Below are 288,358 nucleotides of genomic sequence, written 5' to 3'. Positions count from 1 at the left end.
GAAGAATGAAACAAAAATTAGACACCACAGAATGCTAAATGGGCAACGAGTATGTCTTTCCATAATTTCCACCCTCTACAAACTGTTCATGTACACATAAATATTTCTTTTCTTCTTTATAACATTTTTTTCAGCCGGACTCACTCGTACTCAAACTCACGTATCGGTCAGTCTATTTGAGTCAGAGTGAGTCGATCGATGAGTCTGTGTGTCCAGAAATACCTTTTTTGGGCGTGGTGTCGATGCTCTTTGACAAAAATATCTCACGTAAACGGTGCTCTTCATGGCGTGGTTTGATACAGTACCTTCTAATACTAGTCATAAATCATTGTAAACTTTCAAGGACATTTTCTATGAAAGAGATGACAACGATGACTGCTTTGGAATACTTGTGAGTATACGAGAGTGTAAATACGAATTCAAGTAAGGCTCATAGTAATGCCAAAGATGAGTAAATGGGACCATAGGAATGAACAGATAAATGGTACTCACTGAGACTAAAACAGAATCTATATCTCGCGCTTCGAACTCATTCGAACTCCGACTCACAAGATTTTTTTTTAGCCGGAATCATACAGACTCAAACTCAATAACATTTTCCTCATCTGGAATCACTCGGACCATGACTCACCCGGACTCACTCAGACTCATACTTTCGGCAGAATCTGAGCCTGAATGAGTGCGGGTGCGTCGACTCTTCAGTGAGTTAGTTCACTGACCAATTTTAGAGGGTAGCCGACTTTTCCGCAAGAAGAATATTAATGAAACGTTCTTACTTCACAAAAAGCATGCTTTATGGCGTAGTCGATACCATGTGGAAAAGTCAGAACTTCAATGAAAGCTGGGCTTGCCCTAACTCCAAGCTGCGCTAAAGTTTTTCTGTAAGACGAATCAAAATGATGAGTGAAATTTTCATTTCTGTGATTTAAGAAAGACAACACCGCAAACAAATTAGACCCAGAAAGATGGCAGTTACAGAAAAATTGTACCGGAATATTGTTATTTACGTAAATTGTGCTTTTATCAGTTGCGAATATTCATAATAGTTAGGATCCTATGATCAGAAAAGACAATATGGTTATAATAAATATTTTGAAGAAGAGCTATGGCACTTTCGACAAGTTTGGTTTGTTTCTTTGTGTTAATACTGTAACCCTAGAAGGGTCAATACAGAAATAATCAACAATCAGACACAGTTCGATAGGAAACAAATAAGAAACAAGCACGTGACATAAATGAGAAGAGTTTGAGGACACTGCTTACGTGTGTTATATGAAAAGAGTAAAAATGAAAGAACAAAGAAACATACAAAACAGCACGAACGTACTCGTCGCGTCAACTGCATGGCGTTAGTGTTTAAAAACGCCCATCGACCCAAACAGAGCAAGTATATGAGGCTCGTTTAGGAATCCAGTAACGGAAGGATAGGAAATCAATGAATCGGGCTGCATGTTCCATTTATTATATACTCCTGCAAAATAGGTATACCTCAAGGAGTTGATTCCCGTCAAAGGAGCTTCGAAACCTATACAGTGTCTGTCTCTGGAAGGCGGTCAATTATTATTTGAAAATATCGTGCCCATTTAAATTTAGCTTGTTTTGAACAAGAAGGAAAATGGAGCTTTATATTTCCACTGCTGTCGTTATTTCTAAATAAGAAAAAATTTGCATTTAGGCACAGTTCCGTAGAGAAGTGACCGTGAGTATATTTCTTAACGACGAATTTAACTGCTAGACTCTGAACTTGATCCAATATGTGTCAATTTGTTGCCGTGTTAGGGTCCGACACTATTTCGGCATGTTATATAATGTGTTTTATTAAGGTTCTACACGCTACGTTATCAATTTGAGAAGTTACACTACGTTGCTAGCGTTTTAGACTCTTAGAGTTCTAGTGTTTTTTTATCTACCATATCTATCAGGCTGTTCCACCCAAGTTCATCAGTGAACAACCCTCATAGGTGCTTGTGTTACTTTACTTTCTTTCAGTGTCAATAATTATGTACGTGTAGGAGTTAATTTTTGTTTCCTTGTTATAGTCTTCGACCCAGATTTATTTTGATAGAGTGTTCTCTTTCATCGGCTGCGTCACTCGGATATTTTTCGTAAGCCAGCCTGTCAGTTCACTTGACCGTTGTTACGAAGACGCGACGCCAACACGGTCCCGAAGGCGCCACTGCTCCGAACTCCACCGACACGGTCACCAGCCGTTCGGTAGCGGGCGTTACTCAGCTCGCGACTGCTTCTGCGCAGAGCTGATAGACGAGCGGACGGGACGACGGTGATTTAAGGCAAGGTTTATGCACAGCATAGAAATAGAGTCGTTACATATTCGGCACTAAGGCTGACAGCTGTTACGAAGCGCACCGCCGACGAGGTTACGAAGGGCACCACGAAACTTGCCGCTTCCAAGGACACCGGTCGCGCCGACTGCGAAGGAGCTCGAAGTAACAAGAGGCTTCTCTGACACGTAGGTCTAGGTCTACTGCTGGCAACGCACCAGAGGGCTTCTTTTTTATAGGCTCCGGGCGGATCCTTTGAGTAACCAAACGTCCAACGAGAACCGCCGCTGGCCGTGATGTCAGAATCCTCCAATGGGGCCTGCCGCTGCGAGTGGTTGCACCAAGGACGAGGGATGTTGCCACGCGTTGCGCAAGACTCGCCATACTGGAAGGCACCGATTGCTGCGCGTGGTTCCAGTGAAGGACGAGTGACGTTCCCAAGCATTCCATAAGACTCGCCAGACTGGAAGGAGCCGATTGCTTCAACGGGCTCGCGGGCTGAGCTAGCTCGCGGTGCGTTGCGTGACACACCGGCGCCGCCCCTTGATGACGTCGTTGAGTTGATCGCGTCAGGCGGGCTTGATTGCTGGCCTTGGCACAGGTTGCCTTTTGCAGAGGCATTGACGTTCGGTGTGGACTCACAGGCGTAACACCGTTTGTTGATGTTGTTCTATTGTATAATGTACAGTCAACTAAAAATTGTTCAAGTCGAACTCTTATAAGCTATAATACCGATAACAAATTATAAAATCAGCGGAAGCTATAGGACACTGCTCTGTGGTACCATACCCACTGGGCAGTGGTAAAGGGTAAACTGTCGCCTTCGCTGACCACGGCCCTAGTAATCTGTGCTGACTGACACTTTGACTTGCAGCCACCTATTTTGACGTATTGTTTTCAATAGAGAAGGTTGCTTTGCGTGGCCTCTATCTAAGCCCCCAGATTTGTGGTATTCTTCCACAATCTGAATTTTGGTATTTATTGGTGGACAAACAAACAAATGCACAGAAAGAAAGACAGACAGACAGACAGACAGACAGACAGACAGACAAACAGGCAGGCAGGCAGGCAGGCAGGCAGACACACAGACAGACAGACAGACAGACAGACAGACAGACAGACAGACCAAACTGTTGGCGTCGGAGGTCACCAAGAAAAACCATCATCTTTAAATTGCAGAAAGAACTGGAAAATGCATGCAGAAAAAGGAGGAGAAAAATGCAGGAAAACCTAATAGCCATAAAAAAAGGCTTCTCGGCTCAGCACTTCCTTGAGGCTAGATTGGGCTAAAAAAGGCTGCTTTAAATTGTTATTTATTTGTTTTGACTGCACGAGCGATGCTAAGGTAACATGTTCTCAAGTTGAGGTAAAGTTGCCACGCCAGCTGGGCATTTATTAAGGCGAGTATGACCATTAATGCAAGGCGGGACAGTCAAAGTATCCCACAGGCTTCTGTGATATAAAAGTCCTGTTTTTAGTACGCACTTTATGGGCTTGAATTAGAGGCGTAACGCAATTCGCGTGCCACAGTTGGCACATTCCTCCTCTACCAGACACGAAAGTCGCTTTTGCGTGCAAGTGTAAACACATGGAAGTGCTACAACGCACACTTTGCCCTTTCTTTACGTCAAGCACTGCACAGAGCGACTTTTTAAACTTCATCAGAGTACACATGACAACTCGTAGCAGGCTCACTTTCCAAAGTGTGAAATTTTTTATTGACTGCAAGGCAGCACTCTAATCTCTTTAGCAGGTATTGAGGTTAGCTTCATGTTGTGCGAAAAACGATAAAATATTCCAACGTAGCAAACAGTAAGAAAGTATGGTTCGAATAATTTTTAAGACCGTTTACGAATAAGTTTCTTGGCACGTGAAACAAGGTAGTTAAAATTTTAAGGGGGGGGGGGTTACGTTGGGCAATGGATAACTGACTTAAGGTGCACCGTCATTGCGTATGTTTTTTTAATCGTATGCCTCAATGGAAGTGAGTCGACAATGAAGCCAAAGAAAGTGTAGCTTACGCAAACTGTGATATTTCATGCACATAGAGTACTAGCGCTGGAGGTTTTTTTTGTTGGAGCAGACAGCTCGCCCTAGGCCCTGGCGATAACAGCAAGCAGATCTCAGGCACTTCCGGGGTTAAGCGGTGACGTTTAGAGGTGTTGCAGGTTCGCATCACCGAAGCAAAAGAATAAGAGGCTTGCGTCACTGTGGCGTAACTACAACAGCATTTAGAGCTGGACGTATCTTTTAATGTTAAAGTGATAAAATATTTTATTTATACGCTTCCCAAATATATGAGACCCTAAAGGAACGCGCAAGAGCAAAACAATGAACCTAGTGAACGCATTTCAATGGATAGCAGGTCACTGCCGCATTCCAGTAAATGATGCTGTGGACGCTGCGGCAAATAGGGTAATAACGAAGGGACCACTAGTCTACCAATGCGATGCACTGAAATCCATCTACTCCCGAGACAAATAACTTGTTGCCTCAATAAAGAAAAATGATTCGATGAAAAGTTAAGAAGTTCGGATTTACATTTACTATACACTTGCATAAAACTATACAAGGCATAAGATTTGAGAGAAAATAGGAGACGTCAAACATTGGTTCAGCATTTACACGACAATTCCTACAAAGGATAAAACATGCGTCTAGTACAGAGTGTTTCTGCAGCCACCCTAATGAAGATGTACATCACCTGTTCCTTCAGTGCGAGAATTATAAGTCACAAAGAAAAGTACTTCGAGCAAGCTGGCTACGTTTAAATAGGAAACCTTTCAACTTGAAAAAAAAAAATCCAGGTCCGTGGAAAACTGCAGGGTTTCGGGAAAATGCGCTTGTCACCTTCAAGCAGGTTTTTGAAAAATCAAATATTTTATGAAAATATATTTATGTACTGTACACGATGTCACCTTTCCCTTCATACTAAAGGAAATGTGTAATAATCAAATAGTGTGGTAGATATTATGTACAATCATTTGTCTTCGTTTGAACTGACTTTGTGTGTGGAACTTGAGATACAACACTAGTGTACATATGAATCTATTAGACGTACCTAAAATGTCACGTAATGTTCACCTGTGCTGAAATGTCACATGCTATGTTCAACTGCATCGCATTTAGTGACCTTAATATTTTTCTTACGTTTTGTGTCTGCCTATCTGAGAATTAGCTTGTGCTTGCCTAATAACACTTACCTGTATTATTTCATCATTTCAATAACAAATCAACGAATAAAACTGTGCGGGGCTTCTTCCTGTTTTCGAGTGATTTCATTTAAATTGAGCGTTCACACTATTACATCTATAAACTGACGCAGAAAACGACTGTCGCACTGGCTGCTAGAGCTATTAGTGCCACGGGCACAGCGGCGAGCTGTGGTGCAATGACGCTGGTCGGCTGCAAAATGAGATGATCTGTCACGACACACTGTTAGGAGCTCCTCTAAAGAGGATAATCTTTCTTGGGATACCTTAATGCAGAAATTTTGGTCAGTCTGTCTGTCAGTCAGCCATACAATTCAGCCACTGGCCTAAAGTTTTAGTACTTGCTGGACACCCAGCCCTCCTGAACGTTTTGGCATTGGGTGGTGTGTTCCGATAACTGAAATTGCGGATTTGTAAATACCCTTGTTTTCCTTAAACTGTGCTGGAAATATGACGCTATGTACGGTAAAAATGCAACCCTATGCCCTAAAAATCCCTCTGCAGATGATATGGTGCTGCTACCTGGTAGTGGACCCGGGTTCTGCACAAGCCCATGTTTCCCAACACCACTGCCAGATAGTGCCCATATCTCACGCAATGCCACATTTTCCGCGGAGGAGACCAGGACTCATGTGCCATGGCAGACAGAAGTCTTTTCGACTTTTGCAGCCAAGCACGCACATACAAGGCGACATTGTTTTGCGAGACATCTACTGAACGATGGTCTCTGCCAGAGTAAAAAACTATGACCTCCAATCTTCAATGCGTATTATATATATATATATATATATATATATATATATATATATATATATATATATATATATATATATATATTGAATTAACTTGAAGATAGCACATAAGAAAAGGATCGTATTTACTAACGTTTCGGCCGTGGCACGGCCTTCGTCAGAGTATATATATATATATATATATATATATATATATAGAAAGAGAGAGAGAGAGACATTATGAAGTAGACAAACAAACATTGCACCACCAGCACGTACTAAATACGCCACCCTCAGTCTAATTATTGCATGTTTTACTTTTCTGGTGACAAGGCGCAATTTTGTCTACGTGAGTTTCTTAAGATTTATATAACAGACAACAATAAACTTGACAAACTATACTTCACGTCCCCTTTACCCGCCTTGGCATCATCATCTTATGATTTTCATTACGCTTGTGTGAAACAAACAGACGAGCATTAAAAAATCCCTTCCTTCATTTATCGTCCGTGTGGCATACACGTGCTTTCGCACTTCCGCCGCGATTACAAATTGCTTTCCAGGGTCAGGGAGTTGAACCCGCGACTTTGATCTGACCAGCGTAACAATGGAGGCAACCATACTCACAATGCAGGTCAATGTGTTCCGTAGAACGTGCCTCTCCCATCTATCCCTTACGCGAAACGGTGTACGGAATTCTTGGTTTACAAAATGGAATACACTTTCTAAATCTAACCTGCAGTGTCAATGTTGTGTACGTACATTATTTTTATGGGTTTCCAGAATGGTAAGGCTTCTCTTAATTGGCTTCCCCAGTAAATGTTTACCAAGCGCGGTAATTCGGTAGGCTTCTTCTATTCGTCAGGCTCTGCCCTAATGTCAACAGCATGGAGACATCATACCTGCATAGCTGCTTTTTTTGTTGGCAGTTATCCCTAAAAAAATCTGTGCTCATTCAGTCACAAAAGCTTGAAGCCCTTCAATATACAAGTGCATTGTCTTATTAGGCTTGGGTCACCCCAGTATCCTGTAAATATGATGGGATTCGGTGCCGCGAGCGACGAGGAAGGGCCAATTTTTTTTTCTCTTTTTGTAAATCATCAGAGGACGCACGTCACGCATAATAATAACTTAAATCATACATGCACACTTGTTGGCAGTTGAGGGACACATATCATCTGAAACTATCTGCATGTCATACATCCTTTGCCGCTCTAGCTGCTGCGTTAAATTGTCGTGAGCCGTATCCTGATCTGGACATTACTGCAATGACACGGAACATGCTGCGACACGGATGCATACATATGCTGTCCACAATGGAAGCATGTGTATTGAGATGACACGAGATGAACACTTGCTTATTTTTGAATAGGAGATGACACACCTCGTGGCTGCGCACCCTGGAAAGGCTGTCACGCTGTCAGGGTTTCTGTTTAGCCATATACTTCCATATGTATAAACCAGCGTATACGTTTCAGCTTGTGATAAAATTTTTCAAGAAGTCTGCGTGCCGCGTTGAAAAGTCTAATACAGAAGGAAAGAGAACAATGTCAGGTGAAAGACAGGGAAGTTAACCAGAAGAAAATTTCTGGTTTTCTATCATGCACAGAGAAAAGGCAACTGCCAAATGCTTTTCCCAAAACTGGACAGATCAACACGATTATACTCAATTTCTGACCAAAGCACGAGCCTTTCATGGTAATAATTCTAGCTAGAGGGCATGATAGTAAAAGCATGGCTTGTGAGTCACTTTTGCTTCCATTTGGCTCTTATGTATTTCTCGACTACTTAGCCTCAATTTTCATTTTTTTCTATGGTTTTAGCTAGGCGAAATTTTTTTAGGGTCTCGTTGTGAAATTTCATCATCATCATCATCACCAGCCTGACTACGTCCACTGCAGGACAAAGGCCTCTCCCATGTTCCGCCAGTTAACTCGGTCCTGTGCTTGCTGCTGCCAATTTATACCCGCAAGCTTCTTAATCTCATCTGCCCACCTAACCTTCTGTCTCCCCCTAACCCGCTTCTCTTCTCTGGGAATCCAGTTAGTCACCCTTAATGACCAGTGGTTATCCTGTCTACGCGCTACAAGCCCGGCCCATGTCCATTTTTTCTTCTTTATTTCAACTATGATATCCTTAAACCCCGTTTGTCCCCTAATCCACTGAAATTTAGGAGCACTTTAAAGAAGCCCAGGTGGTCAGACTTCCTGCCGCTTTCATGTATGGAATCTTTTATATATTACATGGAGGTTTTAGAATTATAAAGCAGATTAATTATTATTACGTCGAACATGGTAGTGCATTCAGCAAAGTGATTTTCTGCACCAACACTCAGCACGGGCATGTTCAATGGTCACCAGTTGTTCACTGAGGAGACCTGCCCGAATGTGCACACTACGTTTGAAGCCTTTTGATGGAACACGTGTTGCGTGACTTGCCATCGAAACTCGCGTGTACATATGTACACATCGTGACTGAAAGTAATACAGTTACTCTCGGTATGAGGTAAATCAATAGACTAAAAAATAGTTCATTTAAGTACACCATATAAAACACAAAGCTAAGAAAATACAAATATTTGGTGGCAACGAATCAGGGCCGCAAGCCGACTCGTTTTCATCAGTTAAGAGCTAGATGACTGAGTCCCTTGCTTCTCTATACTCGGCTGTCTTGATCACTTGGTCAAGTAATCTAACAAACTATATCACGCCTAAGAGCTTGTAGTGTGAAGAAAATGGTGCCTGCTTAGAGAAAGTGAGTCTTTGACTCGTTAGAGAACTCTAGTGGTTTCAGTTGGAGAGCGCAAAAGTGTACAGCCTTGTCTGAAGAAAAATGCATCGCAATGAGAATGTGCATCGGCTTTTCCGGTTTCCTGATAGAATAAGTAGGGAAACGACAAAAAAAATAAATGTAGGAACCTTAGTGAGATTGTAATGGCAGTGTTTTTCTGCATGACCCGAGGCAAGCAAGCGAATATGAAAATCTAAAACACATACACTCTGAAAGCGTGAGACGCGCGTGTCTGGTAATTTCGCTAATAGCTTGGACCGATGCTTTCAGATTTCGTGCCTCGCATAGTTAGGTGGCCAGGGCAAAATTGGCGGAGTGAAAGAAGGCCTCTTGTAGGTACCTAATCTAAAATAGGAGACAGGTGCGGCCTCGTGCACCCAACAGAAAAACAACAAAAATGAGAATTTTCGTAGTGATTAGCGGGAAGAGCTCAAGTCTCTTGATGTTACGTCGCGGCACCTGTGAGTTAAACTCATGTGATACAGCAAAAATAAATGCTAGCAAGAAATATTGTGATAGCGATCATATATTCACACCATTCGACGGGGCTTTTCGGTGCTATTGTCAGGATGTGCCGTGCGTAGTAGTTCAACTCGATAACATTGGTCTACACATCGTACATTCTACGCGCTAGTGAACACGCGTGACCACTGAGGTTGAATGAGACTCAAGCAAATGTGAAATGAGGTGGCGAAATCTCCGTAACGATAAGAGCATGCAATAGGATCTCCTGGCATGTTAGGCCAGGCGTCACGGCATTTCTCTCTGGGAGGGAGCCCCCCACCCGTCTTTTGTTTAGCGAATAAGCACGAATGGGCGCAGATGTGTCTGTGGGTGGGTGGAAGCTGCATTGCTAAAACACCAACAGCTAACATTGGTCCCCCATAATAGCGCGTAATTCGAACTGCTACACACATATAAGTACACGGATTGAATACGTTCTGTGGGCCTCACCGCTTACGTCGCATTGAGAAGACCACGAGCAGAGAAGTGTTTCGTGGGCAAAAAGCGTCCTCAATCGTTTAAACAAGCTTTTTGTCGTGTTACACGCATTTTGATAAAAATAAAATGCTAGCCGTCGACTTTTACATAACATATCAGTTTGCTCCGGTCGCATTCACTATTTCGCCTTTGTGGCGAAACTTTGATTTCCTTTTAAATAATTTCCAGGCTGATTAAGATCGTGCATTCGTCATGATGGTCATGAAAATCACTATGAACTCGCGAGTATTGATGAGTATTCGTTGGCTTTCTGTGAAGTTTAGAAGCTATTTTATTGCGGTACAAAAAAAAAACAATGACGACTACGAAGCTTATGCTTTGTATCGAGTACTCATGAGAAAACAAATGTAGGATGAATAGAGCTAAAACTCGTAATGTGTTTTAAAAGTCCGTTTATCGGTGGTGGCCGACCAATGTTGTTGTCATTTATGTAATGTTTCTAGTTTAGTGGATTTATTCTGTGTAAGGCGATGAATTGTTATTTTATAACAGGTACATAGAAATAATTGGGACCAATTGTCATTCCTAAGGACATCCCCTGACTTGCACTTAATGGGAAGCAATAAATTCAAAGCTATTAAACTGCAGAGTAAGCTTCATGTGTGTTCGTAGCTTGTATAATTCAACAGTTTGAACAATTTGTGAATCTTCATGGCCCAATAAAAGAGGCCGTATTCTATTCATGCGCGGAATATTTCTCTAATAAACCAGACGTCAAGAGTCTTACAAAAAAAAATTATCGGTCTTCGTTCTTTTTTCTTTTTTGTCAAAAAAGAAATGCTTACTATGCTTTATGAAAGTTGAAAAATTAGGATAAATGAGATAGCCTATATGTGTCACCGAAGTATTGAGAAATTCTTTCACCCAAAGTACCCCCTCAAATGCATATTGGGCTATCCTGTTTATTGCTTTAAAAATAATATAAGTGGTATTATCTAAGAGCTGCACGACCGAGCAGAATAAGGCGATTCTTCGCCTCGATTTTAACGTTATTAAGATGTTAAACAGCAGCAAAGTAGCAAATTGGGCTAGTTGAAACATACTCATCACAATAAGAACACAATAAGAAGTGACTTGAATTACGGCGCTTTTGGCTGCACTTTCTTGTGCTTTTTTGTCCTTTTTGAGTGTTGATCTTGATAAGAGAAAAAGCAGCGTATTTAATCTCATGTTTGAAGTCTACGGTAGGGTTGCCACTTAGTGCTTGGTAGAATGCGGACACTGATGATGGTCTTAGTATGGGCTTCCTGACATAGCGGTGTTTGTTTATGATACTACTAGCCCCTCCTTTATTGCCAAATGTTATTACAATATTATGCCAACAACCTGTAATCTTCTAGTGCATCCTTCTGCTCTGTTTAAATATTGCAATATACAGGTTGTGTGCTCTATATTTTAAAATGTATACGTTACACAGAATGAGGAAGAACGAGCTATAAAACTGAAATGCACCAAAGAAAGTAAGAGAGAAAGAACCAAAGAGAAAAACAAAAAAAAAACAAAGAAAGCCAGAAACAGAGAGAGAAAGAGAGGGAAAGAGACGGAGATAGAAAGAGGCAGAAATAAAGATATAGAAAAAACAAGTAAAAATAGAAAGACGAGAGAAAACAAACAGAGAAGAGAGAAAGAAAACCAAAGAGAAACAATGAAGCCCGCCGAGCTTCACACTTCACTCACGCTTGGAACCCTAAGTGCGAGGCTGCCTTATTTTTTTACCACATATAGCGAGAAGTCACCTTCACTATGCGGAACACAAACAGAGCGTACTTTTCTGGCTGATACAGTATATATACTCGCCTTAAATGCATTTCTGTATCTTGCCAGATGCTGCGGGATAAAATAGAATTCGTAAGCGAGCTTTCACGGGATGAACGCATGCGCAAATGTTACGAAATCACAGGAAGCAGCTGCTGCTTATAATAGCATTAGTGAAGACGTGGCAGTCTGTGGTTTCCCCGTGGTGCTGATAGGCTGTCTGTGTCGTACTTCTTACAGGTATTCTTTTCATTACAGTCCATGCATAGCTCTGTATCAGAGTGACTGCAAAAGTTTCTTGTTCGTAATCTTAAAACTATGCTTTCTTTTGTTAGCTAGCGGTGAGGGCTTTGATCACGCATCTGTTTAAGGAGACTACATTGCTTGTTTTTGCCTTTGTTTTCATCGTTAGTCTAAAGCGCTGATCGAATAATTCTCCCCGCACTTCTCACTAATGAACCTTCTCACGTTTGTATGAAGACGCAACAGGCCCGCTTTTCTAGGAAGCACGTTGGCAAGCTCATCACAGCGCTGCCAACACCTCTTGTCTCCCCTTACCGCAAGTCCCAAACCTAATTATGGCTTGAGTGGCCATGGCTGGACAAAAAGAAGGCTGTAACTGTAGCACCAAAGCGCCGAGTATAGGTATGCCCGAAGCGCCATTACTCTTTTCTTATATAATGCCTCAAGAAAGCCACTACAACATCTGTAGATTTTGGCACCGCAATTAGCAACCATTTTATCGCAAGAGGGGGTTATCGTTCTCAAAGGAAGGCGCTGAGAGATACTGCTTTACTTTGGTTCCACTGAGCTTCATCTGTGGCTCTAAGATAAGGCCCAAAATATCATCAGCGTTTGTGTTTATCAGCGTGCCCGTAAAGCTATTTAACGCGATACCATTGAAGAGTACGACGTGCATAAATTCTAGAGTGGCGGTCGGCTTCTTGATTGTGGTCTAAAATTGTGGTCTAGGACTTATAAATCAACATAAATTCAAATAAAGAAATCACGTTCCCGAAGTGGAATCGTACTCAAGCCTTCTGGGTGGTCAAAAGGTGTTCTACCACAGAACTTCATTAGTGTTTTGATTGCACCGAGTGTAAGTTTTATGTTTCACAAACTTGCGTATGCTATGTACAGAAGTCATAGTCTGAACTGTATTACCGCAGTAAAGCATGGAACAAGCGCAGATTGCTTTTGGGCGTCTTATCATGCGACTTGCACAACTTCAAAAAAGTATCACGTGCGTGGTTTCTCCTGTTTCAAAGCGTGGCACCAATTACAAAGTACACACACATTACAGTTCATTCTCTGATACAGTCCTAGCCGGTACACCTAATAAATACAGATCTAGTGGGTGCACTGTCTCAAAAAAGTGCTGCTAAAGAGGGTACTAACCTCTCTCTCTCTGTGTGTGTGTGTGTGTTTGTGTGTGTGTGTGTGTGTGTGTGCGTGCGTGTGTGTGCGTGTGCGTGTGCGTGTGCGTGTGTGTGTGTGTGTGTGTATGTGTGTGGTTAGCAGGATCAATGGGTGATTGTACACAATGAAAAGTGAAACGGTGCGGCCAGAAGCCAAGCCTATTAAGGCGAAAGTCTTGAATCGGCCAATTTTTAACACGACGGTGTTTTATGCCGGGGCCCACCGATTCTCCAGTGAGGCATTTCCGTCACGTAAATGACGTCAAAAAGTACACACGGCAGAACACAACGAAGTTTTTTCGACGGATACCGAGTGCATGACCTCTGGGTTCACAACGAGAGATACCGGGTACGATAGCTACTACGCCAAGGTCCGATAGTTTGAATGTTTTTAAAATGCGAATGCATTTCTTATCCCCGAATTCAGGAACACTGCTTGGTTGGAGCTTGATTTACCACCGACTTCAATGCTGGACAAACACTTTGCCAATGCGCTGTCTTTAGGCGATGCCAAGACAGCCCGAACGCGCAGACGCGTTTCAAATACGCTGAATTGAAGGCGGTTTCAAGTCAAGTTCAAGTCAAGCAGCATTTCTGAATACGGGGGTTAGTCGAGCTATGTCAGGTATTCGGCGTTGACCGCGGCATCCGTGGCACCACTCCCAATCTCCACTCTTACTCGCTCGCCTATAGAAAGAGCTGTGAACCAGCGCCGATTAAATTGCAAGGCCGAAAGGCTGCCGCAGTGACGTCAGAGGGTGGTGGCCCAGTTACGCCGCGAACGCGGCGGATAGCCTGTGTATCGTTCACGTTTTAGGAGAACAAATGCCCCCGCTCTCGCAGCAGCTGCGGCTTGATTGGGCCGAAGATGTGGAAAAAAGTCTTACTGAGCATGCTCAGTTGGAAAACTGGGCCCCCACCTCTGACGTCACTGCGGCAGCCTTTCGGCGTTGAAGTTTAGTCGGCGTTGTGTGAACGCGCATGCTTATCCTCGCCCCTAGCAACCAGAGCACGTGGGGAGAGAGAGTTTAGGAGATGATAAGTGGAGTGTTTGAACGCTCTTTCTCTCGCTGTTCGTCTCTCTCCAGCCTGCATCCCCCTTTCCCGTCTGCTCACGCCTCACTTTCGACCGTTCGCTTGCTGGGTGCCTCTCAAGAACACTCGCGAATAGGTGCTCGGGATGCCGCTGTGAAACGCCAACGCCGAGTCGAAAACGCTGTTTGTTTCATTCCCTTTATAGTATTTTTTAACCATACGTACTGGAGAGTGATCCTAATGCGGCATGTGAGTCACTGAAAAGTACCTATTTTCTAGCGTCTGCTGCCCTAGTTTACAAACTTTAGAGCATACAGAATAGCCAAGAGCTCAGCTGTAGTAGATGACGCCATGCGACATAATTTAAATGATTCCTGAGTATTGAGCTCTAGTATGATAAATGCCGATCTTGAAGACGTTGCAATACTTGAGCCATCTGTGTAAATGTGTATGCACCCTGGATACCGCATGTGTATCTGATAAAGCGCTAGTTGTTGAGCAGCTTGAATGAACAAGTCTCTCTTTCTGATAATGCCATCCACTGAGAATTCAATGCTTGGCATTGCAAGCAGCCATGGAGGAGAGTTCATTTCAGAGCACCGAAATTACTTTCTTGGAAATATTTTATTTATTTATTTCAAAGTACCTTACAGGCCCCATGGGGGGCATTGAGTAAGGGGGGCTATACATATATACAAATAAACTGGAAAAAATATACAAGACAGGCAATTGAGCAAGGGGGGAATACATATAGACACCTCAAAATGAAAAAAAAGTACAAAAGAAACAATTGAGTAAGGGGCGCAATACTTATATACATCTCAAACTAAAACAAATACAAAAGAAACAATTGGAAAATAATAAGTAAACAAAAAGCACCAACATGTACTAAAGTTCAGCATGTACAAAAGATACACGCATAGTAACCGTGGGCGAAACACTGTATTTCCTGCGCATGCAGCGGCCACAAGGCAGAATCCTCGCGCGCATGAATGTGACATTCAAAAAAATGAACCAATACGAACCAATGAATTATGATACGGCATCTACTTGCGGAGGCTTGTGAAGTAGCTTGATAAGATATGACGGAATGTGTCAAAGTTTGTCTGGGATGCAATGTCGTCAGGCAAACTGTTCCACAGACGAATAGCACGTGGAAGTGCGGACTAATTGAACGCGTTTGTTGAGCCGTATACACGGGAATAGCTAAAATGATTGTGTAGTCTACGTGAAGTGAGATATGGTTTTTGCAGAGCAGTAACGGTGATTCGGGAAGAATGGGTAATTTTATGAAAGAATGACAGCAGGGCAATTTCGCGACGAATGTTCAAGAATGGGAGTGAAAGTTCCTGTTTGATTTGTGATATACTAGAATGCGGACTGTAGTTATTGGCAATGAAGCGGCTTGCTCTATTCTGGATTCTTTCCAATGAGTCAATTAAGTATTTTTGATGGGGAGACCAAATCGAACAGGCATATTCTAGTTGAGGGCGAACCAGTGTCAAGTAAGATAATTTGCGAATGCCTGATGGTGCAGCTTTCAAGTTGCGTCTCAAGAAACCTAGTGATTTCGAGGCGCTGGCAGAGATTGCCGTAATGTGGTCGGACCAGGATAGATTAGGTGTCAGTATTACGCCCAAGTACCGATATTGTGTTGCAGTCGATAGAATGGAATGATTAATACTCTAAGAGAATTCGGATATGCTAGGTTTACGTGTGAACGACATTACTTTGCATTTTGAGACATTTAGTGTCATCAGCCATGCACTACACCAACCATTAATTACGTCGAGGTCGTTTTGGAGTGACAGGTGATCTTTACTGTTCTTGATTGGACGGTAAATAATGCAGTCGTCAGCGAACACCCTGATGCAAGAAGAGACATTTTGCGGAAGATCATTGATGAATATGAGGAAAAGTAATGGCGCGAGTACACTGCCCTGTGGTACACCTGAAGAAACGTCAGATAGGGAAGAAGACAAATTGTTAACTGTTGTGTATTGCTGAAGATTCGACAGGAAATTGTGAAGCCATGATAATGTACGGGAGTCTAATTTCAGGGCGGAAAGTTTCGATATCAGGCGACAGTGTGCAACCCTGTCAAACGCCTTCGAATAGCCGAGGAACACGCAATCAGTTTGATAATAATTGTCCATATTTGCATGAAGCTCTGTGGTAAATTCAAACAACTGAGTCTCACACGAAAAGCCCTTTCTGAAACCATGCTGATTTTTGAAAAAGAAATGATTGGATTCCAGATGCCTGTAAATATATACACTACTCTGTATATCTTTATGAGCATCGCATTAATTCCTTAGTAAAATCTTTAGTGCCAACGGGTGGTCCTTGTGTTGCGTTTGTAAGCGAAAAAAATGGCGGCATGTTTCGATTGTCTTCATGACTGGAAAGAATGGTTGTCAAATCTCTTCTATGACAAGGCTGCTGAAAGTCGCCCGTGGAACACCTGTGCAGACACGCAGTCCCTTAGCTAAAAATATTCTAAGTCGCTCCTCTGAAGTGCAGGAAAGGCCGTGTAAGACTGTAGAAGAATATCCAACTTTTTGTCGTGTTAAAGCGTTGTGAACAGCGAGCATGAATGATACAGATCCACCCCATGATGTCTCAGCCATTCTGCGGAGTATATTCACTAGCGTATTCACCTCGTTTTCGAGTTTCCTTATGCGAGGTGCCCATGATAGCTGCCAATCAAGTATTACTCCGAGAAACCGATGTTATGTCACAATCATTAGTGGTTCTCCTTCTAAATTGACATTGAACCTCTTTAACTTCTTACGGGAGGAGGGCAATACATCTGTCTTTGCGTGGGATAGAATCATTCATCTTTCTTTCTAAAAGTTGTTGATAATATTTATGCCGTCTTGCAATGCAATCTGAATTGACCGTATGTCCGTTCCAGATGTTCAAATGCAGACATCATCTGCATATAAGGAGTAATTCAACCTGGAAGGCAGTCTTTCAGCTAAATCAGCCGTAACACAGTTGAAAAGAAAAGGGCTGAGTACGCTTCCTTGTGGCATTCCCTGTCTGATGTCGTGTTCCACACTTTTTCCTTCACCCATCCGAATGAATATTTTGCGACCTGATAAAAATTTAGATACCTACCGAAGAGACCTGCCGGACAGTCCGAGTTCCGACATACTCAGCAGAACATAAGTGTGACTGACTGTGTCAAATGCCCTTTTGATGTCTCTAAGAACAATGCGACTGTCAAAATCCCACAGGCGCGTTCATGCTCCACATACGTGAATATGTGTGTTATTGCATTCATTGTGTATCTCTATTTCCTAAAACCTGTTAAGTAGTTGGATAATACACCTGTTCTGTTGCACCACCATTAATCATTTTTTTTCTATTACCTTACATAGACAGCTTGTCAGACTAGTTGGGCGGAAGGATTCAAGGTTCAAGGACGTCTTAGCGGGTTTTAAGAACGGAATGATGCGAGCAAACTTCCAAGACTTGGGTACAATTTCTTGCATCTAGATAATTGTAAATATCTAAAAGAATAGTTGTGCCTGTGGGCCAAGGTTCTTTAGCCTATTGTACGTAACGCCGTCCGGTCCAGAGGCCGATTTTTGACGGCATGATTCTATAGCAGCACAGTGCAGCTCCTTAACGTAAATACAGGGTAAACCTAGTATGGTATTGCATTGCTAGCTTAGTTCGTTACCACACACCACGTGGACATTGTCTTAGAAACTTCCTCAATGCCCCGCATGACTCCATGGTACCCTTTGGGGAGATGACGTAATTTTTTAGCTACCGCGAAAGCTACGAATTTTTATTTTTCAACAACACAAAGGAGAAAGCTTTCCCCGGCACTACCTTGTTGGTCAAGATCTAGTGAATATAGCCCCGCTGTGGTGGTCTAGTGGCTAAGGTACTCGGCTGCTGACCCGCAGGTCGCGGGATTGAATCCCGGCTGCGGCGGCTGCATTTCCGATGGAGGCGGAAATGTTTTAGGCTTGTGTGCTCAGAATTGGGTGCACGTTAAAGAACCCCAGGTGGTCAAAATTTCCGGAGCCATCCACTACGGCGTCTGTCATAATCAGATCATGGTTTTGGGACGTTGAACCCCACAAATCAATCAATATCCAGTGAATATATATATACGGAGTGCCGAGCGAACAGTTGTGTAGCGCGTGAAGCCGGTTGTTTCAATAAAAAAAACTTGCTAGCAGATGCTCCCTGCGTCGGCATTGCGAAGCAGGAGAGGAGGAGCGAGGAAGCGGAAAAGGAGAGAAGGAGACGCGCATGTGCAATGGGAGTGCGAGTGCACGTAGGTGGTAAGAGGGAAGGGGTTAGAGTAACGGGGAGCTGTTAGATTGAGGGAAAAACGAGAGTCGCGCATGCGTAGAGGGAGTAAGGACGCTTGACGCGTCACATACTCGCGAGCAAAAAGTCATCTGTAATTAAAATGACTGCGATGCTCGCTGGCTGCACCTGGCGTTCGCTCCGCGTTCCACACTTACGCTCAACCCGCAAGTAATCGCGGCCGGCCCAAGGAAAGACACCATGAGTGTTGCATTTCTCCCTGCAGTGGTGTTCAATAACTCCAACATTCCGCGAGTAGGCGATCTTGGCCAAAGTTAGAAGTCCCATCTCTTACGCTCTTATGACTATCACATTGCTTTCTCTCGTTCCGCTACTGGTACAGCTACCACGAGCTACTATGATCCGTAGGTTTGTTTAATCAATAATTATCAGCGTTAGTCGTTGGATGGAGATGTAAGACTAACATTCAACGTGAACGCGTCCATGTTAAGTGGTGGTATATCTGTCAAACACCAATATACATTGCGCAAGCTTTGTCATAGCAATGTACAATGGACATACAACTGTTTCCGTATGAACAGATTTTACGGTAGTGTTTCTATGATGGAGGGATCAGTAATGTTATCTGTAATTGATGGTGGCTTGCAAGTTCTTAAATATTCTTTATAAAACGCACTACACGTTCTGCTTAGCTTTGTCAAATAAACCAATTATCTGCCATTTTATGATAGATACACTGAATGTGATTGAAGGAAACTGGCCGTTGCCACAGTCAGGGTTGTTTAGCAATTATGGTACTTCGCTGATAAGCCAAAAGTCACGGGTTCGCTCCTCGCTTCGAATTCCGCGAAGGTGGGATTTCAATGAAAGCTCGTACTGCACTGTGTTCTGTGATGTTAGTGAAAGTGAAAGCACACCCTACCTTTTAAGGTTTCAGAACCCTCCGCGGCGGTGTGCTCTATATGTATTGTGGTTTCCTGACGTAATGCTCCAGACAATAATACCATGACATTGCTCTGTGTGGAGTGCACAAAAAGAGCTACCTTTCATGAAAAATATTTCTCCTAGAATAACACAAAGCTCTCAAAGTACCTTGCTTGTTGCACTTCATGTTTTTCTCAGTTGTTGGTGACTGGTCAAATGAGATCTGTCTAAAACAGCTGCACTGTCTTGGCGGTCAACAGGCTTGTAAGCAGGCTTGTGAACGTGTCTCTAATAATGCATTAATTATTGTTCAGGGTATATAATGGCTGATAAATTAGATTCAAAGGTGGCGTTCAGTCTTGCGTAGTCAACAGGGATCTTTTGTGTACGGGCGGTGTTATTACGCGAAGTAATTATACACGTGGAAAACGTTTTAAACTCCAAACAAAAGCTACGCTGCTGCAACGTAGCCCTAGTCCCCTCTTAGGAAGGAACCAATCCGGTTTCGAAACGTCGGGTATATGCATCTTTTAAAAAGAAGCGTACTTTTTGGTCGGAGTTTAAATCACTTCCAGTTTACTTGCCGAACCAGACAGGCATTTGGCGAATGTTTACATTGAAATCCTGCATGTTGTTTGTGACGGCACTATTATCACGGTATAAACACTGCGATACAGGTAGAAAGTTCGCCTAGAAAGTCGGAAGAATTTTCTGGAAGGAATGCTTACTTTCTTCGCTCTACATTCATAACTTGGAAGAAATATGACAAGGTGGTGAATTGCGCACTCAGGGAAGCTGCTTCCCTCTGTTCCACCATTGCTCACCTCATACACGAAATGCATTAAAATCGCAGAAGCAGTGTACATCCAAACATGCACGCGTAAATTTTATCCAACCAGGAAAGGCTTACTCGATTCGACCGAAAAACTAAGACATCTAAAAAATTTTCGAGAATGAATGTCTCTATGCAGAGAAAACACGTATATTATTAAGAAAGTTGTCCTTTTTTTGGCGCCGGAAGATGCTTGGTGGTGCACTGAAATCATTTTCATAAAACATGCAATAAGCCATTCACCAGAAATCTCAAGAACGTGAGCTCCACATTCATTACGGATGGTGCTCGCTGAAATGAAGTCCGGAACGCTCAGACGAGTAAACCAGAAACGAAACCTATATAAATGCTGTCAAGTTGTCGCTGCAGCTCGCCTAGTTTCAAATGCCGTACAATATTTACAGTAACGAGATATCTGAAAGAGACTGGCGAATGCAAAGAGACGATGGGTGATGCTCCTGTTCAATCGAGTGAAAGCTGCTCTCAAGCTTGTTATCCCTCCTGCATATTTCAATTGGCGTTACGCTTTGGGTTGACTGACTTGCTAGCAGTTACAGTTTTTTCAGTGAACTTTGAGCCAGGTGCGGACTACACTCGTTCTCTTTCCAACAATAATTGAAATAATAGATCCTAAGCTCATTCTTCTTGCCCATTACTAACATTATCAAGTTCAGAAGGCGTATTCGCGAGGTCATATTCCTCTCTTTGCCGCTGCTAGAAAAGTCTACGGCACAGTGAGTATGGCGTATTTAATTCACGATCGTCTCATACGGATGCTACAATTAACCTGAAAGTACAACAGCTATATGTAATTTTTGTAAATGAGTGGCAGAAAATGGCTGCAAGATTCCTCGTAAGATACTTTATCTAATGTATTGTTTGTACCGAATCGTTACTATGTATTGAGAAAAGGAAGCCAAGTGCTAGCTGGTCCTAAACATTTCGTGGTCTAGCGCGAATACACAGAAGAACGCAGACGGGTGCTTGTGTTTTCGTAAAACTCACTCCCTCGTTCACTTACTAACTCATAAAAACTCAGCATTGTCGTCTTTCTTCATCGAGGTCTGTTGATGGTAGAAACTTTAGCAGCACATTTGTTCCTTTCTGATTGTAGGATCAGATGTTTTGGAATTACAAAGGTGATAGCTCAACAAGTTACTGATCACAGAGGCGTGTGTTGCTGTAAGACTGCCTCAATTAGCAGTAGTGAGGACAATGACAGCATGTGTGCAATATTTTCTTCGATGTCGTAGAGATGTGTGCCGCACAGTTTGAGATGACCACTCGTTATGTAAAGGTTTTATTAGGCAGCATGCCTAACCAAAAGCGTCAGAAAGCTATTATATTGTATAGGAATAATTCAGATGAGGTTTGAAGGTGAAGTGATCGGTCCATGCGGTGAAAAGGGGTTCGCAGGAAATCAAGCGTATTCCTCATTGAATGTGTGACGCCATCTGCTACCAAACGAGTTTTCGCTTCTGCGCCGGTTCTTGATACTTCATTAAATTAGTGCACATCGGCCTCCTAGGCAGAAATTTGGGTAGTTTCATTGTCACCAACACTAGTAACTTCCTAAAGATTCAAGTCTTAGGTTTTATTTTTCTTTAGCTGCTTTCGGCTTTGACTTATTTTGCATACCAGCTGGTCTCACCAAAGAACGTATTAAAGGAAGTGTATGTCTAACTAAGATTCGTGGGTCATGCAGTGATTCTGTATAGATCTTAACGTGCTGAGTTCCACAAGATATAGCACGTTCGGTAGTGTCATATGCTGTATTGGATATTCTGGCTAGTGAAATATTTCAGTACCAGTACGGCACTCTTTTGTAAGTGTGCAAGTGATGCACTCAACCAATATCTCTTGCATTGCTGTTGAACTAAAACAATACTTTCTGCTCTGAACTCATGTGGAAACATTGATGCTATTCTTCAAAGTAATTTTTTCAAATCTCTTCAACAAACACACAACAACCAGGAGCTTTAGCAATGCCTTTTGAAAAATGACATCGTCCCGGAAAAGACAGCGAACTTCAGTGTCTTCACATCTGTTTACGCAAGCGAATATAAAGAACGATAAAACAGAAACAAGGGCTTGCCTGATTGAATTTAAGAAAGCTAAACAAAGGTTTAACTATTCTTTCTTGTCGAAGATGCCCGAAGTTATGCACATGGCGTCAATACGCAAGCTATTAGAAAAATTCTACACAAAATTTTGTAAACAGGGGTTGTAGGCCAGAGCTGGTCCACAAGTAAACTTGTCTTTCTCAAAATTAGAATTTCTAGTTCAGAAAAAGACAATCCACTTGTAACATCAGCTCGAGCATACAACGGTTTTTTACAATTTTTTTATTGCAAACTGATATGTTCGCGTTGTTGTCATTTTTTTTTAATTAGAAGGGTACTGCCAAGCATCACGAGCATGAATACCCTCGTTGGTATAAAACCTCCAACTTGGCAGCAGCAAACATGGCATCAAGATAGGGCGCAAAACAATACCTCTTCTGGTTTCGCAGATGATAGATCGGATCAGAGTGTTTCGTAGGTTGGAGAACGACGTACTTAGAGTGTACGAACCAAACACAACTTACACCTTGGTTCTCGGCTCGGAGAAGCCCATGGATGAAAAAACTATCTTACCTGGTATTTATAAATGTTACTAACTTCACAATAAAGTCAAGCGCAAATCTTTTCATGTCCTATTAAAGTTACAACACATAGGCTATTATAAATCGCTTGCCAGATTATTGAAAGATGCGAAGAAAAATCAGTTAATAAACACAAAATTGACAATGGTAAAATTTGAGATACAATTGGGTTCTTTCTTCAGTAGTCTTCACCTAGGCCATCTCAACAGACTGAACATAGGAACAAAAGGAGTAACGGAAGCCATTGATATCTCTAACGGGTTCAATGCTTTGGTCTGCCATAGAAGTGATCACTCACACGACAATATAATGCAGTCAGCACTCAATCAAGCCCCCTGTTCATTTTACATATGCCCCACTTACTCGAAGAAGTATTTTGTGCAATAACCAGTTTTCGGAGTGCTGTTCCTAGTATTGACGTTTTACAACCCTGTAAAATCAAATTATTATTCCCGAAAACTGCATTTGGGTGTGCACATATAATAACTGCATGTTTAAGCAGGCAAATCACTCCCATATTCAAAATAACTTTCAATACTAAAAAAGTAGGCAAAGAATTATCAAACAATCGGTCAATTTGCCTGCTATCTTTTTTTTGTAAGATTATTGAGAAGCTACTTTTAAACCGCTCATCGAAATGTTTAAACATTTATTCGCCTCTGTCTTGTACAACATAGGTTTCATGAAGACTAGTCTACTTAAACCGCTACATTATCTTTCCCTGATAAAATACAGCATGCCCTTGACAAAGACCAATTATTGCCGGCTCAGTCTTTTACAGGCTCAGATTTTAGCAAGGCCATCGCTTGTTTTGTTTTCTCCTTTCGTATGGTTTTGTTTCATGTGCTGTTCACAATGAAGGAGTTCCAACTCGCCGCACCGCCTTTCGGTTCTACTACAGTTTAGTAGGGCGTTTGGCATAATTTGCAATATCATCCTATTTTGTAACTTGGAAGCCTTAATTGTTCACGGCTCAGCGCCTGCACGCATAAATCAGCTACAAAAATTCTCCTAAAAAACTCACTTCTAGGTCAGTTCCCTTTCACTTCTTGTGTTCAATGAACACACTTATAACTAGCTAACCAGCAACTCATCGATTATACACGCTGACGACACAACTATAATTACCTCTTATAATGTATGAATATTGTAATAAGACCACTTGACAGTGAACTGAGATCTGTTTCGTGCATTAAAAAAAAACGCCAGGCCTGCGTGCAACACGTAGCACTCGTCAGCTGGAAGAGCAGTCTTTCAGAGCCTTCTCCCAACTCTCCTTCAGTAACTTCTACAAGCACACGTGCTGGGTACCGACTACGCTATATATATTCGTAGTTTTTGTGTAGTATTCTGGAATTATATGGGCTATCCTTTGTCAATTTTGGTGGTATCCACTACCCGCTTCCTTGGAATCTGGTGCAGTCCTTTTTATGTAGTGGCTAACGACAATAAAGACGTATGCCTGAACATGGTATTGTCTGATGGCTGACGTCCGAGGTGAAGAACGATTTTCGTGAAGCCTGGTCTACGGGCGTCAGGACCGCTCTTGAGTTTAATGCTGACTTGTTTGTGGTTTTGAGTGCTTTTTGGCAGTTTTTTGTGGTTCGTGCTATATGGCCTTCAGAGTTCAAGTGACTCAGACTATCTCGATGTCGGTTTCTGCACCTGGCGAAGGGTCTTCCTTTTGGCTAGCTTATATACCGGCCAAGGATTGGCCGATTGATTGTTTTCCATGCAGCTGGGTTATCAACGTCACCGTGGCTCTGGTACCGACCGATGGAGGTACAATATCATTGAGAAGTCTGAAGGTGATTCAAATGGAGCTTCGTAGGATACATCATGCTTTCAAAAGATCACCGAGGTCCGGCATTTCGGTCGTGTTGGTATTTTGTGTTGCTCAGCCGATCAAGATTTCGTCAGAGAGCTTCTCAATTGTTTCTAGTTTGGAGCGCATCTGGTGAGCCCGTTTATTCCAGCGCATCTTGCATGTTCGTAAGGCATCGTCCGCGATGTAGATAAGAGCCTTACCTCTGCAAAAATTGACACTGCAAGGTGCAGTGTCAATATACAGTTGCACGCGTCTGGTTGACAAGAAGAAATCACATACCGAGTCGGTGATAGTAACCTCTGTGGAAATAATAGGACCATCTGAAATTAAGGCTTGGCCTCTTATTTATAAGATTGAGCTTCCTCCCACTAAGCCACTACAGTGGTTGAATTGTTGGAGATATGGCCAGAGCGCAAAAGGGTGCAGGTCCATTGCTAGATTTAAAATAAGCGGAGACAATCACGACTGCAGTAAGTGCAACTGTGTGGAAGCGAAGTGCTGTTTATGTCATGAAGTGCATCCTGCAAACTATATAGATTCTGAGGCAAAAGAATGAGAACTTAGACTATTGGAAGTTTTGGAACGCAGGCATCGCTCCCGGAGGGAAGCTGTGACAGAATTACAAGAACGCTCGAAAGGTTACCCAAGCGTAACAGCGCGAAATACCACTGCTACGGATGCATCATTAGCAAGAACAATAGCAGAGGTCATAGAGAAGGCAACAAAACGGGCAATGGAGCATCTTGTCAAAAATCTTATTGGAGCCGTGGAAGAAGTGTTAATGTCTCAGTTGACTTAAATCCTTCCTTCATTGTCTATGAAAAATCAGCATTCCCAAGATTTAGTGGTTTAATAGAGTGCAATGATAGAAAGCCCGGTAGCTCTTACGCGATGTGCGTGTTCTTAAGCATGACCCTCCAAACAGATAATGCAGGCAGATTCGGAACCTATATCACATGATTCTGACGAGTTCACAGATATAGACGCAGAATCTCAAAGTTCTCTGAAGCGTGCCAGATTTTCTCTCTCAAAAAAGTCTTCACAGAAATCAAACTCTAAAAATTTCTTGTCAAAGAAAGACTTCTTTGAGAACCTCTCAAAAAAAGACTTTTTGAAGAAAGATCTCTTGGATCAAACAGTCTCTGTGACCGGAATATAGTGAAGAAATAGGCTTCCTAAATGTATTACAGTGGAATTGTCGATAATTAGGTTCGGCTACCACAGATTTATCATAAATTTCATTGCAATTTTTCTTAGATTATATTACTTTATAAGAAACCTGGCTTGCCAATGGACAAAAATTTTACCTAAAAATTATCGCTTATTTCGTTAAGTTAGACCTAACAGAGGTGGTGGACGGTTTTGTTCTATCCAATAGTAGAGTACCTAGCACTCTAAGTCATTGCCCATTTTTTCTATACGCAGTAAAGGACACAAGATGCTTAGATGTGATGCTAACTTCCTGCAAGCAGGACGTAGTATTAACTGGTGACTTCAATTCACACCCCGTGCCTTGGGGTTTCAAGACTGACGTAAGTGGAAGGCGCTTGTAGGAAAGGTTTGTCGACAATAAATTTTTCTTCACTTTTAGGTTTGTTAGAGGTAGGTCCAAGTCGGCTATACACCTGACTTTCTCCAGTTCCTCACTTAAGGATGCCTTCATGAAAAACATTAGATTGCGCAACAAACAGTGACCACCTTCCTATCATTTTCATGTTACCTTTCTCAGAATATTTTTAACTGACAAAGTTAGCTTATTCGTAAATTATGACCGATTACAAAAAGACTTAAAGTCTACCGTGATTCTTCGTAAGGACAAGCAGGAAGACATTCGGGCTATGAGTCTGTGTGCGGTATTGAAAAGAGCAATAAAAAGTCAACTTTTACAATAACAACAGGCACAGGAGGGTTGATTAGCCTATTGTGGAACGCTGATTGATTGAGGGGACATAAAAAACGAAAAGCGGCGTGAAAGAAACTTATTCACAACCAATTCGCAAAAAACTGGTGCGACTATGAATTTATGACAGCCGATTTTAAACATACAGTACGCAAAGCAAAATATAACTATCACACTAAAGAAATCACCTGTCTTTCGAAAGCAAACAACAGAAAAGCACTTTTTAGATTTCTGCGCTCCAGAAAATGATAACGCCATCCGACAATATTGATCCTTCCATTCTATTGCCTCGTGAGCTCACCGAATTATTAGAAAATGTTGCTAAAGGATTAGAAGATAGATTCAGATCAATAATACCAAAACACATAGTAAAGCCACACACAGGGGAAGATTTCAATGAAGTGACATTAGCGGAACTAGAGGATGTAGTGAAGCACTTACCTCCGGCTGCACCTGGACCGAATGTGGTAACCTCAGCAATAATAAAAGTAATATGTGACATTTCCCCACATGGACTCCGTAACACGGTTAATTACTCTTTGAAAAATTCTTGGAGACCTGCAGATTGGAAAATTTCCAAAATATTATATACTTAAGAAACAGGGACTATTATATAACAGGAAATATTATATACTTAAGAAACAGCCAATTTCTACTACATCTAGTTTGGTTAAACAATTCGAAAGAGTTTTAATGAACGTATAATAAACTACATTGAAGAGAAGTCTATACTGAACCCTAGTCAAATTGACTTTAGATCAGATTGTACCATCTGGTGTGCGCACGTAGATTTAGAGAGTCATATTAGATTGGCTTGGCGTAGAAGAAAGTATTGCTACTCTAGATCTGGCCAAGGCGTACGATAAAGTGGCACATAAAATACTAACACAGCTGATGGAAACGTATCGCTTACCAGACTACATGATGGGTAGCAGATTTTCCAAGGAAGAGAGAGTTTTATTGCTCTCAAAGGCGTTAATTTTTTAACAGATATTAGCAATACAGTGGCGTCCTGCATAGGGCAGTGCTCTCTCTCACCGGTGTTGTTTAATATCTTCTCCAGCTGAATTTCAACACATAGCGATATTTATTGATATATGTATGCAGATGACAATGCCTTATTTGCGAAAAATAGAGATCTGGAATTACTTTATCAAATATTACAGAATCACCTAAACATGATAGAGGAATAGCTTTAAAACAGTCGGTTGTCTTTAAAAGTAAGCAAAAGCACGCTTTTAGCGTTCTCGTTCAATGATCCTGTCAACACCTCCCAGATGTATGACACGCAGTTGATTCCCCAAGTGAATTCACTCAAACACTTAGGCATCATATATCAAAACACGTTAACATGGAAAAGTCGCATCGACCAAAGTGGGTCCAAGGCAACACAAGACATTGGGTGGTTACGCAAGCTCAGCAATAGAAAAATGGGGTTGCGAAGAAATACATTGGTAATGATCTATTCAATGTACATTTGTCTTACTATGAAAATCGGCTGTGTGTTATTTTCTGGTAGTGTGACTTATAAATTGAGACCGCTAATACTGTCAGAAATGGAAGCTTTACGATTGTGCTTTGAACTGCTCAAGTTTGTTGCTAAAAATGTGCTCTACATTGGAGCGCGTCTCCCTTCATTGTTAAATTGATTTAAAATACCATCCAAACATTTTCAAAACTATACACATCGCCCCAGGGAGAATCGTTTTATGCTTTTATTAGAAAGCGAAACTTATTTTTTGAAACTAAGTAGTCGCGATTCCACTCCCCACAGATCACATTCGTCCAAGCGCTGCTGGAACAACTGGACGTCCATTTGCCTCTCTAACGCAAAAAAAATGTCATTCCAATGTTCAAATGATCAGCTACAGGATTACTTGGCACACGTGAAAATGAGCAACATAATTGCGACTGATGCATCTGTATCAAACAAAAAGGCTGGAGTAGTTATCTTCTCGCGTTCCCTTGACTGGTTCTTTTCGGTTAGGCTTCCAGATTACACACCAATATTCATAACAGGATTATTTTCTGTTCTACTGGCACTGCGAAAACTTCCTTTGGGCGAATCAGAAGCAGTCATAATTAGATTCCTTTACAGTATGTACTGCTCTGTCATCGGGAATCAACTTGAGACTTATGCATATGTTTCGACAACTCATACCGACTAACATGCAAAAAATTCATCTAATATTCGTACCAGGCCAATGTGGCTTATATCTGAATGAGATGGCGGATGTACTAGCCACAGTATCTCTTAGCGGTCTCCTTACCCCAATATTGCCTGATACGGTCTACGCGACAGCAATAAGGTTTAGAAACCTTTGTTTACAAATTGAAATCAACCCCTTCTCATTGGATAAATTTTGAGATTGCGCACATCTACGATGCTGCTGGAATAGGCAGTGGTGCGCCACACGGCCATTGGAAGTTACTTATACGAGTTTCCGTTGTAGAATTTCACAAATAAATTATTATTTACATAATCCTGGTACCTTCTTATGTGGTCTAGCTCGGACCACATACATGCCAGATACGAAAATAAAGTTTATTCATCATCATAAAGCTGGTCAAAGGCACCAACGTTATGTCAAGTTTGGGAAGAAATGGAAAGAATGAATTGTTTCTTTTCATTTTGTCACCGATAGTCTTATCAGAGGAAAAGACTCCTGGCAGCTCCACTTGAAAAATTAGAGTTAGAATCAAATGTGGCAGTAATTTTATTGTTTGGCAGCATTAAATTAGGTTATAGCCACAGGGACGTCTGCACTGCGTTATTTGACTACATAATTGAAACAAAGCAATTGTCATGTTAGTATAAATTTTTTACTTATATCTTTAGGTTTGGACCCATCTCTACCTCTGTTTCAAACCACTTCTGAGAGCGTGAATTCTTCCTGAGATATACTCCTTTCTCAATTAATGACTTTCCATATATATATATATATATATATATATATATTCATACATATATATATATATATATATATATATATATATATATATATATATATATATATATATATATATATATATATATAGTGATGATTTTAAATGACGGACGCTCTGCTGTTATTGAAAAAGACGATGATGATCGGTGGCTGCAGTATAGCTCACGCACGCCACTCGCTAATAGCCAGATCTGCCTCATAAAGCACCTCTCGCCAAGCTGCGCCTGCAGCTTTCTCTACGTACAACACCTGTATTTTAAGCGGTGAAGGAGCCGGGGTTTCCATCGACCTGGAACTTCGCAATCGGACGCTACCCTCACCGTTCACCACGAATGCTCCTGACCCTTCTCAAGCTGCCCTACCACCGACAGTCTACTGTACTGGCGTGCCTCGGCAACGCGACCCACTAATTTTTCGCGGCAACGACGAACATGACGTCGAGGACTGCCTCATCGACTACGAAATTGTAAGTGCTTCCTACAAAAGGAACGCCTGCGACCAGCTCACGAAAGTGCGCTTTTACCTCGCTGATGTGACCAGCCTCTGGTTCAAGAACCATGAAGGCGAAATCACCAACTGGTCCGTCTTGAAGACCACTATCGCCGCGAGCTTCGGTCGTCCCACCGTGCGCTGGCTTCGCGCGGAACAGCGTCTGCGTAGTCGAGTCCAACGCAGAGACGAGACCTTTACCAGTTATATCGAAGGTTTCTTGTCTCTTTTTTTTTGCAAGCGTGTCGATGAAGCTCTAACCAAACACTACAAAATCAAGCATATCATCAAAGGATATGACGATAATACCTGCCAGATGTTCGTCGCTAGTAACCCACAGACTGTCACCAACGTTGTCCCGCTCTGTCAGGAGTATGACGAGTTGCGTAAGCAGCGTGCTTCGACGCGCAGGGCCGCTGAAGAAACAGCTAAAGTTTCCGCCTTCGTGCACAACGTCGCTGCTGATCACACCGTCTTACAGTCCCACATCAAATAATTTATCCGGGAAGAAGTCGCGCGTCAACTTTCTCTTGTGGCCGAAGCATCCGAGCCAGTGACCTTGTTAGACCAACGCCTACACCAGTCCATCGAGACACTGGCCACGCAGGCACTGCCTTCATCGCCATCTATCCCTACGCCGCTAACCTACGCTGCCGTCGTTGTTAGACCACCAACCCCACCTGTCTCGGGCGCATACCAGTGCACCGGGTCCTCCTACGCTAAGACGCTGCCTACATACAAAGCACCCCATCCTTCTTTGCACGCTGCAGCTTCTGTCGTTAAGCCATGGCGCACCTTCGATAATTGACCCATCTGTAATGCATACGGTTTTGTGGGACACATAGCACACTACTGCCGCCATCGCAACTTCTAGCCTCCACACCCTGGTAATTAAGCAATTTACCAGGCCGCCCAGAATCCCCAGTGACCATCATCCCCTATCGCCGACTCGGTGTCCTCACGATGCCCTCTCGACTCTCACTGGTCATTGCCACCCCATCACCGATCCGTCTCCTCGATGCTTCGGCGGATGAGCCCTGCTCAAGAGGAAAACTGACAGCCGCAGTTACGGAGGCAAGAACTGCGTCGCCGTCGAACTCTCTAAGACCTCCTCTTTGTCCGCCTAACGAAATTGACATGCTAGTAGAAGATATCGCTGTACGTGCACTTGTCAACACAGGCGCCATCGTTTCTGTAATCAGTAAAAAACTGTGTAGCGATTTGAGAAAAGTTACAACGCCGCTTACAAATTTTTCCTTGAGTACAGCAACCTCCCATTTCATCGCCCCGACGGCTCAGTGCACAGCACGTGTTCTAATTCAAATGTTTGGTACACCGTAGAATTTGTTGTTCTTCAAAGTTCATCTTACGACGTCATACTAGGATGGGATTTCCTTTCTACCCATGAGTCCATCGTTGACTGCGCTCGCGTAGAACTCCTGTTGACGAATTCGTGCTTTGATATCGACCACCACTATCCCTCGAAAGATTTTGCCGCAGCTGACGTCCGCATCGCGCCTTTGTCCACCATCCTAGTGCCTGTGTTTTCCTCTGCTGCCACTAGCTCGACGCTTCTGTTCCAACCATGTATAGAAAGTGCGCACTATTGAAACATCGTCATCCCGTTTGTCGTCATCAACTTTTCCAACGGTTCAGCTGTAGTTTATGCGGGCAACGTCTCTGTTTTCCCATACATCCTGCTACGCGGCGAGTGTCTGGGGAGCCTCAAAACCTTAGATTGTAATTTCGAACGGCCGATGTATCCAGACAAGCCATTTCTACCGACTTGTGCCATTACACCCAAAACAAACACCAATGATCCTATGGATGTATTCCCCAAGTCCATTGATTGTCACCTCAAGTATCCGAAGCAGGAACAGCTGACAAAGCTCCTCCAGCGTTTTCGAGCCTCCTTTGACCACAATCAGCCTCCCTTAGGTCGAGCGTCATCTGTTGTTCACCGTATAGATTCCGGTCAAAAGACACCATTACGACAACGTCCATATCATGTGCCAACTGCCAAACGCCATATCATCAATGAACAGGTCGACGATATGCTGAAATGTGGCATAACCGAATCGTCAAGCAGTACCTGGGTCTCTCCAGTTATACTGGTGAAGAAGAAGGACGAATCCATCAGGTTCTGCGTAGACTACCGACGGCTCAACCGAATCACGCGCAAGGATGTCTATCCGCTGCCACCCATTGACGATGCCTTGTACTGCCTACAGGGAGCCGAATTTTTCTCTTCTTTGGATCTGCGCTCTGGATACTGGCAGAGGGCAGATCACGAAAAAACAGCTTTCATCACGCCCGATGGGCTGTATGAATTCACAGTCATGCCCTTCGGCCTCTGCAACCGGCCAGCTACTTTCGAGCGAATGATGAACGGTATCTTTGGAGGCCTCAAATGGAACGTTTGTATTAGTTATTTAGATGACATTGTCGTCTTTCTAACTGATTTCACAACCCATTTAATCCACCTCGAGAAAGTCCTTGCTCGTCTCTCCGCCGCGGGGCTGCAACTAAATCTGAAGAAGTGCCATCTCAGCACTTGAAAGCTTACGATTTTTGGCCACGCAGCTTTGAACTACAACATTCTTCCTGACCCTGCCAAACTTACAGCCGTTTCAGCGTTTTCCAAACCAACCACCATGAAACGGCTCCGAAGTTTCATAGGCCTTTGCTCCTACTTCCGGTGCTTCGTCCACAATTTCACGACGATCATCGCCCATTTGACCAAGCTACTCACCGGCTCTAGAGACCTTTCAGCCTTGTCTGCCCCAGGTGACGCTTTAATGAATTGCGCCGCCTCCTCACGTCGCCACCTATTCTGCGACACCACGACCCATCGGCACCCACAGAGATCCACACCGACGCTAGTGGTGTCGGGCTAGGTGCTATCCTTGCGCAGCAGAAAGACGGATTCCAAGAGTGCGTGGTTGCCTACGCAAGCCACCTCTTAGCAAAGCCGAAACCAACTATTCCGTCATTGAGAAGAAATGCCTTGTCATTATTTTAAGTGTGAATACACTTTATAAGTGACCACAAACCATCCACCGCCGTCGGCGGCGTCCGCAGTCTTCTCTCTATCTTTAAAAGAAAGAGGACTTGGCGGGCCGCAGCGCGACGCTCTACCGAATAAGCCACGGACACGCCGCTGATATCGGTGTCAGTAACGCGCCTTATATCTTTAACGCCACTGCGCGCGCCCCCTCCCCCTTCGCTCGCTCCTCCACTCTCCTCCCTCGCTACACCTGCGTGCGCACCCCTTTCTCTCGAATGCCCGCCTTCTCTCTCAGTCTTCCGTCGAGAGCGGGTCGTGCGATGGATGTCCCGGAGGCAACGCTACCATCAACAACGAATGCAGTACAACCGAATGCCAGCACTGCACTCGTCATTGGAGGTGACGGTACCGCGGTGGTTTCGCCGACGTTGGAAGACAAGGCGGCGCTGCGAAGGGCTCGTGAGACCGAGCGTAAGCGGGCGAAGCGTGCAGCGGATGCCGAACTGCGCGCTCGCGGGGCCGAGGACAAGCGGGCGAAGCGTGCAGAGGATGCCGAACTTCGCGCTCGTGAGTCCGAGGAGAAGCGGGCGAAGCGTGCAGCGGATGGTGAACTGCGCGCTCACGAGGCCGAGATGAGGCGTCAGCATCGAGCCGCGAACGCGGCCCAAGAAGCGGAACGACAACGCAAGCGTCAGGCGGAGAAAGGCAATGAAGGCCGGCGTCAAGACGCCGGTCGCAATCGTCAACGGCGAGTGGACGTTACCGAAGCCATTCGAGCCAGTGAACGTGCCGCGCGGGAGAGGGTGTAAGCCCTGGACTTTGCTCGTCCGGACGCGCGTTTCAATTGCGACTTTGTGGATCGCAGCTTCGGTCACAGCCGCGCCGTGTGTGACTGGCTGTGGTTCGATAACAGCCTGAGCTGCATTTCCGGCGTGAGGAACGAGACCAACAGGTTGATCGCGTTGCGGGTTCTTTGGAACGAGTTCGGAAGACGGTCGGACGAACACCGATGTGACGACATGGATGCGCAAGACCCGCGGCTGGCTTCCTTCGGTGCGTTCCGGGTGTGTGCGTCTTGCCGAGAGTCCCTGCTGGCCGGGCGGGTTCCGCCGTTGAGCAAGAGCCATGGCTACGCGTACCCGCCTCGTCCCGCGGACCTCCCCGATCTGAACCCGGTGGAAGAGCACCTCATCTCGCCTCGACTTCCCTTCATGAGCATCAGGCGGCTCACGCGAGGCAACGGTCAGTACTGCATTAAGGGACAGATCGTGAACGTGCCCATCGACGTTACGAGCGTGGTGGAGTGTCTTCCGCGGCTGGTTCCCGAGGACGTTGCGATAGACGTGCACGTGAAGCAGAGGCTGGTGAGTCCGGCTACGTACAGGCGCGGACTGGTGAAGCGCGGTAACATCTTGGCGTGGTTGAAGCACCTGGAGCATGCGCCGTTGTATGTTGCTAGTGGCGTGCGCATCGACTGGAGTCGGCTGGGTGTGATCAAATTGCGATTCCCAGGAACCTTTACACCCTAAAGGCACCATAGTGTGATTATAAATATAACAGTGCGAATTAATAAATACCCCTCATAGCATCACCCCGTGCATTCGCTTTTAACCATGTTCACCCTTGGGGAAAATACTTGGGAGTTTTTTGTGGTAGAGAAATTTCGACCTTACGTGTACGAGCGCCCTTTTGACGTCGTGACTGACCACCACGCCCTCTGCTGGTTGTCGTCACTGAAGGATCCAAGTGGTCGCCTCGCCCGATGGGCGTTACGCCTTCAAAAATATGACATTCACGTGGTCTATCCCTCCGGCCGGAAACATTCGGACGCAGACGCCCTTTTCCATTCGTTCCTACCCCCTGACAATGCCTGCTGCGAGAGTCTCATCTGTGATGTCACTCCCGTCACCATCGCCGACATCCATTTGAGCAACGCAAGTACCCTTGGGTTGCTTCGATTCTAGACATTCTGGCTGGGCCGACGGCTTCTCCTTCTACTCGGACGTCACGTCGGCAAGTCGAGCACTTCACCACCCGTGACGCAACTTTACACCCGGTGGACGTCAGTGGCTACTCGGGATTCGACGTCATCTGCGATCCGAAATTTGTTCCACGTTTCATGGCAACCCCCAATCTGACCACGCAGGTTTTCTGAAGACTTCTACCTGTTATATCTAACACGTGCAAAACGAACCTGTGCACAATCCAAAATATCCAAGCCCAAGCGCTTAGGATATGCCTTGGTTTACCCCGCTGCGCATCGACAGCTGAAACAATTGCCATTGCACAGGACTACTCGATCATGACGCAGGTCACCATTGAAACAATGCGTACGTACCTCAGGCAACATGCTAGAAATCCTTCCCACCACTTGGCAACCTTCACTACTGAGAGGCCCCGCACGAAATTCAGTGCGATTGTCTGTGCTCATCGTGCGTCGTTTACGTCAAATTTTACGCCTGCTGAGAAACTGGTGTATCCTCCGTGGTGCCTGACACTTCCACAAGTACGTGTTTCAATTCCGGGAATACAAAAAAAAGTCAAATTTGCCTGCATCAGCCCTAAAACAATTGAGCTTGAGCCTTCTGCCCAAAATGTACAACAACCACGTGCCCATATACACCGATGGTTCAACCACAGCGTCTGGTTTTGGCGGTGCGGTGGTGATTCCAGCTAGAGGAATTACTCTGCGAATCAAACTGTCACATGTCACTACGTCTAAGGCGGCAGAACTTGCGGCTTTGCGTGGCACCCTAAAGTACATTAAATTCCCAAAGACCGAGTAAATGGGCTGTGTTTTCCGACTCGAAACCAGCCCAACAGAGCTTGCGTCCAGTCCTTCGACGAGGTTGCCATGAACAATTAACTTACAAAGTTGTCAAGCTTGTTCACCACATCACAGAAACAGGCCACGAGGTCAACGTTCAGTGGCTTCCTGGCCATTGTGGGATCAATGGCAATGATTCCGCAGACAACGTGGCTCGCACATCGCACCAAGAAGAGCACACCCTTCCGATTCCTTTGTCAAGGACTGACACTGCAAAACAACTTCGTCACCTGGCACGTAGTCTGAGTCTGCAGGAATGGAACACCCCAAGCATAAGACATACGAGACTATACCAAATAACCCTCGACTGGAACTTCGACCTCCATCCGGACTTTGTCGACGTGAAGCTTCACTTCTTTGTCGCCTTTGGTTGGGGGTTGGCTTCACAAAAGCATATAGAACCCTCGTCGGATAGACCGACAATGCGTATTGCGACGTCTGCTGCACCGAAGAAGACATCAACCATCTGATATGCCATTGCCCTCGATTTGCCTCTGAAAAAAAGAAGCTTTCAGACGCATTGCGAGAATTTGACGATCGGCCAATCTCTGTGCAGATGCTACTGGAACACTGTCATTGTCTTTTCGTCGGCTAAAAAAGCAGTCAAAGCTGTCGTGTGCGTCTTGAGGACTACAGGCCTACGTGACCACCTTTAACTTTTGTGTAGTGCCACCGCTGCATACGCACCAGCCGATTGACTGACAATCCTCCTTTTTTGTTTTTTCTCTCTCTCTTTCTGTTCTCTTTCCTCTCTCTCTCATCTTTGTGCCCCCTTCAAATTCCCCCAGCGTAGGGTAGCAAACCGGGCATGTGCCTGGTTAACCTCCCTGCCTTCATTCTTGTTGTTTATCCCTCCTCCTCCTCCTCCTCCTGCTCCCTATTCTCGCATACAGCACCAATATTATTGGCATGGCATGTACCGCTTTATTTGACAATACGCTCGGGCTTGCTCGACCTGCAAGACGGACTCACCCTCATCATGCCAGCGGTACCTTATTACCTTTAGCATGCCCCTCCCGACCATTCGACCATGTTGGCATCAATATCTATGATCTCCTTCCCGACACTGCAGATAGTAACCGCTGGATTATAGTTGCCGTCGAAAACCTCACGCTGTATGTCGAAACTACATCCCTTCCTTCGTCTACAGCAAAAGACGTTGTGACTTTTGTTCTTCAAAAGATTGTATTACGTCATGGAGCACCTCGAGAGTTACTGCGTGATCGTGGTCGCTTATTCTTGTCCGACGTCATCGCAGCATTGCTGCGTGAGTGCCACGTCGTTCACCGCATTACAAGCGCCTATTATCCACAGGTTCATGGATTGACACAGCATTTCAACCCCACCCTCGGTGACATGCGGTCTATGTACACCTCGTCAGACCACTCCGATTGGGACCTAGTGCTCCCGTTTATCACGTTCGCCTATATTACCACCATTAAAAGCACTACTGGGTTCTCTTATTTTTACTCCTTTACGGACGCAAACCTTCTTGCACAATGGACACCATTCTTTCGTACAAACCTGACTCCTTAGAGTCCACGACTCTGTCTCAAGCCGCTACATACGCTGAAGAATGCCGCCAACTGGCAAGATCATTCACAACAAGACCAAGGACAATAAAAGCACCACTACGACGCATTAATTAACGCTACTGCCTACGATTTAGGTTCACTCATCTGGCTGCATGTCCCTTCTACTACACCTGGCCTTTCTACGAAGTGGGTCCCCAAGTATCATGACCCATGTCGTGTACTGAAAAAAAAGTCACCGGTGAATTACCTCATCGAGCCACTGGAACCATCTTCTGACCAACATTGTCGTGGCCAGGAAATTGTCCACGTGTTCAGACTTAAGCACTACTACGACCCTGCGTGTTTACTTGTCCAGAGGTCGCCAGGATGGCACCTTATTTCGCGGGGAGTAATTGTAGGGAATCGTAATGACGGACGCTCTGCTGTTGTTGAAGAAGACGATGATGATCAGTGGCTGCAGTAGTAGCTCGCGCACACGATTCGCTGGTAGCCAGTAGCCTGACCTGCCTCATAAAGCACCCTTCGCCAAGCGGCATCGGAAGCTCTCTCGATGTACACCTCTATTTTATATCTATATATATATATATAAATATATATATATATATAAATATATATATATATAAATATATATTGACACAGAATACGTCTGGCTGTGAATCGCGACTCTTGCCGTGCAGGTTCTAGTCGGTGTTATAAGGTGGCCCCCTGCTGTTCGGATATCCGGTCCTTCCCATGCAGTCTTTACCTTCTTGAGCTTAGCGGCGAAGAGACCAATGATGATATAGTAGTCGGCGCCGGTATCGACTAGGGCGATGACGCTGTGGCCGTCGATGATCACGTCGAGGTCGGTGGTTCGTCGTCTGGCGTTCCGGTTAGGTCGGGGCGTCGGGTCACGGCTGCGTCGGCTTGGTCCGGTGCTGCTATGTCGCGTCGGCGGCGAGGCTTTGTCGTAAAGACTCTGCTCAGGCGGCGTACTGCGACTACGTCGGGAAAGTTAGTGCGCCGTGGTCGTCGTCATCTGCAGCGGCGGCGGCGGCGGCGGCGGAGGAGGATCTTCGGCATTGCGTCGTGCAGCAACCGCACCTCCATCGGTTGCTGCCTTTAGTTTCCCGGGTAGGGGCTTGGGGATCGGCCCCGGTTAGGGCCGGTGTACTGGCGGCGATCCGGGGAGACGTAGCGGTCAGGCGAAGGTGAACGGGATGGTCGTCGTTGTTGCCACTGCAATCCGGCGATGTAGTCGGCGATGTCGCGAGGTCGCTCACCTGGGCGCGGACGCGGCGCGTTCACGTCGAAGCCACGCAGTCCCATCTCACGGTACTGGCAGTAGCGGTAGGTGTGCCCGGCTTCGCCGCAGTGGTAGCATAGTGGGCGGTGATTCGGGGTGCGCCAAACGTCAGTTTTCCTCGGCGAGCGCTGGATTACTGGCGAGCGGGAAGGCGTCGGGGGTGGTGGCGGTGGCTGGCGACGAAACTGCGGAGACGTTGGGTTCTGGTGTTGGCGAGGAGCGGCGACAGGTCGTCGTGCAGTAGCGGCGTAGGTCATCGCCTCCGGTTGGGGCTGTGGCCGTTCAGGAACGCTCAGTGAGCGCTGTAGTTCCTCGCGGACTACGTCTTCGAGAGAGGCGACTTGGGGCTGAGACGATGGCAACATGCGGCGCAGTTCTTCACGAACAATAGCGCGTATGGTCTCGCGCAGGTCGTCGGGGCAGAGTCCTCGGACTTCTGCGACGTCTGGCGACATGCGCCGATCGTATTGGCGGGTCCGCATTTCGAGAGTCTTCTCGATGGTGGTAGCCTCGGAGAGGAACTCTTGTACCGTCTTTGGCGGGATTCTGATCAGTCCGGCGAAGAGCTCCTGCTTCACTCCTCGCATAAGCAGGCGAACCTTCTTGTCCTCAGACATGTCGGCGTCGGCGTGGCGGAAAAGTCGCGTCATTTCCTCTGTGAAGATCGTTACGTTTTCGTTGGGGAGCTGCACCCGAGTTTCAAGCAGTGATGCGGCTCTTTCCTTCCGCACGAAGCTTGCAAAGGTGCGCAGGAAAGCAACGCGGAAGTCGTCCCAGGTTCGAAGCGTTGACTCGCGGTTCTCGAACCAAGTCCTTGCGGCGTCTTCCAGGTAAAAATACACATGACGCAGCTTGTCGTCCGGGTCCCACTTATTGAGGGCTGCGACGCGGTCGTAAATGTCAAGCCAGCTTTCCGGGTCTTCGTAGGTCGATCCGCGGAAGGTAGGCGGCTCTTTGGGCTGGTTGACGACCACAGTTGCCGAAGACCTTGCTTCCGTCATCGTAGATGCCGGCTTCGTAGCAGCCTTTGTTTTCTTGTCCTTGTCGGGGAGCGGCAGGTATTCGGGCGATAGTCCTTGTTGTCTTCGGCTCACTCGAACGACCGGGTCGGCGTCGTCCTCTTGGCGGCTTGGGCTTGGCTCACGGCTGGACGGGGGCGTACGGTACATGGACCGAGAAGCACCTCCACCAGATGTCACGAGGTTGTGATACACGCAGCACTTGAGCGGAAGCACGCAGGAGTCAGGGCGGTGTCAGGCGAACTGTTTATTGGGTGAACTTGTGCCCAGCAAAACAAGGCCAAACACAACTCATAGCAACAGCGGCGTGAACAGTCGTCGGCCGACGGAAAAAGACTGACCAGTGGCGCATGGCGCCGGCTTTTATACACGCGTCGTAACGCGTTCCAGAGTGGCATACAAGATAAACGCGGCCTGCGTTGCGCTTAACAGAAAGTGATAGCGGCTTCCTTCGTAAACCAAAAGAACCGCACGTGTCAGTCTTTTATACACGCGTCATAACGCGTTCCAGAGTGGCATACAAGATAGACGCGGCCTGTGTTGCGCTTAACTGAAAGTGATAGCGGCTTTCTTCGTAAACCAAAAGAACCGCACGTGTCAATATATATCAGTTCAAAGTTACACTCTGTAAAACAATAAGCGTTTGATTTCCTGTCGATCCTGCCACCCGGTTCCTGGCCGATCCCCCTTTGTGTGTATGTGCCAGTATTATTAGGATCATCATCACCATCATAATATACATCATCATCAGGTGAACAAGAGCAAGATTTTTAATGAGTTGGATCACTGAGCGACCCCCTATTAACGCGATTGGCATCGTGTTGGGTCTCGTTGTTCTTTTAATTTTAACTTTGTTATACGCTTTAGTTAAACGCGATTCCTTTCACGACATCAATCCTGCCTAAGGCCAGTTTGGGAATGAGTTTCAAGCACCAGCGTTGTTCAGTGTTGGAATACTGGGCTGGCACGCTGCGAACTCAGATTCAAATATCATTGTGTCTTTGGTGTTTTTTTATTTTAAGAACATCAAAAGAACAACTAGGCGTCACACAATGCGAGATATGTAAGAGTGAGCCACCCAGTGCTCCAAGAAATTATAAAACTTGTTCTTGTTCCCCTATGTACTGTGAGGCATACACACTTTAGGCGTAATTCTTCATCGTCGTCTGGCACTGCGTAAAAAATTGCATAAAATTCCTAAAAATTGTGTAGCGGATATCACATTTCTTCGAAGACTGACGAGGGATAGCATTGTGAATGCTGGCCTACTATATACCGAAAAAATATCACTATTTATGGCGCAGTGGCTACACCGAAAGAGTGGTTGTAGCAGTTAGCCAAATAGTGTTTGAAAAGGCTCTAAAAGGCCGCTCTTCTAGATTTCGCTGTGACTGTGCTGCGCATTCCGCGCAGGCTGGGTGTTTTTTTTATATCGGTAGTTTTGATGTTGACTGCACAGGCAAATATAATACGCAGGAATGCACAATTTACCGCTTTAGCGGCAATTTATTTTCGTAGTTCCAAAGTGAAACCTCTAAACTTTACGCTTTTTCATTATTTAAGTGCATATGCAGGCATAAGTCATGCTCGCCTGAATACTAGTTGTGCAAGCACAATTGTTTACATGACAATAAACAGTTGATTGCTTGCGGTCAGCGTCCTCGTTCTATGATGCTATATTTTACTAATTATTTTATTGTGTCCGCCGAAGGAAATGTAGGCACCGCAATCTTATATTTTATATTTAACCCATGTCCTTCCTTCCTCCTCCTCCCTTACATTTCTGTGTGTGTCCACGTGTTTCGTGCGTGTTCGTGTGTATAAGCTCGCGAGTTTTGTGCGTGTGTGTGGAAGACAGTTTATGGGGGATCATAAATAGACCTTCTCCCTAAGACGTTATTACGCAGAGAACGTTGGCACAGAGAACGAGCCAACAACCAGGAAAAGAAGACAGCAGCAATGGAGCCCACCAGAAGAAGCATTCTTGCTTCGTAAAGAATGTCCTAGAGGAGTGATCAGTAGAACGTCAAGCTTAGATTCTTTTTCGCCGCCTACTTGTGCCTTCTGTACACCCACGCCCCACAAGGCAGACAATGAGTCCACCCACGCTCTCTAAGTGGAGGCGATTCAGGTTAACCCCAGGAGGTGCACCGAGGAAAAAAACAAAGTAAACTAACCAAAAGCTGACAAATGTCTGTGGCTAACAGTTCCAACAAGATTGCCACCTACCTGCTTCTCGTCAACCCCGAAGGTTCGGAAGAAACCAGTGAACCCTCGGGGTAGATGCCACAACAAGCCTAACGACTGCGGTGCAGCGCCTTCGGCCGAACGTGGTACACACAAATGAAATAAACGGGTAACCACACAGAAAAAGTTAGAAAGTGCGTAAACGAGAAAGCGAGAACCCAAGGGAATCAGCAAATGGCAGGCGCCATTCATGATCATCGCCCTTCCTAATCCTTCGACCTTTGTTGTAACTTCGATATATTGTTGGCCTCTTTTCTTGAGTTTATTCTTTCGGCCACCACTCTAATCTCAACAAGAAGTAGCATAAACATTGAATATGATGACGTTGCTTTCCTGTACTCTACGCACGCTTTCACTTCTTTTACACACTTATTACAAAGCCTTCGTGTTTTGTTAACTGTATGTGTAAAGCGGAGGTTGTTGATTTTATTTTCACTTATAGGCTATGGTACACCCCAAAATAGCAAAGCTGGGCCATGTCGTTCATAATAGCGTTTTTACAATATGTCCTCTATGATAATATTACACTCACGAAAACAAAAGCCACAAAACATTGCTCGTCTCAAGCATGGGCGATAGCTGTTTCACCACTGTAATGCCTTTGGGAGCTGGGGGTTCCGTTTTAAATGAATAAACAGAGAAATAAATAAATAAAATAGTAACCGCTATTGAATTACAGAAAAGTAAAAAAGAAAGTCGCCGGCAGCTATCATACTGCCTGGAAATACTGCAGCCATTTAGGTGCCCCTTAATGATCTGAACGAACTGGCTGTGGATATTTTGCGTTTGGGTACACGGTTTACGTTGCAAAAAACATTCCGTGAGCTGCGCGATATGAAGGGTGGACCATGCAAAAACAACTTGTCAAGTTGTTCAAAAGGAGTTTCTGAGACACGAACAAATGACACGCGAGATGGCGGCCACCTCTTAGTCCCTTTACCCACAAGACATGGTTTCCTTGCACCTTGTTGATTTGGAGCACCCATCCTTCAAAACAGCGGAGGCTGCAGAATCACAACGTATTCAGCGTCAAGTACGACGGCATTTTACCCGAACTCGCCACTATCTCAGCGCTTGTGTATTAAATGGTCACATCACTGGCTCACGAGTTATTCTCTCTCGGCCGTCACACTTACGCAAATCCTCGCGTACGGTACGTAAGTCCACGTGTTATACTGATGTTCGCCTATGTTATCAGCGGTAAAAAGTATGTGTACATACGAGAACACCTGGTCAAGCTTTGCGACTGTATAATAGTTCCTCAAGAGTTGAAACCTAGTAGACAGTGATTTAATCGAGTCGAACATATAATGAGACACGGACAATCTTAAGCTGAGCAAGATATCACTAAAGCAGCATGCCTGTAACCGCTACTTCACATGTGCCAAATAATAGTTCTCTTTTATCTAGAGTTGCATTCGTGTGAAAACATATGCCAGCAGTGAAGGTATTTTTTCTAAGATGAAACATTCAAGTTTTTCCTATCTGAGCAACCTTGTAAAAAGTAACTATGAGCTATCACAGCCTTCTATTTTTTTCTATACCAATGTTCCTGCTACAATTTCTAAGTTGCCTCTCAATTTTTTAAAAATTGGTCGTGATGCTTTTAAGCTTGTTCACTCATCCTATAGCATAATAAATATAGCTTCGCGACGTGACACTACTCTAGTGTGTAAGTTCTGAGTTGGTCTGGCCTTTACCAACTCATTGAGCTGTCGCGTTGGTAGAGCTGACCCACCCAACTGTGAGAACAGGAACTGTGTACACACTTTTGATCCCGTCGTTGGCCGCTGTCTCGACTTTGAATAACATCGCTGGTCTCTTCAGTATGCCTTGAGGAGACTGCGTGATCGTTACTTTACTCGGAAAAATATCTTCGGTCTAACAGTACACCAGTTCAGAAAGCAACACAAAAATTTCTACAATTGTTCAAGGCAACATCACTGTGTGAGCACCTTTAAAATCCTGCACTGTGTGTGGTGAGCAATGATAATCTCCCCTCTCTATCACCCTCTGTTTATATCCTTATTCCCCTCTTTGCACGTTCAATGTAGCGAACATGACGTAGTCTAGTCATTCTCTCTACTTTTTCAATATGGCTTCTCTCTCTTTTTCTCTCTTTAAATATTTTGCATCGTGAATCACCAGCGCCAAACTCAGCTCATGCATTTTGGCGTAGGTACCATATGGTTAGACCCATCATTTTTTGAGGCAAAAAAAAAAAAACCTATTCTGGAAACTCATATAACTGTCATTCACAAATGGCCGGTATAGAGTAGGCCACTTTAGCGCCCGGAAATACTACGGTTGTTATGCATCAGATAAGATGATTTGACGAATACAACTCGCTGGTCATGAAATGAATAATGTCAAAATCCCGTCGATTAAGTCGCACTTTCCACCTGACAGTGGCACATATCCGTGGATGAATATGTGCTACTGGTATGCGGGTGTGGGCCACAAGTGAGTGACTTTTCTTATCTACACATGAACGACGAGAACACAGATGGATAACGCGTCAGAGGTGAGAAAAAATTACAGCACATCCACGGAGTGCATGATAATGAGTGGGGTGAAGCGCCCGTCCATTCGTTCGTTTTTTGCTTCCGTCCGTCGGCACATATGTCAGTGCGACCATCTGTGCGTCCATCCCTCCAACCATGCGCCCGTTCATGCGTCCGTCCGTTTGTTTGTTTGTCCGTCCGTGCAACCGCCCGCGCATCCTTCCCTGCATTCGTCCGTGCGTCTATCTCTGCGTCCGTCTATGCGTCTGTCCATCTATGCGTCCATTCATCCGTGCAACCATCCTTGCGTCCATCCGTGCATGTGTCTGTCTCTCCGTCCATCAATCCGTCCGTTCATCTAATACGCACTTCAAGTGCCATATTACATATTTTCATCATATATTCAGCATATAGAAGTACCACCATCCGCTGGACAATACAGACTAAACGAGAGGTGGCACTCGTACACTTTCTTACGGCCTGTGCTTCGCGTCTACTTCACACTTTCCATAATATAGTTTGCTATATTCATGGCACTTCAGCCCACCCTTCGCTAGACCTAGCTAACACTAAGGAGGTTACGCCCAGCGAGTTTATCGTGGCAACCATTTCTGTTCAGAAAGTGCTCAAAGAGCGTCCTTCGAGTAGTAGTTTTTTGTATTGGGCGTCCAATTAAAGGCAAATTAATTGGAGAGTAAGTCACCAGTACTCGTCTCTGTAAGTTATTTCTTCAGAAACAACTATCTTTTTTTTATGATTAACATGCGTAGGTTTCCTCCTCAACTGAAAAAAGTGCGCGCGCACCGCTCCTTTAGTCGGGCCGCGGAGGTGGCTACCTACTACTACTACTACTGCTACTACTACTACTACTACTACTATTATTACTGCTACTACTACTACTACTACATACATCGTGGACGCATGACCCACGGCATAGGGAGCTTCGCCCCCAAAACAAATATCGGCTGCGTGTACAAGACGAATGTAAATAAAAAAATCTCAGTGTCCTAGCAGGAATCAAACTCCCGCATTCTACGTGGCAACCAAGTATTCTACCCCGGTGCGGCGCCCTGTTTCTCAAAATAGCCTCTAACATTCGTGAAGCGTCAATTGTGGATGAAGTGATGTCTATCCAACTTTATAAACATTGCATATGTACTCTTATGATCTAGACATCACGTCGGGTGAAGATCAACTGTAGTTAGACGCATTGTACTGAAGGAGACTGACACTTTATATCAACCAAAAATGACCCGAACAGACATTGGTATTTTTAATTTGAGAGAATTAGGAAAAATCAGTGCATCCCCACGAAATGAACGACGAGTGGGTCAGGCTGTAGGTCCGTAATCTCTACGATGAAGTCGGCGACTAGTATAAAGGACGGATATGCGGACGAATGGATAAGCCAACGTATGCACGGATGGACGAACAGGTTGAAGTATGTGCGGATGCACAGAAGGTAGGACCCACAGGCAGGCGGACAGATGGGTGGACGTACAGAGGCACGGAGTAGTGGATGAAGGTGCGGTCAGATAGCCGGATGGGCGGACAGACGGATGATATTGGACATATGCACAGATTGACGAACCGTGGACATTTGCACTAATTCAACATCGCTGCGCCTACTCGTATATCAAAATCCATGAATGAACAAACAGTGCACACTACGATAAGTTCATATTGAAAGACATGTAGCGAAAAATCGCAGAATATCCACGGAGTGACTGATGATAAGTGGGGCTAAGCTTCGGATGGTTATATCTGCGAGTCGTCCGTCCGTCCATGCGCTACTTTGTATGTATGTATGTATGTATGTATGTATGTATGTATGTATGTATGTATGTATGTATGTATGTATGTATGTATGTATGTATGTATGTATGTATGTATGTATGTATGTATGTATGTATGTATGTCTCTCCATTCGTCCATCAAAACCTGCAGAGTGAGTAATTGAATTAGGTCGTAACGTATGAGCCAGGACGGACAGACTCACGGCTTTAGGAGGTTCACCCCTAAAGCAATGAAAGTTTAAATGAACGTAAAAAAAAGTACTAGTCCACCTGAGTGCCACAGTGGCTGCGGTGCTAGGCTGCTGACCGAAAAGTCGCGGGCTCGATCCCAGTGATGGCGGTCGCGTTTTGGTTCGTGTACGGTGCGATGTGAGTGTACGTTAAACAGCACCAAATGGCCCATATTTCTGGAGCCCTTCCCTATGGCGCCTCTCAAAATCCCATCGTGGTTTCGGGACGTAAAGCTGCAGTTATAATAATTATTATAGTTTTATTGTAATCAATCTAGTGATATAGAGTCAGAAAAATGCCCTGTATCTGCACGTTACACAGCAAATGTTGTCGAAAGACGATATTGTTGCGTCTGGGTAGAAGGAACGAAATTTTTATTTAATGTTCTGCGCAAGAGAATTGGTGAATTGTATTCTGGAGGCGCTGCGTTAGAGTGCCTAGAGTGTGTAGCGGAGGCGAACGAACCCATCAAGTCACGTCACACGTGAGACATGAGCGCTATCTAGCAGTTATCTTGGAAAACGATGCGCGCGCCCCAGGCGTACCCGTCTTAGAGGTGATAAGGAGTAGAACGCAAGGCAACGGGTAGGTTCTATTGCCGTGTCGTCTTAGCAGAGCATTGCAAACACTTGACTTTTCGTGCGAGTGTTGCCTGTTCAGCGCAACGTGGTAAATGCTACGGTCCTTATAATTACATTTATATGGCTTTTCTAGTAAGAGAAATACATACAAAATATCAACGTGGTGTTGTTATGGTGCCTCCGATGTGCGCAATAATTGCTTTTTAATTGACAATTGCACAAGTATGAACGCTGAATCTTGAGTATTATTCGTGGGCGCTGCGGATAGGATCGGCCATTTGGAGTATCATTTGGACACTTTGATGCCGTTTAGGGTACCGTTAATGGCGGACAAAGAGAAAAATGTACAAACAGACCAACTAACATTGTTGCATCGAAGGTCTCCAAGAAAGAAAAACTAAAAAGGTTTGGTAACAGTCGAGTGACAAGAAATGTTTGAGGATGGTGGTTATTGTACAGTATGAGAATTAACAAGAAGGAGGCAGAGTGACAGCAAGGTAAACAGTGCTTACGCCAGTTGGCTACCTTGCGAAGAAGTATGGAGGAATGGAGAGCGTCATTATTCATGTATGACTGTTTTGAGGGGCACCACAGTCAATTTTTTAAAGCTACGATGCAGTAGACGTATGAACCCAACTGGGCTATTTAATCAGAAGCCATGAGCCGTGTGATAGAATGGTCGCTTAGAAGTGAGCCGGAAGCAGTTCTATCAGCAGGACCAACGTTATTTCATTTAAAGCATTCGTGTCAGGAAAAGACGAGCTCACTACTCAACTATCGTCTGGCTGAAAATTCCAACAAAACTAGTTATAACAATGACGACCATTCCAAGCACAAAAACGGACGAGAAGAAAAGGATGACATGCGTGCATTTGTGTTAGCCTATGCATGAGTTTTTGTTTCCTGTTGGTTGTTTTTGGAGAGTGTGAGAGTTTTGTAGTTAATCTCTACACTATGCATATATATCTCTCAGACGTTTTTATATATATACACACGTACAGTTGTAAGACAGTGCCTTTGTCGTCATTTTCTTTTCTCGTCCGCGTTTGTTTGCACTGGCACTCATGAACATTATTCAACTCGCCCAACCCGCTACTATTTTTTCTCTTTATACCTACACGGAAATTTTAGTACCACGGTTTTTCCCCTAAGACGCATCTCTACAAAGTGATCATCTCAGCAGTTAATACCATACATGGCTGCTGCTTGAAATCGTTCGTGCCTGTAAGAAAATCATGCATCGTGAAATCTGGTATTTAAAATCACAACCGAATAAAGCTTGGAATAAGAATGCACACTTGACCGATTGTTCGCAATGTGCTTACGTCATTTGACAGTCACGCAGAAAAGCGCACTGTCATTAGACTAGAGTGCAGAGCATCGCCATTCTCGGGCATCGTACAACAGTGAGAATGCTGGCCAAATCTTCTAGTGCCCGGCTGGCCGACTTATTTCAGCACCAATGCATTCAAAGCTACATCGAGAACTTTTGAAGGCCGCGAAAACCATTCATTTCAGACAATGCCGCGGCCATGTGCGGCCTGCTCAAGCTGATAAGCGTGCAGAATGATGAGTGGATCATGTCAGCTATTGTCGGTGGTAATTAATGACAGCGTTTGTGGTGCGTGCTGAGATGCGCAAACACGTTATCGACCTCCAAAAGTGAACCGCTAAGTTGCGGTGAACTTTTTCGCTGTCACAAAGATGAGATCCAGTGTAATTTTGTGAACTGCGAATTGAACATGTTAGCCTAGATTTCCGCATATTTCTGCATCTTAGTTGTACAGTAAAAGCTAATTATTTCAAACTCAAACGAAGCCAATCTACTGTTTGAATGAAGCGAATCTTGGATTAGTGGGTGGGCGCAAAAATGATTAAATATTGCTCCCCACTGCGAGCGCAAAAACCTGTGAAGCCACCTCTGGACTCATTATCTTGAACCTGCCCGTTTGTGGCAGGTGATATAGTTCATTGCGCTTCTAACAAGGAACAAAATAAACTAATCAGTTTTTTGATGCGCCAGAAACAAAGAAGCAGCATGCATTCATGTGAGCCGTGAGCCTTATTGTCATAATATAAGACGCTACTCATGACCGTAACCACGCCTATTTACTTAGTAGAGTTAACAAAATAAAAAACAAAGGCAATACTGGCTTTACAATTGATTTTTTCAGGGCCGTAATAAGGTTGATTCAACAACACAAACAGTCAGTGATTTTCATTTGCTTTCGTTTGTTCTCTCACGACTACATGAGCATTGTTCATATATAGCTTTTCCAAGAGCTGCAGCGCAGCGTCCAAAATTTAATATGCTGAGAAATGCTGCTGTTTTGTTGCTTTGCGTCGTCAGTAAATTCAGTTTCTTTTTTTTTTGTTCCACAGCATACTGTGATCACTCTGAGAAGACTTCTGTATGGAGATATAAACATGGTGGCTCGCAGTTAGAATTCACTGTTGTGGACAAGGACCAGTGCAAAATATCAGGAGTATTCCGCCATAGAATACAAAAAACTGCGTGATTTCCAGTTACCTGTAGCTTTAAACTAACGAGCTTTTACGGTACTTGTACATAACTAATACGAACCTAATGTCGTAGATGAGATGAGTTATAAATTAGCAGTTCCAAGAAGAGACGCTCCCACAAGGGAAGCTAAGCCACTTTTCCTCTCACGCCTTTCGCAAACTCAAGAAATAGTCGGTCAGCGGGGGAGAGGAGGGCTGTTTTCTTTTTTGATATTTGTATGAATGAAATAATAAACCGAATATAATAACTAGTTTGTGTTTTGTGCCAGTCTTTCAAGTCTCAAATGAGCTTTTGAGAGAGTAACCTTCCGAATTTCGCTAGTCAGGCTAGTCCACCACTACAGTTTTCCTCCTACGCTCTTAACGAAAATGTAAGTTCTTTAGAACATATAGCGTGTTCAGCGAAACGGCTAAGTATATGTGTACACAAAGTAGGCATTGGCCTATAAGTCATATATATCGTTGATTCGTTTGAGCATCGCGTAAAAATAGGTGCATTATACTGTCCGGCACTTCGCCTTTCTTTCTAAAAAAAACAAGAATATTAGGTGGACATATAGATTATGTGAACTATTATGTGGACAAATAAATCAAACCAATAGTCATTAGAAGTCAGTGCTTTTATTGCAATGATAGATCTGCTTTCAATCAATGTGAGCAATTAACAGCGATTGCAACTCATAATTGAGATTATGAAAGCACACATAAAAAGCCTGGTTAGCAGCACAAGTGCTAGTCGTTGCCCCACGAGTGGCCTATAGACATCAGGCTCTAGAGTTTTGGAACATGCAGCACCACCTGTCGACGCAGTTTTGAGTAGCCTGACTAAGCCTGACTCTAATGCACAGTTTTCTGCGCAACCAAGCGCGACAATACAGCGTATAAAACAATCATTGAGTTAAAATTTAGGTGTATTTGTGCATTGAACACTTAGAAAAAGAGCTACGCATTTCTCTTTGCTAGTCGGACGCGTTACCGGACCGCCATGAAGTACTTGCTGGTCCACTCGCCAAAACGATGGCGAAACCAAGAGCAGACGCAACAGCTCTGCACTCTACAAAAAAGACACCGGTCGACACTACTATTCTGTTGTGAATTGCCACGGAAGTAAAGGACTTCAGTTTTGCTGATTTCCATAATTTTCGCGAAGAAGTACGGTGATAATGCTGGATACGGGCCGACACGAACGTGTTGGGTAAGGAAATTGCTCACGTTCCCCTCAGCTGGTCGAATGAGAAAATGGGATAACGTAGGTGATATGCCGATGATGCACCCAATCGTTACCATGCAGAACCGTGGTAACGTTGATTATGAACATTAACAGAGCCTCTGACCACGGTGCTTGCCGTGCAACAGTAGAGAGGTGACGCGCGCGTAAACATTGCACACGCCGCGACCACCGACAGTCTCAAGTGGTCGCCACCACACAGCATTACGCACGTAGGGCTTTGAAGGCTCCAAGTTCTGGCTTTATCTAGAAAATGGAAACACGTACGTCACACAAGTAAATCGCGAAATTATCGCAAACACAATCAAGTTTTCTTGCCGGTGGTCCCCGTGATTGTCAGAACTATCCCGGAGGCCTCGGTTTGGCCTTTCGTTGCTCACTCAAAGTGAACACGCATGTATCCCCATTTGCTGTATATAAAAACGGAATAAAACTATCAACTTAACATTCTGGCAACTGTTCAACACACAGGAAGCGAGAGATTGATAGAGAATGCAACTGCAAGACGAAAATTGTCACGGCTATTCGTGCCGGATAAAATGAGCTTTGTACTACTGATCATAAGATAGTTTGCTCGTGTATGTATCATCGCTTTGGCACTATGTGTATGCGCAAGCTTAACGCATTTAGGCGTTAGAAAACGACCGTTGAAGTGATTGCCTCGAAGTAGATGTCATGCGATGCTCCCTTGACCTTAAATTGCAGGACGCCGAAATAATTGCGACATGTTTTGCTTTGTACTCACAGTGCACTTTGATGGGCTTTCTACTTTTCTGAAGCATGGTTAGATTGAAAGAAAAAGCTTGCCAGGTTCTTGATTTAAAAAAAACGCTTTTCAAGAACAACAAAACAGGAGGGCTTGTGCATATTCGCTTGCATACAGGTCTTTTTGGACTACCCATTTATGGCCGGCTCGTCGATGGGGGTGCTGGTGCACCATGGCGGCTTTTTTCGCAGCGTTGCCTGAGCAGAGTCTGAAGACCATCACAACCCAAGGCTGAAGTTTGCATTTGATTTCTCCTGCCTGGAGTACTCATGGCTGTGTGCAACATGGCATCATCAGGAAAAATATGTCGGTCAAGTCTTTTTCCTTTCGGCTGCATGTATTTATTACAGTGTGTTAAATAAAAACCCTATGGATGACAGTACATTATTGTTTTCCGCGTCTCACTCATTTTTGTAAACTTTATTTTTCTCACCACGTACTAGCAGATTAAAAAAAGTGACACGATGTCGGCTAACATTTTTTCAATGTCGTTGTTAAGGTCAACACTTTTTCCAAGTTGTAATTCAAAGTTGCTCACTAACATAAAGAAACACAAATCAAAAAAGAAGGAAGGCTTGTGCATTGGTTGGTTGATAAGAACTTTATTAGAAGTCCGGCAGAGCTTTCGCTGACCGGACATTAGGTCTCCCGCGTGGGGACGTCAAGACCTTGCCGGACCACCGCCTCGCGGGCCTGCTTGCTGGACGGCCCAGAGTTGGTCACCGAGGCTAGGGCTGCACAGGGCAGCAGCCAACCGCGGCGGAAGGGTTCCAGATTTAGCACCTTGCGATTTCTAGCGCAGTCCCAGAGCATGTGCTTTAATGTGGCAACCTCACTATGGCATATCTTGCATATATTCGTCGAATATATATTGGGGTATTGGGGAATATATATTGGGGTCTGTTAAACAGCTATGGGTTGGGATACGTGTGCGTCTGCAGCTGTCGTAAAGACACTGCCTGCATCCTGTTCAGCTTCTCGCTGAGTGGAGGAAAGGTTCGGCGGGCCAGGTTAAAAGCTTTGCTAATTTCATTATAAGTCGTCAAACGGTCATTGGTGTTTCCCCATAGAGAACGGCCGCCGGCGTGGTTCACGAGCTCGCTCGCCTTAGCATGTGCCGTCTCGTTTAGGTTGCGGTGTGTCTCCGATACCTCTCCCATGTGAGCCGGGAACCACAGAAGTCTGGTTTGAAGCTCTGTCTCTTGATAAAATTTTCTGTTGCGCTGGACTTTGGCCGCTCGTTGCGAGATCCATTCTTTGGCAAAGTTTCTTACTGCTTGTCTCAAATCACAGAGGACAGTAGTGCTTGACGGATCCGTGAGCGCGAGCGCCATCGCTATTTCCTCCGCTTTTTTGCGTGGTCACATAGAAAACTTGCCGATATTCTCGTTTCGCCTTTCCAATCGACGACCATGACTGCAAATCGCGAGCGTTCTGCGTATTGAGCGGCGTCAACGAACCGTGTTCCCATTTCGTCGGCGTAAGTGCACAAGAGAGCTCTTGCCCTGGCCACTCTTCTGCCCGGGTTGTGTTCGGGGTGAACGTTGCGTGGAATTTGCTCAACCCTTATCGTTTGTCGGATCGCGTCTGGCACAGCGACTTTCTGGATTTGTTCGGTGTAGTAACGGATGCCGAGACTTTCCATGATCTGGCGTTCCGCTGTCATGCTCGATAGTCTTTTCGGTTGTGAAGTGCGCTGCACCTCGGCTATTTCGCTTAACGTGTTGTGAACTCCAAGTTGAAGCAGCAGGTGCGTATTGGTAGACTCTGGTAGACCCAGTGCCACCTTGTACACTCTGTGGATAAGGACGTTGATCTTGGCTTCTTCTGCCTTGCACCAGTTGTGAAATGCCGCAATGTACGCAATATGACACATGACGAAACAGTGTAAAAGTCGTATCAGACTATCTCCTTTCATTCCGCTTCTTCTGCTAGAGACCCTCTTGAGAACTCTCTAGGCGTTTGTAATCTTGTGCTTTAGTTAAATGATCGTTTCACCGTTAGCTCCATTTGTCTCGATTATCATACCGAGGGCCCTTATTCTTTTTACGATCGGGATCGTTGCTCCGTTACTCGTGCGTAGCCTTATCTCTTTGTATTCTCGTCTGGTCCTCGCCACCATTCCTTTAGGCCCGAGTAGCCAACCTCTGTGTGTGGGGCGGTAGAGCATAACTCGGGTAATTAAGGGTAATTTCATTCATTATAGATTCGCCTAAATCTTAATGTGCCAAATATAAACTGAACTGTACAATACCTTGTAAATACCACTATAAATGCCTAACATTCGCAACACACGAAAGTAAGATGACTCGCGATAAACATCAAGGTTATAACTTAAGAGAGCATAAATAATTGTTATTCTTTGTAACCTACTACTACAAAAAATTACCCGTTGCAATTTAATACAAGACATAAAGTGCATAAAGCCTCTGATACACAGGGAGATACAAGAAAGCATACGTATGATTTCATTGCAGTGTTACAACGGTGGATGTACTGCCAGAGCATCAGTTACGGTGTAAACCAGTTATGCGCGTGGGCATTCTTTCTGTCTCCCGACTTGCACCATCTTCAAGTATATGAGGAATGTCTCTTCATTTAGGGCGTTTGGTTTAAGAGTAATTATTATTCAGTTATAATTATGGCCCTAATCAAAGCCTGGCAGTTTTCATCTTTTTGCGTTACTATATGGATTCAATTCCCGGCTTTAGTTTCAAAGTTAACTTGCTAATCTTACCGTGTATACCAATAGGGTGCTCACAAATGATTTTTCTGTGTGATTACATTGTGCATTTTGTTCAGTTACTAGTGCTACATTTAATAAAGGCAATAAAACATTTGTATTTTTTTCTATCATAATTAAGTCCAAATATTTCACTATTCTGAGATTACCGTCGCGAACCCTTGTATTGGGCACGGAGGACTTGTCAAGATATAAAAAGACAGCTTTCATATATCGAACCTACCTCTTTTTCTACAATAAACGAAACGAGAGTGTTTTATTGATAATATATAAACAGAAACAAGTGCAGTAGTTGACAGAGAAAAGTAGAACAGTGCTGTTGTGTGAAAACAAAACGTGATAAATATTAAGTGCGAACGCAGTAAGCTGGTAAGGCTGACTGGGAAGAAAACATGTACATCTCATTTTCACGTTCACGTGAACAGTAAAATCGATTTACATGTCATGTATGTGTACGGCTACATTAAGGGGATCAAAAAAGTGCTAGAGAAGCCAATGTGCAGGTGAGAGTGCCAGACAGTTTCTCTTTTTGAAATAAGATGGAATAAATTTACGCAAAATGCGACAATTTGTTTTTCTTTGCACCAAGGTAGCATACACATGCATGGAATGGCTGATTTCTAAATTCGGAATATAAAAATCAGAAAGCGCTATCTAATAAATACATTCATTATAAAGGTAAATAGGCTGTAAATGATACGACAACATAAGTTGACTGAAGATGATAATCATTAGACTGCGTATGTTTTCACAAAAATCACTGATTTCTGTCTATTTATTGCATTTAGGAATACATTAAAAGCTCGCCACTCGATAGCTCTACAGGGCAATAAACTCTTATATTGCGGTACAGTAGCACGCACAAAAAGATCCTGCAGATAATAAATAGCGTCAGTGCTCTTAACCCGAAAGTGCTCTTTCACCGCTTTTCTTTCCTCATTAGGCACGCTTCGGCGAAGCTCATGTCACCATTGTCATCAGCCGTGTAGCCGGGTACAACGGTCGATTTAGAAACAGAATGTGAGAATTACACTAATGCGCAGTTTGCTGGTGTCCCTATTTTCTGAGACTAAAGCTGAGCTACCTTCGTTGTACGACGACGGTTTAACGAACTCGATGGTCCCTTTCCAATCAACGTTCCTTATTTCAATCCAGACAATGAGAGTAGTCACTTCAGTAGCCACTGTTGTGACTGATCAAAGAAATTCCTTGCAGGTGTGCTTTGATTTCGCATTTGTAAGCTTCTTGCATTGACGTCACTTGGGCATCAAAACCAGTACTTGCTTTTTAATTCTCACTGGGCTAAGTTCTGACTTTCATAGCTTTAGACCGTCTATAAAAATAGATAACGCAGAGCCCAGAAAATATATATTTGCCATGAACCAACTGAGTAGAACTGCATATAAATTGGGGACCCTCAACCTTCGCCTCTAAGAGTTGAACCGACAGCGATGTCCTGTTCTTAGTGCGTACTTATTCCTTGGAACCTTTTAGAACTTGCAATGCACCTACTACAAGGCCTTACAGAAAGAGGAGCCGTAGCGTCTGTGTCTTTCCTAGTTGAACACCAGCTTCAAACCATGAAGTGATTATGATAAGCGCATGTTCTGGCGTTTGAGGTAAATGGGTCGTTCTACCACGCTATATTACTGTATTATTTTATGTTGTATTGCGAAGCATGTACACAACACGCATGTGTTTGTAAATCAGGAAGGCTATACACTTTCATTGCTTTTTTAAGCAGATGAAATATTTTCACTGTATTCACAAGCAGACGTGTGGTCTTGTGGTAGCACATGCACTTGCCACGCAATGACCCGGGCTCGATATTCGTTGTCACCGCGGGGTTCGTTTTAATATTTCTTTTATTTGCAGCGTACTAGACTTTTCGGTCACGCATAAAATGACCTTTCGCTCACAATCAATGACGAAAACACCGTTGCCGACAACAACGCTGGAATTTCCGCTGAACGTGCTCCTCAACGCTCGTTTCGCAGAAAACCAGAGTAAAAATTGTATGACCTTAATTTCACGTCTGGCAATCCCATGCAGACAATGTCCCTCAGGGTGGGTACCATACCAAGCGACTATGAACTGCGTTCATCCGAGCACCAGGCTAAAAGTGCGCTTGTACATATTTATTAAGTGGGTGCCTGACGGCAGCAATTCTCTGCCTTCCACAGTGGCGGTGGATGCTCAACTATTTCACCAAGGCTATGGAGGCTTAAGGTACGCCCAGGGGTCTTGGAAGAACTTTATGGGCTACTTTTCGAAATGAGTCTCCAGAAGCAACCGAGCGCCACGTCACCGTACTCCTCTGCTCAATGGTAAAAACTGGTGGGTTCCCGGCCAACAGTGGGAGCGAACCCGGTAGCTCCCGCATTAGAATCGTACGCTCGAACATTCTAGCCACCGCTGCGGTTACTGGATAAAATTCCAGCCAATTCTGGAATTGTGTAATAGAAAATAAAAAAGAACAGCAGCACAAATACCAGTCAATGGAAACATCGTGACAAATCCGGAAGACATTGGCTGGCATTTTATTTGATATTTTCAGAGTGTGTTCAAGGCTTCTGAATTTCACTATGTATGTAACACGACAGCATGTTTTTAAGCAGAAACACTTTTTTACCCTGGTGTAGTATATGGGCTGCTAAATTTGAAAACCAAAGCATCATGGGGTCCTGGTAGTATACCGAACATATTTCTACAACTATATGCTTTATATATTGCGAAATTTTTGGCTATCGTCCTTCATTGTAATTTTTGCAACTGCCCGTTGACTGGAGGACTGGCCAAATACTGCCTAGCTTTTAAAAAGTATACTGCTTAACAATAGAAAATTACCGTCCTATTGCAGTAACTTCACTATGCTGCAAACTTATAGAACACAACATAGCCTCTAGTATTTCTACCTTTTTGCAAGAGCACTTCATTTTGACAAAATATAAGCATGTATTTCGGAACGTATTCTCAAACATAAATCAACTCATAACAATATTTCGTTTCCTTGCAATAACCCTCGATAGACTAGGTAGAGTAGACATGCTCTTCTTAGATATCTGTAAAACTCTCGTTGAAGTACCTCATAGTAAACTCATTTTCAAACATGAAACCATAGATATACCAAAATATTTGTTTCTTCGATTTCCGCGTATCTATGTAGCCAGAAACGATACGTCGATGTAAGGGGTAAGCACTCGGACCGTCTTCCGGTCACTTTAGGCGCACCAGAAGGTAGTGTGTTAGGTCCTTTGCTTTTTCTATCACATAATATTATTATTAGTGTTATTCGCCCTGTTTTAGAAATGATATTGTTTGCGGATAATGGTGTTCTGTTCAATAAAATTAGTTCCACAAATAATTACAGTGATATAAACACTACCCTTTGCAATAGACACGAATGGTGTAAAAATGAGAAATGTGCCTTAATTTGTCTGCCTTCTAATAACTCGTCGAAAAAATCGGTTGTGGTATAGTTATATGTAGAGGTCTTCACCACTGCAACAAGTACACTTTTACAAGTACCTTGGTGTGATATTGACTTCAAATTTAACCTGTTGAATTCATAATGATAACGTTTGTTCATCTGCTTTTAGGAAAATATTTATCCTTAAATATAAACTCGAAACTTCTCCCACAAATGTTAAAGTGTTATGTTACACTGCCCTTGTGCTACCAAAACTAGGGTACGCGTGCATAACATGGCACCCTTACACTAAACGTAATACTTACACTTTAGCACGCATTCAAAGAAAGGCTTTACGATCTAAATTCAACGTGTTTTTTTCACCATCTCTTCAGATTTAATGCAAGCAATTAAGAATTCCTTATTACAGGCACGAACGCGAAAAGCTATATTAGAATATTTTTATTAAGTTTGGAACAAAAAACTAGCTATAGATTCATCCCTGTATCGGACACCCCTAGCTTGAAGGCCCTCCCGACACCTTCACCCCATATTTACATCGCACTCACCGATTTAACTATTTATATTTTCTGAGAAAAATTACAACATGGAATTGTGCCACTAATACATGTGGTCAGACTGCAAATCGACATTGTTTCACTTTTACTGTTTTTACGTTAAGCTTGCCTTTTCGTATTTGAATTGACCCCCCTGCATAGACCACAAATCTACAGTATTGACTAAATAAATGATAAATAATAATAACACTGCATGGCAGGCGCCAACCATAGTGTGGGGCCAGGTTAACAGCCACCATTGTTGATGGATGTGGGTGCCGAGAGGAGTTTGTGAAGGTGCATTGGAGCGACTTCAGAAACGTTTCTCTCGTTGGTGCGCGTGTTTGACCCTTCGATCCGCATGAGGTTCAGGGTGCATGTGTTTGGGGAGTGCAGTAATACGGAGGCTGAGTAGTTGAGCTGCCGGTATGTCTGCTTAAGTGGTGGCCGCTCTCGTGGGGAGCAATCAGTTAGTCCCTACACAGTAAACCGATTCTGACCTTTGAGGGTGTCAAAAGGGTGCCGACACCCTAAGCACACCCTTTAAGCACCCTATTTGCGTATCAGCACCCTACAAGCAGAACCTAAAGGGGGAACACATGAAAAGGGTGGAAACTAGGGTGCAAAAAGGGTGCAACAACTAATGGGTGCTGATAAGCACCCATTAGGGTGCACAGTCGCCGACAAAGCTTTGGGAGTAACGTGGTCATAGAGCATAACCAACAGCCTTTAGATGTCTACTGGTTAGAAACCATGGGCTCATAATAGCCCCACTGCAGTAACTGATATCTGAATAGCGATAGTGCCCGGCTGAACGTAAGTTCTGCACTGGTTCTTGCATTTTTGCTGCCTTTTTCTCGTCACCTCAAGGCCGGCGCTGAGCAAGCCATGCGCTACAAGCTCACTAGCCAATGGCGGAGTACGCAGCTTGTAGAGCTACAACAGGATTGTGACTTACACATATAGAGCTCTCGGCCTCGTTTGCGCCTAACATTGAAAACAAAGCTTCGTCCATGACAGTATATATAAATCATACATTTGTTAATGCAAAGAAATACAAACCAACAAGACCGTGGTAGATAAAATGGTTTTTGTGTAGTACAAATAGTTGTTAACTTTACAATGTATCAGTTGACACGTGTTACCAATATTTATGGCGGGCTATAGACTTCAACGTTCTACTATTATAACATTAAATTAACATTTTCTTGATTTTGTTCATAGAAATATTCTTAAAAGCAAGTTAAAATGAGCCTTGACTAAAACATTTTCCTAAAGAAAATTTACTAAAGACAGCTAAAATATTGTTTGCAAACTAATACGCTTATTTTGATGGGACAAATTTTGCTTGCTGCCTGTACTTTGTACTAATATACAACCGCTTTGACACTGTTTTTAACAGCCAGCTTAACCACTCAACCAATGTACAGATGTTAACAAGGTATTAGTATAAGAAATACACAAGCAACCAAACGTTTCAAATTTCGCGCACTGTTTCACATTTCAAATTTCGCGCAAATACGCGTTATGTGATTTTGTCATTTTCAAAAGTAAAAAAGATTCTATGCAATACGCACTAGGGTATCATCTATCTTCACTTTTTTTTACTTAAAGTTTAGGCAGAAATAATCTATTTACTTATCATATAAAAAATTAGGTGCGCAAATGCGGATTGGTGGCGTCAGCAGGACAGAAATGGCGGTATCTTCCTAAAGACCGCAACGACCGTGTGCCAAGCATTCAAAGTCGATTTTTTATGTTGTTCAAAGTGTGCTTGCGCTGTATTTCGTGTTCTGTCGGTGCTGCTTGTTACGAAGATGCACTATACTAGAGAGAGGACCGGCTGCTTTGTACCGTCGAGCGCTCGCCAAACTAAAAAGGTAGGTGGATGTTTCTGCTGTCGACGCTTTGTTTTTTGCTTCTCCGGCCAGGCCGCGGCGTGCCCGATCCAGGCTGTTATACTTCCGCTCGCGTCCTCGGCTCCTCCCGCGGTTAACACCGAAAGCGCTATAGTATAATAACGTTGTGAACTAAGGTTTTTGTAGCTGGTAGAGGGTAAGTGAGTTTTTATTAACGTAGCTGGCCTGCTGGCGTGTCTGCTTTCATTAGGCTCAAGTCTAAGCTCAGGGACGTTACGCGCGGATGAATTTTTTCTGTGGGGAAGAAGGTTAAAGCAATGTGCGCTGTGATGCTGTGAGTCGGCGGGCGATGCTCTTCACGCTATGCATCACTATATTTTTGCAATGCCGTCGAACGCCGTTCGGGGACTGCGCATGGAAGCCGTAAACGTCGTCTGTGTGTCGCGTGTGTTGGGGTATTCCGGTGATTCGCGTTGAGTTAGATCTTTGCGTATTTAATTTAAAAGAATGGAGAAGAATAACGTGGTGTCCGCGTTGCTATTTACGCAGCCTTGTTCGTTTTCTGTGCCAAAGAAGTATATGAAGAAAGTTTTATATGTTACGCGTCCTCTTTTCAACAGCTACATGATCATTAAATCTGTGTGACTACTATAAGGTAGATGTGTTTTCCTGTGTCACCAAATGTGTTTGCATCCACCGGGCACGTATAATATTAAATTATCATGATATTCAGCTTAATTAAGTGTGCTAAACTTGACACAGCGTGCTGTAGGTGCGGTTCTCAGAGCGTGCAATTACGCCTAGGTCAATACATTTTCTCTATGAGTGGCCGAATAGCCGTACCTTAACTGTGCAAGCGCAAGGTTGAGCAGTAGTTCACTCGTTCGAGTGCAATTTCGGTGGTAATGCTTGTTCCCCCCTGCTCACATATCATTGCATTCTTCTGGTTTGTATAAGAATTGTGGGTGCTGCAGCCCGCTTTGGATAAAAATTTGCCGAATACCTATACGTCTACAAACATTCTAAAACTAAGTTCTACCAAACCTTCCAATGACACTTTCGAATACAAGTGTAACGCTTTATCTGATAACATAAATTCGTTATGACCTCGCTGCAGATTTACAAGTGACCTGTGATATGTGCAGTGTATGAATGCCTAATTTATTGCTCGAAACACAATAAGGTTATACATCACAGTATGCGCGCCAAATGCGTGCATATGTTGCTGCTGACATGCAAACTTAGACATTGTATTTATCTAAGAATGAACAAATCTAAACTGCCGTTTTTTGAAGATGTACGCATCAGACCAATTGAATAATATCAAAAATAATGTTCACCAAGTGATTGTTGTTTATTGCCTTGCACCAACGTCACTAAAACCGCCTTGTTGGTACTTAAACCACATGGTAGGATGCAAAATTCATGACGTCATATTGAATGTTAATGTCACATGATATGCAAGGTAAATTGTTATTAGCATACAGAGGCCAATAACGTTATGACCTCATCGTTATCATAATGAAGCAGGTTAGGCAATATGTGATTCTACTGCCTTTACATCACGTTGGGAAAACATTACGTTATGTAGCTATCTGCAGTGTCTGAAATCCTGGTTGCCGGTCAGTATTGCAGAAGCTTGCCTGCTTCACTGTAATGGCATGGGGTTCAAGATTGATGTTTTGTCTTAGCGTTTCCACTTTTCCTCCCCTATGGTCATTAGACAGCTTGTGCTGTTTGATTAGAAGTGAGGAGTAGTGCCTTTTTAGCCAACCAGAACAATTTAGATCAATGATCACTATGAAGCAGCACACAATATTCATTTAGTGAACTCAATTTCAGGCAAATCGTAAACCTCTGAATGTTAGCTGTTTGAAAGAAGCTTCATTCGTTGAACTCATGAGAATAAATGGTAGAGAAGGAAAGGCAGGGAGGTTAGCCAGACCACCAAAGACGGTCTATCACCCTACACGGGGGAACAGGGAGATTGAAGTCTTGTCGCAGTGGTCTAGTCGCTAAGGTACTCGGTTTCTAACCCGAAGGTCGCAGGATGATATTCCGGTCTTGCTGGCTGCTTTTTCGATAAAGGTGAAAATGCTGTAGGCCTGTGTTCTCAGATTTGTGTGCACGTTAAAGAACCCCAGGTGGTGGAAATTTCTGGAGCCCTCCACTACCTTGGTAAAAAATTCATGTGTCAGTATTGCTTTAATTTTATGCTTTATCTGCAGTGGATGCATATGTGCATACGGACATGTATATGCAGTGGCATTGCAATTTTACGGAATAAACTATTCATATGGTGCATATTGCATGGCATTTACTTAAGAAGCACATCACATGGGTATCATAACTACAGAAATGCAAATGTGCTTGTATGGATGCACTCGTGCATATATTTGGTCAGCTTCAAGAACAGAATTTATTGATTGCAGGCAACAGCATTACTCACGCATGCTTATCTCTTAATTACGTGCAGTCGATACAGCTAAAAGGGGGTGTCTTCATCTGAAAGTTCTAACTTCATCTTGGTGCATGAGTGAGCTATAAAGGTGAATGAAAATTCACATGTATGACATCGACATGAAAAAGCTCTGCAGCAGCATGTTTTTTGTTGTATTTATACTGCAGCATGCCCTTTTTGTATTTATCAGTTGCGTGCCACTAAATATATGTTGGCCATGCGTTTCTAGCCATTCACGGCAATTTGACAAGCAGCGCATGCAGTCTAGACAAACCTCAATAAAATAATTTTTTTGCACTGGTGCAGAAATTCTTCGGCACGGTCTGTCATTTCACTTGAGTGAAGCTGCTCAAGAAAATTTTCTGACAAGGTCAAGGAGCCCAAGCACCAGCGAACTCTAAACCATTGTTTCAAGCATCAGCTCTGTCCACCCTGCTTATGCGCTGTGCCTCACCAAGCTACTGAACGCTTATATGAAGTGCTCTCCGTATTCTCCTCAGTTTGGCAGCAGTGTGTGTGGTCTTCACAGTGCTTGCCAAAATCGTTTTTGCACAGGTGAGACACTTATTTCTTGCTTTAATTGTGTTAGAATTACTGCATGCACTCCTGCCAAGCAAGAGTACTAATGTTTCCTGTGAATTGTTTGTCATAGTAAACGGAGAATTTCAAGCACAAAATTCATACTGAACTTTGGTCCTTCAAGAAGTGTGGAACGAAGGTGGTGACAGTGTCAACGCGCTCTCTTTAGAAATAAAGGCTTTGCATGAAGAGCCTGTCGCACCTTGAAACAGGCACAAAAAACTTCCAGGTGAAAATAAGCAACTTCAGATGAAAATTGAAGAATTTACACTGTATTCAAGGTTGAACTATCCGACATCAAAGGCGTCTCAGACGAGGGTTTTCTTTTGACGCTGTCCGAAATTTTGGGCGATGGTGGAAAAACCATTACTCGTGATGATATTGACACTGCAGACAGAGTAGGAACAAACAAGCCTAGTTTGAAAAAAAAATAGTAGTGCTTTATGAACAATGTTACAAATGAAATGTTCTGGATAAAACAAAAAACTTACGTCTGTCTGCAGTGGCCTTTCGTTTTAGATCAAGTAGTCCTATTTATGTCAACGAACACTTGACAAGACAAGGTGAGTAGTTAGTGAGAGCACGAATGCAAAAAAACAAGTTGGATGGAGGTTCATTTGGATGCAAAGCACGAAATTTATAGCAAAAATCGAATTATTAGCAATTTTAAAGACTGCCTTCTTAGAAGATCTGGCGAAACGCTGTGTTGATGCCTTCAGAGCCACACTTTTCTTGAGCTTGCAATGTCAGTAAACTATGACTGACATAGCAGAATTTTGATACCTAGATAGTGAAAAATTGATACCTAGATAGTGAGAAAGGCCACCAGCTATCTTCAATGCCTTTACCTTAAATGCGCTTAGCATTATAAATAAGACTAGTAGCCTGTGTCTCTATTTCGATAACATGCCGGTAAAATTTGATGCCATTCTTTTGACATAATCCTTGTATTTTTTGTGCGATATAGCCCATCAAAAATACCAAGGTACAATTATCATGGCATTGTGTAGTTCATGAAATGGAGAAAAGGAATAGCGCTGTACATCTAACGTTAATTTTTGGCCGATGTCCATAGACTTCCGTGTGTTAAGCCCTGTGTTGAGTGTCTAGTAGTACGACTTGGGGGTTTTGTTTTGCAGCAATTAGCACGCCTCCATTAGGTCATAAGTAGGAATTTTGAGTTTCTGGAAACTAGGTACCTTGATGTTTCGGTCACAGATGCACAGACGATTTTTCGCTCACAACCAACGGGGCAGACGCCGGCGGCGGGTTTTCTGCGACACGAGCTCTTCAACCGTATCATGTTAAAAAGCTGACATAGGCAGCATTGACCAAATGAATGCAAAGAATAAAGTCAAGTGTCCTAGCAGGAATCGAAACCTAGTATTCTGCTTGGTAATTAAGTATTCTACCACAGAGCCATGCCCGGCCTTCGTTATACTTTCCAAATAGTCTCAAATGTTTGTGTAACATCAACGGTCGTTGCAGTACTGGCTATCAAATTTTATAACTATTATATGTGCACTTCTATGATGCAGCCGTGAGGTCGAGTCAAGGTAATTGTAGTCAGGCATCATCCTGTGAAGTATTTGTGTAGCAGTGTTGAGGGCTACCATCGTCGCGAGTGCCAGCACAAACACCAGTGCTTCATACCAGCCTACCACTTCTAGTGTGGCTAATATCCATGTTTCTGTTAGCATCGTTACGAAACAGCAAATAACTGCTAATGTTGTCAAAGGTGTGACATCTCCCCATAACAAATGAAACATATGCGGCTGTTTAACGTATGTGTGTGCGAGAATTTGTACTTATATTGAGCTCCACTTCATAAGATCGCTCAATAAAAAAATTAAAATAGATGTTATGCGTGTTTCGCATAACGTCGATTCCCAAAGTATGTGGGGTCTGCCAAATTTTTAGCATCAACTTTGTAACCTAAATGCTACCATAAACAATTATTTACTGAACATGAACAGCTGGACTGCAACATACTAAGTTTTAGGTATTAGGAAAACTGAATATGACCATGACTACAGCATACCTAACAGGCAAATACTAGTACTACATACATGACACACTATTGTAGAGCTAGACTAGAATATTTCTTATTGGCACTTTACAATTTTTTAAAAACCCTAATTAACTTCAGTGCCTTATTTGGTTTGTCAAATCGGATGTGCGCAATTACTTGATGAATAGCTTTTTACTCAAGCTTAACTCATGTTTCACGTGTGCATCATGCTGAATCATTGCCGAGATGTTTCTTGTGTATAAATTTTCTTTCTACTATGCTGTTTGTTTTTGTATGTGAAATCTGTTGTACGTGCTACCCTCTGTAGGCCCCCAGGTACTGTCAAGTTGTTTACACAGTTTTTTGCCTGGGGGACCTCCAACAAGCATGTTTTCAGTTGAAAACAAAGCGAATTTTGATGCTGACTTCTACTCACATAGAACTAAAAACACTCCAGTATGACAAAGTATATTGTATCTTGGACAGTCTGTCTTGTGAAACTCGTAGTGATTACTTCTGTCTTTATTTTAGGCTTCCGGGTGCGGATGTACTGTAGAGAAGGAGCGCTCTGACCACACTTTTGTAAAAGGAACCAAAGTCGCCTGGGCAGCTGAAGATGAGTTGTGCAAGTGTTTGAATGATCACATTATATTAATTCCTTCACCACTTGCATTACTTTGCCAATATTTGTGATTTTGTAACGCACAAGTTTAGAAACACACACACATATATAAAGGGAGAGCTGTAAATAAGCCTTGAGCAAGTTTGTAGTCAAGGCTTTTAGCATGATGACCAAAGCATGTTATATAAGCCCACATGTTTTACCACACACCTACTTTCCTATCTATTTTCTTTTTCAATTTTGTGGGCACTCACTGGCAACACCCTCAATGAGCGCCTTTGGACTGCTGGTGCCTCTAAATTATATTTTGTTGTTCTAAATAATTTATTTGTTACTTACTATGCAGGGGGGAAGTCAGAATGTTAAAAGTTGAAAAAGAAGTCTCGTCACAAAAAAGATGTCTACTCGTAAGAAAAAAGATTTGAAAAAACAGAAGATTGATCCTCACTCACAAAGATCTCACCATTACAATCGATGCAGAAGGTCATAGCTCATGTTTACCATTGTCAATCTTTTTCGGTTGCATGCTATGTACAATAAAATAGTGACTATTGGTATCATGTTAATTTATTTGTCATGAATTTTTGTTGGGGCCTAATATCTTGCATTCTCAGATGCATAAAAGCTCACGTCTGCTACACATAATTTAAAAGAGCACAATGTGGTAAGGTTCTGTGTTTAGTGCATATTATCTGTGTGTCTTTCAAAGTGAGTATATGGCATTTGAAATAATCACCAGTATTCGAAACTTGTGAATTTTAATTTGCAGGCATGCATGTCTGTATGGTGACCAAGCATCCATAGATTGTGCATGCATGTGTGCAGCAAGGGGCCTTGAATAGATTACATTCATTCTAGACCAAAAATGGCTAGCACAGGCCATATACGCACTCTGGGATCAATTTCATGATTATTGAAACACACATATTTATTCAATATAGCTTGCTTTAAGGTATATATTTATTGTCTACTTCCACCTTGAACAATGCACTATGCAACCGACACTCTTCTGAGCGCTTCTCGAGGGCACTTTGGTAACTAGTACACAAACGTACAGACAGCTGTAAGTGGGCCTCCACTTTGTTGACTGCTGGAGAACAACGGCTTCGCCAAATCACACTTCCTTTGTGGTGAAGCTAACTTTGCTCTGGCAACAGTACCAGCTTATCTAAAATTCGACACTGTTATTTAGAAGTGCAGCTTGTTCTATCCAGAGCAGCCAAAAACGAAAACCCGAGGAACAGCACCTGGACAGGGTAAGGCACAATTGCAGCACTTCTCAATAACAGTGCCGGATTCTCTATTTGCCTATACATAGAGAAAGCAAAACACTGGAGCCAACTTACCAGTAGCTTCACTGCAGAGACACTGTGTTTTGAAAGACGATGATGCAAAAGCCCCACCTAGAGCTGTCACTGTGTTTCAGTGCTAGTTTCATAAGCGCCTGCGGAAGGCACTCTGTGGAGGGCCGGCCGCGTGCATGGTGCACGTGTTCAGGGTGGAATGGACGACTTAGTACATGTGTTCAAGTACTAACAAACTGTATGTGGGCTGTCACTCAGCATGGTCTACAGAGTATACAGCAATCTGCATTTTTAGCCATCTCCAGCGTCAATCCTAGATTTGGCCTACTGGTACGTCGATGTAGAGCACCCTTCCAGCACCCATTTGAACGGGTGTTATGACATCACAGCACGTTTTTTTAAAGGGTGCACTCATTACACCCTTCAAATTTTTGCTCTGCACCTTTTTCTTAAGGGTGCTGAGCTCTGCACCCTTTCTCAGCACCCTTTTTTGAACACCCAATAGGGAGCAAAGGGTGTTCGTCTGGCGACAAGCTAATTTACATCCTTAAAGGTCAGAATTGGTTTAGTGTGTAGGCTGCGCCCGTTGCTCTAATGAAGAAGAACGAGGAAACTCTGCCTTTACCACCATCGACTGAATTTTTATTTTTTTATTTATTTTTATTTATAAATACTGCAGCCCTATTCAGGGCTATCACAGGAATGGGGCGTTATATAATACTAGGCAACCGAGAAAAAATACAAACAAATAATACAAATTGTGAAGTAAGTACACTCGTAACAAAGCAAAAGTAAAAATGAAGTTAATTACGCATCAGTAACATATTCATCGACAGCAACTATGAAGTAGGTTAGTGGTAAGGAGCGAATGCTACCAGGCAGGGAATTCCACAGTTCTATCGCACGCGAGAAAAACTGTATTTAAAGGTATTAGTACGAGCAAAGAAAGGTGTTACATTCAAAGCGTGGGAACTGTGGGTACAACTATCATCAGTAAATGTGATGAAGCTACCATGACCAAGGCCGGAGCAGGAGTTAATGATTCCGTATAAAAATTTTAAAGCTTCGTTTTGGTATCACGAGAGTGGTGATGGGATGTTTATTGATTGAAGGGCTGTGGTCGGCGAGAAGTTGCGGCTATAGGTATGAAAAATGAAACGGATAGACTTTCACTGAATGTTTTTTAGTAGGCTTATTTCACAGTGTTTGTAAGGGAACCAAACTACGGATGCATATTCGAGAACAGGGCGAATGAGTGATTTATATAAAAGCTGTTTAGTATCTCGAGGGGCGTTAGGTAAAGGGCGGCGCAAATAACCTAATTTTTTAGCACTTTACGACATACATGATCAATGTGGCTAGTTCATGAAAGGTGTTCGGTTAGAATTACTCCTAAATATTTGTACTGTTAAACTCTATTGAGCTCGGTGCCACCTAGAAAATAGTCAAAAGAGAAGGGGTTGCGCCTATTGGTAAAGGAAATTACGACTGTTTTATTGCAGTTAACGTTCATTTGCCACGTGTCACACTAGTTGCTAAAAGACGTGAGTGATTGCGCGAGATGGTAATGATCGTCACTGGAGTTGATAGTTTCATAGAGGACGCAATCATCTGCGTAGAGTCTTATTTTAGATGAGATGCTATGAGGTAAATCATAATTGAAAAGTAAAAATAATAAAGGGCCTAGAACGGATCTCTGAGGAACACCAGATGTGACGTCAATGGGAGATGAATCTGTCGAGCTGAAAGAAACGAATTGTGAGCGCGAATGAAGAAAACTAGCTATCCAAGAAACAATGCGAGGGTTATCGAGAATGAGGTTTAGTTTTAACAATAGCTTAGAATTAATGACGGAATCAAAAGCTTTGGAGAAATCAATGAAATGGCATTTATTTGATCACCTAGGTCTAAGTTATAAGCAATGTCATGCATGAAATCGACTCATTGTGTCACAGTGCTATATCCGCGATGAAAACCATGTTGAGCTGATGATAGGATATTATTAGAGTCAAGGAATTCGATTATATGTTTGTGAATGATGTGTTCTAACATCTTGCAAGAATAAGGTGTAAGAGATATTGGTCTGTAATTAGAAAGAAGTTGTTTATCGCCTGATTTATGCAAGGGAAGTACTTTGGCAGATTTCCATGATCGTGGTACTACACCAGAGTCCAAGGATTTCTGAAAAATTAAGGTAAGGTATTTTGCTGTCCATAAAGAGTATCGTGAAAGAACAGAATTAGGAATGCAATCGGAAGCGGTACATATTTTAGTATCAAGTTTCAGGATAAGGTTTAAGAAACCATCACAACTAATTGCGATATTTTCAAGTTTATTATTCTGAGCAACATACCTGAACCCCAGAGCTGCATGGTCATTGAGGGTGAAAACAGATTGGAAGTAGAAGTTGAAAGCATTCGAAATGACATCAGGGTCGTTGGTTATAGCATCGTTAATCTTAAAACAGGTACTGCCGGTCGTATTAGGCGATACTGACGTCCAGAACGGTCGAGGATTTGACTTTAGTAGTTGAGAAAGTTGCACTAAAAAATAGAAATCTTTAGCATTTTTAGTAATAGTGCGAAGTTCATCCTCAGCTTTTTCAAAGGAGGCGCGAGCCTCTGGATTAGATTGCTTAATTTCACGCAGCCTGCTAACACGTCGTGATAGGTGCATGATATCGCGGTTCATTTAGGGAAGTTTCTTGTTCATATTTTTTGTTGTCAGTGGAACATGGCAAGTTATGCATGACTTCACTAGCGACTCAAAGTAATCGACAAGCACGTCAATATGACACTCGGTACTGAGCGACACAGAATGATCAAGATTATCTGCCAGGGTGTCAACAATAGCCGTATCATCAGCCTTAGGAAAATCTTGAAATGTGGTATAGCTGAAACGTTCATGTGGAATTGGACAGTGAATGTGCACGAGGGTGGCATTATGATCAGAGATACCTTCTAAGATCTCGTATGTGACACCTAAATGAACAAGACTGTTACTAACAAACACTAAATCAAGAATGGAGTTCTGCCGAGTATTTTCATGAACTAGTTGTATTAGGTTATGTGACAAGGAAAATGTAACTAGATCCCTACAGACAGGGGCACTAGAAGCAGAATACGTAAGTGAAGGCCAGTGAATTATGGTGATGTTGAAGTCCCCTAGAAGTATCAAATTCGAACTATCCAGGTGATGCTCATGTATGAAATGTGAGAGATCGTCGAACAGATCGTTAGGGCCATCAGGAGGGCGATAAATACGACATATGGTTAAATTCTGCTTATTTATTATTAGCTTGCACCAAACTGATTCAATGTATAGGGGACCAGATAGAGCTTTAAAACTAAAATCTGAGCGTAAAAGCAAGGCAACACCACCCCCTTTTCTATTCTGGCGATCACAACAGAGAACAAGGTAACCAGGAGGCGTGAATTCTGAATCGTGAATATCATCGTGAAGCCATGTTTTCGTGGTGCATATAACATGAGAATAACATGAAGAAACTGGCCAAAAAAATTGAGGGAATTTGTTTGTAATGCTTTTGGCGTTAACGTTCAAAAACGCAAGATGGTGGGTTGATAGGACGGTCAAGGCAGTGATGCAGATGCGTTAGTCGTTCTGGCATTGCTGTCAGAACTACGAGCAATTACTAGTCTGTTTGAGGGGCCATCCCAATTATACCGAACGTTATCGATAAATAAATGATCAGACCTCATCTTGACAATTGATCCGTTATTACGATGCTCAGCTGAAGCGTCCCATAGCTTTTTACGTACGGCATGTACTTTCGAGTAAAAGCCTCCGGACAGTTTTATATCAGAATTTTTCAACTTGTAATCATTCTTTAGCAGTAAAAGTTTGTCATTGAAATCTAGCAATTTCAGCATGACAGGCCGAGAACGTCCAGGACGTGTTCTACCTAACCTATGGGAACGTTCAACACAAGGACAATCAACGGCTAGCCTGTTGAACACGTTCACTACCTTGGAATGCAGTGTGTCACGATTCTCATCCTTATCTTCTGGTATACCATGAATAATGATGTTGTTCCTTCGCGAACGGTCTTCAAGATCATATTTAGCCGTTATGTCAGCCACTGTGCGTTTTAAGCAAACGAGTTCGGAACGAAGCTGCTCGGAATCTTGCTCAGTCAGAGCTTTGGAGCATGTGTTCTCGAGAGCAGTCACACGCAGTTCCAAGGCGTCAAAACGTGTCATCACAGTATTTTTTATTTTGCATATGTCTTGCGATAAATTTTTCTGGCAAGCAACTAAATCGGAAAGAACCTTTACGAGGGAAGGGGTTATCACAACACTGACACTGCCAGCTCAACCAACGACTCAAGAGCGCTTAGGGAGTATTCATGTGACTCGTCAGGTTTACTCAATTTTGAAGCAGCCACTTTCTTTGGGCCTGGGTTAAGCTCAACGTCCCCGCTCAGGAGTAGGCGACTGAGGCAATCAACGACATGGGAACAGTAGCACAAAAGACCAATTCACGAATAACCATGTGGGCAACATAGCAGCAGCAAGAATCGATCATAAGACCGGATACAACACGAGTTGCCGAGGTAACATACCAGTGCAAGCAAGAAGATGCATTTAGGCAACATGCCGAGGCTGCTGCTGCTGCTGCTGCATTGCCCACTGCCGAGATGTGCGAATGACCGGGCTTTTATACTGGTGATTCCTGACGTCACCGATGTAGTGGCGTCACTTAGCGGAGCTGCGATGATTGTAGCGTCCACGGGTGTGCGCAAGATCCCAGCTGTGTCAAGCAAACACGTCTAGAAACCAAGCCGATGTCGCTCTCCGCTGAGGGGGCTATCCCACAGCAAACCACCGGTGATCGCCACGTGTGCGTCCGAACTAGAGATCACCGGGCACTGGACACGAGCGGCGAGGCCGGCAATGAAATTCAGGAGCTGTGCAAACAAGAAAATGCATTTAGGCAGCATGCCGAGGCTGCTGCTGCTGCTGCTGCATTGCCCACTCAATTCTGTTACCAACAAAGACGCCTCCGCAGTGCCACACACTGATGACGCCCTGGACTGCTTGCATTCTGCTTTATACTTTTTTTGTTGATCTGAGATCAGGTGACGCGCGAATTCCGATGCACGCAGCCGCCAAAAAAAAGATGGCATTTATTACGCCCGATGAACTGAACGAAAACGACGTAATGCCATTCAGAATATGTATAACTCCTGCAACAATCAAAAGATTCATGGACTCTATTGTGCATGGTTTGAAACGGCAGATTAGCGTGTCCTACCTTGATGATAATTTTTGGACGTACGTTTCAGGAGCATAACCCACGCCTAGATCTTGTGCTCAACTGCATCGAAAAGGCTGCTCTTGTATTAAATTCGAAAAACTGACACTTTGGTGTGCGCCAAACATTGGTTTCGGGACATCTTGTCGTTAAAAATTCTACTTGACCGGACCCACAAAAGACAGCGGCTGATAAATCGTTCGAGCGACCGAAGTCTGTGAAAGAACTTCGTAGCTTTATAGGGCTCTGCTCGTACTTGCGGTGGTAATACGCAGGCTTGCGGATGTCGTTCACACCCTGACCAATCTTCAACGCACGAGCAGTCTTGTTTCAATGAACCTTTCGGTGTGATGCCACTTTTCTCTAGTGTACATGTCTGTTAACTTTACAGCTAATATTTAGGCAACTTTAGTTTTTTGTCGCCCACGCAAATTTACACAGAAGCAAGCACCATCGCTATCGGCGCCAATATGATTCCACGCTCTGGTAAAAAGGAACGCGTCGTGGCACACGCAAGTCGTTCTTTAAGCAAGCCTGAACGCAACTACACAGTGACCGAACAGGAATGCCCGATGGTAGTATGCCATACAATGGCTTCACTCAAAGGTGTTTATGGCCACCTTTTAACCATCGTCACAGATCACCATTCCCTGTTTTGACTTTCGTGACACCTCCGGCACCTTCACACGATGAGCTCTTCATTGTTTGATGGATATGTGGGGTTTAAGTTTTCTTCTATATGCAGAACGGTAAAAGATACCTCTAGTCTTGATGCTCATAATAATAATTGTCGGCCGGTGAAGTATGTTCTGGATATAATTACGCCTTGTCTAACATACATTTATAACCCCGCCCTTACAACAGCTCATTTTTCTACTGATATGCAACTAGCCCGGGTGACCGTGATTTATAAAAAAAAAGGAGACGTGAACATTTTAGAAAACTACGGGACAGTGTCTAGTATTCCGTATTTTTTTAAGAGGTTAGAACAACTAATCCGCGTTCGTCTCAACGACGTTTTTCTTAAACACTGCGTAATAACTGACTGTCAATATGCCTTTACGCAGAACAGATCTACGGAGCGTGCGCTGTTTGTTCAAAGGGATATACTTTAAAGAATTTTGAGACGCAGCTCTTAACTCTTGGTATTTTTGTTGATTTAAGCAAAGCCTTCGACTGCCTAAATTATGATATTCCTTTTGCAATATTAGAGCACTACGATATACGTTGACAAGCTTTTAACCTATTAAAGTCACACCTTAGCTCACGGTCTCAATATGTAGTTATTAGCTATTACGCTTCACAGATTCGAAGTATTTCAAATGGCGTCTCTCATGGTAGGATTTTGGTGCCACTGCTATATATATATATATATATGTATATATATATATGTATATATATATATATATATATATATATATATATATACATATATGTATATATATATATAAATATATATATATATATATAAATAATGTTATTAACATCAGCACTAATGCGAAATAAATTATATATGGAGATGACACAAACCATTTTTTTTCCTCTAATGACATACGACACTTAGAACAAATAGCAAACGACACGCTGTAATCAATTTCCATGTGGTCATCAGTTAACTCTTTGAAAATAAACAAACAAAAAACGAAAGCAGCAAATAGGTCCTACGATTTGCCCACCAAACTTTGATTCTTAAAATAATTAATTTTACCTGTAAACAAACTATTCGACTACACATTTGCATGTTTTTGTAAAAGAAAAAATAGGAGAAAATAAATATTTTTATCTAAAATAGTTCCACTTACGTTTCGCCACTCATCATATAATACCAGAGTACAAAGTAGCTATGTATGTACAAATTATGGTTTTTCTTTGTTGGTTTTACTGTGCCAAAGTTCTTGAACACATCATTTTATGACTGCCTAAATACTATGTCTCTTTCTGCCTTTCGCAAGAACATTATTTGGCAATACGTGCCACTGCGATATAAAATGCTTTCGTGCATCCATATATTGTATTACTCTATGTTATTGTTTTACATTGAAGTTACTATTATCAAATATGGCACATAGGTCTTGTCATTTTTCATGGATACTTGAAAGAAGTTTCTGTACAGTGGTTGCTTTTGCTTAGTGCTCTACTGCTGACATGTAAGGATGGCCAGGCTTGTCAAGCGGCGTAAAATTCGCTGCTTTTTTCTCGCCATCATTAGTTTGTCCGTACAAACTGAAATAAAGATATTGAATTAGATGTTTGAAAACCACTATTTGATTAGGAGAGACGACGTAGTGGAGGGCTCTGGAAATTTCGACCACCTGGCCTTCTTTAACGTGCACCCAAACCTGAGCTCATGGGCCTACAGCATTTTCGCCTCCATCGGAAATGCAGCCGCGCCGCCGGGATTCGATCCCGTGACCTGCGGGTCAGCAGCTGAGTACCTTACACCCGTATTCAGAAACGCTCCTCGGCTCGACTTTCACACTCCACTTGACAGAGTTGAGCACTGCGCCACTGCTCGACTGAAAATGATGCTGCGCTACTCAAAAATCGCAGCAGAATAGCGCTGATGTGCACTTACTTGCCGTGCCGAGAAATGGCGCTCCCATCGGCTTTCTCAAGTGAAGGTGAAGCGTTGAGTGAAGGGAGGTTCTAGAAAACTGAGGTTAGCCACTGGACAACTCAGCCCTGGGTGTGGACGATGGGCTGTTCGTTTGTAAGAATATATCTTGAATTCTTACAAGAGTGATCGTCGGCACATTGATGCGGATTCCTTCTCCAGGATGGCCTTATCTGCGACAGATTGTGAAGCCGATAACTACGACCACTTTATCGCTTCTGTGTCGGCTGGCTATCCCGAAGCTGTGATTTTTAACGTTAAGCAGCGTAACGACACAAGATTGAAGGCTCTTTTTCCTGCAATAAAAGAGCCAATAACCGAAGGCCAATTTGGTGTTCGAAATGCTTTTTTTTATGAAAGGAACGTTTTAATGACGGGGGCCGCTTTCTGCTGACTATTTCTGCGTTTCTTTAAACATTTGTTCTGCGTCTCAGACAGCGATTAACCGCCCTATGGCCACTTCGGAAACGCACGAACACTTAGCCGCACAAAAGGGCAGTTCCATTGACCTAATATGGCCAATGCAGTTGGAAACTATGTGGGGAATCGTGTGCACTGTCAGAGCCACAAGCGACTCACGTCAGGTTCACTCGGTCAGCTGCAGCCCGTAAAGCCTACCACTTCCCCTTTGAAAAGGTCAGCGCTGTCTTCGTAGGCCCACTTCCAAGTTCATGAAGAGGCAACCAGTTGATAATTGTGTGCATTGACTACGTGACGTCGTACTAGAAAACAGCTGCCTTATCCTCCGCCACGGCTCTTCAGGTTTCGCAGTTCTTCATGCGCCCCGCCGCGGTGGTCTAGTGGCTAAGGTACTCGGCTGCTGACCCGCAGGGCGCGGGTTCGAATCCCGGCTGTGGCGGCTGCATTTCCGATGGAGGCGGAAATGTTGTAGGCCCGTGTGCTCAGATTTGGGTGCACGTTAAAGAACCCCAGGTGGTCTAAATTTCCGGAGCCCTCCACTACGGCGTCTCTCATAATCATATTGTGGTTTTGGGACGTTAAACCCCACATATCAATCAATCAGTTCTTCATGCATTTAGTCACACTCCGGTACGGGGCACCTCACGTGATATATTAAGTGACCATGGTTGCCAATTTAGCGCCGATGTTGTGGAATCATTTTGTTTGTGCGCCTCCAAGTTCCGACAATTAAGTGCGTATCACTACAATCCAATTACCTGACCGACAGCACAAACCGAACGTTCGTTAATATGTTGTCAACGTATGCCGCCCCGTACCACAAGAGCTAGAACGAAGTATTATCGTTTATGATGTACGCCTATAACTTTGCGAAACACTGAACGACTGGCTACAGCACTTTCTACTTGCCCTGCGCTCCCTCACCTAGACATACGCTGGACTCTATTTTTTTATTTTAATTTTGACGTCCATGGCGACTACGGAATTGCGTATACTTTGCGTCGTGCAGTAGCGGAACATAAACTTATATGTTTACGAACGTTGAAAGGTCAAGCTTCCTCGAAAAATCACTAGAACAGTTAACACCGGCATGTAAACCACGTCCCCAGTGATCAAGTGTGAGTGTGGACACCAACACGCAGGCTTGGCTTGAGCCAAAAGCTATTAGCACACTACGCCGGTCTGTGGCCATTCATCGTTTGAGCGAAGTAAACTATGAAATGGGCCCCGCCGTAGTCGTCTCGTGGCTAAGGTACTCGGCTGCTGACCCGCAGGTCGCGGGATCGAATCCCGGCTGCAGCCGATGCATTTCCGATGGAAGCGGAGATGTTTCAGGCTGGTGTGCTCAGATTCGGGTGCACGTCAAAAATACAAGGGTGGTTGAAATTTTCGGAGCCTTCCACTACAGCGTCTCTCATATTCATATGGTGGTATTGGGATGTTAAACCGCACATATTAACCAAAACTATGAAATTGCACATATGACCACTAGTGGCCGATGTTCATGAAGGACAGAGGTGATGCATGTTGCCTGCCTAAAACTGTTTACGTAGAAGAAATCACAATGACTCGACCAGAGGGCTTGTTCTGAGAGAGGAGGAATCACATGACGTCTAAATGCCAGTGAAAAACAAGTGAAGCCCGGGAACAGAAAAAATACGACGTCGCTTCTATGGTTATCACGGTCTCAGTGCTTATTGGAAACCCTCCTAAGTTACTTAATAGTGCATTATATTGTCGATTATTTTTCACGTTCTGGGCTGGGACAAGGACACGAGAAAGAAGAAGAGCGCGAGTGGGGACGCTCAAGTGACAGCAGAGCCCTTCCGAGTGCAGTTAAATAAACAAGTATTTTTTGCCTTACCTTAAAGACGGAGTTCAGTCTGATCGCAGTGTCTGGAACGCCATCGTATTAATAATAGTATGGTTCATTGGCACTACTTTGTCAACGAAAGATATGTGCCCGCAGTTTCTAAGTATTGCAGTACCGGCACCCCAAACTGCACCACGAAAGCACGAACCATTTCACGGTATATGCGTATACCCTGAGTGCACCAACAAACTCCGCTTGTAGTCCTAGGACGGAGTTTGAAACAAGTTTTGATAACGGAAAATCAGTTTACTCTCATACAAGACAGTACAACCACTGGGACGTTTCACTGGTTCAAGCACAATGCATCTGGAATGGACTTAAGAAGCAATGAGGAAACAATCAATCAGCGCCGCTGATAAGCACTACAATATATTCGATAACTTCAAGTGCTTTCACTCACCAACTCTGCGGGACGATCCCACCCAAATTGTAGCACTCTGGCCTCTGGTTTCCCTTCGGCAGACGTGAGTATCTTTTTTGTCTTTCAGTGACGCTGTCTCCTACACTATACTTCACTGCTCGCACGACGTCATCTCTGCGTACTTCTTCGTCGACACACTGACTGAGCGAACGACACCACTACACCGTAACTTCTACGATCACTGACTACGTGCAGTAGTCGTCGCACGCTTATATTTTGTAGCGGATGGATTCGCTTAACTGTGATATGATGGATTGGTGCGTAGCGCAGTGAAAACTTCGGCAGGGAGCAAGAATTTTTCGCGCATACCTTCGTCTGGCGGCGGCGTCACTCAGCATGGCATTATGTCCCGATTACCCCGAAGGTTTTATTCGAGCGCGGTGGCAGTCCGCGGCCTTTTTTCGGGGTCTCTTTATACCGTTTATCGTTTTGTTTAACGATGCGCTCGCTCAATCGAGACGAATGCTTGGTGCAACGATTTCATGACGTCGTTTGATGTGGATGCGCCTGCTTTACGCGCTCGTTTGTGGCCTAAGCCTTCTCTGTGTTATGAATCTGCAAAATTTAACGAATAATATTTTGCACACGATCTACAACAAAAGAGAACAGTGATAATCATTTTAGTTGGGTTTCGTTTTAGTGCATCTAATATTACTTATGACATGCTTGGTTATAAGAAATGCGCTTAAATCTAATAGCGCATAATGTATCATTCTGTCAGCAAAGGTGCTCAATTATCTGACTCTGTTTGAAGATATAACCATGGAAAGAAACAACAGTACCTGTTATATATGCCCGGCATGAAGCCAGCCTTGTGTCATTGTTTTTCTAATAAAAAAATCGCTGATGCATATGAACGTAACTATTTGAAGTTGGCCAAGTGGGGCATATATCACTTATGTACCTCATGAACGTGGGGAAAAAAGGGCTGCTTCCATCGTTTGGCCTGTATATATAGCCTCAAGCAGCAAGTCGAGAGGCTGATGCGTTCAGGTTTTCTATTCATTGTTGATTAATTTTATGGTGTAAGTTAGATTGAAAAATCTGAACGGTATAAAAGTACGAAGGTCTTCAGAAAATGTGAAGAATGTTGAAGGCAGACATTAAATTCATAAACTTTTGCAGAAACTAGAAAAAAGACACACAAGAAAATTGTCAGCGTAGTTATTTTCTGCGCCATACAATTTGGCAGGCTTGGCTACGATGATAGGTAGCGGGGGGAAAGAAAGAGGCCTGTGAAGTTACCCAGTGAAACCCTTTGTTGAGTGCAAGACTGGTGGTAATCACTCGTTCCGTTGGTGTGCGGAAAAGTGTATATTCGACAGGCAAAACGTTTTGTAGATAAGTGGTCACAAGAACACAATACATCACTGAGTGGTGATCTGGGAATTAATTTGGCTGTTTAATGCCGCTCTTGCATGAAATTCTCACTTTTCCTGATAACACAATCATTTTATATTACTGAAAGACTAGATGTGAGTGGAAAATTTTACAAGCATATCACAATGCACATCATAAAGATAGCAATACCAGCGATAGATCCTTGTATCTGACGTCAAAGGAGTTGGCACCCCTAGCAAGAAAATATATTTTATGTGTCACGTGTCATGCCAAGTGACGGAATCTGCATGTGCGACAAGCCTTTTGTGGCCTTGTAAATTCAAATAAATCGATCGATCGATATGTGGGGTTTAACGTCCCAAAACCACCATATGATTATGAGAGACGTCGTAGTGGAGGGCTACGAAAGTTTCGACCACCTGGGGCTCCTTAACGTGCACCAAAATCTGAGCACACGGGCTTACAACATTTCCGCCTCCATCGGAAATGCAGCCACCGCATGCGAGATTCGAACCCGCGACCTGCGGGTCAGCAGCCGAATACCTTACCTACTAGACCACCACGGCAGGGCAATTTCAAATAAATCACAAAAAATTCCAGCGTTTATTGATGTGTACCACCTTCTACTCGAGTACGTGCTTCTGCGTATTCGCTGGTTCCCCGTCTTTGAAGTTCATGATGCACCGACTGGCCCACCTGAGAAATAACTTGCAAAAGCACACAATGGTTTTGGAGGTTTGTTAGCGACTCGCAGTATGGTACACTGTATCATTGTATATATCACTGTACAGCTATGTCCGGTTTCAACAAATCGCAATCGCTACCCTTTTAGTTGGCGCTGTTTGGTGGACGACATTTCGCTTTAAATGTGCTGCGCTGCTTCTCTGCCGTGCTCACAACGTAGGTTTTTTTTTATTTTCCCAACGCGACCCGCTAGTTGGAGTAGGCTCTCTCCATAAACCATGGAGTAGGCTCTCTACCATAAACACGCCGTCACCGAAGCCGTATTACCCTGCGACAGAAGTTTATTTTAACGTTCTGTCCTCTGAATGTTAAATCTCTATGCAAATAAAAAAATCACAAAGGCTATGTTTCGTGCTACGAACACGCACAAGAGAGAGATAAAGATGCAAGGAAAGGCAGGGAGGTTAACCAGACGCGCATCCGGTTCGCTACCCTGCAACACGCACAAGTTTGACTTCAATGACTGTGGGCAAATATTTGGTGGCCAATATGTAAAATATGTGGTGTTAAGAAATCTTTTGTAAATATGTGTCATAAATCATTTGGCTTTGTAAAAAAGAAACAATTTACACATGAAGATAGTGAAATATGTTGCGAAAACACATTAATTTCTAATATTAGACAGCGACATGTCGTGGATATATAGTGCCGCCTGAGAGTAGCTACCCACTCTATGGGTGGGTGATACCTGAAGTATGTTTTGTTTTGAACTAAGCAGTAGTAAAATCAAGAAATGCAATCAGTGCTCCAAATAAAGGCGCTGCACCTTAGGTGGCAATGCCTTTTTCAATCAATATATACAGAAATAAAGTTTCACAAAGTTTGTAGTCACGTTATGTGACGGCAGCCCAAACACTGGAGACTGAGTCTCGTATAAGCGTGCATTAGAACCTGTTTACAAGCCAAACTTGCACCACCAAGATAAATTGTACACCTCGGCTTCGGTGGCGGCGAAGATGTGCTGGGTGTCATCGTGGAACATAATGCCCGCTGAATTGCAAGACAGAGTCTATCATTCGAGATGTGCACTCCGAAAAAGCAACAAGTGAGGGGCCAAGATCATGGCAGATAAAGTGCGACACGTTGTGTATTCCAAACAGAAATGATGCTGCAGAACGGCATTCACAAAAAGAATGAAGAAACTATCCACCACTTGCTAAACTCCGCTCTCATATAGTCCTTCATTTCCTATACCCCCCTCCCTACTTAGTTGCTGTCGTTTTTATTTTACCGAGGTGTTCTTTTTATCATTGTGTAGTCTCCCCACGAGCACAACAACACAGCCTCTTGTGTATATACATAATGAAGTTTACTTGCAGGGCACATGTACTGCTAGGTTTTCAACAACGACTCTGCTGAGAGTTTTTTTTTCTATTCTTGACAAGACATCTATTTACACATCTACGCCTTGCCGCCATCGCGGCTATCTCATCATCTTGAAAGTTGCCTAAATTATATGAGGAGAATTGGAGTGCATAGCAGACCCGCTTCGCAGGTAATGAGATCGATAACGCGAATTGATTTGTCGCGTATACGTTATGGCACCCATGGGCGGGTACCCGCATAACCTCGTGCTGGTATGTGCCACATGTAATAAACAGTCAATATCTTTGGCGACTTTTGAAATATTGATGTGGTAGCAGGTCGTGTAAATGCGGCTGAAAATTGGCAGCGTTGTTAATAGGTGAAATATCACGGTGGGAGCAAGGCTGTTCGGCTGTGGCTTTCGGTTTCGCTGGAAGAAGACGAAGAAGCTGTTGCTGCTTGGCTAAGTAGCTCTGTCTGCATTTATCGTTTTTTGTTTACATTGCGGCTCAGCAATGCTCAAGACGTCGGACGACTCGAAAAGGTACCTGCCGTATCGGCGACCGACAAGTTCTGCGCAGCCTGTCGCGTTAAAAGGTGCTAGAAGAAACGAAACAAGCATCAGGGAGAGCGCCGCCATGACCTCCCAAGGTGTGACACCAGGTCAGAAGCACCAGCTGGTTTGCGCAAGCATACCTGACTGCAAGCGACAACACAGCGTTGAATCAGAGGACGAATGAACTGTCGTCGGGGACCACAACGGGCGAACGTCACAGATCTAGACATGGACGAGGGTGGTTTCCGCCTTGTGCGACATCGCAAAGACAGGACGGTGGGCATTCTTGTGTTAATTGCTCCAACATCCGAAGGAGCTAACTTGAGGCAAGTGAACCCTATTGACCTATACTCGGAAATTGAAACGATTCTCAGTTAAGAGCCATTTCACAGCACAGGGAGCCCTGCTCTTGGATATAGAGACAGAACACCAAGCTAATATGCTACTAGAGACCAACACTATCTGCGGCCTTTCCATATTTGCCCGTGTACCACACAGCTACAAGAAAAATACATGCATTATAAAAGGGATCCCAAGATGGTACTCGGACGAAGAGCTGTTAACCTACCTGAGACCTCAGGGAGTATACCACGCAAGAAGAATCATACGAAGGGTCATAACCTTATCCTCCGAGTGGGAATCAAGGCGCACTGACTCTGTGGTTCTCTCATTCGCTCCCAATTTGAAACGTCCAGAGAAGATCAACCTTGGCTACACCAGACACGAACTGGTAGACTTCGTGTAAACGCCGCCACGCTGTTTTAAATGTCAGCGTTTTGGACATGTTGCTAAGCACTGTCGTGTGGAATAAAAGTGTGAGTGCTGTGGGGGGCCTCATGACTTTAAGACGTGTACAAGTAAAGAAAGACTATTGTGTGCAAACTGTGGCGGCGACCACCCAGCTAGCTACGGCCGATGTCCAGCACGAACAGCGGCGCAGCGAAAAAGCAAGACGTTCGTCCTTGGCCCGAAGACTGTGAACGAACCATCACTCAGAAAGAAGACGTCCGGCGCGCCACAACATGGTGGTTTCGATGACGAGTACGCAGGAAATTTTCCGCGCCTAAATCCGACAAGAGCTGGTACTGAGTCAACGCAAGTGCTCAACGCTGGTGAGAAATGTATCACGAAAGAGTCCGCCAAGCGCACCTACGCTGATGCACTGAGTCCACCTTAAGTACCATCTGGAAGCAAACAGCTAGAAAACCTCGAGCACGTTATTCGCGCTCTGTTTACCACATTACGTTCACATGTCGCTAAGATGCCTGCGAGTTCAACGAAGGATATGTTGGAAGTAGTCCTGGCTCTAGATTCAGTGTTACTTTGTTATGCTTCCACAAACACACAGTAGAATAATGGCAATCTCTCGCCCACCTGGTCTATTTCGTCCTTCAAAAGTGCCCATAATAATGCAATGGAATTGCGCCGGTCTTTTAAAACGTCTGTGCGAACTCAACCTTTTCCTGCGCGACATTCCAGTACCAATTCCAGCCCTCTCTGAAGCCGGTCTACCGAATGTAAGGACGCTCCCAGGGTACAACCGACATGACAACCCGAGCACAACGTCGTTTGCAAATTGAAGTGCAATGATATACATAAGGCGGGAAATACCTCACGTCACCTTACCAGTGCAAGACCTCTGTTCCAACTCACTGGAAGTCACTGCTGTGCAACTGTGCCTGGGAAACCAAAAACTGAGTTTGGTATCGGTGTACAAAAGCCCACAAAAAAGGTCTCCATGGAGACTTTTCTAAAGGACCTTTGCACTCGATGTACCGCTCCTCAAAAAATCTGTGGTGATTTTAACGCGCACCATCCACTCCGGGGAGATAAGAGTGTAGATTTTCGGGGCAAGGAACTTCTAGCAGCTGTGGGTGCCGCCGACTTATGTGTGGTGAACGACGGCAAACCTACAGTTTTCAGGCCACCAGATTCATGGAGTGCAATAGACCTTGTACTTCACTCCACAGACCTTCTGGTCCGTGGAGTGAATTATCGACCACGGCTCCAGACAGGATGGGCAGTGACCATTTCCCCATCTTCACCAATATCCTGGGATTTCGAACTGCTGGTCGACAATTCTGTAATGTAACACGCTGGGACACCTACAGAGAAGCGTTGGACAAATCCACTGGTGAGCTGTTCGCAGATATGTTGCAAAGTAAGCGAGCAGCAACTTCGTTGCAGAAACTGCCGACCATTTTCCTGCTCCTGACTTTAAATTGAAGAACCTCTGCGCAACACGTAGACGGGCGGAGCGGAATATAATGGGAACAAAAGGAAATCCGTCTGCGAAAACCGTATATAACAGAATAAACGTTACGATATGTCTCCATACAATAAATTAGGACGAAATGAATGGGCCGCTTTCTGTGAGAGTTTATCAACGTTACCCCCTTGACAAAGATATGGCCAGTAATAAATAGTCTTTCTGAGAAGATCCGAACACACAGGCCATTCGAAGCACTCACTTTGAAACAAGGAATAGATTTGAAAATTCTTGCAGAGGATTTCGCAGACGTGTACACATCTGGTAAATCAGCAGGAGCGGCGATTCCTCCGTCACCCCAGTTTTTTCACACGATGGATGCGCCATTCACCCTTCGAGAGCTGGATATGACGCTTAGCAAATTAAGAAGACGCTGTGCCGTAGGTCCCGATTCGATCAGCAATCAAATGCTGACAAATCTGCTATATCAGCAAAAAAGGGGCCTTTTTGACATATTTAATCATGTCTGGAGCACGGAAGAGATCCCGTTTGTTTAGAAGTCAGCATGGGTGGTGCCAGTCCGAAAGTCCGGAAAGGATCCTACGAGCCTGCGTCATATCGACCGGTATCTCTTACATCATGCGTATGCAAGTTGATGGAAAGATTATTATGTACAAGATTAACTTGGTACCTTGTACAAGGAAGACGATGGCCATCGTGTATGACCGGATTTCGCCCACGACTGAGTGGCCCGGACAGTGTTTTGGACCTAATAAGCCATATCGAGCACCACCACGTCAGCGGACTCTCTACACTCGCCGTCTTCATGGACGTTGCCAAGGCATATGATTGTGTGCTTCAGGCAGGCATCGTGAACTTACTCCAAGCCATGGGTGTGTCGGGAAATGCTCTTCGGTTCGTACATGAATTTCTCATAGACCGCTCTGTCCGTGTTAAGCTTGGAAATGTAACGAGCGAAGAGAGACGCGTTTCCCTCGGCGTCCCACAAGGAAGTGTTCTATCTCCCTTGCTTTTTAACGCTGCCATGGCCAGCCTTCCCAACACTCTGCACTTAGCTCTGAAAGCAGTTAAAATATCCATCTACGCCGAAGACATCTGCATTTGGATCTCAGGGTACAAGCACAAACGTTTGGCCCGGATAGCACAGAGCGCTATTTCAATCATTGAGCGTCACTTGTTGACACTTGGCCTATCTTTATCAGCGGAAAAATCGGCCTTCATGCTCTTTCCGGGAGCGCGACGGAAGTCAACACGTCTGTCGCTGAATATTCGAGGCCACTCAATTCGTTGTGCAACAAGTGTCCGTTTCCTGGGCATTACCATCGACAAGAAGCTATTATGGCGACGTCCGGTTGATGGTATAGTCACTGCATCAGTGCAAAGGATCAACGCTTTTCGTCGCATGGCAGGGGTTCTTTGGGGCAACAATCCTACGTCCATGCTCAAATTGAATGATGCGCTTATAACAAGCCGCAATCTTTATCAGCTGCCCCTAATATCACCATCACCTAGCCAGTTCGAACGCCTAGAGGCAGTGCACAGAAAGGGCCTTCGCTAGGCGATGGAAGTCCCTCAGGCGGCTTCAAACACGAAGGTCACCAATGAAGCCGAGTCTCTTCCGCTCCGCCTTTTGGCGTCTCAGGCCTTATTGATGCAGCTGTCAAGACTGGGCGAGTCCTTCGCAGGCATGGCGCTTCTCCGGCGGCTAAGAGCAGGAACTGGCTCACATTTCAACGCGGCACTAAACACATTTCGATATTTAGGCTTGAAGCTGCCTAAACGGCGCACTATGGACCCGCCATGGTCTTTTGTGGATGTTGCGTGTAACTTCAGTGTACCCAATCTACCAGCGAAGCGCACCATTTCAGCCGCGGAAGCAAAATTTCTTGCGCTGGACCACTTGAGCACCATGTACCGCGGCCACCTACAAGTGTACACCGACGGATCAGTGTGCACACAGACGGATAGCTGCGTAGCGGCTTTCTGCATACCCTGCCTGGGCGTGTCATGGTCGGGCCCCCTGGATCGCGTGGTTTCGTCCACAACGGTAGAAAGCGCTGCAATTGCGGCGGCTTTGCGAAAACTGCGATCCTTTTCTGCACGAGATGTTGTAGTGCTGACGGACTCCAAATCGGCGCTACAAAGACTGCATCGTGGCCTACCTCAAGAAAAGTTCACCAGGCAATCTCTGGCACTAATCAAACACCTAAATAGCAAGACTTTTATATAAAGTTCCAGTGGATCCCATCCCACGTTGGCATTGAGGGCAATCAAAAAGCTGATGCCCTTGCATGCGAAGCACGTACATCGTTTCCAAAAGTAAGAATTCCCAAGACTTACCAGAACAACACAGATGTGATACGCAATCATTTCAACGCAATATACAAGTTTCCACACCAAGCATGTGTAATTCATGGACGTTCTCGTGAACAAGCGACGCTGTTGTACCGCATAAAAACCAGCTCCGCATACACCCCGGCCTGGTCATTCAAGATTGGGAGATACGCTTCCCCTTTCTGTGCCTTCTGTGGTGACATCGGGGATATTGAACTTTTCATTTGGCTTTGCCCGATGTTTGATGTGCAAAGAGCAGCGATGATCCGCACCTTGCGAAGAGGCTGTCATAGGCACCAGACGGTTGATGACGTCATATTTTCTGAAGGACCCGCGGCAACTAGGAGGAACGTGCAACGAATTTTGTTTGTCTTCCTGCGAGACATTGGGCTGTCTCACACGTGGTGACATTTTCCAAATTCAGGAGATGCTCAGGCGGAACAATTGCCGGCCTTGCACGCCAGGCTAACCCCGCCTGCTGCAACACCACCACCACCTGGCTGTGGCTTCTGCTGCTGTCAAACATACATTCTTTGCATGACAGTCAATATTTCTGCCTCAAAGCCAAGCACGCGTTGTGTGGAATGCTTGTGAAAAAGAACACGTCCAGATACTGTGTAGGGGAAACAACAACAGTTTTAGCTATTCACTTTCATATCAATATAATTAGCAATAAACGGGTGCTTCAATGACACAGCACATCATAAATAAACGTAACTGAATCCTGAATTGATACGCCAGTTAATCTGCTGCACTTGCTATGTTCATCATCTAAGTAAAGCGTGCACTTCCTGACGATATAGAAGATGCCTCCGATGGAGAGCCAAGGTTACGTGGAACCATTAGCTACCCTTCGCACGCTTGCGTACACGGCATGCCCGGTAAGCTCATGGTATATAGGCACATTTAAGTTTACGCATTGACGTCGATCCTCTTCTTAACGTTTGACTCAACGCAAAACATTACCAAAAAGCCTACAAGTATTTTTTTTCACTTTATGCTTTGCATGGAAGAAAATACCACAATGTTGAAACTCTGTCGGATTATTTTAACATCGAAAGTGTTTCGCACATACACCATGATATTGTTGAAGTTAGACGTCACTAATCTCATATGCCCAAAGATTACCAGAACGTACAAATATTTTCAGTACATTTGAAGTACCACCAGTAGACATTACTCCTTGGCGATAAAGACTCAGGAGTGCCCTACAAGTACAGAGAAAGCAGCAGGCCTAGCAGCCACTCCATGACTAAAGTTAATTGCAGACTGGGCGCAAGCATGCCTAATTGAACACTTGCGACTCGTTTTACTGCCGTACTAACATGTGAAACGGCGAAACACCGACACTGCAAGGGTATAAAGATTGCCATACTGAGCTTCACACGAACTCTTTCCGCTAAGTACTATCGGCGATACGTGACAGAATCAATAAGGACACAAGTAGAAAAAAGGTATTCGTGGACAGCGGAACCCCTGCCTGTGCTAACACCAATGGCGATGTGATCGGCGACAGCCAGGGGATGGGGTGGAGGTGGTGTCGTAACGCTATCGCATTCAGCCCGAGAGCTGCAAGCGCAAGGCTTGGACGTTTAGCTGTAATTGCTAAGTTTGCAGTAATGTATCTGTAAAATGCGAGGTTGCCTCGGTAGTTGCGCTATGGCTTGAAATGGAAAAAATAATCTGTTTGCGCTGTTTGATACTAAGGCATCACACTCTGAAAATGCAAAGAACATTTCACCACAGGCTGTGTAGTGGATACTGGCTCGCGAAGATAGCACTTTCAACACAAAATGCAGCCTCAGAAAGTTGAAAGTTTCAACTCTAAACGACTTAATCATATTAAGTAGTGGCCCATGTCAGTCACTATGCTAAACAAAAAAAACTGACGACATGTTCTAAGCTATGAGTATTGTGCATGGCTTCACTTGTGTACAAGGGTAGAGGGATTTTGGTAAGTGGTGAATTAAGGGGCATTATTTGCTCCGCAGTTGAGTAAAAACATTTGGTGCAGCACGTCAAGTTAGAACCTTTTATTGCCAATTGTGAAAAGTGTGTTCGCGTGTGTGTGTGTGTGGGTGTGTGTGTGTGTGCGTGTGCGTGTGTGTGTGTGTGTGTGTGTGTGTGTGTGTGTGTGCGTGTGGCATTGCCAAATCTCTAAGATTGGCCCACCCTACTTTTGCCTATTTTCTACTGGCGGGCGCGAAAGACACATTGAATCCTGACAATATATGCATATCTTCGCAGTGAATGAAGTAAGAGTATAAGATCTTGAGATTTTCTTGGAAAAGCTACGCGACAAGAACCAAGATAAAATTAGTGCTTGTAAATTTTGGTTTTGTGAGAAAGAAGCGTTGGCTACGCTCTACTGTATTTTGATAGACGTGCGGGAATTCCAGATAATAAACTTCGAAGCAAGCTCTGTAAGCAAACTGCCTATAAAATCGATTGTTTCGCGAATAAGCTGAAATAAAAGCAACGCAATTGTTATAATTGTTTTCCAATTTTACCTGAAGATAGACGGCAAATAGAGTAGAACAAGATTGGGCATTTTAGAGCGCCATTACGTAAGAGCAGATCACATGAAGCTATGAAATGTTGTCATGAAGAATGAACCGCTCATGGAAGTAGATATACCAGTTAGGCAGTGGCACCGTTCCGTACATCCCCACTCCTCTAGGTGATGAAATCGGTCACTCACTGACCGTTGCTCTTCTGTTATTCTCGTCGTTTTAGTTTATTCTCCTAAGCACGCTTTTGAATTGAAGGGGTGAATGGCATATAATCAACGTAATGGTCTTTGTGGGTGCTTTTTAAAAAAAACCCAAAAAATAGTTATTTTCCGGACAGTAAGATACTGCCTATCAACTTTTTATTGACTTTCTATTTCCTTCAGTGTTATTTACTGGGGCAATTGATTCTTTCTACGCGACACCTTATTTGGTTGCTTACATACTTTCATAATCAGACTACGACGCTTTATGAGAGAGAAAGCGTCTGCGAAGTCACACAATTAGGGAGAGAAGACGCAATCTGAAAAGTTACGCTACTTATTTGTGCTTAAAATATTTTAACGTTTACCATGGGTACGTAATTGTTTGCAATAGTTTGATTACTTCTGATGAAGCAGCATGCAATTTAAATATCACAAGTAGTCAAAGTGACTTGTCACATTCAAGTCACACTGTTTAATGAACTATTCAAAAGTTTAATTATTCTTACACTCATATTGATATTAGAAACATTTCACTTTTCAATCCCTAGCGCAAAGACATGATTTGAAAAAGAAATAAAAGTAGACGCTGTTGTTCAGTGCCCCTCCTACATAACACGAAATATTTCATTGACCACATGAGACATGTAGTAAAAAAAATTGCGATTAGAGAGACGTAGCACTCAGCTTTAGCCAGTGAAACCTCATTACAAGCCACGTTGCATTTCGTCGGTGTTTTGTCATCCCCCCTTTATTCCGATTTTGAATGCAACGGCTGGCGCCACCTGGCAGAAGCTCCCCGCAGAATATGACATCGAAGACTCATTAAAAATTCGGCAACGAAGCCAGCTTGAACTCAGTGTCTAGGGACTACATTGATGCCTTCAGAGCTCTCGTCAATGTGCAGCACCTATCAGGTAATTACAAGAAAGCGGCAATGAATCAAGTTTGTGCGGGGGAATACGACTACTATTCGCATGGCGGGAAGCCTTTGAGAATTTCGAAGACCACCCATTAGATCCCAAGCATGCATACATGCCAAGGTTTACAGTGTCAATTTGAGGCAATCCTCAATTATGTGCTTACATGTCAATAAAAAATAAAAAACAGCCAATAGCAGAAAGAAATGAAATAAAGAAAGTACACAAGAACGCAGAAGCGTATCGCTTGTATAGTTCATAAATATAGTTGTTGGAGACAGGTGCAGTCTTCAAGTCACAAAAGGAGGGAATCGAACAACCTGTCTCACTGCTGATTCCAAATGCCAAGACAGTACCATCGCAGCGAATGATGCAGTCCATGTCAAAGCGGAAGGACAAGGCAGATGCTCACAAGGTAAACACAGCCAAGATTAGAAAGCCAAGAAAAATGTTCCCCAGAAAAATTTACGCATGACATCTATATGGCATAGCCTTCATTGTGAAATTTCTTCCCTATGAAGACATCTCAGTGAGCGCGTAAGCTCAGCAACGTGAATACTTTCAAAAGCATGAGCATGACATGAGCGTCCTAAGCACCGATGCCAAATCAGGCCCAATGAAACGCCCGGATGAAAACCCGAGGATTGACATGAAACTTGTACGACAACTGGGAATTGCTGTGGGCTATTTTTTCTCAGTGCCACGCACAACTTGTGCGTGGTACTGACATAAAGACAAAAAAGAGTAGTGGGGTAGATGATGGACGACTTTGGATGGCAATCAGGGCCAGTTCTTGAATAAAGAGAAGGTCTCTGGAGAGCCTTCGCCATGGGTACGGCAGCTTGTACTTTTGTTAACAAGAGTATCATTTAGCCACCATGAGTAACACTTCAACCAGCAGCGTACTTCTATTTTCATTATTGAAGCACTTCAACTACATTCAAGGCAGCAGCGCCACCTATTCCTTCTCTTTTCCTGCACAAATGATCTGCGGTCGTTTGAAGGCAAGAGGAAGACTTATGGGACTCTTTGACCTAGTGAACGAGGCAGCCTTATACGCGCCAAAGTGTTTTTTTTTCTAGCTTTGGTGGCGTTTTTGGTTGCCTCGCTTTGTCGGCCCCTATTATGCTTCGCGAGAGAAGCGACGGTTAGACGGCGCTGCCCACTTTTGTTTCTTTTTCCTTGCATCCCTTCTAGTTCTGTTCGCATCGCTACTTTTGCAGGATCACTTGCAGATTTTGTTGATTTAGCTTCAGCTAAGATCGCCTTGGCTGCTTATCTAGCATTTGCGACGACGGGCCAGGTTGGTCGCGGTATATCTACTTGCCTCCTTAGTCGCGACGTACGCTTCTCACATTTAAGCTTTCCTTGTTCCCCACAACTGCTATTACAGCAGCCAAGTATAAATTGTTATTATTCAAATCTTCTAGTAGGGCTAGTATTACGCTGTCTTCAGTTCTAAATAGTGTTGTGTTTGTTTTACATTTTATGGAATGACTTGATAGAAAATATACTTGACTCATTACTTTCTGTATAATCTCCAAAATTGGCATCTGTATAGTTCAAATTAATGACTGGCTGTAGATTAGTTTATGTATATGCTCAGATTTAGCAATCGTTGATCGTTGCAGTGAGACATAGTTACAGTAGGACAAGTGTGTTCTGGTAACAATTCAGTAAAAGCACTCATTTCGCCTCCTTTGACCGGTTGCTCTCTCACGTGGTTGATTGGCCACCCGGAATGCCACAAAATGTCGCGACTATTTTTAAAGATAGCTCGAGTACTTCAGCCGATTCAAAAAGCTGCGAAGATAAAGGTAGTCAGGTAGAATTTTTATTTTCCGTCTAAATATATTGTAAAGTTGTAGCATTCATAGGGCTATCCAAACTTTCGTCTTTTGACGACGCTTTGCCTTCGTTCACAGAGCGGTAATTTCCGCCACCGGTCGTATTTATGACATGCAAACGCTTGCCTGCGTGGCATGGCTTTTGGGAACCCTAGGAACGTAGCGGCTCACCTGAATGCTCGAGGTTGCGTCAGCAGGGCAGGTAAGCCACCCGTTCCGGTGACGTCCACGAGAGATGGGCTGGTGTCCTTTTATGACATAACGAATCACTAAAAACTAGAGCGAAGATTTTATCCGCGCCGCACAAGCGGTTGACGAAGGCGCTGCAATGCATCTCGAAAAAACAGCCGACGCAATCTTTTCCCAACCCTTTCGTGTTAAACAAAATGTATCCGAGGAGATAAGGCCGCAATACAAATGTGCCAGGCTGCGGCAACATATGAATACATACTTTGGGAATATTGCATAATACCGCCGCAGGTGGATATTATGCGTGATCTCTCTCTTTAGTACTGGGAGACCGTGTTGACGAGCTCAGACCCAGTCCTCCATACAAGGGTCGTAAATTGGGCTACACTGGTCACCGTCAACCTTGAATTCATGGCCATCTAACACGGCATTGTCCGCAGTTGCTTTCTGACGAAATAAAGTTTACCATCCATCCATTTGTCATGTTTGTTGCAATATACTCCCAGTTGCCCACACCGTTCTACAAAAATCTCCAGCAGGTGTTAATCAAAAAACTTGAAATCGGTATAGAGTTTTCGAGATGTGGACGAGACAGGATGCTCTTCAGAAAACATTGCGATGTCAAGCTAATCGGAGATTGAGAGCTCCTATTCTCATGCGTCGAATGGAGCAATCGGAATAGAGTACATACATTCAGTTTGCACACGTTATATAAGGCGGCCCAATCAAGGGCATGGTTACTAATGATCAGCGTTTGAAATTTCTTTTGTTGTTAACTACAACGCACTGAGTTTGCAACTTTCCACCGAAAGGACTGGTGGCAGTGTAGGAGCTAAGGTTAATAATTGCGCGTCCCACTTTCTCCGTTCTGTCGGCAAACGAGGACATAAATTATGCAGAGAGTCTGTTTGCCTCGTGAAGCAGTTGTCGCAATCGTTTGATTTGGGGATCTAAAAAAAATAAGCGCCCCTGCTACATTATAGTAAGTCAGAAGCAACCTGCGGAATTTCCAAATTTTGGAAGGTCAATATTTTCGGCAGGTTTAAAATAGAGTTATAACTGAAAGAGATTTTTCATGACTCCAAATAAGATTTTCTTTATAAAAATTGGCAGCTGATTTTCAGCAGGTAAGACTACAGAGGGTAGCGTCACTCTATTCTAAGATACATGAAGAATTTGATAATGACATTTAAATCTGTATTTATACATGCTTATGTACGCGTCAAACATTTTTCGAGTTTAAAAAAGTAGTATTTTGTATTTCAAGGTGTATCAAGGTTGTCAAAATAGTATGCGAATTTATGCATTCAAAATGCATTCGATTGTTTTATTTACCTAAAAGGCAGAGAGAAAGAAAAAGATGAAAAAAGAAATATGTCAGCTGTATGCATAAAGACGACTAAGTCGCAAATCATCGCAATCGTTATAAAACGTTTCAACAGACGTTCAAACACCCTAGTGTAAAGGGCCCGTAAACCACCCAGAGGTGGAAATTCAATTGTGGTGGGGAAATTGTGCATGAGTGTACGAAGAACACGCCTGAGCATCTGAGCATGCCTGAGCATCACCTGAGTGGCAGCGGGCCATCTCGTGAGTGGTTTTGAAACAAGGAGCAGAGCTGCACCTCTAGCGGGAGAAATGAGCACTAGCCTACACACCGGCGCAATGATGAGAGACAACCCCTCAGCAAAATGAGCAAGTTTCTAAGAAAACTGGCCCCGTATTTGCATGTTTTACTGCAAATGTCATTGAATGACGATAGTCTTCCGTCTGTAGAGAGTTAGTAAAACGTTAATTAGATGTTCTGCGAAAAAAAGTTGGTGATTGGGTTTGTAGAGGCACTCCGCTAAAGTGCCTTCGAGCGCGCAGCAGGTTGATGCCCCCCCCCTCCCCCCGTATCATCTTCGGAAAGCGCAAGAAACACCCGTTTTTTGTGTGTGTGCACAGCGTTGAATTGTCAGCTTTGCGTAATAAACGCTCAATCCACCCGAACTAGTTATGTATTGTTCTCAACTAACAGGCCACAGTATATTGACGTGTTGATGGTCTGCCTCAGGTATGCACAACATTTGCTTTTTAATCGATACTACGCACGAATATGAACGCTGATACCAGAGAACTATTGTTCGGCTCTGCTGATGTAGTGGGATTTAAGGAATAAAGCAAACAGCATAAAAGGCAAATGAACAGGCCGTTTCGGGTGACAAACAGACAGACGACAGGCGGTCAGACTAAAGTTTTTGCGTCGATGTATCCCAGAAAAAACTATCGTCTTCAAGAAGAACAGGAATAGCAATATATGAAGTGCAAAGAGTACGAATAATAAAGTAACCACGAAAGCGTTTTACTGTGCCCAAGTGAGCGAAAAAAATGCCGCCACCTCCCCGAAGAAAATCTCGAGGAAATTAGAATGCATTGCGTAGCGTCCGAAACGACACTTCGCATGTGAGAACCACCAGTAAAAGATAATGTTTTTTTTCTTACGCCGTGTATCTCAAAGCGCCGTACGTCACACGTGGAATTTTTTTTTGCGAGAAACCGGTATGCGTTTGCAGCTATAGTAGCTAGCGCGCACGGTTAAAAATATTATGAAGTGAACTAAACTAAGAACCTTCTGGGCTCGGCGTTGGCGTTTCACAGTGGCTGTAGAGCACACATTTCCGGATGTTCTTGAGAGGCTCCCAGCCAGCGAATGGTCAATCATTCAGCGTTTGAAAGCAAGCTGTGAGAAGACGAGAAAGGGGGGTGCTGGGAGGAGATAGACTGAACGGCGAAAGAAGGAGCGGTAAAGCACTGCACCTACCATCTCCTACACTTTCGCACCACATGCTGCGGTTACTAGGGGCGAGGATAAGCATGCGCGCCCGTTGCTGTTGCTATGGAAGATTGAGTGAGAGTGGAAAGATAACAACTGCCAGCACGTGAACAACGCCGCGGAACACCCCGCATGCCTGACATATCCCGACTAAGAAATGCATTCGCATATTAAAAAACTTGTGTAAAGCTTGATCGTCTTCAATTGCGATGCATTCTATCGACAAGTAAGAGTGACTTCTACAAATTTTGTTTAATTTCAAGGCGTGCTAGAGTAAATGCAAAGAATTGCTTCTGAAAATTATATCTCCGGCAGTCGTAAAGAGCATCTATAGCATCTCCTCGCAAAGACACGTATCGAAAAGTTTTGTCGGCAATTAAAATAGGAAATGAATTAGATATCATGAATAGCACCCCTAGTCCCAATCATTAAAGCACAGTGGCCTCCTTTAGGCACAGCCACGCCGGAATGTAGGGATACTACAAAGAAGCAAGTTGGTCGTGACCACTGGCATTTATTTGGTGACAACAAGTGCCAAAAGATGACAATTGATATGTTTGTACTAGATGGTTGGTGTATTCTATATAGAGCTTCATCTCCTGTGCAAGCACTTGAATTTCACTTGCTGCATCGGACCGTGAAATAAGCATGATCTCTCCCTCTGCCCCTTGAACCGAAGTCCTAATACAGTTAGCTACAGTCTAAAAATAAATTTAGGATTGATGTGCGCACGGTGGTCACAATCCCGCCCAAGCAAAATTGCAATAATGTGTTTAGGAAAAGTGGTTAGCAATTTAGAGTGCTTGGTACTCTACTATGAGAGAGCTGAAAGCCGTCGCTTTAACCTCACATATATATTTATCCTCACAACGTTTTATATTATGGTTTCGTTGACGCTGAGTTAACGTTTGACGCATGTACCAGTTTAAGCATAAGTGGCTTCATAGCACCTAAGCTCACAGGACGGTTTTCAGGTCTCCCATAGCAGAGTATCAAGTACTCTAAAACATTCACCACTATTCCTAAACATGATGTACCGTACTATGGGAGGGCATAAAGCCACCCCGTGGGCCGAACAATAGATGAGGGCATGGGGGCAAAACCTCACAAGAAGTTTGTTTAGAAAAGAAATCTCAGCATATCCACAAGGTGAATGATGATGAGTGGGCGAAGCACGGATAGACGGTTGCACGGATGCACAAAAAGATAGGTGAACGGACGGATGAACGCAGACTGACACACGTACGGACGGACGCATGGGTGGACACACGGAGGCACGGACAGAAATATGAAGGGAAAGACAAACGGACGGACGGATGCACCAATAAACAGGTGGACGCAAGGAAGTACGAACAGACTGATGGACGCTTCACCTCACTTACCCATTCTCTGCGTGGATATGCTGTGACACCATTTTTTTAACAACCTATGCTATGGTACAGCCAGCAACGACGACTACGACTACACGGGCATACCAACCACTGCGTAAGGAACTTCGCCCTTGAATGTGAATAACGACTTAGAGCCCCCGCTACTCTGCTATATTAAAGCATAAAGCCGCCCGCCGCGGTGGTCTAGTGGCTAGGTATCGGCTGCTCAGCCGCAGGCCGCGGCATCGAAACGCTGCTGCGGCGGCTGCGTTTTCGACGGAGGCGAAAATACTCTAGACACGTGTGCTCAGATTTGGGAGCACGCTAAAGAACCTTAGGTGGTTCAAATTTTCGAAACCCTCTACTACGGCGTATCTCATAATCTTATAGTTGTTTTGCAACGTTCAGCCCCACATTTGAATCAATCATTGAGAGCATAAAGTGGTCCCGTAGACCTTAAACTTGATTTTTACAAATGTGTGTTTAGAAAAAGTGGTTCACCTTTTAGAGTGCTCGGTGCTCCACTATGGCAGAGCTGAAAGCCGTCAGTTGGGGCTCACACTTGAGAAGGCCGCATCGACAAAAATACACCCGGGCCGGGCCCAGGCTGTGGGAACTGCAGGTAGATCACCTGCAAATTTTTTGGTGTTTAGAGAAATTTATTCTCAAGAACAGTGAGCATCAATTACGATCCAACAGAACATCGCGACGGAACACCAGTTGCACAGACACAACAGAAGGTGTTACAAAGAGATGTGTTTACATATGTCCATTACATAATTAACAAAGAACACACAAATGAAAAGTAAATATGTATATGCTATTTACATGATATTTTTTTCAATACTAAACAAACATGAACCCACAAGAACCAAGTAGTCCTGAGAACATGGTTAACACGTCTCTCACAGACTAACACATAAGAGCACGAACAGTGTCGAAGGAATTCCTCCTCACCATGAAAGAATAGTTCTTCAGAGAAACCAGATAGCAGCTCGATCTACAGTCGCTCCAAGATCGGAAAGAGAGTGCGTCGGCCACGGCCTGCTGCAACTGCCTCGCATCGATTGCGCCAAAGACAGTAAGCCCCAACAACAATGAGAAGAAGACAGGCGAAGCGGCCTTCAAAATAACGCCCTGAAGAAACGAAGCTATTTACCCTGGGGCCACTAAATCCAGCAGGCACGGCCCTCCGAAAAACACGAGCGACGACGTATGGCGCCAAAGCATGCTTATTTGTTCCCCGTGGGGAGCAGATCTGGCATGTTGACGATTGGACCATTCTCAATTTTTGGAGGTGGTCAAGGGTAGGAAAAACACCCCACCCTAGCCGCCACATGAAGTCCCGGAGGTGGCCAGGCAGAAATTATTCCGTCAGCGCGCTCCAAGACACACGGCTAGAGCGAGTGCCACCTGCCTCAGGAGCTAACGAGAACAACAAAGTGGCTGTTATGTCAATAATAGGATTGTTTAACACATCTACACCAGAACAAGTCGACTCGATATGGCAAAAAGATGTGACCGCTGTTGCATAACACGAAGTGCTACTGATTGTTGGCCCCAATTAGGATGCACATTAGGAAATAAATAACATAGATCAGTGCCTAGAAATTATTATGCAAGAGTTCGCACGGGGAATTCCTCTCCTTGTAGTAGGCGCAATAGGAACCACAGGGCCAGTAGCCGGCAGCGTATGAATGCCGAAGGAAAAGCAAAGCTTTCCTGTGAACGCTGCTGTCCTAACACCGCACGGTATATCAACTCAGTGCCCCTGCATCAAAATAATGAACAGAAATCAGACTGCAATGATCTCACGCTGCGTAAATGTGGCTGCTCCACGTAGGACAGGTACCATATGCGGCCGCAGAACAAAGTGTGCACAAGGTACCTCCACTCAAGAAGCGCGAATTCAAAATCTCTTGCGTTGCCAATTTTTTTACATCATCAAGGTCGTTGGACTGAACAGAGTTAGTAATGTCCTAGTAGTTGTATAGAATTTTTGAAACGCGAAGAGACGCAACCGGCTGAAGAAGAGAAGTGCAGCTAAGTCTCGAGTTTGGAAAGCCAATGAATAAATACCGGGATTAGGGGAAGTTTAGCGCAGCACCTGAAATATTAACACACTAAAAAGATAAACACAGGCTGTGTATATTGTATGTCCATTCTGTAAAACTCGTTGTAGTGAAAGAGAAATAACAATCTAAGTTAAGCTTTTGTTTAAAACACCAAACGTCGGATAGCTAAGAAAAATCAGTTTTCTGAGGCGCGAAATATCATAATCTGGAGCACAGGCTGCACTAATCACCTCGGCCTGCTTTACCGGACTGCGAATACCTTTGACGTTCAATGAAATAGTGTTCAACAAGGTAGCCATCATAAATACTAAAGCCTAAGCTCGATACTGGATGATGCGCAGTTCTAACAGACGCGTGAGCGGGTGTTCCGCTAGCGGCTTATTCACTTCTTATGACCAGGTAACTCAAAGGAGGCGAGGGGCTTCCGGGGGCACGTCGAGGTCCGCAGGTCACTTTTGTGTCCGCTGGGAGCCTCCCAGTCGCTGCTGGATATTCGTAAGCGCTTGCTGCCGAGGCTCTTGAGTGAAGACAGTACAAACGCGTCTAAACTGTTCCGGTTTATGTCGCTTCGAGAGCCGTCTCACACGTACAGCTGTTTCAGTCCTCGTTGATTGAAACTTCGTCACGTTGGGACAAAGTCTCTTTTATGACAGAAGGAATAAGAGAATACTGGGCAGCCCTGGGCTGAGCATGAAATAACGCATCACCATCTGCGAAGCATTGGCTGAGAGGTGCTTTCTCTGGTGAGGGCTCCATGCGTGGTTCTGTGAAAATCCCCACTAGTCGTAGGCCACTGGATGAATCTTCCACCCCTTGAGGGGCTGCCTGGTCCGGGCTAGCTAGAGACACTTCAGGCATTAGGTCCGGCGTCGAAATTCACACAACTTCGTCCTGGCAAATATCCGAGCCTGGAGTCAATGACACGACGTCATTGTTTTTGCACTGTGGTCCTGCTGGAAGTGGCTGGTAAATCTTGAACGCTGCCTCAGAGTACGGCGGCCTGGTGGTTCTGGCGATGATGGAATGCGGGTCACCACAACGGTGACACGGCAGCAAACAGCCCTTCCCGTCGTGGCCATAAACGCCGTGCCTTCCACAAACGGAGCTGTGCAGTTCATGCGAAAGTGCTCACCGTCTCCACAACGACGGCCCGCTCACTGGGTCCCTTTATAGTAACAGGTCAGTCGATGGTCTGCGACCCCAAGGTAGTTGAGCACCAGCGACGATGTCTTCATTATCGCGTCCCAGTAATCACGGTTAGGCGTGACCCCATAAGTCTTCTGCCGATGTGCCACACTTTCCATAGGGAGATAAGGCTTGCGCGAAGACCTCGATGGGGAAGCGACACGGCAGAAACAGAGTGGTGACTTGAGTGACTTGGGGCTCCAGTAGTACGACACCAATGCGATCTCCTCTGATGATGAGGTGTGACATGGTGACTATTTGAGCCAGAGCAGCTTGACTGTTAACGGTGACTTGGTAGTTTTGGCCTCGAAAAGACTGTACACAGTATACTTCTTTGATCCGTTCTATTGAAGACGTCACGTCAACGACGTATTCGGGACTAGACCCTTCAGGGACGACAACGTCGCAGGCTAGAGCCTTCTTCGGAGGCTGGATTGCCATGACGGGCGTTCGGCAGCCCAGGGACGCCCTGACACGCTAGCGCAGATGACAAGGCAACACGAGCACGTGCAGCCACCGGTTACTGGCACAGACTGTACACATAATGTCTGTGTGTTTAGAAAAATTGGTTAACGATTTAGAGCACCTGGTACTCTGCTAAGGGAGAGCTTAAAGCCGTCCCGTGGAATTTCTTTTTGGACAAAGGGTTACTACCCCAACGCCTACTTAAGGCTGTGTTTTGTAGTTAAGGCATATGACCTGTGCGCACAGGAATGTGTTCAGTTCGCTAGTTAGCAGTCGCAAACTTTTATTTCTTGGCCAATTTCGTAAAAAAATTTCAATTTCACTGCTTCGCCAAGCGTAACTCATAAGCAAAGCATCATGAACTTCTAATTTTTAATATGTGTAGTCCTTGCATTAGCAGCAAAAAGGTACTTAGGGTTAAACGGAAAGCAACAATCATTGCTCTCTTGCACAGATACATGGCAGGCGCGCAGCAGTACTGGGATCGGAACCTGTATTTATTTTTAGGCTTTAATTCACCGTAAGGCTTTTGGCGTACTCGACTCGTTATTTTTAAGACCTCAGGGGTTTCACAGCCGTTTTAACTCACGTTGCGTGATTTCTCAGCTGATGTGTAAAGAAGACATGCAATCGTTCAAACGAGCTAATAATATAATTACAATCGGTTTGCTGATGGGTTTCAAGCAAAGTGCGCAGTTCAGAGTAATTACAGAAATATTTCCACGTTTTAAAAATACCTGCATGGGTTTTCATAGAATACCTTACTGCCACTAAGACCTCTCCGGTTCAAGCTGCCCTTGATCATAATTATTTTCTTTTTTTAGTTTTCCTGTTCAGTTCTTACGCCATCAACTGAGATGGAGCCCTGCTATGCTCAAAGGAGGCTTGGAACGTTTTCGACTAGCCGTAGAAAGGATTCAGTACAAGATTTTATTGCCTCGAGGATACACCAAACACACGATTTATTCTTTCAGAAAACTTTATTTGTGTCCTGAAGCCTGGTCCTTTCAGGCTGAGGCGGGCCGCGTCCACGTCGGTACCGTCATGCCAAGCCTTGTGGCGTCATCGTGGACCTTCTGGACTGCCCGTAGTTGGTCTTCATAAGATGCGCTTCGCAACATCGTCTGCCAGTAAAACCATTGTTCTTCGGGGTCAGCGAGAGTCGCGGGACAGCCCGCCAGCATGTGTCTGATCCCGATGAAGCCATCGCACGCGTCACACTTGTCTTGAATTTCACTGTCAGGAAGAATTTTATGTAGAAAATACGGAGTGGGGTAAGTTCCGGTTTGCAGTAAACGTAGCGTGACTCCCTAAGCCTTGTTCAATTTTTCGTGTGGCAGTGGGAATTGCCTACGCCCCAAGTAATAATATTTTGGGGTGTCGTTGTAAGTGATTAAATTGTTTTATAGCCCCCGGAACGGTAGTGGGCGTCGGATCGGGTCTGACCAGCACGGCAAGCGAGTCTTCGTGCCAGGTCATTTGTCACCACAAAGAGGTTGACCTGGGTTTTGTCCACTTGTCCCACATGCGCAGGAAACCATCGAGTTTCAGTATTGATAGGATTGACATTGTTCAAAAGTTTAACCACAGTTTCAGTGACAGAGCCTTTTTCAAAGCTCGTTATTGCTGCTTTGGAGTCGCTATAGACGTATAGACATATGACCATTTTCCGTTCCTGATGGCAACAGCAATTGCGGCTTGTTCCGCAACCGTGGAATCCTTCGTGAGTATAGTCAGGGCGTCCCGTACCTCTCCCTGGCTGTCGACCACAACAGCCGTGAATGCCTCTTGGCGTTTCGCCCAAGCTGCGTCCATGACGGCCGCCTGTTGTCCTACCTGTTCGATTTCTTTCAATAACGCTTTCGCTCTCGCTCTTCGCCTGCTGCGATTGTGTTCCGGATGCATGCTTCTCGGCAGGGGAGTGGTTATGACTACGTCTCTAAGCTCCGCGGTCAGTTCGACCTCGACCTCGTTCGGGTTCTTCGATCTATTGGGGACTGAACCGATTGCTCCGAGTGTCAGCCTACCCGCACGTGTCCTCGTAAGTCTTTCCTGCTGCGCCATCTGTTGCGCTTCAGCCATTTCTTGCATAGTATTGTGCACACCTAAGCTCATGAGATTCTCGTTAGACGCACTGTTGGGTATACCTATGGCAGCCTTGACTAGGTGGAGGAAGAGAAGAAATGAAAGGCAGGGAGGTCAACCAGACGCACGGCCTTTCTGATAATGGTGTTGAGCTTGTTCAGCTGCGCCTGCGACCATTGGAGGAGACCTGCCACGTACATGAAGTGACAGAGAGCGAAGGCGTGTAGTAGCCTTAGAGCGCTGTCCGCAGAAAAGCGCCTGTGTCGGTTCGTGATTCTCTTTAGAAGTCTGAGTACTTTGTCAGTTTTTTTGAAAATATGCTGAATGGCAGTGAGGTTGCTACCTCCGGCTTCTATGCAGAAGCTTAAAACTTTAATTTGTTCGACCTGCTTGATCACGGATCCGTCCTGACAGCGCAAGATAATGTTGGTTTCCTCACCTGGGACATAGCCCTTGGGGCTTCGACACCTACCTACATTTTTTATAACCAAAAGTTCTGACTTTACCGCTGAACAATTTAGCCCTATTTCGCCAAGAGTGCTTTCCACAATGTCTACACTCTCCTGAAGTCTAGTCTCCGTTTGGCTTGTTTTCGTTGGTGCTCCTTATGGTTATATCGTCGGCATATATTGCGAAGTGTATAGCTTCTATACGCTCCAATTTCCTCGCAACTCAGGTCATTGCTAAATTATATAACATGGTTGAGAGCACAGCTCCTTGCGGGGTGCCTCTGTTTTCCAGTGTCCTCACCTTAAATTTTAGTTCTCCTAGGGTGAAGCTCGTTTGTCTACCACCAAGACACGATGGCAAATTTTTTTTAGAATACGTCCAGTACGCGTGGAGTCACCAAGGTGTCTCGTACGCTGGTATTTAATTCTCTCTTTTCTCGTCTCGAGGAAAGTGTTGGAAGCTAAGTACAGTGGGATGTCACGGGTAGGGAAGGATGCACGGTTTTCCAATGCGATCACGTGCGCACGCGTGGACAATCAAGGTCTCTCGCAGTGATTCCTCTATCTACAAGCTCGCCATGCTCAAATCGGCCAATGGCAGATAGAATGGCTGTGAAGAGTGACTTCAGAGCTTCTTTCGTAATTTGGCGAGGAAAAAAAAAGCAATCTTTTTGTGACTTTGAAAAGTCATTGTGAACTCCAAGCTGCCGGTGCGCGATACTATTTGGGTCACGTATCATCGAGAGCCTCGCTACAGATCGGCAGCGGTTTTTGACCACGCTCATAAAGTGTGTGAGGGTCCCAATAAAGGGGTCCTGCAACATTAAAAATGTATTTTGCGTATTTGCGTGACAGTGGCTTGACAAAATTTTGGGAAACTAAACTAGGTCTATGGCACCTAAAGATGACATTTCACTTCGGTTTTAAGGGTTAGATGTGATGTTGGACTTTGTTAATGCCTTGAAAATTCGTGACGTCACGATGTTTGGGGCGGACGTTTCAAGGTGTCGTGCCCACTAGCATTTTCTTTTCGCAGGTTTCTTCCCTTGTCAAGCGTCTTGTCGTGGCAACACGGGTGTTTTTTATTCGTGAAAGTGTACTTTACTTTTACGCGAAAAACGTTTTGCTTTATAGTGTGGATTAGGAGGGAAAAGTTGGCAGATCCCACGCACAAGAAAATCCGTGTTATGCGAAGCATGCGGAGGAAAAGCTCCCGTGTTGCACTTTTTTTATTGAGCGATCCGTCATTAAATGACGCTAAATTATTTTACGAATGTCGCGCGCACACACATATGTTGAAGAATTGTAGATGTTTATATAACCAGTGTTTTCCACTCGCGCAACTATGCCAACTTGAACATGCGTATTAGCAACACCAGAAGCTCACATGAAACGCTGACGCTCGCAAAGATGCTGGCCCTGACATTGCTACAAAAATCAACTTCAGCGAATGCCAACTAACCACATTCTACGTTAACCCCAGGTGACGACTATAACAAAGTAGTACATATGTAATGTGTAATCAATTGGGTTGGCGGTACTGAAACCTTTAATAACGTTTTCAGAAGATTAGCGTATATATAAAAGTAGCTGCAAGACCTGGCCTAGCTCTGTGATAAAATGCTTCATTGGCACCCAAAATACTTGGGCCCGATTCCAGCTCGGACTCTTCGGGTCGACGCTACCGACATCGGGTATTTCTTCACACTCGCACGTTAAAATTGCCCAGGTGCGTTCTCCTGGTTACTGGGTAGATACTAAGTGTCATTCACCTGTGGCAAATACCTGCCTACCAGCGGCACATAACCGCCCATGGGTATGTGCCGCTGTCTGGCGGAAGTGTTTGACGATGAACGCCACGGGATGGAGACATTTTTTATGTCTTGAAAATCACGTCGTATTCGTTGAACCATCTCACTCTCTCATGCTAATTTTGTTTCACTCCAAATAAATGGGGTGATTACGAGAGCACCCAAACGTAAACGGTGAGATAGATAGACTGATACGCTCAAGGTTGCCGAAGTTTGCTAAGAAATGTTTCGCATTAAAAAAAACACACAGGGTACGTTAGATAAGGAACACTGCTTTTTAGTCAATCAGCCTACTACGTCGTTGTACGGTCACATATACGCATTCTGTGGTTTTTCTTTCTCTGGCGCATTGAAATGGGTATTGTATGCCATCAGTACCTGTAAAAACGTACTCGTTGGAACTCTTGCGTGTCCTTTACGAGTTCTGACTGCAGCGAAAACTTCTTCACAAACTGAAAGCGTGATGAAAGGCAAATTAGCAAAGTTTTTACCACTTTTAGTAGTCGAAGTGGGAAAACATTTCAGCCACCAAAGTCTACTTTAGCTTTGGAGGCTTAGATGGCTGCTTCAACGTTTGGCAACAAGGAATTAAGACCAATCTGCTAGGCTATAGAATGCCTACGTTCATGTTAGCTGAATTAAATGCTTTCTAGTGCTCCAAAGTTATTAAGCGTGTTTGGCGACTCCCCAATCTTTTTCTTCCTAATGAAGGAAGAGGAGGAAGCAACAAAAGGGAGTAGGCAGGGAGGTTAACCAGAAAGACATTCGGTTGGCTACCCTGCACTGGGGGATCAGAGAAGGGGACAAGAAAGACGGGAAAGAGGGAAGAGAGGGAGAAAAAAAAGGTGGGGGAGAGACTGACAGTAATTTCACTGCTGCGTGTAGAACTCTACCGTATGTCAGAGGCGTTCACACAAGCCTGTCTTTATGAGGAAACACAGCAGGGCTTTCACTGCCTCGTGGGCTGTCGAGGCATGTGGACGTTGCTGTGATAGCACCTGCACAGAAAGAGGCTGATCATCCAGTCGCCGCATTGCGTTGGCAAGTACTTGTCCATCTGAGGCAAATCGAGGAGAACGGCACAGCAGGTGTTCGATATTTTCGTCGGTGCCACAAACATCGCACGCCGCACTGTCTGTAATTCCGATTAACGTGGTATAAGCTTTCATGAAAGCAACTCCCTGCCAAAGGCGATAGAGAACAGAAGCTGCACGTCCATGTAGGCCGGGTGCAGGCCGGAGTTGTAGTGAAGGGTCGAGCTCGTGCAGTCTTGTACGTCGTAAACTTGGTGCGTTCCACTCAGCCAGTGTGAGACTTCGGGCCAGTTGACGAATCTGCCTCGCCGCATCCGCTCTTGAAAGCGGAATCGGAACGCTGGTCGCTTCTTTATGTGACGTGCGAGCAGCATGATCTGCAGAATCTTTGCCGGTCATACCACAATGCCCAGGTAACCACTGAAAAACGATGTCGTGGCCTTTTTGTATTAAAAGGTGGTGAAGTTTCACGGTTTGGTAGGTCAACTGGTCATAGAATCCGCGTCGGAGAACTGATACCAGGCACGGTAACGCTGGTTTTGAGTCAGAAAACACAGCCCCTTTACCTGGTCTTTCTTCTGAATTGATCAGTCCAATGCATTGCGCAGAGCCTCGAGTTTTGCTGTCGTTGACGTTGTCACATGTGAAGTCTTAAAACACCGAGTTACCCATTGTGATGGTATAACCACTGCTCCCCCTGAACTAGACGGCGTAGTAGAGCCATCCGTGTATATGTGCACGTGGTTAGTGTAGTTTTGTTCCAGCGCGAATAGACTCAGTTGTTTCAGGGCATGTGTCAGTAAGTGCTATTTTCTTCTCATTCCTGGAATCATTAGGTGAACTCGCGGCCCGCTCAAGCTCCAAGGAGGAAGCAGTGGCTTTGATGCAGGTGCGTACGTCTCAGTATATGATGAACGATGCTTGTAGACAGTAGTGTCGTATGTCGTGCGGGGCCTTTCAGCAGCTAGGCTCGCCAGGTGGTGAGAAGGGGTCCTGGCATAATGCCTGAGGTGCATGCGCATTGTCTCGGTAATAACATGCGTCTTTATCGAGTGACCTTAGCGATGGCAATGGTTTCAGCTGTTGAAGCACTGCGGGGTAACCCAAGGCATATCTTAAGGGCTTGGGCTTGAATGTTCTGAATTGCGCGCAGCTTGGTCTTGGCGGTGTTAGTTATTGCAGATAAGCTGTACCCTGAGAATCCGATAAACAGCATTTTGTACATTTGTAGCATGGATGGTATGGGCACTCCCCAATTTTTCTCTGCAAGAAAGTTGAACATGTGGTATGTTGCGATCAGCCGCTTCTTCACATAGTTCACGTGTGGAGTCCACAACAGGTTTCTGTCTATTATTACTCCCAAGAACCTGTGGCTTCTGCTGAGCGATAAGTATTCTTCATTAATCGATATGCTGTAAGCAGACATTGGTTTCCGCGTGAACGCTACTACTGCACACTTTCCGCAGGACACCTCGAGGCCTTGTTTACGAAGGTAGCATGACGTCATTGTAGCAGCCTTCTGAAGGTGGGTGTGAAGCTGAGGCCTTGTCACACCTGATGTCGAATTGCAGATGTCATCAGCGTAGACAGAAAGTTCTACAGTGCTAGGTAGCTGCTCGAATAGACCAATAAGAGTTAGGTTGAAAAGTGTAGGGCTTAGCACTCCTCCCTGAGGAATTCCTCGGCTGCTTATTAATCAGGTGTTGGGCCATTCGCTGTCATCACGTAAAATGATCTCAGCTGTAAGTAGCTGTACACCCACATATATATCTTGCCATTAAGACCTACTGTTTCTAATACACCAAGGAAGGCTTCATGGGTGACATTGTCGTAAGCCCCCTTAAAGTCTAGAAACAGGGTGGCGCACAGTGTCTTACAGGCTTTCTGGTGTTGAACATATGTCGCCAGATAAACAACGTTGTCGATTGACAATTGGCCGCACCTGAATCCGGTCATGGATACTGGATAGATTTCGTAGTGCTCTAAATGCCACTCCCTTCGTGTTAGAATCATTCGTTCCATCGTTTTTGCCACACGACTGGCAAGTGCGATAGGACGGTATGAGGCAATATCCAAAAGAGATTTACCAGTCTTTAGAAGTGGAATGAGGCGACTTGACTTCCATGCCTGAGGAACCGTACCAGTATGCCAGGAGTCGTTGTATAGGCGTAAGGGTGCCGCCTTCCGAGCTTCGTCTCAAAGATTACAAGGGGCACGATAGGTAATGCCACCAAGTCCGGGTGCTGAAGAACATCTGTACAGTGCCAGTGCCACCTCTAGCTCATCCATAGAAAACTGGCATTCCATACGGCGATCACGTGAGGGTGGTGGGTTGTCAAAAGTTCCCACTCTTGATACTGTGAAATTGGAATCACCAGCAATTCTTCTACAGAAAAATTCTGTGACGTCAAACTCTCTGCGTCGAAGGTGAAGTGCCAGAGATGTAAATGGGTGTCGCTGACCCAAGGTTATGCTAAGACTCCGGACAGTTCGCCATATCAGTGATAGGGCTTTCGTGAATCTATTGACTCGCAAAAGGATGTCCGACGTCAACTAGCCAGTTTATCCATGTGCCGCTGCATTGTCTTTTGAATGCGTCTAGCCAGCCTCAAATCATCCATGCATTATGTCTGTCGGTACCTTCGTTCTGCACTACGGCGTATGTGCGTCTGGTTACCCTCCCTGCCTTTCCTTGTATCTTCCTCTCTCTCTCACGGCGTATTGCGCGAAGTTTCTCAAGCTCGATGACGAAATTGGTGGGCTTGTGACTAGTCAACAGTGAATTCGTGGTATTCTGCAGGACATACTTTATCGAATCCTCTAGGCTATATGATGAGCCGTCGGTAAAGCAGTCTTCTATTAACATATTGAATTTCGTCCAATCGGTGTACTTGAGGCCTCTTGAGGACTTGGAGCTGGTGAAACCTTCTATACACAGGTAAGTTGGCATATGGTCGCTGCCCCGCGTTTTCAGCTCCGGAAAGCAGTGCATTTTCTTGGTAAGTGAGCGAGAAACCAATGTAAGGTCCAGGCAGCTGCTATAGGCTTATCCGCATAAATATGTAGGGCTTCCATCGTTACAAACGCAGAGTTCGTACTCGGAGGCTAAGGACACCAATTTTCTACCTCTAGAGTTGACTCTTGGGCTTCCCCTTAGAAAATGGTGGGCATTGAAGTTGCCAGTGATCACCCATGGCCTTGGAGTCGATTTCAGAATACCGCGTAAGCACTCGCAGTCAAGGCGGCTTGATGGAGATGGTAAGCTCCGATAATCATGAAAGCAACCTCATCCTTCTTCACAGTAAGGCACACGTACTGATTCCCTTCATCAGGCGAGACTCTGTGGTGAACGTAAGTGAGATCATGGCGCATGAATACAATAACTCTGCTGCAGTCTCTCTGAGTGGAGGCCATAAAGCACTCTTATCTTGACAGCTTGATTGAAGCAGACAGGTTGGGTTCACAAATAATGATAATGGGGAAGCGGTTAACAAATACAAACTGTCTAAGTCAGACATGCGCGACTTCAGTCCTCTGGCGTTCCAATGAAAGGCAGATGCATTCTTGACTTCCGCTCAAAACGACGGTGCCTCGCCAGCCATGGATTTACCTTAGAGCTGCAAGCACCGGACTCAGGGTGTCCAGCACATGCAGTGCGGTCTGCGCAGCTGAACTCTTCATATTACTCAGTAGGACACGCATGGTACTAATCAGTGATTGCAGCAAGTTTATCACTTTGTCTTCATTCATCATATCACTAGTTTGAGGGGTCGTCGAGTGCGGCGGGATTTGACGCAGCTCCCAAGTAGGTTGACTTCGTCGAAGTGAGGGCCACTGTTCGGAAGGTGCAACTGCTTGCCCTTTCTTCTGCTTGGCAATATACATCTTCAGTGAGCTTGGTGCTTGTGGGTCAGCCTCTTTGATAGAGGATGGCATCTCTCTATCAGTAGAGCAGTTTTTCCGTGATGGTCTTTGCCCACAATGCCGTCGTCAGCGTAGTGTAGCGGCAGCTTCCCTGTGCGTTGAATTGTCCCGCACCATACGCCTGAGCACCGCGGGCAATCTTTGGATGAGGCCTCATAAGCGCCGTGGCAGTTTGGACATCGTAACACGGTGGCACCGCAGGCTTTTGTTTAATGAGACTCAGCGCACCGCGGATACACAACTTCGTTCTCACAGACACCTTTTACGTGTCCCATCTTGAAGCACTTGTAGCATTGCAGTGGCTTTGATAGGTATGGACGCACTGAGTGGTGAACCTGGCCAACTTTGACATACGAGGGAAGGCTGTCTCCCTCAAACACAAGCTTCAAGCAGCATGAGTTGCCGAGTCTGGTAATGTGTGTGATGCGGGTGCCTTCTGTCACTGCCTTTATTAGTATTGGCAGGTCATTAGCTGGGATGGAAAGATCCACATCATAAATGACGCCTACAGTGCCATTACAACTTGTACGACCATTGGCTGAACTTTCACGTTGCTGATTTCTGTTATGTGCTGAAGGCTTTACAGTGTGCTCCGGTGCATAACGTCTACAGCAAGGACATTCTTCCGTGCATTGATCCTCACGTCTTTGATCTCATTCAGCGCGGTTTCCTCGAGAATCACAGAAAGAACTTGCCTGTTGAGGAGTCACAAGTTAGATGCAGGGTCTTCGGGCATAAACAGCATGGTGTGCGGCCACCGCTGTGGTGCAGTCTTAACGGTGGGAACACTTGCCGACGATGCCGGCCACAGCAGTCTTCGTTTTGTAGTTCAATTCATGATAACCGTGGAGTCATCATACGATGACTCAAAGCCGTTCAAGTACAAATCGGTTGCCTCGCTGTCCATGTCGCTCGACGCGTTGCTACGCTTCCTGGACGACGAAGCCCGGCGCGACAGTTGCACGCCTGGAACAATCTAAGGTGTGTCCTGAAGCATCACCGCAAAGGAGGGAACGGCAGCTCCCAGGATTTCCAGGAAAACATATTGAAAATACTAAGACACAGGCACAAGCGTTCTGTGAGAGAATCACTTCGTCGTCGACGAAGTGAAGACGACGAAGCTGTTGCTGCTTGGCTAAGTAGCTCTGTCTGCATTTATCGTTTATTTTTGTTTATAAAACGGCTCAACACTGCTCAAGACGTCGGACGACTCGAAAAGGTACCTGCCGTATCGGCGACCGACGGGTGCTGCGCAGCCCGACGCGTCGAAAGGTGCTAGAAGAAACGAAACAAGCATCAGGGAAAGCGCTGCCATGAACTTCCAAGATGTGACACCAGGTCAGAAGCACCAGCTGGTTTGCGCAAGCATACCTGACTGAGAGCGACAATACAGCGTTAAATCAGAGGACAAATCAACTATCGTCGGAGACCACAACGGGGCGAACCTCACAGATCTAGACATGGACGGGGGTGGTTTCCACCTTGTCCGACATCGCCAAGACAGGACGGTGGGCATTCCTGTGTTAATTGCTCCAACATCCGAAGGAGCTAACTTGAGGCAAGTGAATCCTATTCACCTTTACTCGGAAATTGAAGCGATTCTTGGTGGAGCCCCAGTTAAGAGCCATTTCACAGCACAGGGAGCCCTGCTCTTGGATAAAGAGACATAAAACCAAGCTAATATGCTTCTAGAGACCAACCCTATCTGTGGCATTGCCATATCTGCCCATGTTCCACACAACTACATGAAAAATACATGCATTATAAAATGGGCCTGAAGATGGTACTCGGACGAAGAGCTGTTAACCTACCTGAGACTTCAGGGAGTATACCACGCAAGAAGAATCATACGACGGGTCCAAACCTTATCCTCCGAGTGGGAATTAAGGCGCACTGACTATGTGGTTCTCTCATTCGCTCCCAATTTGGAACGTCCAGAGAAGATCAACCTTGGCTTCACCAGACACGAACTGGTAGACTTCGTGTAAACTCCGCCACGCTGTTTTAAATGTCAGCGTTTTGGACATGTTGCTGAGCACTGTCGTGTGGAACAAAGGTGTAAGCGCTGTGGGGGTCCTCATGACTCAAGGACGTGTACAAGTAAAGAAAAACTTTTGTGTGCAAACTGTGGCGGCGACCACCCAGCTAGCTACGGCCGATGTCCAGCACGAACAGCTGCGCAGCGAAGAAACAAGACGTTTGTCTTTGGCCCGAAGACTGTGAAGGAACCATCGCTCACAAAGAAGACGTCTGGTGCGCCACAACATTGCGGTTTGGTTAAGGAGTACGAAGAAAATTTTCCGCGCCTGAATACGACAAGAGCTGGTACTGACTCAACGGAACTGCTCAACGCTGGTGAGAAATGTATCACGAAAGAGTCCGCCAAGAGCACCTACGCTGATGCACTGAGCCCACCTCAAGTACCACCTGGAAGCAAACAGCAAGAAAACCTCGAGAACGTTATTCGCGCTCTGTTCACCACACTACGTTCACATGTCGCTAAGATGCCTGCGAGTTCAACGAATGATATGTTGGAAGTAGTCCTGGCTCTAGATTCAGTGTTACTTTGTTATGCTTCCACAAACACACAGTAGAATAATGGCAATGTCTCGCCCACCTGGTCTATTTCGTCCTTCAAAATTTCCCTTAATAATGCAATAGAACTGCGCCGGTCTTCTGAAACGTCTGTGCGAACTCAACCATTTCCTGCGCGACATTGCAATACCAATTCTAGCCCTCTTCGAAGCCGGTGTACCGAATGCAAGGACGCTCCCAAGGTACACCCGACACGGCAACCCGGGCATAACGTCGTTTGCAAATGAAAGCGCAATGATATACCTAAGGCGGGAAATACCTCACGTCGCCTTACCAGTGCAAGACCTCTGTTCCAACTCACTGGAAGTCAATGCTGTGCAACTGTGCCTGGGAAACCTAAAACTGAGTGTGGTATCGATGTACATAAGCCCAAGAAAAAAGGTATTCATGGGGACTTCTCTAAAGGACCTTTGCACTCAATATCCCACTCCTCAAATAATCTGTGGTGAGTTTAACGAGAACCATCCACTCTGGGGAGATAAGAGTGTGGATTTTCGAGGCAAGGAACTTCTAGCCGCTGCGGATGCTGCCGACTTATGTGTGGCGAACGATGGCAAACCTACATTTTTCAGGCCACCAGATTCATGGAGTGCAACAGAAATTGTACTTCACTCCATGGACCTTCTGGTATCATCGACGACGGCTCCAGACAGGATGGGCAGCGAACATTTCCCCATCTTCACTAATATCCTGGGATTTCGAGCCTCTGGTCGACAATTCTGCAATTTAACACGCTGGGACACCTACACAGAAGCGTTGCACAAATCCATTGGTGAGCTGTTCGCAGATATGTTGCAAAGCAATCGAGCAGCAACGTTGCTGAAACTGCCCGACCATTTTCCTGCTTCTGACTTGAAATTCAAGAACCTCTGCACAGCACGTAGACGGGCGGAGCAGAAAATAATGAGAACAAAAGGAAATCCGTCTGCGAAAACCGAGTATAACAGAATAAACGCTGCGATTCATCGCCATACAAATAAATTAAGACGAAACCAATGGGCCGCTTTCTGGGAGAGTTTATCAACGTTTACGCCCTTGACAAAGGTATGGGCAGTAATAAATAGTCTTTCTGGCAAGATCCAAACACACAGGCCATTCGAAGCACTCGCTTTGAAACAAGGGATAGATTTGCAAACCCTCGCAAAGGTTTTCGCAGATGTGTACACATCTGGTAGATCTGCAGGAGCAGCGATTCCTCTGTCACCCCAGTTTTTTCACACGATGGATGCGCCATTCACCCTTCGAGAGCTGGATATGGCGCTTAGCAAATTAAGAAGATGCTGTGTCGTGGGTCCCGATTTGATTATCATTTAAATGCTGACAAATCTACGATATGAGCGAAAAAGGGCCCTTTTGAACATATTTAATCTTGTCTGGAGCACGGGAGAGATCGCATTTGTTTGGAAGACAGCATGGGTTGTGCCAGTCATAAAGTCCGGAAAGGATCCTGTGAGCCAAGCGTCATATCGACCGGTATCTCTCGCATCATGCGTATCTAAGTAGGATGGAAAGATTAAAATGTACTAGATTATCTTGGTACCTTGAAGAAGGAAGACGATGGCCATCGCGTATGACCGGATTTTTCCCACGACTGAGTGCCCAGGACAGTGTTTTGGACTTATTAAGCGAAATCAAACACCACCACGTCAGCGGACTCTCGACACTTGCCGTCTTCATGGATGTTGCCAAGGCATATGATTGTGTGCTGCAGGCAGGCATCGTGAACGGGCTCCAAGCCATGGGTGTGTCGGGAAATGCTCTTCGGTTCGTATATGAATTTCTCAGAGACCGCTGTGTCCGTGTTGCGCTTAGAAATGTAAGGAGCGAAGTGAGACGCGTTTCGCTCGGCGTCTCACAAGGAAGTGTTCTATCTCCCTTGCTTTTTAACGCTTCCATGGCCAGCCTTCCCGACACTCTGCACTTAGCTCTGAAAGCAGTCAAAATATCCATCTACGCTGATGACATCTGCACTTGGATCTCAGGGTACCAGCACAAACGTTCGGCCCGGATAGCACAGAGCGCTATTTCAATAATTGAGCGACACTTGTTGACACCTGGCCTATCTTTATCAGCGGAAACATTGGCCTTCATGCTCTTCCCGGGAGCGTGACGGAAGTCAACACGTCTGCCGCTGAATATTCTCAGCCACTCGATTTGTTGTGCAACAAGTGTCCGTTTCCTGGGCATTAACATCGACAACAAGCTATTATGGCGACTTGCGGTTGATGGTATAGTCACTGCATCAGTGCAAAGGATCAACGCTCTTCGTCGCATGGCAGGGGTCCGTTGGGGCAACAATCTTCTGTTCATGCTTAACTTGAATAATGCGCTTATAACAAGCCGCATTCTTTATCAGCTGCCCGTGATATTACCATCACCAAGCCAGTTCGAACGCCTAGAGGCAGTGCACAGAAAGGGTCTTCGCTTGGCGAAGCGAGTCCTTCAGGTGGCTTCAAACACGAAGGTCACCAATAAAGCTGAGTCTTTTCCGCTCCACCTTTTGGCGTCTCAGGCCTTATTGACGCAGCTGTCAAGACTGGGCGAGTCCTTCGCAGGCCCGGTGCTTCTGCGGCGGCTAAGAGCAAGAACTGGCTCGCATTTCAACGCGACACTAAACACATTTCGATATTTAAGCTTGAAACTGCCTAAACGGCGCCCTATGGACCTGCCATGGTCTTTTGTGGATGTTGCTGTAACTTCAGCGTACCCAATCTACCAGCGAAACGCACCATTTCCGCCGCGGAAGCAAGATTTCTTGCGCTGGACCACTTGAGCACCATGTACCCTAGCCACCTACAAGTGTACACCGACGAATCAGCATGCACACAAACGGATAGCTGCGCAGCGGCTTTCTGCATACTCTGCCTTGGCGTGTCATGGTCGGGCCGCCTGGATCGCGTAGTTTTGTCCACAACGGTAGAAAGCGCTGCAATCACGGCGGCTTTGCGAAAATTGAGATCCTTTTCTGCACGAGATGTTGTAGTGCTGACGGACTCCAAATCGGCGCTACAAAGACTGCATCGTGGCCTACCTCAAGAAAAGTTCACCAGGCAGTCTCTGGCACTAATCAAACACCTAAATGGCAAGAGTTTTATTTAAAGTTCCAGTGGATCCCACCCCACGTTGGCATTGAGGGCAATGAAAAGGTTGATGCCCTTGATGCGAAGCACTTACATCATTTCCAAAAGTAAGAACTCCCAAGACTTACCTCGGTCAACAAGTATCCACACAAGCATGTGTAATTCATGGACTTGTGAAGAAGCGACGCTGTTGTACCGCATAAGAACCGGCTCAGCATACACCCCGGCCTGGTCATTCAAGACTGGGAGATACGCTTCCCCGTTTTGTGCCTTCTGTGGTGAAATCAGGGATATTGAACATTTCATTTGGCTTTGCCCACAGTTTGATGTGCAAAGAGCAGCGATGATCCGCTCCTTGCTAAAAGGCGGTTATGGGCACCAGACAGTTGATGACGTCGTCTTTCCTCAAGGACCCACGGCAACTAGGAGGAACGTGCAACGAATTTTGTTGGTCTTCCTGCGAGACACTTGGCTGGTTGACACGTGGTGACATTTTCCAAGTTCAGGAGATGCTCAGGCGGAACAATTGCCGGCCATGCAAGCCAGGCTAACCCCGCCTGCTGCAACACCACCACAACCTGGCTGTGGCTTCCCCCGCTTCCCAATGAAAGTGTTTTGAAAAATAAAGTCCTTCAGAAGCTTGACGCAAAGATGAGCGAGGAATAAGTCTAAGCACTCTTCTCATGCAAGTCATTTGCATTGCATATTATTCCCTCACAGCGTCAAAGAGATCAGTCGTGCATGAGGCTTTGATTTCGGATCTGTGTCTTTTCAAGCGGGTTTTTCAAAAGATTAAGAATATGAAAAATTGGGCTGGCAGTCACACTATCCTGTTTTTACCGGCGTATTCATAAACGCTTACCAAGAATTTTAATCGTGTCTATACAGTGAGACTTCCGAGATATGGTTTAAAAGGCTGTTGAGTGTGTGCAAACGAGATTAAATGTGCGTCGCTCTGCACATGGCTTAGTACTGTTCAAAGCAAAGAGCTTAACAAGTTCCCGGACATTAGAGCTTAAAAAACCGCAGAAGTGTAAGCTTTATGGAAAGACATTCGCTTCTCACATTCATTGGAGAAAGAGAAATATCATTTATGACTGAAGGTCATTAGTTTAAGTTATTCGCGTCTAGTGATCCTCTTAATATGATGCTGGAGTTCTCAAGAAGGAAGAGAAGGAAGAGGAGAAAGAACTAATAAGCCCACGGCTGGTAGTGTCCTTTCGCCTACGTAATGACGTCATTGCTGCGACCACACGGCTATTACGTTTCATAGTACACCGTTCATCCCGCACGTTTTTTGAATGCTGCTTACAGTTTATTTTACTTGTTTCCTGAAAACTACGACTGAAAAACTCCCGTGATATCCCGGAAATGGCCACACAATCAGTTGTCACTGGGCCCACAAAATTGGTTAAAAGATACTGACACCTTTAGGAGGTGTTATTTAAATGAATAACACACCGTGTAGTTTTTTTTTAAATGAAGCCTAAGGTTTATGATCTCTGAAGCTGATGGTTGAAGCAAGCACGACGACACGTTAAAAAAGCACTTGACGCGTTCACCAAGAGACCTTTCTTTACACCAAATGGTAAGCACAAAATACTTAAAAATAAAACGAAATATGTCTTTTGCACTGTATGGCTTTTAGCGTGAAGGTGTAATATTAACTGAACTGAAATAATCCGAATTCTTTAACAAATGATGCGAACAGCAATGGGAAAGATAACGCTTGCCATGTGCGCTGCACTCAAATATTTGGAAATGCGGGACTAGAAGCAACTTGCTGGACACCGTGTAAGGTTGATATCAACTCCAAATCTTACAATGGTGTCCATTAAAATTTTTTTTATTAATCTGAACTTTTAAACCACGTTTCAGAGATTGCGTTATGGTACTTTGAGCCATTATAGAAGCCGACGAGCACTTGACAGAGCTTTAAAGATTCCAGGCCGGGTTGACCTAACAACGGTGTTCTAGGGACGGCCAGTTTCTGTAAAAGAGGAGGAGCGGACGAAGCAAATAAAGAAAAATAATGGAACAGAGAGAAAAAGATAGAGATGGAATAAAAGGCATAGACAGACAAATAGAACAAAAGTACCAAAAATAAAGAAAAAATGAGAGATAATAAATAGAAAAAAGTGTAAAAGAAAGAAAAGAAGAAAAAATAGCCCAGTATCTGCATGTTAATCTGCAAATATCGTCAAAAGACGATAGTCTTGCGTGTTGAGAGAGTGAACAAAACTTTTATTTGATGTTCTGCGCCAGAATATCGGTGAATGGTATTCTGAAGGCGATGCGTTAAAGTGGCTGGAGCGTGCAGCGGAAGTGAACGATTGCATCAAGTCATGACACACGTGAGACATGAGCGTCATCTAGCAGTTTTCTTGGAAAACGATGCGTGTGGCTCTGATACGGGTGTGCGTGCCCATCTCAGAGGTGATAAGGTGTAGAACTCAAGATGACGTGTAGGTGCCACCGACGTCTTAGCGAAGCGTTGGAAACACTCGCCTTTTCGTGCAAGCGTTGCATAGACAGCGCGGCGTGATAAGCGCTACGACCGGTCCTTCAAACTTATTTGTGTATGCCTTTTCTGGTAAAAGACGCACATGCCGAATATATACGTGTTGTTTCGATGCCCCAGATATGCGCAATAATTGCTTTTTGATTGACAATTGCCCGAGTATCGCTAAATCTTGAGCAACATTGGTGGGTTCTGCAGACGGGGATGGCCGTTTCAAGTACCCCGTGCCAATAAGAGGGGACAGTTAGTCACATGTACAGACAGACAGACAGACAGACAGACAGACAGACAGACAGACAGACCAACATTTTGTGCTGAAGGTCCCCAAAAAAGACCAACGCCTCCTAGAAAAACTATGCCTGGAACGCGGCTCTCTCTTCAATTGAGAGCTTGCTGCCAGCACAAAATTTTAGAGGCCATGCCTCCAACCCCGTGTTGCGACCTTCCGCCGCGTCGGACCACTCGCTTCCGTACCGCTTTCTCACGTGACATCACAGCTGCTCAGAGGCAACTGTGATAGCACTGCTGTGTTCGCAGGTGGTGACCACTACAGGCGTTCGCCTCCGTACAGGAGGGGGAGGGTAAAATCGGAGGGTAGGGCAATGCTTTCGCGGCTCACGTTCTAGGCATGACTATCGTCCTTAACTATCATCTTTAAAAAAGAAGAAAAATGGCAGCAGATCCACGGAGTGAATGATGAATAGTGGGGCGAAGCATCTGTCCGTCCATGCGTGCGTCTGTGTGGCCGCCCGTGCGTCCATCCGCCCATCCATGCGTGCGTCTGTTCGTGCGTCCGCACGTCCATCTGTGCGTCCGTCCCTGCGTTTCTTCATGCATCTGCTCCTGCGTCCTTCCGTGTGTCCATCCGTCCGTGCAGCCATCCGTGCATTCGTCCACGCATCTGTCTATGTGTGCATTCGTCCACCTATTCAACACTCCAAGTACCACCATCTCGCATCTTTCATCATATATTCCTCATATAGAAGCACCGCTATCCAGCGGAAATTCCAAGGACTGAACGAGAGGAGACACACCCACACTTTCTTACGGCTTGCGCTTCGTGTCTACTTCCCACCTTTAACCACCTCGAGTTCATGGTATACACTAGTTCACTGTATTCATGGCACTGTGGCCCACCGCTCGCTAAACCTTTCTAAAACCAAGAAGGTTACGCCCAGCGAGTATAACGTTGCAACCTTTTCCTGTGAGATAGTGCTCAATGAACATGCCAATGGCTGCTAAAGGGAATTGAGAGACAGAAGAATTCGGCTTTTACTGTGTTACGGCTTGAGCGTTGTATCTACTTCCCACCTTTAAACATCTCGAGTGTATGGTATATACTAGTTCATTGTATTCATGGCACTGCGGCTCAACGCTCGCTAAACCTTTCTAAAACTAAGGAGGTTACATTCAGCGAGTATAACGTAGCAACCCTTTCTTGTCAGATAGTGCTCAATATACATGCCAATGGTTGCTAAAGGGGAATTAGAAAAAGGAGCATTCGGCTTTTAGGTTACGCGCACGCTGCGAATTTTTTTATTGTTCAACAACGCACATAAGAAATCTCTCGCCAGCACTACCTTGCAGTTCAAAATGTAACACTTGTTACACACTACGACTACGACTACGATGGACGAACGCGTGCCACTCACTATAAGGAGCTTCGCCATCAGCGTTCGTGTTTTATTGTGTGTGTGCGGTTCTCGCCGACGAGTGCGTCCAGTGTTTCGGTGGCGTCTCTTCGTTGTCTCACCCGCATTCAAGTTCCCCGGGGCTTCGGCTGAAAAGTCGCCAACTCTGAGGTCCCTGGGAATATGGCGTCTTGGCCAGTATGCACCCCGCCAAAAGAACATTGCTTCACGTTTACCATTCCTGAAGGCGCGGTCTCTGTCGATGAGATCATAGAGTGTCTCGAAGAGACGACGGGTAGCGAAGGGGTGTTGTTGCTGCAACACCTCGGTGCTTTGAAGTTCTTGGTAGCAACGAGGGCAGCGGAACAAGCCACCAAGCTCATGGTGAATGAAAGTTTTGTCCTTCAGAAGAAAAAACTTCAAGTGTAAGTTGTCGGCCCACCAAGTGTGTTCGTGAGTGTGTACAGGTTGCCGCAATACGTACCCGATGAAGCAGTCGTCTCTGCTTTGCAGCCTTTTACAAAGTACGTAGTATAACATATGTTACTCTGCAACGACGTCAGTCTACATTCACCGGTACACGACTGGTGAAGATGGAAATTGCAAATCCAGCACTGAACTTCATTTCAATCCATGGGCACCACGTTATGTTGGAGTACCGTGGCATGCGTCGCTTCTGTGCGCGTTGCCACAACGAAGGCCACAAAACCGTGGCCTGTGTAACACCTTTTTGTCATAGGTGCAGTGCGTACGGACACGCTGTGGAAGAGTGCACTGAAGCTTGCAGAAGGTGTGGAGGTCATCACCCGACCAAAGATTGTTTCAAGCGCAGATCATACGCAGACGCAGCTCAGAAGACACCGTCACTGAGTGTCCAAGACTTCCCAACAATTGAAGAATCCTCTTCAAGCTCCTCAAGTGTGGCCACGCAATCTAGAACCTATGAAGTACTGCGTCCTCAAAAGAAAAGGACACGAGTCAAGACACCAGACCACTGGGAAGAAGAGAGCCTGTGCGATGATTTCGTAGACGCGCCGTCGGAAGACGCTGCTCGCGTCAAGCCGGCCATTACGCCAGGCGGGGCAACTTCAGATGAACAGCCCGCTCAGACGCAACATGAACACCCAAATGGGAGTTCCATGGAAACGCCCAGTGATTTTTTTTCACTAGTAAGTAGCATCAAAACTCGACATTACTGCAGCGCATCAATGGCTTCCGAGAAGCGCCAAACGCCGGACGACCAGGTACCCATTACAAGAGGCGTCGCAGAAAGCACTGCTTTAATTCCTTCTGCTACTACAGCGACAGACGCCAGTGACAGCACACCAAACGCTAACCTTGGAATATCAACAACCTTGAAGAACATGAACGCTACGCCTTCGAAATAGATGAAGCAGCTAAGAAGCCGACCACCAACGCGGAGCAAACCGGCGGACACCGAGGTTTCTACCAAACCCGCACGATGTGCAGACGCATCGAGTCCTTCGTGTTCAAAACGCCGATCCAAGCCAGGCAGTGGGAGCAGCGGCAGCGACTCCGCTAAACAGGGAACATTTAAGAAACCCCGCGTGGGATCACCACCACGGCAAACGTCACCAACTGTGAGTGACGACGATATGTACTTTTAGAATTTAGCTCTCCTCTCTCTTACACTTTCTTTCCTTTAGGCAACTTCCCCACCTTTCTTTCAACAATGGCATCACTTTCTTTTATGTCGTTCAATGTTTGCAGTTTTCAAAATCCAGTGAAGCAACAGGCAGTACTTGACATCACGCGGGCGCGTCGCGTAGACATGCTCTTTTTGCAGGAGACATACGTTCGTACTAAGCTTGACGTTGCAGAGTTTCAGGAAAGGTTTCAAGTGGAGACCTTCTTCTCACTCACAGATGCACGTGCATGTGGCACAGGAGGTGTTTTCATGAACGCAACGCTGAGTAGGGGTGCTCACTGTCTTGTTGATACCGTAGGCCGCATAATAACAGTAGATGTGGTACTTAACTGCAAACGAGTCATATTTGTCAACGTAAATGCGCCCATAACGAGTTCAGAAACAAATGGGTTCTCTAAAGGTGTAAGAAATTTTTTGATCAGGCCGATATCATATGTGCTTGTTGGAGATTTCATCTGCGTGCTCGATACTACACGAGACGTCAGGGGCCCCGGCCAAGGCTCCAACAATTTTTACGTCAGAGAACTGCAGCCAATAGTTCAAGATCTCAAGCTGTAAGATGGGTGGTTAACTCTACATGGGGTCGGGTTCGTCGCAACACGCGCTTGTCGCATTCAGCGAAGCCGAATTGATAGAGTTTATGTGCCCGAAAACTTTTTAGCGAACCTACCAGCATGTGAGGTGGTCCAGCTTCCGCCAAGCCAGCAGAAACTTAGCGATCTTGCTCCGTTACCCTTTACGTTTAACGTGAGCACAAGAACGAGAATCCACAAACCATGGAGGATAGACCCAACTATCCTTCATGATGACGAAATCATTTCCGTATTTCAAACTGAGCTAGCGGCCTCACTGGCAAAAGTGGGTTGCATAACCCCAACTACATGGGACCACTTAAAATATTGTTGGCGCCTCATAGCTCAACAGGCAGCAAAAGCGAGCCACGCTTGCCTCACGGCCAAGATGAATGAGATTCTCCGACGCATTCAAATAATTGAAAGGGGTGGGTCAACTACGTTCGCTATGCTCGAATACCTTGAAGCACAAAAATTTAAGTATCAAAATCTTCTAAAGCAGAGGTCCCAGGCTACAAGACTCGCAAGAGAAATGCACTTATCGGCAGATTAAATAAAGAATCTGGACATATGCGCGAAGAAACCAAGATCGTCGATGCCAGCCTCGCTGCGTCGATGAGGCACTGAAAGAAGAAGGTACCATTGTTAATGACCCGGACGAAGTTCAAAAAGTTTTCCGAGACTACATTGCAAAACTGTTTACGGCAGACCATGACGCACAGGACCACGAGTTTACTGCTAAACTCTCAGTCTTTTGCGAAGGCTTGCCATTGCTAGGCTTGGAAGACTGTTTAGTATTATATGCAGAAACTGGTAAAGAAGTATGGTACGCCCTAAAATCAATCAATATGTCCACGTCACCAGGCCCAGACAGAATACACACAGCATTTTATCTGCGTTTCTTTGATATCTTAAGAGACGCGATCACCGATCTCGTGAATATTTTGTTGCGTGATGGCCATAAACCACAGTCCTTCAGCGAAGGAAGGGTGATTCTATTACTGAAAGAGGGTATGAAGCCGTCAGATCTTAAATCGTGGAGGCTCATTACCCTTCTAAACACAGACTATAAGTTAGTAGCCACACTGCTATCACGGCGTCTGCGGCCTTTCTTGGAAGAGATTGTGTCCCCCTTGCAGTCATGTGCAGTACCAGGACGTTCCGTCTTCGTACCTCTTACAATCATCAGAGACCTCTTTGCATATGCTAAAGAAAAACAAATCTCAGGAGTATATATTTCTCTTGGTCAGGCCAAGCATTTGATAGAGTTGAACATGGGTATCTTTTCGCTATTTTACGCATATAATGCCTCCCAGAGCAGTATGTGCGACTGGTAGAAATACTTTATCAGGACCTCTCAAGCTGTACTTATTTTAACAATGAAGTGACCAGAAGCTTTGCAATTCAAAAAGGGGTGAGGCAAGGCTGTCCGTTGTCTCCGGTATTATTCATTTTGTCTCTAGACCCTTTGATTAGAAAGGTTACAAACTGCGAGCGCATAGTGGGTTTCCTGATGCCAGGCAAGGAAACCTTGAAAATTGTCGCATACGCCGTTAATATTTCGGCGTTTTTTCGTAACTTGTCTAGCTATAGTACATTCCTTTACATTTTTGCTGAGTATTCCTATCTGTCTGGTGCTCTTTTAAACACCACCAAATGTAAGGCGTTGTGCTTTGGAGGATTCAGAGAACTATTGCCAGGAGACTTAGAACACGTTCAAGCGGTTAGGGGTTAGGCGTTTACTTTGAAAAAGGAGATGTATCAAAAAAGACCTGGGATGACGTGCTTAGGAGATCTACCGATGTCATAGCAGCAGCCACTCAGTTTAACCTGTCACTAACGGCCAAAGCAACAGTCATGAAGACAGGCATGCGCTTTTGCGTTTTACGTAGCACACAACGTCCTGCTACCTTGCTGGGTTGCAGGACGCCTTGCCGCTATGGCGGGGACCTTCCTCTGGGGAGGAAAGCCAGCAAAGGTACGGAGAAATTTTTACAGCTTCCCACAAACCGTGGAGGCTAGAGCCTCCCAGACATACTGACGTTCACGAGAGCACTGGCTGCAAAAACAACACAGAAGCTGTTCGATGACAGAAACTACCCCGGGTACAGGCTCATGATTTACTGGAGCAGTACACTAAAAAGTACTTTCACGGCCAATCCGTACATCGAACCACGAGCAGAAATTACGCTTAAGTTTTACAGAGCTGCCAGTGGCTTAAAAAGAACAGTGGAATCAATTGGTTTATGCAGTCTGAAAAATGTTTCATCACAAGAAATAAGGGAAATGGTGGCAAGTAGCACACTGAGCAAAGAGGAAGAAACAGCATTTTGCACAAGAAAATGGAAACGATGGCGTTGCAGTCGCGTACCTAATCAGGTGCGCGACTTTGATTTGTTGAGAAGATGGAGGGCATTGCCTACGCGTGACTGGTTAGCACATTGGGGAGTCGTTCCAAATGACCACTGCCCAAACTGTGGCAAAAGAGAGACAACCCAACATGCTATGTTTCAGTGCTCGGTGGCGAGGGGCGTCTGGCACATGGTACAACGCCTCTTTGGCTTTCACATGGCCCACATAGGAACAGAACCTGGGCTGTTTGCAAAACTGATCTTTACAGTAACCTTGTACGTACTGTGGCGGCGACGCTGTTTAGCGGAAGTATGGCACAAGCCGTATAGAGGCGCCTATCCCGCACTACAGAAAATTTGGCTCATTGTGTGGAATTACCTAGATCAGCAGCTGGAAACTCAAGGCGAAGAGGCCTTCCTTCGACGATGGCATACACGTTTCTTTGAAGTAAGAGAGGGACAACTGAGGTTTCCAGTTGTCCCGTACTAGCCATACGCCCACGCTAGTACGCATGTATAAGTGTTATTCTGTTAAATGTGATTAACTTGATTCTTTTTATTTTCTTTTCACTTGTTACATTTGGGTACTCAGGGATCAATTAGATTTTGGTGCTCATTTGTAAGATGTATAGACTGTCCTTTACTTGTTATCAATGTTTCGTTTCTGTACGTACAAGGTATGTGTACAAAAACTTCCCTTTTTCGCCCCTACAAAAATTGACAGATCCCACGTACAGTGGGAACTGATGATTTGCGGAGAATGAATAAGGAAGGTTGATATGTCACTTCAAAATCAGCAAAAAGTTAAGAGGTAGAGGTAATTATTGCCATACATGACTTCCGTGACATGATTATCTTGATGGGATATGTCTTCTACCTTTGTCATTTAATCACATCACGTGATACAAAATTTAGTATATGTGGAGCTCACAAAATGGTCGTGAGCACGCTATGAGCGTCGTATGTTGTCATGTTCTTACATGACACGCGTGTCAGGATTATCATATTTGCCGGTCATATAATTTTATGACCCATTGTGGTCACGTAACACCAAAGTTGGTATACTTGGAGCTAGCAAAATGTCCACGAGTGTATCATGATGGGCCCAATATACTCCATAGTAGCGTTGATGCGCCCGCAAACTGGGCACAGCGACGCTACGTTAGCAAAACATGAGCACTCTGTAGTCTGACGCGAGACGCGATCAGTGTCGTCGACGCGGCCCAACACCAACTGGCGCGAAATGCGACATGCTGCAATTCGCGCTGATGCGTCACCTAGAAAACACTGCGTCTCCCCCTTTTCGTGACAAAGGGACAGTGGACGCACTGAAACGAGCCTTCATCAAAGCTTCGCAGTGTGGCGCGCACCTGTGGGTAGATGGCAGGACCGGCGCCTGGCGTGGCAACGCCAGCGTGACGCGACGAAATGAGCACCGGTGATCGCGCGCACCGAGTCACGTCGAAATGTACTGGAGCCTTCACTGTGGCATGTTGCCATTTTCTCACATGACACGCGTCTCGCGGTTATCATGTTTGCACCAGTCACATACTTTCGTCATCTAATAACGTCACGTAATGCCAAATTTTGCGTATGTGAAGCAAGCGAAACGGCTGAGAGCGCGTCATGAATGTGTCATTTAGTCATGTTGCTACATGACACGCATGTCGTCATTATCAAGTTTGGATGTGTCATTTACCTATGTCGTTCGTTCACGTCACGTAATACCAAATTTGGTACATGTGAAGCTAGCGAAATGGCTGCGAGCACATCATGAGCGTATTATGTAGTTATATTGCAACATGAAACGCATCTCATGATTATCATGCTTGCAGCAGTCACATTCCTTCGCCATCCATTCACCTTCCGTAATACCATGTTTGGTAATAAAGAAGCTAGCGAAACGGCTTTGAGCGCATCATGAGCGTGGCATGTAGTCATGTTGTTACATAACACGCATCTCATGATTGTCATGTTTGTATTAGTCACATGCCTTCATCATCCATTCAGGTACCGTAATACCAAATTTGCTATATGTGACGCCAGCGAAACGGCCACGAGCGCATCATGAGCGCGGCATGTATTCGTGTTATTTGACACGCTTGTCATAATTTGTATGTTAGGATCTGTCGCTTGGGTTCGCCGTGCAATAATGTCATACCATACCAGTTTTGCAGCATGCCATGTGATTGAAACAACCGCAAGAGTGGAGCACCATGAAATGTAAATCATGACATTAATGACATACGTATCATAATTTTAAAGGTATTACTAGTTGAATGTGTTCTTCATACAGTAATGTTATGCCATACCAAGTTTCCTATCGATACCGTTATCGAAATGGCCAGGAGAGCTAAAAGTCATAGGCGGCTAGATGGATAGATAGATAGATAGATAGATAGATAGATAGATAGATAGATAGATAGATAGATAGATAGATAGATAGATAGATAGATAGATAGATAGATAGATAGATAGATACGCTCAAGGTCGCCGAGCAATATTTCCGTCGCTCTGGTACCTTTGGGTGGAAATTTCATTAAGCTGAATAACCCTAAGGCGACACAAGAACATTTACATGCCGTGACCCCAAACTACCAGAGCATAACCGAAATGCGGCAGTTTGGTCGCGGTGGCATTCTATGACGGACACCAGATCAGCAATGTGTAAAGGATCTTAAGTGTTCGTCCTTTGCTTCGATTCCGGTAAGTGCGTAAATAGCGCAATGTCTTGCATGCACTAAAGGCATTGTGCGAGCGGTTGCCGCACAACTAAGCCCTGCGGAGACGCTCGAGAAGCTGTCGGTGGCAGGTGTGGTTGCAGTTTACCGGTGCAATCGATTCGCTGACAACAAACGACATCCCACAGAGTCAGTGATTGCGACTTTTGCGGGTACGTCGTGTCCTTCAGAAATTAAAGCATGGCCATTAGTATTTCGAGCAGATCAGTTAGCGTCTCGCCTATTGCAATGTCAGAACTGCTGGAGGTTTGGACATAGCTCTCGTGGGTGCAAATCGGAGGGTTGATATCGTAGATGTGGTGAACGACACTCAGATCAAGATTGCAAGGCCCAAGATGACTTGTGTTGCTTGTGTGGTGGACATCATGCAGCTGATTTTGCAGAGTGCCCAATGCGTCATGAAAAAGTACAAACACTAGAAATCCTAGACAAAAGGAGATGCTCTAGAAAGGAAGTCATTGCAGGTGTTAAGGAAAAAGACCATGGCTATGCTGGCGTTAGAGCACGTCATTCATGTCAGGATACTGATATTGCGCAAGCAGTTGAGGCTGCGGTAGGAAGAGCTAAGGCTACAGTTTTGAACCAATTGGTAGCTAGAATCTCCGAATGCATAGCACAAGTTTTCAGTAATCAAATTGCTAAACTGTTGGTTCCAACTGCTTTAGCTAATCCTGAGCTCAATAAAAAACTGTCAACCAGTGATGCTACTGCAGTATGTAATGATGAGCTGAATAACGCGGATAACATCCAGGGCTCCTCAGAATGCATAACAAACGTTGAACAAGATCAAGTATTAGACCTAAGTGTGTCTACTGATGTTGAGCTTGATGCTCGGGCACAGAAACGCAGCCAGTCCCCGTTGAACCGTGACATTTCAAGTTCCCTTCCGTCAAATGCCAAAAAGACTCTGTCTAGTGAAATACTTAGAGAAAGTATTTTGGAGAAAACTATCTCCGCAACAATTCCTGCACCAAAATAGCATCCCTGAGAATTCTGCAGAGGAATTGTCGTTCTCTATCTGCTGCTCTTACTGATTTACATTTTCTGTGTGATAAACTAAATCCCCATTTATTCTTACTCCAAGAATCTTGGATTGCTCCTGATACTAATATTCATTTTAAAAATTACTGTTTGTTCAGACTAGACCGCCCTACGAGAGGTCGCGGAATAGTGTCAATGATTTCGAACAAACTTTGCCACAAAGCCAAACTGATGTTAAAGTTCCTCTCTCCGGCATACGAAATATTAGTTGTAGGCTTAACTCTCCAGAGCGGGCAGGTTTTGTAAGTAGTAAATGCTTACTATCCTTCAGGCGTACATGCCACTCGGCCATTAAATACCTTGATAACCACGTGTGGAGGAAGTGTTTTACTAGCAGGTGACTTCAACTCCCACCATGTCACATAGGGAGTAAAAACTTATGCGTGTGGCAGCCGGTTGTGGCATTGTGCCCAAAATAATCACTTATCATGTCAGAATTTGGGAAGCCCAACATACGTATGCAGTCATACTTCTTCAGCGCTAGATTTACTTTTTTCAAGATCCAACCTTAATGTTTCATCTTGGTCAGTCGTTGATTGCGAAACAAGCAGCGACCACTTACCGATAACTTTCGAAATAGAAATTCAGATAGCCTCATCAATCTCTATTACTCGTACGCATATCAACTACTCAAAATTTAAGAATTCCTTCCTTTCTTCCCTGTCTTCGTTGTCATATATTAGCTCGATGCCAAAGGCTCGGAGCTTATATTCTTTAATAAAGAATTCCCGTGAGGAATCTGAATTTGTGGTGTCGTCAGCGAATCATAATTCGAATTCTCCTTAGTGGAATGACGATTGCTCGAGGGACTACAGACTCAAAAAGGCAGCATGGAAAAAGCTTTTGTACAATCAGTGCCCTCAAAATTGGAAAGACTACCAGTTTGTTGCAGGTGATTTTAAACTTACAGATGCCAAGTCAAAAGAAGATAACGAAAGGCGGAATTTTGATTATCTTTCTCAATCCAAGAAGAAAAAAGCGTTATTTAGATTCCTACGTAAAAAGAAAATGACTCTGCAATCAATAAATGCAGACTCTATCATTTTGTCGATGGAAGAAACAAAAGCTTAATTACAAGTGATTGGTGAGGGATTGGAGCAACGTTTTTCCAGCCAATTATCACCACCTCCTTCACAGGCGCTAAGGGAGGAAGACTTCACAGATGTTTCCAGGCATGAATTGTCGCAGGCGTTAGCTAAGTTGCCATCAGCGCCTCCGGGCCCTGACGGTGTTACCTCGTTCATGTTGAAAATGAAGCATAAAGATTGCCAAGAATACCTATTGGATATAATCAGATATTCTTAATGTACGGCATGGCTCCCATTGGAGTGGAAAATACCAAAGGTAATACCAACACTGAAAGCTCCGGGTAAAGGTTACGTTTTGGATAACATTAGGCCCATTGCGTTAACCTTAAGCTTTGTAAAAGTAATTGGGAGAATCCTGAACGTTCGAATAACAAATTTAATCAATGAGAGATAAATTCTGAATCCATCCCGAACTGGCTTCAGATCCGGATGCTCCATATGGCAGGCCCATATAGACCTTGAAAGTCGCATAAATTTAGCTAAGCAGGAAGGAAAATATGCTGCGCTCGTCACTCTCGATATAGCGAAAGCGTACGACAGCGTTGAGCATATAGTGTTAATCAACCAGCTGCACAACCTTAACTTCCCAAGCTATATACAGTCATGGATAGCAGAATTCTTGCGCAAAAGAACGTTTTATTGTTACAAAAACTGCATCTCGTCTTTTAAATGTGTGCAAAAAAGAGGTGTCCCGCAAGGGGCCATTCTTCCTCTGGTGTTGTTCAGTATCTTGATGAGCTCTGTACCTCGGCACCAGGACGTCCACACTTATGTATATGCGGAAAACATCGCATTCTTTTCAGCAGCAGAGGACATTCATAGGCTATTTAATATATTACAGACATACCTATCGGCCATAAAATTGTGGATTGATAGCTTACATCTGCATTTAAATGTCAAGAAAAGTTCTCTTTTAACATTTCCACCCAAAGACCCTTTTCACATGTTGCTCTCCTATCACCTGGATCCTATCCCTCAAGTAGTGAATGTGAAATATCTGGGGGTGATCTTTGACCAATCAATGTCTTGGAAGACACACATTGAATACATTGCAGCAAAGGAAGGTCGTGCGATGGGAATATTAGGCAAAATTAGAAATAGTCACTTAGTTATGCCGAGAAGTACTCTTATCTCAGTGTATTGTATGTATATTCGCCCGCTTCTTGAGTTTGGGTGTGTGTTGTACGCGGGGGCACCTGCCTACAAGATACATCCTCTGGTAGTGATAGAGAGACAAGCCTTGAGACTATGCTTGGTTTTCCCATGGTTTGTTTCAATCAAGATCTTGTATCTTGAAGCTAGGCTTCCCTCACTTGCGACCCGTTTTAAATTATTTGCTACACAGGCATTTCTTAGGCTCTATGAATTGCCGGTAAGGCGCTAAGAAACAGTTTTTATTGACCGTCCTGACTTGTTTTTTGATAATACTGAACGAGACTTCGTATACCCCAAATTCTGGTTATACAGTGCTTTCTAGATGATTTAGATGTTCAAATTGATGCTGTTCCTTTAACCAGTACCATTAACAATACTATTAAAATATAGTTTGATGATATATTACCGAAAAATTCCTAATTGATGCCGCTCAGTTTTTTTAGAAGCTATATTAGGAGATTACCCGGCACATACGCCAATAGAAGCTGTCATAGCAACTGATGCGTCACAAAGGGAAGAAAAATGTGGAACTGGTAGTTTTTATCCTGCCCTAGACTGGTCCTTTTTGCTTCACCTTCTCGATTTTGTGCTTATATTCAAAGTAGAATTTTTTGCGATAATTCTAGCTCTCCATAAAATAACTGCTTCAGTAAGAACTGCAATAATTTTAACAGATTCGCTACCAATATGTGCCTTCCTTACTGCAAATGAGAACTGGCATGCTCAGAGTGCTTCAAACCATTAGTTCTCTCGCATCTCAATCTGATCAAACTGGTCTGGGTTTCTGTACATAAGGACATTTATATGAATGAAATGGCAGATGAGTTGGCCAAGTCATCTTTAAATGGGCCTGTTATTGATGTATTACCGGCATCAAAATTCTTGATAGGCGTTAGAGTAAGACAGAAACTACTGTTCGAGAAATTTTCTACACTTTCATAAACAGCCACACCAAAATTCAAGCACTTGTTATACCATTGGAATAGTGAAATACGTCAAACGCGAGGAACGGAAGTCGCAAGCGCTAGACTGCGCTGTCAAACTCCACAGCTGAATTTATATTTTCACAAAAGCTGGTCTGGCAGCCTCCCCGCATTGTCCTGTTTATGGAGTAAATGAGTCAACTGAACATTTTCTCATTTATTGTAATAGATTCTCTGCCTTACGTAAAAACACTTTAGGTGCCGTGTGCCACCTTCTCGGAATAGTTTTAAATGCTGAAAATGAGCCTTCTTTCGGGGCTTTGTGTCTAGGCCGCAGCGACGGAAAGATGATTGACGCATTGCAGGAGTTCGTCAAAAGTTCAAAGAGGTTTAAGTGTTGAAATCATTTTCGGTATATTTTGAAATTTTCAAACTCATATTAAATCAAATACGACGCTTTATTGCATTACACTACAGATTATTTACAATTCAACCATCAAATTCGTCTTGTTGCTACTTTCTTTTATTTCTCCTAAATGAATTAATTTTAATCTGTTATTAAAGAAGAAATTCAGGGAAACTATTCGATTCTTGGCCAATTGCCCAGCGTGGGTATGCGCCACATCGTCAAGAATCTTGACTTGACTTTGTGCATTATAGATTAGACCATCTTCTACGCGTCAGGGAGATTCAGACAACGCTGGAAATCACCAGGTCATTTGCTGAGCTTCTTCCTTGTTGAGTAACAGGAACCAAAAAACGCAAGAACGTGAGGTATCGTGTGGGCACACCACATTAGGGAGCAATTTTTCATTACTAGGTAATTGGTTCAAAGGCTATACAGAGTTGCGATGTTCAATTGTGATAATAGATTGTAGTTTTATGCGATGGTATTTCGGGAGCGCTTTTCTGTCTATTGTGGCGCGTATTCATAACATAAATAGCGCGGTCTCCATTTTATCCGCTGCCCTCAAGAGAACGTGTCACCTTTTAATAGAATAGGGATGCAGCCTGCGTACATTAGAAAATGTCATCCAACACAATCAGCTAAGATCTGCATAATAAATGTTTGGCATTGAATCAGCAGTTAGGCGGTAAATAGGCGCCTTTGTGTACCCTGAGTAGCTGCTTGCACGACATGGGTTTACATGCCGAGTAGGCTCTCACACGGAAAGAGTAGCACATAGTGAAGAGAAGTAGTAATAAACTCCTCCACCCTGCCTGTAAACGTAGTCCAAGAGGGTGGTACCACAAAGTATCTCTCCATTCCTTGGCCCCAAACATCTACTATCTCCATAACGAGATTGGGTCTACCTATATTTGTACCGCTGGAATGAGCTATGCTCTAATTTCCTGCTCCTCATTTCAGTCACAAGGGTAGGTTGCATCATGTCGCTTCCGCAAATGTTGCTGAGCCATGACCCAGCATTGTGCTACTTTTGGTAGACTATGCCGCTTGCAGAAATATTTATTAATGTCTTTTTTTGATTTCCCGTGAATTTCACTAATATAAAAAGGCTCTCCGAGTCCTTGCAGTGCACATGCAATTCATGCAATTCAGTGATGTTTTCGAGTAAGCCAGTCCAGCCCCAATCGAAATCTTCAACACCACACAGCTCACGTACTCAGAGATCAATTACTGCTTCCTCATCTTTTTTTTTACTTACCGGCACTCATGTGCCACGGTAACATATCACTCTTTATGTTGGAACCGGAAACAAAGTAATTGCTGAACTGAAATCATGTCAGTTGGAGGATTATAGTTTATTTTGAGAAGCGCACTCCGAGAACGTTCGTTCTATGTGTAAGTAATAAGACGACCGCGTAAAGCCGAGGCTATCAACGTTAGTGTGAACGCTATTCTTCCGAGATTGCTGCTTAATGGCAGACAAAGAACGTTGGGGAATGAACAAATTCCAAGTGAGCAACAAACTAGGGGGATGCCACAAAGGGTTCAAACATTGTTTTTCCCAATTCTTGACGGGCGTTACAATCGCTTTTGACAATATCTCCTACGCTTCGCAAATCTGCGGATCACAAATTTTATGAAGCGAAGTTTGTGACAGTTGTGATCATACACAAACGCTTCCTTCACCACGATGAAGTTATGTATTAGTAGATGAAGTTTCTTTCCGGGTTTATAGCAGAGCTGTGAATCTCTGTCGAAAAGCAAAATTTGTCTCTCGAAAACAGACACGACCATCATCCTGAACTGGCACGAGCTGTCTTCGTCTCTCTTATTGTTAGCGTTTTGTGCATCTTCCTTTTCTCAATAACCGCATGGTCGAGATGACAAACACAGAGGGACATGACAAAAGAGAGTTACTGAAAGCAAAGAAGAAGCTCTCTGTGAGGCCGAATTGAAACTTGTGCTTTATCAATTCGAAGGCGAACATCTTAGCTACATGGCTATCCAAGTCCGGTGGCAGAGCATAGCCTATTTTTTTTATTATAAAGAACAGCGAGGTAGTCGGAAAAGAAGGAGAGGGTGAAGAGGGGAGAGGGGGATTGGAGAGAAGGAAAGGTGATAAGGAAAACAGTAAAACATAACACGGCAAGCATGAGGAAAAAATAAGCACTGAGAAGAAAACAATAGATAACACAAAGTGAGAGAGAGAGAGAGAAAGAGTGAGACAGCTTTATGAGACTCATAATAAACACGATGAAAACAAATACCACTTTGCTGGGCACACTCAGAGACTCTCAGGTCAAACCTGACACTCATGCGCGGGCCCCGTGTGCCACGATTCAAGAGGACAGTTCTTCATAATAATTAGCACCTTCATTGCCTCTTGAGGGGAAGCGGTGACGACAAAGTTGCAGCCCCACAGGAAATGCTTTATAAGTCAGGATAACGACAAAACGGAGGGCCGTCAGGGCGTGGGAAGTGTTCGAGGTGCAGGACGTGCGGAAGTGCTGTGCACGGGTTTAGAGAGTGACAACTTGGGAACTAGGAGTGAGAGAGTGACAGCTTGGGAACTGAACAGCGAGGAGTGTGGCAGGGTCATAGAAAGAAACAGAGACAAAGAGATAGAGAGAGAGAAAGAGCAAGGAAGTGAAGAGGTTAGAATTTGAGAGAGAAGAAGAGGAAGAGGAAGAAATCGAAAAATAAAAGGACCAAGAAAGGGAGACGGCACGTGATGGTCCAAAACAATGAATGCAGTGAGAAAGACAAGTGAGAATGAAGTAAAAAGATGTGAAAGGAAAAAAATGACAGGAAAAAGTGAAGCATAGCCTGGAGCGAATGAGGAAGAGTAGAATTGAGAGAAGCAAGTTTGAGCAAAGAAAGTAAGAGTGACACAGAAAGGAATAAAGGAGAAAAAATCAATAACAAAACAGCCAGCTATAGGTAGAAACACAAAAAGAAAGAGAAAAAATAAGACAAAAAGAAAGAGCACAAAGGTCAAATGAATAATTAGATAGAGAAATAAATGTAAAAAAGAGAAATAAAATAAACAGAAGTTCGTAAACAGCAAAAACGAAACAGGCACACCAGGAAGAAAAAAGAAATAATGTGAAACAAAGAGTGACGCTCAGCTTCGCAGTTCCTTCAAACTTGGCAGCGTTAAGGTGAAGCTGTCTTAGCATTTTACGTTACGGCTCTAACATGGTAAATTGAACTTAACAATGAGCAACACTGTGTGCTCACAAAAGTGGCCAGCTATGCCACATATTACACTGGGGTTATGTTAAAGCACATTGAGAATGCAGAAGCTTCAAATGTTCCTTTAAATACTGTGTCCTTGTCTTTCATGAACACTAGTGTATAGAAGCGATAAAAAGCAGATTGCGTCCGCATATCTTGACACTGCATCTGATGGGATTAGAAAAATAAATATTTATGCTTAAAAAGTGAAACAGAAATTCGGAAATAACAGAAATGCTATAGGAAGTGAGACCTAGGGCATGCGATCGTAACTGGCGGTAATAAACGTGGCCACTGTAGCGAGCCAAGCAGTCATCGTTGTGTCTATGTCTTAAACACGAAGCTTGAGGGGTGAACCCAACACGTCATTACGTGGACTGATACGTGAATCGTCGACTGATTCCGTGCTGATTTAGGGCTCCCGACGCCCGGGGCGTCCGCGCCGGGATGGTCAACTTGCACCCAATCTGCCCAATCTGTATACAGTACCCTCCATGGCACTTATGCACCTTTCGTGTGATGCGGCCGGCTGGATCATTTCTATTCTGCATTAGCCGCTTTCGTCGGAGTCGCTTCCACGCTATAAATTGCGCATGAAACATGCAGAGCAGCTGGGCGATGTCACTCATTTGGACTTTAAACACAAAGTAACGCCGACGAAAACTTGAAAATGTACCTGGACATTCTGCATCATTGTGATCACCTTTCTATATAATTCTGAACCTGGCGACATTGTGAATGTGGCACGTAAAATTTGAGAATCAGGGTTAAAAAAGAATACTCGGCGACCCTAAAATCTCTTGGTGAAGCAACTTTATCATTAACCACTATCGAATCATGTGCTCTAAGTACAGCTTTCAAGCATTCAAACAAGAGAACACTTATTTTATAATGACTGGTGTGCGCAAAGCCTAGAAAAAACGACGCCATAATGGCTCTGATCTACAGTATAAGTGACAAGCACACCCATTAGACCTCAATTTAAAGCGGCGGAAACGAAAATTCGCACGTAGCTTAGCTGTATGTTATCCACTGTCAATATGCGACGACTGTTGATTTGTTCATCCTAATATTGTGTGGCGAATTTATTTTACACAATTTTTTTGAAAATGCATATGCCCCCTCATTTACCTTTGTAAGCTATTCAAACTATTTTATGACGACGGACGTGTTTCTCTGAACAGTGATCAAGGTCAATAAATAGGTCACTCCACACTCACTTACGCCATAGTTCATTCCCAGATGGCTTATACATTTCTTGTTAGAAACGTGAACCCCGTCTTCAAACTGATTTTTTTGTTGGATTGTATTGTACCATGTTATACAAGTATGTTTAGGAAAATTGTTTACCGATTTAGAGTACTAAGTTGGACCATGCAATCTGTCTTAAACTGCTAATGCTAGTTAGTTAATCAAGGAGATAATGGCTGAGACAACTTGTTATTGTCCCTCTAAGACATTCCGGAAACAACCATATTTAGTCTGGATACAGAACTTCAGGGGACAGGTTAAACAAAAATATTGAAAAAAAAAACAATTTTTTTCTCGTTATGGTATTTAAAATCTTTAGCCTTTTCTGAACCCGAATCAGTTGTTTGTTTGTCTTACTACAATTTTGTTTCTCTATAAATGACATATTTTCAAAAATATGCCCCTCCTACTTTCATATCAAGCAATACCTTAAAATTTGAACTTAATAGCCATATGAAAAGGTTACAGCTTGCAAGTTGAATCACACTTGGGATATTCAGAAATAGGCCCGGGACTGCGCAAACGAAAGAGAGCAGAGGCATCAAGTTTTTGTCAAGAAATTTTTATCTGGCCGGAAACGTCTTAGTGCTGTTATTATTGGTAAGCACCAAAATATTATTGTTTTGCCATAAAAAATATTAATTTTGGGGGAAACACGAAAAGCTGTACAGTCTACATATGTTGACATGTCATCAAAGGATGCCAATCAATTCCAGTGTCTTTGGTCAAAGAACGCCGAAAGTAAATGTAAATTCAACAAAGCCTAGTTGAATGAAGAACCAATTGTTCATAAAGAATGCCTTCCACCATTCGTTATTGAAGCTGATAAGCCAAACTATCTGGAACTAGCTCATCTAGAATTACTTGCTAATTGCATCCATGAGAAAACTCAAAACCACAGTGAATCGTTGGACTGTCGTGTGGGAGCTAAAACTTTTTCTTCGACAAACAAACACTGTATATATGCACTCTTGACGTTGGGTTCGCTTTATTGATGGCACTGCAGCCCATGTGAATGTGCTGAACTATTTTGGAACTTTGCCAGGGCATTGCACTGTGCACGACCTAAGCAACCTTGGACTGTGCCGACATTACTGTGCTGACACGGTTTTACAGCAGGCGACTAATGAGGCTCGCCAGGCAAGACGTTTCAACACAAAAAGGAAAAAAAATTGGCAGCATATCCACGGAGTGAATGATGGAGAGCGGGGCGAAGCAGTCGTCTGTCCATTCGTTCTCGCCTCCGTCCGTCCGTGTGTCCGTCTGTGTGACCGTCCATGCGTCCATCCGCCCGTCCGTGCGTGCGCCTGTTCGTGCATCCGTCCATGCGTTCGTCCATGCATCCGCTCCTGCGTCCGTTCATGCGTCCATCCGTGCATCTGTCTGTGTGTCCGTTCGTCCATCTATTCAACAGTCCAAGTACCACCATCTCGCATATTTTCATCATATATTCCTCATATAGAAGCACCGCCATCCAGCGGACATTTCAAGCACTAAACGAGAGGTGGCACACGCACTTTTTATTACGGCTTGCGCTTCGGGTCTACTTCCCACCTTTAACCACCTCGAGTTCATTGTATCTACTAGTTCACTGTATTCATGGCACTGCAGCCCAACGCTCGCTAAACTTTTCTAAAACCAAGGAGGTTACGCCCAGCGAGTATAACGTAGCAACCTTTCCCTGTCAGATAGTTATTGTACATGCCGATGGCTGCTAATCGGAAATGAGAGATGATGAGAATTCGGCTTTTACTTTGTTACGGCTTGCGCTTCGTATCTACTTTCCACCTTTAACCACCTCAAGTTCATGGTTTATACTAGTTTATTGTATTCATGGCACTGCGGCTCAACGCTCGCTAAACCTTTCTGAAACTAAGGAGGTTACACCCAGCGAGTATAACGTAGCAACCCATTCTTGTCAGATAGTGCTCAACGTACATGCCAATGGCTACTAATGGTGATCGCAGCCGGCGCATTAACTAAAAGCCGAATGCTCCTGTCTCTCGTCCCCATAAGCAGCCATTGGCATGTACATTGAGCACTATTTTTTATTGTTCAACAACGCACAGAAGAAATATGTCACCGGCACCACCTTGGAGGTCAAAATGTTGTACTTGCTACGCTCTACAACGGCTATGAGGGACGAATTGGTGCTGCTATGATGAGCTTCGCCCTTAAAAATGCTATTGGTGATGGGTATCTGACTGGTGCTATTGAATGAATCCATCAATTTGATGTTAACTCGTTGCACATTTCAAATAAATTTTAATTGTGATATTCTCAAAACAAGCTTTTTTAAGACTATTTTCCTTTTTCTCAGGAACCACTATATCTAGAATTTTAGTTTTCGGTCAGTATTTGGATAACATATAAGGAAAAAAACTGAAGCAGAAATATTGTTGTGCGAGGAAGTTCTTTGCTGCAATTCGACGGCTATTATCAAGTGTTGATAGCTACCTGAAGTGAAATCTTCACGAAAAGGTAACATTACAATTTTCAGCGCTAAATCTGCTTCAGATAGCAGAAGAAAAGCTCATAATTACAATGATAGTAAAATGATTACTTTCAGCTTTTAAGGATAAGGAGAAAAAAGGTACATATACTTCGCCTCAAATATACGGCAGATTCCCATAATATGAGCAGCAGCTTGTGCTCACCCTACTCAATGCCGCAAACCTAAATGGCCGAAAGCGAGTGCTTTCAACTCATCATCGTTAATTCTGTCAATCAGCTCCTCTGTAGCTCTAGGCACCCACACGCTCCTCTGCATAAGCTTTAACGAAGGCTCGGTGGAGAAATTTTTTTTCCTTTTGTATTCGCCCTCGCATTAACGGTGCTTTACGTTCCCTTGGAACAGCCTCGCTTTAATGCGGAGCGTGCACAGGAAAAAAAGAAAAAAAATCCTCCTGACAAAATGTTGCCCCTTACTGCATCTGCATTCTTATGGAGCACGTTTCGTTCTCCAAATCGCTTCTTCTGCCGTAAACCTCACTGCGTGTCTTTTTCATTTAGTAATTTCGGCGCTTGTCAGCAGGCAACCGAATACTCCCGTGCATTTTGTTCTTTCTTTCCCCGCATGCATTTCTTTGGTTCACTTATGACCTGTTTTTATAGTAGGTCGTTCATCACCGCATAAGGTCCCGAAGTATTGCAGTTCTGTGCTCCTGCGCTCTGATGTAGCATGCGCTAACGCATATCCAGTTGGCCGTCATTTGTAATAGAGACAAATGGCTGACGCAGAGCGTAGGTTCTGGCAAGTGAAGTGAACGTAACGATGCACGGCTCGTGGATGCACTTACGCGAGAATAAGAATATGTCTGGTAAAAAAGGCAGCGCTTTCTGTTATCGGATGTGCCGTGCAGCAAAGTCTACGAGTGCATCTCAACAAAACTGGGATGTTTCTATCGAGTAGAACCATTTTTTTTTTCTTTTTTCCCATTGAATCTCTCCTTTTCGTGAATGCCATCTCCAGGTATAAGAAGGGACACGTTTCACATGATTTATTGTGTCCCAATAAGAAGCTGTAAGGATAGCACACACCACAGCTATGATTGTTTATGATTCACAAGAAAGTTTTCACGTTCGAATGAGGCATTTTGTGTCACCGAATGTTGTGGTTTGAAAATTTCTGAGATGTGCCCAGTTTCATTCTCATGAAATCTTTTTGGTATTGCAAAAGATTTATTCTAAAGTAAATCAAACCCACCGCGGTAGTCCAGTGGCTAAGGCCCTCGCCTGCTGACCCGCTAATCGCGGGATCGATTTCCGGCCGTGGCGGCTGCAATCTAGGCGGAGGCGGAAATGTTTGAAGCCCATGTGCTTAGATAAAAAAGCTAGTTAAGGAAACCCAGGTGGTCGGCACTTCAGAAGCCCTCAACTACGGGGTCTTCTACAATTATACGCTGGTTTTCGAACGTTAAGCTTCGACAATTGTTATAATATTAAATTTTCAGTAAATTGGTTTGCTTCCGAAGATCTTATTACGGTTTTATTTACCTGCTCAACAGGACAACAATGTAGGCATTTCGCAGACAGCAGTTCTCGCTTCTAATTTCTGTATTTGTTGAGCGTCACTGCTGAGCTCAGCGACCAGCTAGTCGATTGCCATGTAATATATTGAGAATCAATAGGAAGACTTCGTATACGATGGCGCGAACAGCATTGTATCACTGATCTGCAGGAGCAACAAGGCCGGCAGCGACATTTTTGTACAACATTGTCTGGATTAACAGGAGTAACAGCGCATAAAGCCGCTGTTACTTTGTTGTTCTTACCTGCCGGCGTAAACCACTCCTTATCTATATGCTCACTCACGCGCATTTAATTTCCTTAAGTGAGAGGACATGTGCATCTCAGAAACGCCTCAGAACAATTGTACTGTCGCGTTGTTGGGACTATGAAGAAAGCGGCAGGCACTCTGATAGAAGTGAAAGTAATGAAATAACTAGGGTACGGAAAACTAAGTAAATCAAAAGACAAGTAAAGCTCACTGTATACTTTGATAGCGGCAATAAATGTCATCGGCCTTTGAATTAGTGATCATTGGTAGAACGCGTCTTGTATTGATAGAGCCCTGATTGCACCTTCCAGCAGTGACGCTACTGCTCGCGCAAGGTCTCGAATTAACAAGAGTACGCGTAATCCGCAGAATATGAATATTAATTGTTCTCTTTTTACGTCCTAAAACTACGATATGATTATGAAACACCAGAAGCGGGAAGCTCCAGAAAAATTAATCATGCGGTGTTCTTCAACCTGCAGACAAATTTAACAGCAGTGCCTATAGCATTTGACCCTCATCGACTTGCAGCCGCCGCAGCACGATTTCAGTGTTATTCTTGGCAGCACAATCTGAGACAATCTCGAAGTTTACGAAGCATTGAGAATGGCTTCTGTCGTGTGGTGATAAGTTTTTTGTGACTTACAATCAAGCACAGCAAAATGGGAATAAAATGATGATAATATAAGGAATGCGTGGCAGTATAGTTGCACTAATCATCTTGGCTCTACGCTGCCATGCCAACTATTGCCATCTGTGGCTACGATTACCCGGCAATCACGATTGCCAAAAAGAATGTTTGGTGCTGTACACTTAACTCACGCCTACATATTGAGATATTTTCTGTCCAAATTGCATTGGCAGGAGAGTAAACATGAATATAAAAGTTTATTTAGTAGCAAAACTAAAGCATGCAGGCAATAAAATCAGAATAAAACACAAAGGTTACTTTCATTGTACTTCACACAAGGCATATGACATCAGACACCAAAAAAAAAATTCTCTTCAGAGCACAACAAAATGTATGAGATACAAGAGAAGGACAGCTGAGAAAGCACTTGGCTGACTCTCATATTATAATTTCAAGAATATTTCAGTAGAATCAGAAGAAAGAAACTGGCATCATACGCCAAGATATCGTCTGGTAGGTAAGGCTTTTTCTATTAGACACACCATCAGGACCGGTGGTGCTGTAGTTCCACTAAGTAGAGCGCCATCGAACTTTCTGCAGTCACAACCACACGCCTTGAGGTACGTGGCGCTTGCAAGTGGCTAAAGGTAAGTGCTTCGGCTCAGACAAAATTAAAAGGGAATAAATCTTCAAAACAAAGGACATGCAGGCAAGCCCGCGAATGTAGTTTCCGTTAAGACTGCGTGAGCTTTGTCACTTTTCCCTGTTTCATTGGTATAAAAGAACGCGCACGCCTCATCACTTGCCCTTACTTGTGCAGCCTGACAAAAACACAAAAGTATGTCGCTTTTCTTAACTTTATTGCGATAACACTTTTAAGGACACTCTCGGCTGGATTTCGCTGCCAGCATTGACGTCGGCGTCGCCGTCATTTGCCATGAGTCCTCGGAATCGTGAGAGCGAGGTGTTAACCACTGAAACACCAAGGAGCACGTCCTTCAACGTGCAAACGGCAAGCTATTTATAAATACCACTTACCTATGCTGATGGTACTTGGGAGAAATCCCCGTGTTTTCAGCATTACTAGCAAGATGGCGTATTGAGGGTGCTTCACCGCTAAAATCCCACGTCTTCACCGGCGCGCGCGCTAATATTCTACGTCTACTTTTTCCCGCTCTGAGGAAGAGGGCGACGCTCCCTCACACGCCCTTTTCTCGCGGGAAGATCTTGGCTGGCTTCGAGCTTCATCTGGAAAAAGTCTGTTGTAGTTACCACGTGCACAAAGGTCACTGCAATTATTGAAGCCTTGGTTTTCGAAAAGGGATTGCTTTTCAGGCGCAGCGAAGGAACAGCTGAGATGCTGTTACTCGAGTCGTCGCATATACAGAGGACAGCCCAAATCTACTCTCTCGGAGCCTTTCCCCCAGTGTATACGCATAGACTGCGCTCCACGGCAAAACAAGAAAGAAAGAGAGAGGGAGGTCATTATCCGCCCCGCCAGCGCTTTGAAGACGCCGCTGCTACGAAGTTCGGCAGTCTCCCCCGAGGAAAGAAGCAAGTTGGTTTCGAAACGTAGAGTTCATTCAAAAGCTTTTGGTTGGAGTTTGAATCATTCTCGCAGCAATACTAAAACAACAAATTGCAGTCTTTCAATTCGTTAACGTTCATGAACGGCTTTAGGCATGCGACTTGAATGACCTCAAGTCGCGATTGGTGCCGTGGAAAGTTCGTAATGTGGTCGGGGCCATCTGGTAGTCGAGTGGGCCGAGACGTTGTACTCCCCAGTATGGTCCAAAGTGCCGTGACAGGAGTTTTACGGTGGTGATTGGTCGTCGGATAATTTGTGATGCACAGACGGGCGAGTGCACGAGCTTCTTCAGCACGCTGAAAATTGATGGTGAGGTCGAGGTTTTCCTCGTCAGCGACGTTAGGCAGCATTGCGTCAAGCGTCGTTGCCGGGTTCCTTCCGTAGACCAACTTGTACGGCTGAATCTGCGTCGTCTCCTGCATGGTAGCGTTGTATGCAATGGTCACGTACAGAAGGATGGCGTCCCACGTCTTGTGTTCGACGTCGATGTACATGCCTAGCACGTCGGCTATTGTCTTGCATAACCTCTCGGTGAGACCATTTGTCTGTGGGTGGTAGGCGGTGGTGCGATGGTGGCTTGTCTGGCCATGTGTGAAGGTCGCTTGAGTCAAATCAACAGTTTCGCGGTTAATCAAAAGGTACTGGTCGCCTTGAACGACGCCTTGCATGCCAGTCAATTCTTGAGTACAGAGGGAAATGCTGACGCTGGAGCGAGGAGGAATGGTTACTTGGTCTTTGAGCGCATTCAGGGTGTGACTTCCTGACGACGTGTGCGCCGGCAGGAACCTGCACAGCCAGAGTCGCCATTAACCGTAAGATTTATTCTGCAAGCTTCGTCATACTGCAGCATTGCTCGAGAGATGTCATCCTTGGTATGGACTTCTTAAGTCTTCATGGTGCCGTCGTCGACCTGATAACAAAAATCCATGACACTATCCGCCCCCCCCCCAAAAAAAGCACTGCCGCCACTCACGCCATCAGCAAGGCACAACCTGAATGTGCTGGAAAACCAAATCACCATTCCTCCTCGCTCCAGCATAAGCATTTCCGTCAGCATTCAAGAATCAACAGACATGCAAGGCGTCGTTGAAAGCGACCAACATTTCTTGATCAATCGCGAAATTGCGTCGCCAGAGAAATAGCTGAGGTGCGAGGAGGAAACGCAAGAGACATGCTGACGAACTTCAGCAACGAGTACAAGCACGTGAGCAAAGGCACGATGGTTGCACACATCGAAGAGATACTGGAAGGTAGCGACGCTTTAGCTCTCACCGATTCTGCCGAATCTACTCTTACTACTGAAACCCTTCAACTATCATTCGACGTTAATCCGAGCCTTCTAAAGCATAAACAAGAGCAGTTCGAAAACCTTCTCCTGGAATACAAGAACTAGTTTTAGTCTTCATAGAGAATTCTACAAACCCCTGTCGCGAAACATTGAATTGTAATAGAATAAAATGCAAGGCCACTCCGTCAGAGTCCGTACAGAGTTTTTACGAGAGAACGCGACACCATGATGAAACTAGTGGACAAAATGCTCCGCGACGACATTACCCAGCACCTCTACCAGATGTCACTGGGTCGTGACGTTGACGAAGGGAGCAGACTGCAGGTGAAATAATAAACTGTTTATTCAGACTGAGCTTGTGGCCCCGTAAAAAGAAGGTCAGCTTACAATGAGACACTGGCACTGATAGTTGTGAGCAGAGCGTCGGCCGTCGATCAACTGACAATTAACTGGCGAAGCTTGTCGGCATTTATACACTCGCCATTGAACATGCCAGCGTTATTGCTAGCGACGACATAGATTCCAGAATAATCTGAAATGCTCACGACGTAGGCGCATTATCAACAAAATGATCTACGGCAGTCTTGAAGTTTCTGCAACACTGTAGGCACGGTTTGCGCCAAGAATCGCGAACAACGTAACGAAGTGATAAGAAAAGTTGAGGAAGGAACGTGGCAATACTCTAGAAGAGATCGTAAAAGCACAAGAAAGAGCACTTATTATCAGACTTTCTGGCACCAGGGCGGGCAGATGACTCCTCATAGAGATGGGCCTCCCGCCCACCAATGTTGAAGACATCTGTTGAATATTAATCCGGTTTGGAGCAACATGGAGTGGTCCAGACTTCATCGATGCGTGCGAGTCATCTTCACCCTCCTAGGAGGATGTTGCAGAATATTCTCTTGGAGCGTGCCAGACTCTCGAAGAAGGCGATGCGGAGACCGGCACGCACTAAAAATGGCGACGAAGCAACTTCATGGCGGAAGCTGCTGGGTCGACGGGGCCATATATGGCAACAGCACTTGTTTCGCAGCAGTATTAATCAACCAAATGTGTTCGACCAATAACGCTGTTTCAGTACGATACTCGTCGTCGTGTGCGGCCAAACGAGTGGCCATTGCCTTGGCTCTTCTGGATGACAAACACGCACATATATTCAGTGACTCCAGGGCCCTCTGAGCCTTGAGCGTTTGCGCCGTGTGTAAATAAGCTTATCACACACTAGAGGGCAAAAGCATCACCACCCCCCCCCCCTCTCACGTGGTTCCCCGCTCGCATGGAATCCATCAGGAGAGGTCCTAGAAACCTGAACGAGCTGGTTCGCTCCAAGGCGCGAGGTGTCGCTGTCCGCGACTACGGAGAACTTCCCTACCTGCCCACAGTTGTGGAGGACCGAGATCAACCGACCACTTATAATGAAGTTACCCAGCACTTTTCTCTCGGCAGGAGAGACTTTGCCCTTCCTGACAATAAGGTAAGTGGAGCGGCGGCTTTCAATCTAAGGCTACTCCCGACAGGTTCGTATTCCAGCCCGGCTTTATTCCATAAAATTTATCGCAACGTTTATCCTACAAGCTCTTGCAGGTACTGCAACGAATTTGCTAGCCTAGACTGCAAGCTCTGGCTTTGCCGCTCGTCATGGGGCACGGATCAATTGAATGAGGTGTTGAGAAACGAGAGACGCGACGGTGGCGCTTGAGACCATGCCATGGTTTCAGCTTTTATTTGAGACGCGAGCGCAGACGGGATTCCAGCTGCCGCGTCTTGCCTGACCATTGGATTGGATTGGATAAACTTTTATTTTGTCGTCCAAAACACAGATCCCTGTGTTGCGGGCCGCTCCCACGTTGGACTGAGATGTCGAGCTTCTCATCCGCCTCGCGATCTAAGTGGACAGGCCAGAGCTGATCTGCGAAGGACGAGCAGCAGATGGCCGCCACCCATCTGGCAGAGGTGATGATAGATAAATGAGCGAGTTTGGTACACTGTCAGAGCATATGTTCTAATCAAGCTATTTCTGGGATATAGGTCAGGGTACATGATGTGTAACATTTTCAAAGTAGGGTACATGTGCGTTTCAAAAGCCTTAATGGTTAGATTTTTTTGTGAGGTTGAGGGAAAATCCTTCTAGACAGCTAGAAATGTCTGCTAAGCTCGTTATATATTGTAAAAATTTCCCGGTTATCCCCTTCAGCGGTAGAACACATGCCCAGGGAAGCGTGGTTAGAGAGGTCTCACGCCGCCACGTGTGCTGCTTCATTGAGATTGGGAGGGGAGTTATTGGATTGTCCAAGGCAAGCTGGGAACCAACTCAGAAGATAATGCGTTATATCCTTGCCATATAGTATTCTCAGCGTTTTTGTGAGACCATCCACTTTGCGGAGGCCCATACTGCTGCTTGGAATCACTGTAGACGACTTCAATGTTATCCATCCTAAGTGCTAAGGCTATGGCCACCTGCTTCGCAGTGATTGGGTCTTTCGTCCTGACCGTCGCTGAGTTGACAACACGACCAGCCCCATCGACAAGCGCTGTCGCAAAAGCTTTTTCATTGATGTAGGAAGTCGCGCAAACAAATCCGACCCCTCGTTTCTTGTTTGACACTTGACGAAGTTTTGTTCTGGCCCTCGCTACTCTTCTTCCGATGTTGTGTTCTGGATGCATGTTTCGTGGTATAGAAGATACCGTGATAATCTCCCTGATGTTGTCGGGGATATCATTGTACTTCAGTCTAATCGTCCATGGGTGTTGGCCCAGCACCTGCAGGATCATTCTCCCCGACCTTGTTGTAGATGACCTTACAAACTGTGCTCTCTCTTGGGCTTCTGCTATCTATTTGAGCGTGTTGTGAATGCCAAGCTAAAGCAGACGCTCGGTGCTGATGTGCATGGTTAGGCCCAGGACCTTCTTGATAACTTTCCTGAAGAGCACATTCATTTTTTTTGGACTCTGCTCTGAACCAGTCTTTCATTGCTGCCTCTTACGCGAAGTGGCTTAGAACCAACGTATGCATCAACCGAATGAGGTTGCCTTCCTTGATTACATTTCTTGTGTTGGCCACTCTGCGTATGAGGTGCCCCACACTATATGTTTTCCAAGTTACCTTGGCTATTGATTACCTGTTAGCGCTGGTAGACTCTATCAACATGTCCAGGACTTTGATTGAGTTGACCCTCTGGATGGCATCCCCTTGATTTGTACGGAGGCGGATGTCTATCTGGTTCAACGACTGCCATTCCCTGGGCTTCGGTTTCCGGCGTGTAGTTCAATACACTAAATGTTCTGACTTGCTTTGGGAGCACTTCAGCCCAGAAGGATGAAGGTACTCTTCTACGGTGTCAATTGTCTCTTGCGAGGGGCTCTCAATCTGCCCCTCACTTCCCCCAGTGCACCAGCTGGTAATGTCATCTGTGTAGATGCTGTGGTTCAATCCTTCGATGCTCGACAATTTCTTTGACAGTCTAATGATGGCAATGTTGAACAGGATTGGTGAAATCACTGCCCCTTGCGACGTGCCCCTTGCTTCCAGTTTGATTGCTGCGGTCTCGATATCTGCAGTCTAAATCGCGGCTTCCGGATCTGTAAAAATGGAGCACACGTAGTCATAGAAGGCTTTCCCCAGACCAAGCTTGGAAATCACTTCGAGTATGAATGAGTGGTAGATGTCAAAAGCTTTTTCAATATTTAGGCACAAAATGGCTCTCACGTTCCGGGTTTTGTTGTCGATGACGTGGTGTTTGATAAGCTTCATTGCGTTTTCTGTGGATAGCCCTGCCCTGAATACAACCATATTGTGTATATTGATGTCGTAACCTTCCAAGTACTTGTTTATTCTGTGCAGTATAGCACGTTCTGCAACCTCGCCGTTACGTGATATCAATGATATTCGCCTCATGTTATCCAACATAGCGGGCTTCCCTGGCTTAGGAATAAGGATCGTGTTGGCCAGCTTCCACTGCTCTGGCACCCTGTCTTCTCTCCATGCTGCATTGATCATATCCTTCAGGGTCTCAATTGAATTTTCATCAAGGTTAGGAAGGTCCTTGTTTGATATACCGTCCGGGCTAGGGGCTAGACCTAAATTGGGCGTCCCTGTGACTGTCTACTTGGTGGTGTCAATCCTTTTTTGTTTGGGAGGTACATATGCACGAGCCGCTGCGCAAATTGCTGATCCGTAGAGAAGCCTATATTTTTATGCAAAACTCGAGCGATAGAATGCTTTTGATTTGTTTTGGTGGTGTTTTCGTTGAAGAAATGTTTTAACATATTCTATGTCTTGCCATTGCGCCTCTGACTATCGATGGAGTTGCAGATTTCGTCCCATTGCTGCCTAGATATTGCGCGACAATGTTTGTCTACTGATCTGTTTACCTCAGCTATCTTCTTCCTCACTCTTCGGTTCAGGCGGTGACCCTTCCAAGTTGTTCAGGAGTTCTTGTTTAACTCAAGAAAATAAGTGAGCCGGCTATCCATTCTTACAACCGGAAAATCTGTGGTAATGGTTGAAGAGACAAATTTAATGTCCTCTATAATCTGTTTGACCCATTGCCTCAAGCCTGGTGTGTGGCCATCTTGTTCCCTTTCCGCCTTTAACTTCCTGAACTTATCCCAGTCTGTGAAGTGTAATTCACTCTGCTTCTTACGCTCCACGGAGAAGGTAGTGTCAAGAATGCAGTGGTCACTCCCGAGGTCTACAGCAGGGTTTATCCACTGGGCCTTCTTGATGTTCCTTACAAATGTAAGATCTGGGGTGGAATTCTGGCAGCAGGATGCACCAAGTCTTGTTGGTAGGCTGGGGTTCATGATTGGGGTAAGATCAAGTTTACTGGCATTTGCCAAAGTCCATTTCCTTTTCCAGTGTTTTACTTGTAACACCATGTCTGATGAGGGGCGTTGAAATCACCTGCTATGACGAGTGGACATTCCCTGGCGACATTAACAGCTTTTGGATAACTGTCTTGAACCCTTGCTTTTGTTCCTTTGGGCTCCTATATGTGTTAAGAATAAAAATGCTCTCACGGTTGCTGGTACCCGGCACGATCCCTATCATGATGTGTTCCAACCGGCCTGCTTTTATCTCGAGCTCGTGGGTTACGTGCGTTATTTTTTGTATACGAAGGTGCAGACTCCCTTCCCTTCGGAATCCCCCTTTACAAGCCAAAATACAGGCAGCGTTACTTGCGGTGAAAGGATTTCTTGCAATAATATAATGTGAGGCTTTTCTTGGCTGCTCCTGATATACTGTTGTAGGGTTGCTTTCTTTTTAATGTGACGTCTACAGTTCCTTTGCCAGATGTGAAATGCTTCACGTAGCACTGGCATCATGGTTATTACTTGGGCCACCAGAGCCTGATGCTGCACCATCACTAGTATTGGTGGCACAAGAGGTGACTTTGTTGCATGGGAGGCACTGCTCTGTTATGCAGATATGCTTCCGTCTTTGTAATGCGCAAAGTCATATGCTCTTCCTGTGCCGCCACGCATGATTGAAGCCTCCCCTTCTGCTCGCTAAGATTGGCTACTACTTTGCTGAGCGTGTGAAAGACTTCTTTCATATCTGACGTGATGGTTTGGTTTGCTCCCACGTGCTCTGCTATGACTGCCCTCTATTTTGTGATTCTTGAGTTCCCCACGTTTTCAGCCACAGGAACATCAACTGGCTGAGGCATTGGCTGTGAAGACTGCGTGCTGGTTGGCTTAGTGAGAAGATTTTTATGGTCGAAGCTCCTTATAGCGGCACCCGTTCGTCCTCCGTAGTATAACATGTATAACATTTTGACTTCCAAGGTGGTGCCGGTGAGAGACTTCTTCCGCGCATTGTTGAAAAATAAAAAAATTGTGCTCAATGTACAGGTCAATGGCTGCTAATGGGGATTGAGAGACAGGAGCATTCGGCTTTTAGTTAACGAGCAGGCTGCGATCACCAATAGCAGCCATTGGCATGTACATTGAGCACTATCTGACAAGAAAGGGTTGCTACATTATACTCACTGGGTGTAACCTCCTTAGCTTTAGAAAGGTTTAGCGAGCGTTGAGCCGCAGTGCCATGAATACAATGAACTTTTATATACCATGAATGAACTCGAGGTGGTTAAAAATGGGAAGTAGATACGAAGCGCAAGCCGTAAAAAAGTAAAAGCCGAATTCTCCGCCTCTCATTTCCCATTAGCAGCCATTGGCATGTACATTGAGCACTATCTGACTGAAAAAGTTTGCTACGTCATACTCGCTGGGCGTAACCTCCTTGTTTTTCGAAAGGTTTAGCGAGCGTTCGGCCGCAGTGCCAAGAATACAGTGAACTAGTATACACCATGAACTCGAGGTGGTTAAAGGTGGGAACTGGACCCGAAGCGCAAGCCGTAAGAAAGTGTGCGTGTGCCACCTCCCGTTTAGTCCTTGGAATGTCCGCTGGATGGCGGTGCTTCTATATGGGGAATATATGATGAAAAGATGCGAGATAGTGGTACTTGGAGTGTTGAATAGATGGACGAAAGGACACATAGACAAATGCATGGATGGGCGCATGAACGGACGCAGGGGCGGCTGCATGGACGAACGCAGGGACGGACGCACGAACAGACGCACGCACGGACGGGCTGAAGGACGCACGGACGGTCGCACTGATGGACGCATGGACGGACGGAAGCAAGAACGAATGGACGGACGAATTCTTCGCCCCACTCTCCATCATTCACTCCGTGGATATGCTGCCAATTTTTTATATTTCCTTTACGTCGGCTGATAGCCTCTCATTAGATTTTGTAAGCCTCGCGTTTTCTTGCTCTAACTGTGTGATTCTATCATGCTCTGGCAGCTTACCTGTTATCATTTTTGCCGCGCTGTTGCGCACTCACTCAGCCCAGATGCCTTTCGGTGCAACTGCAGGCGTCCTCCGAAGAGAAGCCGTGATCTCGAACTAAACGCCAGGCAGCTGGTCATTCAGGTGCCGTCCAGGCTGCTCCTGACCCAGATAGTGACCTTGACAACTCGAGCGCCCCCGTGATTGGGAGCGGGCCTTGGGTCTAGAACCTCTTCTAGAACGCGACCTGCCCCTGGAGTGGGGCCGCCTTTCCTGTTATTCTGTAGTCTGGATGCTCTGGGTCCCATAGGCTGGAATAAGCTGCTTGTCGTTGATGTCTGGACTCGATGTGATTGATACGTCCCGGGCTTCTGCGGCTACTCATGATCTTTCCGAACGTCTGGGTGTGACGACGTATGGCACTGAGAACCTGTTCTTGCACTCCTTGTCTGCCGTGGGATGGTGACCATCGCACAGCCTGGATCTTGGATTGCACTGATGCAGGCTATCTGGGTTCTTGATCTCACAGCCTCTGCAGATGGTTTCAGCTGGTTTCAGACAGATGTCACACCAATGTCGCAGCTTTCCGCAGACGTAACAAATGTCGCTGTTTTTGCGGTAAAAAGAGTCCTGCAAAAGTGAAGGACCATATCTCACGAATTTCGTCCCTTTCTGTCCTTAGAATGCTATGATAATTGTCTCAGTGTCCTTGATTCTCATGGCTGCAGTGCGAGTGGGTTGTTGGCGTTCACAATCTTTCGGGTCACAATGTCCGGAGTATCGCTTACGGGGACCCTGCAAATCACCCCTTTACAAGTATCGTGGGGTGCCGTGGCGTACGCTTTAACCCCGAGAACTTTGCCTCCAATATATCTTTGCTTGACCTTGAGGTATCTTGAAGCTATGTCCTGGTGCGGAGTGCTTGCCACCAAAATGTTTTGTTGCAAGTTGGAACAGATGATGTCCTGCATGGCCTACTCTCCTTTGGTGCCCGCTAGCAGTACTATCTCATCTGCCACGGCTCCAGTGCAAATTCTCCAGATATCTGTTCCTCCACGTGTTCATAGCACAATTTTACTAAAATCCTTGGGTAATGGCAGCATGCGTCTAGCTCGCACCTTTGTGTACTTGTAGTCATGGCTACCACGACTGCCTCGAACGTCTCACCCAACACCAGCCTTTGTCGAGCTCTTAGCAGCGGGAACGCTAACCGCTGGTAGCTTGTTCCTTGAGCATCTCACTTCGGCTACCTTCCAAACCATGGCTTCCATGTTATTCTCTGGAGAGATGTCCTCTCCATCTGCTGGGTATTTCATTCAGAGTTGCAGCTCTTGGAACGCGCAGAGCGTTGAGTCACGTTGGCGCCGGGACGGCCCAACGGCGGATATCACCTCCTCGTTTAGGCTTAAATCTTCCAGGGGCGTTGCCGTGTAAAAATGTTTCAAAAATGGTTTCAAATTCCACTCACCGGCACAAAGGTGGTTTCCACTGATTTGTTGGGAACTTAGGTACTCGATGTGACTCAAAACTCGACGACAAATTCGTATATTTCACAGGAAGGCATTCTTGAAAGCTGGAGCCGATCCTCACGCATCCGTACTGGTCTGTACCTAGAACATCCCCCCCCCCCCCCCCCCCCCCCCGCAAGGCCAGGAGCTAAGCCACTCTGAAATTCTTCGTGGCTAGGAAGGACGACGACGAAGTGATTGCTTAGCAGATCGCTGTTTCGGTAGGTGCCCTCTTTTTTCACCTAATTATAAGTGAATTTCGCGAATATCACATCCGTGTCCGTCGGTAATGGACGTGGACCCCCACAGACATCCGCCAGATACGGCGGCGTCGGCGGTGGCCGCATCCAGGAAGTGTACGAGACTCTACAGTGACTACGACAGCCAGGGCACTCTTGTTTACCCAATGAGCAGCAAAGAGCCTTCCGATGACGACGATTTTAAGCTCGTACTGAGCCATAAAGCGAAGAGGCGGAACGTCAGAATATCTTTGTCGTCGAGTACGTTGAACGACAGAGTGCCAAGGAGACCCGTGACAAACACTATCTTTTTTGTCCCTGAGGTACCGGACGGTAACATGAAGCCCCTCAACAGACAATCTGTTTCGATGATGCTGGAAGGACTCGTGCCAAATGAGATCAAAGACATCAGAGTGAACACGCGTAAAAACGCGTTGGCCATCAAAGTTTTACATGCCGCGATACCTAATATACTACGCAACGTCAACGAGCTGGGGGGAATGAAAGTTCGCTCCTACCACCCTGTGAGCTCTAAAGTCGTCACTGGAGTCATCTATGATGTGGATACTGCCATTCCCAGCTCCGACTTCGATATTCTGGTCAAACCGGCAAATGAAGCAAGTGTCACCGCAAAAGTTGTCCGTCTGGGAAACTCCCGCTGCTTCAAGATCATGTTCAAGGGCGACTCTCTTCCTTCACACGTAACGGTGGGCTATTTTCGGCATTTTTGCGACCTTTCGTACCGAAGCCCTTACAGTGTCTTAAGTGCACGAAGCTGGGCCACGTGAGAAGCGTATGCGAAAATAAGACGGTGTATCTTCGTTGCGCGGAAGCCCATTCTGCAGATGACTGCGAAGCAACTGCCCTCAAATGCTCGAATTCTCATGGGCCACATGCAGCTTTGTCAAAAGAATGCCCAAAAATGAAAATAGAAATAGCGGTATTGAAACAAATGGTCAGAGACAATTTTTCGCATCGAGAGGCTGCCAGGACCGTCTGAAAGAGGCGTAGTCGTCGCCGCAGTTCATCAAAGAATGCCGCAGACGCTGCACCGACAGCGCCACTCCACCACCCTTTTTTTCCACCGCCCTTGCCTTCCAGACTGAAGGCGACCAGCGCGGTCAAGAAACCAACGAACAGTTATGTTGCAGATGAATCAGTTTAGCCTTCATTGGCCAAATCACAGCCACCTGCAAATTACAAGCACACATCGACAATCACATCCCACCAGCCAGCCGCTGACAAGCTGCCTGAGGAGGACGCAGAAGTCATCAGAATGTTCCGAACACTGCTGGATGCCATGCGAAAGCTGTGCAGCAGCCTGAAGTCTCCACTCGCTCAGGGTGCACTACAAGTACTGGATGCTCTAAGTCAAGTATTTGCAAGTCTCCGGTAGCTACCATGGCTTGACCAATTTTCTCCTTCCGCAACGAGGTCCGACAAGCGTCGACACCGCAGTGGAACGCGAGAGGTCTGAGATTGCGCATCTCTTGATTCCGTCAGTATATATTCATGAATCGTGTTCCTATAATAGTTATATGTGAACCTAATGTGCAACAACCTCCTAAACTATCAGGGTATGAATCTTTCGTTTCTTCAACGTGCGAGAAATGCAGCAAGGTGGTTGTTTACATTCGCACAGGTTTCACATATGTGCATCACGCAGTTCAACTGCATGATGACAAATAATAAGCCTGCTTAGGTGTTAAAAAGGAAAAAGTGTCATTCACACTCATTGGTGTCTGCATATCACCATCCGGACGGTTTGAGGAATACCGATTACGAGACATACTGACAACAACTATGGGCCCGTGGGTTATAACTGGAGACTTTAACGCACATCACTTAATTGGGGGTAGTTCGACGATCAACGCTAAAGGAAGAAACCTCGTGTTATTCACCTCCAAGCACGACCTATGTTTAATAAATGATGGCAGTTCTACATACCTGTGAGGCCTTACGTACAGCAGTTGCCTCGATTTGACTCTGGTATCCAGAAATTTCCGGGCGCAAGTGCACTGGTTTTCAGACATCGAAACGCATGGGATTGACCACATTCCAACTTATATGCGAATAAGGGTTCTTACTAACTCCTCTCCTAGGACCACAACACGAAGAATTTATTGGTCCAAATTTCAGCGACCCATGGAAAATACATGCCGTGAAGACCCTGACCAGAACATGGAGGATGTCATCAAAGAGGCAATGAGGGAAGCTTCCTCTCTTCTCCCGTTCACCAGCAAGCATTCAGATTTTGACGTTGAACTGGAAAAGCTGTGTGCGCTTCGCCGAAGGGCGGAAAGGAGATACAGACGGACGAAAGCAATACGCGACTTGAGAATTGCACGACGCATACAGAAAAAAGTCCAACGACGTTTGGACAAACTTCAACAGGAACGCTGGAAATCATTCTGCGAATTCTTGGATCCCAGAAAGACGTTGTCACGCATTTGGAGCACTATTCGTGGCCTGCGCTCGACTCCCCAACAAAGACATCCTTTCATGGCTTTAGCCCCGCATTTAGGCCGCACCCAACTTGAAGTGGCAAATGAGTTTTGTACGCGAATCGCTGGTGTGTCCGCCTTGTCCACTGGCACCATTAGGAGTGTTATCTCTGAACCCCGCATCTCCGAAATGGACAATCTTTTCACTAAAGAAGAACTTGACACATCTTTGGCGGCTTCCCGATGATCATCTTCACCAGGACCCGATGGCATCACCTACAACGCTCTAGCCAACCTTCAACAGGAGGCCAGAGGACAGTTGTTATGATATTACAACCACTCATGGCCAGCGGGCATTGTTCCTCAGGATTGGAAAATAAGTCGACTTGTGCCACTACTCAAAGCGGGAAAGTCACCATTTGATTTGACATCATTTCGCCCTATTGCCCTCACAAGTTGCGCAGGAAAAGTCATAAAAAGGATTATACTTACACGCCTAGAATGGTACCTTGAGCACTACAACGTATACCCAAACTTCATGACGGGTTTTCGGCGAGGTAGGTCATCTCTTGACAACGTGATTGATCTCACAACATTTATCCAGCAACAGAAGAGCCTCAAGCGCACACCACTGGCACTCTTCCTCGACGTCAAAGGGGCTTATGATAACGTAACACATAAAATCATCCTAGATTCGTTGGAAGCTGTCGGAATCGGTGTTCGGATGTTTCAATGGATCCAGAATTATTTGACGAGAAGGGCCTTTTTTGTACCAACCTCAGATAGACCAACCACCAATTACTATACCTCCCGTGGCGTCCCTTGGGACGCCGTATTAAGTCCTACTTTATTTAACCTCGTGATGGTAGGCCTTCGTGAAATTTGGCCAAGTACTATCGTCATATCCATAGATACTGACAATATTTGTCTATGGACTTTGGCTGTAACTCGCCTACAAGTACGTGCAAGAGTCCAGCAGGCTGCCACCTTGGCATGCTAATATCTCCGCAAGCAAGGTCTTTCCGTCTCAACGGAGAAATGCGCATTGGTTGCGTTTACTAACAGAGCCATGACACAATACCCAGTTACCATCAATGGACAAAATATTCCATACCAGAAGAACCATCGCTTCCTGGGTGTGATTATTGACAGGGACCTTTCGTGGAGTGCCCACTGCCGTTACCTGAAGAGAAGGCTAACTTCCATCGTCCATATAATGTGGGTCCTCTGCGGAAAATCTTGGGGCACATCGATAAGGTCAATGACGCAGCTATACAGGGCACTGTTTCTGTGATTTTCGCGTTACAGCTTGCCGTTACTGGCAAGTACGTGCAAGACGAACATTCGCACCCTCGAAAGTCTGCAAGGACACGCACTACGCTGTGCTTAAGATTGCCGCGATGCACATCAGCCTACGGGGCAATTATGATCGCAAGAGAACATCCAATTCAAACATACATCACCACTGACAATTTGAGAGCCCACATAAGACATCCCTGCTGAGTTCCTGGTCACCATGTTGCAGTGTTGCCACTTCAAAGACCACAAGCGATGTTTTCAAAGAATATTTCTGCCCATAGAGAATGCCTTCTTTTTGGCTTCACTCTAGAAACAAGACCAGCGTCACCTCCGTGGTGCCTACAACAACCACAGGTGTGCCTCACTATTCCGGGAATAACGAATAAGAGCCGTCAATCAACAGTGGTCCTACGACAGGTGACATTGTCGCTACTCATCGAAAACTACGGCCAGAGGACCCACATTTACACCGATGGTTCAGTCTCGGCTGACAGCTCCACAGGTGCTGTTGTCATCCTGATGTACCAGGTCACTATAAAGCTCAAACTATCGCATAGGGCAACATCGAGAGCAGCGGAGCTTGCCGCCTTACGTGCTGCTATACTTTATATCGCGGAAGCCCGGCCTCGAAAATGGGCTGTGTTCTGCGACTTCAAGGCAACCCTTCAGAGCTTGCAATGAGCTTTACGACAAAGGGTGCATCAACAACTATTGAATGAAATGAGAGAAGTGCTTCACGAAGTTTTATCGAAAGGACATGGCGTGGTGTTCCAGTGGTTACCGGGACATTGTGGTACTGTCGGTAACGACCTTGCTGATATTGCTGCCCAATCCGCCCACGCTGATGCCCAGACAACCCTAATTCCATTGTCTAGAACCGACGCTAAAAGGGGCCTTCACTCGTTCGCTAACACTGTGTCGGAAACTTGGCTGAGTGACCCCAGTGTCGGGAACCGCCACCTACACAAATTGGACCCATCGAGAAAGCTTCAAGTTCTATCGGACTTCTCCCGCCAGAACGCAACTTTGCTGTGCCGCCTGTGGTTAGGAGCAGCTTTTACAAAGGCGTACTCCTTTCGCATAGGAATGGCGAATAGCTCCCGATGTGAATCGTGCGACACTAACGAGACAATAGAACATCTGTGTTCATGTGAACATTTTGCGAGCGAACGCAACTTGCCGCGCAAAACGTTAGAGACATTAGACAGTAGACCATTTTCCGAAGAGAAGATCCTTGGTTCATGACTCTACGCGTTGCAGGCCAGCAAAGCGATGCGGGCGTTGCTAAGTTTTCTAAAGACGACTGGACTACGCGACCGCTTATAAGCGTGCAATGGACAAGGTCAAGTCTACACACACGTTGCCCTTCACTTCTCTCTCTTTCTCTTCTCCTTTAATCTCCTCATTCCTTTTCCCAGTGCCGGGTAGCAAACCAGACGTGCGTCTGGTTGACCTCCCTGCCTTTCATTTCTTCCCTTCCTCCTCCTCCTCCTTCGTGGCTCGCTTCTTTTTTGGTGCGGCCAGCTCACCAAATCTAGCGTGGCGGTACAGAAGAAAATTGGTTAACTGCTATCACAAGCCCCGATGTCGGGTATCAACAGCAGGCAGTCTATAGGGTCTTTGATGTGGTAGTTGCGCTTGGAATGACTGTCCCAACGTGAGAGCAGTCCACTGCGCGTTGAGTCACACATTTCAGGAATTTAAATAAAGTTTTGCATCCATTCATTCATCCTGAACTGATACATTTTGCAGAAACATACGTTTCGCAAATCTGTGACATAAAAAAATGAGTTTTCACTGAAGAAAGCGCGAAACATTCATGTCCTTACCTTGTTGGGCAAAATAATGGGAAAACAAATATTTTGATACGCAAAAGACATAACTTCAACTGTGCCACAGAAAACTGTCACGTAAAAAAACACTTGATAATACTTGTTGGTATTTATTGCGATACTATACCTCTCGAATGATCTCAAATATTTTGTAGTGGATGCTTAGTGAAGAAAATGAAATTCAGGACGCATATTTCGGATTCTCTTCAAATAACAATTTGCAAGATCATAAATATGGTGCCATTTACTGGATGGACAATAAATACGCCCAAGATCTTCTAAAATTGAAATATATGCCCTATTTTTTCATAGCATTTGGTACCACTTGTGTTCAACCACAGGCATTTTAAGAAAGCTACAGACTTATTTTGGGAGAGTAATTGAGAAAATCATATTCATGGACTTTTTAACAAATGGACTACTGTGATTTTGTCAAACAAGAAAATTTAAGTCTTTCATGCGAAGCAGCGGCTGCACATTTGATAAAGCAGTGTCAAGTACCAAACGCGAATCAAAAAACTCCGTGAAACTCATTGGTGAGATGAAAACTAAAGCACGCAAGTGCGCAAATGGTGTAGATAATTTCAAGGTCACAAGCGTTCTACTAAAAAAAATAAAAACTACTGGGTATGTTATTTACCAGCTCTTTACGCCTAAACTAAAACACGTTTTTAATTTAGTTTTAAATGTAAGAACTGTCTCTCTTTGGCTTTTCAGATAAAAGAAACATGCGTATAGTTCAAGGGAATCGCTTACCGTTTCGATTTAGCTCAAAGAACATTTATTTGAATATATTTTGCCAACTGGGGGAAAGAAGTAGTACAATATTAGGGGGCTGTTTTCTAAAGCTCTTGTTGCCCACCGATGCTACTTTGGCACATTGGTTTCAGAAACCAGGTGCCATCAAGGAACTGTGTTTGTAAACAGTGAAGTGGTCTACAGTGCCTACCAAAGAGGTGAAGCCTTGATTCATTGGAAGGTGATCACCAAAGTGGACATCTGGGCAAGTGGGTATTCTATGAATAAGAATTTTGAAAAGTGATGCGGACGGCGCAAATTGAGCTACAGCGATATGCTCTACATGGAGTGGCTCAAGTGTCTTCTTAGCTTTTATTTTTGCTTGTGTGTGAACAATATAAAAACTGCAAGCTGAGCGTAAGTTGTTTTCACGCTGTTTGTTTGTGCATTCTATTCAGAAGGTGAATTTGTACAGCCGAGTTTGTTTCAGTTGTCTGTTCGTTGGTTTCTTACTGCACTAACGTGCAACACTCTGTAAGCCTAATAAATAAGGAGTTGTGGAGATATACAAGATAGAAAGTCTTCAGGTGCACACAGTCGATGCGATGAATGAGAAACCTTAAAGTAAAGGAGATTCAAAAGCTCCAAGGCCACTATTTTATGTGTTTCTACGAAAGCTTGTGTTGTCTGTGAACTGTTGACCTGGACTGTATTTGCTCTAAGATTATTTAGCCCTGGCCCAGCAATCCTGCAAGGCACTAACACCTATTCGCCGCATGACCTACCTACTATAAACCTCACAGACTATATGCTCTAGGTCCACTCCACCTCCAGGCATTTCTCACTAAGCTGGAGTCGGTGGCGACAGCCGTAACCATTTATTCACGAGCATCGGCCTCTCGGTGGGCTCCTGCCATTGCTATCAGCTGCCACTACAGAATATACCAGCCCCGTTCTTTGTCATTTTATTCCCCTACACCTTTCATTAAATCCCTCTTCGCTCTTCCTATACTATTCCCGTTGCTATCAGTGGTCTAATGCGACACCAAGCTCAAGAAGCAAGCAGAACTTCTTCAGACAACTTACTGCAGTACACCCAGAATGCCAACCCAGCCTGCACACATCATTATTAAGGAAACTCAAGATTAGCTGAACTGTGAAACAAAAAAGCTATAACAATCTATTTCTCAAACCTGAGCTAGGTAACACACAACGGAAATGATGAGGTTCGGCTTGCTGGTGTTACAGCAAAAGCTGTTATGAGATCACAACTCAGGTCACACGCAGTTGTCCGCCGCTGCCACTGCCACCAGCGTCCGTAACCACATCGCGCGAAATTGAAAAAAATCCTCGCACCAATAAAACATGTAAGGCTCCATCCCGGGTCCGCATGGTGGCAGACCAGTATTCTACCACAGAGCTACGCCAGTTTTTTTTCTTTATTGCCTTCTCGACTACAGGTCAAGCTAATCTGACAATCGCTATCACACGTGTTTCATGCGTGATAACACATCGAACAAAGATATTACATCTGCAACACAGTCGGTAGTCTTATACACATCTCACACTTTTATAACAGCTTGCACGAAACACTCATTACCGGATAGAACTCTCACACCACAGTGCCTGTACGATAGCATACTACACCAAACCAAATGAAGACCAAGTAAAAATATAACATCCAAATTTTGCACAGAACTATCACAAGGCCAAAAACGAATTCCATATGGAGTAAGAGGTTAATCTTTTTCTTAAAGTCCTCTGTAAAATGTTCCAAAAGAAAATAGCGTTCTTACAGTAAATAAACACATGATCAATGATCTCAGCTTTGTTACACAGGAGACAGCTGCTTCCCCATTGTACATACATCCCTCTCTCTTCAAGCCACGTTTTTACTGGCAAGCTCCCCCTATGAAGTTTAAAAAAGAAGGTTTTCACATTGGGTGGTATACACATGTTTTTCACTCGCTTTAGCACGTCATGACCATATGATTTTTCATACTTTGAACAGTACAGGGGCACAGGAAAAACATTCTGTATTAAGTCTTTCATAAGGCGCTTTTTTTCACATTAGTTAGGCAATCTATCGAAAACCTTACCCTTAAGAAACGATATGAGAACACAACTTCGCGCAAGAACGGTGACTTGGCGTGTCGTTCTCCCCTGTCTAAAGATACAAAGAAGTCAGGCATGTGGTGTAAGAGCGTTATTTGAAATAAAGAACCTAAAAAAGACTGTCTCTGGTCTCTTATTAGCAGGAAACGTGATATTACTTGGTTAAGAAACAGATGGCACAGATACAGCCCTCCTTGCTTAACTCGCCGAAACAAGTTTGTTCTGGATGTTCGCTCCCATGTGGAGCTCCAGATGAACGTGGCAAATATCCTGTGGATTTTATGAATACTTTTACGCGTACAACTAGTTACTGCAAAAGGTACATAATTTTAGCAGCCAGAAATACATTGCATACAGCTGACCGAGAGAAAATTGATAAGCCACGACCACCCCATCCTTCGGCGGTCGCGCGCAATTCTTCAGCCTTTTCAAGCCAAAATGCTTCACTGTCTTGATACCTGTCCAGTGGTACCCCTAGGTAACGACTAGGTGTCGTGAGCCACTGAATATTTCCAATGGAACAGGGCAATAGGTCCCAAGTACCATGCCATAAACCAATGCTTTTCTCTTTGTTCATTAAACTTCCACTCGTGTCACAGAACCTTTGAGTGTTTCCTAATAACGGAGTGACACTCTCTCTATCAACAGCAAAAAAGGCAATATCGTCGGCGTATGCCAAAACACGCACGTCACATCACTGCAACCTGAAATCATTATTCTCTGTGTGGTGAATCACTTTCTGTCCAAAAATAGAGCGAAAAGCAAAGGACTTAAAGGACACCCCTGGCCCACGGAGGAAAGTACTTGTATGCGCTGTGAGAGTTCTCCAATTGCAAATAAATTTGTGGTTGAACTTTTGTATGCCAATCTAATACCTTTACATATGATCGCACCAAGACCAGCGTACTCAGCTAGCGTGAAGAGTATATTGTGTGGAACCATGTCGAAAGCCTTGGCTAGATCAATTTGAAACATAGCTACTTTTAGAAGCGCAGCGTCACAATACTCCAAAATGCTCCTGGCAACATGAATATTCGTTAATATGCTCCTACGCTTGATGCCGCAAGTCTGATGTGACCCGACCAACTTGTATATAACTCCTTGCAACCTGCTAGCCAGAACTTTCATAAACACCTCATAATCTACGTTTGTTAGCTTGATTGGCCTGTATCCTGTCACTTTGCGTAAAACATGTTGCTCTTTCCTTTTAGGAATCAGCACAGTGTGCACCCGATTAAACGATGGAGGCAGACTTCCGCGATCTAAAGACTCTTAATAAACCTCATGCAATGCGGCGGCCATATCCTCCTTGAACGCCTTGTAAAAGGCGGCATTAATGCCATCTGGACCAGGTGATTTGCCCATGCCAACATCATTGATAGCCTTCTCAATTCCCCTATACTAATAGACATTTCCAATACATTTGTGTCCTCAGCATTGAGTGTCGGAATTTCTATCAAGAACTCATCTACGAAACCCGGCTTCTTTGGTTCGCGATAAGAAAAGAGGTCCTGATAGTAGCTTTCAAAAGCTTTCATGATATCGTTATGTTCTCTCAATATTTACCATTCCATTCTATCTCTAGTATGTCGTGAGCTCGCACATATGCCTTTTAATCTGACAAGGCTCTCTTTGTCGGGGCTTCACCCACGTGATATCTCTCAGCTCTTGCTCGTACAATTGCGCCTTTATATTTATCTTCTTCAAGACATTAAATTTTGTTTTTTGACAACCTGCAGTTGATGTGTATATAAGCCCGGGTTTTCTGCTTCAATTTTCAACAAATCATTTAGCTCTGCCCATAGCTCATGTTCCTGTTTTCGAGCTTGATACTGCATGTAGCAACCACACTGTATTGCCTTCATTTTTATCTTTTCCTTAAATAATTCCCATCTTTCCGTGGCACTCCTTTCTGCGTTTTTGAAAAAATCTCGATTTCCTTCTTTGTCTTTTCTACAAATCCTTTGTGCGTAATTATCTTAGTATTCAGTTTCCAAGTTTCCCATTCAACCTTTTTTTTGCACTTTCTACCTATCTCAAACGAGACTAAGCATGACCACGGAGCTATGCCAGTGCTCGCGGCTTGCTGGCAAACTCGCCCTAAGCCGGCTTGATGTCAGGAAAGCAATCGCGTTGATACAACTTATAAAGCGTTTCAAAACAGTGAAAGAACACAGTCGTCACACAATGCGAATAGCGTAACGAGTGCGCCATAAAATGCTCCAACCCTATACAAAAGCTTGTTCTTGCTCCCATATAAACTGTGGCGCATACCCACATTAGTCATAATGCCTCATCGTCGTCAGCCACTGCATGAACAAATGGCACAAAATTCCTTGCAAGTGTTTAGTGAATACCACGCTTCTCAGAGGAATGATGAAAAAAAGAATAGCGAATGACGGCCCATTACCCTCCAAAATTGATTATTACTGCATCGAGCAAGTGTGCTTGCAGTAGTTACCCGATGAGTGTTTTGAAAATACTCTCAAAGGCCGCTCTTCTAGCTTTCGCTGGGATTGTGCTGTGCCTTCCTCGCAGGCTTGGCGTTCTATTTTTTTTAATTAGAAGGCGGTGGCTCCTACATCAAAAGTTCTATTCTCGAATATACCTTATGCAGACGACATTCATTTTAACGCTGCTTCTCTTAAGTCTTGTTCAGAGCATCACTGTTCTGAGCAAATGACGACCTGTCATATTCGGAAGGATTTTGTATTATTGCATTCGTGTTAGTTTCCACACCATTTGAACGTGGCTGTTAAAAAAAGCCTTGTAACGCCCTTCCAGCGAAATGGGATGGCTGCAAACTTTAGATGGCTCGACGACTGCGAAAATGAATCAAACTTCAAGCCCGCTGTCAGGGAAACGAAGCTCCGAGAAGTTGGGACAAGTAAACAATCCATTGCCTCATCAATTACGCCAGGGCAGCGATACATTTCGAGTTGTTAAACGCGGGTATATCACAAAGAAACACTAGTAAGACATTGGGCATACGAGTGTTTACAGAGCCGTGGAAGAAGATTGTGAGGTTTGTCTGCCTACTTTTCAGGTATGGTGGATTGTGTGTTGAGAAGTTATAGCATCAACTCAAGAAAAAATGAATGTCCCTTACTTTGTGCAGAGCAGCATAACAGTTCTTTTGTTTCTTTTTTATTCGTGCCTTGAGCTCGCCGTCTTATGATACTTAGGTTCGGTCGCCTTTCACGACAAAGCAAGCAAAATGTGCGCCCTTAATAACTTGGTTGCTCAGACATACTCAACCAGCCATCCAGAAGTGTAGTTTATTCCTGGTCCATACCTAATTGATTGATTGATATGTGGGGTTTAATGTCCCAAAACTAACATAAGATCAGGAGAGACGCCATAGGTGAAGGCTCTAGAAGTTTCAACTACCTGGGTATCTTTAGCGTGGACCCAAATCTAAGCACACGTGCCTACAGCTTTTTAGCTTCCACCGAAAATCCATTCGCCGCAATCAGCATTCTATCCCACAACCTGCGAGTCAGCAGCCGAGTATCTTAGCCACTAGACCAATGTGGCGGGATGGTCCGTACTTAAATAAAGATTTTCCGGGGGGGGGGGGGGGGGGGTCGGGGGTCGGTATTGTGCCTACTTTGACGGAATAGCAAATATAGCGCGCTGTAGTGCTCAAACCGACACCCTCAATGAGTCATTAGGGCAAGAAGGTGCTCCAAGTGTTAGTGACGGCCTTACCGCTTCGATCAAGATGTTTGTCCGTCTGTCGCCAAGTAGGGAGACTTTTGATCCTTTTGTGAACCTAGAAGCTGCACTGACCTAAGAGTCCTTAGTGAACCTGCAACGACTGCAACATCAAAGCAAGTTGTGGTGGTACCACAAAACGTTCAAAGCACCGAATGAAGTGATCCGCATGCGAGCGACCACGCCGCGGGGAGGCGCTCACGTTTCACAAAGCGAGAGGCGAGTGCCTCCCCGCGTGACGGACGGACGCTGGACGCGCTGAAACGCGCATGTGTCAAAGCAACTCAGCGTGGCGCGCGCCTGCGAGTATACGGCAGGACAGGCGCCTGGCGTCGCAACGCCAGCGTCACACGTCGAAATGAACGCCGGCTAGCACGCGCACCGCGTAAGGCTTGAATCTATTGGCGCCTCGACTTGGCATGTAGTCATGTTCAGACATGACACACTTCCCATCATTATCATGTTTCCACTAGTCACACTTACGTGATTCATTGACGTCACATAATACCAAATTTCGCATCTGTGAAGCTAGGGAAACGGTCACGAGCGCATCATGAGTGTGGCACATAGTCATGCTGTTACACATCAGGCATGTCATGATTATCATGTTTGTATGTGTCATTTACATATTTCGACCGTTCGCGTCACAAATATTGAGTTTGGTACATGTGAAGCTAGCGAAATGGCAATGGGCGCATTATGACCGCAGCATGTAGTCATGTTGTTACATGACACAGACCTCATTTTATCATGTTTTCACTCGTATCATACCTTGGTCATTCATTTATGTCCGGTAGTACCTAATTTTGTATAAATGAAGCTAAAAAACGGCCGCAACCGCATCATTAGTGTGGCATGTAGTCATTTGTGACATGGCACGCATCTCATGATTGTCATGTATGCTCCAGTCACGTAACTTCGTCACCCGCTCACGTACCGTAATACGAAATGTGGTATATGTGACGTTACCAAACAGCCGCGAGTGCATCATGAGCTTGGCTTGTAGCCGTGTTGTTACATGACAGGCTTCTCATTATTTTCATGTTAGGGTCAGTCGCTTGTTTTGGCCATGCAATTATGTCATACCATACCAGTTTTGCAACATACCATGTAAACGAAACCACCACAAAAGCTGAAGGACCATTAAATGTAAATCATGCCATTCATGGCATGCATGTCAAGATTTTCTCGTTAAGACTAGTCAAGTATGTTTTAGATGCGGAAGCATCTTATACTCGCGCCTTGTAGTGCGCCGTCCGCGCCGTCCGCACCGCTTCTCGAACATTCGACAGCTGACGCGCGCGCATGCGCCGTCGCGCCGTCGCCCACTCTTCCACCATCTGTGCATCCCTTCCTCCTCTACACACCGCGCGCGCTTCACTCCTCCACCATCTGCGCACCCTTCCTCCTCTACACACCGCGTTCGACATCTACAATTTTCCTGATTCTCCAGTGGACGCGCATGTGGCGTCGCGCTTCGAGAACATTCAACAGCTGACAGTGCATGCGCCGTCGAGCTGTATATATACTCAAGGTCGGCGCTCGCTCGCTCAGTTGCCGCTCGTCGGTTGGTTTGTACGGCGCGTCGACGTCCAAGGTCGCGGTGAAATGAATTCCAACGAATCCACAAACACAATGATCGACGTCCCTTCGACCAGCGCCGCCCTTTCGCATACGTGTGTACTTGTTCACTGATTTAACACCCCCTCCTACAACCACGTTAACCAATTCAGCCATCGACCCAAGTAAGTCGCAATTTAACACCCCATTTCACAACCACGTTAACCAATTTAGCCATCGACCCAAGTAAGTCGCACTTTAACACCCCGTTAACTAATTATATGCTCCGCATCCTCCTCAGTGTTCCCCCGAGGCAAGCTGCGGGCAATTTTTTCATACAGTCATGTTATGCTATACCAAGTTTGGTATCACTAGCATTATTGAAACGTCCAGGAGAGCTAATAGCCGCAGGCGGCTGGTAAGATAGATAGATAGATAGATAGATAGATAGATAGATAGATAGATAGAAATAGATAGATGGATAGATAGATTGATTGATTGATAGATAGATGGATAGATAGACAGACAGATAGATAGATAGATAGATAGATAGATAGATAGATAGACAGATAGATAGATAGATAGATAGATAGACAGACAGACAGACAGACAGACATACAGACAGACAGACAGACAGACAGACAGACAGACAGACAGACAGACAGACAGATAGATAGATAGATAGATAGATAGATAGAGAAAAAGATTTTTAGTAACCCCATTACAAAAGCTCGGAATACAAGTAAATTTACCAGTAATTTTATCACTTGGCGGAACTTCACTTGGTTACTGCCACAGGGATGTATGCTCCGCTGTGTTTGATTACATCAACGCAACTAAAAGATTACCATGCTAGTGAACCACTACCTTTTCAGATCTTTAGTTTATGATTCGTAGTTATGTCTTTCAAAAACAAAAGATGGTTTGACCGCTTGCTCAGCACACATTTTTGTTTTTTGGTAGTAGTATTTTAAGCTACTTTTTCAGATTGGCTTCATTTTCAGTTTAGTTTCATTTAAGTATCCTGCCGCCCGGTTCTTGGCCCATCCCCCTTTGTGGGTAAGCACCATCCATCAAAGGGCATCAGCATCAGCATCAGCATCACGGTTCGAACGGCAGCTGCTGGTCGGCGGTTCGGGTCACGACATCGCTTAACCAGGCGTCCGGCAGCCTTGCGGACCTGGTGAGCTGGCTTCCTGCTTCGGGCTGCGTCAATCAACCAGGTGTCCGGCAGCATTGCGGACCTGGTGAGCTGGCCTCCTGCTCTATGGCCGGCGCTGACACGGGGACCGGCAGCATAGTCCGTTCGTGGCCTGAGGTCCTGGGGCCCGAGTGGTGGCACGAGGTGGCCGCGGCTCATGTTGGCGACGGGCCATCAACCTGCACTGCAGTGGCCTGGTGATCTACCGGCCTGCAGCACCACCATCACCACCACCACCACCTCACCACGGTCAAGGCAGCGTGACTGCACAAGGAACACCGGTGACGACCGACCTGGCCGCAGCGACAGCAGTCATAACGGCGAGTAGGACAGTTCGTGTGCCGAGGCGCGTAGGACGTTTGGCATGTAAGTAAGGAACGCTATAGTGTGTTGTGTGTGAATTGTAAGAGTAGGACAGTTCGTGTGCCGAGGCGCGTAGGACGTTTGTCATGTAAACAAGGAACGCTATAGTGTGTTGTGTGTGAATTGTCAGAGTTATCGGTTGTGTTAAAGTCTGTGTTGTGTGTTCAGAGTCACCTGTCTGCCGGTTGATTTATTCCGGATCCTGGGCCCACATTACACCATAACAAATAGTTTTTGCTCCAGCTGACTCGATGTCAGTAGCAGCCTATTGACATCATTATTCTCATTTCAAAGTTCGCGGCGGCCAACGGTTGCGACGGCAGGTAACGGCTCGCAGTACGTTCGGATGTGTCTCGGACTGTTTTGTTTCGCTGTAAATATTTCGAGCGTCTGCCAACCGACACGTTCTTTCTCATTCTGTTTACTTTGACTCGTTCAAATGCTTTCGCAAAGAGAATGCGACTAATTTTCAGGGAACGAAGCGACCGAAGAAGCTTTCATCGGATGAACACCCGTTGCAAGCCCGGGCCGGTGAGTAGAAACCACTTCAGTTTTTTTAAGGATGGTTGCTTGTGGAACTAGTTGGTTCATTTCAACATATGTAGTTTTTTTGCCAATGACTGCGTAGGCGTCACACGGTGGCAGCGCATTGGAGTAATAAATTTCAAAATTGTCGAGCGTCTCAATCTGTAACCGGAAAAACGTGCGTTACTTGCGGTGTGCATGGCTTCGTGTGGGAACGAGTCGCTGACTTAATAGGTAATTCTGAAATTCTCTCACCAGGTAACACCAACCAGGCCATTGCGATAAAAGAAGGCAAATAAATCACTGTCGCCTCGCATGTGTCTTCATAGCTAGCCCATATAATAGTGCAAAAAACCTACTAGTTAATAGTTTACTGCAGTCGCATTTGAGAAACATCACATAAGTATGGATCTGGTTTTGCTATAGTGTGACAAAGGAAGCGTCACATAAATGAGAAATACTTCCTTTTCTGCCACAGCCTCCTGGCCCACCTGACATGAAAGCAAATGTGTACAGTGGGCAAGAAACCTGCTACATGACATGCCTTGTGAAGAAGCAGCCCTGAGTGATATACGTGTTATGAGGTGCCACTACATATATGTATAAAATACTGCTGTTTACTAATTAACTGAGTTTATTTGTTTACTTTGGAAACTTTCATGCAGTGAATATGCATTGATTTAATGCATTGATATCTGGTGATGTTACTTGTTTTTCCAGACTGCCATGCAATGACAGGATGACTACCCCCGAATGTTCACTCTGCAAGCACGCTGAAACATCTGAATGTCCACTACAACAGGTCATCTCTAACCTCACACATGTAATGCTGTATTTGTGAATGTTTTACCGCGCATACCGTGGAGAGGAGCTTTAGATTGGCTACAAGCATTGCCTGCCTACCATGGCATGGAATATACACTTCAATAATGTTGAAACTGTAACACTATTAGTTAGATTGTGTGGCGCTGCTGAGCTCAACAACACACTGTTTGATCCCAGCCACTGTAACCATATTTCGATGGGGGTGAAACGCTAAGACATTTGTGTGCTTAAAAACTTGTTCGATTCGCCTGCACCAAATGATCTATTTTACAAAGTGGTGCACCTCGCCAATCGTTTCAGTGGCGCAGCGATGGCATCTTCTAAATCTTGCCATTTATTTCAAAAAGCGCCGGAGAAGTACAGCACCAAAATTATTTCATGACTTTCCTGTACTTTCTGCTCTGACGGTGCTGGTTTGGTGCAGCCGCTCGCACAGCTTAACAAACAACATAGCACTAGACGTAGCTGCTGTACCCACCCCTATAAATGCGGCGTGCTTTGCCAAGATGTTTGCACCTCATTGAATTAAGCGAACAAAAATAAGGATTCCACGTTGTCGGCACCTTGTCATTCACTTGTGGTGCCACACCGCTGAACTCCTGCCGCACAAGTTCTGAACTTCTCGTGCACAGCTGTGAACCAGTTCAGATTGGTGCAGGTGACCTATAGTCACCCTTAAAAAATAAAAGCTTGAAAATATGAAAAAATATGTTAACATAAGGGGTCAAAGCAAATGTTTCGACAAGCAGTCTTGTCTCCTGTCAGGCTACAATGTCATTTGTTTGAACCCCTGAAAGCCAGAATCAATCTAAATTTGCCTACTACTGTATGACTCACGATCACTTAATAATTGGCATGTGAATCGTAGGAAATTATTAATTGCACTGCATAATGAACACACCCACAGTGATGGGCAATAGCAGGTTTTCCGACATTTAGTTGTGCCTTGTGACAGTTTACCAACAACACCCAGAACTGTTTTGTCTTAATTAACGGTGTTTAGCTCATACAAGTTTACAAAAAAATGCACCAAAGCTCATAAGACTGCACTCAATTACTTTAGCTGTGCACAAAAGTTCAATGGGCTCCTAAAATAATAAATCATAAAGGTGATGAGCAGTTGCAGCACAGCTTCCTCAAAAACGTGAATGCTGTCATGAAGAGCAAGATTGTGTTCATTGCATGTGGTACTGTTTTTTTGGCAGAAAAACGTTCCGAATTTCTTTGTGCACATCTGCTTCTGTTTAAATTAAGTTGTGATAACTATAGTGTGTACCACTGCGAAGTGAAATTCTGTGCATTACGGTCATGAAAAAAAATCTAGCATATCGCACAGGTAGTTGAAACATACATGATCTTCACTTATCTACAGCCTTACTGCAAGATAGTACGTATTTCAAGTTCTAACCTCTAAAAGTAGCAGGGAGAAAACAACTTCATTTTCAAGCACAAGTATACTGAAAAAGTAAACACAATAACAAGTGTGTAATAAATGTGACCTTTATTGATCCAGTATTCAGACAGATTCATCATGTACCACCAATTGATTTCAGGAGTGCTTGCTTGCAAGAGAGTACTAAAGTTCTATGGATATGTCTATGCAAAAAAAAGAGATTGTGCTCAGGGCTGAGCAGATAGTGTTATGTAAGAGTACCAACAAAGATGAACAGACAACAAAATTGTACAATGCATGCCTGAAGCTTATTTTCTTAGAATCGGGCCTTTTCGATCTGTAAGTACACACCTCATAAGTGTCCCTTTAGCAAACATGTTTGCTGCAAACTCAGGACTGGTCATTACCTGCGACGAGAAATTGTAGCTGTGGTAACTGTGAAACTTAACTCTAACAATAAATGTAACAAGCCTAACATATTTTTAGGCCCATCCCCTAAGTACATAATACCTATTATATGGGCTCACTCACGGCTGAGTATTAAAGCTAGTGCCTACTCTCTCAACACGACGCGACATTGCAGCATTGTGAAGTACTCAATGTAGCATTGCATCGCGAGAAAGATTCAGAAATGCACTCATCCGCTTATTTAACAAATTTAGCAAAACTACATTGCTCTGACTGCGCGAGCTATCTATCGGCAATGTGCAAGTTTCCGTCCCGATTCCACATCATGCATTCGCTTCAAGATCAACACTACGAGGCAAGCGCCGCATCTATCGGCAGAATCGGGCCCTTGTCCTGAAGCCACGCTATTAAACTCGAGCGCCGCAACATAATGAGGGCGACGTTCATTCAGCGATTTCAATGTTCAGTTATATGCATATGCTTGTTAGCTTTCAAGAGTTTTTACACATGGGTTGAAAGCTTTCGAGGTGTATGAGTGACTTGTTTTGTTCGGACCCGACCATATACATTGGTTGTACCGGCTTGCACACTTGCAATAAACGATGCAAACCTTACTTGATTGACGTTGTTCTTGCCAGTCGATGCCAGCTAGGTCCCCTGGCGATAATTACAGACGCGAAAGGTGATTGGGCAACGAAAAAAAACCAGAGGAAGCAAGCAGCTGGAACCAGCCGCCCCCCCCCCCCCTCTGCACCAAAAAAAATGCGCCTGTTTATTGATAATGATAGTACTACTAGCGCCACCTTGCCTTGGGGTATTGGAGTTCAGTACGCCGCCACTACAAATTTGCATGTTATTTCGGTACAACAGCCCAAAGGTACAGTTTCCGTTCTCTAAACTGGTAGGTGTTCTGTGAGAGTACCAAGTTTCTCTAAATCGTTACCCACTTTTTCTACCCCCCCCCCCCCCGATTGTGATTTCGGCGGCCACAAGAACAAAGGCCCACGGGACGGCTTTAAGCTGTCCCATAGTAGAGTACCAAGTACTCTAAATCTTTACCCACTTTTCTGCCCCCCCCCCTAATCATGTGTGAGACCCACGGGACTCCTTTATGCTCTCCCATAGTAGAGTACCCAGTACTCCAAGTCGTTAACAAATAATTGAATTCAGATTACGTGAAATGGTGACCATTGCGGGCGGAGCTGGTTGGTTTGTCAAATATCCCGGACACGACGCTCGGCAAAGTGCTGTGAGATACAACCGAAGAATGCACTGAGATGTCGCCGCTTATTTGCAACGTGCCGAAGAAGCTCAACTGCTCGCCCGCCTGCGCATCGAGGAGTATCAGAATATTGTCAGACGTCTCTCCAAGAACGCGACGGAAAGGGCTAGTTGGCTTCTTTTGGCTTCATGATGCACTTAAGGTAGGGAAACGTTGGGATTTGCAAAAAATAATAAACACCGGACAAAGTGTTAACAAAACGAGATAAAATTCTGTTAACACTATGTCCTGTGATCTTTGCAATCTGTCTTTTGTAACATCTCCCTTCAGTAATTGCACCGCCATGTCACTACAATCTTCAACGACGCCACAGGAAGTACCAACATGGGGGCATTCCGTGAGTATGAACACAGATACACCGGCGTCATCAGCGAAAAAGCTTCGCAGGCTATACTTTGGTCCATACAAGGTGCTTCGACGTCTAGGTGCTGTGAACAACGAGGTTGTTCTTCATGGCATTACACACACTCAGTGGGGCACCGCACGGGCCGATGTCATTTATGTTGCTTGTCTAAGCCGTTTTCTGTGCTTTGAGGAACGTAAGGACCTTGGCTTTCTTTATTTGTGATTGTTTAGCTAACATGCACTTTTTATGTTAATATTCTGTTTTACGCATTGGGATGACGCCCTTTTTTTCAGAAAGATGCATTGCCGAGCCTGCTTTTTGATTCACTTTTACTCATTCAATTTTGCCGGCAAAAGCTGTTAGCGATGCTCGACACAGAGGTGCTGCAACTTTCGTAAAGCTTTGTGATTGTCTGACTTGATGGTCTTCAAAATACGAGCAGGACGGGAGCAGTCAAGTTTTTTGGAAGCTTTCGTAAACGCCAGTCGCGACGTTTATGTCGCATGCATGAATAGTGATGCGCCTTAGCGCTGGTAAGACTACAGAAGGTCGGTGATATGTTCGCCTGCTATGATTGTGCAATGTGTACTGTTGAAGCTTGAGCTTTCGGTCACCGTGTGCAAGCGTGCTAATTTATTCATTTTCACCTTCAACACCCGACTGCTGCTTTCCTCTACGTCACGGGTGCGTGGCAGTATGCTAGAGCAACAAACTCTTACAGGAATATAAGGCTGTGGTGTAGAGGGAAGAAGAAAGGTGAGGACAATGCATAGTCAATTCGTGTAAAACATAGTAAATCAAGAAACGGAGGCACGTCGCACGCAGCTTTTATTTGCTGCCAAAAGGAAGTGGCTCAACTCCACTATCTAGTGTTAATTCATAAGCACGCCACCAATGGCATGTGAAAATTGCAGGCGACGCAAATGTGGTGGGGGTCCTTTACGAACTCTGAACACTCGCACACGTGTTTGTCTAAGTTGTTAGTTGCTCAGAGTGGCAAAGTGGGAGAACTGGACAACAGTGTAATGAAGAGACAAAAATTAGTGTTTTTACTACCAAAAGTGAAGTGAGTTAGGAACTTTGCGCACTTCGTTTAATACGCAGCTCCTGAGCGCGATCACAGGGCAGGTAGTGGCTGTCTATTCACAAGCCACTGGCTCTTGCGACCCAGTTTGGCGCTGTGTCACTGCTGTGGCAATGTGCACTATATATTGACCTGGGACAAGCTTTAGGGGGCCGTTTGTACTATGCTGTCATGTGCTCTAGTATGCTGTTCTCGACGCTTGGTGGCATTAAACTCCATGTGTAGGATAGTAAGTTCACGTTTGCACCATGCACAATCTTCTTCGTCTTGTTACTACTCTGCTGTCATGTTTATATGCGAGCATGAGCTCACAACACGGAGGAAACCTACTTACTCCGGTTCTTCGTGCGCCTTCACACTGATAACTTTTCACCATCAGTAAGCAAACACCTACTGCGCTTGGCGTAACGCAGTTTGATGCTAATGTGGGCTCAGGTCCGTTATACACAAGTAAAGTTTCACGGAAACAAAGAATTTATTGCTGACACGCGACAAAACGAATGACCAATTTGCAAAAGCTCGAACCTATAAAACAAACTTCGGTCTAGCGTCTAGACAGTAATTTATCGGCGAAGCGACGGCACACCCAAACGTTCATCGTACGTCAGGCCGCGTGGTGACGCTGTCATCGTAAAGCCTGGTTCAGGTTTGGGACGCTGTCAAGCTCAGTAGAGGCCTTGGTCATGGTTTGTGGTCAGTATATGAGGCAGTCATCGAGTGAACGCTGGACGCCGGAAAACAAGCCTCGTGGAAACTGCATAGTGGACGACGGTGAAAATAGGTGCTGCCCAGGCCGCTCAAGCTGTAGCCATTGCCGACGGTGTAGCGCAAGATCCGCTCATCGGTGCATTTTTCTAACTATCGCATGACATCCACGCATAGTTGACCGTGCAGAACAAACAGTCTAAACTATTATTACACTAAGGCAAAACACGTAGAAATAGAAAAAAAGAGGGAGGAAGCCAAAATTATAAATATTATGAGGAAGAGCTTTATTCGAGGCGAGCTTGAGCTGGCACACACTGATGATGATATCTACAGATGAGGAAATTATACAAATGATGATGACACGTCCACTTGATAAATAAGAGTCGGAGACTGCGCTCAAACTAATTCCCCGTCACGCTGGAAGCAGCCTCTTGGCCGCGCGAGAGACAATATTAGGAATTGCGTCAGGTATACAGTTTCAGCCGAGAAACGTGCGCAATTTCTGTCCCACGGCAACAGTGGTCGGAGGGAGCGTTAAGTGGTGAGAAACGGTAATTAACGGGGGACGTTTGTTCAATCACCGTATAAGGCCCTATAAAACGACTGAGGAATTTTAGATGCGGAAGCATCTTATACTCGCGCCTTGTAGTGCGCCGTCCGCGCCGTCCGCGCCGTCCGCACCGCTTCTCGAACATTCGACAGCTGACGCGCGCGCATGCGCCGTCGCGCCGTCGCCCACTCTTCCACCATCTGTGCATCCCTTCCTCCTCTACACACCGCGCGTGCTTCACTCCTCCACCATCTGTGCACCCTTCCTCATCTACACACCGCGTTCGACATCTACAATTCTCCTGATTCTCCAGTGGACGCGCATGTGGCGTCGCGCTTCGAGAACATTCAACAGCTGACAGTGCATGCGCCGTCGAGCTGTATATATACTCAAGGTCGGCGCTCGCTCGCTCAGTTGCCGCTCGTCGGTTGGTTTGTACGGCGCGTCGACGTCCAAGGTCGCGGTGAAATGAATTCCAAGGAATCCACAAACACAATGATCGACGTCCCTTCGACCAGCGCCGCCCTTTCGCATACGTGTGTACGTGTTCACACATTTAACACCTCCTCCTACAACCACGTTAACCAATTTAGCCATCGACCCAAGTAAGTCGCAATTTAACACCCCATTTCACAGCCACGTTAACCAATTTAGCCATCGACCCAAGTAAGTCGCACTTTAACACCCCGTTAACCAATTATATGCTCCGCATCCTCCTCAGTGTTCCCCCGAGGGAAGCTGCGGGCATTTTTTTTCACATAAGCCGGGCACACGCATGAGAGTCCACAGAAGAACTTCGTCTCCTGGGAAAAAGGTGACAGCATGGTGAGTTTAGTCTCAGCGAGACTTGCGAGCTTCCTGGAACGGGCTCTAGGTGCCGACCAGTGCGGACGCGCGAAGATCGGCTCCTGCTTTCAAGAATGCTTTCTTGTGGTATTCACGAATTTGTCGCCGAGGTTTTACTCTCATCGTGTGCTTTAGGTCTCAAGAAATCAGCAGATACCACCTTTGTGCCGGTGAGTGGACTTTTAAACCGTTTTTTGGGACATTTTTACACGGCAACGCCACCGGGGGATTTAGGCCTAACCAAGGAGGCGATTGTCGCCTATGCGCTGGCCTGGCGCCAACGCGACTGAACGCTCTGCGCGTTCCAGTATCTGCAACTGAGAATAGAATACCAAGTAGATGGAGAGGACATCTCTCCAGAGGATTGCACGGAAGAAATGGGTTGGAAGGAAGCCGAAACGAGACGCTCAAGGAATAAGCAAGCCGCGGTTAGCGTTCCTGCTGCCAAGGGTTCGACCGAGGCCAGCTTTGCGGGAGACGCTCGAGCCAGTCGTAGTAGGTATGACACCAAGCATACAATCGTGAAAGCTGGACGCATGCCGCCACTACCTACGGACTTCAGCAAAATTGTGCTACGACCACGTGGAGGATTAAATATCCCGAGAAATGGCACTGAAGCCATGGCAGACGCGATGGTACTGGCGGCCGGCGTCAAAGAGGAATAGGCCATGCAGGACATCATCTGTTCCAACTTGCAGCAGAACATTATGGTGGCAAGCACTCCGGACCAAGACAGAGCTTCAAGATACCTCAAGGTCAAGCAAATGGACATTGGAGGCAAAGTTTTCGAGGTTAGCGCGTACGCCACGGCACCCCACGACACTTGTAAAGGAGTGATTCGCGGGATCCCCGTAAGCGATACTCGGGACATTTTGACCCGAAAGATTGTGAACGCGAACAACCCGCTCGCGCTGCAGGCCAAAAGAATCAAGGACACCGGGACAATCATCATAGCGTTCGAAGGACACAAGGTGCCCAGATTCGTGAGATATGGACCTTCCCTTTTGCAACGCTTCCCTTACCGCAAGAACATCGATATTTGTTACGTCTGTGGAAAGCTGGGACATCGGTCTGACGTCTGTCCGAATCCAGCTGAAACAATCTGCAGAGGTTGCGAGATGAAGAACCCAGATAGCCTGCACCAGTGCAATCCAAGATGCAGGCTGTGCGACGGTCACCATCCCACGGCAGACAAGGAGTGCAAGAACAGGTTCTTAGGGCCATACGTCGTCAGACGCAGACGTTGGGAAAGATCGCGAGCAGCCGCAGGAGCCCGGGACGCATCAATCACATCGAGTCCAGACAACAATGACAAGCAGCTTATTTCAGCCTACGGGACCCAGAGCATCCAGACTACACAAGAACAGGAAAGGCGGCCCCACTCCAGGGGGAGGTCGCGTTCCAGAAGACGTTCTAGACACAAGGCCCGCTCCCAATCACGAGGGCTCTCGAGTTCTCAAGGTCACCATCAGGGTCGGGATCAGCCTGGGCGGCACCCGAATGGCCAGTTGCCTGGCGTTCAGTTCGAGATCACAGCTTCACACCCGGGGAGGACGCCTGCAGTTACTTCGAAAGGCAGCTGGGCTGAGCGAGTGCGCAACGGCGGAGCAGAGGTGATGGCAGGTAAGCTGCCAGAGCATGATAGAATTGAACAGCTAGAGCAAGCAAACGCGAGACTTACAAAATCGAATGAGAGGCTATCAGCTGAGCTAAAGGAAATAAAAATTCTTCTCACTAAGCTAACCAGCGCGCAATCTTCACAGCCAATGCCTCAGCCAGTTGATGTCCCTGTGGCTGAAAACGTGGGGGACTCGAGAACCGCGAAAAAGAGGGCAGTCATAGCAGAATACGTGGAAGCCAACCCAACGACCATGTCAGATATGAAAGAGGTGTTTGACACGCTCACCAAAGTAGTAGCCAATTTTAGCGAGCAGATCGGTAGGCTACAATCAAGCGTGGCGGCACTGGAAGAGCATATGACTTTGCGCATTACAAAGGTCGAAGCATATCTGCGCAACACAGCAAGGCCTCCTCATGCACCAAGCTCACCCCTTCGGCCACCAATACTAGTGGTACCAAACCTGTCGACAGGTGCAGCATCAGGCTCTGGCCGCCCATGTAATAACCATGATGGCAGCGCTACGTGAAGCATTTCGTATCTGGCAATGGAACTGTAGAGGTTACCTTAAAAAGAAGGCGACCCTGCAGCAGTATATCAGAAGCAGCCAAGAAAAGCCTCATATTATATTATTACAAGAGACCCTTTCACCGCAAGCAATGTTGCCTGGATTCTGGCATGTAATAGCGGATACTGAAGGGAGGGCAGTCTGCACCTTCGTATGCAACAAACTAACGCACGTAACCCACGACCTCAAGATAGAAGCAGGCCGGTCGGAACACGTCTTGGTAGAGATCGTGCCGGGTACCAGCAACCGTCAGAGCATTTTCATTCTTAATATATACAGCAGTCGAAAGGAACAAAAGCAAGGGTTCAAGACGGTTCTAAAGAAAGCTTTTATTATCACCCGGGAATGTCCACTCGTCATAGCAGGTGATTTCAACGCCCCTCATCATACATGGGGTTACAAGTACAACACTGGGAAAGGAAATCGACTTTGGCAAAGTGCCAGTGAACTTGATCTCACCCTAATCACAGACCCCAGCCTACCAACAAGGCTTGGTACATCTTGCTGCAAGGATTCCACCCCGGACCTTACATTTGTAAGGAACATCAAGAAGGCCCAGTGGATGAACCTTGCTGTAGACCTTGGGAGTGACCACTGCATTCTTGCCACTACCTTCTCCGTGGAGCGTAAAAAGCAGAGAGAACTTCACTTCACAGACTGGGATAAGTTCAGGAAGATAAGGATGGAAAGGGAACAAGATGGCCACAGACAAGGCTTGGAGCAGTGGGTCAAACAGATTATAGATGACATCAAATCCGTCTCTTCCACCATTACCACAGATTTTCCGGTTGAAAGAATGGATAGCCGGCTCGCTCATCTTCTTGAGGCAAAGCAAGCACTACTGAATTGTTGGAAGGGTCAGCGCCTGAACCGCAGACTGAGGAAGAAGATAGCTGAGGTAAACAGATCAGTCGAGGAACATTGTCGCGCACTATCAAGGCAGCAATGGGAGGAAATCTGCAACTCTGTCGATGGTCAGATGCGCAATGGCAAGACATGGAATATGTTAAAGCATCTCCTCAACGAAAACACCACCAAAACAAATCAAAAGCATGTTATCGCTCGAATTTTGCATAAAGAAATAGGGCGCACTACAGAACAGCAAGTTGTCCAGCAGCTCGTGCATAAGTACCTCCCAATCAAAAGAGGATTGGCACCACCAAGTAGACAGTACCAGGGCACGCCAAATCCAGGTCTTGAGGGCGACTTTAACATCGAGAAGATCAGAAGAGCCTTGCATGATCTCAATGGCATGTCGGCCCCTGGCCCGGACGGTATATCAAACAAGGCCCTGCGTAACCTTGATGACGATTCAATTAAAACCCTGAGGAATATGATCAATTCAGCATGGAAAAAAGGTAAGGTGCCAAAGCAGTGGAAGCTGGCCAGCACGATCCTTATTCCTAAGCGAGGAAAGCCCCCTAACTTGGACATAATGAAGCCAATATCCTTGACATTGTATCGGCAAGGTCGCAGAACATGCCATAATGCACAAGATAAACAAGTACTTGGAAGATAACAACATATATACATACAATATGGTAGGATTCAGGGCAGCGCTATCCACACAAGATGCATTGAAGCTTATCAAACACCACGTCATTGACAATAAAACCAGAGACGTGAGAGCCATTCTGTGCCTATATCTAGAAAAAGCGTTTGACAACATCCACCACTCATTCATACTCGAAGCAATTTCCAAGCTTGGTCTAGGGAAAGCCTTCTATGACTACGTATGGTCCTTTCTTACAGATCGGAAAGCCGTGATGAAGATTGCAGATATCGAGACCGCAGCAATCGAACTAGAAGCAAGGGGCACGCCACAAGGGGCAGTGATTTCACCAATGCTGTTCAACATTGCCATGATTGGACTGTCAAAGAAATTATCGAGCATTGAAGGATTGAAGCACAGCATCTACGCAGATGACATTACCATCTGGTGCACAGGTGGAAGAGTGGGGTAGATTGAGAGCGCTCTGCAAGAGGCGATTGACACCGTAGAAGACTACCTTCGCCCTTCCGGGCTGAAGTGCTCCTCGAGTAAGTCAGAACTTTTGCTTTATCTAACTGCACGCCGGGGACCGAAGCCCAGGGGATGGAAGCTGTTAAACCAGATAGACATCCATCTCCGTACAAATCAAGGGGATGCCATCCAGAGGGTCGACTCCATCAAAGTCCTGGGAATGCTGATAGAGTCTACCGGCGCCAACAGCAAATCTATAGCCATGTTAACTCGGAAAACAGACAGTGCGGTGCACCTCATACGCAAAGTGGCCAACAAAAGAAATGGGATCAAGGAAGACAACCTCATCTGGTTGATGCATGCGTTTGTTCTAAGTCACTTCACATACGAGGCAGCAATGAACAACTGGTCAAGAGCAGAGTCCGAGACACTAAATGTGCTCCTCAGGAAAGTTATCAAGAAGGTCCTGGGCCTACCCGTACATACCAGCACCGAGCGTCTGCTTGAGCTTGGCATACACAACACGCTCGAAGAAATAGCAGAAGCCCAAGAGAGAGCACAGTTTGCAAGGTTTTCTACTACAAGGTCGGGGAGAATAATCCTGCAGGAGCTGGGCCAACACCCAATAGCAATCAGACGCAATTACAATGATATCCCTGACAACATCAGGTAGACTATCACGGTATCTCCTATACCGAGAAACATGCATCCAGAACACAACGTCGGAAGAAGAGTAGCGAGGGCCAGGACTATACTTGGTCAAGTCTCAAACGAGGAACGAGGGGTCGTATTTGTTGACGCGGCTTCGTACGCCAATGGGAAATCGTTTGTGGCAGTGGTAGTCGATGGGGCTGGCCATATCGTCAACTCAGCGACGGTCAGGACGAAAGACCCAATCATTGCGGAACAAGTGGCCATCGCCTTAGCACTCAAGATGGATAACATTGAAGTCGTCTACAGTGATTCCATGGCAGCACTACGGGCCTTCGCCAAGGGGACGGTCTGTGAACAAACGCTGAAAATACTGCAAGGCAAGAACATAACACATCATCTTCTGGGTTGGTTCCCAGCTCACCTTGGACAAATCAACAATTCCCCTCCCAATCTCAACGAAGCAGCACACGAGGCGGCGCGAGAACTCTCCAACCGCGCCTCCCCGGGGATGCGTTCTACCGGTGAAGGGGATAACCGGGAAATTCTTACAACATATAACGAGCTCACTAAACATTTCTACCTGTCTAGAAGGATTTTCCCTCCACCTCACAAAAATCTAACCCGGCCCAAAGCACTTACATTAGGGCTTTTGCAAACGCGGATGTACCCTACTTTGAAAATGTTACGCATCATGTACCCTGACCTATACCCAAGTAATCTTTGTCCACATTGTGGGGAAATAGCTTCATTAGAACACATGCTCTGGCAGTGCACCGAATTCGCTCATTTATCGCACATCACCTCTGCCAGATGGGAGGCGGCAATCCGCAGCTCGTCCTTGGCAGATCAGCTCTGGGCTGTCCACCAAGCTCGTGAGGCGGCTGAGGAGCTTGGCATCTCAGTCCCCACGTGGGAGCTGCCCGCGACACAGTGATCTGTGTTTTGGAGGACCAAATAAAAGTTTATCCAATCCAATTGCGAGCTTCCTGAGAGCTACCGGTGTTGATTCGGGCCAGATGACGACAGTGTTCGAGGAGAGACAAAAAAGTTGTGGATGAAGGGCCTGCTGAGGTAGCAGGAGTCGAAAGGAAGGAGACGTCCAGAGTTACACTTGGAGAGCGGCCTTGGACCAGAAAATAGGGAGAAAAGACAGTGGTGTGTTGCGTTGCTGTATTGTAGGCGAACGTTACGAATGTCGAAATGGCGTCCCAGTTCGTGTGGTCAGGGTTAACTTACATGTCAATCATGTCCGAGAGGGTAGGATGAAAGCGTTCCGTCGAGCCATTTGTTTAGGGATGATAAGTAGAAGCTGTTTTGTGGATGGTGTTGGTAGCGCGTAGAACCTCGGCAACAATAGAGGAAAAAAAGACCTTGCTGTGGTCGCTGAGCAGAACACGTGGAGCGCCATGGCGTAAAAATATGTTACGTAGAAAAAAAAATCAGCTACTTCAGTGGCTGCACCAGCGTGCAGTGAGGCAGTTTCCGCGTAACGAGTGAGGTTGTCAACAGCCGTTACAATCCAACGATTTCCTTCGGAGGTCAAGAGAAGGGTGCCGTACAAGTCTATCTCGACGACTTCGAATGGCAAAGCGGGATAAGGAAGAGCTTGGAGAAAACCAGAAAGAGCGGTAGTGGTCGTTTCCGCCGTTGACATAAGGCACACGAAGAAACGAATTTGGCAATTGCGGATGAGAGGCCAGGCCAGGTGAACCGACTGCGTATTTTGTCGTACGTTTTGTGATAGCCAAGATACCCAGCAGCAGGATCATCGTGGAATGTCTCAAGAACCTGATGTTGTAGACTACGTGGTATAACGAAAACCCATTTGTTTCCTTCAACGTGGTAAATAAAGCGATGTAAAACACCATCGTGAAACGGCAATTGCTTAGTTTTCGGCGAAGTCGGGCGTTCGGAGGAGTGTATGTGCCTTCTAAGCGTGCTAATATGGAGCGGCAGTAAGAGTCAACGCGTTGATGCGACAGAAGGGTAGAAGGGTGGCCGGATCTTAGCCAACTGAGACCTGCGATGGGTAATGCTGCGGTGGAAATTCGTGACGGTGGGCTATTGCGGTTGGGTAGAGGGCAGCGAGAGAGAGCATCAGCATCTTGGTGCTTCTTACCAAACCTGTAGAGGACTTCAAAGTTGTGCTCTTGTAAACGAAGCACCCAGCGGCCAAGACGACCCAATAAGATCTTTAGTGACGAAAGCCAGCACAATGCGTTGTGGCCGGTGAGGACTGTGAAGTAGCGGCCGTGGAGGTACGGAAGAAATTTTCCTACCACCCACACAACAGCAAGGCACTCTGGTTCGGTTATTGTGTAATTTTTCTCGGCAGCAGTCAAAGCACGACTGGCGTAAGCGATGGCACGTTCGCGTGCGGTGTTGTCACGCTGCAGTAGAACGGCAACGAGACTATGACCACTGGCGTCAGTGTGAATAATTGTGGGTGCACCTGGATCGAAGTGACATCGTACCGGTTCGGTTGTCAGGGCTTGCTTCAGCGCCAGGAAAGCCTTTTCACTGTCTTCGGCCCAGGCAAATGCCGTGTTACTTGCGAGCAGTTGATGGAGCGGAGAGGCAAGCCTTGCGAAATCACGTATGAAGCGCCGAAAGTAGGATGCCAAGCCGACAAAACTGCGCAGATCTTTTTGACGCAACGGACGGGGAAACTTGAAGACGGCGGCAAGCTTTTCAGGATTTGGTCGAATACCGTCTTTGCTGACTAAGCGCCCTAGAACCTTGATCGTCTTGCTTGCGAAGGTGCAATTTTTCGTATTCAGCTGTAAACCAGCTTTTGCAAGGCAACCTAGGACTTCCTCGAGACGTTGCAGATTTCGCGAAAAGGTAGACGAAAACACTATCATGTCGTCTAGGTTGAATAAGCAGGTTTTCCACTTCAGGTCACGCAGTACGCTGTCGATCATACGTTTGAAAGTAGCAGGCGCGTTACAAAGTCCGAAAGGCGTTACGTTAAATTCATATAGACCATCTGGGGTGGTAAAAGCCGTCTTCTCTTTGTCTAATTCGGACACTGGTATTAGCCAGTAGCCCGATAGCAGGTCAAGGCTGGAAAAATACTCTGCGCCATGCAACGAATCTAGTGCGTCGTCAATTCGTGGGAGAGGGTAAACGTCTTTGCGCGTTATTTTGTTCAGTGTGCGGTAATCAATGCAAAAACGTACTGTTCCGTCTTTCTTTTGCACCAACACAGCTGGCGAAGACCATGGACTCGAGGAAGGACGTATGATATTCCGTCGAAGCATGTCTCGTACGTTTTGCTCGATCATCTTCCTTTCTGCGGGAGACACGCGGTATGGGCGCCGGGGAATTATTCGGGAGCCGTCAGTCTGAATTCGGTGAGTCGCAGAAGTTGTCTTACCAAAGACAGACGAATGAACGTCAAACAAAGAGCGATGTCTGTTCAATAAATTCAGCTATTCTTGACTGTGGGCTGCTGTCAGATCAGGGCTTATCGTCACTGATAGAGGAGTGGGAGAGTTGAGTGGCGGCGTGCTTGGCTCGGGTAGGTCTTCTTGACTTAGAAGGGCAACAATTGCAACGGGATGCGGGTCAATAGCGCCTTTGACTGGTGATCCACAGGGAAACAATAAGGGTTCGGGGGTCTGATTTAACGGAGTAATAAAAGCAGACCCTTCAGAAAAACGAACAAGGCCTGGAATATTCAGAATGCCTTGATGTACCGTGTGGCCATAAGGTAGTAGAAGCACGTCGCTATCCACAATGTTGATGCAATCAACGCTAACTTCTTCTTCTCGGGATGGCCAAAGAACATAATCTGAAGTGGTGACGATACGAATGCGCTCCTCGGGTTCCGATACAGAAGAGTTGGTGGAATCGAAGTGGATGAGGCGCTGACGACAAGATATAGAAGCGCGTGCACACGACAGAAAATCCCACCCCAAAATGAGTTCGTAAGTGCACTCACGGAGAACTGCAACAGCAATATGATGACGAATACCGTCTATGAAAACACGAACTGTACACTGGGCGAGTGGGCGACAAATGGCGTTCGTCGCAGCCCGGAGAGACGGGCCCCAGTAAGGTGTTGTTACTTTGCGGAGACGAAAGCAAATGTCAGAGCAAATAATGGAAATAGCAGCGCCAGTATCCAGCAGAGCTTCGACGCGTATACCTTCTACTAACACTGTTAACAAATTCTAGGGTCTGTCTGGAGGAATTTTGTGCTGTCCGGTGGATGCAGTATCCCCTGCTAAAACTGCATTGAGGAGTTTTCCAAATGAGCAATCAGAACATTGGAGGCGGGTCGCAGAGGCGACACGGAACGGCGATTGGAAGATGGGTGCGGGGGCGAGACTGACGGGAGTTCACAGGCAGACAACTACTGTTCGGTGGAGAGGGCGAATGCTGAAAAAAAACCAGTAAGGCGTGCGCTGGTAGTTCGTGAGTGGATTTCGTTCGTGTGTAGTTCGTGAGTAGTTCGTGAGTGGACGCGTTCCTCTGGAGCGTAGCCACATTGCTCGTCCTGTTGACGACTTCGGCAAACGCGAGATATATGACCCCTATAGCCGCAATAATAACAGATTGGGCGTTGAGGACGCGGCATGGCGTAATACGGCTGTGGGCGCATCGGTGGTGACCCTGACGCCAAAGGTACATGGCCACCTGGTGTAGCCGCTAGGATAGTGGTGAGTGCTTAGAGTGCCGCGACTTCTACGTACGTTGGTACCTGACGAGGTATGGATTCGGCGGAACAAGGTGAATGTGACGCAGATGCAATCTCTTGCATAATGATGTCCCGCAAGTTGGTTGGAGCTGAGGCTAAAGTAGACGGTGGGGCGCAGAAAGAGCAGCGCCCTTGAAGCTCCTCACGAACGATGTCGCGGACTATGGCATGGATGCCGAGGGCCGCAGGAAGACGAATGTCTGAGGCATCATGGCAAAGACGAAGAGACTGAAGTTCTTCTGGTCTCTGGCAAATGGTGAAGACATCTTGAGTCGTGCTAGGGTTTTGCGACACAAGGGCGTTGAATGCGACGGTATTTATGCCTTTGATAATATGGCGTATTTGGTCGCTTTGACGCATAGCTTAGTTTACACGCTTGCACAAGGCAAGAACATCCTCAATGTATGAGGTGTATCATTCACCCGCCAGCTGAATGCGTTCAGCAAGCCTCTTCGTTGCTGCTTCAGCGCGAACACTGGGGGAATAAAAAATCTTACAGAGCTGCCGTGCGAACGTTTCCCAGTCGAGAAGATCTTCGAGGTGGTTCCAAAACCAGTTTTTGGCAACATCAAATGGGTAGAAAGGAACCATACACCATATGTGTAGAGTATCCCACCTGTTCAACTCACTGACGAGGTCGTAGGTGTGTAGCCATTCTTCTACGTCATCCCCTTTGAGACCCGAGAATATTGGCGGATCACGCTGGTGGCTGTGGACGACCAGGGTCGACGGCGGAGGCTGCACTGGGCTGGTGGTGTTGAATGGACCGGCATTGTCTTACACTGCCATGGCAGGTGATAGTAGACGACGACACGAGTGGAGCTCCAGTGGTAACGTGCGAGAGGAGTTGGGGATTGAGAAGCACCGTCCACCACATATGAGGAAGGGCTTTATTCGAGGCGAGCTCGAGCTGGCACACACTGATGATGATATCTACAGATGAGGAAATTATACAAATGATGATGACACGCCCAATTCATAGAAGAGTCGATGACTGTGCTCACACTATAGAGAAAGGAAAAAAATGGGAAGGAAAAAAGTGTGAGAAAGACACAGAAATTTATTTTATTTATTTATTTATTTATTTAACAATATCTCCAATCTCATCAGAGATTATAGCAGGGAGGGCATATGAAAGCGAATATTTGTTTACACAAAGTCATAATGATGATAATAAACAAATGAAAAAGCCGGAATTACAAAATGACATACAAATTATTAGTTATACATCGCCATTATAAGAACACACTATGAGACAATTTTAGTAATAGCAAAATCATGAACTAGGTTATTGTTAAAAACTATTGCACAAAGATAATTTATGCATTTGTATTATGGGGTACGGACAACAAGTAGGCATTATTATTGAAACACTTGTTGAAACAATATGGTGACCAATGAACTAATCGAAAAAAAATGTCCCTTGATATATAACGATCATAAAAACAAAACTTTCGTATTAGTAACATGACACTGAATCATCGTTTCTTGGGTTTATTGATAATGTGATGTCGTTAGTGCGATTTGCGAGGCAGGCAATTCGCTTTCAATCACAGCTGTAAAAACAAGTTTATGGATGATTTAGTGGTTAACGTGGGTGTCAGTGAGTTCCAATCTTTAATGGTTAGAGAGAAAATTGCGTATTTAAAGCAATCAGTGTTAAAAGAGTATTCTACAATAGTATGGAAATGATTATGACAGGTTGGTCTGCCGTGAAAAAAGATATATATCTTAAAGTATCTCTCTTTATTATTTTGTGAAATAGTTGAAACATTAGTTTTACTCTTGTTAGTTTTCTTCGGTTTTGTGGTGTTAGAATGCCAATGTTATTGGGTAGGTGCGTCGATGAGTCTGTCAATCTATATTAAAAATAAACCTTATTGCTTTTCTTTGAATTGCTTCTATTTTATTATTCTGTTGGTGGGTATACGGGAACCACACAGGGCTGGCGTGTTCTACTATAGATCTGACGAGGGTAGTATAAGCTATTAGTTTGGTATTTGATGGTGCATGTTTAAGACGTCTTTTCAATAAAAAGTCTTTTAGGGCTGTGCTAGTAATATTATCAATGTGGGTATCCCATCTCAGGTCGCTTGAAATCGTTTTTCTTAGATATTTGTGGCTAGAGACTGTGGATAAGGAGCAGTTGTGGATAGTGTAAGAAAAGTTGGACCAGTGTTTTGCAGGTTATTGTCATGGAAACACATCATAGGGGCATTAGCCATTTTTTGAACCACGTGTGTGCATCTTATAGTGCTCCGTTAAGAATTAGGTGATCCGCAGGAGTATTATTTTCTGGTAAAGTACGCAGTCGTCTGCAAAGAGCCTTAGTTTTACGTTAGTTGAGAGAGGCAGATCATTAATGAAAATTGTGAATAATATTGGTGCTAAGACGCTGCCTTGTGGCACGCCTGATGGAACTGCTGCTATTCTAGAGGTGGTGTCCTGTAACTGTACAAATTGGTTGAGTATTGGTAGAGTATTCCTTAATCCGATTGGTTGAGTATTCCTTAATCCAGTGAACGATGATGCTATTTCCAAGAGTAACTTCTAATTTACTTATTATTTTGTATGAGAAACACGATCAAATGCTTTTAAACAGTCCTAAACGATGAGGACAATTCGTTTATGGCTATCAATGAACTGGGCTGCATCGTGTATTAATTCTAAAAGTTGAGTAATCGCTGAGTGGCCTTTTCGGAAACCGTGTTGTAAAAAAGACAGGATATAATTTTTTTCTGGGTTAATACTTATGTGTTTCAATATCATATGTTCTAACAATTTACACGTAGAACAAGCTAGTTATATTGGCCCGTAATTTTAAACCATGCTTTTGCTGCCTTCTTTTTATATTGATATAATTTTACCGGTTTTTGATACTGGGGGTATAGTGCATGATTGCAGTGATTTAATAAAGAATACACATAAATATTTAGCTACTTATTCTACATACCATCTAAAGAATATGTTTGATATGCTTTGAGGACCTGGGCTCTTCTTGGTATCGGCATTTATTATTAGATTATTCAATGTAGAGGAAGAAACTAAAAAAGATTCCTGAAGAAAGCTGCAAGGGAGAAAAAGATAGAAAGGCAGAAAAAAATAAACCAAAGAGTATCAAAGATGCCTGCCCAACTCCGTACATACCTGATGTTTGGAAGCTGTAGTGCAGAGTTGCTAACATTTTATAAATAAACACTATTCCGGGGATAAACTGGTCAAGGAGTTGTCGTTGTGCGAAAGAAGCGAGTATTAACACAGAAAACAGTGGAAGGCATAGTGAGTACCCTTAAACTGATACTTTGACATTATTTCATTGAAAGCTGGGAAAAACAACATTCAATGGCTATGCCTAAATGGCATAGACATTGGAAACTTCATAGAAATATGGAAAAGTACTTTTATCACACTAGTTTTTATTGTTATGTGGACTCTAACGCCCCAAAACCAACATTTGGTTATGACAGACGACATAGTGGAGGGCTCTAGAAATTTCGACCACCTGGAGTTCTTTAACGTGCACCCAAATCTGACAACATGGGCCTACAGCATTATCGGCTCCAATGAAAATGCAGCTGCTGCAGCCGCGATTTGATCCCGCGACAAGCGAGTCAGCAGCGAAGTACCTTAGCCACTAGACCACCGCGGCGAGGCTTTTATCTCACATGTTCAGAACCTGAACTTGACTTATGCCTGACCATGACACTCTTCATAAATGTGTTTCCTACTGTCACGGTACAAAAATATTAGTGTGACGTGTACAGCTAACGTGATAACCTTTGCAAAGCAGGAAACACGTAGGTGTCATTGCTTCTATATACCAACAATATGTTTCTTGGCAGTGAATGCTACAGAACAAGGTATGTGCATCAACACAAACTTTTGTATTACACGATTTCATTGACAAGAACTTACAGTGAAGAGTTCTAGACAAAACGTTGGCCCCGTATCTGCATGTAATCTGCAAATGTTTTCGAAAGACGATAGTCTTGCTTGTGGCGAGAGTTAACAAAACATTTATTTGGTATTCTGCGCAAGAAAATTGGTGAATGGTACTCAGCAGACGCTGCGTTAGAGTGCCTCAAGCGTGCAGCGGAGGTGAACGAGCGCATCAAGTCACGTCACACGTGAGACATGGGCGCCATCGGGCAGCTTTCTTCAAAAATGAAGCACGTGGCTCTGAGACGGGTGTGCGCGCCCGTCTCAGAGGTGATATTGTGTAGAACGCAAGTTGACGGGCAGGTGCCACCACCATCTCGTTTTAGGAAAGCATTAGAAACACTGACCTTTTCGTGCAAGCATCGCATTGTCAGCGCAGCGTGATAAGCGCCACGGTCCTTAAATATACTTATGTGTGCTTTTTCCAGTTAAAGACGCACAAGCAGATCATGCACGTGTTGTTATGGAGCCCCAGACATGCGTATTAATTGCTTTTTAATTGACAACTAAGATTACTTATGTAAGCCTTTTCTAGTGAAAGACACACGTGCAGATTATATACGTGTTGTTATGGTGCCCAAGACGTGCGCAATAATTGCTTTTTAATTGACAACTAAGATTACTTATGCCAGCCTATTATAGTAAAAGACGCACATGCAGATTATATACTTGTTGTTATGGTGCCACAGACATGCGCAATATTTGCTTCCTAATTCACTATTGCAGAAGTATGATGCAAAACCTTGAGTAACATTGGTGGGGGCTGCGGATGGGGTCGGCCGTTTCAAGTACCCGGTGCCGTTAAGAAAGGACAGACAGACAGGCAGGCAGGCAGGCAGACAGACAGACAGAGAGACAGACAGACAGACAGACAGACAGACAGACAGACAGACAGACAGACAAATGGATGGATGGACAGACGGACGGACGGACAGACAGACAGACCAAAATGTTTGCGTCGAAGGTTCCCAAGAAAGACTATCGTCTTTAAAAATACGTCTACACAATGTTACGTGCATGTCCATGAGCAACCTGCATGCTGCTTTTAAATCATTCGTTTCCCCCTCCCGTTTTAATTGAAATAACTTTAGAGGAAATATAAAAAGTGGGAACGCATTGGCCCGAAAATTTAGTGTTTCTCTGTGTGTAACAAATTGACTTACAGCACATTGAACGATGAAGAACTGGTAGACACTATGAACCTGGGAAATCGATGTTATGCGAAGCATGCGGATTGAAGGACGTTTGCTATACGCACCATACGACCTGCCAACAGGAACTGTGATAGGCTGAAATGCTTCATTACTACATCGTGGTAATTACGTGTACTCACATCACGAATGCACACACATCTGTGACGTATCTATGATGCTCATGTATCAATTGTTCATGACGCATTTACTGGGCTGTTGAAACCTCCTTTACTTGGGCCAAATCACTCTGCAATGCCAGCACAATCAGCAGAAGTATAGTTGCTCCCACAATTATTCGTTAAAGTGGCGTCGAGGGGCCTAGGTACAGTGACATATGACCTATCATTTGTAGCTTGAAATTCTTCATGTCTAATCTGAAGAAGTGGTCAATGACTCCTTCATTCCTCGTCGTTAGGACAATGTCTTGGGAGGCTCTGTCTAGATAACAAACGTCTTTCTTGTTTTGTGTGAAGCAGTATGTTTGTTTTTTAAATATCTGCAATAAAATCGCCAGCAACAATAAAAGAAGTAAGGTGATACGTAACACTTGTGCCGGCGATAATGCCGGCCCTGGACACTGCTTGACAAATGAGCTTTTGCAGATGGCACGTTACATCGACATGAAGGCTGTATGAAAGAAGTACGTATGTGCTGTTGATAAAATTAGGTAACGAGCGCTGCAACAAGGATTGGTGTTTCACGAACATTATGGTCTACTTGAAAACCAGCTCGAAATTAACACATAGTGTGGCGTTGTCATAAAACTCTTGATTGCCACACAAAATTTATGGTTTGATTCCTTTTAAGACAATTATATTTATTCTATGAATACATTGAATCCACGCTCCCACTGCCAGCATTTAGGGACAACAAAGCATCTCAGAACCCGAGCTAGTTGGCGCCCGTAACGCCCCCGAAAACGCAAACTGAATCTTAAGACCTGCACATTATAATTGAAAATTATGTGTAAACTACTGACTTGGTTTGTAATAAACTGTACGAGAGCATAATACATCACCACCCGTGCCATCCGCCCGTCCGTCTATGCATCTGTCCGCCAAACTGCCTGTCCCTGCGCCATACCGTCCGTATATCTGTGTACCTGTACATCTGTCCACCCGTCCGTTCATCTGTCCCTCTTATATACTTGTCTGTAAATTTTACGTAGACATTATCGGCCTAAGGACCTCTAGCTTCACCCTTTTGTCATTATACACTTCGGGGAAATACACTGGTTATTCTTAACGCTTTCGAAATGAAATTGCCAATGTCTGTTCACACCGTTACTTGGTTGATTTAAACTCTCAGTCCCTTCAGTGCATCGCGCTTAACTATTTGATCTTGACCCAACGTGAAAGCTGTATTATAGGAGTATATATGTAATGTTTCTGAAATTGCATAGCCATCACTGCATCCTGAATTCACGCTTCACAAAGATTACGGTCTATTTGAAAAGTAGTTGCGAGACCTTGCCTGGCTCCGTGGTGAAATACTTGGCTGCCGCACTGAATCCTGGCGTTTCATTCCTGCTGGAACTCTTACATTTTTATTTTTCATTTACATTCTTCGTGTCGACGCAGCCGATGGCAGCTTTTCCTAAACAGTCGCAAGTTAAAATTAACCAAATGTGTTCTTGCCATTCTTAGGTAGACATGAACTGTCAATCAACTGTGGTACATTCCCACATACCAGTCGCACACACACACCCACACGTATACGCCAGTTTCTAGCGGGAAGTGTTTAGCTACGTACGCGACTGGATTGTGAAATTATCCTCGACATCACCAGTGAGTCGTACTCGTCGAGCCACGTTAGTTTGGCATACTCATGATAACGCGATAACGTTAAAGATGTCGCTTCTCAGAAATTCCGGAGTAGGCGTCAGCGTTGGCGTCGTTGGTTGTGAGCGAAAATTGGCCATCTTTGCGGGGTCAAAACTTGAGAAAGATGCAAAAAGGAAATAAATGATAAAAAGTTCACTTCTCAGTGGGAATACAAGTCAGCACGTTTGCGTGGCAAGTGGGTGTTCCACCACACAAGCAGGCCTTTAACTCTGAATACAGTAAAAATGACTTGCTCTGCTTGGGAAGGCAGCGAAAGTAACTTTCAAGCTTTAGAAACACGCGCGTCCTGAGTACATGCCTCGCAATACAGGATAAACAACTGCCGTAATAATGCGTGGCACAAGCGTATGTACACTGCCATAGGGCGTCAGAACATGGAAATGTGATGACTTTGTAGTTTAAAGCCAGTCACCCACTACAAAAGGCACACACGCCATTGCACCCATAAGGCCTAGTAGTAGGTGCTATAGTAAGTTCGAAAAGATTCTACACACTCAGTGTTTGAAGACCGCATTAAGAAGAGAATATTACTGTCACGTTGAACTCTCAAGGGTGAAATTTAGGTTCCCCCGTTTTTTTAGTTCCAAATAAAGGCGTTATCTCAAGAGCACTCAGACGTAAGCAAATAGATAGATAGATAGATAGATAGATAGATAGATAGATAGATAGATAGATAGATAGATAGATAGATAGATAGATAGACGCCAAATACGCTTGATTTACTGGGCACGGCGGCACAGCCAGTATGCGGTGGTCTCAAAATCCGTTTGTCTTCCTTCTACAGTTCCTTGGTTTGCTGGGCCCCCTTTTTGCCGAACCTTTCGATCTGCGAGTGGGAGATGCGCATGCGCCGCACCCTGCGACCAGCCTCATCTTTCCTTGCCGGTCATCAACTGCACACCCGGACCACCTGCCTCTACAGATATCAGCCACGTGGGCATCACTGATACCAGAAGCCGTCCAGGTGGCACCGTTGCAGGTTCCGGCTGTATATGAGCGTCCTGTTCACTCCTCGGCCAATGGGCACGGCGGCACAGCCAGTATGCGGTGGTCTCAAAATCCGTTTGTCTTCCTTCTACAGTTCCTTGGATTGCTGGGCCCCGTTTTTGCCGAACCTTTCGATCTGCGAGTGGGAGATGCGCATGCGCCGCACCCTGCGACCAGCCTCATCTTTCCTTGCCGGTCATCAACTGCACACCCGGACCACCTGCCTCTACAGATATCAGCCACGTGGGCATCACTGATACCAGAAGCCGTCCAGGTGGCGCCGTTGCAGATTCCGGCTATATATGAGCGTCATGTTCACTCCTCGGCCACCGGGCACGGCGGCACAGCCAGGATGCGGTGGTCTCAAAATCCGTTTGTCTTCCTTCTACAGTTTCTTGGATTGCTGGGCCCCCTTTTTGCCGAACCTTTCGATCTGCGAGTGGGAGATGCGCATACGCCGCACCCTGCGACCAGCCTCATCTTTCCTTGCCGGTCATCAACTGCACACCCGGACCACCTGCCTCTACAGATATCAGCCACGTGGGCATCACTGATACCAGAAGCCGTCCAGGTGGCGCCGTTGCAGATTCCGGCTATATATGAGCGTCCTGTTCACTCCTCGGCCACTGGGCACGGCGGCACAGCCAGTATGCGGTGGTCTCAAAATCCGTTTGTCTTCCTTCTACAGGTGAGCAGGCGTTACGGAAAATGCTTTCGCTCAGGCGACCCGTTCTTACTTGTGCTGCGGTGCCCATGGTCTTCTGGTGTGTTTTATGATGTTTCTGGCTTGTTGCGACAACTGCTCCTTCTGGGCGGAGACATTGAGACCAATCCTGGTCCTGATTTGGCTAAAATTGCTAAACAACTAGAGAGCATAGCTACTGACATAAAGGACATAAAAGAAAAGCGACTAACCGATATAGAGAAAAAATTGGACGCCTTGACTATTTTAGAGAACAAATTTGCTGCTTGCCAAACTCAAATAGCTTCTATGAGCACCGTAATTCATCAACTAGAAAAGCAGGTTGATCAGCTCGAAAACCATAGTAGAAGATCAAACCTAATAGTGTACGGCTTACCGGAAAGGGACAACGAGACCAGTGACACACTTGAACACGTTGTCAACAAAGAAGTAATTCAAGACTTGTTGGAGCTTGAACCAATTAGGATTGAGCGCATCCATCGAATAGGTAGGCCTGCACCAAACAAGATTAGACCAGTTATTTTTAAGCTGCAAGACGCACACGACAAGATCTCCATTCTTAAGCAAGGATTTAAGCTAAAAGGTTCAGATTTCTCCATTGGTGAAGATTTCTCCCGTAGAGTGCGAGATGTCAGACGTAAACTGTGGGCAAGTTCGAAACCAAACCTCGACAAAAAAGAGAAAGTGTCGCTCGTTTTCGACAAACTATTCATCAATAGCAACGTTTACACTTGGGATACCGAAAAAGATGAACGCCTACTCCTACGAAAAAACGACGAACGAAAGCCAAATCGTCCACAGACGAGGCAACAGGCTCAGGCATTAAACAACGCATCATGATCAAAAATACTTCTTAAAGGCCAATCAACCGAAAAACCAGGAACACCCCTAACAGTAATGCGAACCCAACCAAAGAAAAGCAACTGCGCCTGCTGAACCTGAATGCTCGTAGTCTAATAAATAAAACTGACCAGCTTGAAATTATCTTGCTTCAAAATGACCCGCACAATGTCGTAGTGACTGAAACTTGGCTCCGAAGCGACATATCAGATGACAGCGTCTTTCCCGCATCCTATCAGATCTTACGTAAAGACAGGGCTTTCAGATGCGGGGGCGTGGCTGTTCTTTTGAAGAACAACATACGGGTCGTTTTGTTGCCTGATATCGAAAACTTGAATGCCTGTGCATGAAGGTTTTGTGCTGGGGGTACTCTTTCATTCTTTACGCGCTTTACAGGCCTCCTGATTCCCCATCAGAATATCTAACTAGACTTCGAGAGCACATGTCGAAATATGTGAACAGCAAAGTTTTTCTGATTGGGGACTTTAACCTTCCAGGGATTGACTGGAAACGATTGATGGCTGGTTCAGAATTTTTGAAACACACAAACATAGTGTTTGATATCATGCTTACACATAACCTAATACAAGTAGTAAACGAACCAACTCGTGTACATGGCCCTTGTAGTTCCCTTCTGGATCTTGTATTTATTCCCCGTAATTTTGACCGATACTCTGTTACAATAGAACCCGGGATATCTGACCACCACTTAGTATGCGTTACTTTACCCCTTCTCAAGTTAAGCTCCCAAGATAGGTCGACGACACGGCGCTTCAAAGATTACTCACGAGCTAATGACAATTCTGTACTTGACCATCTAGAAATATGTCTTGCTAATTTTTATGGTGATGACGTTTGCAACCTATGGGGCCGTTTCAAAGACATGTGCCATTACTGCCTTGACAACTTTATACCGAGCAAGAGCAAAAACATTCACAAGTGTACACCCTAGATAACACGCAAAATTGTTCACTTGAAACGCAAACACAAAAGATTAAAAAAGAAGGAACAGTCTGACGTTATCACTGAGATTAAAAATTTTTTGCGAAACGCAGTGCGCTGCTCAAAGGACCACTACTTTCAAACCCTCCTACCAAACTTCATAAAAAATGATCCTGATAAGTTTTGGCATTACATTACTGATAAAAGGCAGCCTGTAAGGGAAATGAAAATCGATGGGGACCTCGTTTCTGACCCTGCAATTATTGCTAAATATTTTAATCATTATTTTCAGTGTGTTTTCTCCTGCGCAAACGTATCCACTGTTAATATCAGATCCTGGCATTTATGACGCTGATTTTGTATCTTACTCTGGTGTACTATCTATGCTGTTAAATTTGAAAACCAAGTCTTCATGTGGTGCACACCAGATTCCAAACGCCTTTTTACGCAGATATGCCGAAATACTTGCTAAGTTTCTTGTAGTAATATTTCGTACTTCTTTGTCCACTGGGAAGCTGCCGAGTGACTGGAGGATGGCTCTGATTGTTCCCGTTTTTAAAAAAGGTGACCGGTCCAGCTTTTAAAATTATCGTCCGATATCTTTAACGTCTCAATGCTGCAAGACCATTGAACATATCATTTCCAAACAGATTTTTGAATTTCTAGACGAAAATGCCGTACTAACAAATTTTCAACATGGTTTTAGAAAAGGTTATTCCACGGCAACCCAATTGGTTACAATAATTCATTCGTTCGCAGCGTGTCTTGACAATAACGGCCAAATTGATGCTATATTTTTAGATTTCAAAAAAGCTTTCGACAAGGTACCACACGACAAACTAATAGCAAAACTTAAAAACATTCACATTCCGGATATTTTTGTTTCCTGGATTGCAGCCTACCTATCCAACCACCAACAGCTTGTAAAAATTAACGAAGAAGAATCTCGGTGTCTTCCTGTCACCTCTGGGGTTCCACAAGGTAGTGTTTTGGGACCATTGCTTTTTTTGTTGTATATTAACGATTTAGTAACTGTTGTTGACCCTACTGTTCAAATTCGATTGTTCGCTGAGGACTGTGTTTTGTTTCGGGAAGTCGCATGTACTAATAATCGGAACGAACTCGAGAAAAACATTGAAAACGTGCGGGAGTGGTGTGTAGAATGGGGAATGGAATTAAATTTGGAAAAAAGTGTATATCTCTGTGTAACGAGAAAGAAAAACCCTAGTGAACACGTGCATAAATTAGGATCGTCTTCTCTCACACAGGTTGACAGTTATAAGTACCTCGGCGTTACGCTAACAAACAACTTATCATGGAACATGCACATAGATAATATTTGCTCGTCTGCCTTTCGGAAATCATGCTTCCTAAGATATAAGCTCAGAAATTCCCCTCCAAACGTAAAGCTTCTTAGTTATTTCACTCTCGTTAGGCCGAAGCTGGAGTATGCGAGTATCGTGTGGGACCCCCATACTAAACAAAAGGTTAAAAAACTTGAAAGGATTCAGCGGAAAGCCATTTGGTTTGTTTATTCTAGGTTTTTGCGAACGGACTCCCCCACAGACCTAATGCTAGCTAATAATATTCCTTCCCTTCAGGATCGTAGAAAGAAGTCCCGCCTTGATTTTCTGTCTCTTTTATATATTCGCAAACTTTCCCTTAATCCAACCCCTTTTCTTTCTCCATTAAACACAAGACCGACAAGACATCACCAACCAAATGCACTAACTCCGTACTTCGCGAGAACAGACATGTTCAAATTTTCATTTTTCCACGCACGATTTCAGACTGGAACCAGACAATCGAATCTAGTACTTGCGATACTGAGTAACTGTGCACTGTTTTGTTTTTGTTTTGCGTGTATTGTATTTCTCTTTGTATTAGGCCATGCCCTCCTGCTTGGACCGAAGTGTGGTCCACAGTATGTATTAAATAAAAAATAAATGAATAAATAAATAAAATTTACGCAAAGAAATGCTTCGCATTTAAAACTCGTCTTTAGAACCTCGGCTACCTTGTCTACGCAATATTATGATTAAAAGTAGAGCGAAGACTATTGCAACAATTGGTAGTTCATAAATGTTGGTCAAAGCAAAGTTCTTCAATGTATCACTACGTCACTTCTAGGCAATCCCTTTCATCTGGTTATTACTGTTCGCGATCTCGCTCAGTGCATGCAGCATTTAAGATTTTTCAAAACACGTCCGATAGTCAAAAACAACGAAGTTGTACTTACTCATGTGTGTGCAGTGGTTATGGGCAGTGAAATGTTTATTATACTGTGCAAACAGTACTTACTACGTGCGATTATCAGTACTCAGGGATTAACTACATCTTAGTTTAAATTTTGAAAAATACTTAGCCCTCATATTGCTTTTATTCCTGTAACCCCTGCTCAGAATGCTTTATTATGGGTCCACCTATCAACCCTATCGTACGAATTCACCAAACGTTTACTTCAGTAACGAAAGGGCTCACACCACCTGCAACATTTTTCCTACAAGAGGTATTTCTGTTCGCAGCAGTAATTAACGTATTGACAGTTTCCATGAGCAGCCTACAATGAAAACTGTGGGTACAATAGTCAACGTGGCTCCCTCATTTCGAAAGCATATGGAATATGGAAGCACTGCAGTGAGTGCTTCGAGTACAAGTGAAAGAATTCAATGATGACGAAAAATGACCTCGCAAGCAATGCGCATACAAAGGGAACCAGCGAAGCTGAAACACGTCGCTCCGGCGCTTATCTCTGAGATAGTTCCGACGGTTCATTATGGCGTTTCTCGAGTACTGTTTGACGTGTATCCCTAAGGTCTGAACTGTGTTTGCCAACCGCTTGTTCTCTACGTTTTATTTGAGCAACGGGAAATATTTAGATTTTCCCGATTTCTGCTGCACATACGCGCCATAAATCTCAAAAGTACTCTACGCTATATATGAAGAATAAAGATTATACTAAGAATCAGAACATCCAGGAGCAATATGCTTGCTCCTCAGATGGCAATGACCATGGCAAGCTGCTGCTCTTTGTGATAAACAAATGCTTCTGCCTGGAAGCACTGGCTTCCAGAAAAGCTCGGTCATCGAGTTTTTTAGATGATTAACACTTTTTGAAATTTTTGATTTTATGTCAAACGTGCAAGAATGGTGAGATGAAATTGTGGCTAAAACAAAGACAACTTGCGGCATTCATAAGCATGGCTGACAGCATGAGAAGCACATGATGAGACAAGAAGTAGACAAAGCACAGTACTGTGCCATGTACACTTAGTCTGTCTTTTTGTGGTGTTAGCAAAAAGAAACTGCACCTGCTCACCCAGTTTTTAATCTTTTTGTATTATTAAGCTTGTTTCCACAAGACTGAGCAAATGATAGAGGAAAACGTTGTGAACGACTGATGAAGAGTAGGACAGGCTGATGAGCACAAAACGAAAGGTTCCAGTAGAACGCAGAGTCAGGCTCTATTTTGTCCAAACGTTATCCTATTTCAGTGAAGTGCTCTATTAAAAAGTTCCGTAACCATGCAAATTGAATACTAAGCGTAAATCAATTATATATACACTTTACGTCACCTTGCTGATCATGTGAGCGTGAATTTCGCAATAAATGTTATGAAACACAAGATTTTATTCTTGATTAGCTGCAACAAAATCGGAGAATGTCAAACATGTATACGTGATGGCCTATTTAGAGCAGAAAAAGTTCTCAGCAAATACAAAACAGGCATTCACAAAGGCAACAATGGATTATTACGTCCACAGAACAATAACAAAAAAACATTAAGCAAATGGATTACGACCCCTCTGACGTACGTACTATTCCACGAAGGAGACTTTGCGAATAATCCATCAGTCTCTTTTCTTTGATCACTGGTACCATCTCAAGATCTCGTGTTTCGTCACTCTTTCTCCGAGTGCAGTTTCCAGATCACAGATGAGGCAAGTACCAGCATAAAGCTTGCAGCAAGAAAATGACCGTCTTGCACGAAGCTGTCCATGAAAACCTTCCAGTACGTCTTTATTTTATGTTTGTTTATTTGATGCTTTAGTTGAGTTCGTACTTTTCGGTGACGTGACTGTTCTTTCCTTCTCACCATTTTTTATGAATAAGAAGCGTCATCAGTTACCGACTTGTAATTTATACTAGTGGCACTGTTATATAAATTGCCTGAAAGTGAAGGCTTTTTACAATTATGTGTGTTGCTCTGAAGCATACAAGGCAAAAATGAAAAAAATACGACAAAGAAGTTTTAAAAAAATAGGAATTGTATGCAGTATACACTAGTGAAGAGGACACGTGATTCTTCGTCTACCTGACTCAATTATAGGTTTTTGTGTTCCTAAAGTCTCATGCGACGAAATTATATTTGAATGAAAAAGCATTCAACACTTTTTAGAACGTGCTAACCTACCGACAAGTGTGAGCTAGACTTGGTTACATTGTCACTTTTTGTTCCATCTGTGCGCCGTGAATATATGTAGACCCATAAACCTTATATACTTCAGGACTCAACAGAGTACAATATTTGGTGAGACCCAAAAATACTTCAGAAATGGCGAACGAAATAAAAAAAACAGAAAACATAAGGTTAGTCGGCACCTATGTAATACAAAGTCTAATGTATGTCGGCTGTCAGTATACAAAAGCGACATCAACTCAATAAAACATGACGTTATCAGTACTTAATGGAATGTCATCATGGCGTCCTCATAACATAATGCAGCATTAAGCAAAAAATGAATCATCACATATTGTTTCTTGGGCAAATCCAGGAAAATGGCAATATACTATCTCAGGTGCTTAGTAGTAAGAAAATTGGCCAGCTGTGCAAGCTACGCGCAGCTTGTCCTAACCAGTGTTAGCCATCACCTGTGTCTCAGGCGCTGCAAGTTCATATATGTTTGGCACAAGGTTGTCCGGTATAGGTGCGACATTTTGCATGTTTTGATGCTTCAAAAAATTTCAAGCACCTAATTGGTGGCATGATTGTGTTGCCGAAATGGTAATTTTTACATCGAATGCTGTTTTGATATCAAAACTTGGGTCTCATGATAATAAGGACTGCAGTGCGAGCACGAAGGTGCTAGAAGAGAAGTGAAACGAAAGGCGAGCACCTTCCTGCTCGCGCTGCACCCCGCCGCGGTGGTCTAGTGGCTAAGGTACTCGGCAGCTGACCCGCAGGGCACGTGTTTAAATCCCGGCTGCGGCGGCTGAATTTCCTATGGAGGTGGAAATGTTGTAGGCCCATGTGCTCAGATTTGGGTGCACGTTAAAGAATCCCAGGTGGTCTGAATTTCCGGAGTCTTCCACTACGGTGTCTCTCATAATCTTATAGTGGTTTCGGGACGTTAAACCCCACATACAATCATCAATCAATCAATCTCGCGCTGCAGCCCTTATTATCATGAATTCCAACCAACTAGCCCAAAAGCCATTCTTCTTCAAAACTTGGGTCACGCGCGGTGCTGTAGTTGTACGCTGCCGCCGCCGCTGCCGGTGTCCATAACCACTATCGCGAAAAAATAAAAAAAAACCTGTATCACTGACACATTGGAGCTCGAACTCGGTTGCGCCGCGTGCCTATCCAGTATTCGACCACCGAGCCACGACGGTACTTGGGAATGGTTAGCAATCTCGCCTTAGGCAGGTTTGTTGTCGGGAAAGGAATCGTGTTATTATGAATGTCAAAGCGTTTTAAAGTAGCAAAGGAAGAACGAGGCGTCACACAATGCGAATAGCGTAACAAGTGCATCGTCCAGTTGTCCAACCCAATACAAAAGTTTCTCTTTCATCAGCAAATAACTGTTGCGCGTACCCACAGAGGCATAATTGCATATCGTCGTCAGCCACCGCATGAACCATTGGCACAAAATTCCTTGCAAGTGTTTAACGGAGACAAGGCTTCTTAGAAGAATGACGAAAAAAGCAAAGTGAATGCTAGTGTACTACCCAAAAATTGCTATTTTTATTGCCGTAGTGGGTACTTAACAATGCCGTAGTGGGTACCCTGCAAGATTGCTTGTACGAGTTACCCAAGAAGTGTTTCGAAAACGTTCTGAAAGGGCACGTTTCTAGCTTTCGCTGTGACTGGGCTGCGCCTTCCGCACAGGCCTGGCGTTATTTAAAGCAGCTTCACTAATACGTTTTGTGGGCAATGCTGTGAGTTTTCAACATTAACTGTTAAAAATGCAAGATTTTTAATTTACTTTTTGTAAAATATTAGAGAATTGAGATATCTTAAGCTTAGGTATAGGTAAAGCAAGTGCACTGATGCTGCAAAAGGCTAGTGTATCAAGCTGGGCCAATCGTTATTGTTTGATCATTGTTGTAAGGTGCAATTTCGGAGTGACCTTGACTTTTTATGGTGCAAGCAGTGTGTTTATGTCCAACTTCATATCCAACGCCTTTCTTTGTATGACACCTTCTCTTACAGTTGTGAACCCTGCCAATTGACAGAGCTCAATGGCAGGTTCTAAGACCACTTAACAGCACTTGGCTCAAATACTGCTGTGCTCTTTTTTTGTGCTACAATGCCTGCATGGCGCGTAAAGACGCAGAAAATGTTCCTGGTCGTCTGAGCTTTATGCTAAGTATTCCTAACGACTGATTTGTTGTCGTTACGAAGGTGGTAGGAACAGAAGCACCAAAATTTGTTCTCCAGGGTAGTTAGAGGGTGAAGCCGCTATGCGCAAAAAAATGGTTCAGTTTTTTTTTTCATTTTGTTTTCACCAACATTTGTGCTCATTTGTGTTTTATTGCCAAATTTAATAAATATGGACTGTGGTGGGTGCCCCTTACTTACCTAACTGATTAGCGGAGGATTGGTTGCGTTTTCTTTTCTGTCTGGAAAAGTAACCCTAAGATTGAAAGCCGCTAACGACCACATTAGGCCATATAGAGGAAGAAAGGAACTTTAGAGGAAAGAAAGGCAAGGATGTTGACCAACTCAGAATATATGGTATGGAACTCTACACTAGAGACACGGGTTGGGCCAATGAACGATGCGTTTATAAATAGAGTGAGAGCTAGATAGAGGATAGAACACTTGTACAGTATCGCAATCCTGTTTATGGAAGCATTCATTGCGCTCAGTCCTCGCAGTCATGGCATCATTAGTGGTCTATAACAAAGCACCTCTCCAATTCTTTAGTCGACAAAAATACCAGCAGTGCCAAGGCAGCCATTAGGCATATTTGAAAGAAAGGTCACACTCATGCCAAAAGTAGCATAAGTAGCTATGCCATTTATTTTAATGGCACATTTGTAGTAAAAACAAAACCACACACAATCAAATGTGTAGAGTTTCTCCACTCACCACTAAATAGAATAATTTTCGATAAGCAAGAACGAAATATAACGAACACTATATGCTCTTATACGTTTCATGCTTATGCTCTTCATGCTCTCATACGTTTCTCTCCAAGCAACATCTCAAATGCGAGTGAATAAATAAACTGCAAAACATTTTGTGCGCCTGGCTATAGCTTCATTAGAATACATAGTGTACTTTCGAAGGTATTTTCAGGTCATCAGCTCAGCCGGAACCCTAAACGTTAGACATGACTTTTATTTGTAGTCTTATACCAAATGAAGTGCAAGGTTACAGTAACATCAGCACATATTCAAGTAGAAAAATATAATGCAACGTGACCAGTCCAGCTACATTTTGCTCCTGTACGTTTTTCATGCCATTGTGCTTCAGCAGGAGAATCAGACGCAAGTACTGAGTTGCATATACTTTTTTGTTGCGACGAAGACTTGCCTTAAGGCGTAATATTTTTGTGCTAAATGTGTACTGTTAGGCCGGTGTTGTGTATGAAGGGAAGTAGTGTCTTGTGGAATCTGTTTTCACGTATCCAGCGGTTGTAACTGGCTGTGTCGCGGTAGCGAAGGCCGGCTTGACCGAGGTGACGAGACCGTTCTGGCTGCGACCCTTTACAAGCATTGCCTTACATGCAAGTGTCTCGTCTTAGGTGAAGGGATGCTCGTTGCTTGCCTTGATGCGAACAAGCTCGCTGGCGGGGCAACGATATGTGCGCGAAATGTCAACACTACATAAGAGCAGAAAAATAATGGTTATCCTATTTGCCACTCCACAAAACGCTTCCTGTGCCGGCAACCCTGGTAAAAAAAACAAAACAAACATGACTACGCTTAACAGGGCCAAGAAGGCACTTCCTGTTGGCGCTGTGCTGAAATTTCCCAATTTTTGTCGTCGAATCACGTTGCTTCATGGAAGGCAAAAAAGTGTTGGACGCAGATCTCCTCCTTCTTATCGGCATTAAAGATTGCACTGGTGAAACCGCGGTAATAGTATCGCTGTGCATGCAGACATTGAGCCTCTTCATCTGACTGAGCCTCTTCATCTCAATTTCATCCATCTTACTTCATAATGAAGAACCTGTCTACCGAGTCCGAGGCTGAAGAACGCAATCGATCATGTATAGCGGGCCTCTTTGAAAGGTGTTAGCACTTTTGCGCTGCGTTGCTGTACTGCTACAGGCAAGGCTTTATGATTTTTCGAGGTATACCTATTTACGCTGCGACTTGTGCTGCCGATTGCATGTATCCCATCGAGTTCCACTGTTCCTTTTAAAGCCGAATAGGCAAGCCGTTCCCTTTTTTTACAAAACAAAGCTATGCCTGCACCAATTCATGTTGATATAAGGCAAAGTGTTGTTCAATTGTAATAAGGGGCGTTCTTTTGCTTTAGTTCACCGATGTATGGTATTAAGTTTCTAATGAATAAGGTCATATGCTTCCGAACACAAGCTTATTCATTTTGGCAGTAATCAATACTCAAAGCTTATATATGCACGCACACTACACATGCACGGACATGATATATCGCACGAACATACATACACGTGCGCGTTTGTGCGCGTTATATACTGTCACGGAATCGTGACGTGGCCAAAGACGGAAAACTTCGTGTAGGGATTTAACTGTTTATTTGGGCGAACCTGTGCCCGGTAAAGGGAAAGCCTAATTACAGCAGCAGTCTTGCACAGATAGCAGTCTCGTACTGATAGCGGCGAACGCAGCGTCGGCCTTCGATCAACAACTCAACAACTGACAAGCGGCGAAGCGCGTCGGCATTTATACCTTTGCCGTCGAATGTTCTAGCGTTATCGCTGGCGGTGGCGTAGGTTCCAGAACAATCTGTACCGTTCGCACAGTGGGCGTGATCTTATCGAAATGATCTACTACAGTCCGGAACCTTCTAGAAACCTGCAGGCACGGTTTGCGCCGAGAATCGTGTGGTGTCTCGGAACGATAACAAAAACTTGTGAAATGGAACGTGGCATTGCCCCCCTCTGAAAAAAAGGCATCGTCCCGATGCTTTAACTAAAGATGAAGGTACAATAATAATGCAAGAAAGTACATTGGATAAATTACAATACAACAATAATAAAAAAAACACTGTTTCAGTTTGTTAACGTGCATGAAACGGCTTGAGGCGCGCGACATGGACGACTTCAGGTCGCGATCGGCGTCGTTGAGAGTTCGTGATGCCGTCGGGGACAACCTCGTAATCAAGTGGGCCGAGACGTCGAACCACCTTGTACGGTCCGAAGTAGCGTCGCAGAAGCTTTTCACTTAGTCCACGTCGGCGTATCGGCGTCCACACCCAAACACGTTCACCGGGCTGGTATTCCACGAAGCGTCGTCGAAGGTTGTAACGGTGGCTGTCGGTCGTCTGTTGATTCTTGATACGAAGACGCGCAAGTTGTCGGGCTTCTTCGGCGCGTTGAAGGTACTCGCTCACATCGAGGTTTTCTTCGTCGGTGACGTTGGGTAACATGGCATCGAGCGTCGTTGCCGGGCTCCTTCCGTAGACCAGTTTGTATGGAGATATCTGCGTCGTCTCCTGCACCGCCGTGTTGTATGCGAAAGTCACATACGGAAGAATGGTGTCCCACGTCTTGTGTTCGATATCGACGTACATCGACAGCATGTCGGCGATCGTCTTGTTAAGCCGCTCGGTGAGGCCGTTGGTCTGTGGGTGGTACGCTGTCGTCCGGCGGTGGTTTGTTTGGCTGTATGCCAAGATCGCTTGAGTTAAGTCGGCAGTGAATGCCGTTCCTCTGTCGGTGATAAGGACCTCCGGGGCGCCGTGACGTAGGACGATATTTTCGACGAAGAACTTAGCTACCTCGGATGCACTGCCTTTTGGCAGGGCTTTTGTCTCGGCGTAGCGGGTGAGGTAGTCGGTAGCTACCACGATCCACTTGTTTCCGAAAGCCGACGTCGGGAACGGCCCCAGTAGGTCCATACCAATCTGCTGGAAAGGTCGGCAAGGTGGATCAATTGGCTGCAGAAGTCCCGCTGGCCTTGTCGGCGGTGTCTTGCGTCGCTGACAGTCCCGGCATGTCCTCACATAACGAGTGACGTCGGTGGTAAGACGTGGCCAGTAGTACCTTTCTTGTATCCTCGCGAGCGTGCGGGAAACACCGAGGTGCCCTGCCGTCGGATCGTCGTGCAGGGCCTGCAGGAGTTCTGGTCGCAGAGCTGAAGGCACCACAAGGAGGTACTTAGCTCGAAGCGGTGAAAAGTTTTTCTTTTGTAGAAGACCGTTTCGTAGAAAGAACGACGCAAGTGCGTGCTTGAATACCTTCGGGACTTCGGCGGTCCTGCCTTCGAGGTATTCTATTAGGGCTTTAAGTTCCGGGTCGGCCCGCTGTCGTTCAGCGAAGTCGTCGGTAGTTATCGTTCCCAAGAAGTAGTCGTCATCCGAGTCGTCGGGTAGCGGTTGGTCGACAGGCGCACGAGAGAGACAGTCAGCGTCGGAGTGTTTTTTGCCGGACTTGTAAATGACAGTAATGTCATATTCTTGAAGTCTCAGGCTCCATCGTGCGAGGCGACCTGAAGGGTCCTTCAAGGTGGCTAGCCAACACAAGGCGTGGTGGTCGCTCACAACTTTGAAGGGCCTGCCGTAGAGGTAGGGACGAAATTTCGACGTAGCCCAGATGATGGCGAGGCACTCCTTTTCTGTTGTGGAATAATTTGCTTCTGCTTTGGATAGCGATCGGCTGGCGTAACTAATAACCCTTTCAAGTCCGTCGGCCCTCTGCACAAGAACGGCGCCAAGACCTACGCTGCTTGCGTCAGTATGTATTTCTGTCTCGGCGAATTCGTCGAAATGGGCAAGTAACGGAGGCGTCTGGAGGCGATGTTTAAGCTCCTGGAAAGCGTGTTCCTGCGGCGTTTCCCACTTAAACTCCACGTCGGCCTTGGTAAGGTTAGTGAGAGGATCGGCGATGCGGGCGAAGTTTTTCACGAACCGCCTATAATAGGCACACAGGCCCAGAAATCGGCGCACGGCTTTCTTGTCAGTGGGCGGCGGGAAGTCGGCGATAGCGGCTGTTTTCCGTGGATCGGGACGAACTCCAGACTTGCTGATAACGTGCCCCAGAAACAAGAGCTCCTCATATGCAAATCTGCACTTTTCTGGCTTCAGTGTGAGTCCGGACGTCTTGATGGCTTGAAGTACAGCTTCAAGGCGCCGAAGATGCTCGTCGAAACTCGAGGAAAACACGACGACGTCGTCCAAGTACACAAGGCAAGTCTGCCACTTCAATCCTGCCAGTACTGTATCCATAACGCGTTGAAAAGTTGCAGGCGCTGAGCAAAGACCGAAGGGCATCACCTTAAACTCGAAGAGGCCGTCCGGTGTTATAAACGCCGTCTTCTCTCGGTCTCTTTCGTCGACTTCGATTTGCCAATAGCCAGTCTTGAGGTCCATTGACGAGAAGTACTTGGCGTTATGGAGCCGATCAAGGGCGTCGTCTATTCGTGGGAGAGGATACACGTCCTTTCTTGTGATTTTGTTCAGGCGGCGATAATCGACGCAGAAACGTAGGGTCCCATCCTTTTTCTTCACTAACACAACGGGGGACGCCCACGGACTCTTGGACGGCTGGATAATGTCATCTCGCAACATTTCATCAACTTGTCTCTTCATTGCCTCACGTTCTCGCGTCGAAACCCTGTACGGACTCTGACGGAGTGGTCTGGCATTTTCTTCGGTTATGATTCGATGTTTCGTGATTGGGGTCTGCCGAATTTTCGATGACGACGAAAAGCAATCTTCGTATTGCAGGAGCAGGGCCTTGAGCTGTTCTTGCTTATCGTTCGGAAGTCTGGGATTGAGGTCGAAAGCTATGGGAGGGGCTTGGTTCCTCTGAGCAGGTTCCGCAGTATCCGCGAGGGCGAAAGCACTGGTGGCTTCGACAATTTCTTCGATGTATGCGACCGTTGTTCCTTTGTTCACATGTTTGTACTCATTGCTGAAATTCGTGAGCATAACCGTTGCTTTGCCTCCCCGCAGCTCTGCAACTCCTCTTGCGACGCAAATATTTCGGGTGACCAACAGATGCTGACTGCCTTCAACGACGCCTTCCAAGTCAGGTGATTTAGGAGGAGCGCCGACTGAAATAATGACGCTTGAGCGAGGCGGAATGGTGACTTGTTCTTCCAGCACATTCAAGGCATGGTGTCCTGACGGCGTGCGCGGCGGTAGTGCTTCTTCTGTGGATAACGTTATCGACCTTGTTTTTAGGTTGATGACAGCACCATGGAGGCATAAGAAGTCCATGCCAAGGATGACATCTCTCGAGCAACGCTGTAGGACTACGAAGTCTGTAGGATAAATACGTCCGTTAATGGTGACTCTCGCTGTGCAGATTCCTGCAGGCGTTACGAGATGACCTCCGGCTGTGCGGATTTCAGGGCCTTTCCAAGCTGTCCTAACTTTCTTTAACTTCGCGGCGAACGACCCACTGATGACAGAATAGTCGGCTCCAGTATCGACGAGAGCGGTCACACTGTGGCCGTCGATAAGAACGTCGAGGTCGCTAGTTCGCCGTCTCGCATTACAGTTAGGGCGTGGCGTCGGGTCACGGCTGCGTCGGCTTGTTCCGTTGCTTCCATGTTGCGTCGTCCAGCCACCTTCGGTAAGTGAGCTTTTGCCTTCAGGGCTTTGCCTGGTTGGGGTTGTGTTCAAAAAGCTCCGTCGCGTCGGCGTCGTCGTCGGAGGATCTTCGGTAGTTCGTCGCACAGCAACCGCACCTCCATCGGTTGCTGCCCTTAGTTTCCCGGATACGGGCTAGGAGACCGGCCCCGCGTTGGGCCAGAGTACTGCCGAGGGTGCGGTGACATGCGGCGGCTGGGCGACGGCGAACGGGAAGGACTTCGTGGTGTCCATTGAGTTCCTGCCAGGTAGTCGGCGATGTCACGTGGCCGATCTCCTGGCTGCGGACGCGGTGCATTGACGGCGAAGCCACGCAGTCCCATCTGTCGGTACTGGCAACGGCGGTATGTGTGTCCGGCCTCGCCGCAGTGGTAGCAGAGCGGGCGATGGTCAGGGGTGCGCCAGACGTCAGTCTTTCTCGGTGCACTGCGCTGGCCCGTTGGGGAACGGTAGGCCGTCGGTTGGGGTGGTGGCGGCGGTGGCGTCTGGCGACGGAAGTGTGACGGGGCGGCGTTTTGGCGTGGACGGGAAGGAGCGTTGTGGCGCACTGCAGCGGCGTAGCTCATAGTTTCTGGCTCGGGCGGCGGTGTTTCGGGAATTCGAAGCGAGTGCCGGACTTCTTCTCGCACAATGTCGGCGATCGAATCCACTTGAGGCTGCGCCGAAGGCAACAGTTTGCGCAGCTCTTCCCGCACGATCGCTCGGATCGTTTCACGCAGGTCGTCGGAGTCACTTGCTTGAGCAGCAGCGCATTCTGGAGTCAGGCGACGATTATACTGTCTGGTGCGCATGTCCAGCGTTTTTTCGATGGTGGTCGCCTCGGATACAAATTCTTGGACAGTGTTCGGTGGATTCCTCATTAGTCCCGCGAAGAGCTCCTGTTTGACCCCTCGCATGAGGAAACGAACTTTCTTTTCCTCAGACATGTCTGGGTCAGCGTGACGGAATAGGCGGGTCATCTCCTCTGTGAAAATTCCAACCTTTTCATTTGGTAGCTGAACCCGGGTCTCGAGTAGAGCAGCGGCCCTCTCTTTGCGAGCGACGCTTGCGAACGTTTGAAGAAATGCGCCGCAGAAGACATCCCACGTTCGGAGCGTGGACTCCCGATTCTCTAGCCAGGTCTTTGCGGTGTCTTCCAGGTAGAAGTACACACGACGGAGCTTTTCTTCGTTGTCCCAGTGGTTGAGGGCGGCCACACGGTAGTATGTTTCTATCCAGGTTTCCGGGTCTTCAAACGATGAGCCATGGAACGTTGGTGGTTCCCTGGGTTGATGAATGACGATCGCGGGCTGGGACGCTCCGGTTGTCATTGTCGCTGCAGTCGAGGTCATGGTCTTGGTCTTCCGCGCTTTGTCTTGTAGCAGGCCGTACTCCGGTGGGAGACCTTGCTGTCGGCGGCTCGTTCGCTGCTCTTGGTTGGCGTCGGTGTCCTCTACGCGAAGGGGGCTGGGTTCACGGCTTGACGGGGGCGTCCGGTACATGAACGAAGCAGCGCCTCCACCAGATGTCACGGAATCGTGACGTGGCCAAAGACGGAAAACTTCGTGTAGGGATTTAACTGTTTATTTGGGCGAACCTGTGCCCGGTAAAGGGAAAGCCTAATTACAGCAGCAGTCTTGCACAGATAGCAGTCTCGGACTGATAGCGGCGAACGCAGCGTCGGCCTTCGATCAACAACTCAACAACTGACAAGCGGCGAAGCGCGTCGGCATTTATACCTTTGCCGTCGAATGTTCTAGCGTTATCGCTGGCGGTGGCGTAGGTTCCAGAACAATCTGTACCGTTCGCACAGTGGGCGTGATCTTATCGAAATGATCTACTACAGTCCGGAACCTTCTAGAAACCTGCAGGCACGGTTTGCGCCGAGAATCGTGTGGTGTCTCGGAACGATAACAAAAACTTGTGAAATGGAACGTGGCAATACGAACATGTGAATTGAAAAATACTCGTGGGTAAGAATTATAACTGTATAATACGATAATGGGTAGAACTACGAGTTGCTCAGGAAATACAAATATGCGAAAAATATAATCACATATTTTATGCGGCATATTTTCTAAATCACTAGCTGACATGAACAAAACAATACTACATGATTAGAGAAACCCGAATGTTGATAGGAATGCACACAAGCTAAATATTTATATACTCACAGAGCAGAATTGGGTCGTCACGAGTGAATTGATTAGAACCAACTACCCTGGGGCCCGTAACCTTCTTTTCAATGTCTAAAGTTTCTTACGTGCACCGTTCTCTGTCCGCGTTGTCTGCATCGGTCAGGATGTGATAGAACGACAGGTTGCCATGTTTCCGCCTCGATGTCACGCATTCTGACACACTTGAGTAGTCTCTGAACATTGCTTTTTTTTTAAGGCTTGCGGGTGCGGCGTGGTGGAAAGAAAGAAACTCCGCGGCCACTTCTAAGCGAGCGCAACGTGGTGACATGTCATCTTCAAGGTTGACCTTGTTGGCATTGTTTCCAGGCGCGGCCGCTAGGTAGCTAGCACTCAGTTGGAGTCGCGAATAGGCTTGCTGTCTGCTTGGCTTTCGAATATTACAAAAAATTACCAGCAAATACCGCAAAAGAAAAACTCATTGTAGTCTAAATGTAGCCATAACGCCAACGTGAAAACTTTTCCGGCAGGCAAGACACGTCTTTTGTGTCCTTCTTGTTTCTGTGTCGTCGTAGCCATTCTGGCCCAAAGCAATCACCAACCGCAACCCGGGACAATGCTTTCATCATCTTCCCGTGCAATCACTACTCGTTTGTAGGAAAGTGTATGACAAAATATTTACGTGCATATACCACGCCAACAATTGAGGAAATAAACGCAAATGTTCTCTATGAATTTCTTTATTATGACTCTAAAGCGAAATTGACCTCTTTTTCTACAAAGTTGATGTGCTGATGTGCCTTTACCCCAGTTTGAGAGCCTTCTGCTCCTACCGTGGTTTCCCGTTGCCTCTTAAGCATGAGGCATTGCAAGAGCTCCGCGCCATATCCCACTCGCACTGCGTCTGTGACCGGCCCTACTTTCGTCAAGTAACGATGTCGCTCAATGTGATCGTTTTGTACCGCCACTTTATGGGATGTCATCATCATCAGCCTGACTACGTCCACTGAAGGACAAAGGCCTCTCTCATGTTCCGCCAGTAAACTCAGTCTTGTGCTTGCTGCTGCCACTTTAACCCGCAAAGTTCTTTATCTCATCTGCACACCTAACTTTCTTTCTCCCCCTAACTCCATTGCTCCCTCTGATAATCCAGTCAGTTACCCTTGATGACCCGTGGTTATCGTTCCTACGCACTACGTGATTGGCCCATGTCCATTTCATTTTCTTGATTTCAATTATGATATTCTTATCTCCGGTGTGTTCCCTGTACCACTCTGCTCTGTTCTTGTCTTTTAAAGACAAACCTATCACTTTTTCTATATCTCTCTGCGTCGTTCTTAATTTAAGCTGAACTCTTTTTGTAAGCCTCTACGTTTATGCTCCGTAGGTGCAAGGTGAAGCTGTTATCTACCTTCCTTGTTATGGATAGTGGCAATCTACCAGTCATGATTTGGGAGTGCTTGCACAAAGTGCTCCACCCCGATCTCCATCCCACTGCTACTTTATTATGGCATGTGATGCCACAATAAAGTCACAAAGAAATCACACGTTTGGCAGCTAGGGGCGGCTTGGTATGGTGATGTCCACATTTGATAAACTTTGTGTTATTTGTGTTGACACCGATTATTGCCAATGCTGAAGGTCAATTTTCACGGTTCGTGAGGCACTGAGGCTTGCCTCCTAGAATAAGTCATAAACAGTGTAAACAGAAGTTTTCCTTCCATTATCTCGCACATTACTGGACGAGGTAAATTAGTGAACAGAAAGAGGTTTTCATACAAAACTAGAAAATGTGTAGAAAGTCCAGAAACATTTCATGTTGAAGCATATAAAGTTTTGAAGCCACAAATTTATTGAACAACCTCGTAGTAGGTCTGTCGGCCTGTGACTATGTCTGATAACGAATTATTTAGGGCATTTTGTACTACTTGAAGACAACGTAACACGCCTTTCTATAACTGATATTGCTGAAAACGATGTCATGTACTGTTTACATGTACATGCCACGCGCTGTTTACATGTTTTTGTCTTTTTATGCAGGCAAGCATGATAATGCCCCGACAGGTGTTTCATTTAACTCAATTATCTGGATAAGAAATGAAAGTTCAGGATTAGCAATCAGCTTTGCTGATCTCTTCAAATCTATTCACGTACATACACTTGTGTACCAGCTTACTCATAAAAGGAGAAGTCATCTAAGGTTAAGATTGGGCTTTAGACTTTTTTTGTACCCCTTTAATACGCTGAGGTGATATATGAAGAGAAGATTGTCCTATGTTCTCTGTCTTGTCAACACCACAATTTGTTCATGATTCCGACAATCCATCGATATACAATTGTCATAAACCTAGAAAAATATTCGCCGTTGTTTTATTTAGAGCAAAAGTCAGTGCGTGATGCAAAACATGACATCCTCATTCCTCAAAAGCATGCTCCCAACTTTTGTTATTAACACATCTGCATGTCTATACTTGTCATGGCACGTCGTCCCGACATTCTGCAAAGCCAGTGGTGTGGCGCAGCGACAGGATAGCGCTGCAACAGTATTGATAGACAAGCGTAAACAGGTAGCTGAAAATGCCTCATACTAGCGAGAAAATGTCAATATCAATGCAAGGAAGGGTAAAAATGAAGTTAAACAAAGAAGACAGTGACTCTGGGATGCCACCAGCGTGGTTATTGATCCCATCTCTACCAAAGCAAACACATGTTGCAAGAATCCGTTTGAAATTCTGGTCCCGCTCGCCGAGCGCTTATTTCGAACGTCATTGTCACTGAGGCTAGAGGAGATAATCAAAATCGAATTTAAAAAAGGACGACGAAGAAAACGGGCAGGAAGCTAACAAAATGAAAGGGTCAAATTCATCACAATATGGAAAAGATGTCATATAGTCGAGAATAATAAAAAATATATAAAAAGTGTTCCGTGGTTAAGGGTAATGCAAGTTTATGCTTATAGATGATGAACAATCCCAGTGGATAAAGCTTTAAGTAGGCTGCGAGAGCAAGAATAAAGAAAGTGTTAGCAGTGCCGCCCCCAATATACAAAACTTAAAAAGCTTCAGTGCATGGTATACCGAAATCTGAGTAAGTCAAATATTCAGACTTATCATTCCATTAATTTGCAATGAACTCTGGCTTGGATATGAGAAAAATAAACACAGTGCATCAAGTGAAAAAATAACTATTGTTATATTGTCATAAACGCGTGTAATGCATGTGTTAATGCGCGTGTGTTTTTAGAGTATGTTCATTGAGACGTCGTTCTCGTAACAGACAGACGCTTTTCTTCACACCTACTCCATGGCCTTTAGTTAGGGATACGTGTTTTTGAAGAAAACCAAGAAAATGCGATTAACACTTCACGACAGACTAACATTTCAGTTACATCTAATAAACGGCGATCTTGAAGGGGACACTTATAATTATTCAGCATGATGAAGACACGATGCCAATCTATAGTAGTGGCTCATCATGAAAACGCACAAGCCAAGCATTAAAGTGCAGCATGCAGTGTGTATTTATTTTTCTTCACAAATTATGCCACAGTCACGATGGCCGAACCATATGCTTGAAGTCTACGGCAATTGTTTGATTTGAGCATCACGGACTACGTAACTCTTGCTGCCACCACGGATTGTGTCCACGTGAACGCTTTCGCATTCGTGTTCACTCTGAATGTAGACCACGCGCTCACGAAAAAAATCACAACATATCCATGGAGGGCACGATGATGAGTGGGGCGAAGCGTCCATCCACCGATTCGTTCTTGCTTCTGTCCATCCGTGCGTCCGTCTGTGCGTCCATCCCTGCGTTCGTCCGTGCGTCCGTCCATCCATGCGTCAGTTCGTGCGTCCATCCATCCGTTCGTCCATACGTGCATCTATATGTGTTGTCTATCCGTCCATCCTTCTGTCCATTTAGTTAACATTCGAAGTGCCGCCATCTCGCATCTTTTCATCATATATTAAGCGTATAAAAGTACCGCCATCCAGCCGACATTCCAAGGACTAAACGAAAGGTGGCACTTGCGCACTTTCTTACAGCCTGCGTTTCGTGCCTACTTCCAACTTTTCATCGCCTAAAGTTCGTGGCTGTAATCCACTATATACTAGTTCACTATATTCATTTCACTGCAGCCCAACCCCCGGTAAACCTTCCTAAAACCAAAGAGGTTACGCCCAATGAGTCTAACGTGGCAACGCTTTTTGGTCCCATAGTGCTCAGAGTACGTCCTTCTGATATTTGTTTTTTCAGTAAGCATCAATTTCAAGGCAAACTTTATTAGATATTTAGTCACCAACATTCATCTCTGTACAGTTTTTTTATCACAAACAATTATCTTTTTATTTATGATTAACATGCGTGGCTTTCCTCCTCATTTGAAAAGGGTGCGCGTACCGCTCCTCTACTCCAGCGGTGGATATGACTGTGACGACTACTACACACATCGCGGGCGCACGACCCACGGTACGAAGAGCTTCGCCCCCCCCCCCCCCCCCAAATGATGCTCAAGCCACTTGTACTTGACAAACTATTTAAACTTAACTTTCGCAGCACTGGATTTGTGAGGCAATCAGGTCTTTATTGAAACCATTAGACCAATAGTGGGGAAAGGGTTGCACAATCATTATAACACTGAACATGGTCCGGCTCCGTGATTTAGTGATTTATTGAAAGTGCATGATCTAATCGGTCACTGACTCATCGGCTGGTTTGACTAATGCAAGCTTTACCTCACGTCGACATTCTATTGTCCACAGACCTGATACATTTATCAAATGGGTTGTAGTCCACAGAGCGATATATGTTAACGTATGTAGATTACAGCATCAAAAACAATTGATAAGTTTATCATACATAGCATTATTAATTATTTTTAACTGTCGATCGTGTACACACCACCACTAATAGTACCATCGATAACCTCTACTTGTATTATGGATCGCGCCTCCGTTATTACAATTGATGATGATGAAAATATTTATGGTGTATTTGGCTGGTGATATTGCCGTAATCTTATCGATAACATGCTACCGGCACTTCTCAATTTACTTCATTTGTTGGCCATTTCTGGGAATAAAATGGCTTCCGCAATATAAATGCGGGATTATGGACATCAATATAATGTAATCAATCAAGCAGTTAGACTTTACAGATGAGCAATTTAGGTCTTGATTTTACTAATGTTAATCACACATTTTATTATAATTTTGACCCCCTGTAGGTCCGCCATGCACAGGCAACAGGTTCCTATCCGTAGCAGCTGTAGAGTTAAACTTACATGCTATGAGTTAGCTAAGTACTTTGGTTGAGGAGCTGAACGCTTTCAAGTTTCTTAGCTTTTGAGACTGCTTCTCCTGCTTCACCATCTATTGTGTGCTCTAGGAACCAAGCCGACGATGTAATGAGTCCGCGTGGTTCATTTTAAACGATCAACATCAACGTCGAGACTTTTTAAGTGTTAACGTCAATATTTTGACACTGACTCAAGTATGCATCGCATCATCGACAGTTATGAACCCCTAATAGGGTCAACAGCAGTTGGAGGCGAGGCTCATGTTCTATGCTTTGTCACTGTGCGATGTCAGTATTAATTATTATTGTGTTTTACGCACCGGAAGAGCGATATGACTATCAGGTCCGCCTAGTGGCGTAAACGAAATTAATCTCGATCACCTGGGGTTTTTCAACGTGCACCTGAATTCACCTTTAACGTGCACTTGAAACACCAGTTTTCCATGCACTTCGGCCCATTGGTTTGCAACCGACGACACCGAAAGTAAATCGCTCGCCCGATATTGAATACTCATAAAGTCTGTATTTGGTTAGGCGCCGTCAAACACAATTTAAAAATTACCCATCAGAAATTTAGGAGTTAGGATATTATGAGAGCACGCGCTTTCCACAACTGCAGAGTGCCCATCTGCTCGAGTTCAAATTGTCTTTCACGCAATACCAGCGTCAGGCTGCGATAATTCTCTCTTGCAGACAAGTATTCCCCAATGAACACTGCTGAGCAGTGCAGCACTTCGCAGTGGTGCAACGGCAAGCGCTCTATCGAATGAAAGGCGCACTGCTGAAGCATGTCGGTCTTCGGGGTCACTGGAGAAGTCCGGTCTTCAGGGTCACTGAATCTCGGTCTCACTGGAGACAGTGAGACCGAGATTCAGTTAGAGAGAAGAGAATGCCTTGTTCTGAAGATAAATAGTAAGTCTGTTTTTAGGGTGCATTCTTGTCAAGCAGAATCACTGTATGCCTCGAGGACGAGGGATTGCACTGCTACGACTCCTTCGTCACCAACTTCGACATTCTAAGCAGCACCGCCCCCCCCCCCAAAAAAAAGGCAAATAAGAAATTCGGCTTATAGATCTCTTTTGAAATTGTCCCCTTTGTATCCGGTCTGCCAATGAACTAATTGCCAAAGAACCGAACATCGTGAATGCAGTCTATTGAGCACAAATAAATAAGTCATTCCTTAGTCTGAATGATGGAACAGAGTGATAGGAAAAATAACAGTGATGACAGATTGGCTGACAGGCAGGCATTGTTATGACGGGCAGTGTTTGTGTGGCACCATCGTCATTACTTCGCACTCTTGATCTATACCTAATGTAACCTTTTTTAAACCATGTGATTTTGGTATACGTGCTTCCAGAGGAGAATCTTCATCGAAAGTGCCACTGTTATGAAATTGATGTAGCAAATGAAGAGCTAAGGTTGAAGGTTATAAAAATTGTGACCGGACGCGCAAGTACAGTTGCAGGGTCGAAAGCGTGGACAGCATTGTGTCAGAGGAGTCTCTATACTGAAAAGCATTTGTCCGTTCCATTCATTCCATAAGATCTGCGGGTGACTTTTGCAGGATATATTTGAAAGCATATATAAATATGTACTGCATGCAAATACGGTATTTAAGGAATGTAAGGAGACTTACGAACTCATTGAGCCGTATACAGCAAAACCCTTCTAGAGGGCTTGTAAAATACTGCATTTGAGTAGAGGGGTAAGCCATCATGGTTGACCTGAGAACACTATTGTTCAGTCACTTGAACGTCTAGCACCTGCTAGTGGCGGCAACGGCCCGAGTTCGATTGTCACTCTGACTCAAAAAATTCATTATTTATATAACTTTCAACTCTTCCAACCATTCGGTCATGTACAAAACAATTTTTTTTCCTAATCAATAGCGCCAACACCAGCACCAACGCCGATTTTTTAAAAATCAGCTCTTTAACAATATCGCATAAAAATAAAAAGATTCTGAGGTGTTGGTGAGTACCTAATCAGGCAATATGCATGGCAAATAAGTGCTCTACAACAGATCTCCAATTTTTCTTCATCCTACTTCGAAAAAATCAAACGCATGGATTTTGCATACGGGAAAGTAGTATTTTTAAAGCATCGTCTATTGTGTGGCAGAATCATATAATCGAGTCAGGCGTCAAAACATGCAAATTGATCAACAAGTAAGTGTGTTGAAGGCCTGCCTACTATAAAGTGCTCGGAAATATTGAATCATAGCCAGCAGTAGAACCATCAACAAATTGAACAGCTGAACAGGTTTGCATGTTACCCTACGTATGCTTAGTGGGCTTTTCGCTGATTTGCAAGCGAGATAACAATGGCTCACTGGTCACTTCAAGCTGTGCTTGCAGTAGATATTTAGTGATACTTGGAAATGGTCTATGTCACTCGCAAAGTCATTCGTGCTGTTGCGGCATAATTGAGGAATGCGTGTAGAACTGAAGCAGCCATGTAGTTCAGAGGACGATGTTTACCAGCTCTGATTACGCTATCTCGATCTGCACTTGATGGAGAAGCTCAAGCGTCCTGCAGTTTATCTCACTTTGAGTGCAGGTGTTTCACTATCCTTAGCACTTCGTAATGTCCGCAGCTTCATTGAAAGCATTATTTATTTTCTTTAAAGGTCTTGATCGATAAAACTACTAATCATTGCTTCACTCCTTGCAATAGACTAGTAAAGTCTACCTCAAAACCTCAAAATTCTCGGCACAAAATATTAATATGTGAAGGAACTTGTATTACACTTACGATATTGTTCTGTTCTTGGAAACATACTTTGTAAACCAATAAGAACTGGTGATTGAATATATTACTGAGCACATTAAGTAAAACACATTTGTTTATGTGAACTCCTTCACAACAAGTAAGTCCCATTTTCATTTCTATTTAGAGAAATATTACATACATTGTATAAATATATATAGCCTTAGCGCAAGGTTTTTATGGGAAAAATTCAGTTTCGGCAGCACGTAGCAGCTGTAGCACCACTATAAATAATCGGAAAATAGTTTTAAATACAATGAGCATGCCATGTTCCTTTATCTATTTATTTCCCTTTGCTTTTTCAGGGACAATCACGACACCAATGACTCGAGACACACAAATGAACAAACTTTCTGAGCACCCACCACTCTATAGACACAAAAATTAAACTTACATTAACATCTTAATTAGTAAACCACTTAAAAAGGCAGACAATGCTTTCTATCGGCGAGATTAAACTTAATTGAGTTTACCCTGGAATGGCAATAATGTCTCGCAAATAGCAATTAGCGTAAGTACAATTGATGATCAAACTCCAATGAATTTATTATTTAATTACTAACGCATTCAGTCACGACATTTCAAGTTGATTGCTACCTAAGCAGTTTTTATTTTTTCCTGTGATTTGGGAAAATTGCATGCTGATCTCCTTCAAGTGTTTTCTGGCTCTTTCTTTTCTCTCCACGAAAGACAGTGGCTCTCTCCGCTCTTTCTGATGAGCCACAAAAGTGCTGAACTCTAAGGTTCAACGGCGAAAAGTACCATTGTAGAAAAGCTCCAGGCCGGCCCCTTAGTTTGAAACTCGTATCTTCACCTTCTATAATTTTTTTTTCACTGTCGCATCCATCGGCTACGTGCGGGCACCGGTTATTGCGGGCAAAATAATTCCCTGTTTTATAGAAATCTTTATATTTAAGAAGAACAAAACAATGAAATAAGCAATGAATTACTTGTCATTTCATTGAGAGCGTGTAAGCTGCGATTATTCTATTTTATTGGAAATACTCTTGACTATGTATGGCGGACATTGTGATTTTGCTGATGAATTTTTGCTATGTGAGTTGCCGCACTTTCAAAATGTTGCAGTAATGTTCAGCTATGGTCTCTGAGTGGCATAATCAAAATTATTGTGCCGACTTTGAGAGAAATCAATAGGTAGTAAAATTATCATGAACTAAATGATTCCCATGACGACACACCTGGTTGGAAGTAGCCACAACATTTGAAAAACACAGTCAGATGCCCGAAGGAAACAAAAAAAAACTGTGATTATAAGCAATTCTTTTATAAAAAATATTATAAAACTACATTTCGCTTCCACTGCCACCGGTGCAATCACACCTTTTTTAAGCGTGGTGAGCCCTGTGAACGTACATTGATTACGACGCACGTGAATTGACGCATGTGAAACTGCGAATTGATTATGATGAAGGCCGCAGTAGGCGACTATGTAATATATTGTGACATTCCTTGAGCGCGGGCAACGCGCACACAGACTATTCAAGAAGCCTTTGGCGCACAAGACGCAAGGCTGCAAGGTGCTGTTTCACCGTAATCAATGATAGGTGCAGTAACGAAAGCAATGCTAAAAAAATAATGCTCAAAACTTGATTGTTCCACGATTGCACGTGAATAAGACATGATAAGTTGTGCCTTCCGTGCACAGAATTTCCTGTTGCTCAAAGAAGGCCGGTAATAACATGATGTTTAGGGGCTGTTTGCAATTACTGGAAGGCTTGCAGGGTTGTGCTCGGGCATAGGCAGAAGCCGAAAGAGGGTCAAAGGGTGCGGTCAATGGGACACCAATTGACATTGATTGAAATGCTGACGTAGGTTGTGATACACCATTATATTTTGCTAAGACCTATGCAGGACAGAGTGGAACATGTGTAAATGTACGCACGGGAACATCAGTTGTCAGTGATCAACAACAAAGGTGGGCAGCTTGTCACCCACTGCTCTTAATTCAACTGTGTGCCATCGGTAAAAATTTTGAATATTTCGAAGCACTGTGTGAGTGTGCGTCTCTCTCTTTGTTTCCTTGTCGTGGTGCGCTTTACCCCTATAAATGATAAGCCCAACCAACTAGCCTTGCAACGTGTCTTAGCAATTATTTCGAAGCTGTGCCGTGAAGGTAAAATGAAAAACTTCGAAGATCACTTGATAAGAACGAAGAGAAATGGCTGCATTATAGAATGTTGATTACTCAATACTAAAACGTAGGGGATGTTTATAGATTATCTCTATTAGAGTGCCTTGTCTGGTGCCTTTTTTATGTCTTATCGATGCGCGCGTGAATGCTCGAGAATGGTTTGTGTCGAGTGGAGATATTCGTGAATTTTGTGGAATAAAGGTCGTTGTTAAGTTTTCACTGGTGTGCGTGTCTAGATTCACGTGTTTATCAACAGGCACAGGCTTCCCCAATTTACATTACAATGCATCAACTCTGCTAGGAATTTCGCTTCTAAGTGAAGACATGAAGCAATGTTGTGTGTGGGTGTCTGACAGTGCGTGGAACCATGCATTTGAGTAAGCTTTAGAAATTGGAAAATATATATATATTACGTGGAACAATAAGCCATAAAAAGGCCACAGAGAGGCTCAGAGAAAAATATTGGGCAATGCGCCACGTACCATTATGAAATGCTTCGCAGGTACATCACTCATGAATTCCACAGAATACCGGCACTTCTTATATGCCTGGCGCTCATCCTGTTGCCACACAAGTAAACTAGAAGTCGCAATTACGAGGTAGCACTGTAGGGCAACAAAACTATTTTTCTACCAACACAGGTCTGGTTGGGCTCTTTCTCGAATGTGCGCTTTCTGTGATGAGCCAGAAACTATGGATCATTATTTTCGTCATGTAGGCGATTTACTACAGCTCGTAGATCAAAACCAGAAGATCCTTTACGTGCTATTGAAATGAATTTATTCATGCCAGTTTAATATCTAATACTAATACTAAAACTTGATAGTAAGTTAACATCGAGTCATACATTATAAGACCAATCAATTATTGGCCGATCTCCCACAGTGGGTATGAGCCACAAGTGAAGGTTAACAAGATTAAGAACAAGTGAACCAGACGAAGCTGGGAAGTGTACGAGAGATTAGAAGACTACTATCGATTTGTAAATGATTGTGATTTTTTCAATATTTCTATAATGTTTGAGATGTTGCGAAGACATATGCAGAATCACCTGTATTTTATTGTATCTGTTATACTAAGAACAAAGGAGGTGCCTAAAAAATTAGTATTGAATTACCGCAAGGCTGAACGACGAATTTTCTGTGCATCTTCTGCATCTTGCACGGCCACCATGAAAACTGCCCCTCAGCGAAAGCCTCACTCAATCCTGTCTGAGCCGCAGAACGCTATCGACAGTCTACGTGGGCTGAACAGTCATGCTATATCTGTGTATCTTGAGAATATTACGCCTAATGAGATCAAAGAAGTACGAATGAACGCAAGAGGGTACGTCTTGGAAATCGACGTGCTGAACCCAAGTGCGCTGAACGCGCTTCAGAAAGTAATGCAGCTGCGTAATATCAGAGTTAAGTCTGCAATACCAGCTGAAAGCACCACTTCAAGAGAAGGCATTCACGACATCGCCCCTGAAATACCAAACGCAGATCTTCCAGTGCTAATAAACCCGGCAAATGAAGATCACGTCATTGTGCATGTCGGCTGCCTTGGTAACACACGTTTAAAGGGACTGTCTCCTTTCCCATGGGAAGGTTGGCCACTTTCGTCAACAGGTCCTACCACTTATTCCAAAACCTATGCAATGTCATAACTTCCAGAAGATCGGCCATGTGCAGGGTGCGTGCAGTATTTATTAGTGAAGACAATTTGAAAGCATGTTTTATTGCAAGTGAGGATGAAACAAACTGATGGTAAACATGCACATCAGCCAAATCTTGAGAAAGCAATACATTGCGTTTTTTGAACAAAGATAATAATGAAATTTGCCTCACCTGAAAAATAAAAACGTATACGAGTGGGTGAAATGTTTCGTTACAAAAATTTTTCTCGGAAACGTTTTATTTTTATTCGATAAACACATGCGATGAAGAAATCAAGCAGTGGGCAAAGTGGCTTCTTGGAAGTTGAAGCAAGATAGTGTTGCGTTCGTTTGATGAGCAACGCATGCCTAAAAACAAACCTTTTTTCTTTCAACATACGGCAGTTCTTTCAATGCACTTTCGAAATTTTCTATAGAGAATAAATCTTCTGGGGCACCTGTTCTAAGAGTGACAACCGGCACGGTAACAAGCACTACTTTTCCACACGCTAGTATTGCGATATTCAAAGTTGATTCCAGAAGATAAACCTAACACATCCCAAAATCAGAAGCTAATCAGCTCGGCAGTTACTCTGTCCTCGTGAATCAGGGTAATTTTGCAACACATCCACCTGTGCATCTACACTTTAAAAGGTACAGTGAACCTGCCCTTGATGATACACCTATCTGATAGGACATTAGTCTCACTCAGTCTGCACTCCAAGAGGCTAGGTGTTCTTTTACACGTAAAGGCATCTTATTCTTTGGTCACTTATTCTCCTTTCTTGAATGATTGATTCGCTTCCATTGGATTCATTGTAGAAGCTCCACTTTCTAATAGGTTTAGTAGTGGTGATCAATTCGCAATAAATGGGACACGTTGCTTCTTCCTACATTCGCTGTAGGATGGTTGAGCTACTGCCCCAGACTCTAAAAGCATGTGATTACTGGCAAGGATTTGCGATTGAGAAAGTATAAAATAAATAGGGCTCGATAAAAGCAAAGAGGAGATATTCTAATTTCGCTCAATGTCCCTCTTCGTTGCGTAAGAAGCATAGTTTGCGCAACAACCTAAAGTATGTTCCTCATTCTTTAGCGCAACACATTGAACTAACGAAGGGGATTATACAATGAATTTTGCACCCACTTGTTTAGGTTACTGGATGTGCGTTTTGAGCCGTTACTTTGTTCGGATGGTGGTCGCTAATCCTGTCTGAAGATTCCAGCTTTCATATGTGAATCATTGATATTTAAGGCATTCGTTTTGCTCTCGTGTGCTATTGTTGCAGAGATCAATGCCGTGTTATATGTTTTATTTGTGAATATATGCTCATTACTAAACAAAGGGAATGCGCGAAACAGTTGATATATATCATTCGATGATGCATTTATTACAAACAGACGTCAATATAAGATTTGCCGTTCATTGATGCTACTGGCTGTTGTATGCTGACGGTACCATGGCATTGAAGTTGGCTCTTAAGCGTTAACCAAGAAGTTGAGTAGATACTTAGAGTCTCAGCCCCAAAGTTTGCAATTTGTTGCAGTTGATGTTTCATCATTTCAATGCCATCTCGATTCGGCAGTTTTCTATTTCTTTTCTCACGAGACGTAATATTATTTTCAAAAGTGCATAATATCTAAAGCAATAGGTCATTTATGAATGCATTAGGAAGCGCGGTGACTCCGTGAGAGTATTTGGCGTGTTGTCTGCACAGAACGCTACAAATCCCACCCTGTCACAGTAGGACATGTCAGTCAATGTATCCACCTACGGAGCGCCGTAGCATACCAATCGTTAATTTTTCAAACACTCAGGACTCGAACATTCTGTCGTCTGCACACGTAGGCTCTAGACTTTTGACCATCTGACGAAGTATATAATGTGAAATCCCTGTACATCATCCTTTAATAACATGCAGGGCTATCGCAGTTGTGTATCGCATAAAATTTGAAGAGTGAAAAAGTGTTCTTGCAATGTGCAATCAATAATGAAAAGCTGCCAACATCGTGCATCCGCTAAGTTTTCAGTGCAAAGAAGGCGTGTGATATTGTTCGACTATATGTAATGTCAATGTAAATATAGTAAATAATAACTGGTACTTTAGGTTTATTTTAAAACAGAGAGCAAAAAAAATTCTTGGACACTCTTGTTTGTAAACTGACACGGTCTTTCTTATGTGTTCTTTCGAGTAAGCATGCACCCTAACGTGGACATATCTTGGTATAGAAAGAACATCGGCATTGTTCGTTCATAAAAGGTGCCCTCAAATTCAATACTACTTAACACATACCGACAGATTAACCTTGTGCTAGATCTTTACAAAAATGTCAGGTGTTTCCTAAAATGCCTAAAGACACGCTAGTTGCCCTTGATTATACATTGTGCGTGAACTAAACTTCCCAGCCTTGTAGTCCGACCTACAAGAATAGAAAAAAAAAGAACTCTTAGCACACACACAGATTTAAAACAACGTCTAGTCGTTATTACATGTTGCGTGAACGTGTTCACGAAACACTATGATAGGACCCATTAATTGGATGCTTTAACAATGACGGCTTAATGCGGGTTCATAATAAACAAGCCCCCACCAACATTATAAATTGTTTCCTTAAAATTTGTTCTACTTGATACTCTTGTCATCTCTTTTAAAAAGAACATTTGTCGGCGGTTTCCAAGTTGACTTACGAGCAACGAGGTTATATACGTGGTCCTCTTGAGGAGCGGTCGCACTAGGTTTAATGTAAAGATTAGCGCGTGCAACACACAAAGCTGAGCATGATTATACAGTCTACTAGAAGCGAGGAGGAAAAAGAAAACAAATGGTGGGCCCTTTTTACTCTGATATTATTGGTTCCATCAGCCTTTGCATCCGAAACAGCCTGCTTATATAGGCTGTACATAATGGTCGCGCTTCCTGATTGACTAAATACGTTTATTTATGATGACGTTTATTTTACAACGAAATGGCCTGTACAGCACCTGCATATATACCAAAGAAGCTGGATTTCTGTGCAGCCACATATATCTGTATTTATATGTGTCAAAAAGAAAGAGCAGTCCCAGGAACACAATATTCTTAAAATAGTCATAAAGTACCGAAGCGGTTGAATTGCAACGCGTCCAAGCTTTATTGGCAGTGTCCTGATTTTACAGGTATGTGTTTTATATGGCGAGGAGATGAATACTAAAACTATAATTTTTCTGATAGGCTGTTTGCGCAACAGCATCGCATTCTGCACTATTCAACTCAAGAGGACGACATTTGGTTTCGTCAGCTCGAAATTATAAAATGGCTGTAAAAAGGCACTTAGGAATAAATAAGAGATCAAATCAATTTTATTGCCAGCAACAGATATATTTATAATTTATGCTCTTTTCCTGTGGTGTAAATTCAGAAAAATACGAAGTGTGGACACAAATCAAGCCATGGCGGCCGTTTCGTTTCAGTTTTTTTATATGTAAACTCTATTTTATTTACGTAAGAAATAAATCATGCTTTAAAATAAACTAAAAAAGGAATATCTCACGTACAGTTGATTTGATTGATATGTGGGGTTTAACGTCCTAAAACCACCATATGATTATGAGAGACGCCGTAGTGGAGGGTTCCGGAAATTTTGACCACCTGGGGTTCTTTAACGTGCACCCAAATCTGAGCACACGGGCCTACAACATTTCCGCCTCCATCGGAAATGCAGCCGCCGAAGCCGGGATTTGAACCCGCGACCTGCGGGTCAGTAGCCGAGTACCTTAGCCACTAGACCACCGCGGCGGGGCAATCTCACGTACAGTGGGAATCGACAGAGAGAGAGAGAGAGAGAATAGAAAAAAAAAGCCAAGGAGGTTAACCATGGCTGAGCCTGGTAGGCTACCTTACACTGTGGAGGGAAGGAATAAGGGGATGAAAGTTACAGAGAGAGGGAGAGAAATGTCTCTTGTGCCATCGACAAAATGGCAGCTATATGCTTAACATCGCAGACGGTGAGAGTCGCACCCGTGTCTTAATCAATTGAGCACATTCGATATGTGAAGCACGGATGAGGCACTTTGAAATCAGCGCCACGTTACGAGGCGGACATAAATGGTGCCGTACAAGACTTTCATGTCTTGATTATCATATTTAAACGTGTCATTTTACTTCGTCTACGCAGTTCTCCTCGTATTAAATTTGTATATATGGAGCTAGAGAAAAGGCCGCGAGCGGGCTATCAGCGTAGCATGTAGCCGTGATTTACATGGCATGAATATCATGATTATCACGTTTGGTCCTGTCATTTACTTTCAGTGTCTATACACGTCACATCGTACCAAACTTGGTACATGTGGAGCTAGCGAAACGGCCATGAGCGCGTCATGCGCGTGGTATTTTGTCATGCTCTTCCACGATACACGTGTCATAATTATCAGGCTTGCTCCAGTCGCATACCTTCAACATTCAATTACGCCACGTAACGCGAAATTGGATATATGTGGAGCTAGAGAAATGACCGCGGGCGCATCATGAAGGGCCCAACATGCTACGACGTAACGTTGGCGATCGCTCAGGCTTGGCGCAGTGACGCTATGCTAGCAAAACGAGAGCACACTACAGTCTGACGCCAGGCGCGACCGGCGTGACCAGCGTCCGTCGGCGCGCCCAAGCGGCGACCGGCGAGAAATTCAACATGCTGCATTTCGCACCAATGACGTTACGCAGCTCTACCCCACGACCTACTGTACTCCTGACCTGCCCAGCTGTCGGTGGTCTACGGATCTGCCTGTGCCGGCTCGGATGCCAAACTTCACCGCCTAGGGGGCGCTCGAGTTACCCCAGCTGAGCGCTAGTGGATGCAGGGAAATGCATGGGTTACCGCCGGTTCGAGAAGAGTTTCATCTCGCATTGAGTAAATGTGGCGGGTATCTTGAATCATTTTATTTCATGTGACTTTGAGAATGTTCTTTTGCATTTTAATGACATTTTAGTGCATTATTTTTCAAATAGAACCGCAAATCAGATACAAACACATGTATCAGCGTGCAAAACAAGAAAGAACGATGACAGAGACAGGTTGTAAAAAGTGCTGGCCCTCCAAACGTTTATTTAAGTCATGATACCGGCTATACATGTGTACAATGGTAGATTGTTGTCGCACACTCAGCTGGATTGAATTTACTGTCTGGACAAGAACGTGCAAAGACTATGACATTTGAAAGTGGCCGCGGCATCCAGTGCGCGTAGAAAACAACCCAATACAGACAATTTTGCGCATAAATTCCTTCGTCTCAAATGGCAAATGTAGATTGCAGGTACATGAATAATCAATAAAAAACACTCTGCAACTGTTTTGAAACGAAACAGCAAACAACAGGAAACAACTTTACGTGCAAGACTGCAGCGTTTGCTCTTTTCGAGATCAGATTAACCTCTGCAACTTCACATCTCAGCTTGGCTATTTCCGCTTTTAATTCAGCATTATATTTGCCACGGTTTGGCATTTCCGGTGCGATGATTTTGCGGAAGTAATTACACGGCGCATCTTCTAGCTAGTTATAGTTGTTTGCGTGGTTAATGAGCGTTGGTCGATCTTTTTTTTTTACTTTGTCGCCAGGTGCAGTTTCAGGTGGTTCTGTGCGTTCAAATTTGGTGAGAGGGTGCATAAAGTCTGAGGATGGTCCCGAAGTTGTGTTTGCGGATGGTACTGATGACATATGTCACTCGATGTCAAGCTCTGCTGCACGCCGGGGCTGAACCTGTTTTCTTCCTGCAATAAAAATTGTGTTCTCTGTTATACGCCTTTCCTTGAAATTCGTTTTTATTGGTCCAATTCATATGCAAGAGCCGTGGGGAGACGTCAAGCATTAAACATTGCTAGTCACTTTTTTTTCTTTGGGCAGGGTCCATGTTCTTGAACATTTGTGCGTTTCAAGATGCGGCGGACTTTTGCCTCGGGTGGCACCATGTACTTTGGAGAGTGTGGAAACACTGACGGCGCAGCAATCGCTTTCAGTCTTTTTATCTTTAGCCCCGGCTTATAGTCGGTTGGAGCAAAGTGCACACTGCACACCTTCAACCTGTCATTTGGGAGCCAAAGTTTATTACCAGCACCTTGAAAGAAAGATGAGCATTCAGTGAAATATTGTGAATAAAGTAAAAAATTTCTTGTTCTTTTTTAAGGAGTATATCATGCAATTAGAAGTTTATACCATGGTGGCGAAGTGAATAAAACACAGGAGGAGGGGGAAGAAAGTTTAAGCGGAAAGACAAGGAGGTTAGCCAGTTCTTAGACCGGCTGGCTACCTTGTGCTGGGGAAAGGGGGGAGGGGAATGAAAGATGTTAAAAAGAAATGTTGCGAAGAGAGGGAGAAATTGCAAAAAAAATTGCGACAGAGGAAAGGCAACATCAAAGAGTATAAGACACTAAAGTCTGTCTCTAAGGCCAGTTGTCCGCAAAAAGCGCAGCAAAGCTTTTAAAGCCTTCTGGGCTAAGGATGGGCTTGGCCAATGACCCAGAATCCTTTGTTCCGACAAAGGCCGATCGTCTAGTCTATCCAAAGCTGCAGTGAGTTCTTGTCTTTGCGCGTTGAAATGGGTGCACTCAGAAGGTGTGCGATGGTTTCTTCGCAACTGCAGTAAGTGCATGCAGAAGAGCTTGCCATCCCAATGAGATAAAAGTATGCGTTCGTGAAGGCCACTCCAAGCCACAGGCAGCATAGAAGAGTCTCCTCAGCCCGAGATATTCTTGGGGGAAAACGAAGCTGCAGATCGGGATCCAAATTATGCAGGCGCGCGTTTGTAAAGTCTGTTGAGTTCCACTGTACCAGTGTGAGGTCACGTGCAAGCGAACGAAGTCTTGTAGCTGTGTCGGTTCTTGAGAACGGGATGGCTGTGTATTGGGTACCATCGTGTGCAGATCTAGCGGCCTTATCTGTGCGGTCATTGCCATATATACCGCAGTGACCTGGTATCCTCCGATACACTATGCTGTTCTGTTTTTCGGTTGCTGGGTGATGAAGAATCCTTATTTCAGCTACTAACTGTTCATTAGGTCCAACGCAAAAGGGTGATATAAGACATTGAAGAGATGCCTTCGAGTCCGAGAAGATCGATCAAATTCCCGAAGGTTCTTTCGCTATAAACTCTAGAGCTGCACGAATGAATGCAAGTTCTGCAGCTGTCGACGACGTCAAATGCGATGTCATGAATTTAATTGTGATGTGCCTCGCGGGAATAACCACCGCTCCTGCAGAGCTTACTGAAGACACCGAGCCATCCGTGTAAATATGAAGGCGTCCGTTGTGCTTCTCTTGCAGGAAAAGTAATGTGGCCTGTTTCAGGGCTAGATGCGACAACTTTTTCTTATTTTGGATGCCAGGAATTGTAAGAAGGGCTTTGAGTGGGTGTAGACACCATAATGGTATTGGCGGCTGTGCTGCATGCGTGAAGTGCAATGGAAGCACTACGCAATGCTGAGCTACAGTTGCGCTGAACGCTGAGTGGGGCCTGGAAGTTTGAAGTGAGGCGAGGTGATGAGACGGAAGCCGAGCAAAATGTCTTATGTGCATTCTCAAAGCGTCTACGCGGATGTATGCGTTGACTGGATAATCACGCGCAATGATGACTGTCGCTGCTGTAAACGCGCATCTCGGGAGACCAAAGCATATTCTCAGGGCTTGGGCTTGGATCGACTGGAGGACGCGCAAGTTTGTTCTTCGGATCCCGCAAAGCACGGGTAAGCTGTATCGCATATAATCGAGGAACAGAACAGTGTAGAGCTGGAGCATTGCCCGTACCGATGCACCCCACGTTTTTCCAGCAAGAAACCTCAGTACGTGGGTGATCATGGTGAGTTTAGTTTTTATGTGGGTGATGTGAGGGCTCCAGGAGAGGTCACGATCGACTATGACTCCGAGGAATCAGTGGGTCTTCACGTAGTTGATCGTGTGTCCGTTGATTTTATTAACATATGGGCTCATAGCCTTATGCGTGAATGCTATAAGCGAGCATTTCTCTGATGACAGCTCTAGTCCCCGTTCTTCCAGGTACTTTGTCGCTATTGTAGCCGCTCTCTGAAGCCGGGCACGCAAATGAAGGCGTGTTACGCCTGACGCCCAGATGCAGATGGCATCTGCATATATTGATAGATGGACAGATTCTGGAAGTGCGTCAACCAGGCCGAGTAGCGCTAGATGGAAAGTGTGGGGCTAAGAACACCGCCTTGAGGCACACCTCGACGGTTGCGATGGTGCGTTGTTGTGGCATTCTCCGTCTGTACAAAAAACGTTCTGCCTTTCAGATAGCTGTGGATCCATTGGTAAACCCGACCCCCTAATCCGAAATTTTCCATGACATCCAGAATGGCTTCATGTGATACGTTATCGTATGCACCTTTCACGTCAAAGAACAACGCCGCAGATAAACGTTTCAGTCTTTTTTGATGCTGAACAGATGAGACCAGGTCTATAACGTTATCATTTGCGGACCGCCCACGCCAAAAGCCCGTCATAGCATGAGGGTAAACCTCGTGGCGCTCCAGGTACCACTCTAGGCGAGTCAAAATCATCCTCTCCATCACTTTCCCGAAACAGCTGGTAAGCACGATGGGGCGATAAGAGGTCAAGTGCAGAGGAGATTTACCTGTTTTAAGCACAGGGACGTGGCGGCTGGATTTCCATGAATGAGGGATAAATCCGCTGCTTTACGAGTCGTTGTACACGGATAGAAGGGCCCGTCAAGCTGCTTCTTCGAGGTTGCAAAGAGCCAAGTACGTGATCCCCCCCGGACCAGGTGATGAAGATCATTTGCATGCCGTCAAGGCCGCTTGTAGTTCCTCTAGAGAGAAAAAGGTGTCCATTCTTGAATCTCTTGAAACTGGAGCGTTTTCTAAGTGGCGCGTGGTGCATGCGGACGTATGACTGGCAACTTTCATGCAGAAATCTTCTGCTACTTCAATTTCGGTGCATCCTTGGTGGAGAGAAAGACACTTGAAGGGGCGATGTTGATGTGGCGATGTTCGTAGGCCATGGACAATTCTCCATGTCTGCGTCAAAGACTTGTGTGGATCCAAAGATTCGCACAGCTATTTCCAGCAAAAGGATTGAAGTAAAATGATTCGCCGCTGAATTTATTTCTGTAGGCGCCTTGCCTCCCTCAAGTCGTGAATGGACTTAGTGCGCCTATATGTTCTTTCTGCACGACGACGGATCGCTCTGAGCCGTTCCAATTCCGCTTGATGTTGACAATAATCTGAAGTATGTTGAATATGGTAGGTCGCTTCTTGAGTAGCACCTCTAATCATATCCTCGAGGGTGTTAAGAAGAGGCGTTTTATTTTCTTGACACCTTTTTTCCGTCAGTGACCTGAACTTTGTCTAGTAGATGCGAGTCGAAGTGTCGTAGTATGGCGACTTTTTCAGGCCCTTGATCCTCAAATAAGTTGGTATGCGGTCGCTTCCATAAGTTTCATAGTATGCGAACCACTTGACCTTTCCATTTAGGCTTCGTGATACAAATGTCAAGTCAAGGCAGCTGCTGTATGTCGTTCCCCGTAGAAACGTTGGGCTTCCGTCGTTTACACAAAGCAGCTCCTGCTCCAGAGCAAAGGAGAATGCTTGCCTTCCGCGACTGTCTGTCTTTTGACTTCCCCATAGTGGGTGGTGAGCGATGAAATCTCCGGTGATGATTCATGGCCCAGGTGTGGCTGTTAACAGTGCACGTAGTCTTTCAGGTTCAAAACGGTTTGAAGGTGATAGATATGTGCCTACAAGCGTGAAATGGAGGTCTCTACATTCAACTGTCAAGCAGACATACTGGTTGTCATCGTGAGGTGCTACACGGTGCTCGATATAGGTAAGGTCGCATCTGATATATACAATGACTTTACTCTGTTTGTTGCAGGTAGCGGACTTGAAGGCTTCGTACCTGGATAGTCGTATTGCATTGTGTAGCCTTGGCTCACAGATAACAATAATTTGAAACTGGTTTTTAAACACAAATTGTCGGATATCAGAAAGGCGGGGCTTGAGGCCTCGGGCATTCCACTGAAATATCGAAGCTCCTTTGACCTCTTTACGAAAGGCTTGCAGAGGCGGAGCCATGGTGCCTTTCCAGAGTTGATAGCACCTGCTTCAGCGCATCCACTAACTGAAGTGCACTTTTTGCAGCTGGACTGTCAATGCTAGTGAGGAGCATACGAATGGTATTCATAAGGGCCTTTACCATGGCTACGATTTCTTTGTCACGACTATCACCACATTCTCGTTCCGAAGTGATTGTAGACGAGCGGTGTGGTGGCTCAAATGGTGGGTCTATCGTTGGCAGCGCTGGCCATGCTTCAGGCGAGCCGGTGATGCTTTTGTTCTTGCTTGGAGGATTTGTTGTCCGCGTGTCTGGACGCTTAAGGTGGTATTCCGGTGGTCATTTGGTGAGGTTCAATTCTTGCTTCAGCACTGGGTCTCCTCAGGGGCCTCCGGCGCCGAGACCGCCGGCGTCGTACTTGGGCAGCGGCCTCCCTGTGAGTTGAGCCATTCCGGATCATTTGGTTCAACACTTGAATTTCCTTTTTCATGATTGGGCAATCTTTTGACGATGCTTCGTGAGGGCCATGACAGTTTCGACATTTTCGAAGTTCTGCCTGGCAAGCGTCTGCGCTATGTGATTCTGAGCATAGCGAGCACACAGCCAAGTTTGTACAAACAGCACTGACATGTCCCAATCTATAACATTTCCGGCATTGAAGGGGCTTCGGTACAAATGGTCGCACTGTGTGTCGAAAATGGTCGACCTTGACTTGCGATGGAAGGCTGTCACCCTTGAACACGAGCTTCACGCAGCGTGATTTGCCAAGGCGACGAGCTTGCAGTATAGTAAGTTCTGCAGACACCGGTTTGATGAGAGCAGCAAAGTCACTTTCACTGATGGAAATGTCGATGTCGTAAATGACGCCTGCCATAGAGTCGCGACCATCAGGTATATATGAGCGAACATTGATGCTATCCAACATCTTGACGTTGCTCAGCACTTCCAACGTGCTTCGTTGAGTGACGTCTACGGCGAGGATGTTCTTACGGCCATTGATCCGCACGTCTGCGATCTCTCCCTGGGCGAGTTCCTGAAGAAACTTAGACGTGACTTGACGATTGAGCCGGTTGAGACTATGAGCCGAATTGACCGGCACAAACAGAATTGTGTATATCGTAGGCTCTTGCGTCGTCGTCATATTCTTACTCGTTGTTGGAGACGGCATCACTAGTCTTCTTTTTCGCTGCCGCCTTGTCACAGGCACGAAGTCGCCTTCATCGGAGCTTTCGTCGCTGGCCGTAGAGTAAATCAGCGTGTCTTTGCTGTCGGCATCACTCGGGTGGCCCGTACGCTTTCTCGTGGTAGCTGCAGACGATGTCGAAGGCTGCGGTGGAAGCCCAGGTGAATCCACGTTCGTCGCCGCAGTCACTAGAACGGTGTGTTCCACAGAGTCACAGAAAAACTTTGAAAAATTACAGATAGTAACAGCCGTGTTCTACGCCAGAATCACTTCGTCGTCATCCGAATAAAATAAATAAAATGAAATAGATAAAATAAAACACAGTTATGAAGTGAGCGTATGACTTCAACTCGTTAACCATGTGAGACACGTAACTGGCTGAGATACATTAGCACTAAATAAAATGGATGACCACATGAAAGAAGACAAGGACACACGCTACTCACAACTTTTCATTATCATGTCTTCAACGAACGGTGCGTGCAGCAAAATCATCGTCTTTGTTCGTCGTGAACTGACGTATGTTGTGCAACCAATTGCACCTCACAATGACAATCAGTATGTCTGCATCACTGTGAAAAAGAACCAACTCATGTTTACTGTCATAGGCGTTTATATATCGCCGTCAAGTAATCTCGACTCCAGGAGATTAGCGGATATTTTGAGAGTGTGTCCTGCACCATGGGTCGTCATAGGTGATTTCAATGCACACAGTCACGTATGGGGAAGTACGCGGACAAACGCAAGAGGACGGAGGTTAGCAAACATCGCCTACAACTATGGCCTTACTCTCCTGAACGACGGCAGCCCCACTTTTCTTCGAGGGGTGACATACGGCAGCTGTCTCGAACTTGCTTTTGTCTCCAACTCCCTCGCGAGATACGTCAAGTGGTTTCCAGATGTTGAGACACGAGGAAGTGATCACATTCCAATCTACCTTAACATCAAAGGCTTGTCTAGTTATGGTCCACGGACGACCATTCGAGCAGTCCAATGGACCAACTTCGAATCTGACATGGAAGATGCTTGCAGCGATGGCCTACGATCTGGGTTAGAGGAAACAATTAAGAGCACAATGCGAAACGCCACTCGCATGGTGACGATATCTTCCACACGAAACGACTTTGATATAGAGTTGGAGCGACTCCGACCACTGCGACGCCGGGCGGTGCGTCGGTATCGGCGTACAAAATCAATTCACGATCTTAGGGCAGCCAGGAGGATGCAAAAGAAGATTCGGCGTCGCATGGATAGATTAGCGTCGGAACAATGGACAACGTTTTGCCAGTCACTAGACCCTCGGAAGCCACTCTCCCACATTTGGAAAACGGTGCAAGGTCTGCGTCACCCTACGAAACAGCGCTTTCCATCCAAAGCGCTCGCGCTATTTCAAAGGAGGCAAGACATCGATGTCGCAGAAGATTTCTGTGCGCAGATCGCCAACCAAGCCACTTGTCCAGATTCTCCAGTGAGAGGTGACGTCCCCCGTTCCCGTGACTACCACATGAACCTCCTTTTTACAATGGAGAAGCTCGAGGCGGCACTAGCTCTCTGCAGGCGTTCAACTTCTCCGGGCCCAGATGGTATTCTGTACCGAGCCTTGTGCAACCTTGGGGAAGGTGCAAGGAGAAAACTGTTGAGCCTCTACAACATCTCGTGGCAGGATGGCAATGTTCCTGATGACTGGAAAGTAAGCCGCTTGTTACCCATCTTGAAGCAGGGCAAATCCCCACTCGAACTCACCTCATACCGCCCAATAGCACTGGCCAGCTGCGTAGGGAAGATAATGGAACGGATGATACTAGGCCGCCTGGAGTGGTATCTTGAATACTACAAGATTTATCCGAATTCAATGGCTGGTTTCCGACGCGACCGCTCTTCTATTGACATTGTCGTTGATCTAGTTTCGTACGTTCAGCACGAAAGATCCCGTAAGCGACTATCGGCAGCTTTGTTTTTAGATGTGAAAGACTCTTATGATAATGTACTACATGAAGCCATCTTGGGTGCTCTTGCGGTGGTTGGCCTTGGTGGTCGAGTCTTTCGGTGGATTTTGAGTTACCTGGCTGCAAGGTCATTCTTTGTGGTAACCGAAGATGGCCCAACTACGCGACGCTATACTTCCAGGGGTGTTCCTCAAGGCGGAGTTCTTAGCCCGACGCTATTCAATCTTGCACTAATTGGCCTTGCTGAATACTTGCCAAGCACCATTAAAATCTCAATATACGCAGACGACATCTGTGTCTGGACATCGGCAGTCACACGTCCTCAGATACGTTCCCGGCTTCAAAAAGCAGCAACTATGATTGCCAACTACTTGTTCAAACAAGGTCTCAGCATATCACCAGAAAAATGCGCGCTGGTGGCTTTCACTCGCAAAGCAATGACCCCTTATGTCATCTCAATCTGCGGGCGACGGATTTCTTACGCCAAATACCACCGGTTTCTGGGCATCATTATTGATATGGACCTCTGTTGGAGTCCGCATGTGACCTATATGAAGAAGCGCCTGACCGCTATTTCTCAACTGTTCAAGTTCCTGGCAGGAAAGACGTGGGGGATGTCAGTAGACGCAATGATGGAGCTCTACTGGGTCCTGTTTCTCAGTTTCCTCAGATATAGCTTGCCCGTGCTTAGCAATACCTGCAAGACCAATGTTCGTGTTCTACAGGCAGTACATGCCTTCTTCACACTTCACACGAGAAATGGCATCATGTGACGCTTCAATGGCTGCCAAATCACTGCGGCATCATAGGGAACGAGAATGCCGATACTGCCGCGCGGGCAGCCCTTGAAGGAACACGAGAAGAAGCCATACCACTTTCGCGGACCGATGCTGACAGTAATCTTCGGCGACTTGCGCGTGAAATCACGTTTTCACTATGGTGCCCACCAAGCATCGATACGAATCGTCAACACCACCTGTCCTCTTTGATGGCTCTCCACATGCCCACTGGACTCGACCGAAGAGAAGCCACCCTTCTTCATCGCTTATGGCTAGGAGTGGCATTTACAAAATCTTACTCCTTTGTCATAGGAATAGCAGACAACGCTCTCTGCGATGCCTGTCATTGCGAAGAGACGCTACACCACATCCTGTGTGACTGTCCATTGTATGAAATCCAGAGACAGTCACTGGCGTCTGCTTTTGCGGGCATCGACAACAGCCAAATGTCTGTGGACACTACTCTGTCAAGTGCCCGAGAGAAGACCTTGCAACAGAAGGCGACGAAGACTCTGTTGAAATTCCTATGCGACACCGACTTGAACAAGCGACTGTAACAGTAATGTCACACACCGCGAAAGACAAGACTGGACTATGACGGAGTGTGCGCGCGTGTGCTGCCGAATGTGCTGTTTCTATCTTTCCTCTCCGCTCTCTTTCATCTCCCTCATCCCTCTCCCATGCGCAGGGTAGCAAACCGGCTGCCTAGAGGCTGGTTAACCTCCTTGCCTTTCTTTTCCCTCTATTTTCCTTCCTTCCTTCATTAGGAGAAAAGTTTTCACGTATATGTCCTTTTGTCATGCATGCACATAGACGGGTAAACTAACACGTTTATATCAGACGCCCCAGCACATAAATTCAAGTTCAAGGTCGAACTAATTAAGCGACACGTGATAAATATTCACTTATGCAACGATCTCTGCTATTTTTGGTAATGTAATTAAACTACCAAAGCAATCTCGAAGAAGCTGCTTCTTCCCACATTGGGTGCGTTTTAAAAGCTAGTTGCATAACCACATGTATTGACATGGCTTGCATATGTGCACTCTTGTCATGTTTTCTTTTTTTTGCTAATAAAAAGTTGTGAGTATAGCATGTCGTCATTTACTTTCTTGAGGTTGTTGGTTTATTTTTTTGCGCTAATATGCGTCTCAGTCTGTCATGCACCACCAACCAGCCCAGCAACTCACTCTTTTCAAGAGACGTAGTAATTTAGAACCCATATTACAATTTCAGCATGGCAGAGAAGGCCTAATTGAGCAGACTTACTCTTTCTAGAAATCACCTTGATCCATTTTTCACCCAGCTCGATCACTGGAAACTCAGTAAAAGTCACATCGGAAGTCTTCCCTTGCCTCAATTCGCAGAAAGGCACGCAGCACGCACCATCGTGATAGTTCATTTGCATTAAGAAACGTCGCTTCGCTGGTGGACAAACTGCACCTACCTGCACGCTTCTATCGCGGCTCGGCACGAGGAGACGGTAGCAAAAGATCTTCATTGTACTTTTAAGTTTATTCAAAAAGAGGCTTCTATTCATTTTTTTTCCAATCGTCCAGAGTGTATGCACGCGTAAACATTGCTGCTTTTCTCTCAAAGCACGCCAGCAGATGAAAAAAAAAGCGCGGCGGCCTATGTTTTGGCCATCAGCAACCGGTGCGGATGGGGTAAGTTGTAGCGCCACAAAGCGCATAGCGGCAGGCACCAGTACTAGAAAGGGCGTGCTGGTGCTTCGCTCGCTGGGCAGGTCAGCAGAATAGAGTAGGTTGTGCTCTACCATTACAGCACTGCATCTACCTTTCGTCGTGACGGAGGGATGCCGGGCGCACTCACACACGCGTGCGTCAATGCAACGCAACGCAGCGCGCGCCCGCGAGTCTATTGCAGGCAGACCAGCGCCTTGCGTGACATCGACGGCTTGACGCGACGAAACGAACGCCGTCGTGCATCTGTGGCGGGTCATGTCGCAGTCTATTGGCACCTTGATTGTGGCACATAGTCATGTTCTTACGTGACACACATCTCATGATTATGATGTCTACACCCATCACATGCCTTCGTCATTCATTCACGAGACGTAATACCAAATTTGGCATATGTGAAGCTAGCGAACCGGCCGCAAGCGCATCATGAGTGTCGCTCGTAGTCATGTTGTTACATGACACGCATATCACGACTATCATGTTCGGACGTGTTATTCACCTATGTCATACGTTCGCGTCCCGAAATACCAAATTTAGTACATTTGAAGATAGCGAAACGGCTGCGAGCGCATCATGGGCATAGCATGTAGTCATGTTGTTACATTACACGCATGTCATGATTATAATGTTTGCACCAGTCACATACATTCGTCATATATTCACGTCCCGTAATACCAAACTTTGTATATGTGAAGCTAGCGAAACGGCAGTGAGCACTTCATAAGCGTGGCTTGCAGCCATGTTGTTACATGACATAAACCTGATGATTATCATGTTTGCACCAATCACATACCTTCGTCATCCGTTGGGGTCCCGTAATACCAACTTTGGTATATGTGAAGCTAGCGAAACGGCCGCGAGCACATCATGAGCGTGGCATGTAGTCATGTTTTTACATGACACGCATCTCATGATTATCATGTTTGCACCAGTCACATACCTTCATCATTCATTCATGTCCCGTAATCCCTAATTTGGTATATATGAAGCTAGCGAAATAGAAGCGAGCGTATCTTGAGCGCGGGTTGTCATGTTGTCATGTCACGTTGTGACATGACAGGCATGTCATGATTTTTATGTTAGTGTCTGTCCCTTGTGTTCGCCATGCAGCCATGTCCTACCATACCAGTTTTGCAACTTGTCATGGGAACAAAACCACCGCAAGAACAGCAAAACCACGATATATAAATTATAACATTCATGACATACATGTCATTATTTTCATCTTATGACCATTCACTTATGTTTCTCATACAATCATCTTATGGCTTACTAAGTTTGGTATCGATACCATCATCGAAACTTCCAGGAGAGCTAAAAGCCGTAATGGGCTAGATAGATAGATAGATAGATAGATAGATAGATAGATAGATAGATAGATAGATAGATAGATAGATAGATAGATAGATAGATAGATAGATAGATAGATAGATAGATAGATAGATAGATAGATAGATAGATAGATAGATAGATACGCTCAAAGTCGCCGAAGTTTGCTAAGAAATGCTTCGCATTTAAAACAAGCACGGAATTCGAGCTTGAGTAACTGCATTGTTCTATTTAGTCTTCTCTGCACCAATCGAGTGGCTTTCGCAATTTCCATTGTCCCTCACAGCCGACTGATATTGAACACCAGTACACATTGAAAATAATCAGCCTTAAGAAAAGTTTATAGCTCTATAAATATTTGTCAATTAGCACAAATACATGATATTCTCAAGCTAAATCGCCAAGAAACACTTGCAAAGGGTGTCCCCCCCCCCAGCCTGAACACAAGAGGGGTCTAGATTTCCTCACCCATCTATATTTACGCCAGTGTTTTTTAATGAAATAATCCACAAGAATTATGCTTATCCCTATCAGGGTTTCCAAATAAGTGATGAAGCTGAGTCTTTTGTGTTGCAGCCAGATCACTCTGAAGTTTATCCACTGCAAACCTATCGCGCATTATGCAAATTAAGTTGATCCAAAAACACGATTTCGCAAACTGCACTCCTATTATTATAAACGAGCTTCGAGAGAACATGAGTTACCACTCTCATGAATATTGTGCTCTATGACGTCACGCTTCATGGAGCACAGAAGTTTATATTGTAAACCGGCGCTAAAGTTTGCGTCAACCAGCTTCGGGACTGCACCAGATATTTTACGTCTCTTTATCACACACGGCTATTGTAGTCGGTGTTAGGCAATGTGGAAGTGTCTTCCAATTAATTGTTTCACGTCTCGTTTGGCCTCATAAAGAGCCTTCACTGTTCGGTCACTGTACAGCACTTTGCGTTAAAAACTCTAAATGGCGTCACTGTTTGCTATTTCGATATGTGAAAATATTCACCGTGAAAGAATGACAGGTAGAAGCTTTCGCAATTTCTAAATAAATGCGATATGCGTTGCAAACACTTTCAAAGTATGAACATATATAGTCTAATGTTATTGCAAATGGCAGACCTTTTCTGTATAAAAAGGTTGATGTTAGATCTCAGTTCATATGAGGCTGCCTGAATGTTTGCAGGCGTCTTGCATGATGCTGGCAATCAAAATTATTTATATCAACCGTCATCTTTCTATCTGCGATATTTTCAAGTCATATTGCACACGAGCTCTGATGGGAAACAGTGGTGTGGCTTCCTTATGTAGAGCTCATGGTCATTGGTTCAATTTTCTACTACAGTGGCGACGTTTAGATGGGGGCAAAGTACATAGATCCGTGTAGTTGAACTAAAGCATCCAGACAAAAGCCAGACAAAAGATCTGGTCCTGCACTATGTCCGGTCTCTTAATCATATCGTGGTTATCACACGGAAAGCATCAAACGAAAACTGATGGGATTGGGTACACGTGATTCTTATAAGACTATGATACATTAAACTCCTGCCACAGCACAATAAGCGAGCGTAAGTAAGTCAAGATGGTACTCCCACGCCAGAACAGAAACTACAAATCCAACCCAAGAAATGGAACAATTATGTTAAAGAGGATTCGGAATGCCACCATTTTAAATTTTCGCAAAAGATCCCAATGCCCGATCTGCTCACAATATAATGTTGAATCATTTATCTTACCGCAAAGAAAAAGGTGAAAAGTGTAAATGTCAAGTGAAACCACATTGTTAAGATTACTCGTTTCCACCTTGCAAACGCTAGGATAACACTTGCTTTAGATTTCCAGTTGTTCTATAGGCAATACTGTATTGCATTGAAAAAATATACATCGTGTAGCGGCAGACTAGAAAGTTCTTTCAGTTCCTTTCAGTGAACACCCTTGGAGGGCGAAGTGGTAACCGCGCGAGTGTGCGTGAGTGGCTGTATGGAGATTCGCGGCATTGCAAATATGGCGCCATATTTGAAGTGCGTACATTTACACAATTTTAGCATCATCATCATCATCATCATCATCATCATCATAATTTTGTTTTACTTATTTCTCTGTTAACTACAACTTCTGCTCACCCGACCGGATTTACACCTGCACATTTTGGAACGCCACTGCTGCTAGAACAACCTCAATGGCACAGGGTGGGTAAACATAGCCTCACGATACTAGTATTCCTTGTAGTTGGCTACACAGTGTCATAGTAAAGGCAGCGACAGTGCCCACGTTAAGCATTATTATTCGAATGTCAAGCACTTGCCATCTTGTTAAAAAAAACGCACCAAAATGCTCGAACAACTAAATGAGACCCTGCATCTTTATGCGAAATTTCCAGTAGATAGAACGGAAAGGCCCAGATGCTATGAGGCGGCTCTGTGCCTGCGAAATACTGTGATGGGAAGGGCTATGAAAGACTGCCTGTCAAGTAATACTGCGTGTTATCAGGGGGCAAAATGATGCCTACAATGGTAGCAATCGTGGTTAGGGGCAATAAATTCGATAAATTGGGATCGTATGGCCCTGGCCCAGTTCGTGACCACTATTGGTCCGGAAGAATGGGCACGTACCTACAACGCGAACATGCTATAAAGCGTAGATACCCTATTTGTTTCTTTGGAGGAACAGACTTTTCTTTGTGGTGGCAAAGCCGCATTGAGGATATTTTCAAAGTGTTAAAAAAACTGGTGATTGTTTCTCTGAGAGAGCTTGAAGCACATATTTTTATGCTCATCATGGGTCAAGTAAACACACCCAAGAAACGCGTCTTCGTCATTATCAGTGAAATTTGCTTTTCGGCTGCACGGCAACAATATATTCGCGCTTATATGAAGACTACTACTGATTTGCGTTGCGTATAGGCTTGATATGGAAGTTGAATAAACCGCGAATTATGTTGTCTTTCTTACCACGACATTGCTGCTATCTCCTGCACAACCTCATGACTATTCATACACAACGACATATAAAGGACTGCTTGCTAATGAAAGCAACGCTAATAGTTGTTCCTAGACTGTGTCACGCTGCAGATAAACGCCAATAATGCTGACCTACCTGGCTCTGACATGGCTCTGACAAAAGTTTTGTCATATATATATCGATAAACTAATTTTTGTCCGCGCTTGACTTTTGATGTTATCGCAACTCGTCTTGTCTCATGATATGCTACAGTATGTCTAAATCAATAAACAAATACATACAGAACCTTTGGGGGTGCTTACACCCCTTGTAAGGGAGTTTGCGCCGCGTGACTTTCTCATTCTACGCAGAAGCCGTGCTTCGGGGTCACACCTATTGAGTGGTTATGTGGCGTTGTGCTTGTTAGCGTGTATCGCCACCATTATCATCGTCATGATTAGAAAACGTAAGCGCCAGCGGCGACGCCTGGCGGGAAGTCTTGGTGCGCAAGAATTAAGCTGGTCTCAGTTGGCTGGCGTGGGGTGGTAGCGCGGGCGGTAGCCTCCAGCGGTGGGCCTGCCGTGGACGGCACCGCAGGCCGTCTGCGGTGAGCCCACGTGGTGAGACAGGCGTTAGCGACACCGCCTTGTTTGTATGGGTTGTTGAGTGTTGAGTAATAATGTGTAAGGGTGTTACAGCGTGTGGATCACGATCGATGGTATAATAATTCGGCTGACGATATCGTCTATTTAAAAGTAGTGGAATAAATGTCTTGTTGACTTGGCTCGTTCCAACCACGCCTACTGTGTCCATACCCTCCAGGAGCGTGGTGCAGCGTTCGCCATAATGAGATCCCACAAACCTCACACCAGCGGCAAGAACATACCTGGAATGTCTACATAACTAATATTGGAACGAAAACTTCAAAACACATTTTTACCAGAACTGGATGCATGCGCTGTTTTTATCGAGGTTCACGATGTGTGCAACATATTTATAAGAGTTTGTGAAAGCGTGGTGGTAAATCTTAAAATTAATTTCGCAGCATTCTTGAGCTCAATATTAGCACTTCAGGCTTTGCCTATCCGGACACTTCTCAGTCGAAAACGTAGGATTATACAAGATGTTCCTTAGCACTCAGGTTCAGAAATGGAGTTTCTCAAAAAGGAAGAACTATTGCAGCCCAGCTAATTAACGTAATTAGATCATTTGCATGCACACTCAGGACGACTGGAATTGCGCTTGAAGACGGGCTGAGCGCTTGCCTGAATGTGTGAAGAGCGGCCACTGCATCGCCGTAGGCCAACTGTTCCTCTGAACAACCTTCTGAAAAAGATGCAGACGTTCCCCACCACGAGTAGCCCGTATGTGCTCAATATTTTGACAGTCAAACAAATCATGTTATATAATTTACCATATTTTTCTCGACTTGTTCATAGTTATGCTGGTTTCAATTGGAGACGACATAAGCATTGAACAGAACTGATTTTCCCGCTAATATAAGAGTTCGGAAGGTTTTTTAAATGTTTAAAGGCGAGACGAAAAGGATTCTAGAAATCTTTTTAAGTAATTAACAGTAATCAAAGCAACTATGCGAGATGCCACGTAAAGTGGCAATGAAGTTCCTGCGAAGCAATTATAAAACGTATGCGGCCGCCGAACTTTTGGTTTTAAGCCAAGATCTGAGATATCGATCAACGCCTTTGCACGAATTATCTGCACACTGTGCGCTTACGCTCTCTTCCCTGTCCTTCATGGCTGAGTAATATAAAGCTGCAAAGTGGTAAAGCATAGTGAACAGACGAAGTGTCATAGATGGGCTGGCGGACGTTTCAATAGAAAAAAAACCTATGTTTGTCAAAGGCGTCTTGTCATTCCCAGCGGGCGTGTTACCTTCAAATGGGTTAGTGATGTCATCTCCTGAATTGGCAGGTGCCTCTGCTCGTAATCAGCACCTGGAAAGAAAAAAAATCTATAGAAGAGAATAGTGCGGCCTTCGCCTAGTTCTTACGTAATTGTATTGAACTGGACATATATACAGAATATGCGACTGTTCAACATATGTATGTAAGTGCAATGTTTGTACATATTCTTACTTACATGTTGGAACGTTTCACTTTAGAAAAAAAATCATACCCCAGTCGTATTCTCTACTCATGCTGACCTTAACATTGATTAACAATGATGTGGGTGATACGCGGAAATGTTTTCATTGCAGGTAGTTGCTTCACCTGTAAATGTGCGCAGTTCCTTCCTATACCTGACGAACACGCACGTGACAGGGCGAGACGACAGAACAGGTGCAGAAGAGGCCAACTTCCTATTACAGTGGACAAAAATAGGCTGACAATAAAGATGAGTTCGTGGCCCATTATGATGATGGCTGTTCACTATCCAAAAATAAAGGGGAACAATACAAGATGCGAGAGAAAAGATTTTAGTCATGCAAGCCACACAGGTATCCCTATTTTATTATGCTAAGTTTTATTTATAAATTAGCTGTCATAAAAGAATTTATATCGAGCGATGGAAGAGTACCTTCGTAACAGTTTCTTTACAAGGTGGAAATATTGTAATAAAAATTCACTTTAATTTCTGCAGGATCATGCGCTTATTATCAAGCGCATCGATGGAACATTACATAGATCACAAGGTATAAAAAAAATAAAACCTGTTGACAAAGGGATGGCTTTTATGCAAAAATAGTGTCCACAGTGCGTAATACACTAAACTGTACGGCTTCCCCTTCTGATTTGTCAGTCTTTATTTACCTATACCGTCTATGTGCCAGTCGTTGTTCTCCTTCTTACTCACCCATTTCGCACCTTCTCGATATACAGTGACACGCGGCAATCTCGCCTTGTGTTGTATTCTGGCTCACTTCTGTTTCTTTGTATTGTTCCAAATTTTTTTCTTACTCTACAGCTTGTTGCACATTATTTGCTTCGACAGCTGCTCGTTATATTAAATGGTGACAGAATTGGTGTCCAGGGAGCAGCACCAGTCATAAAACGCAGTCTCAGTGCCGCCTCTGAAGTTGCTCATGCAAGGAGTAATGACCGCTGAGAGTGCGGCTGCCGGCGCTGATAAAGGAATGATGTAATGCTAAGTATAGACCGAATCGTGCCACTTGCAGTTGTTTATTTTTGCGTGTGTCGCAAGGAGGCGCCACATTCGCAGCTGTCGCTAGCTCAAACACTGTGTGCCTGGGCACGCTCTCTGCTACCTCTATCAACTGCTGTGTCAGTTTTTTCGCTTCCGCAGAGCAAGCATTCTCAAGTGGGTGCTCACGCACTTTCTCGTGTTAAAGTCGAATGTGGTTTACGTTACGCTATCCTAATGCTTTCCACTCTTATTTATTGCTCAGACCAAAAATTAACAAACTCTGCGTTTAAAATACAACGAGTTAACTTTTGTACAGGAAAGTATAGTTCACCTGCCTATTTCTAAAAAAAAATATTAGTATAGACTGCGCCAAAGCTATACAAGGGATTAAAAAAGACGATGCAGCTGTTTATTTGGCTTTCAAGTTTTTTTTTTCTGCTTTCGAGCTGAACGCGCAATTTTAATGTGTTGGTTGTCGCATGAAATAGAATTGAATAAAAAAAAACTTTATTTCAGTCCTACAGGACGCGCTTAGCGCGTAACGGGCGTCTCCCACGTAGGGAAAGACAGGGCCCTGGTGGCCGCTTCGTGAGGCTGCTGGACGGCCTATTACTGGTCGGCAAGAAGTGAGCTCCCGAGAGACCTCTTCCACTTGTTTAAGGTAGAGTAGGGAGGAATGTTTTCCCACTCCCAGAGCACGTGTGCGAGTGTCGCTGTGTGTCTACAAGAGGGGAATGCGTCGCTGTGGTATGCATCGGGATAATAAACGTGAAGCGTGGCAAGGTTTGGGTACGGGTGTGTCTGTAACAGGCATATGGTCTGTTAAGTTTCGGATGTGGGGATGAAAAATGCGGCGTTCAAGGTAAAAAGTGCTCCGTTATGTCTTTGTACGCAATTGTTGCATCCCGATTGGTCTCTAACTCAGCGAAATGGGGTTGCACTGTGGCGACGCACCCGGAAGCTGACCGAGATGGGTGGGGAAGCAGATGACGATGTAGTGCTTCAGGGCACTTTGGTTTGCTTTGCGCAGGATACGTAACGCCTGGTCGGAGATGACTCGGCGTTTTAAGGATTTCATGGCCAGCCTGGAGTCGCTGTAGATGAATTCCCGTTTGCTGTCGAGCATAGCTATAGCTATAGCTACTTGCTCCGCTACTTCGGGGTTTCGAGTGAGGATTGCGGCTGAGTTAAGAGTCTGCTGCACGGATGATACCGCGACCGTGGCGAAGGCTCGGTTGTTGCGATAGGCAGCGGCGTCCACGAACAAGGCGTTGTCCGTTGCCATGTCTATGCGCTTGAGAATGGTGGTCGCCCGCGTAAGGCGCCTGCCTCTGTTGTATCATGAAACCGTTTATAAGCGAGCCTAGTCATATCAACTAGATAGGATATCTGAAATAAACAAGCGGAAATTTTAATATGTTTGCCTCTGTTTTGCGCTTTAAATCACTTAAGTAATTATTTGTCTCTCAACGTGAGTATGTTGTATCATGATTACGTCCTTTCAGTCGAAATCCCAATATCTGTAATTACTGCGCTGTTAAAAACTTGTGTATATCAGGCAGTTATCTTTTGAAACTTTGTAGTTCTTTGCAAATTATGTAACAACAGTTACGTCTCATGAATCGGTCTTTTTACTAATATATTGTTCTCTCATAAACATAACAATGGCTTTCTTTTCCACAAACGGGCCCATTATTGCTGAGCAGTAAAGTTTCCTCACCATTTTTACGTACTTGATATGAACATGAACATGGCAGCCTTGTGTGAGTGGTGGTGATGGTTTTCCAGTCTATGCGGCAGTGGGTGAATGCATCGCGCCACTGTTTTCTTGTTGTTTTCTTCCTAAGCATCCAGCCTAATTCTTCGTAATTTTTCCCCACTGTAATGCTACAATTAGCCTGCTTGCATTAGCTATAGGCAACATGATCTCGGACGCAACCACTTTTCCCTCTGGCTACCAGCTTTGACTACAAAATTTGTATGAATTAAAACAGGTCTTACTAACATCCGCATGCAAACAGGACCAGCAAAAACGTACATGGATATTGTACTGTACAGCGTGATCTTTATTACCATAAATAAAGCATATTTGTTTAAGGTCTGCACGCAACTGCAGTTTTGTTTTCGAGTGTTTGCTATTTCATCAATATTTTATTCTAATTATCAAAATTCTAAATATTTAGAAAATCAATCGTTTGAATATATTGATGAATAAAGACGGCAGTTGATTTCTGCTTTGAATTGGCGTTTTTTGGCAATTGTAGTCCGTAAGAGTGATTCTCATGCGTGGAGGCTGTGAATATGGCAAAGACGCTCCCTTTCTAGTACAAACATGCCCACATGTCACTACATAAGCGCCATGGTTTTAGGACACTCGGTATTTTAGTGCTGATTTTGCATTCTCTAATTTACTCGGATCAATGCATACACATAGACGTGTGCTAGAGCTAATACCTTGGTATAATTTATTTACTTTGTTACAGCTTGTTATGGTGCTTTTTTGCTGCTACTTTACAATGCAAATACGCAAAAGATGGAAACCATCAGCGGTAGTGACATATGCCACCTCAAATATCCAAACTCTTTCTAATTTTCTCTATAACTTTCGTTCCTTTTTTATTTCGATAGAAGCCATATCGCATATGCTGAGAAAGAGTGTCACTATTAGTGTTGGGAGTCAGGCAGGGTGGTATAGATTACTAAGTTCAGACGCATCTAATTAGCGTAACGAATGTCGACAGGCAAGACCAAAAAAGTAGAGACAGAGCCCTACACTTCAGCTGAACCACTCTTATTTTTGCAGCTATTAGATATGTCTCAAATCAGCAGAGCAGATTATCGTTTTAGAAGTTAAGCTTCATGTCAGTGCGTTTATTTTTGTCTCGCTCAGTGTTTCTGTGTGAATGAACTCGGGAGTTCTTTCGCTTAATACATGATGCGAAACAGCAAGTTTTTTTTTCAGAAAAAATTGTTCTCGGCAAACATCACAGATATAGCTTTGTAGTTGATTGGGCTAATTGTTCCTCTATAGGACCTACTAATAGCGAAGGGAGCACTATTCAGCACTGGACCCTAATGTTGACTTGGAATGGCTAATGTGAATACTTAACTTAAACACAGGTTTCTTGGCGTAATCATTGACAGTGGACGTCTGTTGCTGCCCGCACGTTACCTACATGAAGCAGCGCCTAAGAAGAATCTCTCAGTTCATGTTCTTTGCAGGCGAAGACGTTCGGGATGTCAGCAGATGCAAACAGAGCCCTGTTTCTCGACTTTATGATATATGATTTGTCTGGGCTGAGCAATTCTTGGAAACAAATACTAGAGTTCTCCAGTCAGTACACATGCAAGCACTAAGAGTAAGTTTTATTTTTGCCCCAAGTGTACGTGAACGGAGGCGACAAGTTTGATTACTCATGACCATTCAATGCAAACTCACATTACAGTGGAAGTCCTGATAACGCACATGGGCCATCTCGCACGTGCTTCTTTTCATCACAGTGACGTACGGAAGCTGGGCAAGCAAAGTTACCTAAATTAAAATGAAGAGTCAAGTCCTCTCTGCTGCACCGAAGTATCGTAAGCTATCGAACTGAAGCAAAAAAAAATGGGACATCATACGCTCCAAGCATTGTTTTTTCAAAATATTGTCGAGTACAATGACAAGTTTCTATCAAACTCCACCCCTAAACCCGAATCACTGCTGACGCCTTGTCCTATTTGATGCACAGTGCACCTCAGTGGGCCAGGCATCTGGTAAAAGTTCTAAGCTATCGTCATATGTACTAAAGCAATTTTCTCTGCTTCTTTTGCATGACAGGCATGCGGACAGTAAACACACACACACACACACATACACACACACACTTATATATATATTGTCACGGGGTCGTGACGTGGCCGAAGACAGGAGACTTCGTGTTAGGATTTAACTGTTTATTTGGGCGAACCTGTGCCCGGTAAACTGAAAGTCCAATTACAGCAGCAGTCTCGCACAGATAGCAGTCTCGGACTGATAGCGGCGAACGGAGCGTCGGCCTTCGATCAACAACTGACAAGCGGCGAAGCGCGTCGGCATTTATACTCTTGCCGTCGAATGTTCTAGCTTTATCGCTGGCGGTGGCGTAGCTTCCAGAACAATCTGTACCATTCGCACAGTGGGCGTGATCTTATCGAAATGATCTACTACAGTCCAGAACCTTCTAGAAAACTGCAGGCGCGGTTTGCGCTGAGAATCGTGCGGTGTTTTCGGACGATAACAAAAACTTGGGAAATGGAACGTGGCATTGCCCCCCTCTGAAAAAAGGCATCGTCCCGATGCTTTAACTAAAGATGAAAGTACAATAATAATGCAAGAAAGTACAATGAATAAATTACGATACAACAATAGTACAAAAAAAAACACTAGTTAAGTTTGTTAACGCGCATGAAACGGCTTGAGGCGCGCGACATGGACGACTTCAGGTCGCGATCGGCGTCGTTGAGAGTTCGTGATGCCGTCGGGGACAACCTCGTAATCAAGTGGGCCGAGCCGTCGAACCACCCTGTAAGGTCCGAAGTACCGTCGCAGAAGCTTTTCACTTAGTCCACGTCGGCGTATCGGCGTCCACACCCAAACACATTCACCGGGCTGGTATTCCACGAAGCGTCGTCGAAGGTTGTAACGGTGGCTGTCGATCGTCTGTTGATTCTTGATACGGAGACGCGCAAGTTGTCGGGCTTCTTCGGCGCGTTGAAGGTACTCGCTCACATCGAGGTTTTCTTCGTCGGTGACGTTGGGTAACATGGCATCGAGCGTCGTTGCCGGGCTCCTTCCGTAGACCAATTTGTATGGCGATATCTGCGTCGTCTCCTGCACTGCCGTGTTGTATGCGAAGGTCACATACGGAAGAATGGCGTCCCACGTCTTGTGTTCGACATCGACGTACATTGACAGCATGTCGGCGATCGTCTTGTTAAGCCGCTCGGTGAGGCCGTTGGTCTGTGGGTGGTACGCTGTCGTCCGGCGGTGGTTTGTTTGGGTGTATGCCAAGATTGCTTGAGTTAAGTCGGCAGTGAATGCCGTTCCTCTGTCGGTGATAAAGACCTCTGGGGTGCCGTGACGTAGGACGATATTTTCGACGAAGAATTTAGCTACTTCGGATGCACTGCCTTTTGGCAGGGCTTTTGTCTCGGCGTAGCGGGTGAGGTAGTCGGTAGCTACCACGATCCACTTGTTTCCGAAAGCCGACGTCGGGAACGGCCCCAGTAGGTCCATACCAATCTGCTGGAAAGGTCGGCAAGGTGGATCAATTGGCTGCAGAAGTCCCGCTGGCCTTGTCGGCGGTGTCTTGCGTCGCTGACAGTACCGGCATGTTCTCACATAACGAGTGACGTCGGTGGTAAGACGTGGCCAGTAGTACCTTTCTTGTATCCTCGCGAGCGTGCGAGAAACACCGAGGTGCCCTGCCGTCGGATCGTCGTGAAGGGCCTGCAGGAGTTCTGGTCGCAGAGCTGAAGGCACCACAAGAAGGTACTTAGCTCGAAGCGGTGAAAAGTTTTTCTTTTGTAGAAGACCGTTTCGTAGAAAGAACGACGCAAGTGCGCGCTTGAATATCTTCGGGACTTCGGCGGTCCTGCCTTCGAGGTATTCTATTAGGGCCTTAAGTTCCGGGTCGGCCCTCTGTCGTTCAGCGAAGTCGTCGGTAGTTATCGTTCCTAAGAAGTAGTCGTCATCCGGGTCGTCGGGTAGCGGTTGGTCGACAGGCGCACGAGAGAGACAGTCGGCGTCGTAGTGTTTTTTGCCGGACTTGTAAATGACAGTAATGTCATATTCTTGAAGTCTCAGGCTCCATCGCGCGAGGCGACCTGAAGGGTACTTCAAGGTGGCTAGCCAACACAAGGCGTGGTGGTCGCTCACAACTTTGAAGGGCCTGCCGTAGAGGTAGGGGCGAAATTTCGACGTAGCCCAGATGATGGCGAGGCACTCCTTTTCTGTTGTGGAATAATTTGCTTCTGCTTTGGATAGCGATCGGCTGGCGTAACTAATAACCCTTTCAAGTCCGTCAGCTCTCTGCACAAGAACGGCGCCAAGACCTACGCTGCTTGCGTCAGTATGTATTTCTGTCTCGGCGAATTCGTCGAAATGGGCAAGTAACGGAGGCGTCTGGAGGCGATGTTTAAGCTCCTGGAAAGCGTGTTCCTGCGGCGTTCCCCACTTAAACTCCACGTCGGCCTTGGTAAGGTTAGTGAGAGGATCGGCGATGCGGGCGAAGTTTATCACGAACCGCCTATAATAGGCACACAGGCCCAGAAATCGGCGCACGGCTTTCTTGTCAGTGGGCGGCGGGAAGTCGGCGATGGCGGCTGTTTTCCGTGGATCGGGACGAACTCCAGACTTGCTGATAACGTGCCCCAGAAACAAGAGCTCCTCAGACGCAAATCTGCACTTTTGTGGCTTCAGTGTGAGTCCGGAAGTCTTGATGGCTTGAAGTACAGCTTCAAGGCGCCGAAGATGCTCGTCGAAACTCGAGGAAAACACGACGACGTCGTCCAAGTACACAAGGCAAGTCTGCCACTTCAATCCTGCCAGTACTGTATCCATAACGCGTTGAAACGTTGCAGGCGCTGAGCAAAGGCCGAAGGGCATCACCTTAAACTCGAAGAGGCCGTCTGGTGTTATGAACGCCGTCTTCTCTCGGTCTCTTTCGTCGACTTCGATTTGCCAATAGCCAGTCTTAAGGTCCATTGACGAAAAGTACTTGGCGTTATGGAGCCGATCAAGTGCGTCGTCTATTCGTGGGAGGGGATACACGTCCTTTTTCGTGATTTTGTTCAGGCGGCGATAATCGACGCAGAAACGTAGGGTCCCATCCTTTTTCTTCACTAACACCACGGGGGATGCCCATGGACTTTTGGACGGCTGGATAATGTCATTCCGCAGCATTTCATCAACTTGTCTCTTCATGGCCTCACGTTCTCGCGTCGAAACCCTATACGGACTCTGACGGAGTGATCTGGCATTTTCTTCGGTTATGATGCGATGTTTCTTGATTGGGGTCTGCCGAATTTTCGATGATGACGAAAAGCAATCTTCGTATTGCAGGAGCAGGGCCTTGAGCTGTTCTTGCTTATCGTTCGGAAGTCTGGGATTGACGTCGAAAGATATGGGAGGGGCTTGGTGCCTCTGAGCAGGTTCCGCAGAATCGGCGAGGGCGAAAGCACTGGTGGCTTCGACAATTTCTTCAATGTATGCGACCGTTGTTCCTTTGTTCACATGTTTGTACTCATTGCTGAAATTCGTGAGCAAAACCGTTGCTTTGCCTCCCCGCAGCTCTGCGATTCCTCTTGCGACGCAAATATTTCGGGTGACCAACAGATGCTGACTGCCTTCAACGACGCCTTCCAAGTCAGGTGATTTAGGAGCGCCGACTGAAATAATGACGCTTGAGCGAGGCGGAATAGTGACTTGTTCTTCCAGCACATTCAAGGCATGGTGTCCTGACGGCGTGCGCGGCGGTAGTGCTTCTTCTGTGGATAACGTTATCGACTTTGTTTTTAGGTTGATGACAGCACCATGGAGGCATAAGAAGTCCATGCCAAGGATGACATCTCTCGAGCAACGCTGTAGGACTACGAAGTCTGTAGGATAAATACGGCCTTTAATGGTGACTCTCGCTGTGCAGATTCCTGCAGGCGTTACGAGATGACCTCCGGCTGTGCGGATTTCAGGGCCTTTCCAAGCTGTCCTAACTTTCTTTAACTTCGCGGCGAACGACCCACTGATGACAGAGTAGTCCGCTCCAGTATCGACGAGAGCGGTCACACTGTGGCCGTCGATAAGAACGTCGAGGTCGCTAGTTCGCCGTCTCGCATTACAGTTAGGGCGTGGCGTCGGGTCACGGCTGCGTCGGCTTGTTCCGCTGCTTCCATGTTGCGTCGTCAGGCCACCTTCAGTAAGTGAGCTTTCGCCGTGAGGGCTTTGCCTGGTTGGCGTTGTGTTCGGAAAGCTCCGTTGCGGCGTCGTCGTCGTCGGAGGATCTTCGGTAGTTCGTCGCACAGCAACCGCACCTCCACCGGTTGCTGCCCTTAGTTTCCCGGATACGGGCTAGGAGACCGGCCCCGCGTTGGGCCAGAGTATTGTCGGTGGTGCGGTGACGTGTGGCGGCTGGGCGATGGCGAACGCGAAGGGCTTCGTGGTGTCCACCGAGTTCCTGTCAGGTAGTCGGCGATGTCACGTGGTCGTTCTCCTGGCTGCGGACGTGGTGCATCGACGGCGAAGCCACGCAGTCCCATCTGTCTTTACTGGCAACGGCGGTAAGTGTGCCCGGCCTCGCCGCAGTGGTAGCACAGTATGCGGTGGTCAGGGGTGCGCCAAACGTCGGTTTTCCTCGGCGCACTGCGCTGGCCCGCTGGTGAACGGTAGGTCGTCGGTGGGGGTGGTGGCGGCGGTGGTGTCTGGCGACGGAAGTGCGACGGGGCGGCGTTTTGGCGTGGACGGGGAGGAGCGTTGTGGCGCACTGCAGCGGCGTAGCTCATAGTTTCTGGCTCGGGCAGCGGTGTATGGGGAATTCGAAGTGATTGCCGAACTTCTTCTCGCACAATGTCGGCAATCGAATCCACTTGAGGTTGCGCCGAAGGCAACAGTTTGCGCAGCTCTTCCCGCACGATCGCTCGGATCGTTTCACGCAGGTTGTCGGAGTCACTGGTTTGAGCAGCAGCGCATTCTGGAGTCAGGCGACGATTATACTGTCTGGTGCGCATGTCAAGGGTTTTTTCGATGGTGGTCGCCTCGGATACAAATTCTTGGACGGTGTTTGGTGGATTCCTCATTAGTCCCGCGAAGAGCTCCTGTTTGACCCTTCGCATGAGGAAACGAACTTTTTTCTCCTCAGGCATGTCTGGGTCAGCGTGACGAAATAGGCGGGTCATCTCCTCTGTGAAAATTCCAACCTTCTCATTCGGTAGCTGAACCCGGGTCTCTAGTTGAGCAGCGGCCCTTTCTTTGCGAGCGACGCTCACGAACGTTTGCAGAAATGCGCCGCAGAAGACATCCCACGTTCGGAGCGTGGACTCACGATTCTCTAGCCAGGTCCTTGCGGTGTCTTCCAGGTAGAAGTACACACGCCGGAGCTTTTCTTCGTTGTCCCAGTGGTTGAGGGCGGCCACACGGTCGTATGTTTCTAACCAGGACTCCGGGTCTTCGAACGATGACCCATGGAAAATTGGTGGTTCCCTGGGTTGATGCATGACCATCGTGGGCAGAGATGCGGCGGTTGTCATTGTCGCTGCAGTCGCGGTCATGGCCTTGGTCTTCCGCGCCTTGTCTTCTAGAATCCCGTACTCCGGTGGTAGCCCTTGCTGTCGGCGGCTTGTTCGCTGCTCCTGGTTGGCGTCGGCGTCTTCTCCGCGACGTGGGCTGGGTTCACGGCTTGACGGGGGCAAGAGGTACTGGGATCGATACCCAGCACCTCCACCAGATGTCACGGGGTCGTGACGTGGCCGAAGACAGGAGACTTCGTGTTAGGATTTAACTGTTTATTTGGGCGAACCTGTGCCCGGTAAACTGAAAGTCCAATTACAGCAGCAGTCTCGCACAGATAGCAGTCTCGGACTGATAGCGGCGAACGGAGCGTCGGCCTTCGATCAACAACTGACAAGCGGCGAAGCGCGTCGGCATTTATACTCTTGCCGTCGAATGTTCTAGCTTTATCGCTGGCGGTGGCGTAGCTTCCAGAACAATCTGTACCATTCGCACAGTGGGCGTGATCTTATCGAAATGATCTACTACAGTCCAGAACCTTCTAGAAAACTGCAGGCGCGGTTTGCGCTGAGAATCGTGCGGTGTTTTCGGACGATAACAAAAACTTGGGAAATGGAACGTGGCAATATATATACATATTGCCGCATGAATTCGCGTGGTTTTCGTGTGGAAGAGGACGAAGAGGTTGGGATTGAGCCGCTTTTTAATGCCGCATGAATTCGCGTGGTTTTCGTGTGGAAGAGGACGAAGAGGTTGGGTTGGAGCAGTTTTTCTTTTTGTCCTAGCTTGACGAGCAGTTCTGCGGAAGGTTTCCTTGAGTGAGACAAGATTGGTGACAAGATTGGTGGAGCTGCTGGGTACGACAACTGACGACGCACCCCATGCACAAGAGCCCATCCAGGAGCCGGAACACAAGCCCTGTGCCCGTGGACACGCCAGTTCACAGAACAAGCCGCCGCCAACGAGGCCTACCACCAGAGACACCGGCACAGCTTATCCATAGAGCGACTATGACTTCGCCTCAAGGCGTCATGGAAACTCCTACGTCGTCGGCACCAATTTATTGCACTGTCCAGAACCCGCTGATGCCTAGTCCCTTTCACGGAGAGCTGTTTGAGGATGTGGACGACTGGCTGAGCGAGTTCGAACACGTCGCAGCGATCAACTACTGGGACGAAGCCGCCAAACTCCGCAACGTCTACGCGTGTTTGAAAGACGGCGCCCGAACGTGGTTCATGAACAGAAGTGATGTCTTGACATCCTGGCGCGAGTTCCAGCATCGCCTCTTGGAGACCTACCGGAGCCCCGACCGCCGCGATCGTGCTGAACGTGCATTGCATTCACGCATCCAGATGCCTAATGAGACCGTCACCATGTACGTGGAGGACATGACGCAGCTTTTCAGGCGAGCGGATCCGGCAATGCCAGAAGAAAAAAAGCTACGCTATCTGATGCGAGGCGTGAAGGAGCAGCTTTTTGCTGGTCTAGTGCGGAGTCCTCCGAAGAGTGTAGCAGAATTCCTGACCGAAGCCACTACGATGGAGAGGGTACTTCATCAGCGGTCAGCCCTACTCAACCGGCAAGTGAATTCTGCATCACCTACTGAATTTTCCGCCAGCTTCGGGAGCAACAGCATTGAGTGGATTCGCGAAATCGTCCGCTCCGTCGTCCGCGAGGAAATCGCGAAACTACACGGGGCGAGACAGCCGGAGGTAAGCAGCATCACCAATATTATTCGGGACGAGGTCCAGCAGGTGCTTCACAGCCGTCGCCCTCAACCAACGGTTACAAATCTAGAACCACCTCCTGCGTCCACTGATGTTGGGAACCGCACATATGCCGAAGCTCTGCGCACTTCCATGCCGGTCTCAAGCCCTGCAGTCCCAATCCAGACGATGCCGCCAGTTTCAATTCAATCTGCGCATGCTGGTTTGGACATCGACGGTCGCCGTGCCCCTCCGCGGAAGTCCGATATTTGGCGTACGTCGGATAGAAGACCCCTCTGCTTCCATTGCGGTGAAGCCGGTCACATCTACCGGGAATGTCCATACCGACAACTTGGACTGCGCGGTTTCTCTATTCATTCGCCTCGTCCCCTAGTTGGTCAGAGGCCAAGAGAAATTGAGGACTACCTCGCGCAGCAACGCCTGCCTTTCCCACGGCGTCAATCGCGGTCTCCATCTCCACGACGACCCGCAGCTATTGGACCACGTCTCAGTACGATGGCACGGGGACGTTCCCCAAGCCCTCGTCGGGAAAACTGAAGGCAGCGACCTTCGGGGGCGAGGTCGCTGGGACTAAAAGTGCGGAAGACCTCCTATCGACGCTTCCACAAAACGCTGCAGACATTGAATTGACGTCTGAGTGCAGTGCGAGAGAAATGCCGGATTGTGCGTCTGAACCCAGTGGCCGAGTCTCACTCGACATTCCCGTGCTGATAGACGGTCTTCAGGTCAGCGCATTGGTGGACACAGGTGCAGATTATTCTATTATGAGCGGAAAATTGGCAACCAGTCTTAAGAAAGTGATGACACCTTGGAATGGGACGCGTATTCGCACTGCTGGAGGCCACGTTATTACTCCATTGGGTCGCTGTACCGCAAGAGTGGAAATACGCGAGTCAACGTTTGTGGTAACCTGCCTCGTACTACGCGACTGTTCTCGTCAGCTCATCCTTGGAATGGACTTCCTTCGAGAGAATGGCGCGATCATAAATCTCCGCGAGCGAATGGTGACTTTCTCGACGCAACTTGCAACCGATCGAGGCGCTGATAGCTGTCGTAGACCTGCGCTGCGTGTTGCCGACGAAAGCGTGACGTTGCCTCCCCGAGCGACTGCTTTCGTAGAAGTCACCTGTGAAGACCTCCAAGACGGTGACGTGGTCGCCGAGAGCAACGTATCCCTTTTACTGCTTCAAGGTGTGTGTGCAGTGCGAAGCATTCTGCGTGTGCGTGACGGACGGTCGCAGATACTCGTCACAAATTTTAACTTCGAGCACCGACATCTTTTCCGCGGCACCACCGTGGCCTTCGGAGACCGTGTAGCGGATGTCACCGAGTGCTTCGCATCCGAGGAAATGGTTGATGGAGATAAGTTTCTGGACCACATCGACGTCAGTTCGAAGCTTTCGGACGAGAAGAAGGCCGCACTGCATACCCTGCTGAAGGAATTTAAATCTTGCTTCGCCTCTTCATCTAGAGTCGGTCAAACACCCCTCATAAAGCACCGAATTATTACCGACGATGATGTTCGCCCAATCCGCCAGCAACCTTACCGTGTTTCGGCTAAAGAACGCGAGACTATACAGACGCAGGTAAAGGAGATGCTTGACGACGGGGTAATACAACCGTCGAGCAGCCCGTGGTCCTCGCCAGTCGTTCTAGTAAAGAAGAAAGACGGAACGCTGCGATTCTGTGTTGACTACAGGAAACTCAATAGCGTCACCAAAAAAGACGTCTACCCGCTTCCACGGGTTGATGATTCTCTCGACAGGCTACGACACGCGAAGTATTTTTCATCGATAGATTTGAAGAGCGGCTATTGGCAGATAGAGGTCGATGAGCGAGACAGAGAGAAGACAGCGTTTGTAACTCCCGATGGGCTTTATGAATTCAGAGTTCTTCCTTTCGGCCTCTGTTCGGCTCCCGCAACATTCCAGCGAATGATGGATACCGTCCTCGCTGGCTTGAAGTGGCAAAGCTGCCTTGTATACCTTGATGATGTGGTCATCTTTGCCGAGAGTTTCGAAGAACATCTGAAGCGTCTAAGAATGGTTCTGGAAGCTATTCGTTCGGCCGAACTCACGCTAAAACCCCAGAAGTGCCATTTCGGCTACGATGAGCTGAAATTTCTGGGACATGTTGTGAGTGCGGATGGAGTGCGGCCTGACCCAGAAAAAACTGCAGCAGTCGCCACCTTTCCTGTGCCGTCAGACAAAAAAGCGGTACGGCGTTTTCTCGGCTTGTGTGCTTATTATCGCCGATTCATTACCAACTTCTCGACGATAGCCGAACCGCTCACGCGACTCACCCGAGATGATGTACCGTTTGCCTGGACTACAGAGCAAGAAGCAGCTTTCACAGAGTTACGGCAGCGAATGCAAGAGGCACCTGTTCTTGCGCATTTTGATGAGGACGCTGATACCGAAGTTCACACGGATGCAAGCAACGTCGGACTTGGCGCTGTCCTTGTACAACGGCACAACGGCGTAGAACATGTCATAGCTTACGCCAGTCGTACTCTCTCTCGAGCCGAGGCCAACTACTCCACTTCAGAGAAGGAATGCCTCGCAGTCGTGTGGGCAACGGCAAAGTTTCGACCTTACCTCTACGGCCGTCCCTTCAAGGTGGTGACCGATCACCATTCGCTGTGTTGGCTGGCCAATCTCCGTGACCCGTCTGGTCGTCTCGCTCGGTGGAGTTTGCGCTTGCAAGAGTTTGACATCATGATTGTGTATAGGTCTGGGCGCAAGCACGAAGATGCCGACGCACTTTCTCGAGCACCCGTGGGACATCCTGATATGGACTCGGAATATGCTGATGGTTTTCTCGGAGCCCTCAGTGATTCTGACTTTATGTCTAGACAGAGAGCCGATCAGGAATTGCGCCCTATTATTGATTCCTTAGAAGGCCGAAATTCTCACACTCCTCGGCGCATCGCTCGCGAATTGTCATCCTTTTGTCTAAGGAGGGGCATTCTTTACAAGAAAAATGCTCGAGGTAGCAACAAAGCCTTCCTCCTCGTTGTACCAGCCGACATGCGGGATGACATCCTCCTCGCGTGCCATGACGAGCCCACGTCGGGACACTTGGGCTACTCGCGGACTCTCGCCAGAGTGCGCCAGCAGTACTATTGGCCACGACTTTCGACCAGTGTACACCGCTACGTGCAAGGCTGCCGCGAGTGCCAGCGTCGCAAGACGCCACCCGTGAAACCTGCGGGCCTTCTCCACCCTATTACACCACCACGGACACCTTTCGACCTCGTGGGAATGGACCTTCTAGGACCCTTCCCTTTGTCGGCCACTGGTAACAAATGGATTATAGTGGCAACCGATTACTTGACCCGGTATGCTGAGACAAAGGCATTACCCTGCGGCACGGCGTCTGAAGTGGCGAAGTTCTTCGTGCAGCACATCGTCCTCCGGCACGGCGCGCCGTCATGTGTGATTACGGATAGAGGAACATCATTTACGGCACAAATGCTAGAGGACATTTTCAGACTGAGCTGCACGAGTCACCGAAAAACAACGGCTTACCACCCACAAAGTAATGGACTGACGGAAAGGCTCAACAAGACCATAGCGGACATGCTGTCAATGTACGTGGACGTGCAGCACAAAACCTGGGACGATATCCTCCCATACGTCACGTTCGCATACAATACGGCAATGCAGGAAACAACCCGATTTTCACCTTTCCACCTTGTTTATGGACGCAACGTACAAACGATGCTTGACGCTATGCTGCCGTACGATAATAGCGATGCTCTTTCTCCAGAAGCCGAGCAATACACGCAGTACGCCGAAGAGGCTCGTCAACTGGCTCGCGTGAACATCGGTCACCAACAAGACGCAGATGCACGACGTTACAACCTTCGCCGTCGAAACGTCGCATACCACCCGGGTGAACGAGTGTGGGTGTGGACTCCTGTCCGACGACCAGGCTTGTCTGAAAAGCTTCTGAGCCGTTATTTCGGACCATACAAGGTTATCCGACGTGTGAGTGACCTTACATACGAAGTACTTCCGGACGGCACAGTGTCGTCACGTCGACAACATCGGCCCGAAACTGTGCATGTCGTACGACTCAAGCCGTACTACACACAATAGTCTCTGTGCTTGCGAGTTACTTCGCAAACGTGACAGTGATCTCATGTGGTGTTTTTTTTTTTCTCTTGACTCTTCCACTGGTGCTGTTGTGTTCGCGCATGGTCCAAGTGCTTGTGCGCCCTCTTTGTTTTCCCTGGCACTCACTTTGTCATTCTCTACGTCAACGCGTGTTCTAATTATGGGTTTTTTTTTTCTTCTTCTTTTTATTTAGAAGCATCGAGTCGATGCTTTTTAAAAGGGGGGACTAATGCCGCATGAATTCGCGTGGTTTTCGTGTGGAAGAGGACGAAGAGGTTGGGATTGAGCCGCTTTTTAATGCCGCATGAATTCGCGTGGTTTTCGTGTGGAAGAGGACGAAGAGGTTGGGTTGGAGCAGTTTTTCTTTTTGTCCTAGCTTGACGAGCAGTTCTGCGGAAGGTTTCCTTGAGTGAGACAAGATTGGTGACAATATATATATATATATATATATATATATATATATATATATATATATATATATATATATATATATATATATATATATATATATATATATATATATATATATATATATACGTTTCATAAACTCCAGTTTTGTCCGGTGTAGTGGTTGTTCGAGCAAGAGCTATTCGGCGTCGTGGACTGACCAGCCCACGACGCCGACAGCTGTAGAGCTAGGGGCTCTGAACGCTGCGCCTTCATCAATTAGGAAGAGCACTTCAACAATGGTTTGTCTTCAGCGACACAACAGCCCTACAATCTATGCTACTAGCACTGCGTCACGGGCCATAGAAGCAGCTGGTATTCGAAACTCGTTGTCTTCTTTTTACACCAGATGAGAAATGGCACCACGTCATGTTTCAGCTAACCGGTCAATTGGTCAATACAAGTTAGTACGTAACGTGGGTTCGTGGATGGTGGTAGCAGACACATAGTGCCGAGGGAAACATGAGCAAACCGAACATCTGATCCGGGAAAATCACCTGGCGAGCTCATGGTGTGTGTGTGTTGACCTTGGCGCGCTTGCACTGGATACATCGCCCCGCCCAGCAACGGGTAATATTCAGACAGAATACATGCGGGGCCAAAAGTAAGGGGAATGGAAAGTGATGAGACGTCGTGCTTTTCGCACTCCTGAGTGCAATAAGGAGTGTAGAGCACAGAACAATTGTCGGAATTGTTCTGGGACATACGGTCGAGACCGAACTGTAGACACGTCACAAATCACGGTGTAGTCACAGCAAGCTAGTAAGACTTCTTCGAAGCACAGGTAGTAAGTCAATGTTCTAATTGTCGCAAGTTCGGGGTCTGTGCCCTGAGCAGTATAAAGGCACATGAAGTTCATATTGGCATAAGCTAGTTGGCTTGCGTTGATATGGGTAAACTTGATCCACCCCAGAATTTGCCGGCCAGAGCTCGGGAAGCTTGAGTGTGGCAACGGAAGGTGTTGCATGTTCTTGGCATTCTTCGGGTTTGGTTCTGTGTCGCCGTAAAGAAACGGCAGGACGAATAATTGCAATGTGGGAAGAGTTCGAGGTCTCTAACTTGTGAGAGTAGGAGCCTCAACACAAACAGAGAATATTTATTTGATGACTGAGTTAATGTAGCAGTCATGTTGTCTGAGATCCTGTGTCTCTTCGTTTTCTACGTACGCGAAGTGCACTCTTGCATACTGTCGACAGAGGACATCGTAGGTGAGGACTACCGAAGAACTACTACCATATTTTTAGAAAAAAAACGATGTCCAAAAGTGACTGTAGCAGTCATGTCGCTTACTATTTCATAGTGATGGACTGTGACTTACTGTGGTTTTTTGTGTGTGTTGTGTTATGTGCTAGCTTAATTTCTGTTTGCTTTTTTTCCTCTCCTTCTTTCAATCTCCGCCATCCCATTACCACGTTTAGGGTATCAAACCAATTATATGGATTGGTTATTCTCATTATCTCGAATTTTCTACCATTTCTCTTTGTTGGCATTCACAGTACGTCATTCCTCGGTGTGTAATTTGCGGGTGGAAATTTTCGTTTTGATAAAAAGTGTGCTAAAAACAAAGTCGTCACTTTTATGCAGTCAACCCTGGTGGTATAGTTATTATGGTACTCTATCTGTTCATCACCAGGAACCACTGTGTGTGTGTGCTGTTTGAGCAAGGACGCATACCTGCAATAGATGATCTTCTTAGCTTGTGCGACAGAAAAACGCGCGAAGTAGGACTGCTTTTTAGCCAATAAACCAGGATTACGTGGCGAGAAACTATCCTTCTTACCTTGACGCACGGGATTTGAAATTAAAAGAACCAGTTCCTGATAGAAATGCTCAGTAATTTCGTAATAAAATATACAATACATTCCACGCATTGCAGAACATGATTTCACGCTAAACAAGTAGTGATTTGTTGCAGTTATGATGCATACTGCACTCAGTCTTTTAACAGGCTCATCGACAATCTTGAGTTTTTTGAGTCGCCTCAATTGATGGGCTTACAAAGTAAGCTGACTACACTAGTGTCTGAAGACTATCTCACTGCCAGATGAAACAAAGGAGGTTTCAAAAAAGATCTGAAAACCATGCTGCTTTTTGGTGGTGCCCGTTTCGACATCAAGCGGTTTCGACTTGTTAGTCTAAAGACTGCTCTATAGTTAAAAGCGAGTTGTTTACGATGCAACAGCCCACAAAGACGGGTGTCAGCGACTTATACTTCAACAAAATTTGCCTTGAAACTTAGGCTTACTAAAGACAACTAGTAACACAAGGACGTGCTTTGTGCACTATCTGACCAGAAAGGTGTGACGTTGAACTTACCAGGCGTGCGAGGAAAACGCTCCCTCTAAATCAGCGAACGCCGACAGCTCATCTTGCCCCTAGAAAGATGGCTGCCGCAGCCTCAATTTCAAGGTAGGTACGGCTTCACTCGTGGGCGATAATTTCCACTTCAGCAATTATTCAAACGTTCTTAGATGTAACACTTGTACATACGCACCTACGTAACGTCACAGAAGACACTTTTATTGAAACAAAGTGAAACAGCGAAGCCTATTCCTGTGGGGCGGAGGAACGCTCGACTGTAGCTTGCCCAGCAATTGCAGCGCAGCGCCCATATAATAATTTCTGTGCTACACTTAAATTGCAAGTTATAACCGATCATATCTTCTTTTCTTGTCGAACAAACAGATTGTGTATAAAGGTGGCTATGGCTAATTTTTGGTGAAAATAGACATCTAGACCTTTGTTTTATTAAGACTTGGGCGACTCTGTGCCACTCAGATTAATAATAGTGGTTGTGGCATGCAATCATTAATTAATTTTTGAGGTTTAACCCCCGAATACTACATATGACTACGAGAGACGACGTAGTGGAGGGCTTCGGAAATTTTGAAGACCGGGGTCCATAGCCTGCAGGTATGAACCACAAGTGAGTGATAAAAAGTTTAGATTTCACGCCAGTTATGAAATGTTATTCATCACGTAATGCTTGTCATGCAGTAAAAGCCTCCGGTGGTAATCATGGTATACGCTGTGTAAAACGATGACTGCAAGAGTGCCACGCAGTAGAAGAAAGATAGATAGATAGATTGATAGATAGATAGATAGATAGATAGATAGATAGATAGATAGATAGATAGAGAGATAGATAAACAGACACAGATAGATAGATAGATAGATAGATAGATAGATAGATAGATAGATAGATAGATAGATAGATAGAAAGAAAATAGCGTATGCCGTTATTTAAGTTTGGATACTAAGTCAAAATTACCCGAAAGAAAAGTAACGGAGGCCAACAGGTCCGCGCAGTGAAGGGATAGGCATTGAAGGGGAAACAGAGACGCAGGCCTTGTGCAGAGACATGTTCTGTGCGGAAATCATTGGGAAGAGAACTAATCATTCTCCTGACTTTTTAGTCAATTCTCCCAAGAGAGTTCGTGGTGGCGTCCAGGCGTCTGTGTCATGCTCATAATTTATACTTTCCCAACTGAGGCGTGATGTCACGGCGCCTTAGGGGTACACATATGCGTATACATACAAGTGTGCTGCAGCCTTTTTTGTTTCACCGTACCGATGAAATCTCCAGCTCCTATGAACACGCAATGCAGCACTCTTCCAATGTTGTCACCACTGGCTGGGAATAGCGCCTTTATCATCCATGATTTAAATGTTAATTTGGGAAGATATTGGCGCTGGATTGTTTCACTAGTAGGTGATCTCTCTCTCCCTCGTTTCTACCATCTTTCTAGTGCGAGTGGAACGCTTTGCAATGGCCAGCAGTCAGTTATATTGAATTGTATATCGCATGCCCAGAATGTACCACGAAGGCCGGCTAGGGCATCAGCTGACCTGTGGTTTGTGACCAGCTACATATTCGCCGCGATTCCCGCTGGCCACACGGGCGCTCGCTCACTCGGGATTCCATGCGATCATGAGCTGCGGGCTCGGGCTATTGGACCGAAACTTGGCCGCATCGCTGCGACTTGCTCAAAATGAACTTTGCTGATCATAAACGAGCTATATTGTGTGTTTAATTCGCGGAAAACTCGTAGACAACTGGGCGGTGGCTCGGGGAGGTGGCGGCCCCCGCCGCACTTTAACTCTTGTGCGATATTCCTCGAAATGTGTCTCACACTACGGGAATAATGTGAAAGTCAGGTTCTAAACGTATGTTTACATTTCGCGTTACATGTATTTGTCATGTAGTACGTGAATCTCCATTTATTCTTTGACGTGTGAGTAACTCAGTGGACTATGTTTGTTCTTAGCAGGAAGCAGCGGTTGCCCCCAGCGTGCAAAGTGCTTTGTGCGCTTACGCGTGCTATGCCGCTCATCTATCACTTCCGTTGAGCAACTTTTCAAGGAGAACTCTAGGAGATGTGACAACACTTGCGGACCTGTATTTGAATTCGACAGTTAGGTCACTGAGCGTACGAATGCAGAAACTTCGCATGTGGAAAAAATCAATTCTCTTTATTTGTCTTTCCATTTTCTATTGACTGCGAAAACCGCGAAGCCTGCATAACTGAACACTTTGTCACAAGTTCGTTTCTGCGTGTATTGTTGCTCACCACACACAAAAAAAACAAGAAGAGCGTGCGCCAAGCTTGAAGGCATGTGGGGAGCAACGGTAGAAAATCATTTCCGGGGATTAACAGATCAACAGAACTGCGGCTAAAAACAGAGGCGATCATTTCTCCAGACAGGCGGAACTGTGGGGAATAACACTCGGGGAGTAAAGTGCAATTGTAAGGAATGTTTGCACTGCAATTGTAAGCAATTGGGTCATAGGTGTAACTGCACGGGGACTGGCTCTTAGAAGGCATCGAGTCTGAAAACAGTTACTCCTAAGGCGTTAATAATTTGTCGCAGCCCTGTTAGTGCCCAAATTGATAAACCACGCGCTTTTGCAACACCCTTTGCCTTATAGGGCAGGTCACGAAAGCATCATATGTCCCTCAAAGAGTCTGTGTGTTTTCATTACAAATTTGTTAGCACCAATACGAAATCATAACACGACAAACAACATATACAGAGTCTCCTCACAGAATACTACAGTTCTCATTAGATATAATCGCACTTGTCCTAGTTGTTCAGGCTGTACACAAACAACCAAACTATTGATCGTTGCTAACTAGAAAAATACAGTACATTGCTAAATAGCCCTTACTTGCTTGTGTATATGTCACAATCTTAGGTTAGGCCATAGAGTTTTCTAAAATTAACTAAATGGAACTCTGGCGCTCTGACCGTTCAGCGACCATGGGATTGATGGGTAGCACACTGATTTGCGTAGTCTTCGTACTTGCGGGTGGCGAATAATACATGCGGCTGCGTTTATTGCTGGTTGCGGTTTTGCTTTGAAGAAAAGAACAAACATTTTATGAACTTCATGACCTGTTTCGACATTCTAAGCCTAAAACCATAAGGTGGTGAAACGCAACCACTGAACGTTTGCTGATTTCTGTTTCGTGAGAAAACAGCTTCAAGCCACACGAACTCACATGGAGCAAGAAGCAGACCAGCAGTACGGAGGTTAGACAAACACGTGTACTACCCATAATCCCCATGCTCACTGAAGCACCAATTATAGCAGCTCCCGTGGACACTAGCACCGGAGTCACCTCTAGTGCATATTAGGAAACTCTGTGGGTTAGGTATATCGCAAAGCACGCCTCATAGATATTTTTTCCCCGAGTTGAGCCTCTACAAACTGTGTCGGGCATAACAGATATGCTCGGTGAGCAGATACTGTACTGGATAAACGAAGGAGCTGTCTCGACACCTCACATTTCACGCATGCGTAATTGCGTGCTATCAATGCCTCCTTGAAGCCAGAGGTATTGATAGTGCTACCAGTGTGTGTGTTTGACAGGGCTTGCTGTGAACTCTGCTAAGTGCCCGTCGTACCGAACAAAAAATTGCTGTTACTGACAATTACCCTTCCCCACCCGTTTCTCTCTCTTTCTCAGAGGCTGCTGTCAACTTCAAAATAATCATCTGGAAATTAAATGACTGTCTTCACACCCTCAAAAAAGGTAAAGTTACAGCAGCCACTTGCACTTGATATCTGGCGCAAGCAATTTTTTTTCTTCGACGAAGCCCAACTATTTATTCTTGACAATCAAGACTTCGTCGATCGCAATTAGGCAAGTTTTCCAGCGTAGCGCCAGGTTTCTGTCACATCAACTAAAAAAAAGGCATCCTTTAGTCATTTGATCATCCATCATGAATTTTCATTCATGTTATCAATAATATTATAGCTAATAATAATAATTGATAAGGCTAACATCCAAAAGTTACGATACAATTACGAGAGGCACCTTATGGGAGGGCTCCAGAAATTTCGACCCCTGGGGTTCATTGTTTAACATGCTCTTAAACGTAGGCTCACGGGCCTCAAGAATTTCGGGACTTCACCGAAAATGCGGACTTCGTGGCCGGGATTCCATCCGTTGACCTGAAGCTGCATAGTCGAGCAACATTACCGAAAGAAAACTGTGGTGGGTAGTTCAGTCATGTTGAGATGCAAGGTATCTGCAGGTGAAGAGGGAGGCAGATCTTTTTATATAACCAAAAAGGAATAAAAAAAACGTATCACAGCACGACTACTGTGACACCTGAGCAAGTGTGAAACATGGGCTGCCAGTGATTCCCATTTGTAGATTTCTTAATCACCCGTTCACCAAATCGTCGATCGAGCCCATATTTCAGATAAGCATCTATGCTTTCCGCGGTTCGAGTAGAATCCAGTTAAGATTTGAAAACTTGATGTGCAGCATGCGCGCAATTTCCGCGTCGCTTTATTAATTTCGCGCTTGTTACGGCAGCTGAGATGCACGTCTTCAGCCCGGAGCTCCACCAGGTGAGTGACTCAGCACATTACATTCAATCTGGCATTGCAGATTTCCTGAGCAAATACGCGAAGGGACCTTTTCACTAAGTTTTTCATAAAATTTATGTCTCTAGTTCAGCGCGTTTTGGACGCATAGAGCTATAGCATACTGTTTACACCCCTTCTTTCGGACTTGTACGGTGAGTGAACGATATGCGCACTAATGATGAATTTACACAAAGACGTTTATCCACTTTCAAATGAAAAAAAGATATGAGTGAGTTTATAGACGATTCAACTTTATTGACGATTCAGCGTAAAGGACTAACGGGTTGGGGAATTAAAGCAAGACAATAGTGTGGGCGAATGTTCTGGAGCAGCAACCTACTCACGTCAAACCCGTGAAGGCACCGCTTTTGATTGCTGGCGTTCCAGGATGCTAAGCACGTACTAAGCCGCGCCAATGTATTTGCCTGGCGCTACCTTGGAAATGTGGGAGTTCTTATAAGCATTAAACAGTTCTACGCATGAATTTGGTGCTGCCACATTGGGACGTTAACTTTGTTATGCTACATGTATCTTTAGCAACTGAAAGAACAGTGGTACGGTAGATGTTGCAGATGAAAACGGTTGGATTGGAGAATTCGACGTTTCATGACCTTGTTGTTTTCCCGTCACAACCCACAATAATCAGAAAACGCTCGTTTAACATCCCGAAATTGTGCCGCATATCTGTTGAACGTAAATCAGTCCACAGAGATGAAACAAAGTTTAACTATTGCATTCATAACTGCTTGTTTGACCCACTGTTTTTGTCGAATAGCGTTTTAAAATTCGATATAATTGGTTACTATTCAAGTGGTTGATTCTTGTCGCCTTTTTACTTCTAAATGGCTGGCCAATTCACCCAATGGTATGCTGTCCTTAATGCTGGATTTCTCGCTGCAGGTATTCCACTTCTTCCTACTCATTCCTTTTTGTCTGGAGTGTGCAGAATGAACCAAGCCATGTGTACTAATGTCGTTGAGACGAGCCTATTTGAAGATAGGTATGCAATGAGGTGCCCTACGTTCCTCATTATAAAACGACTGATAGCGGCTGAAGTAGGATGTACAGTTATCATCCCCGAAAAGGGCAACAAAAAAGACCTAGTTTGTGATGAAGGCTAAGAGCGCAAGAGAGGTGACGGAACACAGAAACAACACAAAAGAAACAAAAGTGCAAAGAAGCTGAAAATGCAGGCGCAGGCGATGCGGTGTAATCTGTCTAGACGCGAAGGAGCGTAACGGCAATTGACAAGCCGTGGCGGCAGGGTGGAATGCAACTGAAGATGGCAGAGAATCTAGGCGAATGAAGATGCCTCACTGGCTCGGTCAATGAATCCCATCAAGACTTCCAACCATGCAAAAGCTAGTATTGATCGATTGGGCTGGGAACAAAAAAGGGTAATCAGGCTTCCCAGAAAATGGTTAATGAGGAAAGGGACGAAAATCGGGTGTTGAAAGGGTTTCGTTTGCGCAGGGTTGAATTGAAACAGGCGTAGGCGATGTACGAAGGGCAAATTAGTCGAGTTGAAGAAATAAATCAGAACTCAGATAAAGACAACACTGAAACGGGTAGGACAAGAATTGATCAGATTTTGGTTCCTTTTTTTACGCAAGAAGCGAAGAATAAGAGTGACTAGAAACAAGTTTGCCATTCAGCCAAACGAAGCCTAGGTAAAGGTATTACTCACGTTATCACGATGAACTCTTGAGCTTGAAGAATGACATATCCCGTCTACAAACCAGGATTAAAAAATGAAAAGTAATCAGATTTTAGTATTTTGCTTGATAAGGTTCTGTGTTCCTTCAGTCCCCCAACATGCTATATATCATGTGTCCTAGATCAATATTTCACTTTGTCAGTAACTGCATATGAATTATTAGGTTGAGGAAGAAATCCCAGTGTACGTTCCACACCTTTGACAGCATAAAACCAAGCTCTGTTTTGCTGTTGTCTTGAGTTCTTCGGATATGAAATTATTCATTTTAGATATTGTTCATAAATGACTTCAGGCACAATCATTCGCTACAGTTCTTGCCATGCGTAAATGAACTAAGTAATGTGTCGGTATAAATAGCTAAAAAGAAAAAAAAAGAAGACGGATATTTTGTATTTTTCCAGATGAATGAGTAGTTTCGTAATGAAGTGTAGAGCACCGATGAAAGACGGATATTGAGGTCGTATTTTCTGCAGACATTTTTATCAAGCTCAGTGCAGTGAAAGCATTCGAAAAATAGCATGCTTTATCAATGTCAGGTATTCTAACTTCGCTTGAAGTCTGCAATAATACTTGCCTCAACTCCGTGAGAACCTGCCAAACCACGTTGAAATGAATGAACACCCACCAAGTAAACGAATATTGTGGTGCCAGATATCTACATATTTTTGTGTAGCAGTGCTAGTAGAACTTACTGTTGAGATAGTTGCTGCACCTAAATTGAGTAGTCCATTTCGTGCTGATATCACAAATAAAGACTTCATATGCGAACGAAGACAACACGTCCAGTACATACGTTTCCTTCGTGTTCATGCAGTGGGGTCGCAATTTTGGCGCCAAATTCACTCTTGAACTTACGCTGCAGGATCTTTTGCTCGTATCACAGTGACTCAAATTTTTTGCTTGAAGGTACGTTCTTTTGTGTGACAGAAAAAGAATTGCACAATACAGCTGTTCTTCGCACTGTTTTTTCGATCCTTATATGAGACTTTATCGACGAAAAATCAACGAGCCAGTTTGCGAAGTGTGTTATTTCAGATCGCGGCAAAGCGCCATGAGTGACTACAAATTGGGAATATCTCGACAACTTGCGTTTTTATTCTGCTATTGTGCGCTTCACAAAAGCTAGCGATGGGTTGCGTTTAACAATCGTTGATATTAGGAAGAAAAAGACATCATTCCGTAATTGGACGCCGACGAGCGCGTGTATTTCGGTAGTCAGTTAAAAACACATAAAAATACAAGTATTTGTTGCGTATTTTCACCACAAAAAACATCATCGTTTCGCGTTTTCATTTTGTTTCCTTTACATCGCTCACCCACTTCATGAATTCAGACAGCGCTTTTTGCGTGACATTGCATTTTGGACAAAAGAGTCGTGCGCCGTCTTTTAAGAAAAAAACACCGTTAATGAGATGGTAATAATTGATTTGGAACACAATTTATTCAGGAAACTTCCAAACATGACCGGTGCTTCTAAATGCAGGTTGTTCAGAGTAAGTTTTTTTTAATAATCTTTTTGGCATATCTGAAGTTCGAAAATACAACAAAACGTGTTCGTTTCCCTAGCGTTATATATTGCAAGGTTGATAAGGCATGACCAAATTGCGCAACAAATATAAATGACCACCCAAAACATAAAAATCATAGGCGCTTTTTATGCATCCCCTCAATATTATAAATACTAAAGATAAAACAGAGGTAGACTTATCAGACCACAAAGAAATACCGCAGTCCTTCCAATCCAGATACTTGCGCTTATAAGAAGCGATGACTGACTGCAAGGTACGAATGACACCAATGCCAAAGCTTGCTGCTGTTTCCGTCTTCATTTACACCGATAGCACACTTTAAGCTATCTAGCTCCTTTCTGTATATCAATATGCCAGCCATGTCTAAATTAATGCATGCAGCCTCCCATTTTCAACCCAACGCGCGAGCATCGAGCGCCATATCTCGGTGCCTGTTTCGGGCGTCGTGGTGTCCGGTCTCCGAAAGAGCCCAGCAAAATAACGCTGCAGAGAACTGTTCAATGTAGGGATGACCACGTACTCGTTTATTTTGCGGCTGTGCTTCTATAAACGCCTCTTATCGACTCTTACCTATGCTGGCGCGTTTATGTTAAAATGGACCACTTCCAATGCTTTCACTTTTCAAAATAGGCACCCTTAACCAGTTTTAGTATAACTTTGAATTAACCAGACTTATAAAGAAATTGAAAAAGTAGAGTTCATTCACGGGACTTACTAAGATGAATATTTATTGTGAATGCAGTATGCCTGTGCTTAGGCATTTAATACTTATGACGCAAACTCATGGCTCTCAAACTCCATTATAAATGTTTTTCTTACTGCTTTTCTAGCAATACTCCATCCTATAAAATTTAAGCCATCGTTCTGTAAGTAGTAAAGCATGTGCGCATACTTTTTATGCCGCCAGCACTTGGCGACCTGATGATTCTGAAGGAACACACGAAATTAAAAGCAACGAATTTGCTAACAAAAAATAAATATAGACTATAATTGTCAGGCCCCTGGTATAGGGTGCACGTGGACAGAATGGCTTACTGCGTTTGTTTTAGAAGGTGGAGTTGGTACACCATTATCTTGTCCGCAAGAGGCCTGTCGCTCATTGCCCCATTGGCCGTATGATACAAGCGGTTTTCATGTTATGAGTTGACGGTTAACAATTGAGGAGCTTTTCGGGCACTCCAATTCGTTTGAAGTTCCATGGCGTGAATATGTGCAAACGAAAAACAGGCGTCCCAGAAATATGCTTGCCAGGCTTGCTAACACAGAACATTGCTCTTTGCACCAGTAGTAGACTCATACCAAAACTTTAGGTCGTAGTATGTTAAGATGAAGAATTAGTTCAAATAACTTCATAGCATGTCTGCCATTTGCATCGCGAGAGTCATTTCAGTCATTTCAGCTCTGTGCTGACATACAGCCTCGTGATTATAATGACAATAGATATCGTTTTACAGACCACATGATTCAGAATTTTGAAAATATCAAAACTTCTCAGTGTCCTTTATCACCGCTATTCTTCTTAGTCTACGCGGGTAAACATTGTCATTCTTGCATATATTATTCACTCTTACTACTTGACGCACTCTATTGATACAGCGAAAGAATCTGAGCTGTAATTAGTTACCGCAGACGTACACTAAGAAAAAAAACTTTCAGTCGACTTAATGAACTCGAACCTTTCCTGCTAAGTACTTTGCAGATATTTCGTTCCGCTCTGCCGGTTTCCTTAATTAACCTGCCAACTTTTGGGTCTTTCCCGCTCACCTTTTTTGGAACCAAGAACAGTGCAAAGGCCCTGGCGACGCGTGCTTTCCCATTACTTCTCAAGACATTCCAACTACTTAAGTTGTTTTTAATCCACTTGACGCCCAGCGCAACGCTGTAGCATGAATGCTCCACAGTTTTATTCGTCGAGTGCTTTTTCTGTGTTTCAGAATAGCTGGCTTTGCATCTTGTTGGTGCAGTAAAATGGTAAAAGGAGCCTGAAGAATTTCCATGAGTTCGAAAGGGCTGTGTCGAATCATCATTACAGTGTGACTGTGATGGCCAACTATGCACAGTCGATAGGAAAAGAGAGTGGTACCTGGACATATTTAAACAGAGAGCATGACTATGCGAACTCATAAGAAGAAGAGACAAACCGCAGCGCTGACTTAAACCTAAAGTTTTATTGGAAAAACGAAAACAAAAGAAAAGCACATGAAATTTGACCACGCAAAAAGCCTTGAATTTGACCCCACAAAGGCAAGAAAAATCAAATCAGCTGACATTTTGAAGAAAGAAAAAGACTTGATACATCCCACATGTACTCTACGAAAGCATAAACGTTAAAATATAGTGCTATCTAGAACCTAATCTCGCTATGATGTATGGCTATAGAACGCACGCTAATACATTGTTCACTCCTTTTTGTATTATATGTTTCAATTATTTCTCGTGTTCTTTGGTCTCCACGTGTCGATAGAACTCTTGCTTCATGGATGATAGGTGCACAAAAGCGCTGCGCAACATGGTGGGACGCATGTAAGTATACATTTCCTTGCAAACAACGTCTATGTTCCAAAAACCTAATCATAATGCATCTAATTGTTTGGCCTATCTATACACGCCCACGGGAAAACGGCAAAAGATATACGATACCCTTCCTGCACTGTACAAAATAAGTTACGTGTACGACCCCACAACCTTCTGTGGTTACTCCTCACACGCGCTTAAGTTTCTGTTCAAGCAGGGTTTGCAAGGAAATATATACTCACATATGTCCCAACATGATGCGCAGTGCCATTGTGCACATATCTTTCATGAATCAATACTTCTATCGAAACACAGAGATCTAATCTCACGGAAAATATTTGAAGTATACAAAATAAAAAGGGCGAACAATGCATTAGCGTGCCTTCTATGATAGCGAGGATAAGTTCGTAGCAGGGTATCTTATTTTTTATGATTTTTGATAGTACACGTGCGATGTGTAAAGGCTTTGTATTTGTTCAATATGTCGGCTGATCTGCTATTTTTGCCTTAGTGGGATAACATATGTGTGAAGGTTGAAGTGTACTTTTTGTACATGGTTTTTCAACAAAGGATCAGTTGCGAGTCAGCGCTGTGGTTTGTCCCTTCTTCTATTGTCTAAGCGTAGTCATGCGATGTGTTAAAATATGTTCAATTACTCTCACCAACTGGCCCAGCTTTCACTCTTTCTTTAGAGTGGTACCTGTAAAAGCACTGCGGATATGCCCTGGCCTCCAAGATGCGCATCCACAACAGAGACAGTAGTCATCCACTTGATTATCCAGTCAACACATACGTCCGTGTGAACGCTTTGAGAACGCCCATAAAGAGGCTCACAATGCTTTTTGAGCAAAAAAACCATGCAGATCACTAGTAAGGGCTATAGAGAACGCGCAAGCTAAAGTTTATAGCGCAGAATGCTGCCAAGAATCCAAAATGAATGATCAAAGCCAGCTAAAAGTTGCTTTCTCTTCTCTTGACAAATGACAGAAGAGTCTATATAATTACTTGTAGAAGGCCAACTGGCCGCCATAGGCTGATTTGAATGTGGCGCGCTCGGTAGTTACTGTGATCGCCATGGAAGGCCATGACTTGACCACGCGTTCGCGAGCGATCACACTAATAAATTGCGCATTCGATGAAAAAAAACGAAATAAAGGGCTGAAAGTCATGAAGCGCGTGATGTCTTCATTTTCTTTTTTTTGCCCCTGCCATCTTTTTCTGCTTGGCTTCAAGCGATTTTGTCGGGACAAGAGAAGAGCGAATGCATTTGCAGCGTGCGACGTATCTTTGTATCTCCGCTTGTACTGGACGGATATCTCCGCTCGTACTGAACGGAGTCAATTATAAGGGGGCGTTGTGGCATCGGGGAGGGCGAGCGACGACGTGGAGATGGAGATCGGCGATCAGAAGCTGGTTCGCGGCTTGGTGAGGAGGGTGCGATTCGGGGTCTGTATTGTCGTGAATTTTTACGTGAGTGGAGTGGGTGACGGCGGCACAGACATGCGACGTGTCCCGGTAGACCACACGAAAAGCAGACTGATTGGTTGTCGGCAGTGCGTCATGGATTAGGGACTCGGTGGATTGGAGGTCGTGGCAGCTTGGCAGCATAAACAGGAACAGGCACTGGAGGCAGCGCCCTTAACGTCTGTGGTCGTTGTCAAGCTGCTACTTTGGCGTACAACAATGGTGCATTGACTGGTGGCACTGCGGAGGACGGACCTCAGACACTTGGTCTTGCATCTAGAACGTCTCTTGAATGACTCTGTAGTCTAACTCAACTCTGTAGTGTAGGGCTAAACGGCTCACTGCGCTCCGGTAGGCCGCAGACGAGCGAGAGTTGGCGGGCAATTTCTTCGCGCACAAAATCTTTGATCTGCGGGAGAACTACGGGATCTTGCGAGGTAGTTAAGCCAGACATCAATTGCTGTTGTGGGACAGCACGGTGGTGACGAGACGTTGCTGGCGGAGCTCACCTTAGCTTTGGCAGAGCTCGGTAACTTGAGCGAGAGTAACCGGGATTTTCGAAATGAGCATCTGGAATGCGTCGTCGTCGATACCCTTAAAATTTTTTTTGATGCGGTCCGCTTCTGCCATGTTCACATCGACGCGTTTGCACAAGTCAATGACGTCCTTTATGTAACTGGTGAAAGTCTCACCAGGCAGTTGAGAGCTTGACTGAAGGCCCTGCTCTGCACGAAGTTTGCGGACAGCAGGACGACCGAATACTTCGCTGAACTTTGTCTTGAATGCTGTCCAGGTTAGATTATCGGTTTTGTAGTTTCGCAGCCAAAAGTGGGCAATGCCACTGCGGTAAATGCCAACGGTGGCCAGCCTCGTGGCTTCGTGTCATTTGTTGAAGATACTCAAGAGTTCGTAGGTAGCCAGCCAGTCGTCAAATTCGTGATCGTCAGTGCCGCTGAATATGGGAGGGTCCCACTGATGGGCTTCGCCGCACCACACGATGGCTTAGGGAGCAATAGGTGGAGGGCCTGTGGCAGATACAGTGGTCATGGTGGTAAGTCGATCAGGCTTCGCAAATCCGGGATTGCGAGGAGACCCAGCAAACTCCACCAAAAGACAGCCAGAACTGTTATTTCAGACCAGGTAGGAGCATAGGCCTAGCCAGTGAAATCAGCGGCAACTTCCAGGCCGAGCGTCTCGTGATTAGCACGGACAATGTGTTGCCGAGCTTTGCATGACCAACTACTTCTTCATTACAGAGGAGAAAAATAGAAGGGCGGTGATGAAACATAGCACGTTAATGTATGGCACATGTAGAAAGATGCATGGCAGCGCCATTGGAAACATGTACAGAGGTGTTCATTGGTAAAGGAACACCGAAGTGCGTGTCGTTCGCTCGGCGCCATCGCTGGCCGGCAGCGGGCACTCGTTTCACGCAGAAGCAGTGAGCGATAATGGCAGCGCTCGTTTGTCGTCTGTCATCGTTGCGCCTGGGCTTCAGCTTGTCACGAAGAGCAGACGAAGACGTAAAATCTTGAAAATAGACGTTTTCCTTCAAGCTAGAATGAAAATATTGGGAATGTTTTGTAATCAGGTATATGCCATTAGCATCAGCCGGATCGCTGTCTTTCGTTCGTATTCTCGTTAGATAAGAAATAAGAATAGGAGGACAGCTTTTGGTGGTACCAGTTAATGAAGGTTGTATTTTCGTCCTTTAACTTATGCACTACAGCAGCTGGAATCTCCATTAGTTCAGATGAAATGCGTGTTCCTCAAGGATCAATTTATTTATTTGCTATGCTAGAAAGAGGCACTCGTGAAGAAGAAGCCATGCTTCTTTCAACCACCTAATTTATCAATGAGGTAGTTATTTACATAATCCGACTTCCTTTTAGCATTGTCGCAGCTCTAAAACAAATGTTGCCATGCAGCCTGCGGAAATTTTCGAAGCACTGAGACGACTGGTTTCGGGACGACCTGAAGAGTAGCTGCATCTGCAAAAGATAGCACAGAAGTACCGCCCAGAGCCCCCACCTGTCATTGGCGGCGCTAAGCACACGTCACACTTTCCAGTGTATTCTTTCACAGAGAACCCCTCACTACTTGTACGCTGGAGCTGTAAAAAATGGAACTGAGGTGGGAGGAGAGGATTTAAATGAGTAAGTCACTATGCTCTCAATATCAAGCCACCGTTTTGCGTTACTCATACACAACCTTTTATAACATAACGCTGTATAGCTACAAAATGGGAAATAAATAAGGGTTATGTTGAGTGAAAGGAGAAAGGAAGAGGAAAATGCAAATATTAGCCATGAATACCAGGCTCATGTGCACTAACCAGTTCATGAATGAGATATGCTCCAGTCGGGCAGGTGATAATCTGACGAGCTACGTTCTGGGTGTAATGGCAGGACTGTGATGTGTGGTGCGCGTTCAAAGTGCGCGCCTTCGAAAAGTGCGCGTCACGGGAAAAAAAAAAAAACAAAAGGAGAAATACCAGAGTGCACGTGCGGGGCTGCTTAAACAAGAATGACGACGTTAAAGAGCGTCGAGTACGAGGATGCGTGGCAGGACGTGAAGTAAACAAAAGGTAAAACATCCAATGGGCAGCGAACACGGAGATTTCAAGGCCCAATGGCTTGACACCACGAGACAGCAGTATCTCCAATGAGAACGAGACAAGTGGGCCAGAGCTGAAGCAGGAGCCTGAGCAGACCAGAGCAAGGAGAGTTCGAAGAAGACGGGGCAAGCGGAAGGTCGTCACCGGACCGGGCGCTGAAGATGGGCCGTCGGGCGTAGGACCCGAGCCTGCAGGTCTTCAACCGGCCGGGGCCTCCTGCCGTCGTGTTCCCGCTCCAAAGGACCGTGGCCATCCGGTCCTGAACTCCTTTCCAGGGCCTGCGGACTTTGGTTCCGGCAGGCGAGCTACAGCCGTCGGGCTCCGGGCCCGAGCTGTGCGCCCAGCTGCTTGACTAGGTCGACCCTGGTTCTCTGACGCGTCACCACCAGCCTGCGTTCTCTCGTCACAGACGGGTCCACACTCCTAAAGCCAGAGCCACCACGTTCCGGCCTGGTTTCTCGACGTGTCGTCAGCAGCCAGCGTTCCTTCATCCCCGTCCTGCCCGCGTCCTGAAGCCGGAATCACCGCGTTCCGGTTTGCTCATCGTCGGCGGAATTCAGCGTGTGGGTGAGGCCGAACAGATATCTTGCGCTACTCCCATCACTCAGCCCCTTTCGAACGTTAGGTTTAGTTACTGACTTTGAACGTTTTTGTTGGGTGTTTACAGATGTGTTTCGTCATGTCCAGTCAACTGTTTATTAAGTGTTTTGTTTTGTGAGGAATCTTTGTCTTTTTACTTTTCAATTAAACTTTTTGTGTGTTTCTTGGAAACCGAACGGCTTTGTCCTTATTAACAAAACTCTCTGAGGCTCAGCCCGGGAGAAAAACAAATCAGCAAATAAGAACCTGCATCACAAATTGGCGTCCGCGACAGGACAAAGTCGTTTGTTTTTCCAGTAGTTTTTTTTGACGTGGTTAACACGATGACGAACACGTGGGAGTTAATTGAGTTGGCGGATAAAATGGGACTGACGGGAGCGGAGTTTAGAGTATGGTACGAGGAGCGGATGGAGAGGGAGCGTGAGCAACGGGCTGCGATATGTGACGCTAAAAAGCAGCAGATTGCATTGCAAACACACGCTAAGAGAGAGGAGTTCGAGCGAGAAACACGGGCTAGGAGAGAGAAGCTCGAGCGAGAGACACGCGCTAAGAAGGAGCAGCTTGAGCTAGAAATGCGTGAAAAGAAAAGGCTGCTCGAGATAGAGATGCGCGAAAAGAAGAGACTGTTGGAACTAGAATATGAGGATTTGCAGCAGTGGCTTGAGAGGGAAAACGCTGAATATACGTGGTCTGAGAGCCAGAGTAGTCAACCAGTGGATGAGGTGTGCTCTGAAAGCAGTTACATCGGGAGCGATTTGAATTTACGTGAGACTGACCCTGTACCTCGTCATGACCTTTCGCTAGAGAAAGAAACTCTGAAAGAGTATGACAGGGAGGTAAACAGTCAAAAGACTAGGAGACTCGATAAGCTTATTGAAGCGCAGGAATGCTTCGTGAGCATGGAACAAGAACGTTCCATTCAGAGTAAAGGGTATTTTGAAACCTGTGAGAGGTCAAGCGCACTTTATTCAGAGGTAGGATTGCCTCTGAATAGCTCCGCTGAAGGAGCAATAAAAGGTCTCCTAGGTAATGCCGGCGAATGCCATAATGAAAGCTCTGATGTAGCAGCTACCTATTGTTTTGGGCCACTGGAGATAGCAACAGACGCTACGGACATGGTTTTTCACCATGATTATAACTTGCCCATACAGAGAGATGGCTTGTGTTCTCGGGAAATTGTAGATGATGCTTTTAGAAGAATATTGGAGCAAAATGCAAAAGCACTTGTTGAAGAACAGAGAGTAGAGTTGCAATGTAGGTCAGCTATATGTGACAATGAGGGTAATCACGATGACCCAGGCAGAAGGGTTGAAAGTATTGATGAACAAGCAATACAGAAAGCTGAAGGGATGGAAAGTGAACCAGAAGGCAGTAATGGTCCAGCAGGTTATTGTACGAGGAAGGACGCCGACTGGTGCTCTTTGGCATCTTCGGTTGAAGAGGTCGCTTCTGTTAAGATGTCTCAACGATTAGCGGCTTACGAGCTCAAGCAAGGCGTTCGTGGGAAGGATGAAATGATTCAGGCGTGGTTGTACTGGTGCGCCTGGAGGCAACGCCTCCGACTGGCATACAGACATTCCAGCGTGTATGCTTGTGATTTCGAGGTTGGGAACCTGGTGATACACAGCTTTAGGTTCATACGAGCTTACGGTCGAGAATTCTTCCACTGGCTTCCGATTCCTTACTCTTGTCAAATGGTTAGAGCAGTTAAACGTCTTGTATGGGACGCTATAACTTAAGCGTCAAATTCGATTTCCCGCTGGTTTCTTTTGGATCTTGCTTGCGGACCATGGAAGGGTGTTGCTTGTAAATATTTGAAGAAGTTACATGCAATGTAACATTAACATGATGTATAGTTTTTGAGATGATAGGGTATACTACTAATTTGGGGATTTTCACAATCCGCTAGATGTGTCCATACTTTTTCTCACTTCTTGCGTATTTTGAGGTTAGTGAATGTGGACCTTTGGGCAATGCAGTGAACTGTGTGGCGGACATATGTGGGTAAATTGTGGTGCAGTGCGAAACGTGCACTCAACGGCAGTTTTTTTTTCTTCTCGAAAAAAAAAAAAAAAAAACTTTTCTTATTGTTGTTGGTTGAATGTTACGTTCTGTGGACTCGGTGTTTCGACGTGAGACATGTCAACGAAGAAGCAGTGTGGTGCCATCGGTGTGATGTGTTGAACTGCGTGGTGCAAATATGTGGTGTAATTGTGACGTAGTGCAGAACGCGCACTCATCGGCAGTTTTTTTTTCTAAAAAAAAAAAAACTTGAATGAAAGGGGGGCGTATGTGATGTGTGGTGCGCGTTCAAAGTGCGCGCCTTCGAAAAGTGCGCGTCACGGGAAAAAAAAAAAACAAAAGGAGAAATACCAGAGTGCACGTGCGGGGCTGCTTAAACAAGAATGACGACGTTAAAGAGCGTCGAGTACGAGGATGCGTGGCAGGACGTGAAGTAAACAAAAGGTAAAACATCCAATGGGCAGCGAACACGGAGATTTCAAGGCCCAATGGCTTGACACCACGAGACAGCAGTATCTCCAATGAGAACGAGACAAGTGGGCCAGAGCTGAAGCAGGAGCCTGAGCAGACCAGAGCAAGGAGAGTTCGAAGAAGACGGGGCAAGCGGAAGGTCGTCACCGGACCGGGCGCTGAAGATGGGCCGTCGGGCGTAGGACCCGAGCCTGCAGGTCTTCAACCGGCCGGGGCCTCCTGCCGTCGTGTTCCCGCTCCAAAGGACCGTGGCCATCCGGTCCTGAACTCCTTTCCAGGGCCTGCGGACTTTGGTTCCGGCAGGCGAGCTACAGCCGTCGGGCTCCGGGCCCGAGCTGTGCGCCCAGCTGCTTGACTAGGTCGACCCTGGTTCTCTGACGCGTCACCACCAGCCTGCGTTCTCTCGTCACAGACGGGTCCACACTCCTAAAGCCAGAGCCACCACGTTCCGGCCTGGTTTCTCGACGTGTCGTCAGCAGCCAGCGTTCCTTCATCCCCGTCCTGCCCGCGTCCTGAAGCCGGAATCACCGCGTTCCGGTTTGCTCATCGTCGGCGGAATTCAGCGTGTGGGTGAGACCGAACAGATATCTTGCGCTACTCCCATCACTCAGCCCCTTTCGAACGTTAGGTTTAGTTACTGACTTTGAACGTTTTTGTTGGGTGTTTACAGATGTGTTTCGTCATGTCCAGTCAACTGTTTATTAAGTGTTTTGTTTTGTGAGGAATCTTTGTCTTTTTACTTTTCAATTAAACTTTTTGTGTGTTTCTTGGAAACCGAACGGCTTTGTCCTTATTAACAAAACTCTCTGAGGCTCAGCCCGGGAGAAAAACAAATCAGCAAATAAGAACCTGCATCACAAGGACACACACACAAACACTGCCTCATTCGTCTGGCCGGGGCCTTTGTGGACTTCTTATTTTGCCTCCTGATGTAGGGCATAAATTACGGCATTGCATTTCATACCGCGTGAGTCGGTGGAGTTCCCATAACTAGTTTTCCTACTTAGATATTGCATTACATGTTAGTCTGTCTTAGTGGTTGCCATCTTCAGGTCACCATACCGCTCAAGTGTTGGCCTTAATCTAGCTAACATTCCCCGCTACGGTTCTTTTAGCTGCGAAACTCCTCTTGGTCGAACTTTGTCATGTGCCACGCGTCACCGAGAGAAAAAGAGACCAGAAAGAAAAGAAGAGAGTATCTCCCAAACAGTATAATAGACGGCTCTGTCTCTTAGAAGTGAATACAAACTGCAGTTGAGTGAATATATTCTAGATGGCGTTGTACCTCTACGTTCCGATTGGCTGCTGCGCGGGCTGTGCCTGGGTATGCGAAGAACGAGTGCCTCGCTCAGTGTCCTGGATAGTCGCCGTACGTGGCGGATCATAGGTGGGGCATGGACGAAGTAGACCGGCCTGTTAGCTCAAGACGCTTGCGCTCGGCTTCGTTGGCTCAAGTTTCGTCGGCGTTATCTGCGCGCCATCTGCATTCTAGAACAATATCGGACGCTTGCATGCATGTACGGAAGGATGGACACACGGACAGATGCATGGACGGACCTTTCGCCCCACTCATTTTCATTATCTCCGTGGATATGCTGTGATTTTTTGCTTTGCTAACAGCAAAGAAAGTTCGAATGCATAAACAGCGCAACTTCACAAAACTTGGTACTAGTAAAGAAAAAAAAGCAGAAAACATTAAAATAAATTGAAAAACAGGTTCACACTGGAGCTCTGCTTTTATTCACATAGTATAGAGTTTCATTTCGATGCAAAACCTCTGTTCTCGTAATGTTGTTATCGAGAAATAGTTAAACGTGTACTCATTGAAACCTTTTTATTACTGTTATTAGATATCATACTCACAAAGCTTCCGCTATATTCATCTATAGTGAAATATGGATCCGTATAGTGCTCGGCACGCCTGTGTAACCAAAAAATTTTTTATAAATTGGGAAGTCTCACGTACAGTGGAAAACAATGATATGCTAAGCATGAAATAGGAAGGTTGATATATCACGTTAAAGTCAGCACAACGTTACGAGGCGAAAGCACATCATGCCGTATATAACCTTCATGTCATGAGAATTATATTTAGACATGCAATTGTCGTCGTTGTCTATTCACGTCCCGTAAGACGAAATTTAGTATATGTAGAGCTAGCAAAATTGCTCCGAGCGCGCTATGAACGCAGTATGTATTCATGTTACACATAACATTCATATCATGATTACCATGTTTAGAAGCGTCATTTACCTTCTTTGTTCACGTCACGTAAAACCAAATTTGGTACACGTGAAGCTAAAAAAATGGCTGCAAGTGCGTCATGAGCGTGGAATGTAACCAAGTTGTTTCATAATTCGCTGGTCATGATTGTTATACTTGCGCGGGTCACATACGTTCGTCATCCATTCACGTCCCCAATACCAAGTTCGGGATATTTGAAACTAGCGGAGCTACCGCGAGCGCATCATGAGTGCGGCATGTAGTGATGTTCTTACACGACACGCATCTCATGATTATCATGTTTGCACCAGTCACCTTCATCGTCCATTCACGTGACGAAATGCCAAATTCAGTATATATGAAGCTAGCGAAATGGCCACGAGCACATCATAGTGTGGGATGTAGTCACGTGGTTACATGACACACATGTCATCACTATCATGTTTTCACTACTCACATAGCTTCGTCGTTGATGCATATACCGTAATACAAAGTTTTGTGTACGTCAAGCGAGTGCGACGGCCATGAGCACATCATGAGTTTGGCATGTAAGCATGTTGTTACATGACACGCACGTCAAGATTTCATCTCTTTTGTGTTCGTCATGTAGTGACATTGTTATTCTGTTTGTGTTCGCCATGCAGTCATGTCATACGATACCAGTCTTCCAACATGTCATGTGAACGAAACCACCGTGAGAGCAGCAAGACGATCAAATGTAAATTTATTTATTTATTTTATTTATACTGCAGACTACAAAACGTGGTCCAAGCAGGACGGGCAATCAGGAATCACAAAAACAGAGGACTAAGATTGATCACGAACGTAATAAATAACAAAGTGAGTAAGATGAGGATATATATACAGTGCTACATCAACAAATATACACTATGAGACAAACATACATACTATGCAAGGCGGTCACACTCAGACAAGGTGTTCCACTCAGACACTGTTCGCGGAAAAAAGGAAAATTTATATGTATCTGTTCTAGCAAAATATGGTGTAAAAGAGTTTGGTTGGTGATGTCGTGTATATCTGGTTGACAAAGGGGTTAAATACAATGAAGGGTCAATCGCAACTCTATGGTTAAGCAAGGAACTCAGGAAGTCTAAGCGCAGTTGCCTTCTTCTAGACTGAAGGAGTGGAATGTTGTTAGCTGACATTAGTTCAGATGGAGAATCCGTGTGACGAAATTTAGAATATATAAAGCGAACTGCTTTTCTCTGAATTCTTTCCAATTTGTCTATGTTACATTTGGTGTAGGGATCCCACACTACGCATGCGTACTCCAATTTTGGTCGAATGTAGGATTGATAACACAGAAGTTTTACACTTGATGGTGAATTGCGGAGCTTGTGTCTCAGGAAGCATAATTTTCTGAAAGCAGATGTACAAATGTTTTCAATGTGTGAATTCCAAGACAGGTTAGTAGTGAACGTAACACCTAGATATTTGTAGTTATTGACCTGTTTAAGTGTAGAAGAACCAAGGGAGTAAGCATAGTGAAGAGGATATTTTTTTCGAGTTATACACATGGAAACTGTTTTTTCTGTATTCACAATCATACCCCATTTGTTGCACCATTTGTATATGTAGTCTAGATTTTTGTGTAGCTCTATTTGATCATGTTTGTTATGAATTTCACGGAATAAAACGCAGTCGTCTGCGAACAAACGAATCTGGATGGTTGGCTCAATTACATCTACAATATCATTTATGTAACACCAGAATAGCAAGGGCCCCAATACACTGCCTTGAGGCACACCTGACGTGACTGGCAAAAGACTCGAATTTTGACCCTCGATGGCGACGTACTGCACCCGATTATTCAGGTATTCAGCTACCCATGCGACCAATACCTTCGGAAGACCTGTTTTATTCAAGTTGTAGATTAATTTCTCATGAGGAACTTTATTGAAGGCCTTACAAAAGTCTAGAAAAATGGTGTCTATCTGAATGTTGTCATCGAGGGCGCTGGCAAATGCATGCGCAACGGTAACAAGCTGCGTCACGGTCGAATACTTTTTTCTAAACCCGTGCTGAAAAAGTGTTAGTATAGAGTGTGTTTCAAGAAATTCTGTAATCTGGTTCGCTATAATGTGTTCTATTAGTTTACAGCATGAGGAAGTTAGCGATATTGGCCTGTAATTAGGTACTGATCATCTGTCGCCTTTTTTGAAGATAGGCGCCACTCGGGCCATTTTCCAGTCACGCGGCAAAGTTGCTGTTGACAGGGAAGCACTGAAGATTATAAAGAGGAATTTGCCAACGTATTCGGCATAACGTCGGAGAAAGACATTGGGCAGTTCGTCAGGACCACAACTCTTTTTCGTATTTAGGTTTACAAGCATGGAAACCAATCCTGCATATGAAATGAAATTGACCTCGAATGGTTGAGATGACGCTACAGAAAACGTAGATGCTCCGGAAACATTAAACACGATATGAAAGTATGTGTTGAAATGATTTGCAATGTCGCCAGGATTTGTACTATGCGGCTGTCAAGTACAATCTTTGAAATTGGTTTCTTCCTATCTTTAAGATAATTCCAGAACTTGGAAGGATCATTCTTTATAAAGTCGGGCATTAAGGTTTTAAAGTAGTATTCTTTTGAGCGATGCATTTTTTCAGCAAGGACTCTTTGGTGCTCCTTGATAACTGCGCGCTGCGCATGCTGCTTCCTTAGCCGTTTTACTTTTCTTTTTAGTTTAACAATTTCATGCGTCATCCATTGCGTACGTTTATGCGTTCGTTTGGGTTTGCTAGGGATAAAGTTGTTAATACAGTATTGGCACGTCTCAACAAATTTTTCCCAGAGAGCGCACGTGCCTAAAGCGTCATCGTTAAATTCTGCAAGTACAGCTTCCATGTATCCTATTACACGGTCATCATCAGCTCTCGAGTAATCCTTAAAATACTGCATGGGTGATTTTTGGTGGCTACTGCATTGGAACAGAGGAATTGTCACGCTTACAAGTTCATGATCTGAAAGCCCCTGTTCCACGACTACAGTATATCCTGAAAAAGCACGTTTTACGAATACCAAATCTAGGATAGAGCTTGCATGTCCTTGCACGCGTGTTGGTTGCCTGACTATTTGAGTTAGATCGTGAGCGAGCATAATATCAAAAATAGTGTTAGCATTTTTACTGAACTGGGAACAGGTCAGCCCCTCCCAGTCTACACTTGGCAAGTTTAGGTCTCCTACCAAAAAGATTTGCTTATTAAAAAACCTTGACATATGTTCTTTCAGAAAAGTTAGGTACTCTGGGATCGCATCTGGAGGCCTGTAACATGCGTACAAGATAAAGCTATGTCCCCAGCAGGACAATTGTACGCACAAGCATTCAAGAATGCCAACATCAGCAGCAATCGTTGCTTCGATATCTGGTTTGACAAGGATGGCTACTCCCCCTCCTCTGGCAGATCGGTCTTTTCGATACACGTTGTAACAGGGGGGAAATACCTCGTCATCACTAATCTCCTCTCGCAACCACGTCTCCGTTATCACCGCAATATGGGGATCATACTGCATAAGCATGCTTTCCAAGGAATCTATTTTATTAGTCACACTGCGCAAGTTTATGTTAACTAGTCTAAGTTCGTTTCGTTTGTAGGTGTTCCCGCTATTTTTACACAACCTAGCTTTGTTTTTATAGGAAGGGGTGACAGAAGGCATTTGGTCTATATTACATTCCTCAGTTATGATTGTCGCGGCTTGTGGCTTCGCGTATTTGGCCGACGGATTTCGGTTTTTACAGTACTTCTGGCATCGTTTTTTTGAACGGGCACTATATCATTTTTGTCTTCGTCCCAGACGTATTCCTTCTTGTTGATATATAGCTTGTTGTACACTAGCGAGGCTTTATCACCATTATATCGATTCGTTTTACAGCTCCGCCATAGTTTTCTTCTGATTTCCCGTACTCTTACAGAGAAATCCTCCCCAATAGAAAAATCTGTGTTTTTTAGTTTGAAACACTCTTTCAAAACTTTTGTCTTGTCTCTTGAATCTAGTAGTTTGAGAATCACGGGCCTGACCTTTCCGGGTGATGGCCGCCCCAGTCTATGGATACGTTCAATAGTCACCGGAGCTAGCTCAAGAATGCCCTTTATTATATCATTGTTCACACTGGACTCTAGCGACTCGTTTGTCTCTTCTTTCGATTCAGGTAGTCCGTAAACAATGATATTGGACCTTCTGCTTTGGTTTTCAAGATCATCAATCCTTGCTTCAAGATTCGCAATCTGTTGCTGACATGACGTGACCTTTATTTCTAGGTTGGCTAATGAATCTAATTTTTTGTCTATATCGGTCAAGCGTTTTTCCTTAATTTCCTTGATGTCAGTTGCAATATCACTAAGTTACTTTGCTATTTGTTCTAGAGTAGGGCCGGGGTTAGTCTCAATATCGCCACTTAGCAGAAGGATCCTCCTAACAGATGACGCCACATCAAACAATATGCAACATATTCCGCAACCGAACAACCGTGGGCACGGCAACATCACCAAGAATGGATCGCTAGAACGAAAGCACTTTCCGTATCGTTTGCTTACCTGTACAAAATACAGGAAGGGATTAGATGCGACCCACATGGTGGTGATGCCGCCGTGCCCAGTGCCAGCCCAGTCCTCGGGAGTGCCTTTTATAGCCGAACCAGCAGATGACGTCCCCCAGCTACTGGTCACGTGGTGATGTGGTGGTATCTTGCTTTGGAAAACTGATGGGCTTGTCCACGATAAAGCCGGGAAATTGTCAGTCGGTTTATGGCAGTCGGAGGCGTTCCACTCATGCGACGGCGCAACTTTCGTCGCACCAGCGCACGTTTCGTTGATGATGTGCACCAGGCCAAATATCTGTACAAAATACAGGAAGGGATTAGATGCGACCCACATGGTGGTGATGCCGCCGTGCCCAGTGCCAGCCCAGTCCTCGGGAGTGCCTTTTATAGCCGAACCAGCAGATGACGTCCCCCAGCTACTGGTCACGTGGTGATGTGGTGGTATCTTGCTTTGGAAAACTGATGGGCTTGTCCACGATAAAGCCGGGAAATTGTCAGTCGGTTTATGGCAGTCGGAGGCGTTCCACTCATGCGACGGCGCAACTTTCGTCGCACCAGCGCACGTTTCGTTGATGATGTGCACCAGGCCAAATATCTGTACAAAATACAGTGAGGGATTAGATGCGACCCACATGGTGGTGATGCCGCCGTGCCCAGTGCCAGCCCAGTCCTCGGGAGTGCCTTTTATAGCCGAACCAGCAGATGACGTCCCCCAGCTACTGGTCACGTGGTGATGTGGTGGTATCTTGCTTTGGAAAACTGATGGGCTTGTCCACGATAAAGCCGGGAAATTGTCAGTCGGTTTATGGCAGTCGGAGGCGTTCCACTCATGCGACGGCGCAACTTTCGTCGCACCAGCGCACGTTTCGTTGATGATGTGCACCAGGCCAAATATCTGTACAAAATACAGGAAGGGATTAGATGAGACCCACATGGTGGTGATGCCGCCGTGCCCAGTGATGAAATCATTACATTCATGACACACCTGTCTTGATTTTCATGTTATGACTAGTCATTTACGCTCCCCATACAGTCTTGTTATGCCACACCAATTTTGGTACAGATACCGTTATAAAGACGGCCGGGAGAGCTAGAAGTCCTAGGTGGCAAGATAGATAGATAGATAGATAGATAGATAGATAGATAGATAGATTGATTGATTGATAGGTAGATAGATAGATAGATAGACAGATAGATAGATAGATAGATAGATAGAAGATAGATAGATAGATAGATAGATAGATAGATAGATAGATAGATAGATAGAT

The sequence above is a fragment of the Rhipicephalus microplus genome, chromosome 5, assembly GCF_043290135.1.
Source record: "Rhipicephalus microplus isolate Deutch F79 chromosome 5, USDA_Rmic, whole genome shotgun sequence".
NCBI classification, from domain to species: Eukaryota; Metazoa; Arthropoda; class Arachnida; order Ixodida; family Ixodidae; genus Rhipicephalus; species Rhipicephalus microplus.
Note: the sequence above shows the minus strand (reverse complement) of the source record.